Source organism: Acomys minous (genome assembly GCF_964271855.1).
Source record: "Acomys minous genome assembly, chromosome: 3".
NCBI classification, from domain to species: domain Eukaryota; kingdom Metazoa; phylum Chordata; class Mammalia; order Rodentia; family Muridae; genus Acomys; species Acomys minous.
In genome coordinates this window covers 113560233-113802053 of record NC_140485.1, presented here as the reverse complement: position 1 = coordinate 113802053, position 241821 = coordinate 113560233, and the positions used below count along the sequence as shown (strand labels likewise).

General features: G+C 42.5%; 1 protein-coding gene and 2 pseudogenes across 6 annotated transcripts; 2 read left to right on the top strand and 1 right to left on the bottom strand.

The window, feature by feature from the left end:
* The first annotated feature begins 10743 nt into the window (after window positions 1-10743).
* LOC311594784 (ciliary microtubule inner protein 2A-like) lies at window positions 10744-51659 on the top strand (annotated as a pseudogene). Its single transcript, XR_014783607.1, has 2 exons — window positions 10744-10891; window positions 50480-51659. The product of XR_014783607.1 is annotated as a ciliary microtubule inner protein 2A-like (transcript).
* On the top strand, window positions 12036-231755 carry ARHGAP18 (Rho GTPase activating protein 18). Of its 4 annotated transcripts, none has more exons than XM_084776805.1 (15): window positions 12036-12278; window positions 161075-161274; window positions 165085-165320; window positions 169613-169676; window positions 176639-176817; window positions 186674-186839; window positions 189333-189424; window positions 193889-193966; window positions 195661-195820; window positions 197406-197488; window positions 205320-205526; window positions 207259-207399; window positions 225473-225597; window positions 229670-229731; window positions 230267-231755. In XM_084776805.1, the coding sequence occupies exons 1-15, from the start codon at window positions 12160-12162 to the stop codon at window positions 230356-230358; spliced, it is 2004 nt and encodes a 667-aa protein (XP_084632931.1). In that variant the 5' UTR covers window positions 12036-12159; the 3' UTR covers window positions 230359-231755. The 4 variants fall into 4 exon arrangements, with proteins under 4 accessions (XP_084632931.1, XP_084632934.1, XP_084632932.1 ...); XM_084776808.1 differs by lacking the exon at window positions 12036-12278 and adding an exon at window positions 60073-60126; XM_084776806.1 differs by lacking the exon at window positions 12036-12278 and adding an exon at window positions 81264-81484.
* On the bottom strand, window positions 51659-52537 carry LOC311593298 (tubulin beta chain-like; annotated as a pseudogene). The gene has a single exon. The product of its transcript is annotated as a tubulin beta chain-like (transcript).
* Window positions 231756-241821: the final 10066 nt, after the last annotated feature.

The following is a 241821-nucleotide window of genomic DNA, read 5'->3' as shown; positions in this document are numbered from 1 at the left end:
GCCTGGACCTCAGCTTTTCTTTACCTGATACTTGCCCTATACTAGGCTGGCCTTGAACTAAGCCTCTGTCTCCTAGATTAAAGGTGTGTTTGTATTCCAGGCGGATCACACAGACCCAGATCTTTGGATGTGATCTCTTGTCAGTCAGATCACAGAGACCTAGAAGGTCTTTGGATGTGATTTCTTGCCTGAACAGACATGTTCTGAATTAACATTCTTCTACATAGTAGGGCATTGTGGTTTTGTTTAAGGAGAACATATATAATTAATTCAAGCAGAATGTTTAACATGTATTGAATTGTAAGAAGCTGTTCACTTTATAATCAAAATGGAGACTTAAAAACAAAATGGTTCCTCCTCAATGGAAAGGCTATAGAGTTTAAGCAGGTTACACTAATTCAAGTAACAGGACATAAAAGTATTAATAAAATCCACAATTTGTATGTTGGAAAGGGGGGATGGTATAGCTCACTGGTAGTCTGTGTGGTGGTTTCAAGACCAGAGTCAATTCCAGGCTTGAAAAAGCATGCATGAGAGGGAGATGAATATCTTTAAAAGTTTAAAATTTATTATGTAATTATTGTGAACTATGTCATTTTCCAAGGAATGAATGGATAAACACAAAATGGCTTATAAACTCAAGGAGATACAGAACAACAGCAGTGAGCTGCTGATGCAGGTAACCATCCCAAAAACAGAAGCTTAGAGAAAGCAAGTAGACACAAAGTATCTAAGTCAGATACAAAGTATCTATGTTAGACACAAAGTATCTATGTTAGACACAAAGTGTCAACGTTAGATACAAAGTATGATAGTTCCCATGCTTCTGTGGGACTGATGAGCTTAACCTAAGGCGGAAAAATAATTAGGACAATGTCGCATCAAAAGAAGACAGGAAATGATAGACAGGAAAGATGAGGAACTTCCTTATAGGACGCTTAGAGTGCATTAATTTCAGGAGGATTGGGTTTGCCATAGGCAGGGCCTAATTAATGATGTAACTTGAGACTGCACATTTCAGTGTTGAAGACATGGGTGGTATCCAAAACACGGTAACACTCTTAATAGTAGACGATTTTTCTTCAGAAGCCAAATTAACTTACAGAACAAGAGCCATTTGATGCTTCTTCAGTAGGGGTTTTAGGGTCAGTCACGATATGATGGTTTGACACCTGTAGCTGGTGAACTAACAATTGCATACACTATTCTTTCTTTACTAGATCAAATAGGTCTAAGATTTCTTTTTGTTGATGTTGTTGTTTGTTTGTGTGTTTGTTTGTTTGGATAGAGTATAACTCTGTAACCCAGGCTAGCCCTAGACTCCTAGCCTTCCTCCAGCTTTAATGTTACAAAACACTACACCTCACTCAGTTTAGGTGCAAGATTTTGATGCTGGTCAGTATGCAACACCACAAGAAAATTAACTAATAAATAGATACAGTAAAATACCAAATAGCAACAACAGCAAAGAACTGTTGACAGATGTAAGGATATGGACAAGTCTAAAAAACTTTATGCTCAGGTAACGAAAATGGACATAAATATCTGATGGTTCCTTTATAGTAACTTCTAGGACCGTAAGCACTTGAAAGTAGAATTTAGAACAGCAGTTCTCAACGTGTGGCTTGCTACCCCCCACAAGGATCGCACATCAGGCATCTGGCATATCAGATTTTACATTGCAATTCATAACAGTAGCAAAATCTCAGCTATGAAAAAGCAACCAAATAGTTTTATGGTTGGGGTCACCAAAAGATGAGGAACTGTATTAAAGGGTTGAGAACCACTGAGCTGAAGTATTTAGGTCTTTCTTAATTTGGACTTATAATTAGCCCACTCACCAAAGTTTTTGTTTCTTGCTTTTCAAACTGAGTGTAATAGGCATGAGGCAAATGCAATGGATGCTTGTGACAAAACATCCTTTGAGCTCAATTTTATAATAATAATCCCACACGAGTTTATGAATGACAGGTTACTGTTTGCTGTTTCCTCACCTCTATGCAGTAAAAAAAACAAACTTGAAAAAGACAAGAATTGTTTTTCACTATACAGAGCATTTACTTTAAAGGCAAAGAATTGTAAGTAAACATGCACCTAATAAATATTTAAAAATTAAGACTTATGAATACATATTCTATTGTAGCTAACAAAAAATATCCAATTTTAATCCGTAAAGATCTGTTGCCTTCATAGAAATCTTTACTATTACCTATTAAATACCTACATGAATTTATTATTTGTATAAAATTGCATGGATTTCATTTGACTTTTTATTTATTTTCATTCTTTTGGCAAGTGATCAAATCTATATTTAATAAGGGATTTATAATGTCCTCTATCCAAATTCTTCATGAGTCATGCTAAGTCAACCTCAATTTTAATTGTTTCCAGTTTTTAACAACTTAGCAGGCAGCCTTTTTGGATAATTTCTATTTCTATATGGTTTTGGCCATTTTACTTCTTGAGCTCTATCTTTGTATTTTTAATTTTTAAAAAATTTAACATATGAGTTTAAATATCAAGCTATAAAGTACAATTATATCCAATGAACATATTTTGATCATGAGTTCATCAAATGTGAAAATTAAAACTTTATTTATATGGGTTAAGAAGGCATGTATTCCAAAATATTAAAAATGATCCATAAAAGTTAAAATGAGAAATTATGATGATTTATAGAACTTTGAGCATAAAATTATCTCAAAGAATGCAAAACCTTTTATCTAAGAGAAACCAACAGAATCTCATTAAATACATTCATCAGAATGAATTACACATCTAGTATTTAATGTCTACTCATTAATTTATAACTAGACCATGCTGTGGCAGGGTAAAATCATGACTATTGACAGTCACAGATGTGCCTGGGTATCCTTTCATAGAGTTGTGGTGTGCAAGGTTCTCCACAGAGCAAGGCCTAGGATGTGCCCCTTCCTACTATAATCCTAGGGGAAATGATTGAGAATCCATGTCCATGCCATAATCCAGCCTTGACTGTGTCTTTGAGGCCTTTGTGGGGGCCAGAATCCTGGGACGTGTTTTAATCATATCCTACCAAATTTATTTATGGACCTGGAGTTTGCTCTGTGTGGATGTTTTCTTAATTTTATTTCTTCAATATAAATTAGGGTCTTCATGTTATATGCTTTTTTCTTGAGTAAGCTTTGGTAGTTTATATATTTCAAAGAACAAATTAATTTCAAGTTATTTATCATATTTTATTTTCCATCATATCTTTACTTTGTTTTAATGTCTATATGGCATGTGATGATACCTCCTCTTTTATTCTGGAAATTTGTGATTTGTTTACTTTTTCCTCTTTTTCTTTTTAACTAATATGTTTAGAAATGTACCAGTTTTATTGTTCATTTTAAAAAGTCAGCTGTGGGTTTCATTCATTTTCTACATTACTATTTTTTTTTTCATTTAATTGGCTTGCAACATTTCTTCTTTTCTATTAAAACAAATGGTATATATATTCCTGAAAACAGTTCCTCAGCTACATTCCATAAATGTTGATTATAATACTAATTTTGTCTGTTTATGTTTTTTCTAAATTTCCTTGTTTATTGGATTATTATTACATTTTATATATGTGTTTTAAATTTTTACTGATGTCTTCAAGTTATTCACTTCTACTAAACTACTCTTACGGTCAAATGTCACTGACGCGTTGTATAGTTTTAATCTTTTGAACCCCACTTCAACTTCTCTCTGTGACTCAGAACAGATGTGATAAAGGTTTGTCTTGCTATTTGTCTGGTGAACAATGATTAGATGAAGTTGGCTGATGGTCTCTATGCATTTAAAAGGCATAGATGAAGGAATGTCGCTCTGGCTTTTAGCTGTTTCTCTGTGTGTATGAAACTGTTTTCAGATTGCTATAGCTTATCATTTTAGATATTCTTTTTTGTTTTTGTTTTGTTTTGTATTGTTTTGTTTTTTGATACAGGGTTTCTCTGTGTAGCCCTGGCTGTCCTGGACTTGCTTTGTAGATCAGGCTGGCCTCAAACTCACAGCCTGCCTCTGCCTCCTGAGTGCTGGGATTAAAGGCGTGCGCCATCACCACCATGTCCTTTTAGATATTCTTGATGAGTACATGGACATTTAACTTTTTTATTATCAGGAAATTTATATTCCTTTTTTTCCCTTATTTTTAGGATTTTATTTTTCCCCTTTTTTTTAATTTTGTTTTATTAATTTATTCATATTACATCTCAATGGTTATCCCCTCCCTTGTATCCTCCCATTCCTCTCTCCCTCCCATTTTCCCCTTACTCCCCTCCCCTATGACTGTAACTGAGGGGGACTTCCTCCCCCTGTATATGCTCATAGGGTATCAAGTCTCTTCTTGGTAACCTGCTATCCTTCCTCTGAGTGCCACCAGGTCTCCCCATTCAGGGGACTTGGTCAAATATGGGGCACCAGAGTACGTGTGAAAGTCAGACCCCACTCTCCACTCAACTGTGGAGAATGTCCTGTCCATTGGCTAGATCTGGGTAGGGGTTTGAAGTTTACGGCCTGTATTGTCCTTGGCTGGTGCCATAGTTTGAGTGGGACCCCTGGGCCCAAATCTGCCTATCATAATGTTCTTCTTGTAGGTTTCTAGGATCCTCTGGATCTTTCAACTTTGCCATTCTCCCATGCTTCTCTCATCTAGAGTCCCAATAGGATGTCCTCCCCTCTGTCCCAGTTTCCTGGTAAGTGAAAAATTTCATGGGATAGTATGCAGATATAAGTGAGTATATACCATTTGACTCTTTTTGCTTCTGGGTTAACTCACTCATTATGATCATTTCTAGTTCAATCCATTTGTCCACAAATTTTGGGAATTCCTTGTTTTTAATAGCTGAATAGTATTCCATAGTGTAAATGTACCACAGTTTCTTTATCCATTCTTCTACTGAGGGACACTTAGGCTGTTTCCATGTTCTGGCTATTATGAATAAGGTTGCTATGAACATGGTTGAACAAAGTTTCTTGTTGTGTGCTGGAGCATCTTCTGGGTATATTCGAAGGAGTGGAATAGCTGGGTCTTGCAGAAGTCCTATTCCCAGTTTTCTGAGATAGCACCAGATAGATTCCCAAAGTGGCTGTATTAGTTTGCATTCCCACCAGCAATGAAGGAGTGTTCCTCTCTCTCCACATCCTCGCCAGCATGTGGTGTCACTTAAATTTTTTATCTTAGCCATTCTGATGGGTGTAAGATGGAATCTCAGAGTTGTTTTGATTTGCATTTCCCTGATGACTAAGGAGATTGAGCATTTCTTTAAGTGTTTCTCAGCCATTTGATATTCCTCTGTTGAGAATTCTCTGTTTAGTTCCAAGCCGTATTTCTCAATTGGGTTATTTGGTTTGGTGGTGTTCAATTTCTTGAGTTCTTTATATATTTTGGATATTAGACCTTTGTCAGATGTAGGGTTGGTGAAGATCTTTTCCCAGTCTGTAGGCTGTCGCTTTGTTCTCTTGACAGTGTCTCCTGCCTTACAGAAGCTTCTTAGCCTCATGAGATCCCATTTATTAATTGTTGACATTAAGGCTTGGGCTGTTGGTGTTCTGTTTAGGAAGTTGTCTACTGTGCCAATGTGTTCCAGGCTCTTCCCCACTTTTTCTTCTATCTGACTTAGTGTCTCTGGTTTTATGTTGAGGTCTTTGATCCACTTGGATTTAAGTTTTGTGCAAGGTGACAAATATGGGTCCAGTTGCATTTTTTTACACATAGACATCCAGTTAGGCCAGCACCATTTGTTGGCACCATTGAATGGATTTGGCTTCTTTGTCAAAAATCAAGTGACTATATGTGTGTGGATTCATATCTGGGTCTTCGATTCAATTCCACTGATCAACCAGCCTGTTGCTGTGCCAGTACCATGCTGTTTTAATTACTGTTGCTTTATAGTACAGCTTGAGATCAGGTATGGAGATTCCTCTGGAAGAACTTTTATTGTACAAGATCATTTTAGCTATTCTGGGTTTTTTGTTTTTCCATATGAAGTTCAGAATTGAACGTTCAATGTCTTTAAAAAATAAGTATTTTAATAGGGATTGCATTGAATCTGTAGATTGCTTTTGGTAAGATGGCCATTTTTACTATGTTAATTCTCCTGATCCATGAGCAAGGAAGATCATTCCATCTTCTCATGTCTTCTTCAATCTCTTTCTTCAGAGTTTTGAAATTTTTTTCAAACAGGTCCTTCACTTCCTTGGTTAGAGTAACTCCTAAATATTTTATATTGCGGCTAATGTGAAGGGTGTGGTTTTCCTAATTATATTAATTTGTAATACTTTGACTTCTCAGATCTGCTTTGCCTAACTTTAAAATAAAATCTTTTTCTGAACAATATTAGCACATGTCTTCATGATATTTTTCACTTATCTGTTGAAAATATCATTTGTGGTTGTACGTTTTTTTTTAACTTCTGATTTTTCTTTGCCCTTTTCCTGCCTTTTAAGACAAAAATCTCCCTGTGTAGCCTGGTCTGCCTGGAACGTACTATGTCACATAGGGTAGCCTCAAACTTACAGCCTTAGCCCCTTGAGTGCTGGGTTTATAAGTGTGAGACACCATGTCTGGCAAAATCATATTTTTCTTGTAGAGAGTATATCACTGTACCTGCTTCATTTCCATCTGTCTCTGATGTTTTAATAGAATGTTAGGCCGCTTATATTTAATGAAATCAATAGACTGCCATACCCTCCCCCTCCCCATCTTTTCACTTATTTCTACTCATCTTCTATGCCTTCATTACTTTTACCTTGTTATCTGCTTTTTAAAGTGAATTTAGTAATTTACCTTGTTCCACTTTATCTTCTTCTCTCTTGGTTTAGTAACTACCAAGCATTTTATGTGATTGTGTAGGGTTTATGATGTAAATATTTAACTTATCCCACCTCCTTTCAGATAATACATTGCATTACGTACTTCAATTTCTTTCTTTTTTGTCTTTGCTCTATTGTTTTGTGCATTTTTCTTCCACATAAGATAATAAACATGCTCACTTTGACCCACAATGCTTTTCTCTTTGCTTAGACCGTGAGCAATCTATAACATGGATTTTAACGGGAAAACTATAGTTTTGTATTTATCTGTATTATTTTTACAAGTCTTGGTGTTCTTTGTTCCTTTGAATAGGCTCAGATTTTTCTCAGTATCATGTTTATTCTACCTAGTAAGTATGCCTTTGTGTTTCTTGAAGTCCAAGTCTACTGGCAAAAAATTTGGTGTTTTTGTTAAGTGAGTTTTTTTAGTAGGCATGGCCGTGACAGGTATGATCCCATATACCCAGTGTCTGTGCTATTACCGCATTTCTATCACTGTTTGCCTCACTGCCTGAACCTGAAGGTCACTGTTTTTCACAGGCAAACTATCCAGCAAGATCTCAAGATCCACCCATCCCCACCCACCAATGTTTGGGTGCAGGTGTGTACAGCTGTGCCTGCATTTTACGTGGGGGTTGGGATATTTGAATTCAAGTCCTTGTATTTGCAGAACAAGTGTTTTCACCCACTGAGAATCTCCCTAGGCCAGATACACTCAAGAAGGGAGAGAGATGAATGCTGGTAACCCTGTTTGCTCTTTTCACTCAGTCTAGAACCCAGCCCCTGGGCACCTGTTGTACAGATTCAGAGATATGTCTTCTAGATGATTCTAAATTGAGTCAGATGGATGATGGTGATTATAAGCATTGCAGTCTCTTTTTCCTGTCCCTTTCCAGTGCATGACGAGGGTGCCGTGTTGCCATCATGCCAACCTGCCCAGCCAATCTCTTTGAGCAAATCAACTGTTGGTGGGTATGGAGGATAAAGACTAGTAATCTACTTAGAGAAAGGTGGAAGAATTCTGTCAAGGCAAGAAGCAAATTTCATTGCCATGGCAGAGGAACTATTATTTGGGGGAAGAGTCTTTGGAGGACATGATGGCTACTTGGTTGTCAACTAGACTAGAGGTGGAATTAAGTAAAACCCTGGGTTTTACCCTCAGTACGACACAAACTGGGTGAAGTGGTTCATCTCTATAATCCCAGCACATGGGAGGAGAAGGCAGGAAGATCAGAAGTTGAAGAACATTATTGGCTACAGCAAGTAAGAAGCCAGCCTGGGTTATACTAAGACACACACTCAAAAAAAAAAAAAAGAAAAAAAAAAGAAAGAAAGAAAGAAAGAAAAAGAAAAAAGAAAAGAAAAGAAAAGAATGGCTTAGGTAAAGATGTTTTTAAAAGAGAAAAGGGGGCAGGTGGTGGTAGTCTATGCCTTTAATCCAGCACTCATGAGGCAGGGGCAAGTGAGCCTCTGAGTTTGAGGCTAGCCTAATCTACAAAGTGAGTTCCAGGACAGCCAGGGCTTTGTTACACAGAGAACCCTGCCTCAAAAAACAAAGAAACAAAAATCAAGAAATACAAACAAAACAAACAGAAAACAAAAAAAAAAACAAACAAACAAATGACAAAAGGATAACTGATTCTAACATATCCAGTCAATTTGGGATTGTCCTTGTTTTCAGCTTTAAGCTATCCTTCCCTGGTACCCAAAGAATGAGGCTGTTAACTAGACTAAGCATTGCTCAACTCCAAGGCCAAACAGCCTGGAGTTCATACCCACCTTGCTCCACCTTCCAGCTGTATCACCGTGGGCTCTTAAACCCTTGACTTGTAGTAATAACAGCAAGTAATATCCTCTCACTTTTCATTACTGATGAGTGTTTGTCCCCAACATCACCCAAGCATGTTATTACATACTTATTGACAATTTAGAATGTAAAATTGATGTAAACGCTTCCAAGAGATGCCCCTTGTGGTAACTAAATGTGATGCTTCCATAAAGAACTAAGCTATAGTGAAGCAAGAGTGATAGCCATGATTTTGGCATAAAAACTGAGAAAGGCTTAGTTTTGGGAACAAGGGCACCATGCATACTGTTTTAGAAGCAGGTTCCTACAATATAAAGAACAGCAAAAAAAAAATCTAAATAATTTTTATAAAATTGTAAGAAGTAATTGAGAGAAAAGAGGTGAGGAGTCTCTGCTGTGAGGCCAAATGAACAAGCCTGGGGCCTGGAGTAGTAGCCGGGGATCTCAATTTCTGCTTCTTTTCCGTTGAAATTAAAAATCATAAAACAGGACTGGGGTGGAGAGACAGGAAACAGGACTGAGGTGAGGAGATAGCTCACTCAGTGAAGAGCCTCACACTTGCCTCGCAAACGTGAGGACCTGCATTCCCTCCTAGAATACCTGAGAAAACAAAGCAGAACAAGCAAATAACAAAACGAGTCCAGAATGGTTGTCTTAGCGCCCAGAGGAGGAGACAGAAGGGTCCAGGGGCTTTCTGGCCCAGTGGGTGGGCTCCAGCCTCACAAGAAACTGTCTCAAAGGAGAAGTGTGGTATTTCTCAAGGCTGTTCTCTGCACAAGTGGGTACACACACACACATACACACACACATGAGAGAGAGAGAGAGATTAAAAGGAAGAGATTAAAGATATACAAATGTCTGTGGAACAACATTGTCCTCTGACACATGCTCATGCATGTTATACACACACACACACATACACACACACACACACACACACACACACACACACACACACAAAGCAAGAAGAAGAAGAGGAAGAGGAAGAGGAAGAAGAAGAAGAAGAAGAAGAAGAAGAAGAAGAAGAAGAAGAAGAAGAAGAAGACCCACAGAACACCTCTACCCTAGTCATCCTTGCAAATCTGCACAAACTGGCCCGTACCTTCCCTTACCTTCCAGTGATGGGATCTTTGCTTTTGTTGATTCTGAGAGACATCTTTCCCCTTCTGGAATCACTTCCTCTATGAAATGTATGAAATGTGAATGAACTCCATCAGTTTCCCAAGTGGCCACTCCAGCAGGTGGATTCCTTCCTAAGCCTCCATCTATTCTGAAAGCACCTGATAACAAGGGGGCGGTTGTCTACATCACACGGATGCAAATGCCCTACAGTGCACGTTCTACCGCGGAAGGAATGCTTCCTGTTGGCAGTTAGACAGAATTCCACTAGAGACAGTTCTAAAGCTGTGGTGATAAAGTGAGCCCTGCCTGAAGTGTGGGGCACAGGGTGGGTAGTCAGGCAGGGCTCTCTGATCTGAGGAGACATTCCCCCTTGCTAGGGAGAGGTACAAGGGTGCAGAGAAAGGTACAGCAGGATGGAGTGGGTGGATGGAGGAGGAGGAGGAGGAAGAGGAGCTGGTGGTGGTGGTGGTGGTGGTAGGGGAGGCTTTTCTGCCCCCAAGGGACTGGATTAGTGAAATCAGGAGATACTTGTAAGGATCCAGGAACTTCCTGGGCACAACCTCACTTCAGGTTTCCCAATGAACATAATAGATAGATGATAGATAGATAGATAGATAGATAGATAGATAGATAGATAGATATAGACAGATGATAGATGATAGGTAGATGATAGGTAGATAGGTAGAGAGAGATATATATACATATGTAAATGATAAATAGATAATTATAGTGTGTACATGTGTGTGTGTGCGAGTGCGCGTGCGCATGTGTGTGTGAGTGTGTCAGGTGGTAGTTGAGGGGCACATATGTCATGGAATATATGTAGAGGCCAGAAGACGACTTTGCCGAGTAGGTTCTTTCCTTCTGTGGATCAAGCCAGGTCTCCAGGCCCGAGCCCAGAAAGCATATTTACTCATGAAGCCAACTTAGAAATCTTTTCCTATGGTCTCTTAACAGGCTGGACTTTCAAGCTATTTCAGGCTCTTTCAGCCATGAAAGCCTTTTAGAATCACAGCCTGTGGTCCTGATGGTGTAACCATGTAGAAGCTGTACCAAATGAAACAATTCGGTTATCCGCAATCCATGGAGAGCCCTTGTTGGTTTCAATAGTGACAGCTCTGAATTTGGCTCAGCCCCAGTCAGGTAAGCAAGTGTGTTAGAGGGCAGGGAGAAGAAGAGGAAAATTAAATCCACAATTAAAATATCAAAATACAAACAGTACTGACAAGCCAATTTGCTTATGATGGAAGCTTACAGTGTATTCTGTTTTTAAATACTTGACTAGCCCCACAGGGAGGGATAGAGAAGGTCAAAGGTCAAGATCTTTGTTTATATGAAATTCAAGAACTCTGGCTCCCCACTTATGGATGATGTGCAGATGTGCAGATATGCAGATGTGCAGATTACTTACCAAACCCGGAGTTCATCAGTTCTTGTCATTTATCAAACCTGGAGCAAAGACTTGCACTTACAAACTGGAATTAGCAGATGTTCTTCCCTGCTGACAAGGAGGAGAAGACTGGCGTTTCAAAAATGCACGTTATCATAATATACAGACAAATCCATATATTAACATAATATATAGATTAGCATTTCCATCTCACACATTGCAAATCACTTTATAGAACACTGCTTTAGGAAATTAGTCTAGGCAGCAGATTCTACACACAGATCAATAATTTTGTGGCTCGTTGCATAAACTTTCTAATATGGGCAATTCTATACCTAAGCCATCAATGACAGTAATGGGTTTCACCGCCTACGCCATGGGCACTTGACCCCAGGGGCGATTTAATTGCACAGGGGCAGTCAAGATTAAAAGCTATCGATAGCTTCCAAAAACGGTCCTGTCAACCTGTCAAAAGAATTCTTAAATCCACCACAGTGCATCTTTGTTTTTCTTTTACAGCAGAGGGGAGAGGGAAGGGGTCATGTCCAAATTTAAAATCACCTCCCTCGAGTCTCGTCCCGGACAGCTTCCTCAGTATCCCTTTTTCATATTTAGAGATGTCAACGGTTGACAGGCCCTGGAGAGACAGCTGGAGTCTGAGCATGCTCAGTAGACGGCTGCTTTCCGTGCACGCTGAGAGCTTCACTTGGCACTGCAGCTACATTAGACCTGAAGGCAGCCGGCTTGTGCGCAGCTGCTGCTCCTTGCAGGAAAGCTGATCGCTGATCGCAGCTGAGAAGCCAGGGGTCCTGGGCACGCACCAGCTGAAGTGTGTGCAGGCTCCGTGCTAACGGGCCCGCCTCTTCCTCTGGTGCCCACGCGCCCGCCCAGTCTTTAAAAGATCCTCTCTGAGGATGGTACAGAAATGACAGGCTCCGGATCCCGGTTAACCTGAGGCGCCAGGGAGAGGCACGGAGACAGGGTGTCGCTCCAGGAGGAAAGCGACACTCGGGGAGCTCTCATGAACATGTTTTCTCATGATGACGTTTCCCCACTTCTTGGGACTCTGGGGTCCCCGGCTCTGGACCTGAGGAAGATGGTTACAACAGTCACTAGGCTTTTGCACTGCTTTCAAGGCAGGTAAGAAGAGCCTATCTGTATGTTTTGTTAACTTTGTAGGGTTGGCAGGTCTCAGAAGGATGGTTTAAAAAGGGCTTTTAACTATTGATGATATTCCCCCCCGCAGCGCTAATAGTTTCTTCTTAATGGAGACAGGGGAAAGGATCTTGGGGCGGGGGTCTGAGAAAAATCATTTCTGATGGAGATTAAACACAGCATTCTTGTTCCTTTTGACCTCAATCTCTTTGGACTCCACAACTGACCACCTTGGTAGAAATTTGCCTAGACCCTGCCGTTTAACTTTCCATTTGCTAGATCAGGTTAAAGGTAATTTATTATTTTTTTTCAATGATGATCCCTGTCTTTTTTTTTTTTTTTTTTAAGGAAAGGAACTTTGTGCAATACAGGTTAACTGATTAAAAAATAAAACCAAACCCAAAGCCTCCAAATAATTACCATCTCAGCCAAAAAGAGAACAGCTGATATTACTATTCAACATTAACTTGTCCCATCACTGAACTAGAACAGTTGTGAGCACATTGCATTCACCTGATGTTTTTATTGCTGTGAAGACAGTGTCTGGGATCTATTTCTGATAAATAAGCACATAACTTTGTATAAAAATTATCACTCACTCTGACAATGTTGTGCAAGTCAGACTCTCTGCAGAGATATCTGCTGAAAAGGGCTATTTTTCAAATGCAGGTGTGTGTGTGTGTGTGTGTGTGTGTGTGTGTGTGTGTGTGTGTGTGTGTGTGTTGGAAACTGTGGGATCAGATTTCCTGATGGCTTTTCAATGTAAAGAAAGCCAAGAGAGTGGTGGGCTTTTGGAACGTAAACCAAAAGCACTCGAATAAACTTAAACACACGTTTCCAAAGAAATTGCACCCAAATGGCCGTTTAATTGCAGCTACAACTTCTATTGCTATCCGTTGCCTGGATGATTTAAAGGGAGGAAGCACTCTGTAAGCAAGTGAAGTGAAGATATCATGTGAGGGTTACCTGACCTTCAGCGGCTCCGTCAGTGGTACAGGAAGATTCTTCGTACTTTGACATTAGATATCTTTCGTTCTGACATAAATGATAAACATTAATAACTTACATGAAGGGGTAACTTACTTTCCTTAAATATCAAAGGAATCCCCCCCCCCCAAAGCTAAAACAAAAAGAAAAACTGTGGAAAATAAAGAGGAAGAAAACAGCATGGCTGCATATGATGGTCAGTGCGCAATAGTTGGGAAAAAGTTGAACTTTATGAGCAAGGCTGTTAGAGTCTATGCAAATGCCAGCTGGTGCTTCGGGCGCATTCCTTTGTGGGCCCATTTAACCATAAACAGCTGACACCATCACTGTCAGCAGGGTCAGCTTTTGCTTTAACACCTGCTTTATTATGGAATTGATGCTCTTCCGCGAGCGCGTGCTGTTCTCCACAGCAGATCTATACAAGTCATGAACATGGGCTGGACACATGAAATTAAGCCAGGTAGGAAAGGTCAGGATGTGTGTCTCAGCCTTGAAAATGGCCAATTAGGCATAATGATGGCAGGCAGTCAACACCGCGTAACAAAAGGCACAAACTCAAGCTTGTTGCCTCCAGTAAAAGGACGGAAGCTCTTTTCTAGTTTGTTCTGAAGGGGAGGACCCTAACTGCATTGAACTAAACTGTTTATTACACAAAAGGACAGCTCTTTATAGCTTGGTTTCACTGGAGGAGACCTATATCTTCCTTTTGTTGTTGTTGCTATTTATTATTATTATTATTATTATTATTATTATTATTATTATTATTATTATTAATGTGGTATGTGGTATAAATGCACAGGTAATACCATTAGCAACAACCCTACTCTGAGCTCCCTGCTTACCTACATTAGGCACCAGGGAGTCCCTGGAAAGGCCTGGTCCTCTGAGTTGTTCACACTGAGCATCTCCAAGGTCTCCATTCACAAGTCTCTGTGTGCAGTTAACACAAGCCATGCCCTTTTCAGAATCCTCCAATGACCTAAGATGTTACTTCAGAATAGAATAGCCACAAAATGGCTTGCCTTGGCTGGTTCTTGCTCTCTCTATGGGGCAGTGCGTTTTGGAAAGTGTGTTTATAACAGTCCTTAACAGTAACTGTCCTCCGTGTATTTGAAATGAAATGTGCTCTCCTGTTACACTCTCTTGTAAGTGGTCACCTAGAATACCTTCATCAAGAGGAAGAAGAAAGCAGTAAAGTTACTTGTGTATTTGGATGTGCAGACAGGCAGTGAGTGTGGATCGCCTCCCTGCCTTCACCATCTCTTAGTTATGACCCAGGAGAAAGAGTCAAACTATTCAATGCAAGGCTCTGTGCTTCCCATCTTAAGGATTGTGAGACTGGTCAGGAGTTGGGGGGGGGTGGCATTCTCATCAGGTACAGTGTGCCCCTAAAACCACACAGGAAGTGAGGGATGAGGTTTCCTATGGTGAGTTGAGCTGTAGTGTGAAGCAAGGGCTGGGAACAGCGACTTTCATTTACTCTTAGCAATTCAGTGGGAGCAGCTGCATGTCCCATTCTAACGCACCCAAGAGCATGCTGTCCTTGCCCTTCACTGTATGAGAATGTGAGCTTGCCTCTATTTTTGAGATGAACTTAACTAGTGCTTAGCATGAGAGCAAAGTATAGCTGTGGCCTCTTCATTCTCAAATCCTGGACCGGAACTATTACAGGAGTTTCATTGTAAATGTAATGTGTGTAAAAAGGGCTAAGTGGTGGGGACCTTGGTATGCATGAGGCAAAGATGTATACCAGGCCAGTTACAGGCTGAAGAAACTGAATTTCTACCATATTTTAACATTTTAATTTTTTTTGAGAATTTCATGCCTGATTACTGTATTTACATAATTTCCACCCACCTTCTCCCCACTGGAACTCCTCTTTATATCCCCATTATATTGTTGCATGCATGTATACACACATACACACAACCTACTGTATATAAGTATTTATACTTGGTATTGGATAATGTATCAAGAGCTTATCCCTGAAGAAAAATTGACTTCCCTTGCTCGGCATCTGTGGATGGCCTGTAGTTCTCTGTCTTGATAGAGACCTTGTGAAATTTCCCTCATTTATGTTGGCATGACAACATTATGTGGGTCTTAATTAGGCAACTATACAGTGGAGATTTCATGGATGTTGCTTCCATTTCATGTTAAGAAGAATAAATGAAATTTTCAGGTATATACACAGAACTAGGAAATATTATACTGATTGAGGTAACCCAACTCCAGAAAGGCAAATGCAGCATGTTCTTCCTCACTTGCAGATCTTAATTCTTGGTCTTTAGATTCACTTATATAACCTGAAGTAACTGCAGAAGCCAGGAAAGTAGCAAGGGATCATGGGGAAGGGGGAGGAGTCTGGATTTTTAAAGCACAGTGGAATTCACTGGAGGGTTTAGCATTTGAGAGCACTGTGGCTGCTGCAGGAATGAATAATGCACATTAGAAGCGAGAGGAAAGCTATGCAGTCAAAACCAGCGGGCTGCAGGGTTGCCATGTCTTAATTGTTGCTTTAGAAAATTAGCAGTTTTGCATTTTCAAGCCAGAGTGGCTTTTCACGTATTTTATTTTATGAAATGAAGCTCCATTGGTTTGTCTCTAAAATTCCACATCCGTGACTGAGCAGTTTGTATTGGTAAATCAAGCTGTTCCTCATAGTGTATTCCCTGACTCCGTCAGGGGTTTTTGCCCTTTTTGGTCAGTTTTTGAGAGTGGCCTTGAACATGTGGGCGGTTGAGCTAAGCCTTCCACGTGTGATTGTGTGTGTGCACCAGCCCACTCAGCGAGGAGTCTTACAAATGAAGGAGGAGCCTTCCAAATGAAAAGAGAGCTCTCTACCTCTTTCCTCCTCATCTTGAAGAGAGAGTTATCTATGAAAATTCGGAAAAGACACACACAAGCATTTCTCCCTTTCATTCCATATGCCTTTGCTTTGGTTTAATCGACTCTTGATTCTTTGCTTTGTTAATGACTGTCCTTTAACAGTCACAGTTGATATTTGGATGTAAAAGCTGCCCCCCAGGAAGTGTCCATCATCCCATCCTCCCCACCCCCCACTCACCCTCCCCCAACCCCCACTTCCCTCCCACCCCACCCCACTCACCCCCAACCACACCCACCTCCCACTCCCCCACCCCCACCCCACCCCGGCCACCCAGGCTCAGTTGTGTGAATACTTACTCCTTAGTTGGTAGCACTGTTTTTTGGAGGTTGTGTACCACTTCAGGAGTTGGAAGCTAAGTAGAGGAAGAAAGTTTCTAAAGGGCAAACTTTTGAGGGACTGAGTCTCATTCCTGGCCTCATCTCTGTTTCCTAATCTGAAAGATCTTAAGGAGTCAAAGCCACATGCTCCTGTGACCGTCAACACCACCATGATGGACTGTGCCCTCAGAAACTGTGAGGCCAAATAAATCTTTGCTCCCTTAAGTTGCATCTCTTTGTTTGTTTGTTTTATCACAGCAATATGAAAAGTAGCTAATACAATGCCCTATTTTGTCCTCCGTGTTTGAGGACTGACTGTTTTTTTTGTCCTTTTTTAATATTAGTCTTTGCAGTTTTAGCCTATTTAATATCATACATCTAGACAACTCTAAGCTTCTCAGACATACACAGTTGATGTTGGTTTGCCCTCATTTTCTGTCTCCTTCCCTTTCTTACTATTTTGTGAGTTCTTTCTTGATGTTCTCAATATTGAGTTTTAAGCCACCACGCCTACTATTTTCTCCAGCTTTTTTTTTCTTTTATCTACATGTAGCATAATTTTACTCATTGATTCAGATCCATGCCTAATGTCATATGTTTTGTGACAACATAGCCGGGTGCCACCATGTCTTCCCTTGTAGAATAACATGATCAGTATTAGCACATTGTTTCTGAGTGCTTAAATCAGTACCTTCTTTTAGACTGCAGTCAATGTGGCTTCAGCTTTGCTGCTTGATTCTATGATGTACCTAACTGATGTTTACTGCTGAAAAAGTGACAAGTGGACAAATGACATTTATAGCATGTTTTTCTTTAGAGTCTGTCCTTAAGTAACTTCCAGACTGGAGAAGTTTGTGCTTACAAGCTGCACAATTCTTGGTGTGAGCTGATGTGTTTTGCTCTGTTCTGTCTTTCTTCCTGGGTTGTTCTGCATTGTTTCTCTTACACTTTGCAGTTGGATGAATTATAGCCCATGGGAAAAATCTGGCCCGATCCCTGTTTTGCTAAATAAAGTGTTATCAGAACAAACTGCCTTTCCCTTCACTTCTGAATGGTCTAGGATGCATTCGAGTGTTTGTGACAGAGGCCATAGGACCTGCAAAGGAGAAAATGCTGAAAACGCAGCTAATGTTTGTTGGCCTTTGTTGTGACCTGAGGAAGGAGCTTGCAAGCTAAGATCAGGGCGGGAGAAGTGATGCTTGTGGGAACATTTTCAAAGTAGCAAGCCTTAGGCCCGTTTACGGAGTAATAAAAGCTAAGGTTAATGCTGGTTGTGAATACAGAAAACAAACTGAAACAAGCTCTGATAGCTTCGTTTTAGTTATTATGTGTTCCTTGAACCAGAATAACCTCCTCAGGGCTTCTAGTATCATCCTTTGTCTGCTAGAGTCCCAAGAGTCCACAGTTTACTATGTCTAGTGATGGTGGTCTGCCCTTGCATTCGGAATGAGTTCTTAGCTGGCACTAGCTGGGGTACCACTCTCAGAACCGTGGTTCTGAATCACCTGGGGAAGTTTAAAACATTGTTTCTAAAAGTGTTCTTACTCCTTACCTTGGACTTTCCAAATCAGAAGCAACATGGGTGCCCTGCATTTTAAGAGCAGTAGTCCTCAATCTTCCTAATGCTGCAGTCCTTTACTACAGTTCGTGGTGATGTGCTGACCCCCAACCATAAGATTATTTTGTTGCTGCTTTGTAACTGTAATTTTGCTACTGTTACAAATTGTAACGTAATTTTTTTTTTTTTTTAGAGTTAAAGGTTTGTCAAGTGGTCCTCACCCAAAAGTTGAGAACCACTGTTAAAGTAGGATTGTCTTGTTTTGGGGTCTAATCTTTTTTTTTTTCCCTAGGTTTTGTCTAAGGTGTGTTTAAGATGTTTTTAGTGCGGGTTTGAAGCAACAGTCTCATAGAGATTTCATCATATTCATAATTCTAGGAAAAAACTATAAATTGGGATTTTTGTTTGTCAGCCCAAAACAAAAACCATCACCTGAAAGGTATGCTGGGCCCAGATCCATGAGAGCCTTTTAATTTTTCCTCTCGAATTTCATAAGGGTGAATCTGGAAACTCGTGTCTCCGTGTGTGGAACTGGCTGTGATTCTGTGTATAAAAACTCATTTTCTCCTTTTTTGGAGAGGAAGTGGGTCTTTGCCACTCTTCCACAAGGTCCTCAATACCAAAGGGCTACCGGAAGTATAGCCAGCACCAGGGAGTCTTTCCTGGTTCTTCCTACACTGCTAACAGGACAAATAGCCCGTTCTCTAAATAATTAAAGGTCCTGGGCTCGAGTGTGCCTTTGCTCTGGGATTAGTTTCTTATCCCTACCACAGGGCCAGCATACTCTATGATTCACTGTGTGTGTGTGTTTTTTTTAATTGATCTTTAATTTTTTCTTTATTTTATTGTATGTATATGTGGGGCTCACACATCGGTGCAGGTGCACAAGCACACTTGTGCCATGCAGATGTGGATATTGTGTGTTCTCTACGTATTTCTCTTATGTATCTGATTTTTGAAACAGCGCCTCTCAATAAAGCTGGCACTCTCTGTTTGGGCTAGGTGTCTGGCAGATAATCCCCCAGGATCTTTGTTTCCCCTACCCCACTCCCCATGAAAGATGGACACTGTCACACAGCCTGTACATAGCTGATGTGAATCCGAATTCAGGTACTCACGCTTGTGAAGCTCTTTGCCCACTGAATCACCTCTGCAGTCCTCATTTTACTTTTATTTTTATTTTTTGTTGCTATTTGTAATGCTTTGCAGTGGAGTGTTATGCCATAATACAAGTAAGAAAAAAACAATAATAAAATAGGAAATGTAAAAGTACCAATTCCTTAGTGCTTTGGCAGCCAGCATAGTGACCTACAAGGCTCCCAAATTCTGCATATGAAGAGCAGGCATTTCTGCCATGCCTGGGCCTATATGCTTTTTGTTTGTTTGTTCGTTTTTGTTTTTGTTTTTGTTTTTCAAGACATGGTTTCTCTGTGTAGCCTTGGTTGTCCTGAACTCACTTTGTAGATCAGGCTGGCCTTGAACTCACAGCAATCCACTTGCCTCTGCCTCCTGAGTGCTGGGATTAAAGGCGTGTGCCACCACCACCTGGCTGGGCCTGTATACTTAAAAAAGATTTGCTCTTAAAAGCCTAGAAATAATTACTGAGACATTGGTTTATAGATCAGCAGATCCATACAACTAAATAACTACCAACTCCCTGTGGTGTGCAATTCTACATTATGAATCATGATTGTTGATGTATAGTGTAGTATGTAAGCTTGACAGATGCCTGAACAAGAACAGTGGTCTTGGATTGGAAGGGCTCATGTATTGGAAGGGTTCATGTATTGGAAGGGCTCATGTATTTAAATGCACTTGAATTAATTCAAGTTTTGACTTGGCTGGTTTCAGTGAAAATTTACACGTTTTCTTGGGCCTTTCATTAAGATTAGAAGGGACATTTACAAGCTGTTGCTAAGGGAAGACACGTTGCTCTTTTCTAGCCCATGGGCGCCGTCCATACTTGCTTTCTTCTGCCCTATAAAGAGGGGCACTTTTTTCCCCTAAAGGATTTCATTGGGGAGGCGACTTGTGACATTTCTATGTTGCCTCAAGTAGTGTCATTCTCATGCATTATAGAACTCCACCTGGCCCGGTGTAGTGGTGCTCTCCTGTAACCGCAGCTCTCAGGGAGGCAGAGGCAGACAGATCGCTGCAAGTTCGAGGCAGCCAAGGCTACAGAGAGAACCCATGTCTCAAAGAGAGGAGAGGAGAGGAGAAGAGAGGAGAGGAGAGGAGAGGAGAGAAGAGAAGAAAGAAATCCACCTGCCTCAGCCTCTCAGCCTCTCTTCTAGTTGGGGCTTAGACACATAGCACCACACTTGCTTCCTCAGGAATTCATGGCTTCTCAAAAGCCCCAGTCCCCAGAGCAGACACAGAGAAGAATGTATGTAAACTCCTCTTCTGGCTCTCAGTGTTGTTATAGGGTTTTGCTGTTGTCATGTTTGTTTGTGTGGCTTGGTTGGTTGGTTTTGGTTTTGGTTTATATTGAGACATAGTCTTACTATACAGCTGTTGGCTGTCCTGGAGCCAATTATGTACATCAGGCTGGACTTACACAGATCCGTCTGCCTCTGCCTCCCTAAGGTCTGGGAATACAGGCATGCGCCACCACGCCCGGCCGTTGGTACAGTTCTAAGCACAGCCATCTAGAAGTGTAAGATTCAGTGAATTACTGAGCTGGAAGAGCTGGTTAAAACAACTCCTAGGATCATTAGTACATTGTGATTAAATCACCACTATTTACCTGGTTAAAAGAGTTGATTTTTTTCTTAGCCAGAAAAGTCTAGATCCCTTTTGTAGGGCCAAAGGCACAGGTGTGGATCCAGGGACCCTCTTTATGCAGAGAACAAAATTCAGTGACTTTCGCTTTTCGCTCATTAGATTTCTCTAGTGAACAAGCTTTTGCCTCTGCACAGACCCATTCTGCACTTGGCTCAGGGTTCTGCCCTTGCTTTCTTAAGAATCGTAATAACCTCTGAACAAGGAACTCTGAATTTTTGTTTGTAGTAGCGTCCGTAACTTGAGGAGTTGTTCTTCCCCACATGAACTGTATCGTGTTTATCTTTACTTCCCGGTAGAGTTTCAGCATGAAGCCTATTGGAGAGCAAGATGAAGCATCTACCACTGCTGCTGTATTGTTACAGGTGCATGCTTTAGGTCACTGTGTTCCAAGATGAACTCAGATGAATCACACCCGACATAATGCAATGATTGAACGGTGATTTGGAAGATGTGCAGGGACGTTTTAAGAACTATAAATGCGTTTCCTGGATATTAGATGGATAGATAGAAATCTGTCTGTCTGTCTCTCTGTCTCTGTTTCTGTCTCTCTTCTCTGTCTCTCTCTGTCTCTGTCTCTCTGTCTCTGTCTCTCTGTCTCTGTCTCTCTCTCTCTCTCTCTCTCTCTCTCTCTCTCTCTCTCTCTCTCTCAGCTTTACCCCACCTCTATCTTCCTGAAGCACAATTTCTTGAAACTGGAGCCAGGAGTCTGTATTAGAAACTCTTTGGTTGTGGTTGTGCCTGTGTCCGAGTTTCCATCTTCCATTGTAAAAATCTGCAAAGCCTGAGGGTCTGTGCCCAGCTATGCATGAGTTTTGATTAAACAAGAGATGTGTCTGGGTTGTTGGGGGTGGGGGTGAAGGATTATGATGAGACCCAGTGAAATGTAGGATAAACTAGGAAAAGTCCACACAGAAGTCCAGACAAGCTCCTCAGGTATGAAGTTCTGTGTGAGGATATCAGCAAGACTGACACTGTCCAACAACTGCAGCTGCTATCTCTTGAGAGGGCTATAATGCTCTGTGTAGTGTAGCCTGTGCTTACAGACAGACTTGGCGGTGCTTGATCTTACAAACCAGGTCATGGCATAGCATCCTGGCCTATTACCAACTGCCATTCTCTTCATGTTTCCAAGCTGGGCTAACTAGAGAGTATAAACTATGTAAAGCTCTTGATGGTCAGCCTAGGGTACAACCTTGGCATGGATCTGACCAGAATAAAAGGCGTGTGTTTGGGGTTGGTGTCTGAAGTAAAGTCAGGGTTGGTCTACCTCTCACAATATGTAGTGAGGACCACATCATCCTTCAGAAAGCAAGGGTTATAGCAGAAGTGTAGATTATATGCATCCCTTGATAATAGCATCTTTAGGAAATGGAAGTGACAATGCCGAATGAAACCTGTAACTCTGGGAATGATGGAAAAGAGGCTCATGTTCTAAATGAGAGTGTCTCATCTGTGAGAAGACACATGAAAAAGAATTGTCCAAAGATGCAGAGCCATGATTCAGGGAAGGTCACATACTTAGAAGCAAGGAGCTAGCAGCTAATGCCAAATCATTGTCTGCTACTGGGAAGACTTTTTAGAATGAGTCACAAGGAGCTTGGCTACAGTGAGTAGAGAAAGAAAGGACAGTGGCTCTCAGCAAGGGTCAAGGGTCAAAAGTTAGACAGAGAGTACCATATTCTAAGTGCCAGGCACACACACACACACACACACACACACACATACACACACACACACACACATATATAATGTAGTTATACAGTCTAGGTACCAGTGATGCAGAGGTTAAAAGATGCAAATAGTTCCTGATTTCATGGACCTGAATTCTGACATTATAAAGAGAAAGGTAACATAATAAATAAATACAGCATGATAGGAATGTAATTTAATGCAACCATTATGGAAAACTTATAGAGGTTCCTTGACTTAAACATAAACTGTCATATAGTCCAGCAGTTCCATCACTGGGAATACATCAAAAGATTGGGCACCAGGCTATAAAAGGATCTCTATATTCCCATGCTTATGGTGGAATTATTCATGGTAGCCAAGAAACGGAGTCAGCCAACATGCTCACCAGTAAGACAAAAACGGGTGGTATAGATGCACAGTGTGTTGCTACTCAGCCTCAAATAAGGAAACACTGTTACAGGCAACAGCATGAAGGAACCTAAGAGGATACTAAGATAAGTGAGAGAAGCCTGAAAAACAAATGTCATGTGATCATTAATAAGGGTGTTGAAAATAGCCAGATCCAAAGAAGCAGAGAGGATGCTTGGTGGTTGTACAAAGGTTGGAAAAGAGGCCGGGCTGGTGAGATGACAGCTGAAGAATGCAGACTTTCTTCTAGTAAGAATAAGTTTAAGAGATCTGTTGTTGCACATGATGACAACTGTAGTTAAGAATAATTCATTATGTTAAAAATTGCTAACAGTAGTTTTAAATGTTCTCACCACAAGATAAGTATGAGCAGATGCATATGTTAATAAATTTAATTAGATACTCTACAATGTAAACATAGTTTGAAACAAGCTATAAATGATAAATGTATTTTATTTTGTCGTTTAAAGATTAGAGAATGGGGGCTGGGTAAATGATTCAGTGGATAAAAAAACCAAAAACAAAAAACAAAAAAAAACATTGGCTACCAAGCCTGTCAACCTTTTAATCCCTGGGACCCACATGGTAGAAGGAAATAACTGACCCAGGCATGTTGTCCTCTGCACTACATGTTCATGCTATGGCACAATCTACCCATATCTGACTCACATCCATAACACGTAAATTGTATGTAAACAAAAATCAAAATTGGAGAATGTGTTTAAGGACATAGCTCTATGATAAAGTGCTTGTACAAGTGTGGGGACCTAAGTTCAAATCCTCAGAGTCTGTATAGAGTTGGGCATGATAATATGCATCCAGGATATGGGATTCTATAGTCTATCTGCTTCTGTGGAGAGATGGGAGACAGAGACAGAAGGATACCCAGAAGCCCTTGGGCCAGCAAGTCTGGCTGGACACAAGGGAACAATTCCTAAGGCAAGTGTCCTCTGATCCTGTGTCGTGTCCCATGCACAAAGCCACAGTTATGCCCAAGAATGTATGCATTCACATATACATGACCATACATCACACACACACACACACACACACACACACACACACACACACACACACGGAGAGAGAAATAGAAAATTAATAAGGAGTTAGAAAATGAATAAGGGAAATACCAGGGTTATGAGAACTATAAAGAGAATGCAAATATTAAGGATTATTGATTCTACAGAGGTTCCCAGGAGTGGGGAAATGTTTGCCTTCTCTTTCCTTCCTCCAAATATGGAAACTAGATAATATATCCTTCATTTGTTAAGAGGTCCAATCTCTCATCTCATTAACTGCTCTTGATCAAGTCATTGCAGACCTGATCAGTGCGAGTTATGGGGCTGAAATTGAGTCCAGTACTGTGTGTCATGTCAGTACTGTAGGAGCAAGGGGCCCAATGCACATGTCAGAGGTACATCATGTAAGGGCTGTGATGGTTAGATGTAATTGACACAATCTAGAATCACCTGAGAAGAGAGGCCCCGAGAGGGACTGCCTAGCTCAGGTTGGTCAGTGGGCGTGTCTGTGCCGCGTTGTCTGGATTCCACTAATTGAGGTGGGAAGACTGGCCACGGTGGATGGCGCGATTCTGAGCTGGGTAGAGAAACTTGAACTGTATGAATGGAGAGACAAGATGAACACAGGCAAGCGTTGCAGGTGGGTGGTCTTTGTGTGATGCTCTTTCTGTGACCGTTAAGAGACCAGCTCCTTCCACTTGCCGCCGTCCTGACTGGCCCCAAAGTGATGGCCCTGGAGTTGTGGGCTAAAATAAACACATTCTGTCCTAAGTCGGTTTTGCCAGAGGATTTTTAATCACAGAAAGAGGAAATAAAACTAAGACGAATGCTAAAGCATGAACAATTATACTGATTTTACTGTCTTCATATCTCTTACGACTGCATTTACCCGATAAAGAAAATAGGAACAAAGTATCAGGACTTTATTACTATTATTTAAGTCTAATTGGGGCATGTTTCTCTCTTTTTTCTGTTTGCTAATAGAAATTGGGTGACTAGTAAGGGCAAGGGCCTATGTTTATCACTTTCCTTGTTGCTATCACAAAATAGTCAACAAGAAAGAAGCAGCTTGAGAAAGGATTTTTTTTTCTCACAGAGGATATAGTCTAATATGGGGCAGGGAGGCATTGTGACAGGAGTTGGAAGGTTGGCTGGTCCTAGCCCACCTGCCCGTTAGGAAGCAGAGTACAAACAGGAAGTGAGGCCAGGCTGTGAAACCTCAAGGCCTGGTTGCAGTGACCCACTTGCCCAGGAAAGCTCCACCTCTGAAATGTTGAGTAACCTTTCCAAAGCATCCACGAGCTGAAGCGCAAATGTTCGCATGCATGAGCCTATATATTTAACCCACAGCCGAGGTGCAAAAGGTCTAGGTGATAAATGTGGGTCACTGGAGGTAGACCTTAAAAGTTCAGACCCACTTGTCTTCCTGTCTGCTGCTGTGTAACAGCTACCACATTTACAGACAAAGACACTTTGCAGTGCTTTCCCTGTGGTGATACACTAAAACTGTGAGCCAAAATAAACCTGCCCTCACATAAGGCACTTCTGCCGGGTATCTTGTCACGGTGACACATAAAGACAAGACAAAACAAAAACCAGCCTTATAGTAAATATCCTCACAGGAGATCCCAGAGAACTCCCTGGACTTTCCCATGTGAAGACACAGAATAAGAGTATATTTTTTAACTAGAAAGTGAACCCTTACAAGATACCTATCCAGTCTGCATTGATCTTACAGAACAATGAGTAATTTCCATTTATTATTCATATAGTTTATAATATTTTTGTAATAAGCAGTTCAAACAAGGCAAGCCCTTAGCAGGTTTCTAGGTTTCCCATTTACATTATAGCCTAAAAGCACTAAGCTTACATCTTGGACCATCTGATACAGTCACTGTTGTTTTTATCTAAGGAACATGATGAGAGCAGCTAAAACATCATGCTTTAGAAGATAGAGGTTGCTTCCCTTCCGTGTGGGACCCCATTTCAATGTCTTGTAAGATGAACAGCAGCTTTTCAGAGTCATTATAGCATCTCTAAAGTCTTGTCTGCATGGGGCCAGTTTTTGTGTGCATGCTAGACCAGTGTCCTACAGAGCTACACTGCTGGAAATGAAGCCTGCTCCTCATCTTGCCCCAGGCACACTAGTTCTGGGAACATACTCCTCTAAGACTTCAGTAATATGTAGACGGTCTACAATGTAGATGGCTACATTGTATTATATATAGATGGCTACATTGTATTGTTTGTAGATGACTACATTGTATTATTTGTAGACAGCCACATTGTATTGTTTGTAGTTGGCTTCATTGTAGCTTCTATAGACAGCTACATTGTATTGTATATAGCGGAGTTCACTGTAGCTTCTGTAGACATTGCCATTGTATCTTATGTAGACATCTGCCACATTGTATCATTTGTAGGCAGCCACAGTGGATTGTGTGTAGATGACTACATTGTATCTTATGTAGAAGCTAGCTGCCACATTGTGTCATTTGTAGACAACTACATTGTATTGTATATAGATGGAGGTACTGTATTGTGCATATACTATAGGAAAGTCATGCTCTCCTGCCTTCTGGGTTGTGGTAGTAATAACAGTAAGGGCAATCATGGTAGGGAGTAGAGGGCAAGGACAAAAGAAAATGATGATATATTGCTAAAACCAAATACTTCTTCCAAAAAGATTTTCCAAGAAGGTGATATTTTTATCTGGATGTGGCTATGCATTCAAATATAAAAGTTCTCTTGGAAGAATATGATAGAAATGCACTAAGACATTTTCCTGGTTAATTGTGATTAAGGAACTCAACCTATACACTATAGCAGACTCTTATTGAAATTAGGGTTTGTTACATCTTGGTTCTTGAACATATTAGTACATATACAGAGTAAATAGCTTTTTGTTGTTTGGCTTAAGATTACAGCTAACACTTAGAAACTTCCATATATGGTGATTGAGATGTTATGTATGGTATGTGAGGTACATGTGTCAATTCACTTGAACCTCACAAGACAGAAACAGTGATAGCTATTAGTAACCCTATTGGACATATGTTGAAATGTCTCTAGAGAGAATTAAGTGTAAAGCCTGAGGTCATTTAGCCAGTAAGCATGAAGAACGATCAGGCTGAATCCATACTTGCTTAAATGGCCATTGCTCTTGCCCATGACACGGTGCTTCATGAACTCAGGGGAAGAACTAGGAGAGAGCAAAGCTGCTATACTTAACACATGCAGTCCATGTGTGTGTTGTCCATGTGGGTTACAATATTCCTTCTGTGTTAAAGATGTCTGTTGCTAGTTGACATTGTAATAGACCATGAGCTCTATGAGGGACTTAATATTGACTCTCTCTCAAAAAAAAAAAAAGTTTCCCCATGACAGCTCTCTCAAGTAGCCATGACAGACAGCTAGTTTATACATGGTGAACTGCATTTGAATAAAGTGTATATACATTCCCCAAATTCTCAGCTCAGTTATTGGTCTAATATCAACACCACTATATTATTTCTTCTTCTTCATCTTCTTCTTCTTCTTCTTCTTCTTCTTCCTCTTCCTTTTCCTCTTCCTCTTCCTCCTCCACCACCACCACCTCCTCCTCCACCACCTCCTCCTCCACCACCTCCTCCTTTCTCTCTCTCTCTCTCTCTCTCTCTCTCTCTCTCTCTCTCTCTCTCTCTCTCTCTCATTTAGTACATGTTTATATGTAACAGAGATCACAGGAAGATTTCAGATAGTATGCTATTTAGATGAAACATTATATTTCCTGATCTTTCTTATTCCACAAGACAGGGCCCCACATTGCTAGGCTGGAAGACAGGAAGTCCTAGCCAGTCTCCTGTCTCTGGCTTCCATGGTACTTGGGTTCCGGGCATGTGCCACCATGCCTGGCTTTTGTATGGGTCCTGGAATCTGAACTCAGGTCTTTATTCTTGCACACCAAGCTCTTTTATCCACTGAGCTATCTCTCTAGGTGTCTAGTACCTAATTCTTTAAAGTGAACATTGTATATTTCTTGGGTTGGTTCTGCTGAAATCAGTTATTTGGTAATGATGAACAGCAGAAATCAATAGAAAAAAAAAAGACTGTACCTCCATATCCCAGAATAAAGTCAAATACAGTTATCAGCAAACAGTGACTTCACTTAATGGGAAAACAAAACAAAACAAAACAAAAGGTAGAACATTGAACTAGATAACCGGTTTGTGGAATCAAGCTTTCATTTTCATAGCCAGGATCCCACAGGGAAATTTAGCGAAACATTTCCCCAATGACCGCTAGATGGCGCCTGAGAACAAAAGAGATCGTGCTATTTCTAGGCCACATGCAACCCTTCTTTCAAACAGTTATAGAATTTATTTTCTAAGTGTCTCGTTGAATTTAGACTAATAACCAATGTCAGGAACGCCTGACCTTCTATTTCTCCAATATGAAACTCAGCATTATTTCCAAATTGGGATGGAACTTTGATAAATTCAAGCAGAGAACCAATTCTTTATTTTTTTGGCAGAAGATTAACCGAAAAGAGCTCCTGGCATCATGTCTGTTCAATAGGTCTGGCCCTAGCTGTAGCAAAATTATAGTAAATTGAATGCATGGAAAAATAACAGAGCCCAGAATTGTCCCTGTGAACTCTATGAAATGAATTGCTATACTATTTTGGATGACAATATGGTTGTTATCAGGAATACAGGCTTCTGACATTGCACAAAGGACAGAGCCAAAAATCTCCCAAGCTCCATGTGCAGAGGTGAGAGAAAAAAAGCTAGAAGGCTTTGCTTTTAGGTTGTGAGTCTGCCAGGTTGTGGTTTCTAGAACTCAATTGATTTTTGCCTCAACTATTATCTTAATTTTAAACATTCTCTTACAGTTCTTTTTTAGACATGCTATTGTTTGTGTGTGGGCATGGCGCATGTGTGGAGCTCAGAACCCTGCCTCCCTCGAGGCACAGAACAGAGGAAAGCAAGTGAAGTAAAAAGTGGTAAATAAAAAGAACAAAAGTTAAGGTGGACTATTGTGTGGCTGAGTCAATGATTAAATGTTCCTAGTAAGTGGTTTAATATGACCAGGCCTGTGTCATTTCACCTCATTTTTTGATGTCTCTTATGCCATAGAAACAATGGCAGTTATGGTTAAAAGGATTGGTCTGAGCTCTGTTCCTTTAAATAAGCCAAACTCTCAGTTAGAGAGAGCTTTCCAGTGTAGAAGAAAAATGATGTCATCAAGGGACTATGGGAAGAACGGCTGCCATCGTCACAACTGCATAAACAAAGCCATAAAACCTGAAGTAAGGATGAGCCAAGAGTTTCAAAGCAAGTCTGGTGGAATCAAGAGATTAGTGCCAGCTCTGACTTCTTAAGATCCAACTTGTAAACACATCAGTGTTATCTTCCTCGAGATAAGTGACACCCAAATATTTGAACTGGCATATACTTTAGCTGCCATCTCACCTCTCTGGTCCAGTGTGCTTCCCTCCCTACTCCAATGAGCCCAGAGAAAAAGGCCACTTCAAAATTGTCGAAGCATTTCTAGAAGACCCCCTGACCAACAACTGGACAAGGGCCTCTCTTCCTCATCTCATTGTTTTCTCCTCCTCCTCTCCCTCCCCCCTCCTCTTTTTTTTTTTTTTTTTAACCTATGGCTTCAGTTGACAGTTGATAGCGCCTGGGCGCATGAAGGTCAGCTTTCTTCAGCACTGTGGTCCATAGTAGGTTGTCCGTGCTCCCCATCCATAAGCATATGAGCAGCACTAACTAGACCTGCTGGGTTATAAAAAAAATAAGAAGGAAGAGTGGAGTAGGAAGAAGAAAACAACATAAAATTAGGAGAGTGAAGGAAGAGGTTCTATGAGGAATTGGAGGAAGGAGAGTGGGAGGGTTAATAAGATCAAAAGACATGTTAATCATGTATGAAATTACCAAAGAATTTGGTTTTTTTTTAATGTAAATGGAAAACAAAAGAAGCAGTTTGACCATTGTTTTTCACCCTTTACTGATAAGAAATTGTTGGAACCCCAATTTTAATGTTAGTCAAGTAGCCTTTTTAAAATTAAATTTACTTTATCTCTTACTTTATAGATGTTCTGTTTGTGTGTGTGTCACATGTGTGGTTGGTGCCCTTGGTGGCCAGAAGAGGGCATCAGGTCCCCTGGAGCTGGAGTTGCAGGTGGTTCTAAGCCACCACATGAGTGTTGGGAATTGGACTTGAGTCCTCTGGAAAAGAAGCCAGTGTTCTTGATTGCTGAACCATCTCTCCAGCCCTTAAAATAGACTTTTCAGTGCTTAAGGTTTGCATTTTCCATCTCCAAAATTGTACGCCATTGATTATACTGAGATGATCCTTTCTTCATTATTTGGATTTCCACTGGAGAACACAAATACCACACAAAATAAAATCAAGGAGGGAAATGCCTTGTTTAAGCCTCCAGACAGAGCACTATATGGAAAAAGGCATTCCTGTCTACCTGTCAACTATGTCTAAGAAAATTCCTTTTGGGGGGAGGGTGTCAGGGTTTTCGAGACAGGGTTTCTCTGTGTAGCCTTGGCTGTCCTGGGCTTACTTTGTAGACCAGGCTGGCTTTGAACTCACAATGACGTGCCTGCCTCTGCCTCCCAAGGGCTGGGATTAAAAGCATGCACCACCACGCCCAGCTTAAGAAAATGCAGGGGATCATGCATAAAAGATCGAAAGCTTTTATTCTGGCACAAGCACAGGAATGGCCTTGGGAGGGCATGAGACTAGTTTCCTGCACCTCTGCTTCTTGCCCAGCAGGTGAAGTCAAGCATATTCCTAATTGCGCAGTCTCAGGAGTTTAATCTTTAAGATGTGAGGGCGGAGTCTGGCGTTCTGCAGAACCTAACCTTGGCATCTGCCGGCCCTACACCTAAGGACTGCAACCAAAAGGGGAACAAAGATTTTTAATCAGAACTAAAACATTATTTCAAGATCCTATTATAATTAATACCCCAAAGTTCTTAGAGACACTTGGATGAAAGCTCAGAAGGAAAGATGATCCTGGCTTAGAAAACTGCATGAGTAATTAATTGCAGATGACTAATGCTCTTTTGTCTGCTGCCCTCCCCCTCAGGAGCACAGAAGCAGGATAAGCAATATGACTGACTCAAACCTCCCTGCATGCAGGGAGAAAAAAAAAAAAGCTGAGAGATTTCTGATATGATTCAGCAGATGCCGTGTCCTTTCTTTTTCCTAAATCAGTTTTTAAAGTAAATGGTGTGTGTGTGTGTGTGTGTGTGTGTGTGTGTGTGTGTGTGTGCGCACGCACGCGCACATACGTGTGTGCTCCACAGGATGTATGTGGGAGTCAGGGGACGAGTTGTGAGGATCAGACCTCTCTCTCTACTGTGTGCATCCTGGGTTTCCAATTCTGGTGCTCCGGCTTGGTGCAAGAGTCAGAGTTCTGCCACACTGTCTCACCTGTCTTTTTTGTTTTTGTTTTTGTTTTTGTTTTTTGTTGTTGTTATTGGTTTTTTTTGTTTTGTTTTGGTTTTGGTTTTTTGAGACAGGGTTTCTCTGTGTAGCCTTGGCAATCCTGGGCTCACTTTGTAGACCAGGCTGGCCTCGACCTCACAGCAATCCGCCTGCCTCTGTCTCCCGAGTGCTGGGATTAAAGGTGTGCGCCACCACGCCCGGCTTCACCTGTCTTTATAGTCACCGATTCGAAGAAAAGAAACCTGGAAAGCAGATCATTTCATCCTGTCAGCCAAGTTAGTTCATTCCCCCCCCCCCCATTTTGTTTGTCTTTTACTTTTGACATGACTATAAGACCATCTTTGTTCATTATGGCATTAAAACATCTGACTGATCTATTGTATTTCTGCCTTAAAAATGCATTTTGGGATGATCTGAATATATACTTTAGCATTAATGCTTAATAGTAGTGATAGTAATAACAGCCAGTGATCCCATTGGACGGTAGTATGTGTTTGTGGGGAGCTGAAAATAAAAGCAATGTATTGTTGTTGTTGTTTTGTTTTTGTTTTTTAAGACAGAGTTTATGTGTGTAGCCTTGACTGTCCTAGACTCACTTTGTAGACCAGGCTGGCCTCAAACTCACACAATCCACTTGCCTCTGCCTCCCGAGTGCTGGGATTAAAGGTGTGCACCACCACACCTGGCCAATGCAATGTGTTATTAGGACAGACTGAGAGGAGCTATTGAGTGCAACAAGCTGGATCAGTGTCTGTCAGAACTCTTGTATAAGACCAAGGCAGCTTCCTTGCAGTATGGGCCATCTCTGCTACCAGGAGCCCTTCCATAGACTGACTTGATTCAGGCTTGTGTGAATGTTAATGCCACAATGGGAAGATCTGGTTCTGTTAACTTGGACTGAATGCATTAAGTTTTGCAATGGACCAGGAAAATTGTTGCCAGTCTGCAGTAGCTCTAGAATTTCCATGTTTACTCCTTTATCTCAGAAATATAGAGCAAACCAATTCTAGACCACAGTCAAGCACACCTAAAATGTACACTTCATCTTTTGTAACTGAAATGATTTGTGTATGTATTTGTTTCTTCTACACTGACCTCTTGAACTAGGGGGTCCAGATCAATGAAGGTTATTAACTCCTCTTTCCCGGCCTCTGTCCATCCACCTGTCTCTTCCTCCCTCCCTCTTTCTCTGAGGGGTTTGATTCAGACTCTGAACTATATAGCCTTGCCTGGCCTAAAACACTATGCAGTCCAGGTTGACCTCTTAATCCTCGAGACCCCACTGCCTCTGTCTCCCCAGGGCTGGGATTAAAGGTGTGCATCACATTACCTGGCTTTCATCTTCTTTAAATAAATCTATTCCCAAGACTTTGACTACTGGAGACTTTGGCTAGCACATGCAGAGGACCAAGGCCTCACACCCCTATTGTCTACAATTTTTACCATTTCCCAAATAAATGGCAACACAAACAACTCCAGTGAGCTTATACCTTCCTCTGTTTACAAGCCAACCTTTGGGTACAGTACCTAATGCACAGTAAATGCCAAGTATGCAAGTAGTGGCTGCTATTTTAGCTTGTCTACTAAATAATTCAACTAGTAGAGAAGAAAGAGGAGACTGGGGCTTGTTTGTTTGTTTTGTTTGTTTAAGCTCTACTGAAGTTTAAGGCATACTGGAAAGGGAAAGATATTAAGTTCTCAAAGGCATTGCTATGATACAGTGAAAATATCTAATCTTAACTCTGCACCCAAGGTCTTGCTGAATTGGTCGTTTGCATTGTAGTAAAGCTAGACTTTTTCCTTTATAGTTCTTTCCCATTGCATTTCTTATTTTTTTTATTTTTAGGTGAACTTTTAAAAGTATAGCAAGAAGATATCTTTAGCATACACCCCCCCCCAAATACTTGGAAATGTATTCTTGCATTTAATAAGTGCCCCCATCCCTTACCATCAACAGTAAAGAGGCTCCGGTCTGATGCTGGGATGCTGAATGATGGTGTTGTCTGGGCTCTCAGTGTTGGGTGATAACTAGCAATGGGCATGCCTGGCTGAAGAGCCAGCCTGGGGCCAAACATTAAAGAATCCACCAGAAGGCCAACTACTTGGCAATGATAAACAGGTCAATGATATCAGGAAACAAGCTCAATTTTCTATTAAAATACTACAGGTAGGACTGTCAAGATAGCTCACTGGATAAAGGCTCCCACCAGCATGTCTGATGACCTGATGCTCTGAGCTTGAGCGCCCAGAACCTACATAGTGGAAGGAAAAAACTGACTTCTGTAGATTGTCCTCAGAGCACCACGTGCATGCTGTGGTACACACATACAAATGCACACATGGGTAATAAATGCATGTTAAACATTTAGAATAGTACAGGTAAAGTTGGACCGAAAGCAAAACATCAAGAAGTATGGGGTGGAAGCCCAAAGACTACCAATCACTGACATTTTGGCCCCTTAAAACTGGGTATTAGGTTCTGGAAGTTTTAGCGGCAGGGGTGGTTCACTGAAGTCATTGGCCTTTGTGAGTGCTCTGCTTGTGGGGATCAAAAGCAATTTTCCTGAAATGTTTAGGTATTGATTTTCTTTTCCGTTTTGAGACAAGGTCTCAATATATAGCCCAGGGTAACCAGGAATTTGTGCTACAACCCAGATTGGCCTAAAACTCACTGTGATCCTCCTGCCTCAGTCTTTCTGAGTACTGCTTTAGGCATTGATTGGTTTGTTTTTGTTTTCCTCTGTCTAATTTAATCTCATGGCCATTTTCTTTTTTCTTCTCTTTATAGTTAATGAAAATGTTGTGGCTATGTAAGATGTTCATTGAAAATAATAAAATAACAAATGTATGCAAGTTAGCATTGTTTGGTTTTGTGTGTGTGTGTGTGTGTGTGTGTGTGTTGCATGTATATGAATGAAGTGGTAGGCACACAACCTTGTGTATACAATTGTACACATCCTTGTGTGTAGAGGAAATTTAATTCAGAGGCTGGCTGCTCTGGCAAGAGATCACATCCAAAGACTGTGTGATCCGGCTGGAATCCAGACATGCTTTTTAGTCTCAGGAGGCAGATCTCTGAGTTCAAGGCCAGCCTAGCATAGAGCAAGTTTCAGGTAACAAAAGCTTAGGCCAAGACATGGTGGTACATGCCTTTAATCCCAGCACTCAGGAGACAGAATCTAGTCAGTTAGTGCTCTTCAGGCAGTTTGGTTGAGAGTAAGTTGAGAAGCAATGTAGTAGAGCTGAGTTCATGGCAGTTCAGTTTGTAGAATTCAGAGGCGGTTTTTATTGGGAGAGTTTACAGAGGCAGGCTGACTATAGAGCAAGCTAGACACAGGTGAAGACAGAAGGAGCCAGAGACTGAGAAAGGAGCCAGAAGATTAGAACAGATTGCTAGAGTTAGTTTGAGCCAGAAAACTGAGTTGAACCAGACAGGCAGAGTTCAGAAAGAGCTAGAAAGGGTGAGCTTATTAAGCAGTAAGTCTCAGAGACTGAAAACATTCTAGGTTTAGATTAGGTTGTACAGAGGCTAGAAGCTTCCAGGACTAGGCCTAGGTTAGCAGATGGAGGCAGTAAGCCTCAGCGATGACAATTACATCAGGAGAATAAAAGCTACTTTTACACGTGTGTGTGTGTGTGTGTGTGTGTGTGTGTGTGTGTGTGTGTGTGCCCGCGCAGAGGCCAGCAAAGGATATCGGGTATCTTCTTCTATTGTTGTCTACCTTATTGCCTAGAGAAGCTCGCCACCCATTTCTGCCCCCTACTGCTAGGATTTCCAGATACAACAACCATGCCTGGATTGTTATGTAGTTTCTGGGGATTTGAACTCAGGTCTTTATGCTTGCAGCGTGTTTCTTTTCTTGTCCCACGGAGACATCTGTCCAGCTCCCAGCTTGGCAATCCTTGAGTGCTCAGGCTTCCTTGATTCTCTGGGCTATGTGTAATATAGCTTGGTCTGGAATTCTGTCTCTTTGTCCTTCAGTTTGACCCACGATCACTTTTTAACCCATGTTTATACAAAAAAGAAGAAACTCGTTTCAAACTTGCTTATCTGCATCTTCACATACCTTTCTATACACCCAGACGGAACGCACAAAAAACGTGGACATAAACATTGCTTGAAGCGTATTGTTCTATAAATAAAAATGTGCTAGGGCTTAAAGCTTCTTCTGGTATGGTGGTTGAACAGTTGATTTTTATCAGTTCCCTTTCACTGCATGTCTTAGTTTGGGTTTTATTGTTGGGAAGAGACACCATGAGAAGACAACATGTATAAAGGAAAACAATCGGCTGGCTTACAGTCTCAGAGGTTTAGTCCATTATCGTCATGGCAGGAAGCATGGTGCTGGAGAGACAGCTGAGAGCTACCTCTGGACCCACTAGCCGCAGGAAGACAGTGAGCCACCAGGCCTGGCTTGAGCTTCTGAAACCTCAAGGCCTTGTAACACGCCTCCTCCAACAAGGCCACACCTCCTCCAATAAGGCCACACCTCCTCTAACAAGGCCACACCTCCTCCAATAAGGCCACACCTCCTCTAACAAGGCCACACCTTCAAATAAACAGTGCTATTCCCTATGGGCCTGTAGGGGCCGTCTTCATTCAAACCACCATACACACAGGCAGGTGCACTATTTTCTTGCCACCCCGACTTTCTGAAGGGCCTTCGTGGCAATTGTCGTGGCAGCTTTCACAGGAAAAAAAAAAATTAACAACTCGCATTCTATCAGTGTGAATATTATATAATTACCCCATTTAGAATAATAATAGGCTTAAGCAGTCTGGATAGCTGGTTCAGGTTCACTCTTGGTAAAGATGCAAATCAAGACAGGTGGTGGTGGTGCACGCCTTTAATCCCAGCACTTGAGAGGCAGAGGCAGGTGGATCGCTGTGAGTTCGAGGCCAGCCTGGTCTACAAAGTGAGTCCAGCCCAGCCAAAGCTACACAGAGAAACTCTGTCTCGAAAAACAAAAACAAAAAACAAAAAACAAAAGAAAGAAAGAAAAGAAAAAAAAAAGACACAAATCAAACAGCGAGAGCGAAGCTTCACCAGTCCAGGATGGGAAAGCTCGCACGTGCTGCCCCTGTCAGGGCTCTTCGGCACTTGTGTTCAGTCTTGCCCTGTCCCTATTGAGCACCAACGGCAGGGATAACATGCTGTTCTGCGTCTCTCTCGCCATCAGTAGTAGCTTGATATTGTCTAGAGATGCTTTCAGACTTGGGGTTACTTAAAGAAACCCAAGGGACTCGTTGAAAGCACCAAAGCTTCCCCTCTCCTCTCTCTGAAGGTATGAGACACTTGCATCCGTTCCCCGTTTCTCTTCGTGCTTTTGTGGTCAGCCCTATCGTATGCGATTCTTTCTGGGGACTCTCTCATGTATTTCACTGCTGGCTAATGGAATTCAGTGTTCATTTGGTGTGGCTCTCCTCTTAAATCATAGCCCTCACACATAGCAAGCAGCTCTGCGGGTGTGTTTCTACCTCTTGAAACAGATCGGCCTCCCTTCACAATAGCGTCAGACTCTGATTCATGCCGATCATTTGTGCTAGAAACTGTAATGGGTGCAGCAGGCCAGCATCTGGAGTTTGGTCAGGGATGAATCGGAAGTGTTCAAAGCTAGGAAGAGGGGCTGTAGGCTATGTTGTGAAGAATGGGCTTGCGATCACCGTGCTGGCAAAGAGGCTCAACTTTGACTTAACCAAAGGATGAGTCAAATTCAAGAGTAGCCTCCCAGGGGCAAAGAAGGTAGTTACCGACACCTATGTTTCAGGATGTAAAGTAAGCCACAAATAGAAACAAAGTAACAGATTTTGATCCTGAAAGTATTTTGGGGGCAATGAGAGCCCCAGGACAAATCAAAGCAAGTGGTGGGCCAGACAGAATTGGTGTGGAGCTTTAATTTTGTGCTTGTTGGTTAGGTTACTACAAATTTATAGATGTAGTCAAGACCCTCAACAAAGTTGGAAACGAGCAAGTGAGAGGTAGTGGGGCATCCAGTTAGTGTCTACAGTTCAATGGGTCATTGTCTGCCTAATGGGGAGAGACCAGGAAGAAGCTGACTTTTGGCTGGCCATAATAGTTATATATATAAATGGTTGTTACTGGATTTTGCCTCTAGGTTATTTGTCTCAGCAAAATGATGGAAAAATAAGTTCATTACTTTAGCGTATCCATTACCAGATTGTGGTGTGTCTGCTTCCCATTGCTGTTGCCAAATACCTGAGACTGGGTAATTTATTTCATTAAAAAACATTAGTTTAGAGCCGGGCGTGGTGGCGCACGCCTTTAATCCCAGCTCTTGGGAGGCAGAGGCAGGCGGATCACTGTGAGTTCGAGGCCAACCTGGTCTACAAAGGGAGTCCAGGACAGCCAAGGCTACACAGAGAAACCCTGTCTCAAGAAAAAAAAAAAAAAACCAAAAAAAAAAAAAACCATTAGTTTATTTAGCTCATAGTTCTAAAGGCTAGAAAGTCAAGAGAGTGTGGTACCAAACATCTGCTGCTGTGTCCAGCTGCGCACTGTGCTGCTTCCCGGCATGGTAAAGGTGGTTGCTTCTTCCTCATCTGAAGTCACTAGTGGTGCCTGGGAGTCCCACCTTTATGACTTTCTTCAGTCTTAATTACCTCCCAAAGGACTTGCTTCCAAATATCTTTGGTACAGGATTTGGGGATTAAGTTTCAGTAATAACTTGGGGGGGGGGGGAGCAGGCAGGGTACTCTAACAATAGCATATTTTTAAAAGGCTATAAAAGACCATGGCCCCTGCCTCAATCTCAGTAATAAGACGATAAATACCAAGCTCATCTCCTAACAAGTCATGAAACAGATAATACCTTTGGCATTTGACCAAAAACAAGTAACAGGGCTGGAGAGGTGGCTCAGAGGTGAAGAGCGCTGGCTGCTCTTCTAGAGATTCTGAGTTCAATTCCCGGCAAACACATGGTAGCTCACAAGCATCTATAATGAAGTCTGGTGCCCTCTTCTGATGTGCAGGTGTTCATGCAGACAGAGCATTGTATACATAACAAACAAACAAACTTAAAAAAAAAAAGAAAAAGAAAAAGTAACATCTATAAAGATAAACAGAAAATTACAGAATCTTTGCTTTCCTTAAAAGCTCTTATTCCTGCAGCATTTGTTTCCCAGAAAGCATCTTTTCTGTTGCTAGGAGCCACATTTTATGGGGTTAGCTGTTATCTTTTTGCTCTTGTTGTTGTTTTTCATTTTGGAGGGACGGGCACTTTATTGGCCAGTTCTCACTATGTAGCCCAGGCTAGGCTAGAGTATGCAGATGCTTTGGCTAGATGACAGTGATATGCCCATTACCAGATCTAACTATGTTTTCCTCCATTGATCATGGTCTGTCAGCTACATGATGCTAAGTTTAAAAGGAAACTTTGGGATGTTGTAGTTGTCTCTTTTTTTTTTTTTTTAAAGATTTGTTTATTTATGATGTATACAGCACTCTGCCTGCATGTACACCAGAAGAGGGCATCAGATGCCAGTATAGATGGTTGTGAGCCATCATGTGGTTTCTGGGAATTGAACTCAGGACCTCTGGGAGAGCAGCTGGGTGCTCTTAACCTCTGAGCCATCTCTCCAGCGCTAGTTGTCCCATTTTTAAAACCTACTTTATCTTAAAGAAGAAAAGGACAAAAACCCTGACCCAAACCAGAATATGTTGGTTCCATACTTATTAATTGTGTGGATGACAGGTCAAATAAGAGAAGCAGTCTTTTCTGACCTATGTCACAAATGCTAGAGCTTTGGGTTGTAGGCAGGCAGCTCCTTTCTTCTAGAACCTTATGATCACTCTGTGCAGATGAACCCAAACATAAATGTCCCTGGTGAAGAAAAATTGAGGAGTAAATGACTTTGAGATCTGTTTCGACAACTGTGTCTCAGTTGTCACAGTGCTTGAAAACCACAGGACTGGAATAGCTTCCAGAAGAGCCCTGTGTGCCCCGTTTAAACAATCTCTCCCACAAACAACACTCACGGCATTTGAATATATTCTATTGTAAAACCAGTTCACTAACTTGCTGATCAGCCACAAGCTATAAGCCACCCTTGCAATAAAAGTGGCACTAATGGGCGTGTTACTTACAGCAGCTTTCTCTAATTGAGGGCCTCTTTTAATTTCTAAATAAAAGTGTGTATCTTTGCTCCTTCCAAGGGATTTGGTTTTGTCCTTAGCTCTGTTCCAATTTCATATCAGCACATTTAAAAACTTGGTCTGGCCAATGGTTGCGGTATATAACTCTAAACCTGACACATAGAAGTAGAGGGATCTGGAGTTCAAGGTCATCCTCAGCAGTGTAGTGTATGGCCTATTAGGGTCATAGAGGAACCTGTCTCAAACAACAACAACAACAACAACAACAACAACAACATTGTTGACCTAATCAACATATTTGGAATAATTTCAGGTGCTAATGTTACTCGGTTCTCTCCCCTACAATACTTAGATAAATACTTGTTGGCTTTTTTATAAATACTTGTTGGCGTTTTTATTGTGAGGAAATGCTAGACGGTATAAATGGATCATTTTAACTGTTTTTAAATGTAGATTTAGTGACACGTAAGCTACTTTTTATTCTAGCACCTTTTTCATTATTAATAATGTTTTTATTGTTTTGAGAGTTTGATACGCTTATACAGTGTAAATTGATCATATCTTTTCACTACTGTGTCTCTCCTACTCCCCCTATTGAATACAGTTGGGGAGATCTGGACACACTGAGAAATGTTCTTTTTATAATAACTTCAGTGCTGGAAACGTGGTGCACACCTGTAATCCCAGCGCTGAGGAGATCAAGACAGGACTGCCATGACCTCCCTTCCCCAGCTGCCAACTCCTGTCAGCAAAGGTCTTCAAACACTGTCCACTAGTTGACGAAACAAGAATGTAAATTCTGAATTTGTTCCCCTCCTGCCTCTATGCTGGAGACTGACCCCATCCACGACCTCCCTCGTGCTAAGCAGGCTGCACCTTCGGTGCGCACTGTTTTCACTTTTGTTCTCTTCTCTAAGTAGAAGAGCTGGGTTTGTAAGGTACCAGTCACTCATTTAACTAATGCTTAAGGGACTCCTGTCAGTGTACTTTAGTAAAAGATAAGGCAGCGAAAGTATTACCATTCAGAGATATTTTTTTTTTTTGGCTTGTGTAGGGAATTATATTAGAAGATAGTCAACTGTGAAAATTGCTAGGATTGACAAAGGGTTGCCCAGATAGAGCCAGGCAGATTGCTGTGAATTCAAGGCCAGCCTGGTCTACAAAGGGAGTCTAGGACAGCCATGATGACACAGAGAAACCCTGTCTCCAAAAACCAAAAAACCAAACCGAACAAACAAACAAACAAAAAAAAGACAAAGGGTTGCCTAAGCCTACTTGGTATAACAGTATGGCCTTTCCTGAAACTTTTTTTTTTTTCCCCTGAGACAGGGTTTCCCTGTGTAACAGCCCTGGCTGTCCTAGAACTTGCATTGCAGACCAGGCTGAAAAATGGATTCTTGGGGCTAGAAAATTGGCTCAGTGGTTAAGAACGTGAATTGCCTCTGCAGAGGACACAACTTCAGTTCCCAGTTCCCGCATCAGGCAGTTCACAACGGCTTGTAACTCCAGCCTCAGGGGATGCCCCTAACCTCAGACACATGCACATATGTAGACATACATACATGTACATGTAAATAAATAATAATAAAAATCTTTTTAAAAAGAGAATAGATTCTTTACTCATACAGTATATCTTGCTTATAGTTTCCCCTCCTTTTACTCATCCCAGTTCTCTTCCACTCCCTCTCCTCCCCCACCCCCATCCCTGTCCTGTTCCACTCCCTTTTTGTCTCTCATCAGAAAAGAGCAGGCATCTAAGGGAAAAAAAAAAACCAAATGTGACACAATAAATATATAAGATAAAACAAAATCCGTCACATTGAGGCTGGACAAGGCTACCTAAAGAAGGAAAAGAGCCCAAGAGCAGGCACAGGAATCAGAGATCCTCTCATTCAGGAATCCCGTACAGATACTAAACTGAAAGCTGTGCCATATATACTCAGAGGACCTGATGCAGAACCACGTTGGCCCTGTGCGTGCTGCTTCAGTCTCTCGGAGTCCATGAGCATCTTCTTCAGTTGATCCAGAGGGCCTTGTTTTCCTGCTGTGTCCTTTCTTCGGTCTCTTAGACCCTTCCTACCTCCTCTTCCTCAGGGTTCCCTGAGATCTGAAGGAAGGGCTTTGATGGCAACATCCCACTTAGAGCTGTGTGTTCCAAGGACATTCTTTTTTGTGTCATGTCTGGCTCTGCTTCTTTTCCATCTGCTGCAGGAGGAAGCATCTCTGATGATGACTGAATAAAGTGCCAATCTATGAGTATTGGCTTTACCCTAGGTCCCTAGGGTATGTAGTCTCTGGGTCTTGGTTACCCAAGCAGTGTTGGGTACGGGTTCCATCTCAGAACAGGGGCCTTAAATTAAAGTAGAAATTGATGGGCTATGCCCCAAGTTCTGTGCTACCTTTGTGGTGGTGGTGGAGGGGATTTTAATGACTGCTTCTGTTTCACCATGTGTTATAGGTCTACTTAAACTGTTTATCTGATCTTGATTTAACTTTGTTAAGTAGTACCTATCAAGAATATTATCTCTTTCTTTTAGATTTTCTAATTTGGCAGAGTACATGTTTTTTTAATATATGTTCTTATAATTCTCTGGATTTCCTCGTTATCTGTTGTTATGTCTCCCTCTTTGTTTCTAATTTTGTTAAATTAGATTTTTTTCCCCTCTGGCTTTTAGTTTGGATAAGGGTTTGTTTATCTTGCTGATTTTCTTGAAGAACTATTTCTTTGTTTCATTGATTCTTTGTACTGTTTTCTTTGTTTCTGTTTTATTGATTTCAGCCTTGAGATTGTTTCTTGCCATCTATTCATCTTGGATGTGATTGTTTATTTTTGTTCTAGAGCTTTCAGGTGTGCTATTAGGTTGCTAGTTTGAGAGCTCTTGGTAGTTTTGGTGCGGCTGCTGGTGTTTTGTTGTTGTTGTTGTTTTGTTTGTTTGTTTGTTAATGTAGGCACTGAGTGCTATGAGCTTGCCTCTTAGCACTGCTTTCATTGTGTCCCCTAAGTTGGGGTATGCTGCATATTCATTTTCACTGAATTCTTGAAAGTCTTCAGTTTCTTCCCTTATTTCTATCCTGACCATTTTTCATTCCATAGAAAGTTGTTCAAGTCCTTAAGGTTGTAGGCTTTTTGCTACTTTTGTTGCTGATAGCCGGCTTTAATTTGTGGCGCCTGATAGGATGCAGAGCCATTTCAATTTTATTATATCTGTTGAGATTTGCTTTGTGTCGGAATGTGTGGTCAATTTTGGAGAAAGTTTATGTAGTGTAGAGGAGAAAGTATATTATTTTGTGTGTGGGTGAAATGTACTAAAAATATCTATTAGGTCCATTTGATTTATAATGACTGTTAGCTCTACCATTTCTCTCTTTAGTTTTTGTCTGATGTTTAGATGACCTGTCCAATGGTAAGAGTGTGTAAGAGTCAATATGTGACTTAAGCTATAGTAGTATTTCTTTTATAAACATGGGTATGCTTGTGTTTGGGGCATAGATGTTAAAATTTGAAATGTCATTTTTGTAAGCTTTTCCTTTGAAAAGTTTAGTGTCCTTCCTTATTTCTTTTAAATAGTTTGAAGTCTATTTTTTTAAAAAAAATATATTAAAATGGCTATACCAGCTTGTTTCTTACGTCCATTTGCTTGGAAATTCTTTTTTCCAACTTTTTTTTTTTTTCGAGGCAGGGTTTCTCTGTGTAGCCTTGACTATCCTGGACTCACTTTGTAGACCACGTTGGCCTCACAGTGATCTGCCTGCCTCTGCCTCCCAAGTGCTGGAATTAACAGCATGTGCCACCACTACTCAGCTTTTTTCCAACCTTTTACCTAGAGATGTCTATTCTTGATGTTGAGGTATGTTTATTGGATGCTGCAGAAGGATAGATCTTGTTTTCATATGTAGTCTGTTAATCTGTATCTTTTTTTGAGGAATTGAGAGCATTGGTATTGAAAGATATCAATGATCAGTGATTGTTGATTCCTGTTATTTTGTACTTTGGTGGTGGTGGTGGTGTGTGAGTGAGGGAGTGAATGAGTGAGTGCATGAGTGAGTGTGTATTTCTTTTAATTTTGTTCATCTGTGATTATTTATTTCCTGTGTTTTCATGGGTGTGGTTAACCTCCTTAGGTTGGAGTTTTCTTTCTAGTACCTTATATAGGGCTGGATTTCTAGATAGGGATGATTTAAATTTGGCTTTATCATAGAATATCTTCTTTTCTCCATCTTTGGTGATTAAAGGTTTTGGCTGGTTCTAGAAGTCTGGGCTGACATCTGTGGTCTCTTCAAGGCTCCAGCACACCTGTCCAGATCCTTCTGGCTTTTAGAGTCTCCCCTGAGAAATCAGATGTAATTCTAATCGGTCTGCCTTTATATGTTACTTGGTCTTTTTCCATTGCAATTTTGAATATTATTTCTTTGTTATTTAAATTTACAGTTTTGGTTATTATGTGCCAAAAGGACTTTCTTTTCTGGTCCAATTTATTTTGTGTTTGGTATGCTTTCTGTATATTTATAGGTATATTCCTCTTTAGGTTAGGAAAATATTTTTTTCTATGATTTTGTTGAAAATATTTTCTTCACTTTTGATCTGGGTTTTTTCCTTTTCTCTATTCCTATTATTACCAGGTCTGGTCTTTTTGTAATGTCCCTGATTTCCTGGATGTTTCATTTCAGGAGATTTCTATATTTAATATTTTATCTGACCAATGTATTCGTCTCTTCTATCACATAGTCAGTGCCTGAGATTCCTTCTTCCATCTCTTGTATTTTGTTGGTGAAGCTAACCTATATAGTTCCTAGTCAAATTCCTAAAAAATTTTGCTTTTAGAATCCCTCCCGCTTTTTCTTTCTTTATTGGTTCTATCTCCATTTTTCGGTCTTAAACAGTTTTATTCATTTTCTTCTGTTGTTTGCTTTGAGGTTTTTTTTTTTTCTGTGTTTCTTTAAGATATGTATGTATTTCGTCTCCCTGTTTATTTGTATTTTCTTGGATTTTTAAAAGGGATTTATTAATATTCTCTTTAAGAACTTCTGCAATCTTCACATAGTTGGTTTTAGTTCTTTCTCTTGTGCTTCAAGCTATGTTAGAATATTCAGGGTGTGCTGTGGTCAGATAACTGGGCTGTAATGAAGATATATTGCCTGGATTTTTAATTGATTGTGTTTTTATGCTGGCAACTAGGCATCTGGGATTGGGACGGTTGTAGGTCTAGGTCCAGATTTCTGGATTTGTCTTTGTTAGGTAGGTGGGTTTTTCCCTTGCATTCTGTTTCATCTCTGGGTTTTCAGAGAATGTGATGGCTGTGTGTTGCCTGGTAGGGAATTTTCTTGGGACCTGATAGTTGAGCACGCTGGGGGTTCCGGGTAATATATATTTTGGGGTGTTATAAACTGACACTTAAGAATAAGGGTAGGCAAGGAGTCTGAAAGAATTCACAGAAGAGAGGAGAATGGAATTCGGATCCAGATCTGCTTATTTTGTCTCCTTAGAATTGGAGGGGAGGGGACAATAAAAAGAGGTCACCCCAGAGGCTCTTCTGTAGTGCTGGGAATGAGCCCACTCTGGGGGCTTAGATCTAGAGGAACAGAGGGACAGAGGAAGATAGGGACAGGTTCCCTGCTTCCCTGGCAGGAATGGTCTGCGGGTTGGTGGGGGATGACTGCCGGAATTGGGAGCCGGGATAAAGTGGGGAGAGGGAAGTTAGGAGGGGAAGATCTGTAGGATCCACAGGATCTGGGAACAAGGGGGTAAGGAAGGCTGCCATGTATGCACTGCTGTGGCGCTGCGGGTAAGACTGGGGGATCGATGCGGGAGGAAGAGAGAGAGGGTTTGCTACCATAGTGTTCTCCAGGGCTGGCGATGAGCTTGCTGCGCTGGCTCGCGGCCGGGTGTCTCTGGAGGGTTGTAGCTTTGAGATTAGAGTGAGAATAAACTGTATCAGCTGGCATTTCCAACGCTCCGGAAGGCATCGCTTTGAGATGTCCTCAGCTGTCACCTGGAGCAGAGAAGGTTAGGTATCCGAATGAACTTGGGGAGTATTCCGTAGAATAGGAATCTTTGAAGGATCTTTAAAGAGCCACGGTAGTGTGGAAAATCTGCTTTCCCTGTGTGCACTGAACACTCTCCTCCCTGTCCTGGAAAACGGCTGCCCAGGGCTCCGACTCCCACTCGTGCGCTTGCCTCTCCAGACTCAAGTTGTGGAGCTCTTCTGTGTTCAAACCCTGCACAATCTGTAATCGCATTCACTGAAAGCGATCTGGCACCAGCCCAAACAAGCCTCCACAGACTCAGTAGGCTTTAAACTGTGATTGGAACTGACTGTAAATGTCACAAGGACCTTGTTCCCTTTATTTATTGTAGAAAACTTTAAGCAAAACATATTCTAGCTGTTTCCTGTCTTTTTTTTTTTTTTTAATGAGAAGTGAATCAATTAGAATTGGGATTTTTTTTTTTTTAATGTTGGAAAGGATTCTTAAGTTTATAGTTTAAAAGTCCTTATTAAGTTGGGTATATTCCAGTAGTAGAACAAATTTATTTTGCCAACATGAAGAGAAAATATCCCCTGTGGTGGGACTATAGACATTTTTTTTTTTTTTTGCTTATTTGAATTTTCTGTATTATTTTACTTAACTGCTTGTATATTCAGAAAGTATATTAATAAACATGTTAAACTTTAATATAACAGGACATAATAATATAGGATGCCAATAAGGATTGTGTCTAGAATACTGTAATTAATATTATGTTTTTAGCCATGTATTTTACTCTAGTTAGAAGTGTATAATTACTATGTATCATTCAGTTCTCTTTTTTCGTGTGTGTGTGTGTGTGTGTGTGTGTGTGTGTGTGTGTGTGTGTGTGTTTGGCTTTCCAAGACAGGGTTTCTCTGTGTAGCCTTGGCTGTCCCAGACTCCTTTTGTACACCAAACTGGCGTCGAACTCACAACAATCCACCTGCCTCTGCCTCCCGAGTGCTGTGATTAAAGGCATGTGCCACCACGCCTGGCTCTCTTTTTTCATAATACAAGGTTTGCTTACTACTTGATAGTCAGCATTTAGGATAGCTCCTGGTGATAGAATTTCTTCTAAAGGTGGCCACTCTTTTCCCGTCAGAATTGGACTGTAGGCATGATTTGGGGGTTCAAAGAACAGGGGTGCTAAGTGCTCAGCTTGATGAGCATACAGGATCCTGTATGATGCTCAGTCACCACCCGAGGTCAGGTGCTCCCACAGTAGGTGGCTCTCCCCTGTACTTTTCAGTCAAATCTAGCTACAAATCTATGATCCTGATTTCTCTCTCACTACTGGTTATTGTTATCTTGCTGGATTTTATTTAAAATAAATTACACACATTGTTTATCATTTGTGTAGGTATTTCCCCCACAATTTCCTATATTCTTTCGTGTTTTAAAAGATACTCATTTCTACCTTTAAAAGTTTTTAAAAATTCCTTTTGTACTTTTACTTCTTTTATATTTTAAAAATTATAATTCAGTAATTTCCCCCCTTTCCTTTTCTCCCTCCAAACCCTCTCATAAACACCTCGCTCATTCTCAATTTTTTTTCTATGTGCTCTTTCTGGGGGAAGACTGTTTCTCCCACTTTCAACATTCCTTAGTTACCCATAGTCCTTTGTGTAGGGTTGCAGTCCCATGATCTTTTCCCTCATCCACTTTGGCACGTCTCTTTTTGCTGTCTTTATTCAGCTCATGTCTAGTCAGTCATGCTGGGGAGACTTTATGGGTGTAGCTCCTGACAATGCTAGGAGACACCCCTCTTCCTCAACATTCCCGGAGCCTTAGGTGCAGCAATTGTTTTGTAAATGTGTCCATCGGGACTGTCTGTGGCAAAGCGAAGTTTCCTTGATGAGGAGTAAGGCTTACAGTTCTCTAAGGCTACAAGGAATGATTATAGAATATAGTTAGGAATTATGCTGGTTTAGTAAAGTGGCGGTTGTGGGTTCTCTTCTAAGATCCAGGACTTCGCAAGCCTTGGGTGGTTGGCAAGGTTTCCAGTGCCAGACATGGTTTCCTTCTCATTGAGTTGAATGAGTCTTATGTCCAACTAGAGAACTGTTGTGTGGATTCCACAACTGTGACTTTAGGGTTATGTTGCCGTGCTGGACATTGCTCTGCATCATGGGCACTGTAGCTGGGTGGGGCTGATGCTTGCTGCCCTCCATTGGAAGCTTGCATGTTGCTTTCTGGTACCATGAAAGCTAGTCCTCATGGAGGAGGCCTTCAATCCCTTCCATCCCAGGAACCACTGGCTCCAGCCTCTGAAGTGCACAGTGTGTCTTCAGAAATAAGAATTTACCTACCTAGCCGGGCATGGTGGCACACGCCTTTAATCCCCGCACCCGGGAGGCGGAGGCAGTTGGATCACCATGAGTTCGAGGCCAGCCTGGTCTACAAAGTGAGTCCAGGACAACCAAGGCTAACACAGAGAAACCCTGTCTCATGGGGGGGGGGGTTGCCTTCCTCTGGGAAGGGGGACTCAATAGCTATAGACTGTAATGTCTGGGGAGTCTTTTGTACAGCCTTGGCTAACACTCACAAGATGGCTTCTCATGCCTGGCTGGGGTTTTTGTTAGTCTTTGGCTCTTGGAGAAAGTATTGTCAGCCCAGGTGAGAAAAAAATACATACATTTTAACTATGGCTGCATATTATAGACAGGCTTGTGTGCTTTTATGGGCTTCTTTTTTATACAGGCAGTTAGTCAGTAGTACGATTCCTCGTGAGGTTCAGGCATTATTTTCCCATCCTCCCGCCTTCTGTGTCTCTCTCCTCACTAATTAGAGCCCTCTGTTTTCCTATTTCCATAATCATATTACTTGTAACCTGCTCCTTCCTGCTCTATTGCTCCTCTAGCCCCCTGTAGTAGAAATGGTCCCATTTTGTTTCTTCGTTTCTGTAGTTACTACAAGCTATGTGCTCACGTTTGAAGAGGTGCAACTAGGAGCCTCAGTGAGAGAGAACATGCAATGTTTGTCTTTTGGGGTCTGCATTACCTGGCTCAATATTACCTTTCCTAGTTTCGCCCCTTTACAAGCGAAGTTCATGGTTTTATCTTTCTTTAAAGCTAAGTTGTATTGCGTTGTGTATGCATACCATATTTTCATTTTCCATTTGTTGGCTGAAGGTCAGTTGGGCTGTTTCTGCTTCCCAGCAAGCGTAAGAAGAGCAACAATACACACGGCTGAGCAACTGTCTGTGACGTGTGATGTCAAGGGCTGCTTTGCTGGGTCATGCGGCAGCCTTTTAGCTCGTTTTGTTTTGTTTTATTTTGATTTTTTTTTGAGACAGGGCTTCTCTGTGTAGCTTTGGCTGTCCTGGACTTGCTTTGTAGACCGGGCTGGCCTCGAACTCGCAGCGATCCACCTCCCAAGTATTGGGATTAAAGGTGTGTGCCACCATGCCCAGATGACTTTTAGCTCAAAAGGCATATCCCATGAAAGTCTTCACTTACCAGGAGATTGGGATAGAGGTGAGGACATCCTACTGAGACTCTAGGTAAGAGAAATATAGGAGATGGGGGAATAGAAGGACCCAGAGGGTCCTAGAAACCTACAAGAAGAACATCATGATGGGTGAATTGGGGCCCAGGGGGTTCTGCTCAAACTATTGCACCAACCAAGGACAATACAATAGTAAACATCAAACCTCTACTCTGATCTACCCAATGGACAGGACATTCTCCACAGTTATGTGGGGAGTGGGGACTGATTTTGACATGAGCTCTGGTGCTCCATATTTGACCACCTCCCCTTGGTGGGGAGGCCTGGTGGCACTCAAAGAAAGAATAAGCAGGCTACCAAGATGAGACTGGATAGACTGTGACCATATAGTGTGGGAGGAGGTCCCCCTAAGTCTTAGACCTAGGGGAGGGGAATAGGGTCAAAGTGGGAGGGAGGGAGGAATGGGAGGATACAAGTGAGGGGATAACAATTGAGTTGTAATCTGAATAAATTAATAAAATTTTAAAAAAGAATTCTCCATATTGGTTTCTACAGTGGCTGCACCTGTTTGTATTCCCTCCAACAGTGAATGAGGAAGATTCTCCTTTTCCCACATCCCCACCAGCATTAGTAAATGTTTTTGTTGATCTTTTCATTAAGACTGCAGGAAGATGAGCCTCAGGGTTCTTCTTGGTTGCACTTCCCTAATTACTAGAAAAGATGAACATTTTTTTCAAGTTATTTCTTAGTCATTTGCTTTTTATTCTTTTGAGAACTCTAAAGTCCCCAGATCACTCTTTAAGATTTATTTATGTATTACATGCATGAATGCTTTGCTTACATGTATGTGTGTGTGTGTGTATGTACATGCTTGGTGGATCCCGTGGGACAGGGGTTACAGGTGGCTGTGGCCCACCATATGGGCACTGGGAATTGGACTCCAAGTACTCTTAACCACTGTGCAAACTCTTTAGCCCCTGGCTCATTTTTCTGAATGAATCATCTGTTATTGGTTGTTGCCTATCTGCTTGTTTGTTTGTTTTTTTATTCTTTGGGATTTCTTTTTTTTTAGTTACAAGTTATTATCTGTATTAGCACCCATATAGAAATGCAATAGCATCCCTTGTTTACAAATGGAATTTTGAGTGATGTGTGAAGTTTTGTATTTCTAAAAGGAATTAATGGAGGTAATTAACTTACATAGGTAAGCGATTGGTTAGTTCTGACTCAGGGTTTTGATAGCAGTAGTCCAAAATCAAATAGACCCTTGCATTGGCCTTTTTTTGAAGGTGCTGGATATATCAGGGACTGGAGGGGAGACTATTGCAAGGATGAGATCAGGATCCCATAATTCAGTGAGCTAAGTTGCTACAGCCATGCACCCTCCAGTGCACAGACCTTTGTGGAAGACTTATCCAGGCCTTAGTAGGTGCAATATAAATAAATTAGACCTTTTTTAGACTTAGGTTATTCAAGAACTAGGCTGGGAGAGAGAGCTGCTTTGCCTTTCAGGTCAACGTTATCAAAGGATGTCACCAGTCAAGCATTTGGAAGAGGAGTCCGGCAGCATACAGCTCCGTCTTGACCTTCATGGTCAACCGAAGGCTCATGGAAAGGAGTGGTCAGGACTCTCAGGGAGCATGCAGTAACCATGAAATACTTTCAAGAAAACTATCTGCCAGGACAGTCTACAAGGGACACAAGCCTATTGGAGAGTCCACACAGCTATCCGTCCAGGAAACCTGACTTAGTACTGATGTCATCATCAGTGAAGGCCTAGGGGGTCTCTTCTCAGGGAAGGAAGGTGAACACAGAAAGGGCTGAACCAGCAAGGGCAGAGTCAAAGCAAATGATAGTGACTTGGAAACACAACCTCTTCACTCCAGAATCCCACTACATCTCTGGATACATCCTGGTTTCTCTCCTCAACTCTGCTACCAGGTGGGGATCACCTATGGCTGTACCACTGCGCAGCTGCTCACAGACCCCAGCGTACAGAAGAGCCGCTGCTCGGTTCAGTCACCTATGTCCAAGGCCAAGTTCATCGAGGACTTCAGCAAACCCAAGCCACCATGGAGTCCCTGTAGGGACCTGACAGAGCCTTACATCCCACACCATACCATTCTGAAACCCTACAAGAATTTTCAGATCCTGGGCCAGCTCCCATGCCAGGAGGTGGACACTCAGGTACCGCCAGAGGTAGAGAACATATCCAGACAGGTTCCGCTGCCTGCAGGCTTCATGCCTTATCCTCCCTACCCACCATGGCCTCTAGGCAGAAAGGGGGAAGCTAGAGAGCTGGGCCATCCAGATCTACTGTTGGCATATGGTGAAGAGACCTGGAAGAATGCAGCACCTCTTCAGGAGACCCCAGGGAGGTACCAGCTACACCACTGCAGGAGGGATGAATACCTGCCAGGACATCCCCACAGGAGGCACTAGGTATGGGCAGATTCCAGCAATTGCCCCAGCTAGACCACCCCTACCTAATCCAACGCAAGGCCACCTCAGCCATGCAGGACAACTACACGCTGACATTCGGCAACAGCACCCGAACAGCCTATCAGAAGCAACTGGAGAGGCGGAGCCACATACTCTGTATTGTTTTAAAGGCGATATCTGTACAAGTGGGGTCAGGACACAGGACAGCAAATGCACAGTGGACATGGCTAGCAGACAGGTTGTGAATGAATAAAGAGTTCATACTGCTCCCATGCGTTAGTGGCCAAGACAGCTCTAGGCTACCACCTCCTCCTCAGCCGCCACCTCAAACTCTCCCTCCTCCTCAGCGATAGCCTCCTGGCACTGCTGGTATGCGGACACACCAGGCCATTCATGTTGCACTCAGCCTCAGGGAACGCCATCTCATCCATGCCCTCACCAGTGTACCGTGCAGGAAGGTCTTGCGTCAGAACATGGCTGTGAAGTGCTCTGAGATGCATCTGAACAGCACCTGCCGATGAAGGTGGTGGGCATTTTTAGGCCCAGAGCTGTCTGCGGACAGCTGTTTTCACGTTGGTGGGGATCCACTCAATAAAGTAGCTGCTGCTGTTGTTTTGGACGTTAAGCATCTGTTTGTCCACCTCCTTCATAGACACGTGGCCCCTGAACATGGCAGGCACTGTAAAGTAGTGCCCCATGGTGGGGATCACAGGCAGCCATCATGTTCTTGGCATCAAATATCTGCTGGGTGAGCTCAGGAACTCGATATTGCTGACTGCTCCATCTGGTCTAGGGGGCAAAGCTAGATATGAAGACGTGTAGGCGAGAGAAGAGCACCATATTTACAGCCAGCTTCCAAAGGGCAGCATTTATCTGGCCAGGGAATCTTAGGCAAGTGGCTACCCCACTCATGGTGGCGGACACTAGATGGTTCAGGTCACCGTAAGTGGGTGTGGCCAACTTTAGGGTTCTGAGGCAGATGTCATAGAGCGCTTCGTTATCAATGCAATAGGTCTCACCTGTGTTTTCAATAAGCTGGTGTACTGAAAGGGTGGCGTAGGGCTCAACCATTGTGTCTAACACCTTAGAGATTAGGGGGCTTCCATCAGCAACTTTGTGCCAGTACATGTGAAGGTATTTGAAATGTATACATTCTGAGTAAGTAGAATCAGATTAGAGGGCAAGACATTAGGAAGAAAACCCAGGAATCACCCTATAAGTTGAATTTGTAATTAAAGCTTCACCCGAGGAGTGCCCACATTCTAGATGGCCTCATCGAGGGACCCCACAAAATGTGAGGTGACTGCTTTCAAAGACAAATAAGCCACAATCAGAAAGACAAATGCCTTGCCTGTGCATGTGTATGCATGCACACATGTGTATAAGGTGCACATGGATCATGAAACTGGAGAGAGGGTCATGAGAGGGAGGAAGAGACTTTACAGAACAGAAGTAGAAAAAGGAATAGGATACATGTATTAAGACAGAAGGCCAAGCTGGCTGAAGAGTGAAAGGAAATCTGCTGGACAGCGTCAGGGGGCCTGGTGAGGACCCTAGGGAGGGGAGCAAATGACAACCTAACATAGGGAAACATTGGCCAAAGACGCCACGGTGAAGCTCATTGCTTTGCATGCTCACCTGAAAAATATTGATTTTTTTTTTATTTTTAAATATGTTTAAAATGTATGTGCGTGTTTTAAATTAGTACTTACAGGCAAGAGAAAACAAAAGGGGTGGGGAGGGGGCTCTGAATGTTTTTCAGGAGACTAACCCTGACCCCAAACACTGAGAGGACTACTCCCAGCAGTTAATTTGATCACTCCTTGAGTGTCATTGCCGAACGGCTACCTGAGCGCATGCAGCCCTTTCCTATGGAAGCTGTAAACAATTGCCAGCCTATGCAGCACTGAAAGCATTCTGGGTTTATTATCTTACTGTTGTGTGTGTTACAAATGGAGCTTCTGTCTGCATAGGCTGTGCGCCTGCTGCGGGCTTGAGTGGAGAACCCTGACCCGTCTTCCCTTATCTCTCCAGCCAGCTTTGGCTGAAAGGCAACAACAGCAATCTAGCCCTTAGTGTGCAGCGCCATTTAGGGCTTCTTCTGCCTCCTCCCACTGCTAGAAGGACTTCTTAGCTTGTTTCTGATTCCTATAGATAATCCAGGCCAGATTCCTATTTTACGATCAGCCGATGGCCAAACTCAGTTTCTCATTGCTGTATGGTATGACCTTCACAGGTTCCACTAATCAGGATATGGGCACTTTAGGGAGAAGGACATTATTGTGACTTTATCTATGAACTGTTATGTCTGACTTTATTTATGAACCTAGAAGGCACACAATTCTGATGAAGTACAGAAAGGCTACCATATAGAAACCAGCCAAGCTTACTCCAGAAATCTAACATTGGTTTAACACCAAAAGGAACTAAATAGTTGATCACATTAACAAAAGAGAAATAATTGTTTAATTAGGTGTATGTAATGCTTGATAAAATTCAACTCAGTTTCAATTTGCCTCTAGGCAGACTAGGTAGTGGTGCATACATGTAACCTCAGCATTAGCAAGGCTAAGGTAGTGTCATGAGTTGAAGGCTACCTTGGACTACATGGCATTGTCTCTGTCTAAATGAAAATACTTCCACTTAATAAATTTGCTGAAATTCAAAAGGTTAGCATTGTCAACTGATGACTATGTTGTAGTGACAAACCCTCTGGGAATGGTTTAGTATTTTCTGCTAAAATTGATGATATGTGTGCCAATGACCCAGCAACACAGACATATAACTGAAGTATGTGTGTGGATGGGTAATATACAAAAAAATTCATCATGGGAAATTATTTATATGGATTAAAAAGTAGAAACAGCTCTAATTTCCATTTACATAGAGTAAATAAATGGTGTTGTACTCATAATGGAATGCTCTGAAGCAATCAAAAGAATAACAATCATTTAAATAACATGTGTAGATTATAAGCATAATTCTAAAAGGAAAAAAACCATTAAAAACAGATACTATAGTTTTGTGTTTGAAGCAATTTCAGAAAACACATAAATCTAAATCACATCTTAAGGAATGAGTGCCTAGGCAATAAATTCATTTTTTAAAAGTCGTAAGTCCTAATAGTAGAGACTTGTTATTGAAAAAGAAGAGCTGGAGGTTGCTGGGGCTGGAAATCACCTTTTTAAAAAAAAACTATAGTAGAGGTACTTGGATATTTGTGTTGTGATAAACTATGCCACTGCATAACTCTGGATTGCATTTGGGTTGTTATAAAGGTAAAAGTTAGGAAATTGTAGTCAACTTATGTTCTTATTTATCTGTGTTGAGTGTATATACATGCACATCCATATGTGACAACAGCCACCCAGTAGAGGGCATCAGGCGTCCTCTATCACTTTCCACCTATTCCTATGAGGCAGAGTCTCTCCTTACACATGGGACTAGAAGCCAGCAAGTCCCAGTGACCTTCCTGTCTCTGGCCTCCTTGGAGATACAGGTGTAGGTGGGGTGCCCAGCTTGTTTCATGGTACTTGGATCTCAACTTGAGTTCTCACGACTGCACAGTGAGTACTCGTAACTGCTGAGCCATGCCTATTCTCAGGTATATTAGAAGCTGCCCTACCCTGTTTACATATTATGAAGAACTAACAGCACTAGAAAAAACAGGTTCTACTTCTAGGCAGACCAGCACTTGAAAGCCATGCCATTAGAACAGGAAATTATCAACAAAATCAAAGGCTGCTATGCCTACTACTAGCCTTAGGGTAATGCTCTGGGTGGTGAAATGCAGCTACCATGTCCAGCTGGCATGGCTCTTGGCATCCTTGACATTTTCCTGTACTTCTTCTGTCCTTGTCGCTGTCCAGACTTCTCTTTCCTGGGCTCCTTGGATGCGTATCCTTTTTCCTCAGGCATATCAACTCAATGCTTGATAGACTAGTTCCACTGATTGTCCTAAGTGTTACTCTGTCCTTCAGACCAACTTTGAGTCATTGCTAGCACATTGTAAATGCCTCTGGGGATATCCGTCTATAATTTTCACACATAAGATGAGCAAACACAGTTGAGATACCAAAGAGATTTCCATAGGGCGTATCTACCAGGTAAAGTGCAGAAACTGGCATTAAAATGGAAAAATTCAGCAAGGAGAGCTAGAGGGCCCCCATGATTCCCCCTTCTAGTCCATGACTGACTAAAGACAGCCCCAGGCTTGTGCTGGCCCAGTGTAGGGAATCTCTGTGGGACCATGGTTGTAGTGGAGGCATCATGCCCAGAGGGCAGCATTTCAAAACCCTTCTTCATATCTTTTGCCCTTTGGGTTCTTTTGGTGGATCCTAGGGAGAGGCTGTCTTTGTCTTTAGTTAAGTAGCTGTGGGTGAGCGCAACAGGCTCCAGTGGACAGTGACACAGACAGCGCCGCGTAAACTCAGTGGACCACAAAACAGGAGACCTGAATGTGGGGAAAGGACTTGGAGAGAAGAGCAAGGACTGACGAGAGTGGGAACGAGGTGGAAAGTACAGAGGGCAGAAGGAACCAGAGTGCACGATAGGCATGTATGAAACTGTCAGCACACCTAAGAAAAACTGTAATAAAATAGAAATTAAGAATACAAGTGACAGTTTTAATTTTTCGAGCACAGCGATTTCTCCATCAGTATCTATTTTTTTCACCATAACCTTGTTTTAATGGAAAAACAATGAGCATTATCATCAAAAAGTTCAAATCGGAGAAAGCTTTGTTCAGCATAAGCTGCAACATGAAGGCTTTTCGCTGATTATAGATGTTTTAAAACATTCTTCATCTGTACTGCCAAATTACGTTTCAACTGTTTCAAATTACTACTGTAATTTCAGCAGTTGAGGGACTCCAAATTTGATTTGTTTGAAAGACGTTGCTTTAAAAAAAAAAAAAAAGGAAAATAATAACAATTAGAACTAAACTTAAATTTTTATTAGAAAAATTGAACTCAAATTTGGCTTTCAGTTCAGTGTGTTATTAGGAACCACATCAAATAATATTGCTAAAATGTCAAGCGTGTTCAACACTCACTGAGATTAAGACCTATAGTTTCAGTCATTTATTCTCATTCTGTGCTTTTTTTTTTTCTGTTCAATTTTACACAAAGGCTGTTTCGTTTTACACAAAGGAGTACCAGAAAAACCCCTGGATCACAGACAACCTCTTTGTAATTTCATTCTTCCTGATTGTACCACTGACAGCAAAAATGAAACAACAAAAACAAGCAAGCAAACAAACAAAACCACCCAACAGCCAAACTTAACTTATCCCAGTTCGATACATCTTTAGATACCCATACGTCCTGGACACAAGTGGGGATCACAACTGACTTAGACCGTATTCTCAGCCTGGAGGCAACAGTTCTAACCAAGACCTGTAAATCAGCACAGTCTTTGCAGCAGAGCAGGGCACATCTCTGCTGATGACATAGTTCCTAGAGTGGCTTCAAAGGCTGAGAGGTGAGGCAGCCTCCCAGATGTGTCACCAGTCCCCTCTTGTCAGCCTAGGATCTTGTGTAACTATGGAGTATTGAGTATCCCGGCTCCTCATTTCTCCATCTGTAAATTAGAATCATACCTCATGTTGTAAGAATGATTGAACGACATGTGTAAGCCGTTTAACATGCCATGTGATACATCGGAACATCAGACACATTCGCTAGACATATGCTGTGACTTATTATTTTAAAATAATTATTTAAAAGAATATTATTGTGCCTACAACATGATATGTATGTGTGTTCGTTCTGGGTGTGGAGACCAGATGACAACTCTCAGGAGCTGGTTCTCCTGTTCCACCTTATGTGGGTTTCTGGGACTGAACTCGGGGCCTAGGGCTTGCCGAGCCATCTCATTGGCCTTGATTTTCAGTGTCCCTGTTTCCTTTCACTTTTTCTTAATGAATATGTTTTGGGAATTTCATGCCATCCTTATTATCCTCTCTAGGTAAACATTTTTCTTAAACTGTTGTATTCAATGCAACTCACTTAGCTTCAGGAGAATGTACCATTTTCAAGAAGCTGGCCATGTTACAACAATGGAAGTAGTAATATGTGGTTATAAAATTTTCTTGCTGGTGATAGTGCATGCCTTTAATCCCAGCACTCGGGAGGCAGAGGCAGGTGGATCCCTGTGAGTTTGAGGCCAGCCTGGTCTACAAAGTGAGTCCAGGACAGCCAAGGCTACACAGAGAAACCATGTCTCGAAAAACCAAAAGTGGTCTGCAGGCACACATGCTACTTTTCATGATCTTTATCACACTTTCCCCTGTCCTCCATCCAAAGGAGAAGAATGGGTCTGTCTTAGTCTAGGGTGAGGATACACACACACACACACACACACACACACACACACACACATACACACACGTGCCTCTTATTCACCACTTCCCTGAGAGGTTAAATAAAAATTAAAGTAGAAACATCTGTCATCTCACTGGTGATCATTAGCCGTGATTTTGTGTCTATTTAATTCTGGACAGGTTAATTTTTTCTCTGACTCGTCTTCCTCATTATGCACTGCCTTCGGTGCTATTATTTTGTTGGAGTCGTGCTAAGTGCGAGTCATAACTACCGCTTTCAATTACAGCCGTCACAGGCGAGCATGAGAAATGGCTCCAAAACGACAACTGGTACTCCTACCAAAACTTACAAGTGAAACCTCGTCCGAGGATAATGATTTAGCCTGGCGTGACTTTCAGAAGGGTGCCGGGAGGGCGTGGTAATTCTTACACCTTTCCCATTGACTCTGGAAGATTATCTGACATTTGAACTTGGCCCACAAGCTGACAGCTGTTGTGATGTGATTAAGTGCCGTCGTCATCGATGAGCAGTCACACACTTCTTCACAGTCCAAGCCCCCCCGTGAGAACTACAGCCATTGCGTCTCACCTATGGAAGTGTTCATTCGTGCCAGGCTTCCCGTGGAGGGGAGCTGGCTTCCAAATTAGAGAAGAGGCGTCTTGGCTTGGAGCAAGCCTCATTTTCATCTGTCCATCTACAGGCTGTTCTCTCAGCAGTCTGGCCTTCGGCTTCCTTAGGCAAAGTGTAGGAATATTCTTCATATTTGTGATGACATCATTATTCATTATGTTTATTATTATTAATGTCGGGGAGGGATGCATATGCCCCGGCATAGGTGCAAGTCAGAGGACAACTTTGAGGAGTCAGTTGTTTTTTTGTTTTGTTTTGTTTTGTTTTGAGACAGGGTTTCTGTGTGTATTCTTAGCTGTCCTGGACTCACTTTGTAGACCAGGCTGGCCTCGAACTCACAGGGAATCCACCTGCCTCTGCCTCCTGAGTGCTGGGATTAAAGGCGTGCGCCACCACACCCGGCTCAAGGAGTCAGTTGTAAGGATCCAAGTTTTAAGGCTTGTGGGCCAAGCTCCTTCATCTGCTGAACAGCTCACTGACCCTCAGATAATTGTGGTTCTCAATTTTAGAGACAAAAAGGATGGCAAGGCAGGGAGCGGCTCGACTGATAGTTTCAGGGTGTGCTTCACTCCACTCTGTCTTTGCCCTGTGTGCACCACACAGCAGGTGATCAGTCGCTGGTCACCTTTCCATCATCTCTCCTCTTCTGTGAAGCTACAGCGGTCACCTTTGTCTTAGAGCAGCAGGTTCTCAACTTGTGGGTGGAGACCACCTGGGGGAAAGGAAATGACCCTTTCACGTGGGTTGCATATCAGATGCTTACGTTACATTCGTATCAATAGCAAAATTACCATCATGGGGTAGTGATGAAAATAATGTTAGAGTTGGGGGTCACCACAAGATGAGGAACTGTACTAGAGGGTCGCGGCGTCAGGAGGGGTGAGAAGAAATGTCTCGGAGATTAAACGCGTGAGCCACGCAGCCTGGGTTTGCACACTACTCCCATCACGTGACAGATTTGGGTGGAATTCCGCAAGTTGCTTTCTTTCTCATCAGTTAAAGAAAGAGTGAGATACCAGCTCTCCTTTCACAATCTGCCAGTGTTGTCTTACCGTTGTGTGAAGATTTAGTTAATAGATGTGAAATGCGGAGGACAATGGCTGCCAGTTAACTCATCAGCCATTAGCCATCCAGTGATGCCTCTCAGAGACAAAGAAAGCTGATAGGAGGACAGAGGGAGCCCAGCATTTATGTGCCTGCTCATCCAGTCCAGGAGTTGTCTGAGGCCACCCCTGGGCTTTGTGTGCCTCAGGCGGCAGAACGCAGTCAGTTCAGGGAGTCCACCCTGAACCGGGGAGCCTTGAGTGTTTTCCAAGTGAGGCAATGGATAGCCACCCCTCTCTCCTTTCATAATTATTTTAGCTGGAGGATGGAACTCTTATCATGAATTTCTCTTAAAAAGAAATTCCTGATTTCCCCACCGCCAACTCTCATAGTGTGCTTAGTCTGTTGCATTTTGACTGGCTGTCACTGGTGCCCCCTGCAGGAGTGACGAAATATCTTCCTGGCCTGCCTCGGCTTGGCTGGGAAAGCCTCTGAATCCTTTGTGACTTGGCAGCACGTCACAGCCCTGCAGTATAAGGCCTCAGTCAGCACTTTCTATGTGCCGTAAGGTTCTGTGGGTGGTGAGAACACAGGTGACGGCGGGAAGAGCACATGCAAGGGGTGGAGAAATGCTCTGTCTGGCCCGTTCCGGATTCCATCATCATCCTTGCATAGTAGTATCTCCTTGCTCAAAATGGTGGGCTGTCACGGGGCTTATGGGTAAGTACAAGCAGCGGCACGTCTAGAGAACCCAGTGCAGTGTCCGTCCTTCTACACACATGTTGGGTATCAGCTCCCTTCCGGTTTACACCCACACACTCTGCTAAGGGTAAGAATTTCTTTTGTTTACCTGTGTCCTCCTTCACAGTTACTGAGCAGTTTTTGCTGCAGAGGGAAAGACAAAAGTCTTTCAGCCAGCAGGTGGCAACCAAATTAAAGCTAAAAGCTCACTTTATTGCAACGCAGGTGAAAGCGCTGCCTTTTGCATAACGGAAACGACAGGCCGGGTGGGCAGCATTTGGAACTGAAGGCGAGCCACGCAGTGCACGTGTTCTCAGCACCAGACCGTGGATACTGAAGGCTGGGTTTCTTGTGCCTGCTTTTGATTTCAGTCTCTGCCTATTACTGTCATGCGCCTTCTCCGGGGATGGTTGGAGGAATCATCGCGCTCTGTGCAGCACTGTGCTTTAAGTTAAATGACTCTGTCCCTTTGATCTGGCAGTTTAAAAATCTAAAGAGTGAAGTCAGGAGATGATGTGACGGACTGCTTCTACAAATTCGATTTCATTGTGTTTTCAGTCCTGGTCTGAGGCTGTGTTTGATTATCTGCTTTTTGTGGGTTTGTGGGTTTTGTTTTAGTTTTTTCATTTCTAAAATGATGAAAATGTCACTACTATTCTGAGTAGTTAGGTTGTTATAATATATAAAGATGCCACACAACGGATCTGGTATGAAAGATATATTGTGGGAAAGGGGGAAGAGAGGAGAAAAGGGGAGGATGCCCAGGACACACACACGCACACACACACACACATATACACACACACATACACATACACACACATACGCACACACACACATACACACACACACACATACACACACATACACACACACACACATACACACACACATACACACACACACATACACACACATACACACACACATATACACACATACACACAGAGAGAGAGAGAGAGAGAGAGAGAGAAGAGAGAGAGAGAGAGAGAGGTGGGTGGGTGGCAGTCGGGCTCTTATCTCCCTCGCACCTGGTACAGGTGATGACAGGCCAGGCCAGTTGAAGTGCCCACACACCAAAGTAACAAAGGTAGACCATAAAACACACTTAAGCATGGCTCGTGGTGAACACATGGCTGAGCTGCACATTTTAGATGATTTATGCTATGCTTATAGGCATACCACTGGTGGAAAGTGGGGTCCCCTGTGGGCTGACTAACCCTTCCCTTGTTGGCTGAGGAAGTGAAGACCTATAAAAATTAATTTGCATAGGCCCTGGGGAGGGGGGGAGGGGGGAGTGGGATCGCTGTGATTTGAAGGTCAACCTGGTCTACAAAGCAAGTCTAGGACAACCAAGGCTACACAGAGAAACTCTGTCTCGAAAACCTAAAAGCCCAAACAAAAATTAATTTGCACAAAGCTACAGAGCTTACTACTGCTTCTACTACAAACTGTGGAAAGCACAGCGCCCAAAGCCAGTATTTTTTTTCTCCCCTAGTACCCCAGGGTTCCTCATTTCTGGTTGGAGTTTGGTGTGGTTTGAGGCTGGATTGCCACTGAGGCCTAACTACCCTGTTCTGTGGCCAGGATCGACAGTGTGGCACCACCGACAGTGGCTGCATTCAGAAGTGTCCCGAGTCATCATATGCTACATTGCAAACACCCCTTGAGACAAAGTCAGTCCAGAACAGAGCAACTAACCCTCTACTAGCTTTCTTTTTCAAGGCAAGTCACCCTTGGCCACTTTTCTCTCCATTAGAAGCCTGTACCCCACTAGCCTTTGTACCTGCTCACGTGGCCAGTGCCCTGTGACCACCAGAGTGATTGTTTCTTCTGCTGTTATACAGGAGAAAAAGCCCCTGATACTCACAAATCCTCTATTTTATTTATTTTTAAGATTTGGTTATTTCTTATGTCTAGTGTTCTGCCTGCATGTACACCCATAGGCCAGAAGAGGGCACCAGAGCACAGTATAGATGTGCTGTGAGCCACCATGAGGTTGCTGGGAATTGAACTCAGGACCTCTGGAAGAGCAGAACAGTGCTCTTAACCACTGAGCCATCTCTCCAGCTCCCTAGCCAAGTCCTCTAAAGGAGTAGCCAGAGAGGCAAGCATTTCTCCATTTAACTTGCTGCTTACTACCCTTGGCTATATGGTATCTACAGAGGGGGGGGGGGCAGGGGTGGGGGTGCTGCCTAATGTCTTTTTAATTAGCTGATGGCTGTTGCCATCCTCTGTATGCAGCTAACAATGAGAGGTCTATAGGCTATCACACCATCCGTGTCTGTCAGCAACTCATCGTATTAGAGGTGGCCCGTGTTTCAAATCTCTCTGCCTGCCTGCTGCTTGCCTGCATGCATGTGCCACCCCCACCCTGTCCCTGTGTATGTGTGTGCATGTGTGTACACTCATGTGGTTGCATACATGGTCCATTGTAAGTGCAGGTACATGTGTCAAGGTCATAGAATATTAGATGTTAGTCCTTACCTTACATCTTGCTAGAGACTGGTCCCATCTTGTGTTGTGTGCCACTGTGTGTGCCAGGCTGCTGCCCTATTAGCTCCAGAGATGCTCCAGATTCACCTGGCCATCCTGACAGACATGGCAGCACTAAGACTGCAGATGGTGGCGCTCAAATTGAGGTCCTCGTCCTTTGTCCAATGAGACATTTCCCCCAGCCCAACAACCTTCCTTTTATACATGAAAAAAAAAAATCTCAGTGTGATGCCGTTGGGCCATCAGGTCTCAGGTGGCCAGAATATTATTTTATTCTATTCCTTATGGCAGAGATGGTGACTTTCAGTCACTTCAACTCTAGTTAAATGCTGCAAACTGAGTAGAACAGAACTGACGGGTTTTGGGAGATAAAAAACGAGAGACTCAGCTCCTCTAAGCAGTCGTGCATGTTACAGTCCACTTTTGTGTCTTCTTGAATCTGCCTTTCCAGTGTCGAGTCTCTCTGGCTTGGGATTTTTATTAAACTCATGGCTTGGATTTACCGCAGCCTCGTGCTGAGTGTATCAGGAGATTGAGTAAAACAAAACCTGAAATTCACATAGATAGTTTAAGCATAAGCAAAAGTGAGATCTGGGGGCTGGGGGGCGGGGGATGTGTAGCATGCAGGTGCCCTCTCGGAGATGCCAAGTTCATGTCAAGTGATTGAAGCCTCTGACCCGAGAGACGGAAGATCCTGATTGCAAGTCTGTTTCCAGGCTATATACATAGGCAAGAATACACAAAGGAGGCTTCCATCCAGGCTTGGAATAATTTCAAGTAGCAAAGTTAATAACGTCTCTAAAGTCTAGGATTTATAAAGCAAAGGTCTTCTAAAATTAGGTACTTGTAATTTATAATTAGATGTAATTATAGTTGTTGATTAGTTGGAAGTGGTAATTTAATGCTGTGCTGTGGAGGATTACGGACTTTGTGTTGTTTTCTTGTGCATTTTTAAAAAACGTGTATTCCAAAACTCAGTGAGACAAGGCAGGTTGTGACTATGGACAAATTAGTCAGTTCCAACTGGTAGTGATTGTGAATTCTTTAAGGAGGGGCGGGGTTGGCGCGGCAGCGGGCAAAAGAACAGAGGAAAAGCCTGGAGAGATGGCTGAGCAGTTAAGTGTACTTTCTGCTCTTGCAAAGCACCTGGGTTCAGTTCCCAGCACCCACAAGGTAGTTTATAACCATCCATAACTTTAGTTTCAGGGGATCTGATGCCCTCATCTGACCTCTGTGGAAACCAGGCAATCATGTGGCACATACAGTTTCATGCAGGCCTAGTGTTCATACTCATAAAATAAACACACCTTTAAAAAAGGAGAACAATGGATTCCTTCTTATTTCAGAATGTGTAAATGGGCACTGGATTTCCTTCTCAGGTGATAAAGGATTTTATTAACCATGACCGGTTCAGTAATAGCTTATCCTTAACTACAGCCTTCCAGCATTTACCTTACCAGGGAAAGAATTCTCCTATCAGATAGCCGACTACATTCCATTTCATCATCATGGTCTCAGAGTTGTACCAACTTGTCTGTCGGCCTTCTAGGGGAGCAGGGCCCCTGACGTCCAGTGTCCTTGGCCAAATGGGTGGCATTTGGCTCGGCAGCAATATCAACAAGTGTCTGTATCCCCGGTGTAATTTTGAAGATGGGATGTCAGTGAAAACTTTCTGCCCTCAGGGGATGTAGAGTTCTATAGGGTCTGTATATGTGGCAGGGGAGGAAGGCTTGAGAATAAGGTATGACTCCAGGGCTGGAGAGATGGCTCAGTGGTTAAGAGCACTGTCTGTTCTTCCAAAGGTCCTGAGTTCAATGCCTAGCACCCACACGGTGACTCATAACAGTCTATAACTCCAGTTCCAAGGGATGTGATATCTGTATACCAACGCACATGAAGGTACAACTCCAATATGGCACTCCAATATTGGTCAGATAGAGGGCTAGATATACTAAAAGAGAATATAATAGAAGCAAAACCTGAGAGAGTCCGGAGTTACTATCTAGATTTTACTTTTAATAACTACTAGGCTCAGAACATGCTAGCGAGGATGTTGAGAAAGTGGAACACTTCTTCATTGCTGGTGGGAGTGCAAACTTGTACAACCACTTTGGAAATCAATCTGACGCTTTCTCAGAAAACTGGGAATAGGGCTACCTCAAGACCCAGCTATTCCCCCCCTTGGAATATATCCAGAAGATACTTCACCAATGGACAGGACATTCTCCACAGTTGTGTGGAGAGTGGGAAGTAACTCTGACATGAACTCAGGTGCCCCATATTTGACCACTTCCCCTTGGTGGGGAGGCCTGGTGGCACTCAGAGGAAGGATAAGCAGGCTACCAAGATGAGTCCTGATAGGCTGTGACCATATGGTGAGGGAAGAGGTCCCATTCTGTCACAGACCTAGGGGAGGGAAATAGGGGAAAAAGGGAGGGAGGAACGGGAGGATACAAGTGAAGAGATAACAATTGAGATGTAATCTGAATAAATTAACAAAAAAGTAAAAATATTTCTAAAAGGAACTACTAGGCTTTGATGGTTTTAGCCACATTTATTTAAAGCACCTAGAAGAACAGTCTCAAGCAATGGTGACACGGGACAAGGGAGCAGGCAGGAAGTGGTATACACTTTGTTATGATGCTGACTTTGGCTTAAGGTGGTTGTATTATTGAACCCAGCATTTTTTCAGTGTAATGGTGGCTCTCTTTGGGAAGAGTCCTTAATTAAGGCCTTGGAGTTCATTGTAAAAAGGTAATACTGCTGGGTACAGTGGGACACCTATAAGCCCAGCACTCAGGGAGACAGAGGCAGGTAGATTGTTCCAAGTTTGCGGCCACCATAGTCTACGTAACAAGTTCTAGGGCAACCTGGGCTACATAGGGAGAACTTATTTACCTCAACCCTTGCTGCTGCCAACACCTTTATTACCTTTAAAGTTATACCTTTAAAGTGTGTGAAATCTAAATACTCATGCTTAATTATTTCCTTGTTGAGAGCACATTACAAAAGTTCCTGAGCCCACAAATCTCAAGGGAGACTAGAGATTATTAAGAACGTAGAGTTGTCTCACCAATGGGAAAGACGTACAGCCTGTTCTACCATTCACAAAGGTGTGGACTGGAAGGGGTTAATAGTCTGGTGATTTGCATTATCTGTTGGGTCCAGCCTTATCAAGCTCCTTCAACCAGGACAAGAAGTAGCCGAGTAATCTAAATGACCCTTACAGCCAGGCGCTCCCCAACCTCGCACAACCAGGACCAGAAATACCTAATAGTCTAAATGGCCCTTTCATTATCTGGATAGCCAGAAGCTTCCTCAAGCTCACTTAACCAGGACCAGAGGTGGCTAATAACCCAAATGACCTCTATGCTGTTTGTATGACAGGGACCAGGCCAGACATTTAAGCCAGTACAGGTAGCCTATCTCTAGAACCCATCTTCCTGGAAGAAATGACGTGTAATACTCTGAGCCTGGTTTTGATGTAATTATACTTCCTTAGGCACCAGGGATTGTATTATACCAGAAAAAGTTCTGTGCATTATACTGCGTTTAAATTTGTTGACAATAAACCTCCTGGCACCAGACTCCCCAAAGTCTTGATCCAGGTTGACAAAGTCAATCTGAACCAAGTTCTCGTTCTCCCCTCTTTGTGGTTCACGTTCCTGCCTGCCGTGGACCACCCGCAGGGTCCCCCTCACTTATCTTCCAGAGAGAATATATGTACCCCTTGTTTGGATCCATGGTATCTCCCTTGCCAGATGTAATGAGCAGGCAGACATCTTGGTTTCCTAGTTCTCCAAAAGCCCTGAGAGTGGTTGGAAAGCTGTGGTTGCTCTGGCTGCTCTTGTACTCTGAGGTTTCACAAAAGGGTGATCAAATTGTACCCTGTTGCAATAATTTCTAGGTCACTCTGTGAGACAACAGGGGTTTAAGTTGAAGTATGTATACCTAAGTAAACCTTGAGTTGTGGTTGCTGGGCTGGGAAGAGACCAGTGGGCAAAGTGCTCGCCTTGAAAGTACGACAGCCGGGATTCAATGACCAGAACCTGTATAAAGGAAAGCAGGCACCGGACGTGGGCCTTAAATCCCAGCATTCTGGAGGCAGAGGCAGAGGCAGAGGCAAGTGGATCTTTGTGAGTTCTAGGCCAGGCTGGTCAACAAAGCAAGTCCAGGACAGCCAGAGCTACACAGAGGCTGTCTTGAAAAAGCAAGCAAACAAACAACCACTCCCCGGGGGGGAGGGGGGGAACCCAAACAAAAGAAAAGGAAAGCAGGCATGCCAGTATGTGCTGGGCAGTTGCAACACTGCTGAGGCAAAGGGCTCGCTGGCCTGTCAGCTAATCTATAACATGGCCTCCTTGGTAAATTCCAGGCCAGTAAGTGAACCTGTCCTAATTTTAAAAAGAAAGAGAGAGAGAAAGAGAAAGAGAGAAAGAGAGAGAGGAAGAGAGAGAGGATGGCTCCTGACAATAATACCCAAGGCTGTCCTTTGGCCTCTCTAAGTAGGCGTGTGAGCATGTGAGCATGTACACACACACACACACACATGAACACACATACGTTCACACATGCAGGTAGGGGCCACCATTTTGAAGCAGATGCCTTGCGCTGAAACCAGTTATTATTTGTGTCTACAAAACAAAGGGAGAGAGCTACCTGTAACTAACTTGTTGTTTGCTTTCATCACAGGAGGGTTGACAGCTTGTTCTACTCCTCAGGTGACCTCCATTGTGTATGCTCCTCTTATCTTCTCTGTCATCTGTCTTTATAATCAGAATACTTAACTATTATTTATAGGTAACATGCCTCTTGTTTTGAGGGTCAGAGCAGTACACTGAATTTTAAAAGATCAATGGGGCCGGGCAATGGTGACGCCCACCACTAATCCCCTAGCACTCAGGAGGCAGAGACAGGCAGATCGCTGTGAGTTCAAGGCCAGCCTGGGCTACAGAGTGAGTCTAGGACAGCCAAGGCTACACAGAGAAACCCTGTCTCCAAAAACAAACAAACAAAAAAACAAACAAACAAAAACAAACCCCAAGAAAAAAGCTCAACATCCTTAGTCATCAGGGAAATGCAAATCAAAACGACTCTGAAATTCATCTTACACCTGTCAGATGGCTAAGATCAAAAACTCCACATGGGTGAGGTGCGGGACTTTTGAAGTTCAAATGAGCAAGGGAGCAGCTGTGGAGAAAAGGACAGGATCAGCACAGAGGCCACGCAGGAGCCATTGGTTTCAGACCCGCCCTCCTCGCTCACAGGGGCTTCTCCCAGGCTGCCTCAGAGGCATGCTCAGGGACTCCTGCCTTTTAGTCCACCTGAGCGCCCAGTGTAATACTTCACAGGGTAACTCACAGCCGGAACGCGCAAGGCATCCATCTGGGGCAGAGCTTGCCCTCTTGCCCTTCATCCTGTAAACAAGGACCGGCCTTTATTCAAGTGAGAGGAAACGGAAGAGGAAGGAGGGGACACTGGCTCAGCTGGCCTGCAGTTTGGGGGAACAGATGTTTTCCTAGTTTATTGTTCACAGAGAATGCTTGCAGGTCAGTATAAACCAAACTCTCAAAAACAGTGTCATCTATAAATCACGTCATACCTTTCTTCGGCTTTGGTGAGACAAAACCTTGAGGGTGAATAGGAAAGTAAGGACAGGATTACAAACTCAAGCTTGTGAAACCCTGCATCTCAGCTGTTAGAACTGAGGGTTGGAACCAAGGTGGAGTCTTGGAGGTGGGGGATGGATATTTTTTCAGACTTCTGACTTTGAATCTAGCCTGATTTATTTATTTTTTTTTAAAGGCAGGATTTTACTATGTAATTTTAGCTTTGGGTGACCTCAGTACTCACTGCATAGCCCAAGGTTGACTGGAACTCTCAAACGCTGAGGCTGCAGCCATGTGCCAGACTGTCTCTCATTTTCAAATATGAGATTTTATTTTTGCTTTAGTGTTTTTCAAGTATGCTGCCAAGTATCAAGTAACAGGAAATGGATTTATTTCAGTAATAAAATATCAAACCAAAACGAAGAAGATTCCCCCCGTGCCTGCTAGTAAAAGTTCAAGTTAGGTTTCTGAGCGGGTCTGTTCTCTTCCCTGACCATCAAGGCTCGTTGTGTGATGCAGTGGCTCCCCTAAAGACTGACAGCATGGATGTAAGCACACAGGACAGAGGTAGTTTGAAGGGCTTCAAGGGGCCTGGAATTTCACCGATGCTCAGTAAGTTCACATCTCTCTAACCTCAAGACAAAAGAGTTTGAAGTTTAATGCACCAAGGGAGCATCTCTAATAGAAGTTGAACATTCTTGAAGAGTGAGCAAATGCAACATTACAACAAACCCAGGAACGTGGACGTGTTCCCCCCCCCCCTCTCTCTCTCTCTCTCTCTCTCTCTCTCTCTGACATCTAGAGATCTGAAACTTTAATCATGAACGTTTCAATGCATTTCCTTCACCTGTCACAGGTGCTTTATACCCACATGTTTTCTGAGGCCTTCCCTGTGGGGTTACATCAGGCCAGTTCCTCCCACTGTGTGTTAGATGTCTGCATCCATCTAGTCTTTAAACTGGAGTAATTGTGTATGTTCTTTGAGGTCTTGAAGTTTCCTTTCCCATGAAGTTTCTAAGTTTCTTTTTACCATCCCTGCCATGGCAGCCTGGGCTGGGAGGAGATGAGGTCCAGACAAGTCTGTCCCTGCTGGAACAGCGTCCTGCTGCCCCATGCTAACTGCAGTGTCCTTGTGTATTTGATCTCCGTTGTCTTTGCATAGGTCTGGTTATGTTTCTACACTGCCGTTCACTCTGAATTGTTTCCCACGTCTTCCAAAACGTAAATAGTTTTAAGGCACTGAAATTCCCTAGTGGTCTGCTACAAATGTATTTATTTATTTGCTTGTTTGTTTATTATTTATTTATTTTCGAGTCACGGTTTCTCTGGGTAGACTTGGCTGTCCTGGACTCACTTTGTAGACCAGGCTGGCCTTGAACTCCCAGAGATCCACCTGCCTCTGCCTCCCCAAGTGCTGGGGAAATGTATTTATTCTGATATTGGCCTCTACAGTCCCGCCTTCCCTGCTCCATAGCACACTGCCCCCAGGACAGTTTCGAAATTGACATATGGTAATCATGCATCGTTATGGGGTATAATATGATCATTTATACATGTATACAATGCTCAAATCACTGTAATTAGTATGTCCACCCCTTAGCTTATTATTTCTTCATGTTGAAAAACTTTGAATTCTCTTCTAGTTCTTTGCAAATTTGTGTCACAAATTATTGTGGAGCATAGTTACTTTACAACACCAGAACTAAACTCTCTGTAACCCACAACACGTTGACCTTGAACATAGACAGACAGGATCTGTGTCTTGCCTTCCATGGTTGCCACCCTCTTGGAGGAAGCCTCGCTCTTCCACTATGAATTCTCTCTAGCCATCGCTGTAGCATCTGCCTAGGCGTGAAGCAATAAGTGGTTAATACAAAAAGCTTGGAGCAGGTGATTCATATTCAGTTGTAATTGTGCCCTCTTCCTTGATAGCCTGAGTACATCCTCAAGTTATTTACCTTTTTAAAAATGTGTTCCTGCTCTCGGTATTAAAACCTACTTTTTTTTTTTTAATGTATGACATTTTTTTTTTGTATGCATGAGCCAATGCTCAATATTATAAGTAGTTAAACCTTTGCCCAATTTCACTGAAAATAAATGTCAGATGCTGGGTGGTACCTGACTCATCAAGCTTCTCCAAAGCATTTGTTAGAGCCCGCCTGTGTCTATGAAAGATGAGCTGGCATGTGGCTTTAATGGAGACATGGGCTGACACAAATGATTTTTAAAATACATTTTATTAATTTATTCATATTACATCTCAATTGTTATCCCATCCCTTGTATCCTCCCATTCCTCCCTCCCTCCCACTTTCCCCTTACTCCCCTCCCCTATGACTGTAACTGAGTGGGACCTCCTCTCCCTGTATATGCTCATAGGGTATCAAGTCTCTTCTTGTTTTTTTTTTTTAAGATGAAGTATTGCTCATTTCCTCAATATGCTCCACAGAGGCCGCTATTGATGGGCAGGGCTTGCTCTCAGATGGTGAGGGACTCTCAGCTTCATTCTGTGCCTCTCATTCACATTTGAGGTAGTAGAATTTTTGCTCTGGCCTGACATCTTTGAAAAAGCCTTTTAAAGAAAATGTTTGATGGTGACTCCACTGACTTTTCTTTTGATATTCCTGTAATACATGGACATCCTCAGTAGGCTGTGTAGAATAAGGCAAAGGCAGTCTCCCTCAACAAAATGAAACTTCCCTGTTTTGGGCTGCTTCTCTCTCTCTCTCTCTCTCTCTCTCTCTCTCTCTCTGTGTGTGTGTGTGTGTGTGTGTGTGTGTGTGTGTCTTTTTCTTTTCTGGGTGATGTATTCATTTCACTAACCACAGCTTTGTTTTGATAATCTTTGCAAGGTTAAGACAAATATTGCTTTTGAGCTAGGCAGACTTACAGAAGGGAGAATTCTAGAATATGACTCATCTTTCTCTGACCGAACGTGTGATTCTACTGTGTCGATTCGGGCCCTTGATAACTTAGAGAGAGACACATTTCTCGGAACATCACAGCGTGAAGCTTGAATTCAAAGGCTCAGAAGGTTGTTGTACTCGCCTTCTGGAAAGATTTTTGAAAACTGCGTCTGCTCAAGCAGAGTTGGGGGTGCACTGCAGCGTGTGTGTGTGTGTGTGTGTGTGTGTGTGTGTGTGTGTGTGTGTGTGTGAAGACTCCCAGGGAACGCCTACACTCATCACACCAGGGCTCACTCCTTTCCTGCTCTCACTCCAGCTGTGATGGGAGCTGGGTTTTATGAATGTCCACTGTGTTCTAGACTCTTTTATCTATGCATGAAAGGCATTGCCACATGCTTGGAAGGTGGTGACCACATGGAGTTTTGTCATGTTTACTGCTGCTTAGTAATTCTTAATGTGATGTATTTAATATTACAGTGCAAGTGTGTATACACACACACACATATATATCTTCCTTTCTCAAGTATGTGTGTGTGTGTGTGTGTGTGTATCTATGACATTATACTGGGAAAACAGGCTGTTGGAAAATAGATTTACTTTGTAGTAGAATTCACCCTTTTTCTTGCTATTTGAATTATAGACAACCTTAGGGTTCTGTGGAGGTTTTATTTTTCCCTTAGGAGTTAGGCTGTGACATAGGTGTTTAAAAAACAAAGTTATTTAAAAGTGCTTAGTTGGGCTAGCAAAATGGCTTAGCAAGTAAGGACACTTGCCACGAAGGCCAGTGACCTGCGTTAGATGCCTGGAAGCCATCTTGCGGGAGCTGTCCTCTGACTGGTCACATACACATCCATATGTGCCCCCCCCCCCAGATTAACAAATGATTGTTTGAAGATTGGTTCATTAAGGCCACCATAAATTCTTTAGACTATGCTGTGTTAGCTCCTGAACCTGAATGTACTTCTTGAAAGTACATTGCTACTAGGAGGCAGAGGCTTCCTGGTCTCTCAGCCTTGGCTCTGTAACCATTTGATCTGCTTCCCTTCTCCTCACCCCTGGCCACCCCAGTAGTTGCTTGTATAAAAACAGTGGCTTAGACTGGACTTAGATAACTTTTGGAAAGCCTTAGCCCTATAATTTTGAGTCTCTAAATTTTCCTAAGGCTTAGGTCCTCTTGATTATAGCCGAGTTCTCAGAGCCTTGGTAAGGACAAAAGGTCCGCAAATTACTAAACAGAATGATGGAAAATGCTTTTCTAGCTATTTTCAGAATACTTCAGGAGAACAAGCTATTGGGTACAAGGACACTCAAGGAGCTGTGCGTCCCTTAAACTGACAGCTGGACATTTGGGGGGGAAAATCTTTGTAGTACACACCCGTGAAGATATGTGGAAATTTAGCAGTTCTACTTCAAAAGCATGTGTGTCCAACCAGGCCTCAGGCCACCTACCCCACGATAGCCAAGAATTCAGCACAACACAAACTGTAAGGTAAGGTGACTTAAAACGCTATGAGATTTGTGTGTGTGTGTGTGTGCGTGTGATGAGTGTGTGATGAGTGTGTGTGTGTGGTATGTGTGTGTGCTCTATGTGTGTGTGTATATAATGTGTATATGTAGTATGACTGTGTGGTGTGTGAGTGTGTATGAGTGTTCATGAGTGTGTGTATGTTTGTATGAGTGTGTGTGGAAAGGGTTATTCTGTAAGTGGATTGTACTTGAGTATGAAATTTGGAGATGACAATGTCTGTTGCCATGTGAAAGGCTGGACACTCTTGAATTAACTGTATTCCTTTTTTTTTTTTTTTTTTTTTTTGGTTTTTGGAGACAAGGTTTCTCTGTGTAGCCTTGGCTGCCTAGACTCACTTTGTAGACCAGGCTGGCCTTGAACTCACAGCAATCTGGCTGCCTCTGCCTCCCGAGTGCTGGGATTAAAGGTGTGTGCTACCATGCCCATCTCCTATTCCAAATTCTGTAAAGTAGTTCACTAGTTTTCCTGAAAATTCTTCCACAGAGAAACAATATTCAGCCAATTATACAAAGACATAAATTCAACAAAGAAAGCAAATTATACCAAAATTTGCAGAAATAGATATTTTTTTCTGTGATTCTAGGTTGCTATTAATGGATGAGACAATTTCAATAGATTCTTGGGAAATGAAAGTCTTGCCGCAATATCAAATTTTCTCATGATCTTAAAAGTATGTACTATATTTAAAAAGCAATTAACAGTTGTTTTCAAGGGCTTTGTAATTGACAACACACACACACACACACACACACACACACACACACTATAAAGCTTGGTTTTAATTCACAAATAATTTTTACTTTCATTTTGGTAGCAATAAGCTCTGCACACCCTAATTCTCAGAGTTCTGTGAGAGCACAGGAAGTTAGGAGTCACATGACCACCTCTGCTGTACTCAGATAGGCCTATGTGAAGGCAGGTGGGGGGTGGGCTGGGGGTGGGGGGGGAGGGAAGTCATATCAGGAAGCCAAGAATGAGTCTGTCTTGAGCAGAACACAGCTGCAGAAGGGTTCTCTGGTGTGTGTTGGCAGACACAGGGAGAGGTGGTTGTCACCAATACCAGGGCACAATTACAGCCTATGAATCGTGGCCTTCACAAATAATTCATTTAGCAACCCTGATTGGCAAGGCTGCTGAGTTTATAAAAACAATGCTACACGTTTTGAATCCTTTTTTCAAAATGATGTTTTAATTAGTGTGTTTGTGCATCTCTATGTGGGTACGTGCGCATGAGTGTAGGTGCCTAAAGGAGCCAGAGGCACCAAAGCCAGACTTATAGGCAGTTGTGACCTGCCCCAAGTGTGTGCTGGGAGCTGAACTTGGCTTTTCTTGTGCTCTTAACCACTGAACCATCCCTTCAGCAAGGTATATAGGATATATAGGATGTTTTTAATTCTAGTAGATTATATCTTTATTTCTGCAGACCTTTGTTATTCTACGCTTCTTGTAAGTCTCACAAAACAAATTCTTTTTTTTTTTTTTTTTTTTTTTTTTTTTTTTGAGGCAGGGTTTCTCTGTGTAGCCTTTGCTGTCCTCAGCTCACTTTGTAGACCAGGCTGGCCTCGAACTCACATCCATCCACCTGCCTCTGCCTCCTGAGTGCTGGGATTAAAGGTGTGTGACACCACGCCTGGCTAACAAATTCTGTTTAATGTCACCAATTTGTGCAGTTGTGTTACGTATGCTAGTCAGGAAAACAGTGGGATTGGGGATAACATCTGTTTTTTGTTTTGTTTTCTTACAGTTTTTGTTTATATATTCTTCCAAGGCACAAATCAACCCATTCTTTCTTTTTCTTTTTCTCTTTAGTTTATTTTGGCTTTTTGAGAGAGAGAGAAAAGGCAGAGGGGGGCAGGGGGGTTGCTCTTAGTGTGTAGTTCAGTGGGCAGCTTGCAAGAGGGGGTTTTCTGTCAACAAGTCAGGTGTCTCCCCTGCCCCCAATCCCCACCCCATCTTGCAGCTTTGCTCTGTTATCAGAAGACTTCCAGAAGTTTCTCTCAGAGCTCTTGATCTGTTTGTTCCTGCTGTGAGAGATCTTTTGGGGGTGAGGGTGGGGGTGGGGTAGAAGCAGCCTGGAGCCTTTGCCATCTATTTCTTGCTAAGACTTATATTTGAACATATCTGCCTATACAACTTTAGATTTCCCAAACTATGTCTTCATGCATAAGCAAATGCCAACTTTTCTAGTATTTGTAGCCCTAGAATGTTCTTCATCCATACCGTAGTCTTTAGTTGTATTAATAACATGGCCCCCGTGATCCTGAGTGACGAGGAGAAAGAAAACTGAAGGAAAAGTTAGTCACACAACGCACCTCACTTTGTTGGTCGGTGTCTAGTTTCAACATGACAAGTGGATTCGCGGAGGAGCCCTGTGACCTTGGACATTCACAATTCTGCTCTTCCAAGGCCCTTTCCTGCCTCTGTGGTTACAAACTTAATCTGCCATTGCTGGGCATTTTTTTTTTTCCAGAAAGAATGAAAGGATGTTTATAATGACCAGTGCACTTTTGTTTCATTTCTATGGGCAGAACACTTTTTAGAAAGGATAAAAAAACAAAACAAAAAAACCCAACTGCTTCAGGAGCCAGGCATGGTGACACACGCCTTTAATCCCAGTGCCTCGGGAGGCAGAGGCGGGTGGATCGCTGTGAGTTCAGCCTAGTCTACAAAGTGAGTCCAGGACACCCAAGCCTAACACAGAGAAACCCTGTCTTGAAAAAACAAGCAAAAAACAAAAAACTAAAACAAACAAACAAAAAACTGCTTCAAAGCACACACAGAAAATACATGTGTGTGCTGCCTTTTAAAATACCAGAAAATACATGTGTGTGCTGGCTGGAATATAAATCTCCAAGTGCTGCATTTATTCTGTTTTCTGGAACTTCTGTTGCTCTCCTGCTCTTCTCTCTAGTTATCTGCAGGCTCTTTTTTTTTTTTTTTTTTTTTTTTTGGTTTTTCGAGACAGGGTTTCTCTGTGTAGTGTTGGCTGTTTTGGACTCAGTTTGTAGACCAGGCTGGCCTTGAACTCACCATAATCCGCCTGCATCTGCCTCCTGAGTGCTGGGATTAAAGGCGTGCGCCACCACGCCCAGCTCAGGGCTCTTTTCATAAGGGAAGCAGTGTCAGTACGGCCACAGCTGGGGCGGTAACAACATCAAAGTGCTCACACTCAGCAACTGCACACACACCCTGGCTCATCTGCTCTGCTTCTGCCACCTACAAGCTAGGAGGTGTCACCTCCCTCGAGTTTAGAGTAGGCGTAATTCTAATATATCTTTTAGGGTTCTTGTATGAGTAAACGAGAAACCGTATTGACAGGTCTAAGAAAGAGGAAGTGCACAAATATTAGAAAACAGTATTTATTAGCACTAAATTCCTTAACTGTAAGTTTCCCCCGACCCCCGCTGCCCCTTAAATGTTTGCAAGAAGCCCTAAATTAGTCTCCAGCCCTAACAGTTGCATATTACTCTGAGTATGACTCATCCATATTTTCCCCTAGAGGGACAGTTAAAATAACTTCGATAATGAGCTTGAAATGTTTGAAGCTGTCCAGAAAAAGGCAAAGGTTCATCCCTCTTTGACCCAGATAGAATTAGTAAAATGTGTCATCTCCCAGGAAGTCGATTGCAGTTCCTGTAGACAAGAGTGTTTTTAGCTGCCGCTTCCCTGCACAGAACTGACCAGAATGGAAGCTTTCAAGAATTACTCATGATAAAGTCCAGTGAAATGGCAGCTGGGAGCACTTCCTTCATGTTAGTCAGCCGTACTCCACGCCTCAGTGTTAACACTTAGGTAAAAGATAAGTTCATAACTGCTAAATCTACTCAAGTTCTTGTTGTAATGTATAACTATAAATTTGGTTTAATTTTTTTTTTTTTATTGTTTGGTTTTTTTTGAGACAGGGTTTCTCTGTAGCCTTGGCTGTCCTGGACTCGCTTTGTAAACCAGGTTGGCCTCGAACTCACAGTGATCCCGCCTGCTTCTGCCTCCTGAGTGCTGGGATTAAAGGTATGTGCCACCACGCCTGACCGGAATACATTAATAAGTGTGTTGATTCTACTGCAATCTTGGTTTCTTCCCCGTGCGATGTTTTATTACTAAGTAGGAGCCTGTGTCAAAGGGTGAACAGATGGTAAACTCTTCCATACTCATAGCACTGAACTTAAGAGTTTTTCAAATGATTTTTGAACACAGTTGTCAAATTGTCAAACACTGCAGTACTACCGCCAACCTATTTTTAACAATGTATTTGAGTGCATAAATTACAGCTCCCTCTTCCCCCTCCCCCGTCTGTGGCATCCACCACATGTGAGGAGGATGAATGAAGTGCATGTTTAAGCTGCCTTGATGTTTTTAATTACTTTCTAAGATGACTCATAACTGGAAGCGTTTGGCGTGAGTGCAAAAGCTTGAAATGTTAACATTTTCAAGGACATGAAATGTCTGAATGGGTGAGGGGACATCAAAAGTGGGTGTTTGTTGTATTTTTTAATTTTTTTTTTAATAAAGAGGATCTATGCAAGAATTTTCATAGAGAACCAAAAATGTGCTATGAGTGCTGGTAGAATTCAGGTTATGATATAAGAACACCCTTTTACTGGTTCACGTCTGTGGCTCTGTTCCCTTCCAAGATGACATGGTAAAACTCTGAAACTATTTTTAACCCACTGTGTACACCAGTCGTCCTAGCTGTCTGTCTGCCTGTGGCAGGCAAATCTTCAGCCTCGTAACAACACAACTTACAGGGAAGAAACAAACAGGAGCCTGCAGAATTTCCGTGTAATGAATAGGCTTCAACATTTACATATAATGTTGTGGAATTCAATTTGTATCACAGTTAATTTTCTGCCTGAACCCAAATGTCATTTGAACTTGTGAAATAGCTGAATTGTAACCTGCCCATTATGACTAATTCATTAAATAAGCGAAGATACCATAATTAGGTAGAGCTATGGCTTAATTATTGTTTTGGTTTCTGGTGGACAAAATCTGTCATTATCAATTGAGCCGTGAGAGAGTTGGTAGTGTCCCCAGCATGATGCCCAGAGATGAAAGAATTCAGTAGAGGAAGGAAGGAGGATAGAAGAGAAGTGAAGTTATAAAGGAGGCCCAGGGGAGAGCAGGGAAGGAAAGGGGGCGGAGCAGAGAACATGTAAGAAATCCAAGGGTTTCTGAAACCCAGAGCATTGAAGATCGGTTACCTTTGCACAAGATGGTGGGATGAAAGGACCCTTCACCATTTTCCCATACAAGGTCATGTAAAAGACAAAAGGATACGCTTTAACCTGCTTTCCCTCTGGCTGGTTGTCTCTTCCTGCAATTCCCCGTCCCCCTCCCCGCCCCCACTTAACCTGAACTGGTGACCACTTTGGTGCATGCAAGCCGCTTGTCTGACCAGTTCGAATTCAAGATCGAAACTGAAGGAACCTTCAGCTTCACTTCATTCTTCCTCTGTTTAGCGATTACTTGAAGACCTGGGATGTGGGAAAGATGAGGTCAGATGCAGAGGGAAGAGAAAGGAAGACAGCATGACCTGAGGGGGAGAAGGATGTACTTGTAGGTGAGGTGAGAGACTCTCTCAGGACAGGAAGTGAGAATGACCTTGGAGCAGGGAGGGAGCCATCTCCTTGGGCACTAGGGAGCCAGTGAAGGTTTGTAAGTAACACACATCGAAGTCGCGCGCCTCGCCTCGGTAGAGGGCAGGTTCAGTAACAACATGCAAAAGAGTTTAGAGGGGGTGACAAGAATGGGCTAAAGAGCTGGTGGTGGTGGCACACATTTTTCATCCCGGCACTTGGGGTGGGGGGGTGGGGGAGATGGGCGCAGGTAGGGAGGGCAGAGGTAGTGGGATCTCTGAGTTTGAAACCAGTACAGCCAGGGCTACACAGAGAAAGCCTGTCTTGAAAACAAACATAACAAGTCGGGCGGTGGTGGCGCACGCCTCTAATCCCAACACTCAGGAGGTAGAGGCAGGTGGATCGCTGTGAGTTCGAGGCCAGCCTGGTCTGCAAAGCGAGTCCAGGACAGCCAAGGGTACACAGAGAAACCCTGTCTTGGGAAAAAAAGATTTTTTTTTTTTTTAATGTGGAAGAGCTGGCTAGTTTTATGTCAGTTTGATGCAAGCTACAGTTGTACGTAAGCAGGCAAGCCTATGGGGCATTTTCTTATCTAGTGATTGCTAGGGGAGGGCCCAGCCCATTATGAGTGGTGTCATGCCTAGGCTGGGCCCTTGGGTTCTATAAGTAATCAGGCTGAATAAGCCATGAACAACAAGGCAGTAAGCAGCACTCCTCCATGACCTCTGCATCAGCTCCTGTCTGAGGATCTGCCCTGTGTGCATTCCCAACTCAGCTTCCATCAATAGCCTGTGATTCAGGAAATGTAGTTCAAATAAACCCTTTCCTCCCCTCATTGCTTTTGGTCCTGATGTTTCATCACAGTAAGACAGTGAATATATTTTTGTTTTGTTTTGAGACATGGTTTCTCAGTGTAGCCCTGGCTGGCTACCCTGAAACTCTCGCTGTAGACCAGGCTGGCCTTGAACTCAGAGATCCAACTGCCTCTGCCTCTGAGTGCTGGGATTAAAGGTGTGTGGCATCCGACCCAGCTGACAATGGATATTTTAAATATGCATAATTTATCTCTCAGTATTAAATAGTGAAAAGATACAAATCATATGTATATGGAATGACAAAATAAAAGCACTGGAGGACATTTAGCTAGGTTAAATAAGAGTGATTTCCAAAGATACTCAGAAATGTCAGTTTGTGGGTTGGGGAGTCACATCCTTTGCTAGCTTCCTTGCCTTGCATGTATAAAGTTGGGGGCTCATCTCCCCACCCACACCCACATACACTGGCAGTCATAGTAGCAACTGGTAGGCCTACTGGCATATGCCCAGCAAGAGAATCCCCAATTTAATGTTGTTCTCAACTGGGCAGCAAGTTCAAGGCTAAAAGCAGGGCTGGAAAGATAGCTCCGTAGTTAAAAGTATCTAGTATTTTTTTCCAGATGACCCCAGTTTTGTTCCCAGCATCCATGTTGGGCAGCTTACAACTTCCTTATAACTGCATCTCTGAGGAATCGAACACTCTTCTCCAACACACGTGGCAAACACTTGGACAGATATGTAAACGTACGTACAAATAACCTCGCCAAAGAACAAGAACAAGAACAAAAATCAAGGTGTGGTGGCATGAATAGCGTTTGGAGGGTGGAGGCCGGAGAGCTGATGAATTTGAGGCCAGCCTGGTTTACATAGCAAGTTTCAGGCCAGTCAGGGCTACAGAGTGAGATTTCCTTATATATATCTTATATTGTATATATATTAGATCTTATGATGAAATATTTATTAAGCAAAAGTGTTTCAACTCCGATTGCTACATATATCAAAGAGCAGATTTTTTTGTTTTTAAATTTGTATAATAGAAAACAAAGAAAATAGCTGGGCATGATGTGGTGGTGCATGCCTTTAATCCTAGCACTCAGGAGGCAGAGGCAGGCAAATATCTGTGAATTCGAGGCCAGCCTGATCTACAAAGTTACTGCAGGACAGCTAAGGCTACATAGAGAAACCCTGTCTTAAAAAACAAAACCCAGGAAATGATTTAAAAGAAAAAAAAATGTGGCTTTGGTCTTCATTGGCCAGACAAGACAGAATGCAGGTGGACATCTGGTAGCCTGGCACTTGCTAACTTACTTTGGTCAAGATATTTATTTTTTTATTTTTTTTTATTTTGGTTTTTCGAGACAGGGTTTCTCTGTGTAGCCTTGGCCATCCTGGACTCACTTTGTAGACCAGGCTGGCCTCGAACTCACAGCGATCCGCCTGCCTCTGCTTCCCGAGTGCTGGGATTAAAGGCATGCGCCACCACGCCCGGTCTGGTCGAGATATTTCACCTGTCCCTTGGCTATACTTTTTCTTCCAACATTTATGGATGGTGTGTGTGTGTGTGTGTGTGTGTGTGTGAGTGTTTGCACGCGTGTGTAAGTGTGCAAACTAAAGTGCTCCTGGGTATTACCACCCCCCTCCCACAGTGAGTGTTGGAACTTCTGTTATCTTGAGCAATACCTCTTAAGGGACAGGTTATTAGGTCGTCATTTATTTATCCTCAAGAATGTTCTGATAAAACGAGGTATGTTTGGCGTGGCAGGCTACACAATAACACAGTACTTTTAAACTCGAAAGCAAGGCCTTTCTGGTGGGCCAGGTGGCATTTGTGTGTTTGATTGGGCGCCTTGGTTTTGCTGTGGTGAACGTTGCCGCCCTGCCCCGAAGGGGTTAAGGAATGCCTTACTCCAGTTACACGAAGTGGCAGAAATTATCAGATGGAAGCGGGGATGGCGAAGGGGAAAAGGCCCTGCCCCAAGCCACGGTTTCCTATCTCACTAGGCTTGTACTGACATTGGTGAGCTGGGAACAGGGACCACCCCACACACCCGAGCCCCCTTAACTGCTGCTGCCCTCCGGGATTGCTGGGTTTAAAACAAAGCTGTGAGTCACCCGCAGCCGGTAGCTGCAGGGCCAGGAAGCCCAGCTAGAGAGGCCACGCCCCTCTCCCTGTGAATCGCTGGCCAGGACCGGGGAGGGGCTGGCCCTTGCTAATAAGCAAGTTGCCAAGGCGAGACAGGAACTTCATTCCTCTCTGTTCAGGATCCCAGAAATTATGCCCCTTCTCTCACCATGAGCTGGCTCTCGAGTTCCCCGGGAGTTGTGCTAACTGCTTACCACCCGAGCGGGAAGGACCAGGTGGTTGGGGAGAGCTATGCAAAGGGAGGCGATGAAGAAGCCACCTCCAGGTAAGGAGACCAACAAAAACCCCTACCTACCCCAGGAACAAAGTGACAGGGAAGTTGTCACGAGGGAAGAGAATCGCCTCTGCACTTGAAGCCTGACCTCACGCTGCAGCTTAGGGGGTTGCCTTGTCTTTGCATCTCATTCACCCCCGTGTGCAGGAGGAGCCCTACTGGTTACCAGTGGAGGATGGGGAGGGGGCGGGGGGGGGGGCGGCTGAGATGCGGCTCTCAGACCAGTTGCTTAGCAGGTGCCTGTGCAAATGCTGCCTGATCAAATGACTGTATCGGAAACGCTCTCTGTGAGATGGAATTCTTGAATGGGCTCAAAACTCCGCTGGAACTGTTCGCAGGGAAAGTCTGCCAAAAACCCGGGGAGGCTGGTCACTCCACGAGCTGTTTAGAGAGTGGCACCCTCCGCCCCCGCGCTGAAAGCAGACCTCTTAGGCAAAATGCCCAAGACGGCTGGCCTGTGCCAGTGTTGCTCGCATTCTTCAGTGTATGTAGATTACTCCCGCAGCCCAACACACCCCTCCTTACACGCTTGGGATTTCAAAAGGGAGTTCTTGTCAGCAGGCCGTACTCTGCTGGTAGAGGGAACTGGGTTAATGTTAAATCACTTTATAGGCAGAGGACGGGGCAAATGCTTTCTACACCGTTGAGACGGGAGTCCTCTCCTGCTTCTCTGTGTACTTTGTTCTGTTTTCCAAGGTTGGTTTTCCTCCTGCCTCTTCCTTTCTCTCCTTAATGACCTTTTCCCTAGCTGAAACCTTTTAATCTCCACTCTTAGATATAAATTGCAAACACGGCCTGGAAGATTGAAAAAAAAAAAAACCAAAATATCAGTAAGTTCAATTTCATCTTGATGCTAACCAGTGATAGTGAAAACTTCATTGTTCCCGGGTGCCCTACACGGAAAGAATGCCTTCTTTCATTGGTTTTTCAAATCCCCAAACATGGGGGCATGGGAAAAAAAAATCAAAGGGAAGGCTGTAATGTTCTGAGTTAGAGCTTGGCGGAAGAAGAACTTTGTTCCCCACGTGTTGCTCATTGTCTTGAGGCCATTGAATGGACTCATTTCCAAAGTTCCAAGGGAACGGCTGCTTTGGTTCTGCATGCATTACCACTTTGCTTTCTGTTGTCTTTGAGAATTACCAGTCATTTTCACTCATGCTTCTGCGGGACAGCAAAATACTCATCTGTTAGCAGGGACAGCCAAACGGCAGCAGCCCTGGCTTGGCATCCACACGTCAGTCCGGCTCTCCAGAACTGAGCAGTTGTCACTGGCTTCAGGCTGCGTGGGCCTGTAGATTGGAGTGGAGTCTTAGTGTCTTGGGTGTGAGGGTGACTAAAACCCACTGGGACCTTGGTGTCTAAACCGCCATGGCATTGTTCAGACTCAGACCCCAGAAATTCCTTCAGCTGTAAGCAAAGTTTCTTGCTGGGAGGCTTTTTTTTGCATGAGGCTGCAGGCATTCCTTCCTGTTGTCCGCAGTTTTGTAGCTTGTTACGCATGTGGTCTAGACTTAAGTCGGCTGAACAAACAAAACAAGGATTGTATTGTTTTCAGCTATTGCGGAAGCAAACCAAGGTAGGCAGAGGAGTAGGGTTAGGCAGTACCCATGCAGTGTGTTCTGTGTTGGGCCACATCTATAGATGGTCTCCAAAAGGCCTCCCTGCTGGCGGCCATACTGGTTCCCATATCCTGTTTTGGGATTTGGGTTTCGTGGGGGATAGGTACTGAGGCTGCAGGAGAAGGTGGAAGCTGGTTTGAGGCAGGAAGGAGGGAGGAGAGAGCGGTCATCATTGATTTTTTTTTTTTTTTTTTTTTACCCTTAAGCTTAGGGGTAACTTATCAGCTAAGCAGAATGGTGCCTTGTTTAGCCTTGAAGGGGCTGAGGTATTGAGGTTGGCAGGGAGTTGGGCTTCGTGGAGTGAGGAAGGATTTGAGGGGTGAGAGAGAGAGAGAGAGAGAGAGTGTCATTAGTAACCAGGTGATCATACTTAAAGGCGCATAGGCTGTTGGCTGTGCGTGGGCTGGCTGGCTGGTAGGTTAGGCAGCAGGTAGGTGCTCCAAGGCTTCATGATAGTTGGTGCCTATTTTGTGGATAAAGCGGAATCAAAACTCACACGAAGAGGCTACATTAGATCCTGCATGCCCTCTGATCTATTTAAAAGTAGTTGGAGGTAGCTCAGAATTCTGACCTTGCTTATCAAAAGACACCACTTATTCTAAATAATGTGTACATCAATGAGCTATTTATTCAAACAAATGTTCAATATTATGAACTTGCTTATGGGTTAACATATATAATATAGATACATTGTGATATACATACATACATACATATACACACATACACACACACACACACACACACACACACACACACAAAACATGATTTCAGATGTTCATAGAAAATGTTTGATTTGTAGCTTTCTCTTGCAAAACCCTTCTTTATTGATGTTCTGGGCCTTATGAAAACCCAGGATGGCGAGAAATTAATATCGTAAGCATTCTGATACTGTAAAATTCCTGTCTTCTATTCTCTTTCTTAATCACATATATACCCGCATCCCAATTGAAGAATTCCTTCTGCTCCTGGTTGGGTCCTCCCAGTTGTAGAATCCTGTTTTTATATTTTCTTTCTTCTTCTTCTTTTTTTTTTTTTTGCAATGTTTTCCCCTCAGACTACTGGGACTTGAAAGAACGTGTTAACATTAGTTTTCTGGCCGACTATATACAAATGTTTCCGAAGGAAACCACTTTTTATGGACAGCTATATTTATAAGACTTTATTTACTTACTTGTTTTCCAGGCAGGCATCTCGGTATTTGCTTTAGGAAAAGCAATTTCTCAACAAAAACTACATTACTACTCTCTTGACTTTAGCATCATTTTAAGGGGGAAAACCCTGCTATGATTGCTTTATATGTTTTAGTTTTGTTCTTTTAATATTAATGCCAAGTGATATTTTCTATTGTACTGAGAACTCTTAACACCTTCAAAAAAACTTAATAGTTTAAAATAGGTTGGAGACTCAGCTTTTTTTTTTTGTTTGTTTGTTTTTTTTTGTTGTTGTTGTTAGTTTTTAACATAAGGGTTATCAGAAACCTGAAATCCAAGGCTGGGAGACCAACGTGGCTGGAGTCACATTCTGACTCCCCGAGTCTTTAGAAGTGTGTACCACAGAATTCATTAAGTCTCTGCCTGCAAGTTCACAATAGTCTGCCCCTCACTAGTTGGACAAGCCATGCAAAGCCCATGGGGGCAGTGTCTGCCTTAACCGGCTTGCAGCTCTTAACACTTTATGCCACGTGGAATAATATCTTCCCTCAGCTTGACATAGTATTTGGGAATCTCATTTGTCAAAGATTAAGAAATAGAAGGTGGAGCTGGGCAGTGGTGGTGCACGCCTTTCATCTCAGAATATGGGAGGCAGAGGCAGGCGGATCTCTGTGAGTTCAAGGCCAACCTGGTCTACAGAGTGAGCCCAGGACAGCAGGGGCTACCCAGAGAAACACTGCTTTGAAAAAGCCAGCCGTGGTGCCACATATCTATAATCCCACCGTGTGCAAGGGAAGAGGGTCTAGAATTCAAGCCTAGCCTGTGTCTAGAAAGTTCAAGGTCAAACTGGGTGCACTATATGAGGCTGCATCTCAAACAAACAAAAAATATCCTCTGCCGTAACAACCAAGTGAATGAATGAATGAATGATAAATAAACTGACTTATGGGAAACGGGGTGTGTTAGTGTGTGCCTGTGATTTCCGCATTCAAGAGGAACCAGTAGGCCGGGCGTGGTGGCGCATGCCTTTAATCCCAGCACTCGGGAGGCAGAGGCAGGCAGATCGCTGTGAGTTCGAGGCCAGCCTGGTCTACAAAGTGAGTCCAGGACAGCCAAGGCTACACAGAGAAACCCTGTCTCGAAAAACCAAAAAAAAAAAAAAAAAAAAAGAGGAACCAGGAGGATGAGGGTTTCCAAGTCATTTCTATAGCAAGTTTGAACCTAATCCGGAAGACTTTGATCCTCATTCACTCTCTCCCCACCCAAGGAAAAGAAGAAAAAAAGACATTGGAAAATGAAGAAGAGTGTAAAGTTTTAGTCTTTGGAATTCAGAAAGACTTGGGAAATGTGTTTTCTCCCACGGCAAGTTTTGGGTTGGGCTGGAGGCAGCTGCACGTGGGAGCTGGGCACTGAAATCCGTAAACATCGAGGGAATGTGGGTGAGTCCTTTTTTGGCAGCTGGGCCTCCCTCCTGTCTTCCGACTTCCCTCCTCCACCTTAAGGGACGTTGCCCAGCACCAATGCCAAGCGGCAAGCGCTGTCACTTTCACAACTGTATTTCACCTCTAAACATGGTCATGTCTCATCCACTGCTTTGTTCGAAAAGCCTAGCCGGCCAGCCGCTCCGTGACTCCAAATATTGTCACTCAGACAGTTGTCCCTGAGCTGGTGTCAGGTGGAGAATGTGACTATGTTTGTGACAAGCACCTGAGAACAGCAAGAGCTGGTGCCTGCCTTGACTCTCAGCGAGAGAGGCTTCAGCCCCATGGGCCCTGCTGATTTAGACTTGAGCCAAGGCTAGGCAGCACGGTAGCAGCATAAGTGTGTGGTAGAGGAGGCAGCCACGGGTTGATAGGGGTCTAGCTGCCGAAATCACACCTCAAGTAGCTTATTTCTTCTTAACAAGCCTTACTTCCACAAGCACTTTATCGCCCCCTCCCAAATAGTGGCACCAGCTGGCACCAGGATTTCAGCACGTGAGCTCAGGGAAGGTGTTTTATATTTAAGACTTATGGAAAGGTATGTGTTGGGGTAGGGAGAGGAGCCCTGAGGTAGAAGAGCAACCCCGAGCTGCTGTTGGCCACGGCTAACAGGTATCTGAGAGCAATGGCTGATAAGGCCAAGGTCAGAATGCAGAAGAGTCATAATAAGCCTAGAGGAGGCCCTGCAGCAGACACCGGAGGGGCAAAGAGCCCGGCATGGCTAGAGGGCTGGAGAGATGGACGGAAGTAGATGGCAGATGACGCCTGTGTAGGACTTTAGGGCTTCCTGATTACATTCTTTGGAAGGATGACACGGAGGGAGCAGGTTTTGAGCAGAGGAAGGACAGAGAAGACGTCAATTTTAAAAGATGGTGAGTTTTGATTATATAAATTGTAGAAATAACAGCCACACGTAGGCGGTGAAGGTGACAGTGGCCTGGTCTTAGTCATCGCAGCAATGGAGGGAGTGGGTCATGAACTCTTGGAGAGAGAGAGTCTGCAGGATTTCCTGATGCTCGGTGTATGAGCAAACTCAAATAAAGGTGGCTGCACAGATTTAGGCCTTAAACTCTTATAAGGACAGAGTTGCCCCCCCCCCCCCCCCCCCCCCCCGCTTTAGACGGGGCAAGCTTCCTGCAGTGCGTAAGGACGTTCTTCCCAGAAGATCTGGAAACCGGTCATTTGAATATAAGTCTCAAACAAAAGACAAGATTGCCTTTCTTGATGGGGTTGGCACCTTGTGTGTCCCTCATGGTGCTGGGGATTGAACTCGGGGACCTGTGCTTGCCAGTTAAGGGCTCTACCACCGAGCGATGCATCCAGTCCAGGGCCATCGTTTTTATGTGACTCCCCACAGTATTTAAAAATCCTATGTACTGTGCCATTAGTAATTCCTGCCAAATTTGCATATTATTTGAAACTTTTATTCTTTTGTGAACGGGGCATTTGCTAATAAGTTTTTATATGGCAGGTAGCTAAGGAACATTCCTGATCCCACTTTTGTATGACTTAGTGAGGAAATGCATTCTTTGTACCCGTCCACATGGTTGATTGTTTTCAATGACACAAAGACTTTTTTTTTTTAAGACAGTGTCTTTGTCCTGTACTGCAGAATGCTTACCCATAATTCCCTCTTGAGTTGTTAAGATGCACACATTCTTGACTTGGCAGATCTTACCTTCATGCAGGCAGTGAAACATTGCCTCTTCATTGGCCACATCTTTAAATTGTGAGTGTGTGTGTATGTAAAGTTATATTCATGGAACTTGTTCCTAGTTTATGGTTTCAAATATGAGGATTAGTGTTCACATGGCACCCCCAGCCTCCTGATAAGACACTCCTTGTTTTTCACAAGCATTGCTTCCTCCTTTTGCTGCACGAAGACTCTGTCCTCTCTTGCCTCTTCCCAGTGGGGCTTGCTCTCATCGCTGTTCCTTTATTTTAAAGTTATTTTAGTTTTTGCACTTATTTAACACGTGGTATGTATGTATGTATGTATGTTTGTATGTATGTATGTGACAAAGTGTGTGTGCTGCCTCCTATGTGTGGAGGTCAGAGGACAACTTGCAGAAGTTGGCTCTCTCCTTTTACCACATGGGTTCCTGGGATCAAGCTCAGGTCCTCAAGGCTGGTGGCATGGCTCTTACACACTGAGTCACCTTCCCAGCCCTCATTATTCTTTTTTATGTGTCAAATTCTATTACTGTTTGTTTTAAAAAGTGTTGAAGCAAAAAGGACTCAACAGTTGCTTGTTTGGCGTGGTTTGCAGGCTGAAGGACACGGCAGCTAGACGTATGCCACTTTTAATAATCAATGAAACATCAGAACAAATGATCTTACAATAATAGTTCTCACTTTCTTGTCAGCTGTGAGCACCAGTGCCACCTGTGAGGACAAACCCCTAGCTCACTAGAGGCCAAGGCTGCCATACTTGGTGTTCTTTTTCTGTGTTTCCTCCTCTTTGACTGAAGGAATGAGGTCTCATTATATCTCCTGCCTTCTCTTCCAGTTCCTAATTCAGCTCTGCTTAAGGGTCTTGAGAAAGCTTTCCCCGCCATGCGTGCTCAGGCTGACATGCCTTGCCCTGCTTGGTGGTGAGGAGGAACGTGTGCCAAGATGGCGTGATGACAAACCTCACTCATATTTCTCCATCAGATGTTTGCTGTCCTGGTCCAAAGCTTTCACATCAAGCAAATGCTTAGAGGTGGGGCTGGCTGTCTTGTGTGATGGTCCCTGTTCTTCCAGGAGATGGAGCACAAGCAGCTCATTGTTAGAGGAGAGAGGAAAGGCCGCGAAGTGTCTGCTGTGAGCTCAGGCAAGAGGAACAGAAAGCTTGTCTAACTCCTTGAGTAGACATAGTCTTCTGCATGCCACAGTTGTCACTTTGAATGGGCCAGGTATTTAATTCATTTGTAGAAGTAAATAGGAACCATGCAGACCTGTCTGGCGACTCCTGACATGTGCAGTTCTTTAAATACAAGGCCCACCAAACTGTCTGTGTGGAAAGATCGGCAAACCTCATGTCGTGCCATTGTATTTGATAGCTGCTCTTTGCTCGAGAAGAATCTATTTCTACAGGCGACCTGGGGCTGATCACCCACAAGGATCTTAGTCACAGGGAAAGGATTCAGTCTCTCTTCCGTGCAGTGACTGGTCATGTGGTGTCACAAGTGACAGGCTTGCCATTAAGACCATTACTCACCCACCACCTTTATAATTTAATCATTTCAGCTTGACCACGGTGGCTCTTCACGGGCATCTTTCTACCATTTGTGTCTTAGAGCTAACTGATGCATCTTTTTTATTAAACATTTAAAATTGGGATTATATTTGCCTAGTTGATCTAACTTTTATGCCGGAGAGAGAGTGTATGTGCAGAATGTACAGTGTGTGTACTGGAAGGTGTGAGTATGGAGGCCAGAGGAAGCTTCTAGAGTTTTGCTTTATCCCCTGACATTATTGCTTTGGGACGGAATCTCTCACCAAACCTTGACCTAGGTTTGTGACAAAAAAAAAACAAAACCCAGCTACATTTCTGTCTCTACCTAGCATAGTGGGTGGGAGTTACAGGCCTGAGAGTGGCTTCGTCCAACTTTTTGCACAGTGCTGGACTTCAAATCAGGACTTCATGTTGATACAGCAAGCTCTCTCACTCACCGAGCCCTACTATAGGCCATAGCCAGTCCCCAGGCACTGGACTATTTGGTCTTTCTGGATCTTTCTAGAGGAAGGGCCTGTGGGTAGAGCAAGTTCCCATGGGACGGATCTGGCATCTTTTCTAAGATGTTTAGGACACAGTCAACTTTTATTGATTTTTCTCATCGGTGAACTTAGTATGGTAGTACTCTTTTTGGTTTTTCGAGACAGAGTTTCTCTGTATAGCCTTGGCTGTCCTGGACTCACTTTGTAGACCAGGCTGGCCTTGAAGTGACAGAGATCTGCCTGCCTCTACTTCCTGTCTTCCAAGTGCTGGGATTAAAGGCATGCGCCACCACCTGGTTACAAAAAATGTAAAGATACAGGTGAGAGTTAACCAGACCCATGTTCTATGTCTTCGATCTTCTCCAGACCTCTCATGTATCCAGAGCCATGACATTTTTGGTCAGATTTGCATTGCGCGGATTCAGGTGTAAGTTCTGGGTCTTAGGGATCTTGTCCCTGGGTGGGTGCTGTTGTCTCAGCAGAGGGCTCCTTCCACTTTAGGCAGTGAGTAAGAGCTGGAGCGGATCGGTGGGTGAATGTGAGAGGAACAGTGGAGATGCTGCACACAAGGCTAACAGTGGAGATGCTGCACACAAGGCTAACAGTGGAGATGCTGCACACAAGGCTAACAGTGGAGATGCTGCACACAAGGCTAACAGTGGAGATGCTGCACACAAGGCTAACAGTGGAGATGCTGCACACAAGGCTAACAGTGGAGATGCTGCACACAAGGCTAGGAGCCAGACTGCCTGGCTCGGTTGGTCTAAGTTCTGGTTCGGTAGCCACAGGCAATTTTCTGATAGTCTGGGGCCATCATTTTTTTCCCCCTCTCTATTCAAGAACCGCTCTGGTAACCTGGGGCGCCCTAAGGACAGTGCTTGTGGTAGAGGACAGTTTATTTCCTGTAGTGATGGAGGGCAGTGAGAACCTGCTGCCTGTCAGCGAGCAGACGTGGAAACGTATCGAAAAGCACTTTGGAGATGAATTTGTCAACAGCTTCAGAAACGAATGCTTGCTTTGACGCATTCATAGGCTAACGTCTTTATCTTAGGAAGCGTTTTTTTTTTTTTTTTGGAATGAGTCAGATTACCTAGCCTAAGAACTATAACGAGTGCCTTAAGGAAGGGCTCCACAGCATTGAAAAGTTAATTGAGGTGACTGCTCTGAGCAGCTTTTGGGGCATGTAAATCACTGGTTCCTTTCAATAAACTAGGGGACGTCATTTATGGTCAGCACACACGGCTGTTAATGAGCCTTCAAGACAACACTGAGTGTGGATTACCTGAGTGCTTATGGTCCATCACCATGTACTTGAGAGAAGAAGAATTTTATGTATCTCTCTCTCTCTCTTTTTTTTTTTTTTTTTGCCCTTAAATGTAAGTATATATTTAAGGCGCAGCTGTTAATCTCATAAACAGGAAGTACTTAATGCTTCCTGGAGCAGCTATCCACAGATATGCGCTTCTAGCAAAAAAGTTTGAAAAAACATGGGATGGAGAGATGGTGGGGCAGGGCGGGGGCATGTGTGTGGGGGGGGCGGGGGGGAAAGGGAGTTAAATTCCTGGGACGCCGCCCACATGGTAGAAGCAGAGAACTGACTCATGCAAGTTGTCCTCTGACCTCTGGCTGTGGGAGCTTTAAAACTGCTACTGTTTCTTTCTGTGTGACCCGTAACTGTGTTTTCTTCAGCTGTCCTTTACGCAGGAGGCTGTAGATTTGGAAAGCGCCCTCCTAGCCTCTTCTCGGGTCTCTCCCCGGACCCGCCCTAAGTGCTTCGCAAACTCCTGCTTCTAAGGTGTTCACATCTAAACCGCTTCCACCTCAGAGGGAGGGGTAGGTGTGTCTGGAAGGAGGAAGTCAAGGTGAGACAGGGGGAGGTCAGAGCCGTGAGCCGCTTAAAAACGCGAAAGCCACTCTCCATAAAGGGAAAAAGAAAGCATACCCGTGATGCTGGAGTTCTGTAGATCCTTAAGTCACCCAGTTCTGCGCCATGGTTATTAGGTCCCTTTTTAGCAGGCAGAAAATGGCACTCATCTGTAGCACTGCTGCAAGGAGAAACAAACATGTTCTAATTTCCCACCAAATTTAGGAATCAACTTTCTGAACCCAAATAAAAGCTTCAACTCTGCTGGGGATAACTGTTCAGGATAGCCTGTTCTTTGCTCTCAGGCCTTCTGTATAGTGAGAAGTGAAATTTTTAAAAATCTTTTTTTTGTGTGTTTCCTTTTGTTTTTCTAAATACCCTTTCCAAAATCTAAGGGGACCTTGGCATAACTCCAATAAGTATGTCTTCACATGTCCCCTGCACATACATCTGCTTTCATTAGTGATCTGTCCTTGTCTACATTCACCAGTTCCTTAAAAACACTTAAAAAAAAAAAAAGACAAAAAGACACACACACACACACACAAAAAAAAAAGGACAGGGTCTTATTATGTAGCCCTGTGGCCAGGAACTCAATATATAGAGCAGGCTGGCTAAGAGCTCACAGAGACTCTCCTGCCTCTGCTTCCTTAGCGTTAAAATTAAAACCATGTGGTACCACGCTTGGCCTACTTTTAAATTAAAAAAAAAATCCTATTTATATATCTATCAATGCATCCATCTGTCATCTGTCTGCTGTCTGTCTGTGTATCTATCTATCTGCCTATCTATCTATCTATCTATCTATCCATCTGTCATCTGTCTGCTGTCTGTCTATCTATCTATTTATCTATCTATCCATCCATCTGTCATCTGTCTGCTGTCTGTCTATCTATCCATCCATCCATCTGTCATCTGTCTGCTGTCTGTCTGTCTATCTATCTATCCATCCATCTGTCATCTGTCTGCTGTCTGTCTGTCTATCTATCTATCCATCCATCTGTCATCTGTCTGCTGTCTATCATCCATCTGTGTGTGAATGTGCACGTGTGTCATGGCGTGCCTGTGGCGGACAGAGGGCATGTTTTCTGAGTAGATTCCCTTCCTCCACCCTGTGGGTACGTGGAATGGGATTTAGGATGTCAGCCTCGGTAGGTAGTGAGCTGAGTCGTCTTGCTGGCCCTTGTCATTTATTTTGGAAGAATCAGAAGGGTGGGATTGCCATATGTTCTTACCATCCCAGTTGGGTCAGATTTGAACTGGTATGGTGTAATTACATGGGTGAAATAAGTGCTTTACCTCCAAGCTTATACAACTAGAAAGGAAGGGCTGAGGAGATGGCTCAGTGGGTGAAAGCTTGCTGTATGAGCCTGGCTAGTTCACATTCTCAGAACCCACATAAAGCCTGGGTGAGCAATCCCGGTGACATGTGACGTCAAAATGAGAAACCGCAGGAGCTTCCAGCCCAGCTAGTGTGCCATACACAGCAGAAAGCAGTAAGAGGCTTACACGTGTACTGGGGCATACATGCATACATGCTCCCACACTACACACACAAACAAAACAACAACAACAACAAAAAGAAACCCCAAATAACTCCCACACCTACAGTTTTTGGATTTATACTAGTAAGAATTTTGAAATTTGCATGGTTTAGCATTAAAGAGCTAATATATCATCTCCGATATCATATATCATCACCAGATACCATATATATATGAGGAAAATAATAGGTATTTTATATTACCGATGAACGGCATAAAGGTTTACACAATTCAAAAATTCTTTAAAGACGTGTCAGTGTAGAATGTTGCATATCTTATACTATTTATAATTTTTGAATACAGCATTTTTTTTTTATTAATTAAACATCTACAGAGATCGTTAGTGTGTAAAAATGATGAGTCTAGAGCAGTGGTCCTCAACTTTCCTAAGGCCGTGATCCTCTGACACAGTTCCTCAGGTTGTGATGATCCCAACCATAAGATTATTTACTTGCTGCTGCTATGAGGCTGTAATTTTTTTTGCTACTGTTGTGAATCATAACGTAAATATCTGATACGCAGCGTATCTGGTATACAACCCTCAAAGGGGCCTGAACCAACAGGCTGAGAACCAATGATCTGGAAGACAGGAAATGAAACAATTCCTCTATTAAACAGAATTGTGATGAAATTCAGATATATTCCAGAACTATATTTTTTAGGGTACCTCTTTTGAAGTATAGACTTGTCAAAGAACTTTGACCTAGTAATTGATGTTCAGTTTGGGTACGAAAAGCCAAGTTGGCTACAGGAACTTGAAAGGAACAAGCTATTTATAGGTGGTCTAGAAACATGTAACTTGATTAACGTGTTTTATAATTAATGCTTCACCAGGGTTACTCATGTGTACTCATTTATTTCTCTCTGTTCCAATAATACAGTCAAAGGTGTCATGTGTCATCTAGTAAAAATAATGTGGGTGAAGGTAGAAATTAATGTGTATAGTATTTTTTTTTTTAAAGACTCATTTTCATTGAGACTTTTAGCCTGAACAGGGACAGGTATAGTCACATTTCTAGATTAAATTATTTGGAGTTATAGCATTCTGAATTGCTCTCTATTGTAGTGGAATTGGATAGGCTTATATTTAAATGTGTTTAGGTAATTATAAAGCCCTTATTTTTCATTTATTTTTAGATTTACAAATAAAAACAAGAGTTGGGCACAAGTGTGTGTGTGTGTGTGTGTGTGTGTGTGTGTGTGTGTGTGTGTGATGCGACGCACATATTGTGTAGATTCCTGTGGAGACAGAAGAGGATAGGTGTTCAGTCTCCTGGAGCTTGAGTTACAGACAGTTTTGAGCCTTCCAATATGGGTGTTGGGAAGCAAGCATGAACCCTTTGGAGCGGCAGCAAGCACTCTTAGCTGCAGGGCCATCTCTCCAACCCCTAAGTCCCCATTTTCTCTTGAGTAAGGTTCAGTCGTTCTGAATCAAAAGACAGAAACATGGTGATGCGTGTCACTATCCCCATGCTTGGGAGGCAGAGAGAGCACTGCCACAGGTCTGAGGTAAGCCTCAGTTGCACACAAATTCCAGGCCGCCCTGTGTTGTACAGAGAAACCCTGTCTCAAAATAGAATCAATAGAGGTCTGGCAGATAACCTAGCCCGTGAGTGACATGATATACTATAAAAAGCATATGGGTCTCAAATTTGTGTTTCAATAAAATCTGTACACTAAAAAAGTAAGGATGCTTTCCCCATAAGCTTGATTGTTTGAACACTTTGTCCCATGTTAGTGGGGCCATTTTTGGCCGTTATGAAACCTTCTGCTATGGGTTCCCAACAGAAAAGCTAGACAGCTGTAGACTGGTTCCAGTTGGCCTGCATCCTCTACATCTTGGTCAACCGAGGCAGGAAGAACCATTTGAGTTGCATCTTCCCACCATGACAAGCTCTGCCGAGCTTTCCCTGACACGACCCCAAATAAATCTCTACATTTTGTTGCATCTGTCAGGTATTTTGCCATAGCTATGGTGTAAAATAAATTAATAAGGAGGCATCATGCTAAAGGGCCGAGCTAGCGCCATCACACCTTCATATACACACATTTGGCACCTAGGCTGGGAGTCAGAGCTTTCTGCTTATGTACCTCTACACAATTAGCTGAGGCTTCATTAGGGCGTGGCCGCAACACAAGTTGTCACGCGTCTTATACTTGCTGCCTCTCTTCACAACGAGTGTCCTAAGAAAGCTACAGTAGAAGCTCCTAACCGGACTTTAGGAACCAGTCAGCCGTGAGTGAGTTTGGCTACATGCCGATTGCCAGTTAAAAAAGTCATAGGCCAGCTCAGACTCAAGAGCGTGGAAGACTAGTGGGGAGACAGGCTGCCATACAGGACATTCTTATAAAATGTTAGCTGGCTCTTATCCTGCATGGTGTAGTTAGTTGCTGCTTCCATTGGCTGGCAGCCAGGTTGCCAAAGATCCTTGTTTACGTCACCCAGTGCAATGTGCTGAGGAACTGTCAGACAATGAGTAGTATTTGGTAGTACGTGATAGTTTTGAGACCATGTAGTATATATGAAAACATTTCAAGAGGCTATGGGAACGTAATTGACAGTGTTGGAGTTACTTGTGTCCTAGGGACTCCCAATGCTTTGGGTATATGAGTGTGTCCAGCCATCATCAGAGATTGTGAACACTCAGCCATACACACCTGAACAACAGCCCTGTAAATTTTTTTTGTTTGATTGTATATATTATTAAGGTATGCTTTCTTTTCACCACACTACCTTTACTTTTTTGTTTTAATTTATCCTATGAAAATTTCATACAATATATTTTGACCCTATTTAATCATATTCTTTCCCCCCCCTCAACTGTTCACAGATCCCTCACCCCACTTTCTCTCTCTTAAAAAAAGAGAAGGAAATAAGGAAAAGCCCAAAACAAAACAGGAAAAAAAAAAAAGACACATAGTCTGAGTAGCATTTATAGAGGAATTTTAATTCAGAACATGGCTGTTCTGTTGAGAGATCACATCCAAAGACCTTCTAGGTCTGTGTGATCCTGCTGGAATATAAAGATGCCTTTAGTCCAAGAAGACAAAGGCAAACAGATCTCTGAGTTCTAGTCAGTTCTGTCAGGCAGTTTGGTTGAGTCAGTGAGTTGAGAGGCAGTGCAGTGGAGTTGAGTTTGTGGCAGTTCAGAGGCAGTTTTTACCAGGAGAGTTTTACAGAGACAGGCTGAAGAGAGAGCAAGCCAGACACAGGTGAAGACAGACTGAACCAGAGAATGAGAAGGAGCCAGAAGATTAGAACAGATTGCTAAAGTTAGCTTGAGGCTGAGCAGAGCAATTCAGTCAGAAACTGAGAGAAGCCAATTTGAATCAGTTAGCTTAGAGAGAAGTTTGAGCCTGAACAGCTGAGTTGAATCAGCCAGCCCAGAGTTAGTTAGAAAGAGTGAGATTATTCAGCAGTAAGTCTCAGAGGCTGAAAATATTCTAGGCCTAGATTAGATTGTATGGAGGCTAGAAGCTTCTGGGACTAGGCCTAGGTTAGCAGATGGAGGCATTAAGCCTTGGAGACGACCATTAAGTCAAGCAAATAAAAGTTATATTGACATGTGTTGGCCAACTCCTGAGCATGGGCCCTGCCCTAGAGTATGGTTGGTATACCTGGTGTCACTTAAATGAAGAACACTGGTTTTCCCTCTCCCAGTAGGTTTCAGTTGTGGAAAGCTTGTTGTGCCCATTTCATCTGCTCCATGCAGGGACTGTGTCTGGCCTAAGCTTGTGCTGGTCTTCTGCATGCTGTCATCACAGTCTCTGTCATTTACATATGTATCCATCTTGTCGTGTCTGGAAAACACCGCTTCCTTGAAGTCACCTGTCATCTCTGGCTCTTATGACCTTTTCTTCCTCCTTTGATATAGATCCTTGATCTTGGGGGTGGTGGTGGTGATAACTGCATGTTGTTCAGTTGTGAGTCTGTTAATTACTATCTACTGATGAAGGTTGAGCGGGGCATAGCAATCTGCCATTAGAAGTTGTTTTATTGCTATGCTCATTTAGCAGGATGGTAGTAGTATTGCCCCATTACCTATGTAGTCTCAGTTTCTTGGTCTACTTAACATTGTCAGGCATGGTTTCAGTCTTGTGGACAGAGTCTTAAGTCCAATTTTAAAATGTTGTTGGTTACGCCCCCAACATGCATGCCACCGTTGCACCCGTGTCCATATCTTGCACGGTTGTTATTATTGTAGCTCATGAAGTTCATAGCCAGATGGGATTGACTGTTTTTCTCCTTTAGTAGAATGTAGAGCTACTTTCAGCCCTAGCTAGTAGGGTTGACACTTCCAAGTTGAGTATTCTCCTTGCTCTTTATCATAAATAAGCATGTGGTATTTTAGCAATAGGGTCTTACTATCAAGTTGTGTAGAGTAATCAGCAGCATTGGCAATTGGCTGTAATTTGGGGATGTGTCTAAAGGTCACCTTCAGCTAAAGACTCAAAAAGATGTGCCGGGTGTGGTAGTGCACGCCTTTAATTCCAGCACTTGGGAGGCAGAGGCAGTCAGATTGCTGTGAGTTTGAGGCCAGCCTGGTCTACAAAGCGAGTAGTTCAGGACAGCCAAGGCTACACAGAGAAACCCTGTCTCAAAAAACAAACAAACAAAAAAGATGTAACACATTCTTGGACTTGGTGTCTTATTTGGTAAAATAAAAATGTAGTTGGGGTATGGTCTTCATCATTATATGGGGTAACTTCATTTAAATTCTTTTATATTTGTATCCTTTATATACGTACATATCATAGGAAGCATCTACAATGGCAGGTTTTTGATGTAGCTTTTCAAAAGCTATCTAGTGTGATTCCTCCCTATAGTCCATCCTCTACCTTTCCCTCCCAGCCTCACTGAAGCCTCCTGCTCTCTTTATCTACTTAGCCTTCGGCAGCATACTTGTTGCCCCTTCCTTGGAAGCCACACTTCTTGTAAAAGGAAGGAAAATATCACTTAATGAGTGAACTCTTTGAACTCCGGGGAGGGAACTTTTATCTAAATAAGGATTTTTGTTTTTCTTTCTTTTTCTTTCTTTCTTTCTTTCTTTCTTTCTTTCTTTCTTTCTTTCTTTCTTTCTTTCTTTCTTTATTTCTTTCTCCAAGACAGGGTTTCTTTGTGTATAGCCTTTGCTGCCCTAGACTCACTTTGTAGACCAGGTTGGCCTGGAACTCACAGTGATTTGCCTGCCTCTGCCTCCCAAATGCTGGGATTAAAGGCGTGTGCCACCACGCCCAGCTTGTTTTTGCTTTTCAATGAGGAGATTCTCTGTAGAACAGACTGGCTTTGAACTCATCTGCCTCTGCCTCCCAAGTGCTGGGATTAAAGGTGTGTACCACCACCACTTCCCAACTAAGGATAAAAAAAACACAAAAAACAGTTCTTTAAGATAAAGGACTTGTTTGTTTTTCAAGACAGGGTTTCTCTGTGTATCTGTGGGAAACTTATATTTCTTTAAAATTACTTTATATGTTCAATTTAGGATTGTCATTGTTTAGGGTATGACTTAATACATACAGTTAAATAACTTGTCTGTGGATATAATGGTGTTCTTAGTTAGATTACAGAATTTAGAGAAATAAGTTTTAACCGGTTTTCTTACTTCTTACACTATACATTAGAAATTCCTGGGACCACTATTTTGTAGGAATGGGAAGAGGTTACTTTTTTTTTTTATTTCAGAAGCTTTTACTGCTGCTGTTATTGTTATTTTGTGTCTGTGGCCCTGTGTGGGCCACAGTGCCCGTGTAGGGAAGAGTTAGACAACAACATTGTGGAGTTTGTTCTCACCTTCCACTATTATTTTATGGGTTGTGAGGACTGAACACAGCTCATCAGGCATGCTCCCACACATGCTCTGCCCACTGAGCCATGTCACCAGCCCACTGACTCATTTTTGAGCTTAGTTTGAAGGCTGAAGCTTCAGGACCAAGCCAAAGCATGCCTCCTCTAACACAAAAGACTTACTCTACTTGGCTACCTACTCCTTTTCATCTGTAGCTTAAAGCACAATTTCTCACATAAATTGATGTTATGTTCTTGTTTCAGGAATTGCATATGGAACACTTCTAATGAGTCCTTATATCAAGAAGGATGTTTTTGGCCCAATGTTGGGTGTATGCAATTCTCGCTTGCAGTTATATAACACTTCTCGTAGCCTATATTGGTCCAGTAGTATTCCAAGTCTTAAAAAGACAGAAGAAAAACTGTAGCAAGTAGCATATTCTGATTTTGACAAGGGAGCCCCTGTTTTGTGAAACACTCGATGCTAACATTCTGGGGGGACGTTGTCTGTGTGAACTAAAAATAATTGTTTTCTACTTGCATGCAGAAATGTGTTAAAGATTGTATACTTGGAATCAGTAACCTATTTTGGGTTCTTTTATACTTCAACAACAGCAGTTTTCAGCTTTCCTTCTGCTGTCCACTGCGCATTTATGCCCACAGAGCTAGTTCTTGGTGAACTTGTTTCCACAATAAGAGACTTTCTCTCCCCACCCCGACCCCCAGCATGGAGACAAGAGTTTTAACTCTTCTCCGTTCTAGAATGGTGGTTTGCCCTTTGTGTTGGATGGTGAGCGTACATATTTTGCTTTAGGAAAACTCATTTGTGTCTTGGGTATACGCATTGCGTGTTTTGTTACTTAGAAGAACTGGACAGTCGGGACCTCAGCTTTTGGGGAAGACGTTGCCTGTGGCAGGTGTGATGTGGGTTTGGTTGTCGAGCAGTCCTGCCATGGAGAGCTGTGGTATAGGCTGGAAGAACAGAGGAGGAAGTCCTGGCCTCTGTAGATAGAACAGAGGAGACAAGCCTGGGCAGAGACTTCTATCAGTGACCCTTTTGAACTGGAAACTCTTGCAAGGTTGACAAGGGCACGGTAATAAAATGCCCTTACATCCCACCGCCGCCGCCGCCGCCATCTTTAAAGACGAATAAGCAGATTTTCCTTAAGCCTTAGGAAAAAGACAGTAAGACTGCAGTGGCTATGTGTCCAGACTTCACACCAGCTGCCAGGGTCTTCACCACTATGCCCTTCATAAGAACGGTTTTTACCTCCAACTTCTGTGAACTGAAAGTGATTATTCTGGAAGCATAGACAGCGCAAGTTTAAGAACAGTGAAATGTTTGAATTCTGGCTGATTGATGTTCATTTTTATAATGAAAGCTCTGCTCTGATGCCTTTAGTATTTAGAGGAAGCGTTGCCAATCTGGATCCAGCACAACTCATTGATGTAAAGGCAGACGTTTGGGGAAATCGCTTCAGCAGCTTCTAGACACCGAGGTGTAGTGCGTTCCCCAATTCTACCATTTAATGAGTAACTTTATGTAGCCTTAAGCGCTTCCCTGGTATTTAGTGGTTAGCTGTTCATGTAACTGGAGCAAATTGCATTGTAGAGGGAAAACAAAACAAATATTTGTTGAGCATGCTCTGTGTTTCTGTGAACTTTAAAATGGACTTTCTTTTATTCCCTGTGAGATGAAAAATGAACACCCTTCCCAAATGAGGGAAAGAGCTGTGTAGATAGAGGAGCTCTGGTTTGAAGTCTGGACACATAGCCACAGAGTTAAGTGACATTGCTGTGTTTTGTGTCTGAACGGTGTCAGGGCCTCAGTTTTGGGGGAAGACTACAGCGGCTCCCCATTTTCTCCAGGTCATCTCCAACAACCCATGCGGTCCCAGCGTCCTGTGGCTTGACAGGGAGTTTCCCACTGATGGTTGACTGGTCATTCTCTTTAGCTATGGATCTGGAGTTCTCACAGAGGCTCCTTGGAAACTGATTAAATCATTTAGGTGCTTGGGGGTGGGGCAGCTGTAAGGACATGAGAATCTTGGCCTACCCAGAGATCTCACAGGAAAGGCAGCTACTCGGTGGGTGCTTTTGATTAAATTAGTGAAGGTGTGTAAAAAGGCGGTGAGTGAGGGCTGGCTGGGGCACATGGACTGCTCTCAGTCACTCAGCCTCAGGCCTCTCAGCCTCAGTATTTAGACTGTTGGGTTTTAGAAATGTTAGCCAGGTGACGGACACTGTGCCTCTTTCAGGGACATCTCCATTTTTTTTGGGCTAAGTAATTTGAAATTTGTCAACAAGCAAGTCGAAGGTAAGTGAGCTGGTTTATTCTTGGTCCTAAAGCTAGACCTGTGTATAAATAGTTGATTTCCAGGCCAAGGTGTCCCTGCATGGCATGCTTCTAAAAAGCTCCTGCTGCCACAAATTGCAAATCTTAACTATAATAGAGTTTTGTGTCAGTCCAGAATGTTCCCTTCATAGGTTGCCATTGCTGGGTGAGTACTGCTAGAGATGTCAGCAAGCTTTTAAATCGGTGCTAAAATTTGACACTGCTTAGGCTCCTTGGCTTCATATCATCCCTCCGTTACTTAGGAAAACAGTTTGTTTTTGAAAGATTGTTCAAAACCACAGTCTGTAGACCCAGTGTAGTCAGGACAGGAGGGTCAGAAGGAAAAAAAAAAAATGACCAGTGTGATATACAGAGCCTGACTTTAGTGGAAGTCCTTTTGAATAATGGGCCTCTGCTCAGTGAGGCCTCCAATCACCGAGAAAGTCTGTCTTTTTTTGTGGAGAAGAAAGGCATAAGAATGTAATTTTAAAACATTTCACAATGGAGAAGTAAAGTCCGCACAAGTTCCGAGTCCACCCAGCCCTTATCTGTACCTAGAGATCTCAGTGGAAGGGAAGATGGGACTTCTAGGTTTCAGGGTCAAGAATAAAACAATGGCCAGTGGGGTGGAAGAGGAGGACAGCTGTGGGAGGGAGGGACAATTTAGTCCATTTAAAGGTGGTAACCATATCAATACTAAGGGAGCCCTAGGTCAGGTCCAGATGGCCTTAGAGGGCACTGCACCAGAGATGGGAACAGACATGGCATGGGCACAGGAGAGAACCCACCTTGGGCAGACTAGGAATAGGGGCAGAGCCATTACTCCAAAACCATGGCTGCAGCATAGATTATACATTGCCCCTCAGCAGCCTTCGGGGACTTGCAGACTGGCTGTAACTGGGATGATGACGCACCTGTATGGTGAAGTGTCAGCCGGACAGCTGTCAGACGCTGCCATCATGGTCAGTTCACACTCAGGCCCACTGTGCTACTTAGAGCTACACTCTGGGGTGCAGCTGTTTGGATGTGCTTTCCTACACTGTTTATTATTTGTGTTGGCTCTTCTGAAACCTTTTCTTGTGACCCTTTGACCATTAAGTTTGAATACTCGGAGGCCATTGCTTTTCACGTTCCCCGCCACCCCCTCCCGAAGTTGTTATGACCAGTGCATAATGAAATGGTTGAAACAGCGAGTTTCATTAAGGAAGCCCAGCTTTGAAAACTGCCAACAGTGACAGAATTCCTGTCACGTCAAGGTAGGCCTTCCCACAGGGAGAGCGACAATGCCGGTTTGCTTGACTCAGTCCTGCTGCACCACCATTTCCTATTTCCTTGATTGCTATGTGGAGGTTTCTCTGGCTCCTGAGGGCCCTGTGCTGATAAGAGCTGGGGCCAAAGTCTGCACAGCTGCTTCTTCTTCTTCTTCTTCTTCTTCTTCTTCTTCTTCTTCTTCTTCTTCTTCTTCTTCTTCTTCTTCTTCTTCTTCTTCTTCTTTTTTAATCGAGGACCAGGGCTATGGAAAGTATGTTCTGTGTTTAGGTTGAAGGTGACCAGTTCTGGATCACTCATTTCCTTTCCTCCTGCACACACTCCTCATGCCCAGAAAAGAGAAGTGACTGAGTAGCCAGATTGTAAGGTCTATACATTTAGAATAGCATGCGTTGTACTGTCAGCTGGAACATCAAAGGGATGCCTTAAGTGAGCCCTGTGTGTAAATGAGAGAGAGGGACCACCATTGTTTCATGGTAGTTTTGCACACAACTAGACTTGTGGGGGGCGGGGGGAAACAACAACTCAGAGGTTGTTTGTGTTGAATAAAATGTCAGTAGCATTGAAGCGAATGTACAATTTTAGAGATTTAAAGAAAACTTCCAAATGCTGTGTGAGCATACGTAATTTATTTGCTCCTCCATGAATCTTTTGCGTTGTGACATATGTCGCCAGGCTCATGAAATTGTAGTATCCCAGATATCACACGTTTATCTTTCCTTTCGAATGGAATATGAAATGCCGCAAATCTCTACGATGGAGCGTTCTTTTTTTGATATGTATCCTCTGTGTGTGAATATTTCCAAAGTGGTTATTTATACCCCCGGATATTTGTATTATGCCTTGGGAAAATGTAAATCAGGAAAAAAAATCACTTGTTTGAAAATAAGCCTTTTCTCTGCATTCTAAAGCTTTGCTTGTGAGTTATGTAGCCAAGTGCTTTTTTCTTCACTCTGTGGGTCTCTGTGCTTTGTTGTGAGGGCAGTAGCAGCCATTTTGCGTTAGAAAGACCCACATGTACATAACACTAGATGACTTGAGATGAGGGTAACCTGTCCTACTCCTGTTTCAGCCAGTCTCTCGCTGAAGTGTTCCTTAAAGTGTAACATTTGTCGCATATATGTGATAAGCATATAGTTAATCTAGCAGTGGTGGTAGTGATTTTCATGGGTTGAACCTCTTTAGATGCGGCATGTACAGGAAGATATTAGTGTTATGAATGAATAAGTGGAGCATTTTCATAAATTCCATGACAACTGTACATGTATGTTTACTTGAGCAGGGTATTTATGTCGACGATAATGGATATAGTATTGTAAATGGTCTAGTTATCTCTTCTGTAAAGATTTGATTTATTTATTATGTATACATGTGCCGGCATGTATGCCTGCACACTAGAAGAGGCACTAGATCTCTGTAGACTGTTGTGAATCACCATGTGGTTGCTGGGAATTGAACTCAGGACCTTTGGAAGAGCAGAAAGTGCTCTTAACCTCTGAGCCATCTCTCCAGCGCGGTCTAGTTATCTAATGCAGTTGCATGCCTTACTCATTATTGACGTGAGAGTCAGTTTAAATTCATGTAACGGATTAACACAGGAGCAAATGTGCCTCCTTTTAAAATTGGATATGTTATCTTCTTTGCAGTTGCAAGATTTAGGATGAACTCTGGAAGCCAGGATGCCAGGAGCTGGGGTGACATAGAAGGAGTGCTTTTTTTCTTTTAGGTCCTTATGAAAAGCACACGTGTAGTTTTTCTGAAGGGAGAGGCAGAGGTGACTGTACTGTATCAAGTGTCCACGTGTGCAGACCTTGCATACACGAGTCATTTATGAATGTTAACGCGCGGAATATTTAGTGAGGAGCTGTAATGTGTTAATAGATTGTCATGCTTGCATCCCAAGGGAGCATGCTGCTGACGCTTCCAAAGGCAGCACTGCGTTGTGCCTGCCTCTCCGACTTAAAGGCAAGTTCTGTCTCTCTGAGGGTTCTTCCTTTGCACAGGCTGCAGGATTATTTTTTTAAAAAATATTTATTTATATTTTATGTATATGAATGCTCTACTGTATGTACACCTGCATGCCAGAAGAGGACATTAGATCTTGTTATAGATGGTTGTGAGTTACCATCTATAATGGTAATTGCCAGGAGTTGAACTCAGGACCTCTGGGGGAGCAGCCAGTGTTCTTAACTGCTCGACCACCTCTCCAGCCTGACATGATTATTAGTGCTAGCAGCGACTTGTTCCTCTAAGAAGTCAAGATCACCCTAGTGCTTCAACTTGTTCAGTAAATTCCAAAGAAGATGAGGAACATTTGTATATTAGCAAATAATTTGGAGGGTCGAGGAGCTAGCTGGGTGGGGAAAGTGTCAGCTGTGCAAGCATACCATCCTGTGTTGGATTCACATGCAAAACATGTGACATCATGTGCCCAAAATCCCAATGCTGGGCCAGCAAGAACAGCCCATGGGGTGAGCTCCAGGTTCAGTGAGAGATCCTGCCTCAAATACACAGTGGAGAATAATTGAGAAAGAAGGCGATGACATTTGTCCTCCAAATATGGACATGGCTGAGGGTTCCTGTGTAACCCTGGGCCCTTCAAGTAGTCAAGCTGGTCAAGAAGCCAGAGAGAAAAAAACATGTTTGTCCATGAGACAGTAGGTGATGGCTTGTTTCTTTCAGTCTATGAAGTCCTAAAAGAGGGAGTTGTCTTCAATGGCAGCAGCTTTGTTCAGTTTCCGTTACGTAGGATAGATAGGAGCTGTCTGTGATGAGACTTTTTATTTTTAAGATTGTCCATGTAAGTCTTTGGGGTTTGTTGAATAGCCGGACTGTTCTTCGTCCCATGCCAGGCACACCATGTTTTCCGGAGATAAAGCTCTGTAAGGAGTTTTACAGTTTCCACCAAGGATGATGAACTCAGTCACCTCTCTGTGTGCCATAGCAGGAGGTTACAGTCTCTTAGCAGAGAATCAGCTCAAGGGTGCTGTGGGTGGGTACAGATGTATGACGTCTTCCGTCACCTATGGGATGCTTTTATGTCTCATCTGTCAGCTTACGTGGGCACTGTGGACATTTAGAGGAGGAGATAGATGTGTTCCAAGGAGAAGGAAGGCCTGAGTGGGTAGAGCACTACGGGGATATTAACTTAGAGGGCAGGACCCTCAGAATAGGAAGAAGGCAAGGCTCGGGAGTTGAGGCCAACATATTCAAGGTCTGAAGAACTGGGAGACCTGCCCACTTTAAAAAATACTATAGTGCTGTATCTTAGACCCTTGAATGTATTGAACTGGGATTTCTGTAATAAATAGAGTGGTGATGAAAAGGGGAGAACCCTGGATTATGAGGTGGCATTGTGCTGTGACTTTGATCCACCATCAGTTGCTGGTTACCTAATGGGCCAAGTCTCTATAAACCTTTCTGTACCTTAGAGATGCTGTGAAGGCCAAATGAGGTGGGCCATAGGTTGCACAGAAACCCACTGCAAGCAGGTTAAAACAAAACAAAACAAAACAAACAAAACAAAATTCACTGGAGGGCTCCTACTGTCCTGCCAGAAGCATAGTGGTGAATTCAGAGTGTGTCATGAAAAAAGAGAGACATGGCCGACACAGGTGAACCTGCGTGCAGGTGAAACAGGACAATTTACATTTTGTGTTGTTTCAGTTTGTGGTGAAGCTAATCTTCCCAGAACAAGTGTGTTCACAGGCTCTCTTTCTTGGCCCTGGTAAGAGAAGAGAAAGAACAGCTCCATGTCAGGCATGCTGTGGTAGCTCTAAGCGTGAATTAAGGTATCTGTTTCGCACCTGATTAGAGGGTAGCTGCTGTGGCTTTCTGCACTGGCCTCAGACTGGCTGACAGGAAATACTTTGAAATGCTGATAGTCCCATTTCAGCCACAGGCTCTGTCAAGGTGCCCTCAGACCCCCATCCCCCACCCGGGCATTTCCAGGGTTTTGCAGGTGCGGTCTCTACTATTTGTATTAGCGTGGAAGGCTGGGCACTGGTGATTTACAGTTGCCCTGAGACCTATGGACCAGAGTTAAAAGTCCCGAGGGTGTGGTGGAGAGAGACATTGGCTTTTGGCCTGTAAGCACAATCCCTGCCCGCCATCTGCAGCTAGTTGTGGTGTCCAAGGGGTGAGACTGGACGTATGAAGAATGACATTTTAATGAAGGGCAATGGGGCAGCTTTATTAACTATTGAGAGATAGAAATCTGTAAAAGGACCAGAAGTCTGCACCAGTGCTCCTGTGGTTACACACCTGAAGATTCTGGAAGCTGTCAGCTCATAGTTCTACTAAATGTACAGGGAGGTGACTGAACCATTGAAGAAATTAGCATCCTCTGGCAGCCAAGGGGATTCTGGGAAAAACCTTTAATGGGTACCAGTTTTATTAGAAGGGGAACCTGTACCCTGGCATTTGACTGGTGGTGTGGTTGGCTGGCAGCTGCTCTCACTTGACAGAATTGAGGTCGGGGAGGCGTTTCTGGGTCCCTCCCCCCTATGATCACATGGGTGTGCACAGGAACTTGGTGTAGTGGCTGAGATGAGCAGCTCACTTATGAGCGCACAAGCAAGGAAGAGGGAACAGCAGGCAGCCCTGCGGACAGTGTCAGTAGTGGTGGGTGTTAGTGTTTGTCATATGGTGGATGACCCTATAATCAAGTGAGGTGACTTGAGGACGCATTCAGAACTGGGCTCGGAGAGGCCATGTGGCATTGAAGGAAAGCTAGTTATCAAATGCTCCATAAAACAGAAATGGAGACACATGTCCCCAGAGCAAGGCTTTTCCTTATTCAATAGGGACAGTTTCTGGCTTTAAAATGTTTTGCAACTCCTTGGGATTATGAACACAGAAATGTCCTTCCTTTTCTAGAGGCAAGAAGAACGTGACCAGGGATAAAATGGAGAGGGAGAAAAAACAAAAAACAAACAAACAAACAAAAAACCCACAAACCCAGCTACGCCTGGCTCAGTTCTGGGATGTTGTAAATTTTGAGGAACTATAGAGTTATCTGCATTCATTGTCATTGGTCAAAGGGGAAACTTAAGAGGAAGTTGGAAAGGGCAAGTGCCCTTGTCTATGCTAAGTTTGGAAAAGCTATCAAGTGATCTCTAGCACAATCTGTACTTGTCACGGTCACATCTGAGCGGACTGTCTTAGAAGCCTGTGCGTAGGTTCGTCTTTCGTGGAAACTATCTAACAGCTGCCCTTCACGTTGTTTGCTGGCTCCTGCCTTGTGGGCTCTGTGTATGCGCGCCGGTTGATAATGTGCTTTGTAACGCCGCCGTAAGGGTAGGCATAACCGCAGCTTCCACGTTTCTACTTGGGAAACCAACACACCAGAGTTAGGAAAGTCAGTCAAGGTGACACGTCAGGATACTGGAGCTGGGTTTCAAACTTTGGTTTGGTTCCAGAGTTTTATCTTGTCACTTAACAGCCATGCCCTGTCTGCTGTCTCTGGCCTGAGCTTGAGGAAGACTGATTCTGCTCTGTATTTCAGTAACCTTGAGCACTAGCTTATGATTCCAATCCGGAATGGCCCGCAGAGGCTCATGTGTTCGAACACCCGGTGGCCAACTAACTGGTGGCACTGTTTTAGGGTGTTAGGGACCCTTTAGGAGGCGGGGCCACGGTCCTTGAACGGTGATCACTGGCTACCAGTCTTTAAGCATTACATCCAGAACCTGTGTTTTAACGTTTTAATCTTTTTCTGTAGAGGCTCTTTTGGTACTGGAGTTTCATGTGAGCCTTTACTACTACGTGGCTGTTGGGACCTTCTAGAAGGACAGACAGTGTGCTCTCTTAACCACTGAGCTGACTCTTGAACATGCACCTGCTCTTTTTTGTCTGTCACCTTGTGTAAATTGCTACTGTATACTTTTGCCTCTGGGGAAAGGTGCTCCAGCCACCTGCCCTTCCCCACCTTGACAGAAACCCTGAGCTCAAATCGACCTCTCCTCCCCTAAGTTTATTCCCTCAGGTATTCCGTCACTGTGCTGAAGCAAGCAAGCAGCCCACCCAGGGTGCCTTGGTTTGTGTTGATACAAGAGCTTCTTGGTACAAGGTTGCGTCCTGTTTCAGCCTCCCAGGTACCAGGGTCACAAGCCTGTCTGTGCAAACACATCCAGCTTCCAGCTTATTTGGTACACAGTCCGCACTTTTATGACTGTGACGAGCTATATTTAGCACTATAAACATCCCAGAGCCTCTGTAATTGAAGAGGGTTTGTCACAGATCATAGGGAAAGCTTCCTTAGTAAAGGGCGGGGTCAAGCTTTCGGTTATAACCTAGGTATTAAGTTGGAGCTTCTTGACCTTTGTGGTTTGGCTGTGTGGAGTGCAGTCAGTCTGCCTATCTGACAACATGTGAGTAATAAGTGAAACTCAAAGTGGCAAACCACCATGGTCCTCTGTGACTTTAGAGTCCTCCAGAGTGCTAAAAGCTATGACTGCTTAGTGAGCTCATTCCCTCTGTGAGTGCGTCCATCCGTGAAGCTGGTCAGTGACTCTGTGTGTGTGTGTGTGTGTGTGTGTGTGCGTGTGCTTGCATCTGTGAATCTGATCAGTGATTGTGTGTATGTGTTCATCCATGAAGCTGGTCAGTGACTGTGTGTGTGCTTGCATCTGTGAATCTGATCTGTGATTGTGTGTGTGTGAGTGTGTGCATCCATAAAGCTGGTCAGTGACTGTGTGTATTTGTGTGCATCCATGAACCTGGTCAGTGACTGTGTGTGAGTGTGTGCATCCATGAAGCTGGTCAGTGACTGTGTGTGTGCTTGCATCTGTGAATCTGATCAGTGATTGTGTGTGTGTGAGTGTGTGCATCCATGAAGCTGGTCAGTGACTGTGTGTGAGTGTGTGCATCCATGAAGCTGGTCAGTGACTGTGTGTGTGCTTGCATCTGTGAATCTGATCAGTGATTGTGTGTGTGTGTGTGTGTGTGTGTGTGTATGTGAGTGTGTGCATCCATGAAGCTGGTCAGTGACTGTCTGTGTGTGTGTGTGTGTGTGTGTGTGTGTGTGAGTGTGTGCATCCATGAAGCTGGTCAGTGAACACACAGTGCTCTAACATTCTAGTATTCTCAATAATGAAAATTTGGTAATTTTACTATTGGGTTTGTTCTCTCTCTCTCTCTCTCTCTCTCTCTCTCTCTCTCTCTCTCTCTCTCCTTCCTTCCCTCCCTCCCTCCCTCTCTCTCTCTTCCTTCCTCCCTCCCTCTCCCTCCCTCCCCCTCCCTCCCCCCCCCCCCTCTCTCTCTCTCTCTTTGCATGCACATTCTTAGACATGCTATCTTAACCCAGAGGTTTGTATAGCTTAGATACTGCTACACTCACAGTTACATTTTAACCTAGCTGCAGAAAGCAGGATGTCTCAGCAGGCATTTTCTGCTGGGGAAACCACAGCTATGTCAGCCTGTGCTTGTTGCTAAGGCGCTACACACATCATTTCCTTCCCTACTTCCCCTGACCATGGCAGTCCTGTTGCTGGCTCTCTACACATGACAGCTGAGTCATCATAGACATGTCCCTCAGGCCTGCTCCAGGGGTCCGTACACAGCTGGCTGGTGTTTTCTCTGCCTAGCCTTTCTTTGCTTTCAAGTGCCACAACTCAACTTGATCCGTACTTCAATCATCCTGTGCTGTCAAGGTCTGTTTCTTGGCCCCTGGCTCCTTCTCTCTTTCAGGCCTCACTTTAAAAAGTAATTTTCTAGAGCTAGGGGTATAGCCCAGTCGTACAGCGTGTGCTTAGCATACACGAAGGCCTGCTTTCAATCTTCAGCCGTCACCGAGCGAAAAGTAATCATGGTTCATGTTTTCTCAGTGTTCCGCTCTTAGCCAAGGTCGCCTGTGATAACGTCCCTGCACTCCTCGCTGCCTCCCTCCACCACTGATGGGTCTTACAAGGGTCATCATCTACCTCACGCACCCTGTGCCAGGCAAAGGGAACACCTTGCTTCTTTGTTACTATGCTGTTAAAGGTAAACTGAGCTGGCTCTTGGGAACACCATGACGTAGGAGAGCCTCTGACATTTTCAGCCTCTGCCCTTCATGACTTTATGACCCATTAGGGCCTTCTCTCTGCCTGCTTATTACCTTGCTCTGTAATTCACACTCCCAATAAAAATATAAAAGACATCATATTGGTTTACGCTCGGGTGAATTTGATGACATATCCTTCTCCTTCCTCATCCTCCTTCAGACAGGGTCTGAATTCCTAGCCCAGGTTAGCTTCAGATGTGTAATGTTCCTGCCTCTGACTATGGAGTACTGGAATTACAGGCTATGGTGTAGCACCCAGCACAAATTATGTTGTGTGATCAGATATTTTAATGAAATGGAACTAGTCAAAATTGTCTGTGTGTGTGTTTCTTTATTTCTTTTAGAGTGGGGCCTTATTTGGCCAATTAAATAGATTGCAATGCTATGTTTGTAACTATTACTACACAGTGTAAAGAAAGAATAATTTTCTGGGTGGAGATAAAACTGTGGTGTACTTTGTGTTTTGATGTATAAGGCCTGGGGCTTAACCTCAGGCACTATAATAGTATCATATTTCACTGAAGTATGTAAGTCTGAGAAAACTATTTCAAAGTATAGTATAAAGAGTAAAGCAGAGCAGAAGGAGAGAAATAAAGCTGTCGATCTGAGGTAGTGACATCTAGGTATGTCCTTTGGTGAAAATGTACTCCGATGGGACCGTTGTTCTTTGATGATAATACATTATGTGTGTGATTTTTTTTTTTTTGAGACAGGGTTTCTCTGTATAGCCTTGGCTGTCCTTGACTCACTTTGTAGATCAGACTGGCCTTGAATTTAGAGATCTGCCTGCCTCTGCCTCCTGGGATTAAAGGCATGCGCCACCCCTGCCTGGCATATGTGTGTGAATTTTAAAGAGCCAGATTTTCTTTGTGTTCTATTCAGTCTCCTTGTTTATCTTTTCAGCTACATGTGACCAATTATTATATCTGTTATTAAATCTTTGAGCAGGGTGTTTCCCGTGTTCCTGGTCTCAACATCAAGTTTACACCAACCATTATGTGTACAGGTGAACAGTGTGTACACATGTGTGTGGTTGACGCTCTGGAGTAGATTTCCTAATCCCCTGGAATAATTTCCCTTCTATTTTAGAGTTTGTTGATTTTACCAACAGGCCTTAAGAATTTTTACCATCTTTCTCCAGTGTCAGAAATCCATGCTGTTATCACTCTGCACAGTTGACAACACTAGCTATCCATAAGGAGGTTGTCCCCTATCCCCCCCCCCCCCCCCCACCTCAGGTTCTGCTAAAGCAGGATGCTAGCCTAAGGCCACATGGGAGGGAGGCAAACGTGATGGGCATGGGCAGGCAGGATCCTAGCTTGGCAAGAAGGAACGGCACAGGCGGATTTAAGTGATTCCTTCACATTCACAACTACCAACATTAATTATTCTTTCTTTGCTTTTACTTGAATCTCAAGGGTGGGAAAGAGATGGGGGGAGTCATTTGTTCAGAATACTATGAAAAATCAGAAAAATTATTATTATTTTTTTTACATACTAGATCACCAACAGTTCTTCCTTTTTTTTTTTGCCCCCTGTGATTCTGTAACGACAGCATGGGCTGCCTTTGTTTTGCTTTTAATGTGTGTGTGGTGTTTATGTGCGTGTTAAACATGCATGGGCATATGTGTGTATGTGGGTACACATGAGTAGAGGTCAGAGGTTGATATTGGACATGTTCTATTGCTCTTCCCTTTATACATTGAATCAGAGTCACACCCTTGAGCCCAAACCCCACTGCTCCAGCTTGTCTCCCTAGCAAGCTCTCTCCCTGGATTCTTCCTCTGTTCTCTAAGCACTGGGATTACAGGTAAGCTCCCCCACTCACCTCTGCTTGGCAAGAACATCCCCTTCTGAGCCACCACTCTATCCCTAGTAGTGTGGTCTTTTCCATAATTGTGAAATCAGAACCTGGTAACTTAAAATGAACTCTGGAAACAAATGTAGCTTTTTCCTGGATTGTTGTGTGGTGAGATACAGTTGAGAGGAGACAACGGACTTTTCAAGTAGCTGCCGAGGGCTTCTGCTTCCTAAGGTAAGGCTCTGAAGAAGGAAGAAGAGACAGTGGTCTTCCTCATCCACAGGCTTGCTCGTCATCTGTGAGAATTAGGTAGATTTCCATGTTTGATGTCTGTGAACTGCCTCAAGGGGTTTACCCTATGTCAGGCACACTTAAGTAACGTCCAGAGGATTCTGAGTATTTTGTTTTGTTTTGTTTTTTTCGATACAGGGTTTCTTGTGTAGCCTTGGTTGTCCTAGATTCACTTTGTAGACCAGGCTGCCCTCACAGTAATCCACCTGCCACTGCCTCCCAAGTGCTGGGATTGAAGGCATGCACCACCATGCCCATTTTTAAAGTTCTTTTTTGTTTTGTTTTGTTTTTTCCAGACGGGGTTTCTCTGTGTAGCCTTGGCTGTCCTAGACTCACTTTGTAGACCGGGCTGGCCTTGAACTCACAGCAAACTGCCTGCCTCTGCCTCCTGTACTCTTTTTTTAAAAACTGTGTTTTAAGCCAATACAAAGGTGAAATAAATTATTTCGTGCATTCATTTTGCTTTTAAAAATAAAAGGATGTGAATGGCCCTGTCAAGATAGAAATGCTTTTGCACTGCAGTCTTGCTGTGTGACAAGTGTGTTTCCAAGCTAAGGATGAAGCCATAGTGAATGACGGTGGATCCAGAAGGGAAGGAAGTGGATAATCCGTGTGCACAAGCAACTGTGGAATCTCCCTTTTTTATTTTTTAAGATTTGTTTATTATTATGTATACAATATTCTGCCTGCATGTGCATCTATACGCCAGAAGAGGACACCAGATCTCATTATAGATAGTTGTGAGCCACCATGTGGTTGCTGAGAATTGAACTCAGCATCTCTGGAAGAACAGACAGTGCTCTTAACCTCTGTGCCATCTCTCCAGCCCAGAATTGCCCTTTTTTACTTGATTTTCTACATCAAGGTATTTCCTGTTTTGGGCAATATCCTCAAGTATTAACACTATTAATAAGTACTTTGAATAAGACTCTTTTTTGTTTGTTGAGAGACAGGGTTTCTCTGTGTAGCCCTTGCTGTCCTGGACTTGCTTTGTGGACCAGGCTGGCATCAAACTTACAGCGATCCACCTGCCTCTGCCTCCCAAGGAATAAGGCTCTCTCTAATGGCCTGTATTAATATTTGAAGATTACATATGATGTATACCACCCTTTATAAGACCTTCAGCAAAGAGTCACACTGCTTTATAGTTTCTAGGATGTAGCAGTTCCCTATCCAGGTTGACACTGGTGCTGTTGATACTTTTTGGCCAGGAAAGTGTGCTGAGACTCCATAATTATAATTTCTGAAGTATAGATAGCACATTGGCTTGGCCCCCTCCTCTGTCACTCTCTCTCTCTCTCATATGCATGTGTTTGTATACACATATATGTTTGCATGTGTATGTGTGTGTTGTGTGTGCATGCATGGTGTGCTGTGTGTATGCATGTATGTGTGTCTGTGTGTGTATGTATCTGCATGTGCGTGCATGTGTATGTAGGGTGTGTATGTGTGTGTGTGTGTGTGTGTGTGTGCATGTATGCTTGATCACATAGGATGTTATAGTCCAGGTCTCAGACTTGCTGTGTAACTAAAGATGACTTTCTGTCTGCACCTCCCAAGGTGCTAGAATTATGAGCTAATTGACACGTTCCATGCTCTTGCACGTTTTAGGTTTCCTCTAGAATCTCAAAGTTTCTCCATCTTATTCTTGTTATATGTATGATTATGGTCTGGGACTTCATAGCCAAGATTTACTTTTATTTTTTCTTCAAGATTTACTTTTGTGATCAGTGAGAAGTGACTGTGATCAGAGGGTCCCCTGAATGAATACTATGCCCCTCTTCTGGTTCTGGAGACTGGAAAGGACCAAGCTCCAGGGTTCTGCTATGTCGGGCTTTGTGTCTTCCCAGGATCTCTTCTTTTTGTCCTAGAACTCCTGAGAACCAGAACTTGCTTGGGCTTCCTCGCCAGCAAATTGAGATGACAATTTCCTGTTGACTTCAGCTGCTTGTGGTCTCTCATCACAGTGCCATAGGCAACTAGGGTGGGAAGAAAAGTAACCCTGAAATGGAAAAGGATTTGGCCAGGATGGCTGTGGCACCAACCTTTGATGGAAGAGTCCTCTTTTAATTCCTTGTGTGGCTGTGTGTTCTGAAGGAAAGGGGAGCTTGGCTCAGTGTTATTCTGATTACCAGATTAGCTTTCCCAGAACAGCCCCTCTAACTGGGTCATGAGTAACTGCCTGAAATCCCAATTTGACTATAAACTTGAGATTCTATTTGGCCTGCTCATAATTATATCCACATTTTCTGGCACACAGTAGGTTCTCAGTAAATATTTTCTGAATGAGTACATTTCGAAATATGAGCACTTTCATAATTGGGGCTCCAATCTGCCATTCCAGCTATTTTTGCTCACATTCTCCCCACCCCCACTCCCCCACCCCCTATTCGTGCCAGGGGGGAATCAAGTTGGTAAGATACAAATAATGAATAACAACTACAAATTTCTCTTTTGAATAATAGCTGTCCAGATGACAGATGGCACCAGAATAGACTGATTGGGTAATAAATATTAATTGAAACATTTTTTTTTTGTTGCATCTCTTAGAAAATAGAGGCAAATTAGGACAAATCAAATGTGTATGAAGGATTTAGTAGAAAATGGACTTTAGTAGTATTTTAGGGTCGGCACAGATAAAACTCAAACGCATCCTACTCCCACAGTATTCTCCTCGGTTGTGCTATTCGCGTGTCAGCTAGGCTCCAGTCCACAGGTCTTTAAAGACATACTAGAAAAAAATTGAAATTAAAGCCGTTTTACTAGAGGAAAATAAAAACTATCTGGGGACTTCTTAGCAGTTCTCACCACCCGACAGTGGTAAGGCATTATCTTGTCCAGGACAGTTAGTGGAGATGTACATTTCTTCAACTTTCTTGTGCAAAATCCGAGCACTTGAAAATGTTTTCACAGCAGCTTAATGAATGCTTAATTTTACACCCAAATCCAAAGTTTTCAACTGAGGAAAATTAAAAATTCCAAAACTTGAGCCATGTAGGTTCAAGGCAAATGGGTCTCAGTCCCTGGGCATCAGTTTTTTGCTCCTTTGTTTCAGTGATGCCCAGAGAGGCATGATGGGGATACAGACAAATTGGGAACCGTGATCTTTGTTCTACCATCCAAACTATATCAAGGTGCCCAACTCTCCCCTCCCCGCCAGGGTCTCATGTGTTCGAGCATGGCTGCAGCGCTTGATACGTAACAGGATGACCTTGAAATCTTGATCTTCCCACATCCAACTCCTGATTCTCAGGAGGACAGCTGGCCTGATGCTGAGGGTCGAACCCTGGGCTTCTTGAATGCCAAACAAGCACTGCGCTAACTGACCTATGTCCCCAACCTGGCCAGCCATCCAGATGGCCTTTGCGGCTAACTTTCGTTAGCAACTACAATAATTCTGCTGCTGCATTTCCAGAATTTTTGTGTTGCGTGTTCACTCTTGTACTGCGCTCACCGTGTAGTCAGGAGGCTGGCACAGAGTGATGGGTAGCTGTGATTGTGTGGATTTCTTCAGTGGTGCCAGCATTTTGCCAGACATCTGTTAAGTAGCCTTCTACCAACCAACTGTAGGAGACGTAAAGAACAGCCATACAGCTTTCCTTGAGCCAGGAGTTGTATCACATGTGGATTTGAAAGAGAGAGAGGGAGGGAGGGAGGGAGGGAGGGAGGGAGGGAGAGAGAGAGAGAGAGAGAGAGAGAGAGAGAGAGAGAGATCAATGGAGACTGCACCTCTGTGATCAATAATACATTTGGCTTCAAATACATATGCAGCGGTGCAAGGTGAATTTTATTCCATGTTTTGTGCAAACATTGCTTGAAGGCTTGGCGAGGGCCTTGTGTATGGATCCCTAAGGCTCAGCGGGGCTCAGTTTGACAGAGACTCACCTAGAATGTTCATCCTCCTGAGAGGGCTAGTAGCCTGTCACATAGTCATCCTCCTTCTTGCACCGTCAGCTTACAGAACACCTAGGCACGAATGGAAGGCATAGTTTTTTTTTGTTTATGATACTCATCCATCTTATATTTCTGAACTTATTTTGATATTTTTTGAGCTATCTATCTATATATCATCATTAATCCATCTACATCTATCTATCTATCTATCTATCTATCTATCATTTATCATCTATCTGTCTACCTATATATCATCTGTCTATCTATCCATCATCCATCCAGACGACACTGACTGCAGGAGCCCTGACCACACGTGAAAGAGGAGAACCCAGTTTGCTTCCCTTTTATCAACCTTTTCTGGAACACAGGGGCAAAGAATTAGGGTCTGACCATAGACCTGGTAAATCAAGTGCCTGGGCAGTGATGCCTGCCATGGTGGAGAGCGATTACCTCAAAGTCCAGACTGGCCTGGTTAGCACACTGAGTCCTAGGCAGCCGAGGCTATGAGAAGAGACACTGTCTTAACATACTCTCCTCTTCTAGTCTGGTCATGTAGTGATCCCTGGCTTCTTACTGTTCAGTGTTTGCATATGGCTCAGTGGTTCTTCCGGTTAGAGGAGAGTGATGTAGTGAGAAAGCTGTTGGCTAAACTCGAGTGGGTGGTGATTTGGAGTTATTTGTGGGCAGCAGAAGTGGTCTTTTTTTTTTTTTTAAACATGGGTTCTAAAGGAATAAATGGTAAAGAAAAATCAAATCTTCTGTTTCTTCTTCCATTTAAATTTTATTTAATGACTTAGAGGGGCCAGTTTATTTCTATGTCCATTTATCAGAATAATAGTACTAAATTTCCCCTAAGGCAGGAGGGCTGTAACTAACTACATATCTTATATGTAGGATATCTGAATCCTGTGAATCCTGTGAAAGAGTGTTTCGACCCTCAAGAGGCTCTTGACCCACACATTGAGAACTGCCACCATAGGGCCTATGATCTAGCCAGCTAGGCAACTTTGGCTCAGTTAGCAGCCCCAGGAATTGAGTTTTGTCCTGTGGTGTGGGCTTTCGTTTCAAGCAAAGAGTGGTTGGTTACTTCGTTAACATCCATGCCACAGTTGTACCTGTGGGCCCATCTTTCAGTGCCAGCTGTTTTTATAGCTCGAAGGATTCACAGCTGTGCAGCGCTGTTGATGACTTTTCTCCCATAGTACCCATATAGAACCTTCTAGTACTTTGAGAGCTGAACAATAGTGATGGAGCTTCCAGGCTGGTAGCAGCTTGATTTCTTCATATTCTCTGACTCCGCTAAGTAGTCCCTTCAGTAACAGGCCATTACTGCCAAGCTCCAGAGTAACGGAAAACAGCAGCAGTAGCCTAGAATGTCAATTTTTATTTTAATGGCAGCAAGGAGATGGCTACCCAGCCTGATGCCCCAAGTTTGATCCCCGGAATCCACATGGTAGAAGGAGAAAACCAGCTTTTTCAAGCTTGTCCTGTAAATTCCACATGCGCACCGTGCCACTACTTCCTGCCCTACACACAAAGCAAATAAATGTGAAACAAAATTTCACGAGTCATTATGAAAATAAAACTTGGGAATTACTGATAGAACCAGCTCCCTTCAGCACGTTCAAGGAGTTGATGGTACAGGCGTCGGGGATTTGTAGTTGATTCAAGAAATTTGTTTGTCAAGGCACTTTAGTTGTTTGATGGAAAAAATAGCTCAGTGCATTTCTTATGGTTTCCTAGAACCAGGATTGTTGGTGCTTAGGCAGATAACCGTGGTCACATTCTCTACACTTGATGTGGAAGGAAGAAAGTACGGCTGAGGAAGTTCAGTGATGTTTCCAAAATTAAGCACTTAAAGAGAGGGCCAGGCAAGCAGCCCAGGCTTCTTCTTTCACCCTGTAGACACATGTTATAAATCTTCACGCGACTCTCCTGTCTGGCTAACATCACACAGTAGTTGGCTCCAATTCAATAGATTGTAATAATGAGAATTTTAGCAAATAGTTTTCATGTGGATAAAATATTGAAAACTTTGGACAGGCTATAAACCACTGCTATGAAATATATTCCCTTAATGATAAGAGAGATTAAAAGCTAGCATACTGGGAAGACACTCAAGACAGAGTGGTAACTATCATCCTTGCAAAGTGAAGGGTGTGGGTGTGAGGAGGGGAGAGATGGCGGGAGGGAAGAAGGGGGAGGAGGAGGAGGGAGAGAGAGAGAGAAGAGGGAAAGTGAGGGAGAGAGGGTGAAAGGGAGGTAAAGAGAGAAGGAGGAAAAGTCGTTGATTTTGTGTTTCTGTTAATTAAGAAGATGAAAAATAAGCCAGTGTCTTTGAAGCTTTTCTTACGTTTTCCTTAAATAGAGTTTTAAATCCTATATTCCCTCCCCGCCCCCCCCTTCTACACTTGGCAGAATTTTAAATAAGATATAGGATGTTCAAGGCAGGTGCAATCTATTCTGTGCAGGATAACCTGCAGCCTGAAACATGCTGACGTTACGGGGTTTGGATTGTAGCCCTTCCTCAATAAAGATAGTTAATGATGATCGCGAACTTAAAGAGATGCAAAGGTGGAATGAAGCTTCCAGAACCACAGGGATAATGTAATTTGATCAGTCAAGGAGTTCAGTTTTTGTTTTTGTTTTTTTCCGACACAAGGTCTCTCTGTGTTAGTCTTGGCTGTCCTGGACTCACTTTGTAGACCAGGCTGGCCTCGAACTCACAGCGATCCACCTGCCTCTGCCTCCGAAGTGCTGGGATTACAGGCGTGCGCCACCACACCCGGCCAGTCAAGGAGTTTGTCAACAAAATAGGAGCTGAGAGTTGAAGGGAGATGGAAATTAGGAGCTTAAAGAGTATATGAACCATTGCTTACAAATGAGCAGTAATTGAGACATATGAAACCTATGCTTTAGAAGGTATATAAGAAGTGATTGCAGGATAAACAGTGTGAGTTTCTTTATTCTGTCTTCCCTATATAATAAGGAGGAAAACATTGCAAACCCGACTTGGGAACTGAACACTATAAAACGGGGAGCTGGAGAGATTTCCCAGTGGATTGGTGCAGTCAGGAGAGCTGGAATTCAGATCCCAACAGCCAAGAGACAACACAGGCATCTCACAGCTCTCTGTAATTCCAGGTCTGAGGGGTGTGAAGCCTTCATTTTGCCTCCATGTGTATATAGTTATTTGCACGCGTGCACGTACACACACACACACACACACACACACACACACATTACATATATAAATCTTCTTTTATATCCCCACATATTAAATACTTTTATTTAGGATATTAATTTGGTACCTCATTTATGATTTCTGAAGAGGGGCTGGAGAAATTTCTTAGCAGATAAAAGCAAGGACCGCTTTTTCAGATGACCCACGTTTAGTTCCCAGCACCCCAAGTCAGATGGTTCATACCATCTGTTAATTCTATCTCTAGGGGATGTGGTGCCCTCTACTGGCTCTACAAGGAGGTGCACAATAATAAATCGTTTTTTTAAAAGGTATTTTTATTATATATACAATGTTCTGCCTGCATGTCTGCCTGCCTGCTAGAAAAGGGCACCACATCTCATTATAGATGGTTGTGAGCCACCATGTGGTTGCTGGGAATTGAACTCACAACCTCTGGAAGAGCAGGCAATAAATCTTCAAAAGCAAAGAAGAAAAGATTTTCTTTTCCTTTTCTTTTTCTTTCTTTTATATTTTTGAGCTGAGTTTGGTTGCATGGTGCCTGAAGTCCCAGCACTTAGCAGGCTACAGTAGGTATGTCACTTGAGTTCATGCATGCAAGATGCACTTTGGCAAAATAGTAAGACTTCATCTCAGAAGTTGTAAAATAGTAAAGATTTCTTTTGAGAGGACATATCTCTTTTGACCAGAGGCAACCTAGAAATGGTTTGAGTTGGGAGAAAAAAAAAATCAGATTTAACAAGGAAAATAGGAATGACATATTTGCATTCAGTTTCCATGTATGAAAATAATGTAACAAAGAAAACCATTTCCATTTTAAAGTGGTGATTTTGAAGCACAGTAATATGAGCTTTCTAAAATTTATGCAAAAGCGTAGTTTTTAAAGAAAAGTGTTCTGATATTTTTCAAGGTATGTATATATTATGAAAAATGACTCACCTGTGTGTCTGGAAGGAACTGGCCAGGGAGTGAGGAGATCCCATTTGCAGCCTGTACAGTCAGCCAGTCATATTACCAGATGCTGTCTGCTCACCTCTCAGAATCCTAGGACCTTTTTTTTTTCCCTCAGTTTTTTGGTTTTTTTTGAGACAGGGTTTCTCTGTGTAGTCCTGGCTGTCCTGGATTCTCTTTGTAGACCAGGCTGGCCTCAAACTTAACAGAGATCTGCCTGCCTCTGCCTTCTGAACGCTGGGATTAAAGGTGTGTGCCACCACTGCCTGGCTCCTAGGACCATTTCTGATCTGTAAAATTAAATGACTTGACCGGGGTGACCTAAAGGTGCCTCTCCTCTCTGCAAGTCTACCATTGTTGATAATTTGAGAAATCAGAATTAGTTTGGACCAGGAGCCTGAACGTTTCATTGAGAATATTATTAGGAGCCAGATTTTGTTTTTGTTTTTGTTTTTTGAGACAGGGTTTCTTTGTGTAGCCTTGGCTGTCCTGGACTTGCTTCGTAGACCAGGCTGGCCTCGAACTCACAACGATCTGCCTGCCTCTGCCTCCCGAGTGCTGGGATTAAAGGCATGTGCCACCACACCTGGCTAGGAGCCAGATTTTGAATGAAGTACAACACTTGATATTTTAGGAATAGCACATTCCACTTGAACATAAAGCATGGATAAGGCAGGTGTATTGTGTTTGTATGTCTGTTTTTATTTTTTCTTTTCTTTTCTTTCTTTCTTTCTTTTTCTGTTTGTTTTTTTGTTTTTTGAGACAAGGTTTCTCTGTGTAGTTTTGGCGTCCTGGACTCAATTTATAGACCAGGTTGACCTCAAACTCACAGAGATCGGCCTGCCTCTGCCTCCCGAGTGCTGGGACTAAAGGTGTGTGCCACTGCACACCACTCCGCTGTTTCATTATTATGAAAGCAAAATTGTTTATTATTGGAGACTGAATAGGGGATTGGCTCAGCAGGATTTGAATAGCCATTGAAAAGAACTTTCAAGCAGCTAAGACAACACTGGGGAGATGTATGTTGTAGCTAACTTTAAGAAGCAGCCTGGATCAAGTGAGGACTATTGAAAAGCTAACAGCAAAGGGCACTAGCTAAGATTCAGGGTGCACATGCTTTCAGTCACCCTGCGTGCCTAGAGAGTTGATGTGAGGAGGAGCTGGCAGGCCTGGCTCTTTGGAAACTGGATAGTGTCAAAGACAGCAGGAAGGTCAGTCACTGTTCAAGAAGGGAAAGACTGAATTGGACCTCTTCATGTGTGTGAGTGCAGGCATATGCACCATGTACATGTGGAGGTGGGCTGACAACTTTTGGGCTTGGTTCTTTCCTTCCTCTGTGTATGTGGGGTTTTGTGATCAAGCTCTGTGCCATCTCACCAGCCTCTGAATCAGACCTTGTGGTCTGAGTTTTAAAAAATGCTGTGGCTGGCTGGGCAGTGGTGGTGTGCACCTTTAATCCAAGTATTCAGTAGGCAGATGCAGCTTGATATCTGTGAGTTCAAGACCAGCCTGGCCTACAAACTTCCAGGACAGAGAAACCCTGTCTCAAAAAACTAAAACCAAAACCAGCCAAACAAACAAAACCATTATGTCTGTGTTAGTGAGTCTTTGCAGTCAGAGAACCCTACTGGGAGATACACTCAGGGAAGAGATACATTTTCTGGTTTTATTTTATTTTATTTTATTTTATGCAAATCTAAGCTTATTATCATCAGATGTGAAAAGTTTGCCCAGTCTATTGTGTTTTGACATCCAAGCATTTGCTGGGTATATAGTCTATTTTATATTATTTCCTTTTATTTACTCCTACATCATATTATGAGAAAGATAATGTCTGTATAAGCCACACAGATCTATATAGACAAATGATCTGAGCTTCCCTTTGGAATGGTGAGCGTGAAGATGAGTGTTTTGCTGTGGGCAAGTATGTGAAGGCTGAGAGTCCTTTCCTCAGTGCCAGACATCTCAAAACAATATACTTCTGTGAATATTACAATGCTAAAAAGCTTGGTTTTATATCCTCAAGGTTTAAAAAAAATCTGCCCATATGAACTTGGGGAATGTGTGGGAACCAGCAGTCACTGGTTCCTAGTGCTTTAAGCAGCATAAGGCCTCCTCTCTGATGGAGTGGAGTGGGGTGTGATGGAGAGGTTCCCGTGCTGTTAAGGGTATTCTCTAGTTCCTAGCTCATTAACCTGCAGTAGGGCTGAGAAAGATTTGGCAACAGTCAAGGAGTTTTTGACGGCACAATGGTTAAAGATTCAAAATCAAACATGTCTTGACTGCCAGAAGTTTCTGATGGTGCTGGCTGGTGTGGCTTCACTGCAACCTTAGCTCTAGGCATTCAAAACACACACACACACACACACACACACACACACACACACACACACACACACACTCTGTGTATGTCATCATGCTGCGCAATGCCAACCAACACTGCCAGAACACTGCAGCCTGGATCTAAGATGGTTGTGTTATGAAGCAGGGTTGATACTATATACACAGAGTTTTCTGCACCTACAAAAAGAAATGGTTCGATTGTGGGACTTTTATATTTTCCTGCTGTCATTTTTCAGCATATACGTATCAAATTAACATATCTTTGGGCCCTGTTCTGTTAAAATATTTACTTTAAGACCAGTAGCCAGGCACTGTGGCATACACCTTTACTCCCAGCACTTGGGGGGTGGAGACAGGTGGATCTCTGTGAGTCTGTCAGCCTGGTTTGCACATTGAGTTCACAACAGCCACGGCAACAAAGTGAGACCCTGTTTCAACAAACAAGCAAGCGAGCAATAAAACAACAAAAGAAGGAAGATACAGCATCAATGAACATGCCAAACTGGATCAGGAAAAGCTCACCAGTCCTCAACCCTACACAAAGGACAGTAAGCAATGGAGGCTAGCTGAGATTGGGAGAGGTGAAATAGCCCAGGAAAGACCTCATGAATTGGTTGTCCAAAAGGACAATCCTGAAATCATATATACATATAACATTATGCATACTGAGCAGATTATCCTTATATATATGTGCATATACAATACCACCACCACCCACACTAACAATTAGTGAAAAAAGAGACCTCAAATAATGTGGTGAAGGGGATATGAAAGGATTTGGAGGCAAGGGAAGAGTCAAATGTTAAGTTATAATTTTGAAAAATAATTAATATGACTACTTGAGTTGTTAATTAATTTGAGGTTCATAAAATTATTAAATGAATTTTATCCTGGGATTAGGACATAATTTTCAAAAATTTCTGAAATAGTCCTTCCTGAGCATACTTGTGTTATCTACTATGTACACGAAGTGACTGTTTCAATAATAATTATAAATAGAAATATCCATAAGCTCTCATGTTCTACATCCCCCACTATCCAAGTATTCAGCCAGTATTTAATTCTTTCTCTAAATACGAACAAGCAGGGGCTGGAGAGCACTGGCTGCTCTTCCAGAGGTCCTGAGTTCAATTCCCAGCACCCACATGGTGGCTCTCAGTCATCTGTAGTGTGATCTGATGTCCTCTTCTGGCCTGCAGGTGTACACGCATACATAATAATAAATAAATACATCTTAAAACGAAAACGAACAAGCACATCATCTCACTGGTGTGCAAATCCCATTTCTTTAGTAAATGCAAAGGATTGTTTTAAAGTAAACTTTATTTTTTAAAATGTTGTTAAACATTTATTCGTACCTATGTATGAATATGTTCATTTTCATACCTATGTATATACCCATATATAAGGAAGCATAAAATATCTCAGGTAGAAAGGTACCTCTAGGGAAAAGAGTTTAGAAGCCTTGTCTAGTTTGACAACCCACTGAAAAAAAGAGAGGAGACCCAACAGAGAGAGAGATAAAAGAGGAGTACTCAATTTATGACTTTACACATTTCTTCAGCTGAATTTGGATGATTAAAAAAAAAAAAAGAAGTAGGCCATATAAAAGGTTTCTCAGTAACCGAGGCACCCATAAATACATCTTCTGCAGTCGATTTCAGCCAGAAACCAGAGGAGAAACACTACCCCTCTCCGTGCGTTTACCTCACTTTTAGCTATAAAATGTTGCTGCCGTAAAATGAAGGGAGACCAGCCACCCCACAGTATGGGGTATCTATCCCTCTCCTTTCCTAGGGTCACTGGTGCCACCTCATTTGCTTCCCATCCGGAAGCTTACATGGGATTTTAAATATTCTTTAATATGTACTCAGGACGTGAGCGACTGTCAACACCTGCCTAGAGAAAATAGAAATGTCAAAATGATGAGACATCCATACACCTATGATGTAGCTAGGTTGATTTTCAGACCAAGAGGGGGAAAAACAGCCTTTAAATCCGATATCCAAGATTCAAGCTCATTACAGCCCGAAGGAAAATCTTAGAGAGCGGTTTTGACTGAGATTTGAGGTACATTTCCATTCAAGTTATCCTTTACCTCAGTCAAGAAAGAGATGAGAGCAAAAATCTGAGGAGAAAATTGAGACAGATTGCCAGAGAAATAAGCAAACACAATGAAAGGGGAAACAGAACCAAACCAAACCAACGTAGTTTCCTCTGCAGTGAGTTGTTGACTATATTTAGCCTAACTTTGGTAAACTTTGTTCACTGTAGAAAACTGAGGTAGTGACAAAGCTTTAACCATCACCTTAAAGCTGGTCTTCACGAATCTTGATGCGAATGCCTTTACCTGTTTGCTCTTCAAAGCGTTTGTTCAGTGTTTTAGCACAGAGGCTCAAACAACAAATCCGCCTGAAGCAATCACAGTGGTGAGTTTGGTTTTAGCTTTTCGGTTTTTGGTTTTTATGTATTTATTTATTTACTTATTTATTTCAGTTTTTGAGAGAGGGTTTTTCTGCGTAGCCTAGGCTGTCCTGGACTCTCTTTCTAGACCAGGCTGGCCTTGAACTCACAGCGATCCGCCTGCCTCTGCCGCCTCCCGAGTGCTGGGGTTAAAGGAGTGCACCACCATGGCTGGCTTTATGTGAGATTCTTTAGACCAAGTGTATTCCAGCTTTGAGGGTGGAGGTTGGGAAGATGGTTGTGTTTGGGAAGAGTTGCATAGCTCTTGCAGCTCGATTGTCACTAATCTAAAATCTGGAATGTTCCTGAATGTGAACCCTTGGGAGCACAAGTGTTTTCGATTTTGGACCTTTGATTTAGGTGTGTTCAACCTGCTACTTGGCCAATGACATAAATTATTTCTAATTCTCTTAACAATATGCAAGAATGGTACTGTTGCTTCATTTTAAGAATAAGAGTATGGTGGTAAACTGAGCCAGTGGGTAAGGGAAGTGGACCCAGAGCTTATGGGGCTGGGACTGTCAGAATGAGGAGCCCAGAATCCATGCTGCTCCTATAGTTACTGTGCTCATAATAGAGACTTAAAAGTCAGTGAAATGTGCCAAGTCCATAGCATGTCTTATGTGTGAATATGTGGATGAGTTAATGTTTGGGAACTGATAGTTGAATGTAAATATAAAGGATAATTTGGGAGCCTTTTCTTTTTTTCTTTTTCTTTTTTTTTTTTTCTTTTTTTTTTTTTTTTTTTTGTCTTTTTGGTTTTTCGAGACACGGTCTCTCTGTGTAGCCTTGGCTGTCCTGGACTCACTTTGTAGACCAGGCTGGCCTCAAACTCACAGCGATCCGCCTGCCTCTGCCTCCCGAGTGCTGGGATTAAAGGCGTGCGCCACCACGCCCGGCTTATGGGAGCCTTTTCTTAATCACCCCAAATGAGTTGGAAAAGTTTTACAGCACTAGAGCTGGGCAGATACCCATCTAGTCTAGCCGCCTGTGCTAGACTGGCTACTTCCGAGCCACACGCCCTGAGTCACTTGCCATATTGGTCTCACTCGGGCTGCTTCTGCTCCCTCAGGCCAGTCTTCACGGCCAGCTCCTCGATGCTGTGTCTCTTCTTTCCTCTTTCCACTTTGTGGCCCCTACCCGAGACCCCTCACTGGACAGGAAGTTCGGCCTTTCTGTCTCCTCTACCCAGCCATTGGCTGTTTAGCTTCTTTGTTAACCAGGAAGAGATAATTGGGGAGCAAGGTTTACACAACATCGATCAGTGACCACGACAGCGCCCACATCTGGACTGCAACCAGACCTTGGGGCACAGAAATCAGCATCTGAATCCACAGCGCACCAGAACAACCCCCAACATTGAGGACGTCACATTTACACTGCATGTTGTTCACATAGCGACAACCTTATTAAGCAAAAAGATCACTTTAAAGTGGATTACAGCAAAAGGAGACAGACAGTGCCCTTGCAACAAGGCGTGGCTTGGGGGAAAAAATAGGCCTTTCTGGTCTTTAGAAGAGGGGCAGTGACAGTAAATATGAACCAGTTAGCTTGTTGCATTATAATTTCAAGAAATGCAGGCAGCAGCCAAAGAACCTTAGTGGTCTGTGGTGTCCCTAATCTGTACAGTGACTTGTATTGTCAAGGGTGTTGGTGGTACAGAGGGAGAAGACAATTGAGGTCTGTTGGCAGCCTTTCTTCACTCTCTGTTTTTACTATGTATGTATGTATGTGTGTGTGTATGCGTGTATATATGTATGCATGTGTGTATATATGTATAAATGTATGTATATCTAATATATTTATATATGTATCATCTATCTATCTATCTATCTATCTATCTATCTATCTATCTATCTTTTTTTATCCTCCCAAATGTTGGGAGTGCCACCAACTTTGTTCTTCATGGTAGATGATGAGCAAGGCCCCACTCCTGTTGCCTCCTCTTACCTCCCCATCGCCCCACTCTTCCATCCCTGCCTGCCTCCTCCGCCGCCACCTTCAGTTCTTTGGTCCAGGCATGTGTGTGAATGCCCAGTACTCTCCCATTTCTTGGCTGAAAGCCCAGTGGACATTACTAGTCTCTCATCTGCCAGAAGCATGCCGGGCACACACCACCCCCCACCACCACAAGGTTCTTGTCAGTTTCTTTTGCCTTCCATGTGCCTATTGCCATTGCTTGGCAGATCTTGATCTGAGAAGAGCCAGGACCTCACAAGACAACTGGGCTCAGATGACCGTTTGCTGATGGAGCTCATTACGCATGAGGAAGAAAACCCATTCATAAAAGAATTTCCCCCACTGAATACCTGGAAATAAAAAATATTATTTTTTTTCTTTGCTGTATTGTGGCTAATACTTACCCTGATATTATCTTAATTTATTTTAAGCATTTGTGCAAAAAGCATTTGTTAAGGATTAAGAAGTGGGGTGGTCGTGCACATCTATAATCTCAGCTCTTGGGAAGGTAAGGCTAGAGGCTGGACTCTGAGGCCAATCAGGGCCACATAGCAAAATCACACCCCAAGAAAGCAAACAACAACCCCAGGAAACTTCTGACATATGGGACAAACACTGGTTACAATTCAACTGTCAGCTCGTGAAATATGTAAAGACGTGCCATCGCTGTAAATTGTCACTTGGTTTGAAAACTCTGAGTGACATTGCCCCTCAGCTGGAGTTGTTACTCTATGGAATGTGTGCTCCTTTCTATTTTAAGAAAGGGCAGAATTACCAAAGTTTCCTCCATGTCCTCTCCCATGAAATAAACTATAAAAGATATTTTTTTGTTTGTTTTTTTTTTGAGACAGGATTTCTCTGTGTAGCTTTGGCTTTCCTGGACTCACTTTGTAGACCAGGCTGTCCTTGAACTCACAGAGATCCACTTGCCTCTGCCTCCTAATTGCTGGGATTAAAAGCATGCACCACCACAACCCAGCTAAAAGGTACAATTTAAAGTCATTTGTATATACTTACATACAGGGAAATTTAGATGTTGACTGGTTTTCCAATTCTGTGCAAAAGTTTAAATTTATTTTTTGTTAATAAAGGAGTTTTTGTTGAATGACTATTTGATGCCCAATATACCTTCACTTAAAAGGAGGAGGGCTAAACATTGGCAAAGAGCAGGAAATGGGCTTCTGAGAGGTACAGGGGTAAAGAATTGGGTTCTGTGTCAGCAAGACTTAGGATCTCATTTTGAGGATGAGGGCCACACTCTGGCAATGTTATCTAGAGCTGCATTGTTTGTCTCCTGTTTCTAGTCTGTTTGCTCAAGTGAGTTGGCGTAAATCAGTGATAATAGGGTGCCTTGTAGCAGAATTAGCTAGGCAAGTGGGGGCAGAGGCCTGGATGCGTTTCTCCAGCATGTTGCGCCAGGGTGGAACTGAGCAGCAAAGAGGACGTTCTTGGGAAAGGAACTGGTTGATGATCGTTTTTGGGGGTGGGTTGGGGAGGAGGGGTGGAGGGTGGGGGGCGTGTCTAATGGGGAACTTTCCTTATTGTCATAGTGGTGTGCTCTGACAGTTACCATTGTTTTGCCGTTGCCATCTGAGTACCCATTCTGGGTTAGAAAACTCCTGCCTTCTAAGCCTCATGGAGGAAAAAGAAATCCACGACTAGTGCTGTAGCCATCAGTGGCCTGCACAGAGCCATCTGACCATCCCCTCCTCTCCTGTGCTCCTGGGCCATCCTTGAGCATAGCTTGGAGTGTGCAATCTGGGAGCCACTGAGTAAGCCTGTAGTAAGATTGTCTTCTGTTTGGACAGAATTGAGTTTCTGTTATATCCTCCAACCCTGACAGAAATAGCTAGAGAGCACTGCATGTGCCCTGTTCTCTGTGCCCAGTAGTGGAAGGGTTTTTGTCTACATAATCTCATTCAAACTTCACCTCATCTCTGCAAGTGGATGGCGTTGTTGGTTCCAGTTCATAGAGAGAGGGCACCGCTCCGTCAGGGCCCCATAGTCAGCAGCCAGCCAGGAAGCGGCCCAGGCTTTTATATTTTGGCCAGCTGGATCAATGTAATTCTCACAAGGCTTTGCTTTTCCTGTTAAGGAAAATGGGCCAGAATGTTAGCAGCCTGCATGTGTGTTGATATGTGTTATTATGCAAGGATTCCTCAGAGAATGCAGGCTGATGTAAGGGTTTGGCTCTGATGAGTGTAGCTTGTTGTTGTGTGGAAGGTGAAATTCAAGGGCAGGTTTTCTGACCCTTGGCTAACTTGGCTTCGGTGCCTTTGGTGTTGACTGGGAAGCAATGAGCATAGCTAGGGTCCCAAAGCCAGATGAGGGAGTGAGGAGATACAGAAGTGGAAAATGATGGACGTACATGAAGAAAGCATGCTGACCATGCTGTTGGGAGTTCTCCATGTTATACCATCATTTCCGGATGCTGGGTGATTGCTGCATCTGCACTCTAGATATCTCCATAGCTAACCCCGCCCCTTCCTCCTCCACTCACATTGGCTCAGGCATCATCTTGCCTGCTGTAAAGACCTTACTAACTTCATCCCATTCCCTTAGCCCACATCATTTATTTTCAGGGCACTTCCCCTCTACCTGGCCAATCATAAATCCCTTTGTATTTTATCACCTTGCCACTCTGTTAAGCCAGAGCTGAGGCTTTGATTCATCGTCGAATGCAAGCATTTTGGATAGAGTTGTTCCTTGGCAAATGGCTGGTTCATCTTTTTGAGTTGATGGACAAATGTGAAGAAAAGGAGGCATAGGGCTTTGCATAATTTGCCTGTGACCTCAAGAAAAAAAAACTGATGGCTATCAGGTTTTAGATTCTGTTTTATATCATAGTTCTTAAGATTACATCCTGCCTCCACCATTTTCCCTTCAAAAGTCTATTTTCCATAATTTTTGTAAAATCTGTATCTCTAGATTTAGGATAAGGGGAAAAAAATCCAAAGTAACCAGTTCAACTTGTCCCTTTTACAAATGAGAATTTCATCATGATCCACTCAGTGTCGATAACTTATCAAAGTAACTCCACCTTCTATGCTGGAGGAAGGGTCAGAATTGAGTCTCACGCCATCTACCCCTGCTGCAGCCACTTTTTTCTTGTCACAGCAAGCCCTGTTTTGCTGCAGAGCTTACTTAGCTCATTGGTGATGGGTTTGGGATAGAGGATCTGTACTTTAATGTCACAATATGAACCTACTTGAACATAGGCTGTCCTTCAGCTACCCAGAGGGCCTGGGGGAAGCACAGAGTGGCATGGGACTGAGGCAAGCTGGGTAGTATATTTATACAAAGAGAGTCTAGCCCTTAACAGCTGCCATTGTTCCAAGATTCATGGTAGGAGAGAAAAAAAGATGATACGCTGATAAAAACGACCTAATGCTTATTCTAGCCAAATAAAACCTTTTGCCTGCAAGATCTCCCCTTGCAGGATCCTAGGTTGGAGGTTTTCCTGGGCATTCTCTGTCTCTATCTCTGTCTGTCTGTCTGTCTGTCCCTGCCTACCTGCCTGCTTGTCTGTCTGTCTGTCTGTCTCTCTCTTTCTAAGTAAAGATGGGACTTAGTGAGTGGGACTTGGTAACAGAATGAGGCAGCATCACTGGGTAATTGTTCTTTGGACTGGGCCCAGCATCAATGGGCTGGGTTGTCAAAGTTCAGAAAAGGAAAATAATGATCAATAAAAGAGTATTTATTGCCCATCTTTATGACCCTGGTGATAAGCATGAAGCATGTGTTTTCTCTGCGCTGATGATGCCATCTCTCCTAATGGAGTGCTTGGTCATGTCGTTTCCTTGCTGGGAGTCAGAAGAGCATCAAAGAGTTTGTGTGTGGATACCAACCACCCTCGTGTTCCTGGGGAGCATTACCCAAGTTCTCTGCTGCCAGCTGCACAACGGAATATGGATCAGGGCTAGAATTGAAGGCCAAGGCAAGAAAGGAAGGATGCAGGAAATTTGGTCCAAGATTTTGTTTGTTTGTTTGTTTGTTTTTCAAGACCGGGTTTCTCTGTGTCACCCTGACTGTCCTTGAATTCACCTGTCTCTGCCTCCCAAGTGCTGGGATCAAAGGCGTGCACCACCACACCTGGCTTGCTGCAAGATTTTAACTTGATTTGTTACTTTCATCTCTTTTTCAAAAAGTCTGTTGCCAGAAGAGTTGTATTTTCTCATTGTGGACCTTGTACACAATAGTAATGAAAGTGTGTTTGTCGTACTTTCCCTCAAGCTGGCTGTAAAGTTGTGCATATATACATATATGAGCAAGCTAGTGATTGGTAGGGTCACTATCTAATCTCTATCATAACTTGAATTGTCTTTCCTGAGGATGGTATCAGAGCCCAAAATTCTATAAAATACAGCCCCAAAACGGAAACCATCTCTTAGCCTTATTGTGACCACTGTCCTTGGCAATCACTCAGTGCTCCTTTTCTCCTAACAGAGCAACTGGGTAGTGGAAATAATAAAAACGGAGGAATTAATTAACATTTACATTTCAGTTGCAGAATGACAAGAGGGCTCCCTCTTTCCCAGAAGATTTTTGGCCATTAAATTGCTTATTAATAACTGAGATACGTTGGGATTAAAAGCTCACAGACTTAAGTCTGTGGTTGCTTACACATTCAGTTTAGCCGTGTGCGTCTCTGGGTTATTTATTTCTGTGTTTTAGAGGTAAGGTCTGACTGTAGAGAACAGATTGGTTTCAAACCCACCACCCGAAGCAACATTGGTGATAGCAGTCATGCAACTCAACATCTCCAATTCACTAAGTCACAGAGGCTCATAAAATCTCTATGCTGTCGCTAGTGAATAGGTTAACTATATGTGGCCAAGAGGTCTCAGTGCAGTTACATGGAAAGTAGACATGCAAGTGGAGAGTTGATGTCACTTAAAGGACACCATCTTTGCTACATGGGAAAGCGTTTATCAAGTGGGAAGACAGGCTTGTGGTTTTTATGGGCTAATGGGCAGGATGCCTGCATGGGAAGAGTGAAAACATCTCTCCAGGCCCATGCTGGACGTTATTGAAGGCAAGAGGCTGAATGGACAAATTGCATCCTCTTCATAAGGAGAGTGTGGGAGCACACTGGGTATTTGTTCCAAAGGGCTCATAAGTAGGCCCCGTGCCCTGATGGGCCTTTCACGCTGGGCCGCCGTCACCTCTGAAAGAGCAGCCTGTCCCCAGCTGCTCATTTTCATCTTCTGCCATATCTGTATTCATGTGCGTCAGTCCCCACACAAAAGAGCACAGCTTGCTGTTCCTGTCTTTGCTTCTGTGATCCACAGTAAAACCATTTAAAAATATATTAAGGCTTTTACATGGAATAGTAATTTATGCATGGTGATTTTTTTTTTAATCATTTGGCCTCCAGCAAGAAGCTTTCAGAGGCTCTTACGCCTCAGGGAGTAGCAGCTTGGGGGGGGGGCGTGGGAGGGGCTGGGTTTCCAGGGCATTCGTTGCACTCTGTGTGTGTGTGTGTGTGTGTGTGTGTGTGTGTGTGTGTGTGTTGGCAACACCAGGTAACTATGACAGTGTCACCTGGGAAACAGGATATAGAAAAGTGCTTGGTGGACTTGAAACCAAAGTTCCAAAGAGCTCCTGCATTCTGAGGAGAACTTCAGGAACCTTCTTCACCTGGTGAGCTGGTGGCCTGAGGAGTTTGGGGTGGTCTGAGAGTGGGGCATGGGAGAGTGGCTGTGTTCATTCTCCATGCTGTTCTCAAGGGAGCCTTTCGAGTGAAATTGAATCCTACCCTTGTTGCCAGCTTGGAGCACAGCTAGTCATAGCTGGGAAACCTTCTTAGAAAACCTTTTGTTCCTTATGTCTTTCCTCCTGCTCCAGCTGAGGGGCCCCTGATGTGCAGAGTGGTGAGGTCCTGCCTGAGGCCAGGCAGCACCTGGGAAGCCAGCCTGAAATCCAGACCTCTGACTCTGACTGCTTACTTGCTTTGGCAATGGCTTTTTAAAATTGTCTCATTGAAAGGAAAACAGTGCTATATGTTATGTTAATAAGATTGGGAGCTGGGGTGGGGTAGGGTGGACCAATAATGTAGACAGAATAAGCAATTGCCTTCGTAAATGTATAATCTCACCAAAGAACCAATTATTATTAATTTTATATTCATCGTCTTGAACTTGTTTTTGTTGTCAAGCACCCTTGCATATGAAATAAGTTTAGCTTAATCATAAGTTAGGGTGTTTGGCTATTTTTACAGCGTGGGAGATGGAATCTGTGGCCTCCTCCATGCTTAGTAAGCTCCAGCATTGAACTACAATTCCAGCTATCCAACCTTCCTTCCTCTGTTTTAGTTTTTAAGACAGGGTTTCTCTGTGTATCACTAGCTGTCCTGGAACTCACACTGTAGATCAGGCTGGTCTTGGCCTGCCTCTGCCTCCTGAGTGCTGGGATTAAATCGTGTGCAACCACTGCCTAGCTCCTACTTTTGAACTCAAAAGTTGTCCAGATTGCCCTTGAAATTTATTCTCAGTACAAGCTGAACTGAAACACGCAACCCCTCTGCCTCAGCCTTCTGAGTGGCAGCCATCACAGGTCTTTGCCACCCTGCTTAGCTGGCAGAAGATCTTTATAGCATTGAGGTGGATCCCCGCCTCCCCTGTCTTTCCTTGGTTTTCTTCCTGTTTGTATTTATTTAGTGTACTTAGCAAGTGAGCTGGTGTTTAACTTGAAGATGAAGTTTTATTTCCATTCCACACATGCAGGCTCTTCCACACCACGCAGATTCTTTTATCCTGCATAAATTTGTTTTGTGTCTGAGCTTTCTGCCCCCAGTCCTATAGTTTTAACTCTCATGTGTATGCTAATGATCCTAAAATTATCCTTTGGCCAGTAACTCTTTGCTGAGCTCGAGAGCTCCCTTCGCAAATACCTGGAGCAATGAATTGTCTCTGGTGGCTTGGACTTGGGAGTTACCTGAGGATGTTAAGTTGCAGACCAAGATTGAGCAAGTGTGAGGTGTAGCCTGAGATCCTGGTGACCTTGTGCCTGGTGTGCAGGTCCATAGAGATGAGGGGAACTTCCCACCCTAAAGGTTCATTAATTCAGCTGCAATGATCAACAATGGATGGATTAACCGAAGAAAAGGCTTAACGATCTGTTTATATACACAGGGCACTATAGGGAAGTTAACACCCACAGCCTAATGAGATTTAAAAAACTCAGAGGACCCCAGAATGGTAGTGCATGTCTGTGATCTTAGTCCTCAGGAGCCTGAGGCAGGAAGTGTGAGTTGGCAACCGTTCAGTTACACGGCAAAACAAAAACAAGACAAATATTAAATAAAAAACAGTAAGATGACACAAGAAATATTAAAAAGCAAAAAAGGCGGGGGGAGCGGGGGGGGGGGGGAAGCCAACCTCACGCACTGTTCCTATGTTAGAGGGAGATGAAGTCATTCATAGATGCTTTACAGAACCTGCCCACTGCCAGGTAAATTATGATGGAAAACATCCTGACATCAGTCTGGATTTGAGACTTGCTCAGGACCCTGGTCATCCACATCATATTTCATGGCTGTGTTGAAGTGCAATAAACAATACGAAAGGCCCAATGTTTGGGCCCGGTGTTCTTAGGAAAGTGAGAATGATGAGGCAGGCAGGTAAATGGGTCTAGTAAGAACAAGACGATAGCTTGGGAAGAATTTACTTGTTGTGTTGGTTGCTTTTCTTGCTGCTGTGATCAAACACCTGGCAAGAAGCAACTTCCTGGAGAAAGGGCTTGTTTTGGCTTACAGTTTCAGGGTCTACAGTCCACCACAGCAGGAAAGCATGGTGGTGAGAGTATGAAGTAGCTGGCCCGTCATACATTCGCAGTCTGGTAGCCGAGTGAGAAGAGTAGAAAATGGGGCCGAGCTCAGAAGCCTCAGTGCCTGCCCCTAGTGACAGGTCCTCCTCCGCAAGGTCTGCCCCCAGCTGTTCAAACCACAACACTGATCGATCTGCCTGTAGCGTCCATTCTCGTGTTCTCTGCAGGGTGCCAATCTTGGGAATCCTCTGAGGAACTGACTTTTAAGTGAACAGTGGAGCTTTAGGAAAAAAAAAAGTTCTCTTGTGCTTCAGGAAGGAAAGAGAGGTGAGGGATGGAAGGAATGGGAGGTTAAAGTGAATTTGGCTCTCCTCTCCTCTCAAACGTTCACACAGACATTGGGCCTTTGGTGTTGGTTGCTGCGCTTCGACACAGTCATGAAACATGGTGTGGATGGCAAGGGTCCTGAGCAAGTCTCAAATCCAGACAGATGTCATGATGTATCTCCATCATAATTTACCTGGCAGTGGGCAATAGGCCTTCAGACTGCTGACTGAGCCGCCTGAAGAGTTTTCTTTCTTTCTTTCTTTCTTCTCAGATGAAGCCAGCATCTTACCTGGTACTACAGAAAGGACTTCATGACGAGACAGTATGAGTTGGGGCTTATTAAGTAAAGTATGGGGCTTGTTAAGAAAGCCGTAGTGCATGCTCATGTTTAAACCTAGTAAGGCATGGTGTCATGGTGTCAGATGCATGGTGGGTACTCGCAGTTTTGGAAGGCTTATGGTGTGCTTCTCTAGAATGTCTGTATACCTAATAGTCTTCTTCCTTCCCTCCTTCCCTCCTCCCTTCTTTCTTTCTTTCTTTCTTTCTTTCTTTCTTTCTTTCTTTCTTTCTTTCTTTCCTGTGTATTGACATTTATGTGTCACAGCAGACATACAGAGGTAGGGGACAACTTACAACTTGCCAAGGTCAAGAATGATTTTATTAGAGGTTAAAAGAAAAAAGAAAGAAAGAAAGCAACAACAACAACAACAACAACAACAAAAACCTCAGGGCAGGCAAGCTGTAAACTCAATGGCTGCCCAGGGGAAGGAAATAGAAGAGGCGAGGGGAAAAGCCATGCTGGCATTTGGCAGATAAGCAGCCACATAGCAGGGGAAGAACAGTTGAAGGGTATAAGGCCCATAATGTCAGTGAAACCCGAAGTATAAAAAGACAGAAGAAAATGGGAACTTTCAGAAAAGCAGGCGAATCTATAGCGCTGTATCCTATGGGTCCAGTAACTACTGCGCTAGCTATAGGGATTCTGGGTAGGAAAAGTACACTATCTCATTAAAGGGCTAATTAGTCTACCCTCTCTGTAGCATGGCTTAAGGTGAGCCTGTTTCTAGAGACAGTCCCTTGGCCAAGACATTGAACACTCACAAATGGTTTTCACACCAGCCAGAGAGTTTATTCTCTTGACCAAAAGGAGAAAATGTTCTACTCTAACCTTATCACCCTCTGCCTCAGTCTATCGAGCAAGATCTGTCATTGATTGTAAAGCTCACCTTTTGGCTAGGCTATGCTGGCTGCCTAACAGGTGCCAAGGACCCACCTATTTCTTCTCCCATTGCCTCCTTTGGTTGTAGATACGAGTGGCCATATCTGACTATTTTTTTTGCCATGGTTTCTGGAGATGCCAATTCATGCCCTTGTTTCAGCTTTTTACCCACTGAGCTATCTCACGAGCCCATAGTGAAGTCTTTAACAAGTGTCCTTGCTAGAATGAGTGACTCCTATGGTCTGTTTCCATAGCAACCACTGCTTAGCATATTGTGTTGGAGTTGTACATGCCTCGCTTACTGAATATGCGACCTATTTTATCTAAAATGAATCTTCATTTCATTGTTTCAGGTAATATAGAGTAGATTTTCAGTAAATCATGACTCAGTGGAAAGCAAAACATTCTGTGGATAAATAGCAATGAGTTTCATATGTTGAGAGCAGAAGAAAATCTAGCAATTGCATACATTGGCCTGTCTGAGGAGAACCAGTTTCCTGCCTCATTCACTGTGTAGCTGTTCTTGTCAGTATGGAAGTTACCAGCCATCTATGGTGACTGAGCATGTGATGAGAGTAAGAATCACAAAAGAAAATTTAAGGTCTTAGAGTGGAGTAAAGGATTTCGTTAATTTGCATATTTGCATAGTAGTTATATGTTGCAGTGATAACACAGGGCACATTGCGTTAAACTATAATTACAGTTAACATGAATTTTACCTGTTTTATTCATCCATTCAGAACATGCCCAGTTTTCCTGCTGCTCTGGCTGTGCTTCCTAAGGGCTGGTAGAGCATTTATTTCTGAGCTGTTCGCAGCCTTAGGAGTTATGAATTTAAAATACATATATGTAAAGATAGCACACATGGGTTGGGCTCTTCAAGTTGGGTCTTTGAGATGCTTTTTGTCATACTCTACATTAGAAGCTGATGTTACTTGTAAACATGAGACTCGGTGCGTAGTCCTGTACTATGACCCACAGAATGATCAGAAGAAGAAAGTGAAGCCTGGTGTGGTAGTGCCCACGTAATCCTAGCTCCTAGGAGGCTGAGCTAGGGGGAAAAGGGATTCAAAGTCAGTCTAGGCTGCATAGCGAAACCCTGTCTAGAAAGAAATAAGTAAACACAAGGTAGAAAGCGAGGAATATTATTTATATTTAAAACTTTATTTTATGTGTGTGCGTGTACATGTATGTATGCTTGTGTGTGCATATAGTAGGCAGGTGTATGTTTGTCTATACTTGGGTTTTCAGAGGTCGGAGGGGGACTTTCGATATTTTCTTCTTACTTTTAACCTTATTGCTTTGAGACAGGATCTCCTACTGAACTTGTAGCTATATATACTTGACCAGCCTGGCTGGCCAGCAAGCTCCTAGCCCCCTGTGTCTGTCCTCCTATGCTGGGCTACAGGCACATGAGGCCTTACCTGCCTTATTTGCATGGACACTCAGGTCCTCATGATTTTAAAGGCCTCTTAACCACGGAGACAGTTCTTCAGCCTGAGAAATTTTAGTGTAAGCTGACCAGACCATACCCCCAACCATCATCTGCTTAGTGTCTTGCTTGTACAAAAGTGCAAGGCCTGCTATAGTATCACGGATATTTTCTGCGTGGTCAGTTTTTTAGTGTTTAAAAATTAAGGATTCTACCACTTTAGATTTCTCTCTCTCTCTCTCTCTCTCTCTCTCTCTCTCTCTCTCTCTCTCAAATCTCAAACTTACAATGTTTAAGGCAGTTTAGAAACTCTACAGCCAGGTAGTCCAGTGCATCCTGAGCTATGTCTCTAAATAATTGCAAACTGATTAAAATGAAGCCACTGAGGTGGAGGGTTAGTTGTGGATTAGTAGGACAGCTCGAGGTGACATGGCGCCCTCAATTAAGGTGTGACAATGAAAGGCAGTGTTGGCAGTTAAGGGGGACACCACTTTTAGAACTGGAGGGGCCTTGAGGTACTGTCTTTGCTTTTATAGGATGAATGTGTCTGTCATACTCACGCAAAGACTAGTGAGCCTGGAAGCAGGGCCAATTCTTTGTCTTCTCCCAGTAGAATCTGCTTTCCCAAGCTACCCTGTGATAATAACATAACAAATGGGATGTCTCGGGCTATTAGTAGGGAGTAAGAAGGATGAGGATGCTTGAGGTGTGAGAATGCACAAGAGATAATGCAACCACTGTGATGCATGGAGCAGGAGCCCCAAGTGAGAATTAGGTGGGTGTTCAGGAGGTAGCTAATGATTTCTACTCTCTCCAGTGCACTCCATCGCTTACTGCAATGCACTGATTAGGGTTTAAAATGGCCCAATGAATTATGCAAAAACTGCATCTGCAGAAGGGGCTGTCTTGCAGCCTAATGCAGCACAGATGGAAAGACCCTCTTTTAATCATTGTTCCCACAGTACTCGGAAGCGTTTTGAGGAATAAGCACACAGAAGTAGAAGTGAATGGCGCTCACAGCAAATGAATTCCTTCTGCAGGGAGGAACTGAGAGGCATTTGTGATGCAGATGGCTGCTGTGGGTTTGAGCGAGCATCCTTATCATTTGAGATTTACAGAAGCAGAGTGAAAATACTCGCTTTTTAAGATGGTTCCACTAGAGAAATTACGCCTGCTCGCCTAGCCCAACATGTATTATTATTATTATTTTCAAGAAATGGTGACAATGAACGTTTAAATGCCAATTCACTCCAATCAAGAAAACATGCAAATTATCTCTCTCTCTGATCCTTCCTTACTACTGAAGAGATGGAATTAGTTAGCATGCCCTCCCTTTTATTAGCATAATATTAATGCAAATGATCAGTAAGGGGTTTTCCTTTTTTTGAAAAAGAAAGAGCCATGGAACACAATTAATAACAGCTTATTTCCTCAGTAAGGAAGGAGAAAGAAAAAAAAAACATTTATGATTAGACCTTTAACTCTGTTATCTTGCCAAAGTCCTCCTACTTGGACTTTTAAACAGGTTTCTGGTTCTAAAATCCCTATTAGTTTAGCTCTTTCCCTCAAAGCAGGGCAGCAGGCAGTTCAACGGAAACATCTCAGAACGAAGATGGTCTGCTGTTACCTGCCGGCAGTTTATTTGGGGACCATGACAATGTGTGCCACATTCCTGTGTTTGGGAGGTTACCTCAGGAGGATGGGAGCGGTCCAGGCCAGCTGGGCTTCATCACAAGACCCATCCCAAAGTAGCAGCAACAGCAGCAATAAACGCCTAAGTATCCTATAGGTTGTATTTTGAAGACACTGCTTCTTAAAGGGAGGAAGAAAAATAAATCAAGAAGTGATACTTTTAGCGGCAGCTCCAGGTGCAATGAAGGTCCCAGCTAAGGGGTCACAATGAAAAGGACACTGATTAATTCTTTATTCACTTAGAGGAAATGGGCTTAAACTAAAGGGAAGTGAAGTTGAATTGAACAACAGGAAGACATTGTTGGCGGCAGAGAGTTTTATAAAATTAGAACAAGGTATAGGAAGAAGCTGGAATTTCCTTCTTAACCTCCTCACTGTACTACAGTAGTTGTTTTTTTTATTTCGTATTTTCTGGCATCTTGTCCTTCCCAGCTGCAACACCTAGTGTATCCACTGTCTGCTAGAACACAGGCGGTGGCCTTCCCCCGCCCTGCCCTGCATTGTTCTGTTCCTGACCTCTTTAAACAATGCAGACTCTGAGCAAAGGTGAAATCCAGGGCCTCTTCAGACTTTGGACCTCAACATGTACAGTACTTTGCAGCTAACCTGAAGTCAGTATTTGTCGAATGAATGTCTGAATCACTGCTTGCAAGTCTATTTATTATTAACAAGAGCCCCAGTTCTGTAGCATAGCTCTACCCAAATGCTGAAGTGTTGCTGTCATTCAAATCCTAGTGTTCTTTGTCATGTTACTTAAAGTGCGAATATAGGGGCTAAGAGTGTTGCTCCCTGGGAGAAGATGTGCTTAGCACTCACAAGAACGGCGGGTTCCAACCTCCCTAATGCTGTGACCTTTTAATACAGTTCCTCATGTTGTGGTGACCCCCACCCCCCAGGCATAAAATTATTTGTTGCTACTTCATAGCTGTAATTTTAGCGCTGTTATGAATTGCAACATAAATATGTGATATGCAATATATCTAATATGCAATTCCAAATTGACCCACAGGTTGAGAACCACTGCTCTGAATTCAATCCCCAGCAAACATTCCCACGCACATACATACGTATGTACGTACATACGTATGTACGTACATACATACATACACACACATGAAATAAATACATATTAATTTTACTTGAAGTCACAATTATAATTATTTTTAAAATAGATCTTAAATGCAACATTCAAATTAATATTTTGTAAAGGATGGGTAATAAATAAGTGTAGTCCTTGTTGCTCAATGAAACCGTATTGATGAAGTGATTAGATTAGAAATTATCATTCTTGCGCTGGGAAGATGGCTCAGTGAATAAAGTGCTATCCATGCAAGCACAGGACTTGAGTTCAATCCCTAAAGCCCAAGTAAATAAACTGGGTTTGGTGGCACATGTATACACTCCCAGTGCGGCCAAGGCAGAGCTAGGCAGATCTCTGGGGCTTGCTGTCCAGCCAGCCTCGCCTCACCTAACTGGTGAGTTCCAGGCCAATGGGAGACATCCAGTGCTAACCTCTGGCTTCTCTGCACATACTTGTGTCCTCGTGCACATGTGTGTGGACCCATGTGAACACCATCCCTTCATCCCACACACACATTGGATTTTCCTGTTAGATGAGTTTTCATATTGCAAGTATGTCGAGGAGACTGAATGAAAAAATAAAGAAAGGAGGAGGAATTGATAACTTCTATGTATGGTGCAGGAGAGAGGGTTTATTGTAGATGTGAGGCATAGCCAAACACATCTGGAAGGGTCCAGAGTCAACATGACCCTGAGCCAATCCTGTGAGGAGACAGGAGAGGGGAGAGCAGAGATCAAGAGGCTAGGAGGTCAAAAAGGCAAAAAAAAAAAAAAAAAAAAAAAAAGGCAAGCATAACCAACATGACAGGATTGTCTAAGGAAGAACAGCTAGGGGATAGGCAGCTCAGGCCCTGGGCTGGAGAGTTTGAGGTAGAGGGCTGGGTGTATAGGCGCTCCAACCATTTGTCCTGGGTTTGAGAGCTTAACAGGTCTCACATTTTTCATATGAAAGCCATGCCTTTCACTTTACAGAACCCGCTTCAGGAAACAACCAGACTCATTGATGAGGTGGTAACCCTTAACAGCCTGCACTCAAACATGTGATTAAAAAAATAAATAAGCGGGCTAGAGAGATGGCTCAGTGGTTAAGAGTGCTGCTTGCTCTTCCAACGGTCCTGAGTTCAATTCCCAGCAACCACATGGTGGCTCACAACCATCTACTATGTGATCTGATGCCCTCTTCTGGCCTGCAGGTGTACATGCAGGCAAAACACTGTATACATAATAATAAATAAATCTTTAAAAAAATAAATAAATAAGAAAAGAAACAAAGCCCTCTACGTGTTGGGTCTTTACCATAGCCCAGCAGTTCTTAACCAGTGGGTCTCAACCCCTTTGGGGTTGAACAATCCTTTCACAGCGGTTGCATATCAGATCTCCTAAATATCAGATATGTACTTTATGATTAATAGCAGTAGCAAAATTACAGTTATGAAATAGTGATGACATTATTTTATGGTTGAGGGTCACCATAATGTGAGGCACTACATTAAAGGGTCACAGTATTAGGAAGCTTGAGAGCCACTGGCTCTCATATCAGGCAACTTAGACCTGTTTGTAGTCATATTCATGTAACAGCAAAGGAAGTTTTTTTCTGTGATGCCATCATATCCATTGGGATCTGTGTATGGTCCCTTCTGCATGAGTGTGCTGACTGTATTCTCATGGGCACATCACACTCTTGGAAACCTAGCCAGTCTGTTCTGGTTCTTCGAGTCTCTGACCACTATTCAAGAGCAAACTGATTAATGTCTTATAAAATGATGGTTTCCAAGCCGGGCATGGTGGCACATGCCTTTAATCCCAGCACTCGGGAGGCAGAGGCAGGCAGATAGCTGTGAGTTCGAGACCAGCCTGATTTACAAAGCGAGTCCAGGACAGCCAAGGCTACACAGAGAGATCCTGTCTCTTGGTGAATTTGGGACATAGATATGAGCCCTAGAACCTTGACTACTGTCAAAGCTGGGCCTCAGGAAGCTTGGCCTGGGAGCTGTCATTTTGTGAAGAAATAAATATCAGTCATTCTGGATTATTTCTTTATAGAGACTTAGCAAGAAGGGAATCTGGGCCCGGGGGCAATTACAGAGCAGAGGGATGAAAACAGAAGACTGGAGAGGAAAATCCTTGAGTAGGAAGTTCTGATCCCAAGCCACAGCTCATTTAGTGCTTTTCTTAAATGAAGCTCAAGCCAGTAACTCAATTAGCAACTTCACAAATCAAAACATTCCAGCACAATCCAGTCCAGAGGCACATTAATTGGGCATTTGTATGCTGAAGAATGGTGGAAGAAAAATATTACTTTGTGGAAGTGGAAGAAATCTGCACTTTCTATGTTTACTTATTAAACTGTCATGTTTAATGAAAGCAGATTTTTTTTTTGGTACAGTTGAAAACACCACAATTCTTCATTATGTAGCCCTTTATTGTGCCAAATGTGTTCACACACACTCACAGTTCACTACAGGAGCTCAGACCTCCTGTGGCCAGGTGTCAGAAGCCTTGAGCTAGATAGCTCGGCATGCCGATAGCCAGGAGAACATCAATTATGCTAGCGAGTTTTGTTTCTTCTAGCCTTCAATGTTACCACCTTGTGCATTTAGGTCTCCCTGCTAGACGTGCCCTTCTCACTCTCAGAGACAGACACCCCTGCCTATCCTTGGTACCAACGTTACTGAAAAGTGCTTTTTTAAATTTTTTCTTGTATTATTATTATTATTATTATTATTATTATTATTATTATTATTGTTATTAAGAATAGTAAAATAAGTTCTCCCTCCCCCATTTCTACACTGTAGTTTTTAATTGGAAAATTTCCTTCCCTACGCAGTTGGTTTTATCCTTCATAGGCTTTTTTTGGGTTGCCTGTCCTCTCATCCGTTGCGTCACCTCAGCATCTAACACATGCCAAGAAAATAAAAATGGACTCATGTAATATGATTAATCCAAACTTTCTAGATGGGAGAGATCCTTCAAACCAAAGAGTCTATTGAAGAGTTATCGATATGAACCTGAAAAAGGACCAGATCCTTGGGTAAGATAGTTTACCGTCAAGTAACAAGGCTATGTGGCAGATGGAAACAAAAAGTGCTCACTGGCCGTAAAGCCAGGAGTATTTGTATAAGGCAAACCTGGAGACGGAAAGTGTAAGTTGGTTTTGTTGAACCTGTATTGGCTAGAGGTATGAGGGGCCTGGATAAGGAAGTGGGGAAGCCTTGGGGCAACTCACAGGCAGATGTGCCCGCAGCTTTGGGATTGGTTGGCGTTACAAGCAGAACGAGATGGTTCATGGGGTGCCCGGTACATGATGGACATGCACAGGAGTTTTAACCTGGACTCATGACTACGTAAGGCTCTTGCTTTCTGCTATAGCTGTTCTAATGTCTTCTCTAATCTTTCTCTCCATCCTTTAGTTTTGTGATTAAATTCAAGACATCTGAATTTCTTTCTTTATCAACCTCAATTTAAAAGAAAAAATTGTCTAGAAGTAGTCACAGCATGTGCTTTGAGACTAAGTGCTGGATACACTTTGAAGGAAATGCAGGTAGATTGTTTTTAAGGTTTTCTCCACTCTGCTGTTGTTGTTTAAGCTGACCGTTATTTCTCTGTCCTCTCTACTTCCGAGTCCAGATGACTATAGCACTTGGCTAATAGAAATGTTTCCTGGCCCTCTGCATTTTATGATGTCTGAAGGGCATTTGGAACTACCCATGAAATTATGGTTTGCAGGTTCCTGTCTTCTTAATGTGGCATTTGCCACAGTGTTTCTGATGTTCTGAATGGCCCAGCTTTACCACTGGACAACATTGCTCTAGACACACTCTTTCCTTTCTTACAGTCTAACACAAACACAGGTACCTTTTCACTTTTAATGTTTTCTTTTCAGCATTTGCCTGGCTGTTAGAAGCTTGGTTGTATACCTATATAGTTTTCCTGAGGTACAAGATGAGTTTCCTACTTTATTGGAATAATTTAAAAAAAATTATTACCTTTGTCTTGTCCAGAACATGCCTGTGTGCTTAACTTCAATTATTACCAGGAGATTTTGGCATATATATATATATATGCCATATATATATAATGGCAGGAGATTTTGGCATATATATATATGGCATATATATATAATAGAAAAGCATATGAAAGTTGATGTTAGTGTGTGCATGACAGTCCTGCTGAAGGACAAAACTTTGTCCCTAATTTAGAATTACTGTCTTTAGTACTATTTTACTATTACATTTAAAGATATTGTTTGAAATTTTGTGTTTTGTCTTACAAGTGTTTTGTTACTGTTTAAGATGTAGTAAGTCCATAGCAAACATCTTTATAAATTGTATAGATATCAAAACATTATCATTTAGGGCCTGGAGTATGTGTAGTCAGTGATGGAGGCCTGGCCTAATCTAGCATGCATGAGGCTAGAATTGGATCCTTTCAGGAAGAGGAGGGCGGGGCAAGAGAGGTAGCAAGAGACTCCTTGAGAAGGGGAAAGGAGAGCAAGAGGGCAGAGAGAGACTATGACTGAGAATGATTATAAGACTATAAATGAGAACGTGAAAGAATTTATAGATCTGCTGTCACTCAGCACATAGAAATTCCTGGCCAACATTATCTCTAGACCTCGGATCTTGAAGTTAATAATGAAATGGGTGTTTTGTTTTGTTTTGTTTTAAGACAAGATCTCAATGTGTCTCAGACTAGCCTCAAACCCAGTACAGCAGAAGGTCATCTGACCCTTCTTTTCTTACTTCCCGAGGGCTGGGATTACAGGTGTGTGCCATCAGTCTTGCCTGGTTTGTGCAGCACTGAGGACCAAAGCCAAGGCTTTGTGTGTTCCCGGCAAGCGCTTTGCCCACCGGAACTGCATTCTCTCTGCCTCCTGTTGCTAAGTTTTCCATTGGTGTTCGTGTACCTCCTTGTGTTAATCTGTGTGCAAAGGGTGTTGGCAATTGAGCTTCAAGATTTTGAGACCCACTAAAAGTTGCGATAAGGGGACTTTAGATGTTGAGGCTGGGGTTGTCAGGAGGTGGGATGGCCTTTGGCCTTTGTTAGTGAGTCTCCTCTGAAAGTGTTTTGATAACTCAATAGTCTCCTCAGAAGGAAAGCAGAACTTTGAAAATTAAAGAGGAGGGGAGAAAAAAAGCCATTTCCAAGTGCAGTGAAAATAAATGGGTGAAAGGTTGACACTGATCACTATCTTTAAAACCATTGGGGGGGCATGAAAAAAGAGCACCACATAATTGTGGGGGAAGCAGGAGTCCACCTCAGAAGAGGAAAGCTTTAAGAGTGGGTTTCAAGCACATCCAGCAAGACGGGGAGAACGAGACCCAGCGAGGGAGACACTCCAAGGAGCTTTTCTTAATATACATCAGTGTTGCTAAAACAAAGTGCCCTAAACTGGGTGGCTTATAAAATCAAACAAACAAACACACAGCAAAACAGAATTTTCTTACCAACCTGAATACTAAAAAAAAATTCTAAGATCAAGAAATTGTTAGGGCTAGGCATGTTGGCCTACACTTATGATCCCAGTTGAGGCGGGAAAGTCCTGAGCGCCAGGCTAGTCTAGACTGACTATACAGTAAGACGATGTCATAAAAGAGGGAGCGGGCAGAAGAATGCTGGAAGAGGTGATATAGTTTCCTTTGGCTCCTTTATAAGGACACATCTTCATTTCCCGAAGCCCCGATTTCCATGACCATCACGTTGAGTATCGGGGGGTTGATGGAAGCATTTGGGAGCAAAATCTCTTTTTAGATCATAGCAAGGAGCAATGCAGGCAACCTTAGATAACTGATCCAAATCTGGGGGAACCTGTGGGTATGACACCAGTTGAGGATGAGTGTCAGTAGCATAAGAGAGGAAGTGAAAGTTCTCGCCAGGGAAGGTGTGGTAGCTACCACAGGACCCAGGTCTGTGTTAGGAGATAAGTGTCTCAGGGGTCATGAATGGGATGCTCACTTCTGGAGAGCTTGTCAGACCATGGCCATCCAGGAAGAGCTGGGACATTCTACCTGCTTCTGGTGTGGGTGCTGCTCATCATGTCCCTCAAGCTAAAGGATTGGAAAGGTTGAGTGAATGGCTGTCTCTGTCTCTGATAAGGTGCTCAGCTCAGTAGGACGCATACAATGAATGCTTTCTTATTATAGAGATTGAGGTACCAGGATAGAACATTGATGTGCACGTTTTACAGACTACAGGCCATTTTTTTTTTCTCCTTAATGTTAGCTCCAGTCTGTCATCACATCCACTCCTCCTTGAGTATGCCTGTGTTCCCTTTGGGAAGTCTACTTTCAGTTGAACGTTGAGAGAAGCGTCCCTGAGACATAGGACAATGCTTTTTGTCAGTGTTGAGTTTCTTTTTTCTCTGCTGGCTGTTTTTCATGTCTTTCATTTCTGTGCAGTTTTATGTAACTACATAAAACAATCTTAGGAAATTAAATGGGCCCTGTTATTTCAGAAGGATGCTGAATTCCATAATTAAGGATTGAAAAGCTCCTAAGTGTCTGATGGCAAATGATACTTGAACCTAGGGGGACTAAAATGAGGAGAGACATGTGGTTTTGTTGCCAGACACATCCAGCTGAGAGGGGGAGACACGGGCATGAGCAGGGTGCACCGGGGTGCAGGCTGGGAAGTCCACACGGGCAAGACCATGCCTGTTCCCACAGGGAGAAAAAGTACCAAGAAGTGAGGTTGAGTCATGACAGCTGGAAAACAGATCACACTGCGGAGTTTTGCACAGAATGCAAAGTAGCTCTGGTGTTTATTTCCCAGGTGTCTGTCTGTACAGCTGCCAGGACCAAAAGAGGAAGGAATCCCAGAGCAAGGACTGTAGGTCCTGGTGTCCATGGATTGGAGGCCAGGAGACATAATATGTGGGGGAGCTATGCAAACTCCACTGGATATTTATTCTTTGAACCGATGTCTCATTGGTCTTGGGATTTTTATGTCCAGCTCCACTACTCATATCTTCAGTCTTGGAAGATAATTTTGAAAATTAAAAACTCCTTGTTTCCATTTGGCTAGTTGTATAGTTATGTCTACAAGTTAGGAGGAGATACTACTCCTAGGGAGAGCTGGGGGTGGGGAACTGAAAGTAAGCAGGAGCCAAGTCTACCAGGAACCAATGCTCTACATAGGAGCGGCATCTGTGATCACCGGTTCCTGGGTCCTGTGTCTTCACGTAGGAGGATTGCGGATGGCTGCAACCTGCCCCCCAGGCATGCCTGCCAAGTCCTCTTTGTCTGTACCTTCCTTAACTTCTCAATAGACCTCATGGCAGTCTGCCTGTCTGTTTATTCTTGGAGTGATGTTGACAGAGAGTAAAAAAGGTTTTAAGACAAAACAAAACAAATCCCAAAGACGCATGAGTTTATCTTAGCCAAAATTTTTTTTTTTTTTTGGTCGAAGCAATACAGTTAAAATGTTGAAAGCTACTTCTGAACTTTGCCAATATGCTTTTCTTTTTAGTTTTGTTCAGGCAAATTCTGGGTAAATAGAAGATTATCCATCCACTTGCTCCTTGTGTTTCTGTGTAAAGCCGGGTGTGGTTGAGCCAGGTGTGACTATAGTCCCAGGCGGTACCCAGAAGTCTGAGGTGGAATGATCCCAATTTCCGGGATCCCTGGGGCATATATCAAGACTCCTCCTCTCCTCTTCTGTTCCTAGGAAAGCTTCATTTCCTGTTGCTTTGCTGTATGTATTGTGCAAATCATAAAACAATACAGAAGATGATCAGTGACTTACTGTTAAAGGGAATTCTGAAAGAAGTGAATCGATTTTATTTTTCTCCTCTATACAAATCACATAAGATGGCAGACTACTTGAAAAGTGCAAATTAACTTAGGAGTCTTTAGAAGGATGGCAATTAGGCTGTATACAGAGGAGCAGGGGAAGGGAGAAGGAGAGGGAGAGAAGGAGAGAGAGGGGGGAAGGAGAGAGAGAGAGAGAGAGAGAGAGACAGACAGACAGACAGACAGACAGAGACAGAGAGAGAGAGAGACAGACAGACAGACAGATAGACACACACACACACACACACACACACACACACACACACACACACACACACACACACGGGGTGGGGGGGGGGCTGGCCTTTTTCCCATGGGTAGTGGAGGGGCACTGTGGCATAGTTTGCTAACCATTTTCTCTCTGCCATTAGCCATTGTCAGGGCTCTTTGTTCCTTTATGTCCCAGCCACTCCTAAGAATTTCTGCTTTTAGCCAAACCACAACCACCACTGACTGACAAAGGAAAGCTAACGATTTGGGCCACTCTCAGGCTGCAGCTCTTCCCAGTCATTCTAACTGGGCAGCTTCTGTTGGGCCATGACACAGCCTGAACAGCGTTGCCATTCACCATGGTACTGATGGCTCCCGTCGTACCTCTGCAGCAATGAAGAGAAACCACTGATTAAAGCACACTTCTTATGTGTGTAACAGAGATGATGCCGATGGAGAAGAGCAAAATTCGAAAACTTAGAAATTGTTTGCCAAGTTTTGTTTGTTCTTTTAATGGGTTATATTTGAAATCGCACTCCAAGATAACACCAATACTGTTTTAGAACAGGCACTAGAAAATGTTTTTGCCATGTCTAAAGGTATCTAGAAAGCTGCTGGCACAAGAGGGTGAAGAGAATTTACCAGGGGTATGAAAAACAGGAGGGTGGCGAATTTACTGAAGCAAGCTGCGAGAGAGATGGAGGGTGAGTCCCGTAGAGGTAATGATAGCACTGAAGAAGAACGTGAGGGCTTTTCTGGTAACAGTTAAGGGGTAGTTACTTGCTCTTATCTCATATATAGGTAACATGTGCAAGGGCCACATCTAATAGATAGGAGGGCATCTCGCTATCATTTTCAAGTAATATCATTTATTGCAAATTACTTTTCTTGAGACAGGTCATCTGGATAAGGTGCCACAGGATCTTTAGAACACAGGATCAGACATCTATATGTGACACTTCTTCCCCCTTCAGTGGGATCCGACCCTGAAGTAGTCACGGCCTAGCTGGCAATGTGTGGGGACTTAGCTTTTGTTTTGGGGCTTTTGCCTCTATGTTTCATTTCCTGAGAGATCAGCAGTGTGAAATCATTAGCCAAGTGTGAATATTTTTCTTCTGGAGCCACTTTGGAGCTGAGCAGGTGAATGGAGGGCAGGGGGCACCCTGGCTGGTGATGCTGACCTGCTAGAGGACCTTAGAAGAATAAAGCATAAATGGCTTAAGCAGCATTTTGGAGAAATCAGTGCACAGCTGCAGTGGCTGGGTAGGTGCTGCCGATCCAACTGGGAGTTAAGGGCTGGCCAGGCCTGCAGTCTGCTGTGAAGATTGAGTTGCATTGTTTGATAGATTGTGGAAAAAAGGTAATAGTGTAGGTGTCTATAAGGTCTGGGAAGAAGGAAGGGAGGCTAACAAAAGTTAAAAGACTTAAAAGGGATGATACAAGATGATTTCAGGAAGACAGATGAAAAGCGTGAGGGCAGTGATGCTGAAGATGAGAAGAAACCCCAGGCCCAGCACAGGAGCCCAGTGATGCTGCCGTAAGGGGTGAGGGCAGGATGCAAGGCACGTGATGGCGCTGGCTGAGCAGTGGCTTCAGGATTCTCTGAGAAGGAAAGCATCTAAGATGGCTTCCCTCTGAGTTGGGTCATTCAGGATAGCAAGGGAAGGGAGAGGAATTGACTAAGCTTTTGTAATAAAATTTAGAAAGAGAAGTGGGTTCTTGGCTCCTCATTGAGGTCTGCAGGCGATTAAGCATGGGGTTTACCTGGCCCCTACCAGAAAAGGAAAAAGGAGCACTCCAAAAGGATCAGGGGAGGCAGGCCTTGTTGTCACTTGACTGACAGCAGTTGGAGGCAGGAGGAGGACTTGATAAGAGCCAGTCCAATCAGCTTCCAGTGGTCCTTTTGTCTTGTGGGAGGGTTTTCTCAAAGTTCTTGTGTTGTCTCTTACAACTTGTTAGCTTCTAACAGGTTTGATTACAGCCTTTTTTTAATCCCTCCCAAGAGGCAAGTAAGTAATCATGCAGGTCTAGCCCGACCCTTCTCCTATCATTTCCTCTACCACCACCTGCTATACAGCGTGTGTCTGGATTGGCTGCTAACCACAGTGGAGTCTGGCCTGGCTGTGCCTGGATTAGCTTATTATGTTCAGCCAAGTTCATATTCTACCTCGGGAATACAGCAGCTGGTGAGAATGGTAAAAATGTCTTGCCAGGTTAGGTCAAAGGTCACAGATCTCTGGATTCCTTGATGAAAGTAGATTAATCAACATTACTTTGAACTATATTTGAGGCAAGTCATACACAGAGACAGGGAGCTGACGCCAGATGGTGTCAGGGGCCCCACCAACCGCACCACCAAGAAGAGGAGGTTTTCCTTTGCCATGAGTTTGGCTTCTAGTTGTTCCCTGGGTTTCCGAAAGGAGTTCTGATGCGAGTGTGGAAGGAGAGCCTACATCTGGGTAAGGGGAAGAGGCAGTCGGAGAGCTTCCATAGACAGAGGTTCATCAGATGGGCGGGAGGCTAGTGATTGGGAGGGGCTTAGCAAAGAAGTGGGAGAGGGAGGTTGATCCCTAGGGTGAGCAGAAACTTGAGTGCATCCCAAGGGGAATCATCACAATTATTATTTGGGGCTGGATTTAAGGGAGATAAGCTATTGTAAGAAGGTCTAATAAGAGATTTGTTAGAGCTTAACTACAATGCAAAGTCCTGTGACATGTTCACAAAAACCTGAATATAGGAATCTTGAAGTTCTTTCCTTAATAACAGAGATATAGAATGATATTGTCATCATCAATATGCTATTAAGGGACCAGCATTACCTGTCTTATGAGAGTGTACAAAGGCCACATGTTGCTGCAAAAGAACATAGCTACCCACTTTTTTTTAAAAATGAGCTTCTAAAGATGAAATTTAGACTAATTTTGAAGAGTACATTTCAGAGAAAAGTCAGAGTGAATGAAGAATATATAACTCATGGTACGTCAAGTAAGGGGCAATATCCAGTATTTACCCCATGGATGATGGGCCACCCATTGGTCTACAAGATACCAGGGCCTAACATTCTTGGGAATTCCCCAAGAATAAAGGCGAGGTGGCTCATGAAATTGAAACCCAGTTTTGCTTTAGAGTCACCTGTGTTGATGGGAACAAATAAGTCAACTGGTCAGGTTGAACTTGACCTTAAAAGGGAATTTATAAGCTGAACTTGGCTACAGTTTGCCATGAGGAAAAAGGAGCAACTCACTGTCAGAGAGAAGTGAAAGTCTGGTTACCCACTCTCACAGATCAGCCTGTCTGGGAGAGAAAAGGGCAGGCATGCAAACAGTGGCCACACACGCTGAGTAGTAGATGCTGAGAAAGAGTTTGTCACAGTAGGCACCATCCATGGACTGTTTGATCCCTCCAACTCCCAATAGAAGAAAGAGAAATGAGAAGATTGAGATAAACGGGGCTCTTTAAGAGGGAACTAGCATGAACATGCTTCCAAGGCAACTATTAGCTGCTATGAGGGAGGGAATCCATAAAATAAGAAATGCAGCCCCGTATGCTCTGGATGATAGCTGGCAGCCGTCCTTTATCCACTACCTTCAGATTCCACCAAAAAGTTGCCTTGTCCAGATACCTACAGTTGTGAACAAGAGGTGAGGCTTTTGCAAAAGGACTTCCTCCTATAGGTCGAGGGTGCGCCTGAGTCTCAGGGCAGGGGCCTTTGAGTCTCACTGGAGAGAGGCCCTAGCCAGAGACGGTCAATTGTTTTCAGGTCATTTGATTGATCACTATAGGTACCGTGGAGAAGAGGCACAAAGAGAGACCCCATAGAGGCCAGAAACATATTGTGTGAAATGGAGTTTGGAAAAATCAGTGACATGAATGGGTACAAATCAAGGACATGATTTACTGAAAAACACCACAAAGGAGGCAGTGTAGAGAAGACCCTGTTACTGAGAGGGGGCAGATCTTTCTATAATAGTTACTTCCCTTATTTTGTGAGCCATTTGTGCAAGATCCATACCTTGGTATATAGGCAGGCACCTCACTCTCTCATCACAGAACACAGTGCGTTTCTTGAGACTGACATCCGGGAGCATGGTTTGGACATAGGAGTTAAACTTCAGATGCCTGTTAATGGTATCATAAGTCATCAGAGTCAGATCCTAAGTCATCACGGCCCAGTTGTGAAAGTGTGGGCATTTTGTCTTTGGCTTTTTTTTTTTTTTTTTTTTTGCCTCTGTGGTTTTTTGTGCACTCTAAAGATGTATAGTTTGTCCTTAAATGTATTTTTTTCTCTTGACTGCTGTATTAGTCAGGGCTCTGTAGAGGAACAGAACCAATAGGATGATTATATATTAAAAAGAGAGTTTATTAGATTGGCTTCCATGATAACATCTAGGTAGTATAACATAGGCTATACTTGGTAGTCCATAAGATGTCTCAGCAATTCCAGCCTGGCACTGAAGATCTAGAGGATTCCTGGAGAGCCGCTGGTCTTCAGTCTACATTGGAAAGCAAAAGAAACTGGGTTTTGATATCAGCAGCAGAGGAAGCAATATTGACAGATAGATGAGCTGGGTAGCAGGTTGAAAATAGGGCACGTGTGGTGGTTTGAATGAGAATATGACCCCCACAGGGTCATATATTTAAATATTTGGTTCTTGGCTACTGGAACCGTTTGGGAAGGATGAGGAGGTGTGGCCTTGTTGGGGCAGGTGTGGCACTGGGGATGGAATTGAGGTTTCAGTAGCACACACCATTCCCAGTTAGTTCTTTTCTGCCTCATGCTTATGGATAGGATGAAGCCCTAAGCTATTGCTACCACACCATATCTACCGGCCAACAGCCATGCTCCCCACCATGATGGTCATGAGCTCATCCTCCAGAAATGTAAGCCCACGTTAAAGGCTTATAGGTTTTATCGGTCATGGCCTCCCTTTACAGTAATAGAAAATGAAGACGGTGAACGAGCTTGCCAGACCCATGGGAAGGCAGCACAAAGGCAAGCAAGCGAAAAGCGGAGCACGAAGCTCCTCCTTGATGGCCTCCTCTGATTTGGCTGTCACTGGAATGTGCCAGCCGTATTTAGGGTATGCCTTTCCACTAAAAATAACCTGATGAAGAAGATCCCTTTCAACTGTGCCTTGTGGCTTATCTCTTAATTGATCATGTATCTAGTCAATTTAGACTGACAATCGCAGTTAGTATAGTTTTCACTTAAGGATGTTAACTACAGACAGTTGCATCAAGATAAATCTGGTCTAGCTACCCATGGCTCAGGAAGATGTGTCTGTTGAGACAGAAGTAAATTCTATCCTTGCAAGTCTGTTCAGTATAATAAAGTGACCCCTGAAAAAGAAATGAGTCTGTTAATCCAAGTTTTTCCATCCTTTTGCTAAGTTTCCTTGGAGAAAGATTTAGTCCTGAGAACGTATCACTTCATCTAGAAAATGCTGAGAGAGCTTTAAAGCCCAAGTTATAATACTATCTTTAAGTTTGTTTCAATAGATGTAATTTTTATATAAAATATACGTAACCAATATATTGTGGTCGGAGTTGCAAATCTTTTTTTTTTTTTTTTAACTAGAGTAAAACACAAAAAATAAACCTTAGTCTTCTGTTTCATGTCCTCCACTGTGGTTACTCCTTATTTCTTGCATAGAAATAAAAATAAAAGGGAGGTGGCGAAGGGAGGTTTCAAAATGTCTCAGAGAGTGAAAGTTCTTGTTGCCCACGCCTGATGGCTTGAGTTCAACTCCTTACCCTCAAACCTACAGAAGCAGAAGTAACTCCCGAAAGTTGTCCTCTGACCTCCACAGGCACATGCACATGCGTGCATACACAAACGCGCACGCGTGCACGCACACACACACACACACACACACATGATAGTGATGGTGATAACAATACTAATAGTAAAGTAATAAAAATAGGATAAAAAATAACAATGGCAGATGTAGCCATTTTTTTAATATTTAGAAAGAATTATTTTTAAGAAAATGAAATGCAAAACTATGGTCTATTATCCAAGGATTTAAAGGAATCTGAAGGTCACAAAATTTTTGCCTCTGAAAGGGAAAAACAAAAACAAAAACTACCACCACTACCACCACCACCATCACCACCACCACCACCACCTCCAGGAGTCCTGTCCTGTGATATGCACTGACAGTGGACAGGTTGACAGGAGAAAGGGTTTATGAATATGTTTTATGTGCAGTGTATATATGAGACCCTCAAGATATGAAGCACAAATACTCTCTTATACTGGAGAAATCAAGAGAGCCAGTGAGCTGCTGATGGGGATCACAGAAATGCATGAGTCCCAAAGAGCAGACCATAGATTGGGACCAGGTTGCTCTCAGCTGTGGAAATGAAGCAGGATGTCAGTATAAGTCTTATCTTCTGCAGATAAGTTTCTCTAGAAACCTTGCAAATGGTGTCATTATAAGCATTGAGCAGAGTCCATCTGGGGATAGTGAGAGTTGGTGGCACCTTTCCCTCTCCCGTGGTGGATGCTTTCCAGTTGCTTGATGAAGTTTCTAGGGAGAGTCCTTAAGAAGGTAGTATCTTTTTTTTTTTTTATTAATATACTATGCTCTGAGTGCATGTACAACTGCAGTCCAGAAGGGGGCAGCAGATCATATTATAGATGGTTTTGAGACACCATATGGTTGCTGGGAATTGAACTCAGGACCTCTGGAAGAGCAGACAGTGCTCTTAACTACTGAGCCGACTCGCCAGCCCGAAGGTAGAATCTTGCTGAGAGGTTTACTCTGTCAAATAAGAGGATGTGGTGGGAGAATCCTTGCGTGCTTTGGGGCAGAAGAAGGAAGAGAAGATTAGATAGTCCTTGCTTCAGAGAGGATCTTCCACTTTTCTCTTAACTCAAAAGCATGTCAAAACCACACTCTGAAGTATTGGTTTCTAAGCCTTAGGAGGTAGGGTAGAAGAATTAAAAATTGGACCAGATTGTCCTGGTTCACATCCTATAGTTACAAGTGAATTTGCCTTGTGCCTTGTGTTAGGAAGAAATCATGGATGACCAAGAGGCACAGAGGGAAATAGCATATGAGCAAACACTGTGCAGAAGGAGAAAGTTGCTCTCCCTTTTTTAGAGATGGATAGGAGTGAATGATTAAGGACTTTGGCAAGATGGGGCTTTTGAAATGATATTTTTATTCTTCATCATCATACTATAAATTAAATATGAAAATACTAGTGGAATAAGTCCTAGTTTTTTTTTTTAAATGAAAGTCTGCAAAACTAAAAACAAACAAAGAAGTAGGTCAAGAGGCACTAGGAAAGCATTCCTGCTCTCTTACCAGGGACTTCTGGGACACTGCCACAGACTTAGATGCACCTTTTCAGACCCATTAGGAGTGTTTTTGAGTAGTAGGAGAGTATAAGAATTATTTCAGGGGACTCGCTATCTAAGCTGTCTTCATAGTGTCACTTGAATACTGTTTGCTTCTGTCATGAGAATACAGTGGGAGATCTTAGGACATTAGCCAGGGGTTGACTGCAGCAGCAGATGTGAGCATCCAGACTGCCTCTGTGGAGCTGGAAATTAAAGGCAGTTTCACAGAAAACAAAACAAAACAAAACAAACCTCGAGAAACCAGTGCTGCTTGCTCATCTCACTTTTTGCTCATTTGCTTTTGGTTTGCTGGGGGGGGGGGGTGTAGCTTTCTGCTTTCTTCCTCCTCCTCCTCTTCCTCTTATTTTTCTCCTTCTTCTTTCTCCTCCTTTCTTTTTCTTCTTTCTGTTTTCTTCTTCATCTCCTCTTCCTTCTCCCCTGTCTTCCTTCTTACTTTTTCTTTCTTCTTCCTTCTTGTTCTTGTTATTTTTCTTGTTCTTCTTCCAAAAACATTACATTTAAAAAAAAAAACCAAAAATGTAACACCTGTACTCCAGAAGAAAGCACCAGATCTCATTATAGATGATTGTGAGCTACTGGGTGGTTGCTGGGAACTGAACTCAGGACCGTCAGAAGAGCAGCTAGTCCTCTTAACCTCTGACCCATCTCTCCAGCCCCTCAAGGCATTTCATTTTTAGCAAATGAAATATACTTAAGTTTTTCAGTTTTAATATCTAATGTTATAATAACACTATATAAACCACATACAAAGGAAAGTGTTTTGGGTATTCTTAAAGCTTTTTTTTTTTTTAAAAAGTATGTAAAGGGGCTCTGACATTCTTGTTTGAGAATTACACTGGAGGATAAGTGATTCCTCTGGGCCTTAGAAGAGAATAAAAGTAGTCTTACTAAAACATATGACAAAGGCCAGGCATGGTGGCGCATGCCGTTAAACCCAGCACTCAGGAGGCAGAGGCAGGCAGATCACCATGAGATAGAGGCCAACCAGGTCTACAAAGTGAGTCCAGGACAGCCAGGGCTATACAAAGTAACCCTGTCTCAAAAAACCAACAACCAACCAATCAAAAACCCATAAAGCATGAGAAGAAGTCATATGTAGTTATTGGTACAATGCTTGAGAATGACACTTATGGCTATGACTACCTATGGCTAAGCATTAATTAAGCAGTTTGGTAGGAATTTAGACTGTCAAGGAATTTTGTTTTGTTTTTTCTTGTTGCTTTTCTTTGTTTCAGGTGGTGAGGGTAAAATATAGGGCCCCCTAGCTGGCATATTTACCACTGAGTTATTTCAGTCTCCAGTGCTATTGTTAGTGTTCTATTTTATATAGGTAGGAAAACTGAGGAGTTGAGGTGAATGACTTGTCAAAGATCACAGAGTTAGGTGGAGATGAAAGCATCTGGTGCTTGTGTGTCCACATCTTTGCTGACCACGTTGACACTGGGATGAGTCACTGACCAGTCAACCATGGTATCATGAATAGCAGCAATGGCATGGTGGCACATGCCTGGAATCTCTTCAAAGACGGTCTGGGCTGTGGAGTGAATATAAGGCCAGTCAAGGCTGTAGAGCAAGACTCTGTCTCAAAAAGAAGCAAAAGCAAACCTAGACATTTCTAACACCTGGAGGAGTACAGATACCTTTCAATTTTTTGGCCAGCTGGAGAAATTGTTTCAGCAAAATAAGATGTTATATCCAGGGAAACTACAGTAAAATAAAGGTTCAATTTATCTTTATAAGCTTAGAAGACATGGTAGCAAGGTGGAAAAGGAACGTTCCAGGAAGGCCCATAGGTCTATGAAGTAATTATCTTGGTCATTTTGGAGGTCATGGATAAAGGCAAAGTGACCTTGTATGTTAGAAAGGACGTGACATATGCATAGCAAGGCCAGATGCAACTGTCTATCTAGCAAGGCCAGCAGCGTCTCTGAGCGAACCATCTTCAGTTTGGTCATTGTAGTTGTAGGAGGTCAGAGATGGCAGGGTTGCTTGAAGCATGGGCTGCCCAGCGTGTAGATTCTGTTTCTTTGATTTCAGAACCATGCACTGCTGAGATCATGTGGACCTGAAATCCCTTTCTGATCTGCTTCATTACACATAGCAGATGGTGATTTATAGTTCTAAACTCAATTTTCAGAATGAGTGTTAATATAAAAGACAAGGCATAGTCTTCAAAGCAAAAAAATAAAAAATAAAAAATAAAAAAAAAGGGGGATACCTGGCCACTTACCAGGACTGTTATAAAAAGGCTCCAGACTTTTAGCTTTGGCCATCTGAAGGATACACATATGTTCTTAAATGAAAAATCATATAGCATGTTAACTGTAACTGAAGGAAATATTTGCATTAAAAGAAAAAAAAATAGTTGACAGAATCCAGCAAACAGTAGGCTATTACTAAACATTTGTGCCTCCTATTTCTCACCTTAATATTTACAATGGAAAGTATGGTCCAACAGTATTTACCAATGATGCAAAAGGAAAAGAAAACAGCAAAGCAAGCAAGCAAGGGGAAAAAAAAAGGACATTTAGGTCATCGCAAATCGATTCAGCACGTACATATTACCCAAGTCCCAATATTGAGTCATTTCATCAGTACTGAGGAATAAGACTGAGGCTCTGTGCATGCTTTGAAGGCAGGGCTTGACAGAGCAGATACGTTTATGTAACAACGCTGTAACTCGGTGCCCTCGAATTTTTCTGCACATGCTATCTTGATGGAAATTTACCAGAAACTTCCTGCCAGAATAAACACATTCCTTCAGGAGCGAAAGGCTTAATGTTCATCTGTTCAGCCACAACTCTTTTCCTCTGAGCAGATAAACCAAATTTTTTGGTATTGGTTATTATACTTCTCACGGTTCACAGGACTCAACTGTGGTCTCCAACAGGGACCGTAAGAGCTCAAGGTACAAGACAAGAAAATGGCAGCCAATTTTATACTCTAACGAGAGAGAAAACAAAAGCAAAGATGCGATGCTCGCATAGTCAGCACGAAGTAAATATAACAGCAAACACTAATGAGGAGCATCCATGAGTTGGTGTTGGCTATCCTGACAGCTCTCTTGATTAAGGAGGCGAACCACACACAGGTGAACGGAGCTGCTGATCCTGGAAATGTAAACATTTATGAGAGGGGTAACTTTTTTTGTAAATGGCTTGCAAATCAAGACTGAAAATTCTCCAGTGGCAGTCCTCACTCTACAGTGGTAAATGGCGTGAGTTTCTGGGCTTGAGAGTTCCATACACTGTGCTATAAATAGGATGAATGGGGCTAGAGGGAGGCAGTAGCTCTTGAGTTAAGGATGGAGGAGGCTGAAGGCAATGGAGACTCCACCACTTCTGGTTAAGCCCATTACTGAAATCCACCTATCACATTCCAGGGTTGCTGTTGGGTATTGTTTGGGGGGTAGGCCTATTACTCCATAGCCCAGGGGAGTCTTAAATTTGCAGAACTGCTGGCTTAGTCTACTGGGTGCTAAGACTGCTAAGGCAGGGTACCATAGCCTACTCCAAGGAGAGATTTTCCCCCCCAAGGAGAGATTTTTTAATGATTCTTCCTTTCATTCTCACAAGCAGCAGTAATAAAGTACCGACCTTAGTGAATACATTTGCCTACTAGCACATCACAGCTCACTGCTCAGGCATGCTCCATATGCTCCATTTCTTTGCAAGTTCTTTGACTTTTTGTTTTGTTTTGTTTTGACAAACTATTTGGAATTCAATTGGATAGGTTTGCCAGAGTTTAGGGTCCTGCTTCCTCATACAGTGTTAAACTCCTACTCTGTAAATAATTATTGGAAAGACCGGTTTAAATGTGAGAATATCACTCATGGATTACTAAAGAATTATATTTTATTATGTTTCTCTTTATTGTCAATATGTATAAGAAATAAAACCGATCTAGCAAGTATTGCTTCTTAGCAGACCTTCTTGGGAGGCAAAAAAACCACTTTGAAATTAGAATAATAAAACTTTTTTTTTTTTTTACCGATTATTATCCCCATTCAAATAGTATATTTAAAAAGAAAAGTATTTTATTATAAAGCAAAAACACCAGAGATAGAAATGTTCCTCTTTGAAGTGCCTAAGTGCTATTTTCCTTCTATCTGTAAATAATAAGAAATAAAAATTTATTTCCATTTTGTATTAGTTTTTATTGTAAATTCTCATAACTCAATTTCAGAAGTAGGTGAGATATGAGTAAAAAGAAAAAAAGTTTACTTGAAGTCATAAAAATCTCATCCAAGGACTAGAGGCACTGGCTGCCAAGTCTGATGATCATAGTTCAGTGCCTGGGACCCACACAGTAGGAGGAGTGCATCCACTCTCCTGAGTTGGCCCTGACTTCCACAGTGTCTATGATCTGTGAGCTGTCTCCTGCCCATATTTTCTTCAGAAATAACAAGAAATGTCTGAGACAATTTCAAGTTACTTGGAATTTCCAGGAAATGAGTACTTAGCTATGTTAAAACTTATTTATATGTATAATCATGAGTATATTTATAATGTTTAAAGGGTGCTTTCTTCAGTAGACTGTAATGGAAAATTTCATAAATTACTTTCTATATATTTCAGTACCAAAAATAAGATAGGAATTGAAATAGCGCTTTATTCATTGGTGGCAGTGATTGGCTATCAGTTGACTGAGTTTGATATATGAATATAACTGATGAAAATCATTCCCAATTTTCTCTGTGAATAGCCAATAAGCAAGGCTAACCCTATTGCTTCCTAAACACAAAATGACTCTCAGTGAAAGGGTCAATTAGTAGTTGCCCCTTACCCTTTGTCATTCTTTTCTAGAGCATGACATTGTGATGGATCCTCATACTGTTTCCCTCGGAGTGTTACTGACCACAGTGCACCTAAGTTAACAAAACAAGCATGCACTTAAGAAGTTTCTAGGCTTCCCAGCATAATCCTGTGCTGTTTTGGAAATGGTATTAGTTTCTCATAGGAAATGAACCGTGTTTTGTTTTGCATTTATAGTCGCAGATATGGCCAGTACACCCTGAACCCGGGAAGCTCCACCAAAGTTACAGAGAGACCTCCATTTGATCGGTCGAGTTCTCAGGACTCGCTGGATGAAGTGTCAATGGAGGACTATTGGACAGAACTAGAAAACATCAAGAGGTCTAATGAAAATCGCCAGGAAGGTCAAGAGGCTGTCGTTGTCAAAGAGCTTGACGGTAATGCCCGAGTGAATAAAATGTGTGTATGTTAGTACAAATGAGTTTTTAGAATGGAAGGGAACAGGCCCCAAATAATGCTGGTACCCATGAACTTGAAGGTTACTGGTAGCAGATATGAGTCCAGTCACCAGGTGCAGGGGTAAGCAAACTCATAATGATGGCTAAGCTCATTCTATTAGAGATTCAGTGAGTTAGACTCGGTGTTTAAAATCATCTACACTGACTTTAATTCCTTCCATAATAATCTAGCCTCACGGCTCTCAGGTCTCCGGGAAGTGCGGGTGGTGACAGCAAGCTTCCAGCTCTGCAGTGGTGCTTTTTTCCATTCGTGAAGAACCTTGTTGTTGGAACCACGTTAGTTTGCAGCCTGTTTTCTTCTAACCCTGAATTCTTGCTCTGGCTCTTCTGCCTTTAAGGAAGTACAAATAAGTTTGTTCTACTTTTCCATAGATGGTATATGTCTTTTTTAAAAAGAGTTTATTCATTTTAATCATGCATGTGTCTAAGTGTAATCAAGTGCACATGAACTACCCAGGAGCCCAAACTCCCTGAGCTAGGATTATAGGCTATTGTGATCTAGAGGGTATTTATCTTGTTTCTAGCTGCTACGGTTCTGCATGGTGGATATGCATAATCAACCCATGTGGGTGGTTCTTAGACCTCTGCTGGACCTGGTCAGTCATCATTCAGTACAGTATGCAGTTTGGAAGCCACAAAGCATGCTTTGACAACAGAAGGGCACAGATCTGGACACTAGAAGAAGGCATTAGCGGTTTTCATTCCCTTGGTCACTTTTTTTTTTTTTTTTTTTTTTTTTTTTTTGGTTTTTCGAGACAGGGTTTCTCTGTGTAGCCTTGACTGTCCTGGACTCACTTTGTAGTCCAGGCTGGCCTCGAACTCACAGTGATCCGCCTGCCTCTGCCTCCCGAGTGCTGGGATTAAAGGTGTGCGCCACCACGCCCAGCTTCCCCTTGGTCACTTCTTTTTGGTATTTTATGCATAATTTTTTCTTATGTTTCTTCCCAACAGTATTTTATACAGACTTTACTACTATACTTGATATTTTGAAGGAAGCATGTGATACTTTACATTTTAATATATTTCTTAATTTTTAAACTATTTCCTGTAATTTTTAAATTCAGGAAGTCACCACATTTGTGATGCCCGATTTTGTCATCAAAACTGTGGCTATGCTATCCATAAATGTATATGTATATTTTAATATGCCAGAAAACATATAAATGCCAAAAAGATAAAGTTGTACTGAGTTCTGTGATCCACTAGTACAGACACCCTCAGCTGTCAACTCAGTGTCTGCTGAACTACTGAGGTTTAAGTACCTCTGTAAATAGGGATTGATCCTTTACTACAATGTTGCTTTAAAGATCAGCTATCAGTAGTCATCTGGGGCCTGACTTCTGTGCTCTCATTTAAAGATAGGGTCTCGCTATGTAGAGCACAGTATTTTGATTTTGTAATCCTCCAATCTCAACCTTCTAAGAGCTGGGATCCCAGGTGTGTGTCACTGTACCATGTTTGAATATTTTTTTCCTCAATATTTCTTAGACTGATAAAACCATAGTCAGCTAATCTGATTTCTAATTTATTTTCTCCATTCTTTTCTAAGTATATTGTGAACAAGGACCTATCTTACTTGGAATAATATCGTTTTTCAGTCTGTGTTTCAAAACAGATGCAGCTTGCCAGTTGCTCAATGGGAAATGATGTGCTAGGGAAGCCACATTTAAGTCTTAGATGGAGGCCGTTTGATAATTCTCCAAAGTCACATTGAATTCACAAATGAGGAAGAACAATAGGCATGATCCTATATACTCTTATTTTCTTAGGCTTTATAACAAGAATACTTATTGTTTATTATAAATAAATAAATATTATTATTGGGGACATAGTCTCACTATGTGGCTCCAATCCTTTGACTTTACTGTATAGATAAGGCTGGCCTCTCACTCACTCACAGAGATCTTCCTGCCTCTGCCTCCTATGCTGAGGTGAGAGGCATATGCCACCACATCCAGCTTTCCCTATATTTTAAATAGCTTGAGTTTCCTTCTTTTTTTTAATGTACTAAATGGCTATAGTAATCTTGTTTTCCTTATCCTGACAATTTCAGCCTCATTGCCCACCACCACTCTGGGTCTATACACTGGGCTGTGTTTTTCCTGTTTAGCAGTGGTAGCAATGGGTGACTGGTTTTCTTGAGCGCTGAGTTATGGACACTTGATTTCTACACCCAACGAGTTAGGCTAGTGTAGACGGACAGAAGTCAGTCAATAGTGATATGGATGACAATGTTTGCAAGATGTCCTGACCTTTGGTTATGAAGTAGCTCTGGCGGCCTCTCATTTAGTTTAGAGAGGAAAAAGCAGAATTAACTTGAGGCTGACGATGGACTCTTACGTCTTCTGTGACGTGTCAGTACTTGTTTTGTTTTTCAAGGCAGGGTTTCTCTTTGTTTTCCTGGCTGTCCTGGAGCTCTCTGTAGACCAGGCTGGCCTCGAACTCAAGAGATTCACCTGCTTCTCCCTCCCGGGTTGCTGGGATTAAAGGCATGTGCCACCACACATGGCCCCTGTCATTACTATTTCATTTCTCTCTATAAATATGGTGCTCGATGCGACTCTATTCTCGTTTCCTAGAAGCTCCATTAGGTTTAAGATAATGTAGCATCCCTTGATAGCCAGAAGTGATTGGTTTCAGACCACCCAAAGCCACAGATAGATACTAGAATTTCTTTTATAAAGGCATGGAGTTGGCACACATCTATTTACATACTCCTGCTATTTATAGTTCATGATACGATGTAAAGAACTGTACAGCTAGTTATGATATTATGTTTAGGGAATGGCAAAAAGTTAAATGTTTATAGTCAGGCCTGGTAGGGCACGAAGGAGTCTGTGCAGGAGGATTTAAATTTAGAGGCTGCCTGAACTAAGAAGTGAGACACTGTGTAAAGGCGGAGAGGGGGAAGGGAAAATAGTTCATGGCCGTGTTCAGGTCAGGCACATTTGCTTTTTAGCAGCACATTCAATCCACGTTAGCTGAATCTTCAGATGCAGAGACCACAGATGTGGAAGGCAACTGTATCTAATTTACAGTCCAATCCCTACTTTCCAAGTTCTCAATTGATCCAGTTCTCTAATTAGTTTTCATACAGTCTCCCTTTTTTGTTTAAATTAGTGTGCTTTTAAAAATTCCTTAATATCTATATTATCTGATGCAGTCATTTGAAGAAAATTAGAAAATTTAATTTGAAATTGAATAGAGTTCTCAGTGCCCAGATACGTAACTTTTTTTTCTACTACCTTGCCATATGCCTCATTAGCTACATGGAACTGAGAAAACAAACCCCTTTGGAGAGTGGTGTTAGGCTCCAAGATAGCCTTGAATTTAAGCCAAGAAGCTAGGCCTGCCTGTATGCTCTCGGCACCAACTTCCTGTGCCTCCCGCTGAAATAAGTTACCTCTTCATTGCTTGTCTGTCTCTAGAAAGAGAACAGTACTGCCCTCCCTCGTTAACATGCAGGAAGTTGTGGAGGTTAATTACATGTGAAATAATTTTAAAAATTTTAATTAAGTATATGTGAAATTGACCCAAAATTCACTATCACTGTGGCCAGAGTGGATGGCAGTTGTCCAAGTTTTGGGTAATGACTCTCAGCACAGTGGCTTCATTATAATAGAAGCATTTCAGTCAGGGTTCCTAATAGTTTAAAAATATGAACATTTTTATACTTTGTGATTGTAAAACCATTTCTTTCTTTTTCTTTAAAAAAAAAAACTATTTTAGAGGGAGAGCTGGAAGAAGAATGGCTCAAAGAGGCGGGCTTATCCAATCTCTTTGGAGAGTCCGCTGAGGACCCGCAGGAAAGCATGGTGTTTTTATCCACACTGACCCGGACTCAGGCAGCAGCTGTTCAGAAACGAGTTGAAACGGTCTCACAGACCTTGAGGAAGAAAAACAAACAGCACCACGTTCCTGACGTCAGAGACATATTTGCTCAACAGAGAGAGGCACAAGAAAAAGTAAGATTCTTCTCTGATATGAAGGCAACTGATGCAGTGCTTAGATCCATCTGGACCAATCCAGTTTAATCCAGATCATAACAAACGCACGTGTTATCCACCCTGTGTCAAAGCACTGTGTTGGCGGTGAACCTATGCTTCTGAGTTTTGCCCTTCTAGAAGTTACCCCAGTGAGACAAACACGTAAGCAAGTTCAAATTCAGCGCAGGGATTCTGTGCTAGGGAGGATGGAGTCCTTGGAGTGCTTAGAGGTGCCTGCCACAGTGCTGGGCGTGGCAGAGTAGTGGAGAAGGCCTTCTACACAGCCTGGCTGCCAGTTGTTTGTGATGGAGAAGCAGGATGCAGGGGTTATTCCTTGACCCCTGCTTGTTATTGCTTGAAGAACTCATTGAATTTTCGACTCACTGAAGGATAGGTAGAGGTGGAGTATGAGGGAACCGACGGCAACTCACCCATGACTTGTCTCGCTGTCTGGGCCTTACGTGATATATAGATTTGAGTTAAGTCAAATCCAGGTGCTTAATGTTTTCATGGAATGATGCTGGGTTCTGCTGGAAATAGAAGAGTGGTAAATGAAGAGATTTTGGGGGGAGATAGTATAAGTGTTAGGCCTGTGTGTCCCTGAACAGTGCTGTGCAGAGTAGCCCATTGACAGAGCACCCATCGATGAGAAAATAAGGAGCTTGCGTTCGATTGAGATGATCATACTCAACTTGATTGAGATGATCATATTCAACTCTCATCAAGACAGCCTGGCTGCCAACAGTGAAAAGTCAGCTGAACTAAATGGCCTCTTTAAGAGCACAGAAAATTTTGCTTATTGGCTCCATCAGCTCCGGTTTAGAAAATTCAAGGAAATCATCGGGTGGGTAACAAACAGATTCTCGAATACTGGTTATAATGACAACAGGAACGGTAGCAATTGCTGCCACCGCTGCTGTGCTAACTGCTTTACCTGTCTGGTGTCACTGAGTCCGTACCCGCAGCTGTTCTATGGGTGAGGCGGTCTCATTTCCACCCAGTGGCTGAGGCTCATAGACTTTAAGTAACTTGTTCAATGTCCCGTAGATTCCTAGCCCAGTTTTGTCTGACTTGAAAGCCCCCTCTCTCCTGCTGTATTCCCACTTCCAGACATGCCTGTGATATTAACTTGAGAATCCACTTATAGCATAAGCAAAAGGCAACAAAACACTTCACGATTCTTCATCAAGAGCAGAATGGAAGAGCTTGTATTTAAGGCACTTTTGTTGTTATATAGAGAGCCTTCCCTTTTTGCAATTATTTCGCTCTTCTGCAGAAGTCCTTTCAGTTGCAGGCTGTTACTCTGCTTGCGTGGCCAACTGCGGATCAAGTTCAACCCATTTACAGGAATTCCGGTGTCACTAGATTGCCCCGGGCACTTGCATATGTTCCGTGCTTGCTTACTACCCAGTGGTTATTTGGGGCATCTACCAGTGCTGAAGGATGGAACTAGGTTTCCAATTAGAAGTAAATGTTGAGGATATACAATATGACATTTCCTTCCTAATTAAAGAGCATTGCCCCCTCCCCAGCCCTGTCCACTAAGAAAGCTCAGAGTAAGTGAAAAGCAGAAATGGACAGAGAGCTGAATCATAGCAAAATATATGGTGTGAGATTCTTCCTAGTATCGAGGACGGTGTTGCTACTTGGTGCTAGAAGAAACTCTTTTTTCCAGCAAATTCCTGGAAATGCCTAACCCATGTGCTTTTGAATCTAAGATAACTGGTGGCTTTTATTATCTGCTGGTCTCATTAAGAGTGACATAATACAAGCAAATTAAGATAATGTTTTCTTTTGCTGGATACCTTTAATTGAAATACCACCATCTTTTAGAAGACGACTCCCACCTCTCTCCTTCCCCTTCCCTCACCCCCATCCCTTAAGCATCCATCTTTGTGGTTCTGCTATTCTGGGGGTAAATGTGTATTCAGCTTTTCTAGTGGCCATACTTAAACATGAAGCCTGTGCTGACACCAGGAAATGTAATGCCTAAATGCATCCGTCTACATGCCTATCTTCAATTCCTAGTGCAAACAGTCTGACCACACACTCCAAATATACATCCATATGTAAGATTGGAATCCCTGGCTGCGTTCCCCGCGCCATGGAAGGCTAACTCTGCAGGTACGGGGAAGGAGAACGTTGTATTGCAACCAACTAAGGTATATATACCTTTGGCCATGCCAGTGTCTCTGCTGTGACTTGTCATTGTCTTGAGTACTGTAGGGCTCTAAGCCATATGTTAATGAGTTAGGACACGAGCCCTAGTGCTTCTTGTAAAACTGCGTGTGATAGAGAAGAGTTTTGTAGATAACAGTTTGCGGTTGATTGTGCTGTGAGGGAAATAGAAGGGCTAGTTTCTGACTGTAGAGATACGGAATCCAGCACAGTGATTAATAAAAGTAATTCATTTAAATAGGTCTCTTTGTATGGTTGGCCTAGACTCCCTTTCCTCATCCCAAAGACTATGCAGAGCTTTATCTGGTGTCAGTTCCGGCTCACCATGACACCCCTGAAAGTATCACGGCTCACGACACCAATCCCTTTATAGAAAGAAACGATTTCCTTTCATATATCACTGCTTACTGCTAGTTTGGCAATCAGTTTCAACTTATCTCACATCTCTTCCTTAAACAACTCATTTTGTGTGTAGACAGTTGTATATATATGGGTTTGTGCACATGTGTGAGAGGCCAGAGGTCCACACTGAGTGTCATCCGTAATCACTCCCCACCTTATCTTTAGAGATAGAGTGTTTCACTGAAGGCAAAGCTAACCAGTGTGGCTAGACTGGCTGGCCAGAAAGCTTGAGGAAGCCACCTGTCTCACCCAGATGCAAGCTGCCCTACCCATGTTTACAAGCATGCTGGGTTTGAGCTTGGGTCTTTGTGTTTGTGTGGCAGTCACATTACTCTTTGAGCTATCTCACATTTAAGTTTGCCTTCTCTTTCTTTGTTTGCTTATCTATTTATTAGAAACAAAGTTTCACTTTGTAGCCCATTATAGCCTTGAATCCATTATGTCGTCAAGTTGGTCTCCAACTCCTGAGAATCCTACTGCCTCAGTCTCCAGAGTGCCTAGAATACAAGCATGAGCTACCATACTTGGCTGGTCATTTTTTTTTTTTTACTTCTTAAGGATTTTTATTTTACTTCTAATGTGTTAGGTAGTACTCTTGTTTGATAATAGAATTATTGAGCCAAGATTCACATGCCATATGATCACCTGGTAAAGCATGGAACTCAGCCTGAGAATGATTGGTTTGTGATGCAGGGCAGGTGACAGAGTAAAAAACTGTATCAACACAACACAGTACAATAAGAACAACAACAACAACAACAACAACAACAACAACAACAACAACAACAACAAAAATCGAGCCATTTTCTTCACTTGTTTAGTCACTACTTAGCTGCTCATGTTTTAGTAAGTAACTCCCCCATATACTTATGCAAAAGACTCTAATTAAACTTTGCAGGTGACCACCCCGCCCCAATAGATGTAAAAGTAAGAGGACACTTGTTTGGAACAAGGAGAGATTCCAGGAGAGTAAAGGGGGAATAAGAGAAGGCTAAGAGGAGTATTGAATATGAACAAAATGTATGCATCTGTGAATTTATTAAAATTTTGTTAAACAATAACAAAAGAGGCATGTGATCCAGTGATTTCTGTCACCACTACAGTCAACTATAATATTTTTTTATTGCATGCCCCACAAAGAAAGCTCACACCCATAAATTATTGCTTCCTATATGGTCTTGAATATTCAGGTAAACATGGATTTTAGGGTCTCTGTGATTTCCCTGTTCTGGATTTTTCATATAAATGGAATCATAACACACATGGCTCTTTGTGACTGTTCCTCTCACATAGCATAATATTTTCAGAGTTCACTGATGTTGAAGCATGTTTTTGGACTTTCTGTTTTTGTTTTGTTACTAAATACTATGCCATGGTGTGAGTACAGCACATATGTTCTCTCATCACTGGATATTGGTTAACATTTCTTCTTCATCTAGATATTGGTGTTTCTGATAACAGGGACACTTTTGACATCTTTCCTGTTCCCAGTTGTGCATGGTATGTGTCTCCGGCTATGAGGAATCACACACTTGTTGGGCAATTGTCTATGATCATAACCATGGCACTTCGCTTCCTCACTGTGACTGTTTAGGTCTAAGTATGTTTCTTGTTATAATGAGATTATTTACAACACCATCTTATCTAGTTGTGAGTTTGAGATGGCTAAGTGGCTCCTTTTCTGTGTTTAGTCTCCAGATGGCTCGGAATTGCAGTCAGTCAGAACAAATGAAAGCAACTGCCAAGGAAAAGACGGTATGTTTGAACTGTGCTCTTAATTATTCAATTATTCCTTTTAATTACTAAATAAATACTTATAACTCTGACATATTACCTTAAATTATACTAAGCAACTTCTATTAAATACTAATGTAAGGTAAACATAGATAAATGCATGATTCTGAACAGAACTGGCCTTTATCATTTTTATGTATATTTTCATCTGATCTGAATTTACATATATGTCTTCATGAATGTACATCATTTCCAAAGTAGCACGCAGAGCTTTTTGCTTCATTCAGTCTATTCAAGACTTCCACCTGGTCGGTACTGTTCTCAATCCATTTTTCAGATGAGAGAACTGAGGTTTAGACCTGGAAAGCTATGTTGTTTTAAAACAAAATCCCAATCATTCTATTTTACCAATAGAGACTTAGGAGCCAGATGCTGGGGTGAAAACCTGCTAGCTCAGAGAGGCAGAGAAAACACCTAGCTGACCGTCGTACTCAGCTCATGTCCCAATGCAAAAGGCTCAAAAGGCTTACTAGCTCAACTGACAGACCATGAGGAGAAGGTCAAACCCCCCAAGGCCAAAGACTTGCCAGCTCAAAGCCCCAAAAGCCAAAGGCCAAGGAGCTGAGGCGCTCAAGAGCTAGAGAGCTAAAAGCCCCTTCTACTTCTACATGCTGTCTTATATACCCCTCAACTCAAAGACTCTCCCATTCTTTAATTCCTCTCAGCTGCTTTCTTGTTCTGCCTCTTGACCTAGGATTAACTTTATTAAATCCTGTGTTCAGAAAGTTCTTGGATCTTGGAGTAAAGGTGTGTGCTAAGGATGGCTGAACCACACCTTAATCACCTGTTTACAGTAAACGAAGTTCTTGGATAAAAGGTGTGTGTTAGGGCTCAAACACGCCAAACAAAAGACAGGTTTTACAGCTCACAATCTCTGTGGTAACAATGGCGCCAAATATTCTACAACAAAGCCACGTTCCCTATACCATGCCTCTGGTATGTGGAGTTATGCACCGTTCATGAAACATAAGCTCCAAATTCATAATGACCTTATTTTCAGAAATTTTAGAGAAACCTGTAAGAAATAGAGATTTTTGAAGCTGATTATAATTCTCCTTTTCATGCCTTTGTCACATTAAACATCTATTTCAGAGATGAAATTGAAATTAAAATGAAAACAAAGATTCAATTAAGCACCACTAAGAAAAAGTTTGCAGCTATTGTGTTTACAAGAAGAGAAAATGTTCAAGCTAAAGCTTGTTGTCTAGTTCCTTAACAACAAACACTTGACATGGATGAACTGTACATGTATGGTCTCCACTGTAGGCATCTGAGGCATCTGTGCATGAGAGTGGCAGGGGCTCAGAGTGAAGAGGACCAACCGGAAGTGCTCTCAAGCTTCCTCTGGGAACCACTCATTAGGACAAGGTTGTACAGGATGTTTTAGAAATCTGAGAGCATGTTATCATCTTTATTTATTCAGAATTTTCTCAGTACTTCTCTCCTGTACCTGTATCTAAAAAATGAAGGCATGCAGTACACACATATGTATATGGACATCATAGGTCTGAGCACATGCATATGTATGTGAGCATCATGAATCTCAACACATACATATGTGTATGAACAGTGTGAGTCTAAGCACACACACGTGTATATGAACACCATAAGTCTGAGCAGACATACATGTATTTGAACATCATGAGTGTGGGGACACATACATGTATATAGACATCATGAGTCTGAGCATACAGACATGTATATGAACATCATGAATCTGAACACACAAACATGTATATGAACACCAAGAGTGTGAGCACTCATATGTATATGAACTTCACACATCTCAGTACACACACACACACACACACACACACACACACACACACACACACACACACTTTTTTCTTCCTTTTTCGGAGGCGTCTGTAGCTACATGCCTTTTTATCAATGAACTGTTGGGTATTTCCTCCTGTCTGCGTGCCAGCAGACACTGAAGTGGCAAGCAGGCTGGCAGTGCCAGCTCTGGTCTGCTGGAGGGATGGGTCCTTAGGGGGACAGATGAGTCTTTTGTGCCAGTGTCAATATGCTTTGGGGAAGAGTGGCTGCCAGTTGTTTAACAGACAGTGAGGAAAACATTGTCCTTTCTTCATGTTTCCCTCTCTTGCCAGACATCATAACGGAGGCTCTATCAACAAAGTTTCTAAGAGACAAGCCCATTGTCTGAGCAAGCGCTTTCAGGCTGCTATTGCTGTGGGCAAGGGAGATAGGTGGTGACAAACCTGTGGCCTGATTTATATCTTTGTCTGCTGGAAGGCTGAGCAGCAGGGATCAAGCTGCCAGGCAAGTCACCAGGTGGCTGCTCTCCCTGCCTGGGAATGTCCCACTCGTTTGCATATCAGTGAACTAATGGTATTTCGAGCACATTAGGAAGTTCAGAAAGAAACTGTACCAGTTTTTTTTATTTTATTTGTTTTTGTTGTTGCTGTCACTGTGACAAAACACTAATCAAAGCAGCTTGAAGGAAGCAAGAGTTCACTTGGCTTCCATGTTTATCATGCAGGGAAGCCGAAGCAGGAACTCTAAGCAGAGACCATAGGGGGTTGGCAATTTGGGACTGGTGCCCAGGTTCATGTGAAGCTACGTTTCTTACGCAACTTGCCAAGTGACTGCACTGCCAACAGCAGGCAGACCTGTCCCCCATCGGTTAGCAGTCCAGCAAGTGCCCCACAACCATGCCCACAGCCATGTGATGGAGGCAATCCCACTAGTCAGGTTCCCTCTTCCCAAGTGTTTGGCTGACAGACAAGGCTGGCCATCACCTGTGTGCAAGGAACATTACCTGGCGGTTCTGTAAAGTAAGGCTGGTTCTGGTTCAAATCGGAACACCCGAGTGTCAGTCTAACCTAAATGTTTTCCCCCCACTTGAGTTCTTATTTCATTCTAAACTATGAATTCTGGGGCGGGAGAGATGGCTGAGCGGTTAACAGCACCCTGGTTCCATCCACAGCATGCACAACCATCTGTGGCATCAATTCCAGGGAAGCTAACAGCCTCTTCTGGTCTCTTCTGGCCACTGCATGCATGTGGTGCACAGACATGTATACAAAAGAGCAATGCATATAGAGCATGAGAAATAGACCTTTAAATTTTTTAAATTAAAAATCGATAGACTTTGAATATTGCAAGTATTGTCATATTGCCCATTAATCCCATTAATCCACTTTCTTCACTTTTCATAAAACTATGTGACTCTATGAAAGGCCCGGTATTTGTATTTATTTAGAAATGTTATTACACTAATATTTAAAAATTTTTCATACTGATCTGTCTATTTTTAGTTTTAATTTTTTTAAATAAAAATATGCCTGTATATTTTGGGCAGCTGGGCAATTTCTTAAAAGTAATTATAGTAACCTAGACCTGTTCCCTTCTTCAAGACCAGATGAAAGGGCTAGAGAGACGGTTCAATCAGCAAACTGCTTGCAAGTAAAATGTTTGCCTTGGGAGCATATGAGGACTGGGGGTGATTCCTAAAACCTATGTGAAAAGCTAGGCACACAGATGCTTGCTATCTCCCCACATACATGTGTACATATCTGTGAGTCTATCTACACAAATGAATGCAGAGAGAGGGAAGGAGGGAGGGAGGGAGGGAGGGAAAATAGACTAAAGAAATTATATGCACTGGAGAGGTCTAGACAGTTGGGTGCCTGGGCGTGCTGCCCTCCTAGATTAACCTACTTGTTGAGTCTAGGCCAGTGACCCCAGGCCACTTGTCTCAAGAGTGAGGAGGACAGTGCTGGATGAATGACACCTGAGGTTTTCCTCTAACCGCCACATACGTGTGTACACATCTGTGAGTCCAAATCCACAAATGAATGAACAAATGTATACGCGCTCAAATCCTGCATTGCAGCACACACATATACACACATACACTCACACATAGGCACACGTACATGCCCATGAACACACACATATACTCACACACATACACACAAACATACGTACACCACACATACAGGCATACACATGCACACAAACACATGAACACACACATATACACATACTTACACATACAAATACACAACACATGCATGCACTCACACACACACAAACACACGAACACACGAACACACGCAAGCATGGGCACAGGCACACGTGCACACAAACACACAAAAAGGAAAAGAAATTATATTATTTACATTTTCGGACTTAATGAGCAAGCAATTTATCTCAATATTTACCTTTAAAATCTCTGCGAATGATAGGTCCATCTTTTTTTTTTTTTCTCCTGGCCAAGTTACTGACTTTCTCTTAGCAGTGATCACCAGTCCCTGCAGTTAGTGTCCTGTAAGCCCCACTCTCACCCCCTGCCCTGTGAACTTGATTTCACATTTGAAGTTTTGTGAACTTTGTGGGGGTTTTTTGTTGTTGTTGTTGTTGTTGTTGTTTTTTGCTTTTTGTTCTTGTTGCCATGTTTTCTGGAGAAACCAATTTGTTTTAAGTGTGTTCTGAATGACTCGGTTTTGGATTCAGCTCATCATATTTATTTGGGTATGCATGAGGATGATATTATTGTAACTGACATCAAAGCATTGAAGAGAATCATTTTTAAATTCTCGTCCACTGACATCCAGCAGCTGAGAGTAGCTTCTAATTTACAAAAATGGCTAATCATTTTTTTTTCTTCTCACTGAATGGTTTCCTAGGAAACCAATAATGTATTCACAGAAAAACATATAACCGTATAAACTAATGGGAAAATAAAATTAATTTTTGTTTTGACATTTATGATAATAGTTTAAAAATTAATCATAAAGGTGATTAAGTATTCTACTTAAAATTGTCTTAGAGTGTTGAAAAACACAAATATAACTTAGATGAGAGCAGATAATACCACCATTGAGCTTTCGGGTTTTTTAACTGGGGGTATGAGAGAGGTACATTTGGCTTGCCCGAGATTGCCCAAGAGGCAGCGGGCTCACACTGAAAACTGAGGCTTTCTGTAGGTCTCAGTTTAGCTATAGAGAAACACAAGAACAAAGGCCAGACCGTTCTAGCTAAGAGCTCCCTACGACTGCAACTATGTTGCTGCATGCTCATGAGGCTCTCTTTGCTTGTTTGGTGGAAACGCCTAAGACTGGATTCATATTTAAACCTTAATTTTGTCTTGACTGAAACAGAAGCTCTTCTGAGCAGCAGGCTTTAGATGGTATTGCCCTGGATTTCTGACCTGAGCTTATTAGATCTTTAAAATGAACCTTTCTTGTATCCACTTTGTTTTACAACGTGCAATATTAGTAGACAAACGCACAAAGCACCTGTAATTTGTTTTGTTATTGTTTGAGACAAGGTTTCATTTTGCTCAGTCAGGAATGTATATCACTGTTTGGACTGGAGGCATGTACCACCATTCCCAGGTGTCAGTTTATTTATTTTATGTTTATTCATTTATTTACAATTATTTACTATTGTAAATTATTTATTTATTGTGTATGTGTATGATATGTCTGTTTGTATGTATATGTGTTTGTGTGTCTGTGTATGTATGTATGCATGTGTGTGTGTAGACATACACATGCTATGGTGCTCATGTTGAGGGGTTAGAGAACAATTTTTTTCTTTTGTTTTGTTTTAAATTTATTTATTTATTCACTTTACATCCCAATCGTGGCTCCCTCCTTCCCTCTTCCCTCCATCCCTCTTCGGTCCATTACCCCTCAGACCAGGGGAACCCTCCTCTCTCTAACCCGCCCCAGCACATCAAGTCGCATCAGGACTGAGCACGTCCTGTTCCACTGTGGCCAGGCAGCCGCACAAGGGCGAAGTGATCGAAAAGCAGGCAACAGAGTCCATGTCAGGGACATCCCCCAGCTCCCTTACTAGGTGACCCACATGACGCCTGAGCTGCCCATTGGCTACATCTATGTAGGGTCCTAGGTCCAGTCTATACATGGTCCTTGATTGGTGTTTCAGTCTCCATGAGGTCCCCTGGGCCTAGGTTAGTTGTCTCTGTTCATCTTCTTGTGGAGTTTCTGTCCCCTCTGGCTCCCTGTGGCAGTAAAGGCACTGTGCAGTTGAAGATGACCTTGATTTCTTAGCTTACCTTAAGAGTCACAGGGACAGGCCACCATGCCAGACTGTCCCCTTCTCAGTTCGCAGCATCTTATTATGAGTCACAGGTGGGCAGCGAGTAGCAGTCCGAGTGCTCATGCCAGGAGTTTTCTAAAGTGAGATGTACAAAAGCCAAAGATTTACCAAGGAAAATTAGAAGTGTTTTCCTCCTTTCTGGTAGCTGTTGTTTTTACCAAGGAAAAAAATTTCAACGTTATTACTACCTAGAGGATGAGCAGCAGGCAAAATAAAAAAGCCCAAACAAAACGCAGAAATGCTGATGCAAGTCCACACAGCACAGGAGTCAACCCTGGTGGAAGGGGGGATCTTTATGCTCCTCGACAGACTCAGCTACGAAGCCAGTCGTTTCTTGTACCAGGTGCCTCCTGATCCGTCTTTCTGAGGGATGGGTCCTTGGCATCAGTTGTTGTTTTGGAATTTTTGCCATGGTACATAGGTAACATTCCAGAGCATTCCAGGGTGTGGAGGAGGGCTGCCTCTGCATGTGTTCCACTCTGGAGAAGTTAAAGGAAGGCACGAGGCAGAGGTGATGAAGCCCGCCTCTCGCTCTCTTGCTTTTAGTTTCTCCGTGCAGAATAAAGCAACATGTGCATCTCAGAAGCTTTATGAGACTTTTGAGTTGCATGCCTTCCAGCAGGCTTCAGAAGGTACACCCAGGCTACAAACTGTGACCACAAGGAATCCACAGTTGAACCCCCCAGTTCACCAGTCACCTCCCAGCTCTTCTTCCATAAGCCATTGGTACAATTCCTTGTGTAAACATTATTAAATGTGGTTAACATATTAGAAGGTTTATTTAAACACAAGGCTTGCAGTTGAGTTGTCTTTTTTTTTTATCTTAGACCAGGCATCTAGTGGGGGTGTTGACAACCAGGAGCTGATCCCAAGGATGCCTGAGGACACGCCTGCCTCTGAAAAGGACATCAACCTGGAGGTGTCATTTGCGGAGCAAGCTGTCAATCAGAAAGAGCTCAGTAAGGAAAGGATGGAGAAGACCCGAGGCAAGGATGCCTCTTTGCCCGTATGTAATACACAGTCAGATGCCTCTGAAAGAACCTCTTTTGAACAAGCTTCGCATTTTTAAAATTTAGAATTCACGGGAAAGTTGAAGGCACAACATAACAAGTATTATCTTGCCATCAACAGTTAATTGGACAGTTATTAATATTTTTCTAACCTTTCTTTCTGTATCTATCAGGATGTACACTATTTTGACAGGTACAAACTCACTTTGTATTGTGAGGTTTTCAAGGCCATTCAAAACAGAGTTGGAGCTGGAGAAATGGCTCAGTGGTTAAGAGCACTGGCTGCTCTTTGAGGAGCAGTGGGTTTGATTTCCAGCACCCGCATAGAGGCTCAGTCATGTGTAACCCCAGTTTCAAGGGATCTGATCCCCTCTTTTCATATCTGTGGGTACCAGGCATACACACATCGTTGGTGCACAGACATGCATTCTGGGCTTTGAGAAACACTGATTTTCTAATCATGTTGTCCTTGCTACATTAGTTGGCAGCAGTATGCCTCAGTAATTGGTAGCTCTCCTTTCAGCTTTGTTTTTTTGTTTTTGTTTCTTTGGGTTTTTTGTTGTTGTTGTTGTTTGTTTGTTTTGTTTTTCAAGGCAGGGTTTCTCTGTGTAGCCCTGACCGTCCTGGAACTCTCTTTGTAAACCAGGCTGGACTCAAACTCACAGAGATCCACCTTTTTCTTTTCAGCTTTGCGTGCCACTACAGACCTCCTGACTTTTTCATTTAGCATTTATTAGATATTATAACATGCCTTCGATGGTCCGAGTTACACAGCCCTGACCCCCTTGCCTGGTGTGGGCCTGTGGCTGGCTCCTACGCTGTTCCATCGTGCCCTCCTCCTCCTTTCTCCCCGTCAGTCTCTGGTACAGGACGTTCCAGGCTCACCTTGTCACTTTCTCCCTCTCAGACATGAAAGCAGCTGGTTCTTAAAGAAACTGGTTCCTTTTAGCAACAAATGGCATTTGAGACCTGAGCCTTCTGTACAGAGTGTTCTCCCTGCTGTGAGTGCCTTGTATTTTTTTTTCATACATTTTAGAGCAAAAGCTAAAAAGAGAAATATAACAAACTTCTAGAGGCTTACCACACAACCACAGCCCTCATTAACGTGGCAATTCCCAACACCTGCACATCAGTGCTCACCTTCCTGGCCGGTGTTATTTTGAAACACGTGTCTGAATGCTGGTTATCATCTGTAAAGGTTTGTATTACAAACCAAGCAAACAAAAAAACCCAAAAGCCCAGAGGTTTAAAAACCTGCACACCCGCGCTATTACTATACCTTTAAAATATCAACAAGTTTTAATCTCAAACACCCAGTTTCCAGATTTCAAATTGTGTCACAGTTATCATGACTGTTTGTAAAGTTTGAGAGTCATGGTCCGAATAAAATCCACTGCATTTGGATGAGATGACATTTAGACACTTGGACTACCCGTCTTCTCCTCATTTTCCCCTATTCTTCCATTCTTCTGTGTCTTCTTCTGCTTTCTCACTTACCTTAACACCTCTCTCTCCCTCCCTCCCTCCCTCCTCCCTCCCTCTCTCTCTCTCCCTCTCTCTCTCCCTCTTCTCTGTTTCTATCATTTTACTATTTACCCATTTTCCCACCTGTCTTTTGTTGTTCTGTGCTCCCTAAGTTCTTCAAAGTTTGTTTGTTTGTGTCACATGCATATGCATGTTGCACATATGTGTGTGTATATGTGTATACATGAGCATGTGTACAAGTATGTGCATGTGCATGTGGAGGTCTGAGGGTAGATGTTGGGAATCTTCTCTCTCTTTCTTTCTTTCTTTCTTTCTTTCTTTCTTTCTTTCTTTCTTTCTTTCTTTCTTTCTTTCTTTCTTTCTTTTCTTTTTCCCCCTAGATGGAGCTTTTTTGTGTGTAACCCTGGCCATCCTGGAGCTTGCTTTGTAGACCAAGCTGGCCTTGAACTTAAGAGATTTTCCTGTCCTTGTCGCTGACAGCACTAGGATCAAAGGTGTGGGCCATCAGCACCCTTTAGGATTTTTTTAAAAGTCCCTCTTTCACCTTAATTATTGCTGCTACAGGATCTTTACATCAAACTCAGGGCTTGCTGAAGCAGCTAATCTGGCTAGCCATCTTGCTGGGAGGAGCCCCACCTCTGCCTTTAGGGCCTTGGATTCTAAGGAAGTCCTCGCACACACCCAGGGGTTCTCTGTTCCTTACTCTTGTTCCACCAGTGCCTTAACTGCTATGCCACCTCCCAGTCCTGTCCTCCAAAGTGAATTGAAAGAACCTTGTTAAATTCTGGTGAATCTCACCCTCTGACTCCTTCTGGTCTCTTAGTGTAGTTTCATTTCTTCTATGGATTTATAAACCAGTTGGCATCAGTTACACTGAATTTAGTTCCTGGGTTTGACTTGGTCTAGATACTTTAGCTATGCGGTCATGTGGTCTTTATAGGGGATTATCTGTGTTATCTTTTTGTGTGTGTGTGTAATTAAAGCTGTGGTTCAGAGCCATACCCGACTCCATTAATTTGTTAATGAGCCAAAAGGATGAAGTTCTAATATTTTCTTCTTTTTAATTTATCATTCTGGGTGTTTACTTTAAGAAAAAAATTATCCAAGATGGTTACTTTTCCCTCTTATGTAAGTTTTCACTTCTTATTTTTGCTTCCTTGGCATCTGTTATCAGTGACCAATTCATGTCTGTGTGTGTTTGTAGGAATGGCATGTTAGCCCAGGGGCTCATACATGTTTAATGATACCTTAGGAAAATCTCTCAGAGCTTATGTAGTGTATTTTCTGCTCAAGATTTAAAAGTGTCTCTACTTGCAAGCATCCACAGTTCCATTTAGTAGAAGCAAAGATTTCTATCTGTGGGCAGGATTCTAGAAGCGTACAGTTCTCTGGGCTGGTTATCCCTTGGAAGCCCTTTTCAGGTGGGGGTGGGGGGATGTGGGTTTTTTTCTTCTTTCTTCCATGCTTTGAATTTTCCACTGTCAGAAACACTCACTTTAAAAAAAAAATTATTATTCTACGTTAACGTTAACATAAAATTCTCAGAATGCCAGCACTGACCAGACTCTTTTTCTCTAGCCATTTGGGATAGATCCCCAAAGGGGACTTGATAGTAAAGTTCCTGAGCTGAAGCTTTTCGGGTGCTTATGCCACTGACGGCAATATCAGCTCAGGTTAATTTGCTTTGCTTTATTCTCAATTTTTAAAGGTTGCTTTCTTCAAATACTATTTTATTTTGTAAGAGTATGAAATAGTTACATGACCCAACAGGCAAATATAAATCAAAGTAAAATAAGTCTAGCTTTTATCATTGACCACCTTGTCAGACCCTCCTTTTAGAGAACCTTTTTTGATTTTATTATTTTAAACTGCTTATATTTTTATGTGACGAGTGTTTTACATACATGAATTGTGTGTGCACCATGTGTGTGCCTGGTGCCCACACAGTCAGAGGATACTGTAGAAGTCCCTGGAGGTGGAGTTACAGATGGCTATGAGCCACTGTGTAGGTGCTGAGAACTGAAGCCTGTACCCTTTGAAAGAGAGCAAATGCTCTTACCTGGAGTCATTTCTCTAGTCCCAGACAGCCCTTTTTGTTTTAATATTGTTTTCTCTGTTTTTCTACATGAGCCCACTGCTCATGTTTTCCTGCATATTGGTTTTATTTTGTGTTATTTTTCAGAGATCCTAACATAAAAATGGGAAGACATACTTCCCATTTCCTTTTCTAGATACTTCCCATTTCCTTTTCTGGATGCTTCCCATATCCTTTCCTGGATGCTTCCCATTTCCTTTCTTGGATGCTTTCCATTTCCTTTCCTGGATACTTCCCATTGCCTTTCCTGGATGCTTCCCATTTTCTTTCCTGGAGCTTCCCATTTCCTTTTCTCTTCTCTATCACAGAGCAGTGATTTACTGAAGCAGCCCTTAGTGAGAGACACCACATTATTCCCAAGGCTCCTCATAAGTTTTGAGGGATCTGTTTTCAGTGCTTAATGGGGAAAGTAAAGGAGTTTTCAAATTTTGGCCTAAAGCAATGACCCTACCCCCATGTTCCCCTTAAGAAGAGTAAAACTCCCAGTGTGGGGCACTCCTCATCACAGAGTAAGGAAAGCCTTGAAGCTATCAGAGGGGAGACTATCTTAAAATAAAGGTATTATTGATTTTTAAGTTTGTCACCCCAAACAATGAAATGAAATATAATTAATCTCCTTTTAATCGTTTGAGAGACAAAAGTCTGTCTGCCATTTATTTTTTCTACCAAGTCCATTTGTGTTTGACTCCCTTCTTGATTTTGTTCATGTTGTGCCCCGAGTTATGAAATAACTTTTCTTTGTCCACCTTCTGCTGTTTCGTGCTTACCTGGGGAACCTTTGTTTGCCCTGTGAGAGCTCACTTTTGCTTGGCTCTGAACTGCTAGTCTATAAAATACTGGAAAGCACCTTTTCAATAAGCAGAACGGTGCTTTTGGTGACTGCCACTCATCTCTGTATTTGCACCTGCCCATGTCTATAACCTTGGTGCAGACATGCCTGCTATGCGTGGGCATGTTGTATGGTTCCTGCAGATCCTTAGCAGGGCTGATGCAGTGAATGGTAGCTGGTGCCACGCTGAAGCAGGTGTCTAAACAGAACCTTAAGTTGTTCCAATTTGTCACTGCACTTCTCTTCCCCTGTAAATAAACAGTGGGCTTTATGTAATGAGCCGCTCTCTGGTGACCTCATTTCTTAGTCACTTCCCTTTTCATACAGCACAGAGCAGTCTCTGTAAACTCTTTACGGTCTCACAGTTGACTCACATTTCTTCTCTTCCATGTGGAGATCTTTCAAGTTGTAGCCATTTGCAAATGTAGCTCCTACACATCGTGTGCATGTCATACATAGTCCGGGAATGACGCTCTGGAGTATTCGCTCATTCCTCAAGTGATCTTCGTGATGTAGATACTAGTTTTAAAATGTGCCAACAAGTTAGGTGATGTGGCATGCTAGGGCCCGACTCTGTGAGCAACTTCTGCTAGAGTGGGAGGGGTTGATGTGTAAGGGAGTCAAGTTCAACATTACTAATAAAGTCCCTAAGACACGCCCCCCAACACCTGCCCTACTTCACAGCCTACAAAAGAAGATAAGGCACTTTATTCTTGCTAAAACCTCCCTGTTTCCTCTCTTAGCCAAGGGACTGAACCATCCAGTCTATTCTCTCTCTCTCTCTCTCTCTCTCTCTCTCTCTCTCTTTCTCTCTCTCTCTCTTTCACACGCGCGTATGCACACAGAAAATGACAGGAAACTTCATAAATATTTAAGGGGCCTCTATGAATTAAACATTGGGATAAAGAACCAATTCCTTTATTAAGCACAATGTTTAAATAAATAAATAAATAAACAAGCCCATGACATATATTGCTAGGTAAATGAAATGTTTGTACTAATGACATTTCAGGTTTCTCTAAACATTTACCTTTGGTAATACTTTTATATAACTATATTACATGTCTTATTAGACCCAACACGACTGATATTAATGAAACACTTGAACTGTTGGTTTTTAAACATGTAAGTGGGCAGATACGGTTCAGCTGTTCTGAGAACAAAGCCATGAACAGAAGTTGAGATCCGTGTGTGAGAAAAATGGGTCCTGTGTTTTTGTGGGTTTGAGAAGTAAAGCCTGAGGCTGCTGGTGTGGCTCAGGGACAGGTGCTTGCCCTGCATGTGCAAGGCCAAACATTGCCTTTAATAAATGAAAGCTCAGGAACCATGACAGGTTATCAGAGAACACAGAGGATCCTGAGAAGAACGGGTGCAGTGTACAGGGGCACTTGGCTGGTGGAGGCAGGGGGACTTTGAACGTGTGTTCTGTCCGGGCTACAAAGAGAGACTGACTCAAAAAACCACCAGAAGAGCGCTGTGCTTGCCCTCTCTGTGTCAGGGGTGCGGGGGTTGTCTTCACTAGCCTGTGGCAGAGCACCCGAAGCATGGCAAGCCACAGACATGCTGGGGCTGTGGAGGTGATCATCATGTAGCCCTGCCCTTGAGGGCCTCACTTTCCTCTCTCCACCTAGACTGTCCCTACCTGGCTGTTGGATGAGGAAATGGAGTAGGACAGGAAAGTTGCATGATGTCATTTTCTTTTTTCTTTTTTTGAAATGTAAAAAAAAATTTTTTATTTTATTGAAAAATAAAATAATTCATATTATATCTCATTTGCTATCCCATCCCATGCATCCTCACATTCCTCTCTCCCTCCTGCTTTCACCCCATTCTCTTTCCCTATGACTGTGACTGAGGGGGACCTCCTCCCCCTGAATATGATGCTAGGGTATCCAGTCTCCTCCTGGTAGTCTGCTATCCTTCCTCCAAGTGCTATCGGGCCTCCCCATCCAGGGGACATGGCCAAATATGGGGCACCAGAGTTCGTGTGAATGTCAGTCCCCAGTCTCCACTTAACTGTGGAGAATGTTCTGTCCCTTGGCTAGAGCTGGGTAGGGGTTTGATAATGACTGCACGTATTGTCCTTGTTTGGTGCCTTAGATGGAGCAGAACCCCTGGGCCCAGATCTGCCCATAAGGGGCAGGTCTTATGAAAGTCTTCACTTACCAGTAAAGTGGGATAGAGGTGAGAACATCCTATTGGGACTCTAGGTGAGAAAAATATAGGAGATAGGGAAATAGATGGATCCAGAGGGTCCTAGAAACCTGACGTCATTTTTCTACATGGCTATGCTCGACTCTTTCTAAAAGCCTGCTTCCCCCACCTAGAATATGCCTGGTTCTTACCCTAGTGGAACTTTTTGTAAAATATAGTAAGCTACCATTTATCACATACCATGCAGGAAAAACAAAAATGAAAATTTATTTTCAAATGATTTTTAAAGTTCATTGAAAAGAAATAGAGTAATAGATTAGAATAGATTAGGCATGGGGGCCATAGGTCTGCATCTCTCAACACTTGGATGGAGAAGACCAGGAGAATCAGAAGTTAAAGGCCAGTCTTGGCTATGTGGGAAATTTGAAGATGGCATTGGCTACATGAGAGACCCTGTCTGAAAAACTCTGATGTAGTTGATGCAAATATATGGTGTGTGTGTGTGTGTGTGTGTGTGTGTGTGTGTGTGTTTATGCACATGTGCTTAATACTTTCTGAGCACTTGTGTGTGTCATTGGATCCTCACCCTGCAAGGTGTAGGGTGGTATTTCTACATCAATTTACAGGTGAAGGACTAAGAACTAGATAGTGGCATTGTATTTATTCTCTCTCTCTCTCTCTCTCTCTCTCTCTCTCTCTCTCTCTCTCTCTCTCTCTCTCTCTCTCTCTGCCCCCAACCCAAGTCTATCCATCCTGTTCTGTCTGTCTGTCCTTTCCTTCCCCACTTCCTCCCCTCCTTCTGTTTCCTGGCCACTAGGAGATAAGTTTGAGCACCACGCCTTCCCTCCCCACTGAAACCCTGAGGGAAAAGAAATGATCTCCCTTAAGTTGCATTTTCTTAAGAATTGGTCACAGTAATGAAAACCGAACCCCACTAGTCACTGATGGAGACGGGATGTCCAGCCTGCAGTGTAGCTCTGCATCCTCCACTCTGTTCCACCACAGAGGCCTAAGGCGTGGATACTTAAGCTGCATGCAGGGTCCACCTTCCATGATGCCCCTTACTGCTTTGTTTAGTATTCTCAGAGGAAAAATGCACAACAGAAGTTCAGAAAGACACCTTTCCTTTTTGTTGGGCACTCCCTCGCTCTGGAGTTTAGTGTACTTGAAAGGCTACCCAGTGCCCAAAACTTGCTGAAGTTAAGACTTGCTCTACTTTTTACTAGGAAATGTTCTCTCAAACATTTATGGTATCATAATTTAACTATGGTCCTCAAATGATTTAAAACCTCAAAACATTGTGTACACATTAGTTGACCTATTTGTATTTTTTTTAGAGATATATGTAATTTTTAGAGATAGATTCTTACTTTTTAGCTACACCACTCTGAAATTCACTATGTAACTCATGTTGGCCCCAAACTCATAGCGATCCTCCTGCCTCAGCCTTTTGAGTACTGGGATTAAAAATGTGAGCCGTGTTTGCTGCTCTGTGGATATTTATTAAATCAGAAGTTAAAATTTCCATGTGGACTATATCTCAATAATAGACTGCTGGTGAACATGGGCTCCTTGCCAAGCACACAGAGGGTGCCAATCTTAATTGCCAGTATGAAAAAAAAGAAAAAACAGAACAAAACAAGAAATGAACCCTTTCTTTGATGTCTAGCACCAAAAAACCATCTTCAGTTAAAAAAATTAAAATAATACAGTGAAGTTCACTATTATTGGCATACAAACTCCTTTGACAATGGAAATGGCTTTTTTTTTTCATTCTTTCTTTGGAATATAGATATCATTTACTTCTGGAAAATTCCACTGTACACTCATGAGAGAATTAGAGTAGAAAAGGGGAAAAAAGTTTTATTATTACTCTTAAAGTTAATTTTTGGCTCATAAGCTTGACCTCTTGGACTAATTGGTACCCACAAGGTTCCCTGGACCACACTTTGATAACGGATGCTTGAGAGGAAGTCTGGTGACCATCCTTAACAACTTAAGGAATTCAGGGCATGTTTTTTAGGACATAGTTTTTAATTAAACTACTGGATAGTGATCATTATTTTATTCAGCAGACACTGTGGGACTGTAACTGGCATTAAATATGCTAGAGAAATTTGTTCTTTTATTTTGTGCCTTGTTTTCTTATATTTATTGTGGTTAGTGATAAAGGAGGCTAAGATAAAATTTGAGGAAGACATACAGCAATTGCCCCACTCGTAGACCTGTGGTGCTAGCTGGGATCTTGACCTGTGTATCTTCAACAGTAAAACAGTAATTATAGCAGACATGAGTAGTTCAGTTGTATTGACCATGTAAACCTCACAATGGCCTTCTGAATGAGGGGACCTTCTCTCCCTCCCTCCATTCTTCCTCTAGCTCATTCTATTTGACAGAAAAAATGGTTCAGCAGTTTCCCAATATCATAGGTAGTAGGAGTTGGATAACTGATAACCCTCTGGAACTAAAGACCATGTCTCTCCCACTCGGATGGTGGATGGCTTTTCTTTGCCAATCTCCCTGGTTCTTTATGACAATTAAAGGAGCATCATTCATGTGGAGGGTTCCTGGAACATTATAAATACATCCTCATGGACACACTGCTTTCTCTTCCTCTTATTTATTTTCAGCAGGCCACCTGACCCCACTTTTTCTTTGTGTGTCCTCCTTATTGGTCCCTGCCTGACAGGCAACCTATAGTATCTTGAAGGGCCATGAGGTTGACATGATTTTTCCTGTCCCTGATCCTCTGGCATGAGTCCTTGCTTTACTTGGTTTAATTTTCTCTGAGTCAGACCCCAAGTGTGAATTATCTTAACTCTCCAGTTTTGGGGCTCTCCCTGATAAGTCCACTCTGTCTTTTCACTGAGACATTCTACCATGGCTTTCTTTGTCACTCATCCTGAGTAGAATTCCTTGCCATAGTTAGAATGTTTTCTCCTTTCATTACAAAAGCGGGATTTGGTAGCAATAATCTTTACTACTTTAATTTTTTATTTAATTAATTTATTCAGATTACTACTCAATTGTTATCCCATCCCTTGTATCCTCCCGTTCCTCCCTCCCTCCCTCCCTCCCGCTTTCACCCTATTCCCCTCCCCTAGGTCTAAGACCAAGGGGGACTTCCTCCCCTACCATCTGGTCATAGGCCATCAAGTCTCATCTTGGTAGCCTGCTTATTCTTTCTTTGAGTGCCACCAGGCCTCCCCACCAAGAGGAGGTGGTCAAATATGGGGCACCAGAGTTCATGTCAGAGTCTTTAATATTTTATTTATTTATTTTTTGTCAGAGTTTCAGAATGCCAAAAGATAAAACAGGTACTACAAGGATTGGAGACTTGGCACCCCAAGACATGAAGAAAGTCTGCCAGTTAGCTCTGATTGAGCTTACTGCCCTGTATGAGGTATTGGGCGTGGAACTCAAACAACAGAAAGCTGTGAAAGCCAAAACAAAAGGTAAGGTTCGATCTGGTTCCCATGTAGCAAAAATGGATTTGGGTGGTATTCTTGGTGGTGATATGGAACACACACCATCTAAATAACTTGAGACCTGAAGACATCTGGAGCTTCAATTCTCAATTGCTGTTTATAAATCGATAAACAGAGAATACACAACCAATTAATTGAATTCTAACCAAGGAATTGTAATTCAAGGAATTGTAATGCTCACAGTTTCCTCTTTTGAGAAAGAAACCTTCAGTAAACATGGCTTTCATGCCTGGTTCTTGAGTGATTATTTTGTTCTTCCATGATGAATTATGGGTTAGTTAGCGATCTGTCTCTATGTTCACTTACAGTCTATTTTTAAATGTAAAGTTAATTTCTTCTTATTGTGTGCTTATAATGTACATGTGAGTGTGGGCATGCAAGTGCAACAGTGTGGAGATCAGAGGACAATTGCTGCGGTCAGTCCCCTCCTTCCACTATGGTTTCCAGGGATCAAACTCTGGTTTCTAGCTTGCATGGCAAACCCTCTGACCTGATGAGCATCTTGTTGACCCTACATTGTATTTTTTTTTTTTTACAAGTATTGAAAAACATTCTTTTCCTGTAAAGAAAACAATGCCATTGTGAGACTTAGTGCCACTACATTGTATTCCTACTCCATGTGCCATCTTGAATTTGCAAGGAGCTTGCTTATCTATTACATCAACAAACTGATTCTTATAAAGAACATTAGTCTTTGTTTCTTTGTTTTCTTGGTCTGGAAATCCAGGTAATTCTCTATTGACAAAGCTTTCCTGCTTAGGAATCTCTGTCCTCTTGTTTAACCTTACAGGTGTCTCCTAAGGAGGCAGGAGGAATGAGGATTATTGAGTTGCTATGGTAATATGAGCCAAGACAAGTATGTACCTGCTTTAAGCTGTAAAGTCAGTTTCTTTGTAGGTCTGAAGCGTATCCGTGCTGTCTTTTCTGTGCATCCCTGTCACGGTGAAACCTAAAGACCCCATTCTGTGCTCAGTTCACAGAGTGTTTTAGCTTAAGGCTTGTAGTGATGAATTTCTGAGTTCAGTGGTGCTTCTGGTTCCCCCCAATCCTTGTGAAGGATGAAGACTTGAGATGCTTCTGTCAAAACTCATCATGACACTTTCTTCAATTATAAAGTAGGGATATAATTTGAATAGCTATGACTACCTGTCTCCAAGATTTTAAAGTGGCTGAAAGAGGTGTTTTGTTGTTGTTTAATTTTGTTATATTTTTTGGTTTTCTTCTATGCTGGAGAGAGAAATATTAAAATATTCTTACCAAATCTCCTATCTTTTAAATGAAAACAGAGGAAGTTCTTTGTAGTTAAAAAAAAATTCCTATAGTTCTTATCCAAGATTCTTATACTGTGGGTGCTTGGGGTCCTTGAGAACATATCTCTTCTTGATGATCAGACCAAAAGGCAATCTATTATTTTTTTAATAGATTTCCAGTGTCCAGTGTCTGTCCTTATACCACAAGCCAATCCCTTCTCCTTGCCCATAGATGAATGTTATTTACTTGATTGTGTCATTCCTAAGAGTCAGAGCTCTCGCTTTGGTGGTAACGCTCAGCCCAGATGATAGGCAGAAGCTCATAGGTAGGAGCTTCATTTCAAAGTAAGGAATATGAGATGAGTTTAGAAAATGTATAACTATTACCCATTATTTTATACGCACACATGGGGAGGAGGGAGGGAGGGAGGGAGGGAGGGAGGGAGAGAGAGAGAGAGAGAGAGAGAGAGAGAGAGAGAGAGAGAGAGAGAGAGAGAGAGACAGACAGACAGACAGACAGACAAAGACAGACAGACAGAGATAGATAATGAGAATTTAAATTAAGAAGAGTAGATACCTACTACATTTTTGGAAGACACAATTATAAACCAGGATTGTAAAATAAGTTAAATTTTCTTTTTTCTTGTTTCTTTTTTGGTGTTTCTAGACAGGGTTTCTCTGCTGTCCTGAGCTCACTTTGTAGACTAGACTGGCCTCGAACTCACAGTGTTCTGCCTGTCTCTCCCTCCCAGAGTGCTGGGATTCTAGGCATGCACCACCTCACTCAGAAATTAGCTGAATTTTCAAAAGGCAAATATTTATATTTAGCTATATTAGGGAGTATTCAGAGTCCATTAAGTAAAGGGGTGGGGGTGAGTAGTGTTTGATTATACATCAGAACTTCTAATCTGGTTGTACCTCATCAACTGTAGTTTACATGTCCTCATTGTGGGGTGTTTGTCTGGGGGCACTTTGTTCTAATCATTTCAGTGACTATTTGCACTCATTTGTTCGGACGCCTAGCTGAACTGGAGTGTTCTGGAAGACAGCCATGAGTCTGGCTGTGTTGGGCTTCACGGTATCATTCCCTTAGTAGGTGCTCAGCAAATAATTGATCGATAAATGACAATGCACAAAACTTCTCATTTCCATTGCTTATTACCGTTTTAAAGGTTGACGGAAGTGAAGAACTTTTGTTTTCTTGTTGCAGACTCTGGTCTTTTTGGTGTTCCATTAACCGTACTGTTAGAACAAGATCAAAGGAAAGTGCCAGGAACTCGGACACCCTTGATCTTTCAAAAAGTAAGTAGGCCTGAACGGGCCAGTGCAGCAGGAACATAACTTAGGCTAATGGTGGGGTTTTACACTCAGGCTGTTATAAATACAGTTTTCCTATTGGTATGTTGTTTTATTTTATACCTTGATTTCCTATTTGGGAAGCAAAGTTTTTCAAAGGCTCATAATTTTTATCTCATTGTGATTCTTTCTGTGATATGACTGTAAGTATCTTATATTAGCTGCCTTTGTGTAATTGAGATTTCAGTTCTATAAAACATAGGTGTGGGGACTGTGTGTAAATTCCTAGGGAACTGAATCCTCATGAATATTTCATGCATGTATGTCTTTCTCAAGCTTTCCTATTTGCAGTGAGGATGCCCAACCTAATTTACCAGTGCCGACGTCCAGAGTAGGCAAAGAAACCATAAAGTAGATTTAGAAAATGATTGCTAAACTATCAAGTTGCTTGTGTAGTCAACACTCAATTATTCATAAGGAGATTATCGGCAGCAATAAAAAGAATTTCAGCTCGAACTCTGAGCCATCGGTGTACAGGACAGATTACATTTGATAAAACCTAAGAAACACAGTAAGGAAGGCAGGCCAAACAGCTGTGGACTACCCAGTATATAGACCCTCCGCAACAGCCTCCCGTATCTGTTTCTGTATCTTCTCAGGGTGGTAGAGATGGTTTTTCAGTTAGTGGGCTGAGCCAACCCTAAGGCTTGGTCTATTTGGTACTCACTGCTGTTTCCATCAGTCATTACCCATGTTAGTGTCTTGAGGTTGCCATTTCACTCCTCTTGCCTGTCACTGCATCCAAACGTGTCTCTTGCTGTGTATTCTGTAGAGTTGTTCTGTCCCTGCCTGGTGAGCCTGGGTCTGTAATAATAGTTGATTAAAGAAGCTAGTGCGTAGAGGCTACACATTGTTTTTCTTATGCTGAAAGGATGGAATTCCTATACAAGGATGCATTTTAAAGCTGTATCCCTGTAGTATCTTTCTTAGGTCAAGTCCTCCAGAATCAATAGACTCTTTATCTATGTCTCTGTCTATAGCTATACTTATTTCTATACCTGTATCTGTGCGGAAAGGTTTCTTTTAATGATTTTGTTCATCCAGTTAATGGGATCCAGTCTGATAGATGTGGGACAAGAAATCGGAGAGCAACTCGAGCAAGAGTTGATACTGCAGTCTTGAGGAAGAACAGTTTCTTTGCAAATCCCAGGCTTTGCATTTGCATCTTCATCACCTGACGGGAGGAGGCTCACCATGGTGCAGAGGGTGACCTGCATGGCTTCACCTCTGCAATCCAAATGGTGGTTACTTCTAAAAAGATACTATCACTGCAGCATCTAGACTAGTGTTTGACTGAACCTCTGGGCACTACAGTGGTTGCCTCACACAGCTCCTCATCATGTGGAGGAGTCTGTTGAACTTAGGTTCATATGAGATCCAGTGAGCTTCAGTCAATATCTGGCAGGCTGAATACTGGCTGCTTGTGGCTTCTCAGAGGAAAAACAAAAAGCAAACAAAAAATTCTTCTCAACTTTCTTGACATTTTTATTCGATTTATTTATTTAGTTAGTTTACAATTTTTTTAACACCACAGGGACCCTGTCAGCCTGTTATCTTGAATTCATATTTCAGTTTTGTTCATATTTTGTTCATATTAAAGAGTCAACTGGTGGGCAGCTCTCACCAGTTTGCACCTACTTTGTGTTGTGAGAAGCACCTCCTGGTTATCAGCCCACAGCTCCTCTGTCTGCCCTTCGATTTTGTAAAGGTGGGAAGTGCAGAATGCTCCCAGATACCAGGGGCCCCTCTTCAGTGTGGAGGGGACAATGCCCACCAGGTGACACTCACCAAAGTCACAGCAGCTGATTTTGTCTTCCAGTTCTCTCGCTCTGACTTTCCTTTCTCTTTCCCACCCCTCAGAGGCAAACAGTGGGTTGTCTAACCATGAACAGTGTTCATTTTTAGAAGCAAAATGTTCATTTTACTTTATGGGAAAAGTGCATTTTCTGATCAAAATTTCAAATGCAATGTCTTTGTTGTCAGGATGATCAGCAAAATCACTGGTGTGCCTAAAGATACTAACTTCATTTCCATCTTATTTTTCAGTACACACAAACGCACACACACTCACACATGCACACACACTCACACACGCACACACATGTACACACATGCATACATATACAAATGCACACACAGATGACAAACACACATACATATGTACACACACACAAATACATACAGTCACACACATGCTCAAATATATGCACACACACACATACTCCCCCACGCTCACACACATATGCACACACATACACTCATACAGACACATGCACCCATATATAGATGTATATATGTTATTTATATTTTGAGAAATATTGTGGATCACTAACAAAATATGAAATATCCACATTTCCCCAAGCAGCATAATTAAATATAGTTTTCTTTGCCGGGGGGGGGGGGGTCTATTTTAGGTCTTAAAAATTAAAAGAAAGCTAGAATATGTTTTCTAATATAAAAGCTAATAATATAGCTAATTAAGAATATAGGTAAACTATGTGATTTTTCAAAGTGATAAATAGGGGATAACATGTGGTATCATTTTAAATAGCATACATATAACTCTCGATGCTGAGATCCAGCACCAGAGAAAACTATAAAATGATCTAAATACAGAGTTCAGAGATGAATTCCATTCAGCTGTTTAGAAGCCGTGATTTTCTTCTGTACTTAATGGAAGTGCAAGGTGTAGGCTGCTAAAAACTAATTGACTTGAGCAACCTGCACTCAATCGGATGTTTTAATAAGACACTCAAATATTTTATAAGGTGAAATAAAATGAAAGTTGATTGTACATGGAATATTTTACTATTTGACATGAACTACTTTATTGAATGGCATTCTTCTAATTTCAAATAATATATAATTCTTTTTGCTCTGGGTTTCTCTACCATAGCACTTGAAAGATGTGGTCTAGGAAAAATCTGAATTTTAAAAATGGATGTACTTTTTTGTCTGGTCAATTATGCCTTGGCCAATAATGTATTCTTAGGAGAAATTGAGACTCTAACTCTTTCTATACCAGTGAGTTTCCTGGTCAAAATCTATTCCCAGGGCAGGGCAGATTAAGCAAAAATAACCATCCATGCTACAGCAGGCGGAGGTCCCAAAGCCTCCCTGAGCAAGCTCAGCTTTGTGCCTCACAGACACTTTTATACCAAAGGGGAAAACAATAAGCTCTGTGTGGCCTGTGGAGCCGGATTAATCATTAGCAGAGGGTTCCCTGAAGAAAGCGTTCTTTTTAAAAATATTCTTTTGTACCCTGGGGGATTTTCTGTCTCAAGGTGCACAGAGAGCATTCAACTAAGATAGGAGATGGGGGAGGGCGTGTCTGGGTTTCATAAAGAAGACAGCTTTTGAGAAAGGGGGGTGTGCTATGGGAAAGAAGCCCCCCGATATTAGTGAGTGTCTTGTGTTTATGAGGAGAGGGTGATGCTCCGAAACATAGCAGAGGGTGTTCTGTTCTATGAATTCCACATACCCAAGGGATGTACAACCCAGGCTTTCCGGCTGGAAGCTCCCTGTCAGAGAGCACACCGCTCTTGGACCTTCTTCACAGCTTTTTAACAGTTTGTCTCTGTAATATTCCCTACTTGCCTGATTTTTGTGATACAGTTTTAAAAATATTTATTTACTCATTTTTAAATTATGTGTATTTGTGTGTACGTATGTGCGTGTAAATGCAGGTGCTCACAGAGACCAAAAGCATCGTGCTGATAGGAGTTACAGGCAGCTGGGGACCACCTTCATCCTAGCTGCGATCTGAATGTGGGTCCTCCGTGAGAGCGGAACATGCTCTAAACCACTGAGCCTTTCTCCAGCCTCCTGGCTGCCACATTTCCATTTTAGTTCATTTTAGTGGAATCACTAGAGAGCTAGGTCTCTGCCCATTCATTGAGTGTTATATTACGTAGAAGCCCTATTTGGAAGCACTCTTCTTTAGGCTTGCCACCAGAGGTTTAACATGAGTATTAGCAAGTTTCTATTTTCATATAAAAAGTATTATTTCCTGAAACAAACTAAATACAGCATATAAATGCGCAAATACTGGACTTTGGTGATATTTATTTGATTGCACAATGCATGCTGCTGGAAAAGCAGAATGGTGTTTTGAGTTGCTTTTCTACAGTGAACATCTTTTTCATGATCCTGTGGAGAGCTGCAGCTGTTGTGTGAAATTATACATTTCTTTTACAAAGGAGAATTAAAAAAAAAGATGAACTTTATCAAAATTGTAACTCAGGTTTTTGCGTGTATAGTTTGGAAGATGTTGGTCCCATAGCACTCAAAACTTGAAATTCAGTTTGCGTGCCATTGGAACTAGTTTTCACTTACTGATATGGGGAACAGATGTTTAACTGTACCTGGTACCAGTCGCTAAGATCAGAATGTGTCCCGGCTCATCCACAGCTGATTTCTCGAACTGAAGAAGGCGGACTGGAGACCGAGGGCCTCCTACGAATACCAGGAGCTGCCATGAGAATCAAGGTAGCGAAACGTTTCAGTTCTGTTAATGTACAATTTTATTGCTTAATTATGCTTGTGCATTTTAAAGGCCAACTTAGCCTCCCCACCCCTTACCCTTGTTAGCAAAGCCGATAAAATAAAGCAATAAAGTCTCTGAACACCCAGTTTATAGTTTCTCTACAGACTCCTTCTGTTTTTCTGTAAGTTTTTATTTTTTTCCAAATCCCAGCATCCCCCATTATAATCCTGTGACAATGAGAGCGTCGTGACTCAGAAGGTAGTAAGGAGCGCGAAAGGGTTAGTCAGGATGAGTAATAGCAACTGAGTTTTGATTTTTTTTTTTTTTTTTTTTTTTTTTAGAAGGAGCAGGGACATAGCACTCCAGGTAGGGAGCAGATTAAGGATCTTTCATAGTTAGCACTATTGACAGAAGGAACAGCTATGTGTAATGTCCAAGAGGGCCAGTTAAATGGATTCAACTGGGTCAACTGGTCTACCCCACCTGTCGTCATAGGTTAGATCCTACTGCAGCCAGCCCCTAGTGAGTGACTTAAAGATGGTGTGCCCAAGTCTGGTCTCCTTGCCCTGCTGAATTTTTTGTACTCCTTTCTTGTCTCTTTGCCTCCTTTAGTCTCTTCATTCCTCTCTCCCTCTCTCTTTGTTTCTTTTCCTTCCATCTTTTCTCCTTCCCTGCTCCTTTCATTTTCTTCCCTTGCTCCACTATTACTCCAGTTCTAGTTTCTAAGGTAGCATCCGTGTTTCTCACCAGTTAACAAAAACAATTATGGCAACAACAACAACAACAACAACAACAACAAAATGAGGGTCTTATTGGGAGAAAAATGTGATAAATTTGCTCTACAAGCAGAGCACCAACAGAGTCTGTAGCTCAGCAGGGAACACTTTCCTAACATAGAGAAGGCATAGGGTTCTATACCCGGCTCCATAACAAAGCAAATGGAACAAAGAAAACACCAGGCAAGACCTTCCCCTGAGAAAATGGTTCCAGTAATAGGAAGGATTTCTGACATCCCAGGGCTTGTGCCATATTAAAAGTGAACCCAGAAAATTACTATTCATGAACTAAGGTGATTTAGTAGCAGCAGTAGTTGTGATGGCACAGCTCCCATCACGGGCCTGCAGTGAAGGCCCTCAGCATCCTCATTCTGCACGGACTCCCACTGCTAACTTGCGCTGGCGGCCGAGTGGTGGTGGAACAGTGAAGGCAGGTATCTTTATATATTTTTCAGGACTCCTGATCTACAGGCTTGGGTTTTGCATTGCTCAGATGTAACACATTAGAGGCAACATCTGCTCACGGGTTGGATTCGTGTGTTTTGTTATGTAATATGCCTGTGAGTGGCTCAAAAAACATTGTCTTGAATGGTAAATGGTTTGTTTTAATGTGACAAATTGTAGCATTTAGGTGACATGCCCAGTGGAAAGTGATTTTAACTGATCTTTTAATTAAACCTTGGCTAATTAAAGTGTGTGAAAATGTTTAAACTTGTTTCTTAGCCTTGGGTATAATTTCTCCATGTAAAGGACAAAGTTGGGGATGGCATTTCTCTGAGTAAAAGAGCCATGTTGACTGCTTTCACTGCTCTGACAGTTCTTTACAGATTAGAAGCCTTGTAAGGTGAAAAACATATCAGATTCTCAGTAGGGGAAAAGTGTGTTTACTGCTAATTTCTTTCTCCCCTTGTGCCATTCAGAATCTTTGCCAAGAACTAGAAGCAAAGTTTTATGAAGGGACTTTCAACTGGGAAAGTGTCAAACAGCATGACGCGGCCAGCTTGCTGAAGCTCTTTCTGAGAGAGCTGCCCCAGCCCTTGCTGAGCATGGAGTATCTCAAAGCCTTCCAGGCTGTCCAGAGTAAGTGGAAGTGGTCTGGGAGTGAGAGCCTCCTGCACCAACTGTCCCAGTGACAAATTAGGGCATCACAAGGGCACCAGGTAACCAGATGCCTTTGGTTAGACCCATTGACTCACTGATGTCAAGGGTTGCTGGAATGTCACACACCACTTTCCTTTCATACATACACATGCCTGAATAGACATGACAGAATGTTCTCTTTAGGTATGGAGGAGTTGCATGGTCTTTAAGAACACAATGCATCTGGAGTTAAGACCTGGAAACTTTGAGTTTTTCTCTTAATAGCCTGAGTCACATAGACGTCTGATGTGGTTTTCTTGCCAAGTGTTGGAAGCGGCACACACTGGAGAAGCCGTGGATTAACAGTTATTATGAGAGCACAAGAAGATATAGCATCTATGATTGTTTCCTGAAAACATGAACCTGGAATTGTGTAGGAAGATGGAAACCTCATGCTTTGCTGCCTCAGTGGTATAGGGCTGCAGAATTCTCCTGTGTGGCTATTTTGTGGTCCTTCAAAATTCCAAAGTAAAGTATGTAGTCAGTCTTGATTCCTTCCCAGGGAACACAGAGATCTTACAAGGTTTATATGCTGCTAAGATTGTTCCGGTTGCTCCTAGGGACCAGCAAGCAGGAAACAGTTCTATAATAATGTTCAAGAAATTATACATTTAACTTCCAAACGGAAACATTTTGTGAGTGAATGAGGTCATTATTAAAGACAGCGATATAGTGCCCACTAGCACTATAGCATGTTATTTTTTAGATGTGCAATTTTGGGGTGAGTATCTAAGTTATCTTGTATCATAACTTTTTTGTTGTTTCAAAATATCTAAAGAGGATTTAAAAAAAACCCTGCTATTTAAAGTATTTATTTTTCATAAAAGATTTCTCCCTAAGCAAAAAACAGCCATCTTTTGTTAAAAAATTTATAATGCTAAGTTGTATTATTTTGAACCTATTTCATGGATATGGACCACATTTGTTGCTGGCTGACAAAGCAGTACTGATAAGATTCTAAATCTCTGTGATTAGGTGTCAATGATAATAGTATATGGCTCCTGGAAGCGTCACCTGCTCTTTGAGTTCCATCCATCCCATAAACATTTATTGGACACCTATTGTGTTCCAGGCCCTGTTTTCCCTATGCCTGTCAGAACAGATAGACTCTCCTCTTGTGTTTTAGTCCCTTGACATCACAAGAAAGAGCCTTCAGTGCTAAAGAAATGCACCCTTGGTAGCATATCATGGACAGTCTAATCTTCTCCATGATTCCAATGGAGGGTGACTACCATGTGGAAATTAGAATTATTTCCGAATCACTGTTGTGTGTCTCCACACATAAGGCAGCTTCGTCATGTGATCACAGTTGGAAGCTAGCATCCTAAGACTGAGGGTGCTCTGAGCAGCTGCCTCTACTGATCTCCAGCGAACACTCTTGATGAGTCTGGCTGCTCAGTCATCGTGTCTCACAGTTCACTGTAATGTTTACACCGAATATCTCCCCCTCCCCCAACCTTTAAAGGTGGAAAAAAGAAAAGAAAATGTCCCCTAAAGTTTTCAGATTTGTTTCATCTATCTACAGGTCTTCCAAGCAAAAAGGAACAATTGCAGGCTTTGAACCTCCTTGTCATCCTTCTACCTGATGCGAATAGAGACACGCTGAAGGTCAGCTGCTCAATTTACACTAAATATCCCTTAGAACGATGCAGAGTGATTTTTCATTATTTGTGGGGAAACATTGCGATGCTTATTTTGGAAACAGCAGTGTTCATCTAAAATGAGAACGGCTGCTTTTAAGGACAGACACTGAGAGGTAGCCTTTTGCTCTTAGTTTGCTAGGTTGCTAATCTTATTAATATTACTAAGGGTTTTGAGAGGTGTGTGTGTATGTGTGTGTGTCTGTCTGTCTGTCTGCATGCCTGCTTCAGTGTATGTACACTATGTACCCATGGTAGCCAGAAGAAGGCATGAGATCCCCTGGAGCTAGAGGTATATGTGCTTTGAGCCTCCCTATATAGATGGGGGAAGTAAATGTTGACCTCCTGTAACAAGTGTATTTACTAAGCCACCTCTCTAGCACCTAGGTTGTTTTGTTTTGTATGGTTTGTGTCTTTTTAAAGATAGAGAAACACACACACACACACACACACACACACACACACACACACACACACACTGATTGTGTTCATATGAGGGGGCATATATGTTTGTACAGTTGTGTGTGCATGTATGCATGTGGTGGACCCAAGGTGAACATTTAGTGTCTTCCATGATTGCATTCTGCCTCATATAATTGAGACAGGGTCTCTCTCTAAAAACTGTTTGGGCGTTTTTCATTTTGTGTATGTGTGTGCCTATGTGCAGGTTAGTGCTTGAGAGGCCAGTAGAGAAAGCATCTGTGCTTCTGGAGCTGAGTGAGAGGTGGCCCTGTACCATCTGACATTTGTGCTGCCAGCAGGTCCTCTGCAGGAGTGGCAGGAGCTCCTAACTGCTCTAGTTCCTGGACAGATACTCTCTACTGAACCTAGAATTTTTGATTCTTTTAGTTTAGCTAATTACCAGGACCCCCAGTCTCTGCCTCCCTCCCAAATGTGGGATTACAGCATCTGTCTACCAGTCAGGTGGCTTCTGGGGACTAAACTCTGGTTCTCAAGCTTGTGTGGCTGTGCTTTACCCTCCGAGCCACCTCTCTAGCTCAGTTGTATTATATATATAAAATAAGATATATATATCTTAACAAACTTTTAAAAAAAATTTGTTATCAGTTGTATTTTTGAGATGTGGTCTTGCATGCAGCCCAAGCTGGGCTTGTAGTTAGGAGATGTCTCCGCCTGATTTGTGAGCACTATCAGTTTTAGTTTTTCTACTTTTCACAATACTATCCCTTTTGGCAGAGTAAATGATTAAAGTTCATTGGTTGATAGAAATGTGGACTTTTTCTGTGTCTTTTTCCTTTGTGTGTGTGTGTGTGTGTGTGTGTGATTTCTAAATGTTATTTAATGAGCATGCACAAGAAAGCAAACAAGCATAGTCAGGGTTTTAGTCCTGTGAAGAGACACCAACCACAGCAACTCTTACAAAGGAAAACATTCAAGTGGAGCTGGCTGACCATTCAGAGGTTTAGTTCGTTATTGTCAAGGCGAGAAGCATGGCCGCATGCAGGCAGACATAGTGCTGATGAGGGCATGGAGAGTTCGACCTCCTGAGATGAGGCAGCAGAAAGACAAAAGGAACACTTCACCAATAAGACCACATCTACTCCAACTAAGCCACACTTCCTAATAGTGCCACTCCTTATGAGCCTATGGCGGCCATTTTCTTGTAAACCACCACACAAACACTTAAAATACAAGTGCCAGTGCTCATCAGATACGGCCTACTGTTTCCTGAGGATGTGACAGGTGTTTATAGTTATAAATGGCAGAGTTTTAAATAAGTCACAATGGCCAACTAAAATACTTGTTAACATAAAGTTGCTTCTCCAAGGGCTGGGGGTTCTGACTTGTAGAATTATACTGAAGTAATTTGGTAAAGTATTCACCTGTCTGATTTTAATGATTTTAGTATTAATATTATTAGAAGTTTTTTGGATCCATGTGGCGTGTTTTCATACTGGTTAATCTTCCTTAGAAACAAGTGTTTAAGCTTAGTGTTGCTAGGCATTGTGGTTTAAGTGAGAAGGTCCTCCATAGGCTCATTTGTATGAATACTTGGTCCCCAGTTGGTGGAACAATTTGGGAAGGATTAGGAGGCGTGGCCTTGTTGGAGGAGGTGTGTCAACAGGGCCAGCCTTTGAGGCTTCTCTGTCTTCTGCTTACGCATCAAGATGTAAGCTCTCAGCTACTCCCTCAGTGCCATGGTTGCTCCCTGCTGCCATGCCCCCTGCCACAATGGTCCTGGACTCACCCTCTGAATGATAAGCCCCAGTTAAACTGTCTATATGTTGCCTCAGTCATGGCTTCTTATCATGAGCATAGAAACGTAACTCAGATAGTAGAGCATCCCAGTGCACTGGAGACTAAGAAAGGAAGGTGGCAAGTTTGAGGCCAGCCTTGGCACATTTATATATATATATATATACGCGCCCTGGCCTCAAAATTAACACAAAGTTTGTCATGTGGAGAGGAGGAATTAATTGTAAACTCTAAAAAAAAGACAGTAAGCAAATTCAATGTATGATTCAGAAGCAGTATTAATCTGGTTTTGCCATTGCACTGACTCTGTGTGTGCATGAAAAACATTTACATTAAGGAAACAAAACCAGTTGTCAAGTCTTGGGACTTTCTTTTTTTCTGGAACTCATTAAAAGTCCCTGATAGTTGGGCATGTGGCTTATGCAATAAAGTGCTTCGTTAGCATACACAAGGCTCTTCATATACCAGGGTATTGGATAGCAGGAGGAGACGGTCAAATGTGGCTACATAGCAAGTTTAAGGCCAGCCTGGAACACATGAGCTGTGTAAAGGGACCTGGAAGACCCATGAGTTCAAATAGACCTACCCCTCTTAAGACCAATTGGAGGAAGCCCATTCCACTGTGGTGGCTGATAGGCAGTGCCGCTCTAGAGCCCTTCTTTGGACTTGGCCTTCGAAGTCTAGGCATATTCTTTTATTATTCTGCTTCTATATAGATGTGTGTATAGGAATACTTAAACATTTTTACTTGAGTTGTCTGAAAGTGAAAGTGTAGGTTTTTAATTAACGGTAAAAATGCTGTTTGGTCAACTTCTGAGAGATACAGCGAAGTAATTGCATTTATTTAGCTGGCTTTGGTTAAAAGATGCCTATTAATAGAAGCATCATTAGAAAGCATGAGATGAACTATATTTACACTCTGTGAGGAGGGATGCTCCTTTGAGGTGTGCCTTGGGGAAGCTCATTGTAAAGTTCCTTCTTCTTCTCCATCCCTCGTGTCACTCCTTCCACTGCCATCTGAAAACAGAGAACCTTGTGTTGTGCTGTTTGTGAAAAACAGTCCCAGGGCAAGCCTGAGGGTAAGTTAGGTCATGGTGGGGCACGGCATTCTGTGCAGATGGAGAGGGACAAAGCCTTTGGACAAACTACTGTGCCAACATTGCTTCTGTCATAGGTTCCCACACATTGGCTCCATGAGCGGTTCCCATGCTTGACTTGGAAAATCAAGGAAGGCTTATTTATATGTATCAAGAAAGGGTCTTTATTACTATAGCTACCCACAGTTATACCTTTTAGTTTCAATTTTTAAAAAGATTAATTTTAATTTTTAAGTGTGTGTGTGTGCGCGCGTGTGCATATGTAGTAATTTTGGTGTCCACATGAGAGTGTTAGATCCGCATAGAGCTGGGGTTATAGGGAGTTATGAGGTGTCCAACATAGGTACTGGGAATTGAACTCAGGTTTGCAAGGACAGGGACTCCTCTTAACCACTGAGCCACCTGCCCAGCTCCCCACACTTCCTTTAAAAGGTGTTATGTTTGCTTATGTATGGGGAGGGACATGGTATGAGTGTCTTCAGAGGCCAGAAGAGGGCTTGAGTTATAGATCTCCCAGTGGCTGCTGGGAATCAAACTCTGTCCCTCTGCAAGAGCATGTGTCTTAGCTGTTGAGTCATTTCTCTGGCTTCCTCTTTTAAAGATAATTTCATTTAATTTTAAAACTCTGGTACATATGTCATCACACTCATTAACAGATAGGAGAATAGTGTTCCCATTTTACATAGGAACACATTTTTTATGGAGCTATTGAAAACAGACAGTCGATGAGCACTCGTAGCTAATGAGTAGTATCATGTCTCGGGCCTCAGGCGTCGGTTTGTAGGGACCTGGTCCCCTCACACCAGCCTCTCTGCATGGTTTATAACTGCTTTTGTTTTGGGGGGATTTTTTGTTGTTGTTTTAGGTTTACTGTTGTTTGTTTGTTTGAGAGAGGGTTTCTCTGTATAGCCTGGTCTGTCCTAGACTCACTTTGTTGACCAGGCTGGCCTCGAACTCACTGCGATCCTTCTGCCTCTGCTTCCTGAGTGCTGGGATTAAAGATATGCGCCACCACGCCTGATTCTTATAAGTGCTTAAAACAGTGCGCTTTTCAGTGTAGGTGAAAACTGTTGCTTTTTCGTTTTTTTTTTTCTTTTTACACATGCATTTATATTATTTCACATATATACAATAACCTGCCTGTAGCAATAAGAACTACAAAACAATCAGGAATTATATAAAATTGCTTTTCCAAGGGCTGAGCCAACATCTTACTAACTTTTCTTTCATTTCCCCCCTTTCCTCCCCTCCCCTTTCTCTCCCTCCTTTTTCTCTCTGGCATTCCTCTAGCAATATTTTGAACAATTCTTGTTGCATATGCACACCACAATTAAAATAATTATCTAATCTTTGTAATTTATGCTCATAAAGAAAGAGATACACTTGGTCCCTGAGAAACCATTCTAGTCTCTGTGGAACAAAATTAAATATTTTTTCCTAAACTTCAATTAATCTTTTGTCCTCGTTTGTGAACATGTTGCTTCAATACAACACAATGCTTGGATTGCAATTTAGCTTTCTAAGCACTGTACCAGATATTAGATACATAAATTTTACTGTGAGATCCTAAGCCTTTGCCTTTAGTTAGCTTCAAATGGCTGAGGTCTATATTGCAACTAAACCTGATACAAGATATGGCCCTAATGCCCTGTCTTTGGTTTTTCCTTTTGTTTTTGTTTCTGCTCTGAAACCTCTCTTTGTTTTCTTGTTTGTTTGTTTGTTTGTTTGTTTTTTATCTTGAAGCTCATTTTGTGTAGGTTTTATGCCAGCAGGCTATGGAGTCCCATAGTGAGAAAGAAACTGTGGTCGAGTGCACTTTCTCAAAGACTTTTCTTTTCTTGTTTTTCCCATTGTTTTGATTTCATTTCTTTCCCTTTCCTTCACCTTCCTCCCTCCCTCCTTACCCCCATTCTTTTCCTCCCCCTCCCTCCCTCCTTCCTTCTTTGAGGTGAAAGAATTAGTACTTTCTGAAACATGGAATGTTTATATGATATTTTAAGTTATTTTTCAGTGTTCTTCAGCTCCTGTAGGCGCAAAGGGCTGGATTGTCACACATCTTTCTGCCATATCAGAAGTACTCTCTGCCTTACTGCCCAGTACAATGGTCTTGGAGAAGCAAAGCACCATTTGGGGCTTCATTAGTCTCTCAGAAGAGTTTTGCTGGTCAAGTCTGTTGGATATAGACAGCTGACTGTGGTTACACACAATTCACATGCGTATGCGTATGCCTGTTTTTGTTTTGGTGTGTGTGTAGGCCAGAGGCCAACCTTGGATATCATTTTAAGGAGGTGACTACCTTGTTTTTTGAGAGTGGGTCTCTCATTGACTTAGGGATCACTGGATTAGCCAAGGCAGGTTGGTGAATAAGCCTATTTCTGCCTCTTTAAACACACTGATTAATTCAAACTTTTACATGGGTTCTAGGAACTGAACTTGGGCTTGTATGCTTATATACTGAGCACTTTACTATCTCAGCTATCCTTATTCCTGACAACTTATTTTTAATATTTTAATATTTATTTATCTGTGTGTTCATATGCATGGGTGCATGGATGATAGTACATATGTGAACTTCAGAGACCAGCTTCTAGAGCTTGGTTATTTCTGTCTGCCATGTGGGTTCTGATGCTTGGCCTCAAATTGGCAGGCTTGAAGGCAAGTCGTCTTATCTGATGAGGTATATCACAGCTGGGACTCCTTTTAACATTTTTTTCTATTTTAAATATCACTTTTATTAATTCTTTGATAGTTAAGATAATTAACTATTTTATTAATTATTGATAATTTCTTTTTTTTTTTCATTAATGACCATTGAATCCAGTTTGTATAGCCCAAATTCTCCTGGGAGTGGGGCCAGTTCCTGGCTTTCCTCCCAGACGCTATCAAATGCCAGTGGCTCCTCTGTTAGGCATGTGACCTTGTGCTCCCCTGCTCCCTCCATGATGGGTTTTGGTTGGCTTGTGCAGGTCTCATTCATTCTGTCAAAGCCACTGTGAGTTCATATGTGGAGATGCTGTGTCTGGTAAATACTGTTTCATTGTAGACGTCTGTCACCTCTGGCTCTTACAACCTTCGGTCCCCTCTTCCCCATCAATCCTTCAGTCTCAAGGCAAGGTGTATGATACAGATGTACAATTTAGGGCTCAGCATTCTGTAGTCTCTTAGGCTCTGCACCGTAGCTAGTTGTGGATCTCTGTATTAACTGCAACCTAAAGAACAAAGTTTTCTGATGAGGGTTTAGAGTGATGTTAGTCTATAAGTCTAACAATGAGTCTTTAGAGTGATGTTAGTCTATAAGTCTAACAATGAGTCTTTAGAGTGATGTTGGTCTACGGGTCTAACGGTGAGTCTTTAGAGTGATGTTGGTCTATGGGTCTAACACTGAGTCTTTAGAGTGATGTTGGTCTACGGGTCTAACGGTGAGTCTTTAGAGTGATGTTGGTCTACGGGTCTAACGGTGAGTCTTTAGAGTGATGTTGGTCTATGGGTCTAACACTGAGTCTTTAGAGTGATGTTGGTCTATGGGTCTAACGCTGAGTCTTTAGAGTGATGTTGGTCTATGGGTCTAACACTGAGTCTTTAGGATGATGTTGGTCTATGGGTCTAACGGTGAGTCTTTAGAGTGATGTTGGTCTATGGGTCTAACACTGAGTCTTTAGGATGATGTTGGTCTATGGGTCTAATGCTGAGTCTTTAGAGTGATGTTGGTCTATGGGTCTAACGCTGAGACTTTAGAGTGATGTTGCTCTATGGGTCTAACGCTGAGTCTTTAGGAGTTGGTTTAATACTGTTTTCACTTAACATAGTAATAGTAGTAGGTTCTTGCCTATGGTCTATGATCTGCATAGCCACAGGTTCTTGGACCAGATAATGGTATCAAGTATAGTTTCCTTCTTGTGAAGCAGGCTTTATATCTGATCAGAAAATGGTTGGTTACTCCCATACATTACTACATCAGTGGCCATTTACTAGGCTAGTTATTATTGTGGTTCACAGAGTTCACAGCTGGGTAAGACTGATGTTAACTTTCTCTTCTAGCATACATGGCACCTTCTAGCACTATGAAATTTAGCATGTAGGGATGAACCTTTGCAGTCACCACTATCTTAATTTTTCTACATTCTATGAGTCAAGTATGTGGTGTTTTCAGCAACAGGCTCATGCTGTCAAAAGCAATGGAAATAACTATTAGCCAACAACTCCACAAGAGACAGCCTATCTCTGGTACTGGGTTTTCATTTTCTAGCTATGATAAACATAGTGAGGGACATTGTCCCCTTCAAGGTAGTTCCATTTAAACACTTTATATGTTATGAATATATCATAGGAAGCTTCCATAACAGGTGGTTTTTAATATGACTTTTTCAGAAGGGCTTAAGAGTTAAATAAACTTATTTTTTTTAACAATGTAAAATTTTTATAGGATACAATGCCTTAATCTCTTAGTTCCATGTATGACAGAAATTTTGGACATTTTTGTTGTAGGCCTTGCTTGAATTTCTCCAAAGAGTCATAGATAATAAAGAGAAGAACAAAATGACAATTGTGAATGTAGCAATGGTCATGGCCCCAAATCTCTTCATGTGCCATGCACTGGGTTTGAAGTCCAGTGACCAGCGAGAATTTGAAATGGCAGCTGGGACAGCAAATGTCATGCACTTATTGATTAAGTACCAGAAACTTCTATGGACAGTAAGTATATGTCTTTAACTTAATTTTTCAGGTCAGTGTACAAAGTACTGGGTTTCATAGTGACATCATCATATAGTGCGTGTCTGTGTGTGTGTGCTTATACTTATTTCCCCTCACTGCCAGCATTCCTTCTGGCAGCTTCTCTTTCTTCCCTCCAGGTGGTACTCTTTTTTATCTTTTGTGATATGTATTCCATAATCCTTTCTCCTCTACTATAAGATCTTTCTCCTCTCCCAGCATTCTTTTTCTAAAACACATACACACACACACACACACACACACACACACACACACACACACACAATCTTAGATAAGTTTTTCATAAAAGAAAAATGTGGTATTTGTTTTAAAACTGCAATAATGCTTATGTAATTTTCTAGCAATTGTTCATAGTGTTCATGAAAATAACTTTATAAAGTTGATATTAAAAAGCAATATGCCTTTTTTCTTAATGGCTTAAAAATGCATGTTGGCTGCCAACCTTATAAAATTGCCATTAAAGTTTGTGAGTGCTGAGGTATTAAAGGCATTTTATTCACAGAGGTAAGGAAGGCCTTGTGAATTTCTATTTTAAAATCATAAAATTAGGTCAAGAAAACATGCCTTGTAAATGGTACTTTTTATGTGGTTCCGTCAGCCCATTTCTGCTTTGCTCAGTGTTTAGGCTGCCATGTTTTAAAGAGCTCATGCTGTCTTTGCTTCTGATCATTCCCTCGTTTTCCAGAGAATTGTTATTTAAAGGGACACACACACTCTGTGCCCTGAATGCTGAAATGATGGACGCAGCTTCCTGCTTTACTCTTATGTTGAGTTTACGTTTTGGCAGATAATCAACATAGATGATGATAAGAGATTTAGTTGATTACAATCTCATTTTTCAATGAAATTTGTAGGTTTTTTTTTTCAAAGAGAATCCTTTTTATAAGCATTTAGAAAAATAAACTAAAGAAATTCCAAGACAAATTATATTAACTATTTTAATCTTTAATGTGAGCTTCTACTAATCCCAGTGTTTTTTTTTTAATTCAAAAAGATAATCCCTAGATTTTCAAGGCTTTTTAAATTTTATCCAAAGGCAACTAGTGTAGGTTACTTTAAATATATTTAAAGTAACAGTCAATTATCATGTCTGCCTATTTTAGGAACATTATTTTATAGCTACATTTTAATGACCTAAGATTTTGTTCTTAATGTAATTTCTAAGGATAAGTTTTCCCTTAACTTTAGAAGTACAGTATATCTCTAGGTGTACCACTAAGCAATTTTTGGCTTTTTTTGATGGGTGAACTTTTTTATCCTGTGACAGTAGAGGCCGTCTGGTGTATTGGAAGGCAACTGTGAGTCAGATAGCATAGAGGAGCTGGAGAGGGGTAATGGCTCAGGGCACAACTGCAGCGGTGGTGGCCTCCACCAAGGTCCCCTCAGGGAACTTCCTACGTTGACATCCATGGCACGGAAGAGGCCACTATGTCCTTGAACTTCACAAAGTCCCTTTTGGAACCTTGAACAGTGGGTGGTAAATTACACCAAGAGCATGCCTTGTTCCTGGCCAAAGAAAGTGCACGGTACATTTCTTTTCATAGAGTTAATGAAGGGCACATTTAAATGGCTTAATCTTGAAACAGAACCTTTAATCCTCTTGAAATTAAAAACAAGAAAAAGAATAAAAGTACTTGGCTTTAAAAGGTTCCATGTCTCTTTCTTCCTTAAGCTGAATTTCTTTTCTCCATAGATTCCGAAGTTTATTGTAAACCAAGTGAGGAAGCAAAACACTGAAAGCCAAAAGAAGGAAAGAAAAGCCATGAAGAAACTGCTGAAGAAAATGGCTTATGACCGAGAAAAACATGAAAAGCAAGATAAAACTACAAGTGACGTAAGGAAGTCTTTCGGGGCTGTGGTTATTGTTATTTAAGAACGTCCTTTGGGTGGCTTTCTTCTGACTATTGAGCCTTGGTAATAACAACAGGGAAAGACACCAGCTTTCTTCTAATGATCACTATTGAAGTTTGGTCAGGTGTAGGGGCTCAGCATGTGGTTTGGTGTTGGTGAACAAAGAAATAATGTCAAGAGAAGGCCAATGTCCCCTGCATGCACTCAAACACACACACACACACACACACACACACACACATACACACACACACACACAACATGTGTACACACCCACCCATACATACTCACACCCACCTACCCACTCACACACACGCACACTCACGCACACACACGCACATACACATGCAAGCTCCCACATGTATGCACACACCCATACACTGGCAGCCACACACATATATGGGCATATAGGTTGGATGCCCATATACCATATGGCATATGACATATACCAAATGAAATTCCTCTGCGCTTCACTAATATTTTCCATCCGTAAGATTTCCCTCAGATCCTTGACTGGGCTGGGAATCTTGGGGCTGAAGATCAATCCTAGACCCATCAACATATTTAAGGGCTGTAATTTGATCAGAAGAATTTGAACTTATGTTGTAGAGAAGAAATTTAAGATAAAAAAAATCCATTATTTACAAACTAGTGTAAGAATATATTAAAAGCCTTGTTTACAATAATGAAATATGCATAAAATTATGTTTATGAATTGGGTTAACAAAGCTATGGTGGCAGATCTCAGAATGAGGGAAAGGCCTTCTATTGTTCTACTTAAGGGAAAACACCCCTCACCCCAACTGAAGTTGCTCAGTTGCATACTGACATCTTGTGGAATACCTCGAAAATGCAGTCAGCAGCCTTTGTCCAATTTTTCTCTTTCCGCCTGCTTAGGGGGAATCAAAAAATACTAGATTTTTTTTTTCTTTTCTCCTAAACTATTTGTAGCTCTTACTTCTTGGAGATGTAAAAAAATGTTTTAAAAATCAATCTTAAGTATCTCTAAAAGATACAAAATATAAGTAAAGAAAATTATCAATGCCGTTTATAGTTTTTAGAGTTTAATTTTATCATGGGACTAGAAAGGATTTGTGACGTGCCATTTTTCTTTCACTTCAGAATGCTCCGTTATCTCAAATACAATTGTAAAGAGGGAGACTGGCCTTGTAGTTCTGGCTGCTTAAATTCAGTGAGCTCATATTGCCTTTTTCTTTTCTGAAAAACTCAGGTATTTAGCAATGTGCATTGATCTAAGATACCAATCCTGAATCCGCCATAAGTATTGAAAGAGAGCCAAGGCTGCTTGGTTCTCTTCTCGCCCCAGGCAGAAGCAGGTAGTCAGATTAACTCTGGTGTGTGTGCTGGAAGCCTGCCCCAGGTACTGTGTACTGGGGAACAGGAAGGAGACTATAGAAAGGCTTGAGGGGGGGCAGGGGCGGGATGGGGGGGGCAGGGAGGGGGTGGGGGGGGGAGCTCAAGCTTAGTTGTGAAAACACATAAGAAGTGTGTGTAGCCTGCAGAGGAAGTTCCCCAGGGTCACAGCCCACAGTTGGGGCCCAGACTGCCATGACCTTTAGGTTGAGAACTTTTAATTCAATTCTAGAAATTTATTTTTCAAGTTGCTATCATAGAATCAAGCTGGTACCTTAGAACCATGAGCACAGGAAAAAGTTACAAAAGAGCATACAAATGTACAAAATGAAATTCAATTCTATATGTATGCTTGCTTGTGAAAGCATCCATCCATCTACTGCTAGAACTGAAAGTCTAAAAGATTGAAAATTGGAAGTTTTGGCCTGGACTTGATAATAAATAGGACACAGGGGCATCCTGCCCCCTAGGCCACAAGTACTGCCTAGCAAGTGCCTGGCTCTGCAGCAGATCTTTGGATGCAACGTGAGCCACTTCACCCCCACGTCCTTGTTTTTCATCACTTTACTTCCTTCATTTGTCTAAATAATCTGAATGTGCAGCCCAGGCCATAACTGGTAGGGCTGGGTACTGCCTGAAATGTGGTCTTCATATGTTAAGAATTAATCACGTTACCACTTACATTATTCTTAGGTATTTGAAAGACATTATTGGACAACATAGACAAACATTTCTATTCACCATGGAAATTGACAATATTTAAGTAAAGTAAACATAAATAGATATAAATAGATTACATAGTGTTTTACCATGTAGTATGAGAAATGCTTTAAATATATGCATGTGTGTGCGTGTGTGTGTGCGCACGCGTGCGCGTGTGTGCGAGTGCGTGTGTGTGCGTGTGTGAGTGTGTGCGTGTGTGCATTTATATGGGAAAGAAGCAATAAAGGAAGAAAAGTAAAGGAAGAAAAGAGAATATGAGTATGTGATCATTCAGGAGATCCAACTGTGGTCCAGGAGGTCCTGAAAGTCACAAAAAGAAGATGACTTTGAACTCTCCCCATCCTGCCTTCACCCCAGTGAGATTTAGTACAGATAAACACCACCATGCCTAGCGTTATGCAGTGCTCGATGGAACTGTTCATTGTAAACACCCCAGCAACTGAGCTTGATCAGCACCGCCTTTAGTGTTAATATAAAATGTTGTAAATATAGCAAACAAAATCTTTCTCTCATTGAATTTATCATCTTACCTGCAGCAATTTTCTTGATGAATGCACATATCATATTTTCATCTTACCTCTAAATTCTCTTCTGGCCATGGTTCCTAGGAAAATAATTTATACTGATTATTATTTAGCAAGAATAACCATTTTCTTCAGAATAAGAAAACAGGAATAGGGAACTCAGAACTGAGTCTCACCATGAAGCCCACTCCCATCTGACACTCCCTATGCAAATCAGCGTGGCTTGGAACTTACAAACATCCTCTTGTCTCTGCCCGCAGAGTGATGGGATTAAAGGCATATGCCACCATCCCTGGCTTAAAAATATTTTAAAAAATAAATCAAAAAAGGAAAATGGAAAAAAAAAACCCAGGCATTTGGAGGGGAGCCTCTTACCATATTAAGTTAGCTAGCTTGGGTGTCATTCACTGTTACAGATATGAAGGAAGATGGAGGGCTGAGCTTCCTGTCTGCCACAGGAAGCTTACTCTGAGCAGAAGGCAGAAGGAATAGTCTATCGAGTCAAGAGACAAGAGCCTGGTTCGGGAGTTTGAGCTCTAGTGTGGGGGGAATGTGTTGGAGTGACGCCAGCTTGCCAGCAGGCTGTATGGAGTGAGATCGGTAGGGCAGTAGGAGTAGATCACACAGAACCTTGGAATTTAAATTTACCCCCCAAGCAAAAGGAGGTCACTGCAAGACTTCGAGTAAAGGCATGACATGTGTGTGGTGCTTAAAAGTCATAGGAGGCCCCTATGGGCAAGGTGAGAGAGAGAGAGAGATGGCTCAGGGGGAGGTACCACCAGAGGATCAGTGGAATCCTGGGTGTATGTCAAAGTTAGAGTCATTTGGATTTATTGTTGGAAAATTATATACATTGTAAAAGAATGAGAGAAAAGGCAAAAGTATGAATGACTGAGGCAGAGGCAGGCAGATCTGAGTTCGATGCCAGCCTGGTTGAGAGAGAGGGAGAGAGAGAGAGGGAGAGAGAGAGGGAGGGAGAGAGGGAGAGAGAGAGAGAGAGAGAGAGAGAGAGAGAGAGAGAGAGAGAGAGAGAGAGAGAGAGAGAGAGGAGAGAGAAGGGGGGCGGGGAGTGTGTGCTTCAGGACAGCAAAGGCTACACAGAGAAACCTGTCTCAACAACAACAACAAAAACAAAGACGAAGACAAAAATAAAAAGAATGACTGACCCAAAATCTGTGATATGAGAAATTGAGATGATAGGAAAGATCATAATTATAATATGGCGCCTGTTGAGTGTGGGATGTCTGGTAGGCATCTCAAGGTAAGGGCAGATGTTTCAATGACTTTGGAGGGCAAATCAAGACCTAGGTCAGTCAGAGAGGTATACAGCAAGCCACAGCCAGTGGGAAAGCACGAACCGTGCTCCAGGCAGAGACAGACCCCTATTCTGTATGTCAGTGGGAATTACTGCAAGGTTAAGGCTCCGGTTTACTCATTTGTATTTGCATTTTAGGACAGTCCTTGTGAGGGAATACAATGAGGTTTGGTAGGAGGCACTGGTTAACACATGGCTGCTGAGACTATATAAATTGGAATGTGCTATTTAAAGAACATTTATTAACATGTGGCGCTACCTGAAAGTTTTGCTCCTTGTTTTTAAAAATGTGTAGAATTGTCTGTGTGTTTGTGTGTGAGCAGGTGTGGGCCAGAAGAGGGGGTTGGATCTCCTGGCGCTGGAGTTGCAGGTGATTGTAAATCTCCCTGCGTGGGTGCTGGGAACTGAACTCTGGTCCTATAGAAGATCAGGAAGTGTTCTTAACCACTTTCCAACCCCTTCTTTCACTTTCATTGACATTTTCTGTAGCCACATTTGAAAATAGTCTAATCATAAAGTAGTGTCTGACTAGAAATGGTATATTCATATCATGGAGTATAAAAATGTGCATGATATAAAAATTTTATATCATAAAGTACAAAAAGATGAAATAATAATAATAAGTCAAACCAGTGAATAGTAGAAAACAAGACTTGTGAGGGGAGACAATTAGGATTATTTTTTCCTAATTCTGGGATCGAACCCGGAGCTTAGCACTCTACCCCTGAGCTAAATTTCCCAACCCTGAATTTTGTAAACATTACTAAACATTTTACAAACATAACTTATTTTAAAATTCTGTTCACCCAGTTAGAGTGTATTGCCTTATTTTTCTCAGATAAAGGAAGGAGAGAACAGCAATTTTAACCTTATCTAAAAAGAAGAGAGTTGGAACCTAAGGCCAACTATGACTTAAAATCATCAATTCTTACAGGTTTCCTCAGTAGCCCCACAGATTATAAGATCTGAGAAGAATATATACCAAATTTCTCAGTTTCTTGTGTTGGTTCTGAGTCTCTGTTGCTGATGGTATGAAATGACCTGCAGATAGCGTTTAACATAATCCTGGGTGGGAGACAAGGTCCAGCTGAAAAAGGAAAGACATTTAGAACAAGGGCCAGCAGGAGTCACGGAATGTGGCTACTGGTTCAACACGGGGAGTATGGGGAAAACGAATATAAAATGAGATTGGACTTAGTGAGACTTGCCTATTTAGGGCCGGGGTGGAGTTCCAGGGTCACTCAGAGCTTCAGCTACATCTTTGAAACTAGCCTAGAAATTGTACTGGAGACCACGGAATGCTTGCATAACTCATGAAAGATTCCAATGTGAGGAAATGGGAAGACAGATTCACGGCATGCCAGTGTTTACGTGGGGAGCCACCGAAGACTGCTTTCAATGTGCCTAGAGAAAATGTCAGTGACAATGCAAGAAGGGCTGGAAAGTGGTTAAGAGCACTTGCTGCTCTTTTAGAGGACTAGACTTCAGCTCCCAGCACCCACATAGGGCGCTTAAAAGAGCTGGCAGAATTGAGAGAAACACGCACAGTGTATATTGTTCTAGACTCTCAGGCAAGGAGAGCAATGTAGGAAGTGTTGACTTGGAAGTACCAAATACTACAGAGCTCAGTGATGATGCCTATCTAGAGCACTGTCGGGTGCCTGATGATGATGTCAGACAGCTGGAGACTGGAGGATGAAATACAATATTTAAGATATACCGTCAAGAATTCATGTTATTAAGATACGCTTGTCTAGATAAGAGACTTAGAGTCAACTTGTAAGATAAGACTCGAGTTACCAAATAAGATAACTCTTTTAATGACTACAACATGTTAATTATTTGATAGGAATGCGAATGTTCTTAAATACTATCAAGTTTTGTCCATTCATCATAACGAGAGGAACAATAACAACATTGCAGACCATTAAAAATAGTTATCTTCTGATAATATTTAACTTGCTAGGATTTCACTCACATACCCAGCATTGGTATATGTATCCCTATATATTTAGTTGTATTATGAGTTTTGGGGGGAGGGAACTAAGAATGGAACCCACTACTTAGGCAAACAGTGTACACTGCACTGCATCCTAAAACACGTATCTTTTCCAATATTGGAAAAGTAGAAACAATAGCATATGAACCCCAACATCAAATCCTTTTTTTTTTTCTTTTGCTCTTCTTCCAACCTGTCCCACACTTTCTCTCCTTCTTTTTATGCTAATCACAGACCTCCCATCACTTCACCGGCAATTACCTCAGATGGCCTCTGTCTAATGAGGATGTAGGGGCAGCTTTGTTTGATGATCACTTAGTGACAAATTGCTGAGGCTCCCAGGCTTCGTTTCTTGTGTAGCCTTTGATTTACATGATCTTTTCCTCCCAGAAAGAAGCTGAACTTTTATGAGCGCATGCAGGCTCTAAGAGTCTGAGATCCCCGATGCTACTCACCCACTTCTAGTCCCATCAGCTCAGGAAACTGAAGCTCTCGACGTTCACTCTGGATGATGTGCAGAGCTCAGGTTTTGAAATGTTTATATGATTTTCCCCAGAGCCCCAGAATGACTTCATAGGGGTTTCAGGTTCAGGGACTTGGGCTGCCGTTGGCTGAGCAGCACGCAGGCCAGCCGGTGCATGAGTCGCAGCTTTCCCCAGCACTCACATGGATTTCCTTCAGAAGCCTTCACTCACTCATAGCATTGGCATAGGTGTTGATAGGTTCTGGCGCCTACTTTTCAGGTCTCTGGCTTAACTCAGAGACTCATGTGGAAAATCAAATCAAACTACCTCACACAAGCTCCTTTCACTTTTATGACACACTCTGATCTTAAATAGAGCATAAAAATATCATGTAAAAAGAAAAAGAAAACTATTAGGACTTACTTCACTGTGAATTAAATGCTTATCAACTTCTGTAAACTATTAGGGTCATTAAAGTTTACTAATCTATGAGTCAGAGTAAAGCTTAAGGCATTCTGGTAACAAAGACCACATTTGGGCCACTGTTTTGGACGGAAGGGCTTTTTATATTCCCACGTGCTGATGTTGAAAGTTCACCCTAGGGTGATCCACGTGCCATTAAGAGGCTTTGTTAAAATATCCTTCACTTAAGTTTTTACAGTCTACATTACATCTGGACGTTTTAAGAAATCTTTATTTCTAATTTGCTCTTTTGATGATACAAAGTTTTCTGTAAGACTTAAGAGTCAGCTTTCCATTCAGATGAGTTTTAATGGAAAAGACTGTCTCCTTATGACCTTACATCACATTTCTGGACTGCCGAAGTGTAAGGAATGTAATGTGTTTTCACCTGCCAGAAAATGCAGGAAAAAAGAAAGCATGGTTTATTTAACCGAACTGGAACTCCAATCAGATGTCTCTAAATGCACATTAGCGCTATATGTAACACGTGTGAGGACCATTCAAGATCACTTCTCTGTCACAGTAGTCTTGGTATGCACAGGAAATTAACATTCCTAACATTGTAAACTCATTAGGAACCAATCTTCAATGGCACATCAGTCCTCATCTGCTTCAGATCTGTTTTACATAAGATAACTTCAATTCAGGGGCACACCCCATGCCTCCAATATAATGTATGCTATCACAGCTGTCAGCAGCATATTAGTCAGGGTTCTCTAGAGCAACGTATAGAATGAATGCAGATAAAGGGGGCTTATTAGGATGGCTTACAGGCTGTGGTTGTCTACTGATAGAAGGCCCAAGAGTCCAGTGGTTGTGCCAGCCACAGGCCAGATGTTCACAGCTTCAGAATCCTGAAGAAGTAGGCTCTAGTGCCAGGGAAGGAATCGATTTGCCAACAAGAGCAAGCAGGCAAAAAGAGCAAGCTCCCTTTTCCTGTGTCTTTTATATAGGCTACCAGCAGAGGATGTGGCTTAGATTAAAGGTGGATCTTCCCATCTCAAAAGCTCTGAATTATAATGGGTCTTCCCATGTCAAATGACTTAATTAAGAAAAAAAAAACTATTCAGCCACTTGGGATTTAATTAATTTCAGATACAGTCAAGTTTACAACCTAGAATAGCTGTCATATAAGTCTACCCCCTGTCAACTTGGCACAAAGTTATGTCATGCTTAATTTCTAGATGAAAACAATAACCAGGTCATAATTATGCCCAACATGATATAACTATACTACATAAAGTAGCCAACACATTATATATGTAATCAGTTCATAATTACACTTAACATGATATAACTATTATATGTTTAATCAGGTCATAATTAAACCTAAATGTGATATAACTATTATGTATTTAATCAGGTCATAATTACACCTAACATTATATAACTTTCCCCTGGACAACTGCAAACATAAATTTAGAATAGGTAGCAATGTCCCTTGAGGGACATTTGTTTAGTTTTTTAAATATGACAATCACTGATATTCTCACAATTAATGTTACAGTACATGAAAAAGAAATCAAAGAAAGAAAACACAAAGATATATATATATATATATATATATATATATATATATATATATATATATATACACACACACATATACACGCACACACACACACACACACACACACACACACACAAATACATTCTTAACAAAATCCAACAAAAACCCTTATGTAAATTATAATCTTCATTTCTGCAGCTGGTCCTGTGGCCTTAGTTGGCATTTGTAACCTCCTTCCTCTACTACCCATTCTGATTTCCTCCACCCTCAGCAAGCACCTCAATAGATTTTGACCCTTTTCCTGGAGGAGTGACCCATATCTTTATTCCTGAAGCCCTTTGTCATATTGCCTGGGTTTTAATCACAGGACACAGTAGCACCAAAAGATGCCCTAAGGATCTCCTGCACTCCATACACAATCTTTCTCACCTTCATTGTGGAGAAGCAATCCAATTTTCCCTTGGTATTCTGGCTCAATCACCCCTCCTAACACTGTTAGCTTGTTGGCTTAAGAGCATCAGAAGCTCAAAATTGCCAGGGGGACTTCTGTGTTTCCAGTACAGTGAATGAAATATTTGTTGTGGCTCCTGGCAGGAGCACTCCCACTTCTGGAACAAAATCTTCTAGGCCAACAAAATTTAAAGTTATGGCAACAGGAAGCCAAAATTTCACTAGTGGGTCACTAGGCATGATAGTGAGTGGAACAATGGCCTTTTCCACCCCTTGATTCCTGGATCCATGGATCCTGGCTAAGGTAGAAACCAGACTATATATTGGATGCTGATTCAAAGCACATACAGCCTTCGGGAGCACTCTGCCCTGCCTCAGCTCTCTAGGCTGCTGCTACTTAACTGGTGCTGTAGCTGGGTCTTTAAAGGGCCATTCCATCTTTCTATCAGGCCAGCTGCTTCAGGATGGTGGGGAATGCTAAGACTAGTGGATTCTCTGATCATGGGAGCACTGTTGTATTTCTCTGGCTGTGAGTTTCTTGGTCAGAAACAATACCGAGTGGAATGTCGTGATGGTAGATAAGGCATTCTCTGTAAGGCCACAGATGGTGATTTTGACACAAACATTAAATTCAACAAAGCAAATCCATAAACAGAACAAGTCCAGTAAGAACAAAGTATCGTTCTTTCCGTGGAGTAAGTGGTCCAGTGTAGTCAATCTGCCACCAGGTCACTATGGGTAATGGTGCCAGATCTGGGGCTCAGTGTTGGTCTCTGATCTTGGCAGATCTGGCATTCAGCAGCAGCTGTAGCCAGGTCAGCCTTGGTGAGTGGAGTCCATGTTGTTGAGTCCATGCATAACCCCATCTCTGCTACCACAGTCACTTTGTTCATGTGCCCATTGGGTAATGATAGGGATGGCTGGGGAAAGAGTTGACTGTCTGGAGAATGTGTCATCCTGTCTACTTGATTATTGAGCTCCTCCTCTGCTGATGCCATTTTTTATGAGCATTTACATGGGACACAAATATGTTCACATCCTTTGTCCATTGGGAGAGATCTACCCATGTTCTTTTTCTCCAGATTTTTACCAATTTTCCAATTGTGCTCTTTCCCAGTCCTTAACCATGCAGCCAATCCATTGGCTACAGCCTGTGAATCAGTGAGGAATAACACCTCTGGCCATATCTCCTTCCCAAAAAAATGTGTGACCATGTGTACTGCCCAAAGTTCTCCCCACTGTGAAGCTTTCCCCTTGTTGGTGTCTATCAGGGATGTCCCAGAAAGGGGGTGTAATGGTGCAGCTGTCTACCTCTGGATGGTGCCTGCATAATGTGCAGAACCATCAGTAAATCAGGCCCTAGTCTTCTCTTCCTCAGTCAACTGATCATAGGGCACATCCATGAAGGTATAGCTGCAAGCTTGGCAGCAGATGGCATTGTAACAGGAGTAGAAACCATAGGCATTTAGACAACTTCTTTATGCAACTTTCTTGTGCCTTTAGGACCTGCTCAGGCTCGATCAGTGTGCGAGAGAGAGAGAGAGAGAGAGAGAGAGAGAGAGAGAGAGAGAGAGAGAGAGAGAGAGACTTCCCTTTGATAATAGATTGCTTCTGTGCTTGACTTGGTGAGTCAGAAAACACACCCAGCTCATGTTGGGGACCTCAGGTCACATGGTTACTTGGTGGCTCACTGTCTAAAAGGAGAATAGTTATCTGCAGATGATGGTAGAACCTTGCTCTAAAATCTCAAAGGTCTCTTCTGTGATTCAGCTAAGTTTTCAAATAGGATCCCTTTCTGCCACTGATACCAGTGGCAATGACATTCAGAAACCATCATGTCTGCTGGATCATATGATCCAAGTGGTTGAGCAGCCTGGACCTGTTGAAGAGCCTTCTGTTCGAGGCCCCACAAAAAACTAGCAGATTTCTGAGTCACTTGGTATATGGGCAGGAGTAACACACCCAAGTGGGGGAATGTGATGTCTCCAGAATCCAAATGGGCCCACTAAGCTTTGTTCTTCTTTCTTGGTGGGTGGGGGAATCGGGTGCAATAACCTGTCCTTTACCTTAGAAGGAGTATCTCTTCATGCCCCAAACCACTGGATGCCTAAAAGGCCATTGAACTTTTGTCAGATTTACTTCCTATCTTCTGGTGCTTATATGTGTTACCATTGAGTCCAGAGCTGTTGGTACCTCATGCTCATTTGGTTCAAGTAGTATAATGTCATCCATATAGCACACCAGTGTGATAGTTTGTGGAAGAGAGAGATGATCAAGATCTCTTTGAACTAAGTCATGACACAAAGCCTGAGAGTTAACATTCCCTTGAGGTAAAACTGTAAAGGTATCTGCTGGCCTTGCTAACTTGATACAGATTGCTTCTAGTGGTCCTTATAGAGAAAGACCAAGGAAAAGGCACTTGCTAGCTCAATAGCTGCACACCATGATCTAGGAGATGAATTAATCTATTCAAGTAAGGACACCACATCTGGTACAGCAGCTGCAATTGGCATCACTACTTGATTGAGTTTTGTATAGTCAGCTGTCATTCCCCATGATCCATCTGTCTTGTGCACTGGGCAGATAGGACAGTTAAAGGGACATGTGGTGGAAACTACTACCCTTGCATCTTTCAAGTCTTTGATGGTAGCACTAAATTCTGCAGTTCCTCCTGGGACGAGATCTTGGTTTTGATGTGCTATTTTCACTGGCAGAGGCAACCTGAAAGCCTTTCCAACCATAATAGCCCTCACTCCACAGGTCAGGGAACCAACGTGAGAATTCTGCCAACTTCTATCCCAATTACACATGGTAGGACTGGGTAAATAATTGCAGGATTAGTTCAGGGGCTCATTGGACCTACTGTGAGTCGGAGTTCAGCCAAAACTCCATTAATCACCTGAATTCTATGAGCCCCTACTTTAACTGGAGGGCTATAATGTTTCTCAGGGTCTCCTGGAGTCAAGGTCAATTCAGAACCAGTCCCATAGACTCTGGAAAGTCTGACTGTTTCCTTTTACCCACTGGACAATTACTCTTGTAAAAGGCTATAAGTCCCTCTGGGGAATGCAATAGAGAGAGGCTAATAGTAATACTTTTGTGTGTTTTTTTTTTTTTATCAAGGTCCTTCCTCAGGGCAAACCAGTTGTCCCTTTACTCAAGGAGTTTTGGGTCTACACACTGGCTCAAGTCTGAAAACAGGCTCACAGGTCAAGATTCCTTTTTGCCATTATCCAATAGAGACTCTCATTTATTTGGGAATTTTTCTGCTTATACAGATCAAATGAAGATATGATAGATTTTTTACATCCATGCCATGCCTGAAAACACTGTGATGAATTAGCCAATGCCAAAGGTCTATATGAGTTGTGCCGCCATAAAACTCCCTTTGTCAGCACTGACCATTACAGGTCAGGCCATTCTGGACATGCTATGTCTATGCTGCCCATTGTAATAACTACGATCACCTTGCCTTCGGTGATTCAGCACTACCACCTGGCTCCTGATAATCTGGGGCCCAATGAAACCCACTGCATTTAATTTGTCCAATGGAGCAGCAGCATCTCCAACCCTAAAGTCTGGCACAAGAAAAAGTGTGACAACCAAACTCTTCGAATATCCTGGTGCCCTCTCACCATTTTGTGTCTTGGAGGATTAGTGAAGGGCATGTCTTCTGGGCCTTCCCATTATGGAGGACTAGGTTTTACCCAGCATGCCCACTCTAGCATTGCAATTTCCCTGAGCTTTAAAATCCCTTCATCAACACTAAGCCAAGGGATCTCAGGCATCTCCAGTTCCTTTTCAGTAGGTCATCTTTTGAGTCAGCCAACCACTCAAGCAAACTTTCAACACACATTCTTAGTTGTGTAAGCTTCCATATTAAACCTAGAGTCTCCAGTCAGTGGGCCTGAATCAATAAACATAGCCTGATCCAGTTTTATGTTCCTTCTACCATTATCCCGCACCCCTAAAATCCATTCCCACACATATTCCCCAGACTTCTGCTTGAACGAGTTAGCAGACTCATTAGGCTCTTTAGTAGTGTAGCTCACCTTCTCTTGGGCTACACTTTCTACCTCCCCTCTTAACCTGCTTAACCTTATGAGTGGCCATAGGTTTAGCGTCAAGTATTGGTGGGCCCTGGAGGAGGTATCTGTATTGTCCTGCCTGGCATCTCCTTCACAGAAAGTTACAGTTGTTTTATTAGACAATGAGGGATTAATTGCCTCAATCAAGGGCAAAATAGGCAGTGTTTCAGTGGGTGGGAGAGCAAGACAGAGTACATCTTCTGCTGAGGGTGGAGAGACTGCATCTTCTGGTTAGACAAACCTGTGAGAATCTGAGGGTTCAAAGTCCTCAGCTTCAATAGTGTCTTCTCACACATCTCCAACGCAACTCACAGGGTCCCATTCTTTACTGGTCAATGGGCTCATTTTGTCCACTAAGGATTCTATTTTTTACTAGTTAACACCCCTCACTTTATCCACTAAGGGTCCCATTCTTTACCAGTTAATTAATGCACTCATTTTAACAACTAAGGATCCTATTCTTTACCAGTTAACGCCCCCACTTTAGCCGCTGATACCCCCTGACGCTGGGACTTGAATTTTCACTGTAATTCAGCTGACCTTATAGTAAGAACTTTGGCTTAATTTCCCACAACTTGAGCTTCAGGGCTGCTGGAGAGAAGATTCTCTGGAGCTGGTCAGTTTTATTGTTAAATGTACCATTGTTCTTCACCACACTCTGAGATGCTGGAGGTTGGTTAATTTATCCCAGAATTCATACTATTCCTTTGTCAGTCCATCCAGTGGTGCTGGGAACAACCAACCATCATCTTCCATTTCCTTGTTTTTCCCCAAAACTGTCAAAAGTTTTGTAGACAGAGTCACCAAATCCATTGCCTCTCATAACTGGTGAATGAGGATATAACCACCTGGCATTTGTCTCCTTTAATTTGTAAAATAGTTCACATCATGGGATTTTAGTATTCTCCAAGCTTCTAGCTGTAGATGTTGGCAAATTGGAAAGTCTATTCCAAATACCTAAACAAGTCATCCTTACACTTTTGTGCTCTCAAACCATTTCTGGTACCAAAGTCTGTATTAGTCAGAGTTCTCTAGAGGAATAGAACTTATATAGTAGTGAATCTGTCTGTCTGTCTTTATGTATGTATGTATGTATGTGTGTGTGTGTGTGTATGTATGTATGTATGTATGTATGTATGTATGTATGTTTGTAGGTATGTATGTAAAAGGGGATTTATTAGAATGACTTGTAGGCTGTGGTCCAGCTAGTCCAGCAACAGTTAATACTAACAGAAAGGCCAAGAATCCATTCAGTCCATGAAGCTGGATATTTCAGCTGGCCTTCTATATATGCAGGTACTAATGCCAGCGAAGGAATGGACTCCACAGTGAGAACAAGAGCAAGCAGGTAGCATTTCCCCATAGCTTAGGCTGCAGGCAGAAGGTGTGGCCAGAGCAAAGGTGGATCTTCCCACCTTGAAAGATCAGGATTACATGGTCTTCCCACGTCAGAGCTGTACCCAGTCACCTGGGTTTTAGTTAATTCCAGATGTAGTTGAGTTGTCAACCAAGAACAGCCATCACAGCCATGAACTGTGAAGGTCACAGAGATGACTGCGTATAGTTTCAGCTGCTATCCTGCCATAATTAAAAGCATGATGTTTGGCTTGCTGACTGAGCACGGTGTCTTTTCAAAGCTTGGCAGCTCAATGTAATTAGTGCACCAATAGCATTTGCTTTGGATACAGAGAGAGTCTAGAGCTTAATCAAGGCTGCCACATATCATTTAAATGAGATCTTTGGTATCATTCATTGTTTATCATCTCTATATAAATATAACGTGCTCTCCCTTGCTAATATACTCAGCCAGAACTTTCCAAAGCCATGAGATTTTCATCTTTCCCGTCTACTGGGAACATTTCTGTGGAAGTGTAAGGAGCTTAGCAGGTTCGTATGAGCATATGAGTCCCATTCTCAGTCTGTATTTCAAGGAGCGTTTAGACGGGATGCGTTAAATATGTGGAGAGTTGCTTCTGTCTTAGACATAAACAGCAAACCCTGTTATGGCAAGTTACCTAGCTGTCAGACATGTCAATAGTCAGCCAGAGAAAGTGCCATGTGCCCCTTGTGGCTTGAGGCATCCATGCATCCATTCGAGTCAACCTTTTTTTAAACAGTGCCTAGTTTAGGAAAGGCTAACACTGAACTGAAGTTGGCCTAACTTCATCCACTTTCATTGGGGTTGAGAAATGTAGAAGATGGTTTCATCCACAGGCACAAGGAGACTGTGGTAAAATGCCCATGTGATCCCACCCCCAATTTGGTAAAAATCAACTCTGGTACCATATATGCATAACATGACAATTTTCTAACATTATATGTGTTCTTAAGAATTCTGGGACGCCCTTAGAACGCAGCTCCTGAGACTCTTTCTTCCAAACTTCTATGAATGTGAAAGTTCTGATACCTCACTGAAACTCAGGATTGCTTGAGAAGCCTGTTGCTCTCTCCATAGCCACATTCCCTGAACTCATTTAGAGAGTGTAGGACATGGGCCACGTTAGAACAGGTCTTCAGCTTTTCTAGGGATGTCTCAGGAAAAGAAAAGCTACTCTTCAAGCAAGCACACACTAATGCTTAGACTTTCCCTTGGCCTCCAGCAGGAGTAAACAACGGAATTTACGTCTTGTACTGTTGTTAAATTCCTAATCTGCAATTTTGTTTTTTCTTGTCTTTGTAGAGTGTGAGGAGCAACACAAAGTGACAGAGGCAACTCAGTGTATTAGTGATAGACAAAGTACATTGGATAATTTTTTTTTAAGCCAGTAAGAAAATGCATACTGGTATACTTTGTTAGAGAGAAACTCTACTATCGTTATTGCATTGTTTTGGTGAACATATTCATGTGTGATTTTATTTCCCTTGATTCTGTAAGTCATGACAGAGTAGGTTCCATGGAATCTAAGTGGTTTTAAATGAGCCTTGGAACAGGGTGCTTGGGAGATACACAGAGGGGATTAGGAGGACCTACCAGAGAGGATAGGAGGAGAATAAACCTTAAAGAACAATGGAAGGAAAGGCAAGGAGCTGCTAAGGATGCCATTGTGTTAAGCTCTTCATGACAATATTTTTTTATTTCTGGTTCATTTTGATTTGTAAAGGTTCATTGTAGACCTTCATATGCATTTTTTTCCTTAATCACCTCCAGTGTTTGACTGTTAATACAGACATGCACACACGTGCATCTTACCCTAGAGCTGGGTAAGATCTTTTTATTTTTTAAATTTTTCTTTAAGTAATTTATTCATATCACATCTAAATATTTTTATTATTTATTAATAATAATTTTATTATTACTTTCATTATGCAAATTTAAATATGGTTGGTGCTGTGAATAAACCAGGATTTCCTAATTTTAACATCATCATAAGTACAGTTACATGCAAACTCTGGTGTTCCATTCAGGGCCATGGACAAATTATAGATAGAGGGGGTTAATACACAGTGCCACTGTGTGCTGCTTTCACTGTGTAGCCAGGTGAACAGGGTGTTGTGAGTGCAACCTCACTATTTCCAGTGTCACAATGACAGTTTTCACTCCTACACTCAGATTGTCTATATCAGTTTATTGTCTTCCATTTCCCAGGAAGGAAAGAGATAGCTGAGATTAACCTGCCATGTGGGATGGCCTGAGTGGGAAATAAGCTGGAGAGTAATCCAGAGGGAGAAGGCCCTGTGTACTCTCTGTCCTGTGCTCTGCCATTAATACCTGTGCAAAAAGGAACATACACCACATAACACACACACACACACACACACACACGAGTCACACATACACACTCAGTCACATACACACACACATTCACTCACAGGAAATGTCCCATCTACTGTTTAGAGGAGCTCATTTTTCAGTATGTTACAAATGAAAGATGTCAGTCTCCTAGTTAAAAGAAAAAGGTAAACTGGGCTTGCAATAGGGGTCAGGGTTGTGTCAAGATCAGACTCTACTGAGGCAACCGCGCCAGATTACATACCCTGGGAAGGAGAAGTCTAAACCAACAACTGCAGGATGGGGAGGAATGCAGACTCTCCATGTGGCTTATACCTGGTGGTTGGTGTCCACGCTTGCTGGACATTCCGCAGCAGTGGGTTTCTTTTCTCTGTCATTCCAATATGAAATTTCTCCTGTTAGAGAGAATCAATTTTTAAGTTGTTTGGGAAGCATCTGCTTCTTTTATCCTGCCTGGTTCTAGAAGAACACTTTAATTTCCAAAGACATCAATGGCATCTGTAGTATATTCCTGTTTTATGGTTAAAACCAAAAGGAATTCCAGACTGAATCCACTAAGGGTGTGTACCTTTTTATTTGATTGGTAAGTAGACCTAACATAATACTCAGTAGATACTTGTAAACTTTGATTAAATTAAGTTGGATATTTGTAATTTTTTAAGGAATCGTATCTAAACATAATTTGAGCATGCTGTTCTAAAATCTGTTTAAGACATATGGTTATAAATAATAAATTAGTATTTATTTTAGCAAAACCATTTAGGAATTAATTAAGCCTATTATTTTGAATGCCGTAGCTGATGTTCTGGTATTACAAACCTCAAAATGTTTCACAGTGTCTTTAAATTCATAAAATGTCCTGCAAATCCATGAGAAGAGGGGTAAGGCTTGGTTCTCTTTAAGTTCACTGTATACAGTTAAAAGTATAATAAGCTTATTCAGGCAAATATAGTACAAACACACCAGGAAGATCCATTCATATTTCACACCTAGGGACATAAAAGATGGAGGACATTTTGATCCTGGGTGGGAAGGCTTTGTAAAAAGCACACATAGCCACAGCACTGAGTGGCTTCTCTCTGATTCAATTTCATAAATTGCTATACGAGGAAGCGTTCTCCAGTAGATAACACTCAGAAATCAGCACTTAATATGGCAGTAATGGTTATTGCTGTCATTCTTTACATCTTTAAAAATAATTAAGCATTACTGCACAGGCATTATAAAGTTCCCCTATCACCATTAAGAGGATATTTGAGGTTTGATGTAATTTAGCAAATTACATTATACAGTAGTTAAGGTTTTATGCAGTGGAGTAAAATGAGTAGTAGTTAAGCACACTTCCCATACAATGCCTCGTACAGTTACATGTTCCAGCTGCTGTCAGCTTTGTCCCAGTGTCATTATTGCTTTGCAGGCTGACGTTCCTCAGGGAGTGATTCGAGTGCAAGCGCCCCATCTTTCAAAAGTTTCCATGGCAATACAGCTAACTGAAGAACTAAAAGCCAGTGATGTACTCGCCAGGTTTCTCAGCCAAGAAAGGTAGAGGCCTGTTTTAATTATTCTGTGGGATAACTCACTTTTATATTTATATCTCTCTCCCTCTCCCTCCCATCTCTTCTCATGTGTCTATGTGTGTCTGTGTCTGTGTCTTCCCATCAGAAGAGCAGAGCCGACTTGGCAAAGAGACAATGGGAGAGCATAGTCAGAGTAGCTTGTGTTCAAGTTGAGCTTGTTTTAGGCAGCATGTGTGAGCAGCCCCTCACCATTTGCCTGCAATGAGCTTGGCAAATGAAATGACTCAACGGTCTTTCCAGAACACGTTGGTTGGAGGTTAATTACTGTTTGTAGGCTGTTACGAAGATTGCTAATTAGGATGCAGCAAGATTAAAACTAAGACGTAACTGTGTCTATGAAATTTAATGGATAAGAAAGAAGTAGTCCAATTTAAAAACTGAAAGCTTTGCTGATTGCGGGAGGACACCCAGTTCCCTGAGGTCTGAGGTCACAAGAAGAGAACAAGTTGTCCTCATCAGGGACAACCAGGTCCTTCTTTGTCCAGGGACAGATACTATACAGTGCTTAGGAAGCTCTGCCCCTCCTCACTGTACACACTGTAGTCAGTGTGGCTTCTGTTGATCCTTTCTTGAATTTGAGGTCCTAATAAGCTTATAGGGATTTTAGCTTTTCCCCTTTAACATCTTATTTTTGGCTAAAATCATTTTTAATGATGTTCCCCCTATTTATGCAATGAAATTAAAACTCTTTTTTTAATGTGTGTGTGTGTGTGTGTGTGTGTGTGTGTGTGTGTGTGTGTGTACAGGTACATACACACACACATGCAAATTTGTGGAATCCATTTTTTTCTTTCCACCCTATATGGATTCTACGGACCGAGCTCGGGGCACCAGGCTTGTGCATCAAGTGCCTTTACCCACTGAGCCATCTCACCAGCCTTAATCTAAAATTCTTGAAAGAAATCCGGAGTGTTAGCATCACTGTGTATGAATGTTCTATTTCAGGCTTTCATTGAGGTTAACCTCATTCTAACAATGGGGGCTTCAGTCAAGTTGTCTGCTGATGCCTCAGCAGTATCAACACGGTACCTTATGTTAAGGTTTGTACTCTATTAAGACTCTGCTGGGTGTTAGGAGTTAGAAACCTTAAAATAACCACCCCTCCCCTACTGTATAAGCTGGGAGAATGGATGGATCTCCATAGGTCACAAATAGCGGTGAAATGGCATGGGACTTCTGGCCAGCCACTCAGGCCCCTGCAAACAAGTATAAACTTCCTTGCCGGAGTGGTCTGCAGAAAAAAACATTCATTCCTTCTGTTTCATTGACAGGAGCTTGGTCAGGGAGCATGTTTGCCCAGGTCACATAGCTAGAAACATGAACCTATATTTTTGTCCACAGAGGCAGCCCCTGAGCTCCCTCCTCACTAGCTCCTGGGAGTTGCAGTGGCATTAAGCCCTGAGGTGATGCTCTTGGAATTGGTGGCTGGGAGCATTTGGAATTTCTTAGATTGGTCTTTTCTCCCTGGAATGTCTCAGCTACAATGAAGTCAACTAGTTTCCTCTTTCCACCCCATGTTTGACCTTTGGCCTTTGACCGCCACCTTTGACCCTTCTTTCCTCCATGGACATGTTCCATTTCCTCTCAGAATGTGCTTCTGGAGATCTAGATGACTTGAGACCTAGATGACTTGAGACAGGAGCCTCCTACAAGCTCCAAGGACTCACTCAGTTCTGCTCCTCTGCCCTACTTAGACTTTCTGAGCATAACGGCTATGGAGGTGTACGCTGTGTTCAACTGAGACTTTTCGTACTTTGAGTACAACATGAAACATTAGTCTGTGTATTCAAATGCATGCTATTCTGGCTTTGACTTGGGCTGGTGTTTTAAACGATGACATTTTAAGTTACTTTGTGTGCATTTAGATGTACAAGGATGCACGTGCCACAGTGCTTGAGCCAGTTTTCTCCTTCTGCCATGTGAGTTCTGGGTCATTGAGATTGGCAGTAGGAACCTTTTCCTGCTGACCGTCTCCCATGGCCTAGCTTAAAGTATTAATTCTTCATTCCTTCACTCTGGGAAGAGCAGGACAGAATAGCAGCTCCTTACAGTCTTGTGAGAATTGAGTAGCAAAGTGTCCGTTGAGTCCCATTGATGCTTTTCTGGGCCACAGAGGGAGGGAGGTGCTCAATAAAGGTATGTACTGTCTCTCCGCTAACACCTACTTGTGTTTCCCCCACTTATAGTCCACCTGTTTGGGACAGTTAGGAAGTAGCTCACTTTCTCCCATCATTCGCTTTCTAACCATCTCAGCCAAAGCCAAAGCCAATGAGCCATATATACCCAAAGTACAATAAATTGGCCAGTCATCCATCATTCCTTGGTTAAAAAAAATTGATGCCTTTCCATTAGTTATGAATTTGTTGATTTTATATGAAAGCTATCCTGTGCCAAAAAGTTTGTTCAGCTTGGATAAAATAAAAGAACAATATAGACACTTCAGAATCACTCTGAGAGCAATACTGGACTAGATTCCTAAAAAATCAAGTCCTTTACAACATTCCTTTGGGGTTTACAGTCACAGTAACTCTTGGAATCGGAGTGTGACTATTGGTTGGTATACAAGGCAGCAGGTGGAACTTACGTGTCACGGGGTGGACAGTGATGCAGCAGGCACAATGGTGGAGGAAGAAGATGGGATAACCAGAGAACCAGTAACTGCTTAGGAAAGCTGCTGGTAGATAATCAGACTTACCTATTTTCCTCCTACTTACATGATGTATTTCCTAGGATTTAAAAGAATTATTACCGGTATAGGTGTTTTACTTACATGTGTGTCTGTACCATGTGTCTACAATGTCCGTGGAGGCCAAAAGAAGGTGTCTGATCCCCTGGAGTTAACAGTTGGTTATGAGCCACCTTGTGAGTGCTGGGAATCGAACCCTAGTCCTCCAGCAGAACAGTCAGTGCTCTTAACTGCTGAGCCATCTCTCCAGGCCCCAGTCTCTGGTCCTGTTATCAGCAACCAACAAATTCTCTGTCTACCTAATCCACACACTGCAGAGGATTTTATTTTATATTATTTAAAGATTTGTTTATTTATTATTATTTATACCGTGTTCTGCCTGAATGTACACCTGCACACCAGAAGAGGGCATCAGATCACATTATAGATGGCTGTGAGCCACCATGTGCTTGCTGGGAATCGAACTCAGGACCTTTTGAAGGGCAGACAATGCTCTTAGCCTCTGAGCCATCTCTCTAGCCCTCCGCAGAAGACTTTAAAAGCACATCCTTGGACTTCTTTCTAGAAATGTAAAAGTTTGCCTCTAAAGCTTTACAGGTTTCTGAAGTAACTCTTTCATAGAAACCTTAGAAAAATCACTGAATTACATTTTTGTGTATGTGTGATCCTTAACAATTATGGAAAACCTAAAACTGTATAGCTAGGGAGTGGTGGGAGGTCCCCATTCCTGGTCATACTATGTAATTGTGTATCTATGGGCTTAGCCTACAACACCTCCATATGGTACGGGTGGAAATTCTATTTATTGAAGAAGACAAATGTGTGACCAACATACTCAATGGAGTCACAGCTTGAGCGCCTACTTCTGCTCTGTTTGGGTGGATACATCTTCCAAATTTGAGTGACCACCACCTATGCTGCAGGCCTTCACTGCTTGCATTTACTTCGTACACCACTAAGGCTGGCCTCTCACCCCAGTCACACGATGAATGCTAAAGCCCAATGAGAAAACCGAGTCAGCATCTTGGCCCTACTCAGAGCAGATAATCATATTAGTAATCATGTAATTCCAATGTTATATTAACTTGGGTTCTTGGGGTTTACAAATTTAGATACTGATTTATTCTTTTGTCTTCAGATATCTGAATGTACTTATAGAATTTCCAAGTGTGACATTTTTATTACCTGTTGGGCACATTTAACAGATGGGGGAAAATACAAAAAGTGTATAACTGCAGTATGTCTGAGTTATGAATTTGCTATGCTGGCTAGAATCCCCCCAGCCTGTTAAACTGATTTACTTACAAGCTGTTGGATGATGCCACTAACCAGTTTGTTTTGTCTCTGATAGTGGGGTTGCCCAGACACTCAAGAAAGGAGAAGTTTTTCTGTATGAAATTGGAGGGAATATTGGTAAGCACAGTTTCAGTCTATATGTTGATTTGATGTTGCCAGTGTTTGTTATTTGTATCTTTGGAAGAAAAATATTGCTCTATTTGAAAGCAAACATAGCATGCCTTAGACAGTTGCTGGATGGTGTGTGTTTGTTCTGTGGTCTGACCTTCCTGCCTGGGGCCTCTCTCTTTGAGCTCCTCCTGGTTAAATCATCAGTCAACCTTGACCATTGCCTTCACTGTTAGATCTTGGAAAGTAGTATGGTTTCCTAGCTGAATTCAAGACTACTGGTATGTTTAATAAAGGTGAAGCTGATTTTAATGAAGCACTTAAAGCCTACCACAGAAAATACTTTCAGCTTCTTAATTCAATTTCATACACACATTTAGAGACTGACTACCCAACTGACTCTTTTAGTGCCTTGGCTAACTCTTTAAATGTCGGGAGGAACAGGGAAGAGTGGTAAAGATTTTGAAATCTAAGCTTGTGAGCCATTGGGATTAATTTTAAGACTGCGCTCATTGTGTTAACAGAATCCTCATCTCCTTCACAGGGGAACGCTGCCTTGACGACGACACGTACATGAAGGACTTGTACCAACTGAACCCAAACGCTGAGTGGGTCATAAAATCCAAGCCAGTGTAGAAGACTAAGCCGAGGACTAGTGTCATCATTCTTGTTGGGGTCAAGAGTGTAAATAAAAGTAGCAGGTTTCCTAATTCTTCAGCTGTACCCAATTATTACAAAGTGATACCCTCAAGCCTTAAAATTATAGATGTTCTTGTGTCTGCCATAATTGTTAATTATTATTATTATAAAACAAATATTTTTGGAGTAAGAAAAAGGGGGCTTAGTTAGCTGTGGGCTGTTTATACACACTTTAAAATGTGTTCAGATGTGACAGCTTTTTTAAAAAATAGGGCTTTTCTTCTTTCTTTCTTTCTTTCTTTCTTTCTTTCTTTCTTTCTTTCTTTCTTTCTTTCTTTCGTACTAGGTATTGAACCAGAATGACTCATTGTGGGCCTTATGACACCTAGTGATAAGTTCTACTCATAGATTTACCAAGAGAGTTTGGGTTATGTTCTCTCCCCTTTCTTATCTCTTCCTATCTATCTTCCCTCAATAAAATTTGCTTTTTAACCAGAAAGAGATAGTTAATAGCAGGTATGGAAAGCTATGAAGGCAAACCTAACTCAACAGTATTCTTATTACCACAAAATGTTAGTAGTCATAGCGTTGAACAACTATGTCTGAATGACCCAGGCAGTTGTTTTCAGCTGATCTGACATATGTGCACAAAACTGTATCCATCACCAAATCCCAAACTGCAGGAACTTCCAATTATCACCAAAGCATTCAATGTTTAAATACTCAGGGAATATAATATGGATCCACACAGACTATGAACTACCCATGACCACAATGTGAAGAGCGAGATCACTTTGCATACACCACACTCTTGCCTATGGGATCTGAAAAGTCACACATGAAGTTACCTGGCAACATTATAAATATCACAATAGTACACTCTGGAACAATTGGAGAGTGCCTTGTGAAATGGCACCTTCCCACCTCCAGAATGAGTCTTCTGGGTGTGACACTCATTTATGTGAACAAGGTTTTTCCTGTCTGTGGACTTTAAGTATTAATCTGAGTCAATTTGTAAGATGTTGTAAAAAAGTATTATTGCCAGGACTTTTCATGCACAGACCACACTGTGACAAAACATGGACCTCTGCTGTAAATAAGACATGAAATAAGAGCAATGTTCACTGTTGAATAAGGGTAGAGTGTCATTGATAGAAGGGGGCTTGTAAGGATGTGGCACCAATGTGTTGCTAACACTGCTCATAGTTCTTTAAGGGAAGCTGGGCACTGTCAGAAGCTCTTCCTGTCACCAGTTAGGAAGGGAAGAACAGTGAAACACTGGGCACATGGTCACAAGAGCAGCCTGTGGACGACGCTTCAGTAACGCCATGGTGATTCGTGCCATTGCCTTTTTATTTAAAGACATTTTATAATTAAAGGCCTTTTTCTAACAATCTTCTCTTGGAATTATTACTTTTAAAACAGTATGTTCTTGAGTCTACTTTTGTCTTTTTAAATTATTTTAATTAACAATCTATTTTCAATGTAATTAAGTCTCATCTACTCTTTATTGGCTCTATGTTCCTGTGTAGTTTTTAAAGTTTCAGAAGATGGATAACACTGACTTATTTTCTTCTTTAGTTCCAACGCCCCCTTTTTTTCTTTCCTATATTAATGTCTACCTTTTAAGGCTTTTAAAACATTTTATTCTGTTTCTTATTGTAGTAGTATGTTTATTTCCTAGTTAATGATCTTTTAAATTAATGAGTTAGTGCAAATAATGACCAATTCTGAAGAAAAATTATGTGCTTAAAACATTTAGAGATCAGCTGGGCGTGGTGGCGCACACCCTTACTCCCAGCACTCAGGAGGCAAAGGAAGACAGATTTCTGTGAGTTCAAGACCAGCCTGGTCTACAGTGGGAGTCCAAACAAGAGTCTAGAAATGTTTCTAGGACATGTGGCAACTGATTCTCAGCACAAATACTGCCTCCCCATGGAGGATGGCAGGAGATGTCCAGGGTTTGATGTAGAGTCATTCCTAGAACTTATGACCTAAATTCATTGACGCTGAACAGTGCATTTAAATAACATGCACACACACACACACTAGATACAAAATGATGTAATATATATATAATGCATATATATGTATAGCTATCTATTATCTATATATCATATACATACATACATATTTATTTGCTCCTATAGAAGAGAATTTGATATTGGAGAGCCCCAGTTACATGTCCTGTCATTAATTCAAATGCTTTTACTGTGATTGTTTTATTTCGGGTAAATTTTAATTTTCAGTGTACATCTGTTTGGTCATGGAAAAGAAAGAGATGTGGAAACAAACACGTTTGCTTTGAGTCTCAAACATTCAACTCTGCTGGTAGGAAATCTGAGAGGCAGCTCCAGGAAGATGCACCCTGTCCCCCTTCAGTGGGGCTTCCTGCCCTCATCTCCCTGACTTGCTTCCTGCTCTGCCATACAACCCCCTGGCATGATCCTTTCAGGTAATTCTAGTCCTTGTTATTCCTTTTGCTTTCGCTTATACAACTTTTACTTAGCACAGTTATGGAGACTGATACAAATTCCTTGTTGGCCATCCCTGGGAAAAGCCCATTGTCTTCTCAAGTTAGCGGAACTTGTTTACACTTTGTAGTTGTCCTGATTTCCCACCTACTTGTCAGTAGGTGGCAGTATTGGGCAGAGATTCCTTTGAATCCAAAGAAAGAAGTTTTAGATAGGAGCCGGAGTTCATCCATGTTGCTGGGACTTGGTGCCAGGCACCTATAGCACTTAGATGACCACATTGTGAGGCTCTGTTTTAGTTACTTTGAAAGTGTAAGTAATAAGTAACATCAGAGATTTTGTTTGTTTGTGTTTAATGAATTAATCTGCCATAGTCCTTACTCTATTGAATGAAAACATGACAGGTGTATCAGACCCAGAATTAAACTTTCAGTAACATCCATTTAAACAGAACTGTTGTGAGGCAAACCAAGAAGGACAGGGGTGAGGAGCTCAGAATTAGAAGAGCTTTGGGGCCGTTTGTCTTAGTGTACACATGTTTTTTTTTTCATTCAACAAATACTTATTACACACACACACACACACACACACACACACACACACACACACACGTCCAGTAGGCTATGCCCTTGATTCTATTGGATTCACAAGTAATAAATTAAACAAGCATAAATGACTAGAACTACAGAGTATAGTAAAAGGTGGTAAGTACAGTGAGGGCATAAGAGAGATGGACTAGGGCTGGAGGGAAGAGTTTATAACAATGTGAAATGAGGGTTCTCCTTGAATTGTTGACAACTACATAAAGACTCAGAGAAAGAGGGTTTTTCTATATAGATAAGTTTTTGAATGACATTTTAGACAAAGGGAACATTTAGGACCAAGGTCCACCATAGGAATGTGCCTTGTCAACAGTGTGGCTGGAGTGGACTCAGGGCCAGGGAAAGAAAGCAAAGGTCAGAGAGGAAAATGCAAAGGCATTGTTCAAGATCATGAGAGCCTTGGGTTAGGAGCGCGGTGGTTTGTTGTTTGTATCAAAATGGTCAGTAAAAGGGCACTGTTGGCAAACGCTACAGCTGTGAAGCAACGGGACATTGTGGTCATCGCACACAATGAAGGCAGAGCCTGCAGGCTCTCTGGCAGGAGGCGAGACTGCACAAGCCTAAGATTTTTATCTTGGCTGTTAGTAGGGTGGAGTCTGGATAAACTGTGCCCTCGGCTAAGGCCAAGGAAGGGAGTCTGGATTTTATAGAGAAAACTGGGAATAGAGCCCTGGAACCTTCCAGTATTCAAGTCTAGGAAGTGAAAGAAGCAAGGAAGTATCCGAGAGAAGCCCCTTCCTGAAGTAAGATTATAGTGTATGAGAAATCACGGAAAGGCATCAAAATCGTATCAGATTCTCCTTGTAACGCCCATGAGCCAAGCTTGATCGATCATGGGATTTATCTATGTGGAGTCTTTGTTGATCTGACAAATAGCTGAAAATCACAGGGGTGATTAAAGCAGGGCTAAATTCTCATAAGGTATTCTCTCTGCTGCTGCCCATAAAAGCCTAAGAGTGCGGCCAACTAAAGCGGGAAGGGCAGGTGGCGGTTCTGGTCTAGCCAAGGTTTTGAAGTTTATTTAAGTAATGTGTGGTTCTCCTCTTCCCTGGGGGGCTGTTGACAAAGAGGAGCAGAAGATGAGACACGGCCTGGAAGGCCGCAAGCACGATGGAGATCGAACACTCTGGGAACCACCTCAGGAGCTTGTTCAACTTCACTCGGGGAGAACGAAGACTATATACCCCTTGGGGACTGGGCGGGGCTTCCAGGATAGGCGTTCATAATTGGTTGAAATCAGGCATGTTAAAGATGCTTGTTTTGCATCTGGCAGCACGCTCCTATCATATGAGCGGGAGCACAGTACCTAATTATCCTACAGGCACAGGGAGCGAAGAGCTAACAGGAAGCTGTGTCAAGGGTCATATAGCAGATGTAGTTAGGGGCATCTACGTCTAAAGACACTCTCCAGATGGAGTCAGGCAGAGAGCCAGAGGCCCTGCTGGGGAGAGGGAGTCCTACACCTAACACCGAGCTCAGAGTGGCTATCCAGACTGGGAGGACTGTGATCTTAAAGAGCAGGGTCCTTCCAATAGTAATGTTTTGATGAATGGGTGCAGGAGACGATATGGACCATTTTAGTGTGACTTTGAGCTTCATTTTGCTGTTGATAATAATGGGATTGTTCACATTTTAGTAGCTTATTAGAATCCGTCTGTGTCAAGAGCTCAGTACTTACCTGGTAACAGGTAGTCAATAAGTGACAGCATTTTTGTTAGTGGTTGTTATGATTAATATCAGAACTGTACCATAGGAATTCTCACAATACCATGCTGATACTCCACTCTGTTTGCCCTCAACACAAGCAGAGGTGTACCAGACATTATCACCAGATTACAGTAAACAAGAGAATCAGGGAATCGGGTGGCAACTATACTGAGGTTAGTATGGCCCTCCCCCAGGTAATCCTCACAGCACCGCCTTATGAATATTACGTTCCTTCCTACCTAGAAACTTAAGGGCTGCCCTCCTCCCCTTTATCTTGCTCCAGGATATAGGGGAAAAGCCAAACTATCTCACTGGAAGTCTGAGTACCACATCTTCTTTGTTGGACAGAACATCTTCTCTACTTCAGGGTTCTCTTCCATGATGTCAGACCCAGAAGCCCATGGACAAAGCAAGTCTATGTCATTTAGATTTTTGGACTTGCTGTGCCAAGGGTGACACTTGGCATCTTGTGTAGCCGCCCCCATTGACTAAGATCCTAATATATTATCCTGGCTTTTTGGGGATGATGCTCTCTGTGGTAGTTTGAATAGCTTTGGGCCCTATAGATATCTGAATGTTTGGCCATAGGGAATGACACTATTAGGAGGTGTGGCCTTACTGTTGAAGGAAGTATGTCCCTGTGGTGGCAGGCTTTGAGGTCTCCTAAGCTCAAGCTACGCCCAGTGTGGAATTCCAAGCTCCTCCTGGCTGCTTTTGGAACCCTTGGCTCCTCCAGCACCACGTCTGCCTGCACACTGCCATGCTTCCTACCATGAGAACAATGGACTAAACCTCTGAACTGCAAGCCAGCCCCCATTAAATGTTTACCATTATAAGAGTGGCCTTGGTCATGGTTTCTCTTCATAGCAATGAAACCCTAACTAAGACGGTCTCTCAAGTTTCATACTTAAGACCTATCACACAGACATCATATCCCTTTGACTGACTGTTCTCTTGTCCTGGAATCTGGAGTGTCATCACTTTGTCTCTTCACTTGAGATCGTTGAGTAGAGCAGCCTGCTTCTAGTCCAGAGGGTTTCATAGGAAACCTTTTCCCCATTGTAACCATGTTAACTCCTGAAAAGTTCTTTGGAGGGACTCCTGGGCTATTTTCACATACGTATTAATGAAAGCAACTGGTGCCAGGAAAGATACTTGAGGTGTTTGTACATGTGGCCAAGACACTGGCTTTGTCTAGCAAGCCTTTCATCCTAAGCTTTCAAGTCTATATTTCCCAACCAAAGCAGCTCAGATATACTTCAGAGAAAGACTCCACTCCTGCTCTCTACCATGCATGTCAACCCCTCACCTCATCCCAGCTATTCAGCACTGTCTTATTGCATCTCCTATAACCTTTACAGAATGATAGTTTTCGTATTCTCTCCACCTTAGGTCATCTTCCCTTCCAACCAGGAGCCACTGAGAACAAGGCACAGCCCTTAAAGGGAGGCTTATAAGGAGAATAGCCCAGGCATAATTCTTAGAAGTTAATCAGTTACATTTTTTTCCCCACTTCCCTGTACCCATGCTACAAGTACCAAAAGGTGACCACTGGACCATTCCTTGTGCCTTCACAGCTCTCAGGTGGGGGGGGGGGCAGGAGGGGGGCTTGGGTACTGTACCTTTGCCTGCTTGCCATCATCTAGTTTGGCAGAAAAGCCCAAGAACACAAGTCAGTTATAGATAGTACATTTCCTCTGCTACAAGCATCTTGAAACACGTCCTAGGTCACGCTTCATTTGTTCTCATGGCTAACTTTATGCTGAGCGGAAAACACCGCCATGCTTGATTTCATTTGCTTATTTATTTTGGTCCCTAGAATTGAATTCAGAGCCTTGTACATGTTAGGCAAATGTTATTCTGCTAAGCAACATCCCTAGCATGTTTTATGATCTCATTCATTTGTTTGCTTGTTACTTTGAGACAGGTCTTACTATGTATTTCAAGCTGTTTTGCGCTCAGGATTTCAAGCATGAAGAATTAAGGAATTATTAGGTATTCTAGATAATGCCTTAAGGTACTGAATTCGCTAGACAGTATTACAAACAATGTTACCAGTTAAGAAAGAAATACGGCCATCATGGTCCCTTCTCCTGCTCTTTTCTTCCTCCATACATTTTGATGCTTACTATATATTATATGGTGGTAATATAAAAGGCAACTGTGTGGTACATTTCCACAGGGAAATTACACATAGGCTTGGGGGTTGGGGCTGTAGGGAATGCATTCTTTACGTATAGACTCCAATTTGATGAAGGCAGATAAGTGTACAACTAACTAGCTGCAGGATGAAATACAGTGAGAGCATAAAGAGGACGGTAGTAGCTGGGTGAGCCATAACAGAGGCATGACTGTACAGCTGTAATACTGAAGATCAGATCAGGTCCCCAAGAATGGGGATAAGGTTTGTCAAGGCTGTTTAGGGGAGGATATTCTTCGATTTTTGCATAGGGAATACCATCTGAAAATAGGTTTGCACAAACCTCCTAACATTTGAACGGTCTGTATCTCTGCATTTAGTTAATTCAAGATTTTTGAGGAAGCTGTCCTCTGTAGAACAGTACTTGAAGTGAATTAAGTGATATCTCTTGTAGCCCTGCCTGTGTAGCTGGGGATGACTCTGGATCCCAAATCCTCTTGTCTCCACCTCCCACGTGCCGAAATTGCGTGTGTGTACTGCTGTCCTGGGCTCATGTGGTGCTGGTGAAACAAGGCTTTGCTCCTGCTAGACAAGCACTCTCCCAAGTAAATTACACACACACACACACACACACACACACACACACACACACACACAAATAATTAACTATTGAAGAAAACTGTGCCAAACATGAAAACATTCTCCAAGGTTTTGCCAAACCTTAAGAGAGATCACTTGTTTACACTGTACTTTTATGACATTTTAAGTTTAAGTATCTTTCCAAGTTTAAATTAAATGATTTTAAAAAGATGCTTATTTTCACATTGGTCTTTAGTATGGGCAGATCACACAGATGTGCTAAGGCATATTCCATGTTAGCAACTCTCTCTGCCAGGGACAAAGAGCACAGTGGAGAACGGGCCAGAGAGAGAGAGACGAACAAAATTGAAATATGTATGAAAACCCACAAGGAAACATAGTACTTTGTAAGCAAATTAAAAATAATAAAAATTTAAAGAATCCTTTATTGGAGACACCTACTTTCACTGTTGTCAGTATCCCTATATTATACTAAGAATTATTACTTGGCTCACTTTACTGGTTGGTATTTTGTCATCCTGGCAGGATCCAGAATCAGTGAGATGAGCCTATGGGCATGTCTGCAATATGAGCCACTGAACTCATAACTGTGGTTATAGAAAGTGCTATTCTACATGTCAGTGTCTACTATAGAAATATACAGTATAACTATGCTAGAGAAGCAACCAAAGTCTCCATGATGTATGAGTGTGTAACGGGCATATGGTACAGACAGACAACAGATATTACTCAGCCTGGAAAAAGAATGAATTCTATCTCTATGGCAATATGGATAGAGGTAGAGGTCTGTAGGTTTCGAATTTCTACACCTGCTTTATTTAAGGCTCTTTTTCTTCTTTAATATTTAAAAAATTATTTTTACATATACATTTATATTATTACACATATATACAATAAACTACCTACAGCAGGAAGAATCACGAAACAATCAGGAATTATATAAATGTTACATTCATAGTGTTTTGGCTATTTGTATTTGGCAACCAACCTTGAAGAAAAACATCTTTCCTATCTTGGTGTGTCTAAAATTCTGAATGTAAATCAATGTCATACTTCATCTCTATCAACTTAAAACATCTATCTAGACCTGCTGGAAGTTCTTTTGTTGTGTTGTTTTTATGTTATAGAGGAGTTTATTAAATGAATATGGGGGGAAAGGAAAAGGGAGAGGGGTATGAAAGAGAGAGGGAGGGAGGAAGAGGAAGGAGGAGGAGGAGGAAGAAGAAGAGGGGGAGGAGGAGGGGCCAAACTTTATTTTTAGTGCCTGTTGAACAGACAAACTCACTCAGCTGCCTTTCTCCTAGCAGAATGTTACAACTTTGAAATTCTGATCACCTAAGCAGCCAGAAGCATTCAGCCTACTCCTTCTGCCTGACAGAGCTAAGCAATCTGGCACCAGGCTGCATGTGGGAAGGGTTGTAATCTTTGTCCCAGGTGAAAGCAGTCTTGGCGGGTTTTGCCCCTTGGAAACACCATGGATACGTTGTGATAGACTGGATGGAGCCATCCTGGGTCTGAAATTCAGGACAGGGGAGCTCTGGCTGGGCTATTGTGTTTCTAATCGAACATCTATTGGGGAAGGGAGGGGAGGGATCCTGACCCAGACTGGCCATTACATGCCAAGAGCCCAAAAGAGACACAGGCGGAGGAGAGAGGACAAGGCTACAGTTTTTTAAAACAAGATTACACGTGGATTTGGGGAGACCAGCGTATAGGCCAGAGACACCTGGAGATCCATCCTGCGGATCAGACACTGGAAGGTTTATTCTTGTTTCCCCTTAACCCTTTTTCCTCTCTTGTATAGGATAGTTAGGTTGTATAATAAAGTCTAATTGTTAAGAAACAGGGCCAACAGCTGCATTGCTGGTGGACAGGTTACAGGTTGCAAGCATTGTCTTAAGTCGTTCTAGGTAGAAACATCAGAGGCTCGCTGGATTGTGGTTCTCAGCTTCCCTACTGCTGACATTACAGGCGTGGACCACCACAGCTAGCCACACAGAAGAGCTCCCAGTAAAGGGCTTGTGACTGCCTAAGGGAAGGGATGCCCTTTTCCTCACTCAGAAAGAGAACTATTTCTAATCATTTAGGGCTCCCAAACACTTCAACCTCACTTCTAGCCCACCAACCAGAGGAAGGGGAGAAAGAATGTTAACAGGAAAAAAGGATTGTGGACCTGTTTAGACGTAGTTCCTTAGGCCAATAACATGCTGCATTGTCAAGATACCAGCAGTCCAGTCCAATAGCCAACACCAAAGAGCCACACGAATCCACAGCGGTGGCGCAATCCAGAAGAAACCATAAGGTTTCACCAATTTTAAGTCAATGGAAGTGGCTGCAGTGGAAGAGGCCAGAATCAGCTGGAGTATCATGAAAAGTTCTCTGAGACGTTTCTTTCTGCGAAGCAACAACCAGCAAAGACCAGCAAAAACCAGCAAAGTGTTGCACGGCAGGGTAGCAATGCAAAAGCCCTCTCCCACTGTCTGTGGGGTTCTGTTTATACCCTTCCAAACATCACATGCCCTCTCATGTCTGCTCCAACCAAACATCCCATGCCTTCTCACAAGACCTCTTCCAGAAAAACATCACGTGACACAACTTAATCCTTAAAGAAACCAGAAACTTCCACTTCAGAGGTCACTATGTTAAGTGTAATAACTCAAGCATAAAAAGAGAAATGCCCCCGTGTCCTTGTTTTGGGAAACTAAGAAGTTTCAAAGAATGAATGGAAACGTGGTTGCTCACTAGAGACTACAACACCCTAGTCACAGAAGGAGAAGTTATATAAGGAAAACCAAGGAGATGGAAGGAGCTGGCTCCTTTCTTCTATGGCACAGTGGGGTAAATATTATCAGCAACAATTGATGACCTCCTGTAAAATAACTATGCCGTATGAAAGCATACAGCACACCAAAATCATTAGTGATGAGCCAGGAGTGATTTTTACTCTGTTTGATCATTCTACATTATACACATGTGTGAAATTGCCATATGGAACTCATAAATACACAGAACAGATTATCTTAAAAGGAAAGGAATACTTGGTGGTACATGTATTTTTATGCTCTTGATGAAGAGCTAGTTTGGACTGGTGTGATTGGACAAAGGAGTTTGGTCTAATGGTAATCAGAGAATTTCCAAGAGGACCCCATTTTACCAGATTTTTTTTTTCTGCAAATCTTCATCAGCCCTTACAGATGCTGATATTCTTTTTCTTTGCATGTACTGAGTGACTCTCCTCAGTGAGGGTCTTATGACATGGTGTGTAGGCAAGTCTAGGAATTCTTTTACACTCTACTGTAATGGACGAAAGTGAACCAGCATCAGAACAGTAAAGAGGGACACTGAGGTTCCAGCTGCCATCCCAGCTCCATTCTATGTGTGAGTCAGGGCTGTATCAGAGCTGGGTGTGAGGGACAGAGCAGGGACCATAGCTATCACATCACTTTTCACTGCAGTGTGTCAGCCTGTAATGCTGCTAAGCTGAAAACACGTTTCAGCCCCTTCATTGCTTCAGGAGTCATCTAAGGAAGTCTCTACTATCTCATGGGCCCACTGCTCCCATTGTACTAGTAAGTACACAGTGAGCACCTCGATGTTGTCTCTTCCACACCTACCTGAGCTGCTAGTGTTCCCACTCTTGCACAGCCCACAAAGACAGAAGGTTTCTCTGACTCTGCCACAGTATTCAGTGAGCCTAGTCATTGATTGTAGCCAAGCAACTTGTGGGGAGACTATATTGACATGCCTAGCAAGAAATGAAGCCAAGACACCACACCTGTAGGGAAGAGCTGCCTATTAATGCCATCACTCAAAAAGGACAATTCTAACTGATTTAGCAGATGTGTAAATCTGAACATAATACAAGAAAGGGTGAAAACAAGGGAACAGGATGCCTCGAAAGAATACAAATAATACTCCAGCAACAAATCCCAAAGCA

What these genes read in the sequence shown, in the direction of transcription:
- ARHGAP18 (XM_084776805.1), top strand. Translation starts at nt 12,160, where the DNA reads ATGAACATGTTTTCTCATGATGACGTTTCCCCACTTCTTGGGACTCTG. An exon ending in TGTGAAAGCCAAAACAAAAG is followed by an intron (nt 186,840 to 189,332) that starts GTAAGGTTCGAT and finishes TTCTTGTTGCAG; the next exon opens with ACTCTGGTCTTTTTGGTGTT. An exon ending in CGAATAGAGACACGCTGAAG is followed by an intron (nt 197,489 to 205,319) that starts GTCAGCTGCTCA and finishes TTTTTGTTGTAG; the next exon opens with GCCTTGCTTGAATTTCTCCA.